This window comes from Alligator mississippiensis, chromosome 11 (genome assembly GCF_030867095.1).
Source record: "Alligator mississippiensis isolate rAllMis1 chromosome 11, rAllMis1, whole genome shotgun sequence".
Classification (NCBI taxonomy): domain Eukaryota; kingdom Metazoa; phylum Chordata; order Crocodylia; family Alligatoridae; genus Alligator; species Alligator mississippiensis.
Genome location: NC_081834.1, coordinates 57,331,639 through 57,595,234, shown reverse-complemented (window position 1 = coordinate 57,595,234; position 263,596 = coordinate 57,331,639). Strand labels below are relative to the sequence as shown.

Below are 263,596 nucleotides of genomic sequence, written 5' to 3'. Positions count from 1 at the left end.
TTTCTGTGGAAGTCTCGGGAGAACTGTCCTTTTTCCTGGTTGAAAGGAAAAGCCTGGAAACTGCATTTGGAACAGTGTTTATCACATTTATTAAACTTTCCATAACACCAAAAGCTAAAGCATTCCACCCTAAAGGAAGGGAACTCATTGCATCACTATAGTCTTTATAGGTCTTATCTACTTGCCCTTTCATCTTCTGGTAATACTCCTCGGCCATCTCCTTGGCTTGCTTTACTGACTGTTCCCTTAGCCATGCATCTTCCAATGTTCTCTCAATTTCTTTCAGATCATCCTCATACCCTTTTTTGGAACTCATACAGGCTTCCAGCAGCTCTTGGATGAGATAGATGACATCGGAGAACTTGTGCTCCACCGATCGAGCTAATTGTGAACACTCATCTGCTATGGATTTCATATTCGTCAGCTGTGGAGGGAGCAGGGCGTCCACCACATCTAGATCCTGGAACAGGGTTTGGACAATGGCTTTCATGTGGCGTGGGACACTCATGGAGAGAAGCCGGATCTGATCCATGTTCTTGTGAGCAGCATTAAATGCGTCCCAGCCCTTGTGACTTACCTGCATCAGGCAAGTGAGGAAGGACTCTGGGTATCTGATGTATTTAAACCCATCTGGAGGGGAGTTCTTGTTGATGGAGAAGTCCCCTTGCCCTGCGGAGATACAGGCCAGCTCCCCCAAGATGGCGATGGAGAGAGGACCTGGCATCAGGAACTCCTCCCAGTTTGCATAGGGCTTCATCATCAGCTCTGTCTCCTTCCGCACCATTTCCGCTTTGCAAAGCCTCATCTCTGCTCGCAGCAGGGCAGTCGGATTCTGGCTCGAAGCAGCCATGTTGTTTCCGTACAAGAGAAACGATTGCTGTGGAAAACAAGAAGCCTTATTAAAAGGGACTTTCTGCCCTCACACAGGTTAAAGATTGAAATCACTTGCCACCTGTTAAACAGGATTGGTTCTTCTTCCCAATAGTGTTACTGGGCTGTACAATCATGGATGTGTAGAAAATTAGGGCTGGCAGGACCCGCAGGAGGTCACATCTAATCCAGCCAGGCCAGAACCATCCCTGATTAGGCCAGGAATATCCCTAACTAAACCAGCCCGCCCAAGTGTCTGTCTAACTTGCTCTTGGATGTTGCTAGGGATGGAGACCCACCACCTCTCTGTGCAGCCTCTTCCAATACTGGACGCCCTCATGGTCACAAAGTTTCTGCTGCAGTTTCAAGTCTTTATTTCTTGTCCTATCCCCTGTGGCCATAGAAATAAGACCCTCTCCATCCTTTCTGTCATTGCCCTTCAAAGATATGAAGACTACTATTGAATCCGCCTTCAGTCTTCTTCTTCTCCAGGCTAAATAATCCTAGTTCTTTCAACATTTTCTCATCGATCCCGCTTTCTAGGCCTCTCATCATTGTTGCTCCCCAGTGGACTCTTTCCAATTTGTCCCTTCCCTTGACAAACAAGTGATGCTGCTGTTAATACAACCCAGCACACAGTGGTTCACTGTAACCCCCAGGCCCTTCCCTGCAGTACTACAGCCCAGCCAGTTATACCCCAAGATGTATTTGGGCACACAATTGTTGCACCCTAAATGCAGGACTTTGCACTCGTCCATGTTGTATTGTTTCGGATGAGTATCCGACCATATCTTCAGGTCATTCTGGATCCTAATCCTATCCTCCAGAATGTCTGCAGCCCTATACAATTTGGTCTCGTTTGCAAATTTGCTACACATGCAATCGATCCCATAGTCTATATCAGGGGTTCCCAACCACCGGGCTGCAGCCCAGTATTGATGGTTACTTGCTGAACAAGATGATCCAACTAGTTATCTATCCATGTTGTAGTACAGCAGGGGTGAGCAATTATTTCACGTAGAGGGCGTTTAACGAGGTTTGGTGAGCTGTTGAGGGCCGTACGGGTAGTCCCACCTCTGACAGGTGCCCTGCCCCCTGACTGCCACCTTGGCGCTGGAAGTCCCACCCCTAAGCCCTGACCTTTGCCACCAGAAGCCCCTCCCCTTGCCCCCCAGACATACCCCTTTTGGGACGGGGGAGTTGCCATTTTAGAACCAGAAAAAAACAAATCATACACTAAAAGTCAAACACTGACTATAACGTATTCTAATTTTATGACAAAAAATATTTTTGCCATGGTTTGTGTTTGTGTACTGCATGGAGAGGTGATAGCACAATAGTTCAAAAATAAATTCTTAGTCTTTTATCTTGTGTAGGGGGCGTTGGGTATGTGTGTGGGAAGGTGTATGGTGGGGCTGCTCCCTGCATTCATTGGGCACAGCAGGGAAGCCCCAGGTGTTGGAGCCAGCTGCTTTCCCTGCCCCAGTCCACTCCAGTGCCTGGGGTTTCCTTCCTGTGCCCTGCGAGTGCAGGGAGCGCTGAGGAAAGAAATGGTTCAGCGGGGGCTGTACTCCTCTCGGCGTTGGCCAGGGCCAGGAGCCAGGCACCACTGCCGTGCAGAGCACCATACTCTCCTGCTGCTGCTGTTGTTGCTCCCGCTGCCCGCCAGGGCTGTGCACCATGGGGGGAGTGTGGTGAGGAGTGTGGGAGGGTCCCCGTACCCATGAACGCCACATGCCCCCAGAGGCTGGGAGGCCACGGTGACCACCCACTGGGAGTGGCGGTGGTGTTGGTGGCGGGGGCGTGTCAGTGGTGAGCAGGGAGCTCTCGCAGGCGGTCACCTGCAGATGCTGCCACAGTGGTGGTAGCAGCCAGTGGCGATCGTGCACCGCCCACAGATGCCGGGGGGTGGGGTGGGAAGTGAAGACCATCTGCAGGCACCACCGGCAGCGTTGGGGGTGCTTTTTGCAGGGGGTGCACCACCAAAGACATAGGGTGTACGTAGACCCATTTACACCCCCTGCATGTCCCCAATGCCCATGCCACTCCCCCCCTCACACCTACACCCTGCCCACCCAAGCTCTGCACTGCTGCCACTCCCCTGGGCAAGGGCTCCGCGCTGCAGCCAGCCCCAACCCCAGCCCCATGCTCCTGCCCAGCTGCAGCCCCTTCCCCACTTCCCTTCCTGCTGCCCAGAGGGAGCGGGACCCTGGGAAGCCTGCAGCAGCAACCCCGCCTGGTGCTAGCAGGGCTGGCCTCTCTGCCCACCAGGGTGAGAGCAAGGCATAATAAGATCTGTTGGGGGTGGGTGTAGGTGCCTTGCTCCCACCCTTGTGGGCAGAAGGACTGGGTGGGGTACAATTTGTTGAAGGGTGCCATGGGCCAGTCGCCACTCGTCACCTCGCCCCGCCGTCACCAACAGTGCCGGCGGCATCTGCAGGACCTCCCCACCTACCACCGCCGTGCTGCTGCAGTGCCCTCCCGGCCGCCAGGGGCACGCGTCATTCATGATGCTAACAGTTTACATGGGGGGATGGAGGAGGGCTATGGACTAAAAGAGAAGAGGTGAGAACAGGAGTCTCTGTCTCTAACTACATTGCCTGCTCTCCCACACTTCCTCTTAATATGACTTGTTACGTCTCAGCTCTGTGTTTTTGGGGCGCCCTGGCACAGGATGCAGCCTGTCTGACTCACAAAGGACCCGCTCCCCCCCACCGCCACTCCCAACTTCTGCCCGAACAAGAGCCGATTAGAGGAAGGACTTACAAAAGCCAATGAAGATGCAGCGGGAGATGCACCTAAAGCCCTCCAGACAAGGAAGATAGGTGTGAAGCAACCCCCGTGGTCTCATTACACCAGAGATGGAACTGGATGACAACTCATTTACATGGGAGATGGGACAGGCATGCACCTTCATTAGCATTCAGGATGGAGAACTGAGTCCAAGGCAAGGACCGCACTGAATTCTGGGACCAGAGAAGCAGTGGAGCACTGCATGATGGGGGATCCCTGCTTCAAATGCTAATCAATCCACGTCTGCACTCACCCAGCTCAGCATTTATCAGACCAATTCTAGTAATGACTCCTTTATTGGTGCCCAAAACACTGAATCTGCCCATCTGTACTGTGAGCTCCCTCAGAGTAACGCCACCCATAGCCATCATTTCCCATAAACAAACCTTGTGCTCTCCCTTGAGCCATTGTGAGTTCTCCACAAAAACCCCGACCCAAGCTCATGTTTCTGTCCTGGTGCTTGGATCCAAAGCTGCACCGGTTCCACTCCTGTACTGCCTGGAACCGTGCTGAGGGCTCTGTCTGTCTGCCAGCTCCAGCAACACCTGGGCACCTCGATTGGTTCAAGCCTCACTGAGTGGTGAGACCCCAACTCTCTCTCCCTCTCTCTTTCCCTGACTCCAAGAACTTGACTTTTGCTTTCTTACTCCAGGAACAGCTTTCTAAACCTGACTTTTGCTGATCAAACAAACCTGAGCTAGACTTACAGCTTCAAGTTCCCGACGCAGATGCAGGGCCCTTGAGATTCGAAGGACTCCAACAGGTCAGGCTCTGACATCATCATCATCTTATCTGCTCCCCCGCATATCCCCACTCTGGGTATGCATGGCCTGTGCTCCCCTCCCTCCCCCTGGCTGGGAGCGGTGAGGAGGGCGGGGGGTGCAGCAGGGCCGGACCAGGAGTGGCAGGAGGTGGAGGATGGAGCGGGGTTGGACCCAGAGTGGCAGGACAGGGGGAGTGGGGCTCAGCCTGGAGTGCCTGGGAGGGGTAGAGTAGAGCAGGACCGGACCCGGAATGGCAGGGAGGGGGTGGGGGCCAGACCCAGAGCAGTGGGGGGCGGGGACAGACTTCAACTAGTGGGGAAGGGGGCGGGGAGTAGAGCAGGGCCAGACCTGGACAGGTGGGGAGGCGACAGGGAGTGGAGGAGGGCCAAACCTGGAGCAGTGGGAGGGGGATAGGGGAGCGGGGGGGGGGGAGCAGGAGGGGAGTGGGGCTTGACCTGTAGCAGTGGGAAAGGGGGGTGGATCTGGGCTGGACCAGAAGTGGCAGGTGGTTGGAGTGGGGCCAGACAGGGAGCTGTGGGGAAGCAGGAGGTGGAGCAGGGCCAGACACAGAGCTGCGGTGCGGGGAGTAGAGTGGAACCGGACTCAGAGCAGCAGGACAGGGGCAGCCGAGCTCAACCTGGGGCAGCTGGGACCAGACCTGGAACAACAGCGGGGCAGGGCTGGATCCAGAGCAGCAGGAAGGGAGGGTGGGGCCAGACCTGGAGCAGCGGGAGGGGGGCGGGGCATGACACGGGGCTCCTTCCCACCATTCTTGATGGGCTGTTTGCTACTCTATGTGTATATAAATGTATATATGTGTGTGTGTGTGTGTGTGTGTGTGTGCGTGTGCGTGCGTGTGTGCTTGAAGTTTGAAAAGGAGTGTGAAGGAATAAACATACTTTTCATTGAGGTATGCAAGTGGAGCAGGTAGGGAGCTGAGCCTGCTCCTAAGGTTGCTCCCAGGCCTGCACACCATTTGGGGTGGCAGACCAAACTGGCATGCTGGGTCCAGAGCCAGTGCATAGTGCCCTGATCAAGACACAGCTCTGGAGGCAGCGCTGGAGGCTGGACTCAGAACATGGCTCTAGTACAAGTGCATGCAAGTTGGACCGTATGTGCACATCTGCTTTAGCACATGTGTGGGGAGGAGGGCTCTGCACTCAGCTATGGCGATCCTTTTTTATTGCATGTAATGCACACACCAATTTTCTCCAGCTGGTTTGGGGTGAGGGGAAAGAGCTGATTATATCCAAGAAAATATGGTAACCGGCTCAAATGGCAACTAGACAGACTTAGGTTGGCTGTGAGCAAAACTTAATAACCCTGAAACCAGTTCAGCCCTGGAGCAGATACTTGGAGGGCCTGCGGTGTCTCTGCCACTAGAAGTTTTTAAGAGTAGATCTTAGCTGTGCTGCGCTGGTCTCCAACACATGGGTTCCATGAAATCCATTACCTCCCATTTAAGGTCCTTCCACAGAGACTGGTAGGGCTACTAATCAGTTTCCAGATGTTCCTCAAGTTTACTTACATTCAGTTTCCTTTCACTTGAAGTGTGTCACTGGCTTGCTCCCCGTCAGAAGTCGTGTCAGAAGTTGTGGGTCAGCTTCGCCCAGGCTGTGAACTCCTGCAAAGGATGAACCACCTGGTATTTACAAGGTGCCTTTTATGCAAATTATGATCAGAGATCCCCGACTCAGCTTGCAAACTGGTGGGTTCTTCTGTGATTGTCTATGATTGTCTCCTGCAATGAGCTTGGGCTCACCACAGCTTGTGCTACAGCCTCTCTGATTTAGTGAGAATGCAAATCTACCCTGCCCTCTTCACTTCTCAGCCACCCCAGCCATAGGGAGCCAGGCAGCCACCCCACCCACACCATGGCAGCTCTTACTGGGCTCTTGGCCCATGCAGGCAGGAGGATCAAGCGCTCAAGAAGACAATGGGCTTCCAGGATCCAAGGGCCCTGACCAGTCGCTAGCTCTTGCCCCTGGGTGTCTGTATGGTACCATGCATGGGCTCCAGTCATGCATCTGCCAGCTGTGGTGACTGTTCCCACTGCCAGTCAAAGCCATGCTCTGAGAACCTCCAAGCACCGCATAACACATCTGTCATGTGAGCTAACTCAGAGGGCAATGGTCTGATCCTCTGTGGCATTTAACAGACCAAACCTACCATGGAACAGACTCCCATTCCCCAGCTCACCTCAGTGTTCAACTACATCTAATTTAACTGCCTGATAAATCCTGAAACGATGAAGAGAGACATGGAGCAGCTGGGATCAAGGGACATGACTCAAGCCCATGACTGCAGCTGGAGGGCAGGTAGGTCACTCCCAGAAATTACAGCCAGTCTTGCAGGCAGGGGCACAGTTCCACAGATGTGTGCCCTTGTCTGCCCATACACATATGGGAATGCTGCTCCAACATGCTGTAATTACAGTGCATCAGACCAGACCCAATTAACTGAGTTGGCTGGAGTGTGCTACTTAGCGTGCTCCAGCAGCCTTTGCACCCGGTGTATCAGTTTCCCCTTGCTTTAAAATGATGGCTGGGGTGTGTTACATCTCAACTCTGTGTTCTTGAACGCAGCCTGTCTGTGTTCTTGGGGCACAGGATGCAGTCTGTCTGACTCACAAATAATTCCCCCCCCCCACCTAAACGAAACTGATAAAGATGCGGTGGGAGACACACCTAAGACCCTCCAGATAAGGGTGACAAGAGTGAAACAACTGCCCTAGGTCTCATTTGCATCCAAGATGGAACCAGATGACCATTCATTTACATGGGAGACGGAAAACAGAAAACCTGAAGCAGAGACTGCAGTGAATTCTGGGATCAGAGAAGCAGGGGAGCGCGGCATGATGGGGAATCTGTGCTCCAAATGCTAATCAACCCATGTTCACACACACCCAGCTCAACATTTATCAGACCAGTTCTAATCTGGATTTACAAAGGACCCCCCCCCCCCCCCCCGACACATACACACCTCTATGTTTACTAGGCATCTTGGGCCGTACATTCCCCGGTCCCACTATGGGAGGCCTATTTAAACTTGATTGACTAAAACTCGGTTGCCGGGTTAGGGAATGCTGAGGCAAGAGACCAAGTCAGAGGGGGTATGGGCAACACTCGAACAACGGTAAAGGGTTCATCACAGTGTCCAGCCCATTGGAGCCCTAACCACAGGTGTTGTCATGCTTTTCCCGGGACGACTGGTGGAAGTCCTCCTGCCCAAAGGTTATAAACACTCCAATAATTGCCTTAAGTCTGTTAAAAGACTAGTAAGATCTGGAAAAGTCATGCTAAGCTGAGGCTTGTTCACAACAAGTAAAAATCCAAAATCCAGATGCTGCAAGCTATCTATTGTTTCTGAAGAAACCATGAGATATCCCATCAGTATATCTGCTATCCATAGGAATTTCAAGCTGGCTCCCAAGTGTCTGGGTACTCCCTAACCTGATGTGTTTCCTGATTATCAATCAGTTTCTTGAGATGTTCCAAACCAGATAACCCTTTGTCAAGAGAAAAGACAATGATTTACATTATTGAGAGTGCTTCGAAGCAGCTGAACTGAGGGTATAAAAATCTGTAAAAAGCAGCAGAGTGTGCACTTCAAGAAGAAAAATCGTGTGCTGACACCATCCCCTGTTGTTTTTGGGACGCTGGAAGAACATATTGTTTCCATTCAAGGACTGTGCTAGGAACTTTACCTGTCAGCTTTGAGACCCGAGTGCCTTGGAGTGGGGAGATCTCAGCGCTCGCTCTCTCTCTCTCTTTTCTCTCTAGGCATAAATTTCTGAACCTGAAATGTATTAGTTAAGCTTGAGCTAAGTTTCTCCAAATACTTAGTGAAACCAGGGTAGTACTGTAATTGTTTGTGTTTGTTTTTCTCTTGCATGTCTATTACTACTAGTACCATTATATATTTCATATGCTTAGCAATAAATAACTTTTATAGTCAAACTGGTAGTAACTGGGTACATTTTTCCTTCTCTACTTCTTCTTCCTCATGTGCTCTGCAGCAACGCTGCTTTTACCTAAGCTAAAGATCCCTGTGAAGCCCAAAAATACTGCGGGGTCTGCTCACCAAGAGTCCAAAGATTGGGACGTGCTGAGTTTGAAACACATAAGGGGATCAGCTTGTACAGGCTGATTGACCCAGTTTGGCTCAGACGTGCCCTAATGAACTGAATGCTGGCCCGTGAGGGTGTCAGCTGGACACCCAGAGGGATTCAGAGGGATTCTGTTTACCTGTGTGCTTGTGTCCGACTGCAGCTTATTGTTGCTCTGATGAACTGATTCTTGGCACATGAGGGTGGCAGCCTGTCCATGCTGATCAACCCAGCCGGGTGAAGCATGTCATGTTAATCTGTGTGTGTTTGTGTGTATGACTGATTTGGTGACTGGAGGAACCCAGCCCCATTGAGACTGAGTCCTGCAAGATAGCTCCATTGGGGGTGAGGACTTGCAGAAGGGAGAGATACAGCTCCGTATAGAAACACAAGTAACACAAGCAGCACATTGACAGAATTACCAAGACCCTAGAAATGTATCCCTCATCAATGAGCACACCCCAAAGTAATGGGCAAATCTGGTAACAGGTGCTTTTACTAAAGTTTGTTTGGCGAGCTTTAATTAAAGTGCCCCTGCTGCCATTTTGAAGCAGGGGGATGCTGATACACAAGACATTGCTGGTGCTTTAATTAGAGTGGCTCTCAGATCCACTCTAATTAAAGCATCCCCCTGCACTCTCTGGAGCATGCCCAGGCTGCGCTGAACTCAATGCCATGGAAAAACACGAGATACCAGCCAGCACCCATAACCTGGTGCTGACCAAAACAAAGGCAAAGGAAACAAAAGAGCCGCTATCAGTTGTAAGTCCTTTAATTTTGTTCTGGGTACATGTCAGAGGTTTGTATAATTTTTCTAACAGGAAGAAGAGAGACAACAAGCCATGACCTGGGTCAAGCAGCAACTGAGGTTGGGACAAGCCCTTAGTGAGCGTACAAAGAAGCAGGAGAGGAAAGAAGGGGAAGCCAAATGATGTGGACTGGGTGGTCATTCGGGCCTCAGGGCCAAGCTATGGCTACTTCCCACCAGGCTACATAGAATCACAGAACATGAGGGTTGAAGGGACCGCAGAGGTCAGATAGTCCAACCCCTGCTCAAAGCAGGACCAGCCCCAGCATCAAGGGCATCTGACCCCCACTAACGCTGTGTGAGCAAACACCCCACCACTTGCTGTTTATCCCCTTTAGGGACCAGCAACGGTTCAGGTAGGTTGAAATTCACTCTAATTGTGTTCCAACGAGGCACTTTTCTAACTCAGGCAAGGGTTCTGTTTGTCATTATAAATACCCAAATTGCAACTACAATACCTGAATCCTGCTGAAATCAAATGGGCCACATCTGTTTTTCACTGGTATAAACAACACACGAGTCCTGGCCCTTGGATTCAGGCAGAACCACTGCTTCTTCCCCTAATCTGAGGGAGGGCCGGGGGGACAAACTGGGGTATGAGTGCTAAGAGGAACTGCAACTTGGGGCAGATCAGGGAGGGGAAAGGCAGCAAAGTGGCAGAGCGGACAAGGAGCAGACAGCAGAGCACAGGATCAGGCAAGGTCTGCAGGGGAGGGAACGAAAACCAGAGCAATTGATCACACAGGAAACAGGCAGCAGAACAGCAGATCAGACCGGGAATGCAGGACAGGGAGTGGAAAACAGAAAAGCAGATTGGGTGGGAGAGCAAAGGCAGGGAGTGGAAACCAGAGCAGCAGATCAGGCAGGGAGTGCAGGACAGGGAGCAGGAAGCAGAGCAGCAGATTGGGGAGGGAAAGGGGAGTGGAGTGGCATTTAGGGAGGGAATGGGAATAATTTGTGGCCCACCTGCCAAAAAGGTCGCCTCCACCCCCCGGCCAATGTAATTAATGAGACTTTCATTGGAAACGCATGTGACATTTTTCTGGCTTGCTGCCTCTTGCCACTTGAGGGGACAATTTCCACTGGAGTTTAAGCAGGAATTTAAGGGAGAAGTTAGCACTAGGGGTATCTCTTCAAAGAGACGGAAAGCCTGATGCATATGTAAAGAATGAGAAGCAAAAGCATTAAATAAAACAAAACTCCTCCACAAAACACTGCATACTTTTTAAGTCTAGAATATTTCCCTGTGCATTGATCCTGTGGCTCCGGCAAGCCCTTTAACTTCCAGAAGGAGCTGGCTTTTCCAGGGCTGGCCAGGACCCCCATCCCACTGGCCTCAAAGCCTTTAGCATCCAGCAACGTGCAGAGCTGCTGCTTTACCTCTTCTAAGATGTGCCTCAGGGAGTCAGTGTTGCAAACGACCTTTGTGGTCACGTTGGCTACGTGGGCTTTCCCTGCCAGCCTGCCCATGAAGGTAAGGCAGCGCTGCAGGAGCTCCTGGAGGCTCAAGATCTGGCTATGAAGTGTGGCCAGCTCCCTCCCTTGTGCTTCAATCTCTGCAAGCTTCCTCTCATCACATTGGATGCCTTCCTCATGCTGCTTCACCGCCTGGGAGTACTCCTCTACTTGCAAGGAGTATCTGGACACGTCAGAGCTGCAGCGGTGCCTTTCCTCATTGGCACAGGCAACGGCTTCTTCAGCCCTACCCAGAGCAACCTGGAATCCGACAGCCGCCACACCACCTGGAAACAACATTGTTCTCATAGCACTTTGCTTACCCTGCAGGGTCTGGGAGTGGTTCAATTAAATCAGCGCTTACAGTGAATGAGATCAATGCACCTAGACTGCTCCTTTAATCGTGGAGCATTCTCCTTTAAATCTCTGCACACCCTAGGTCTGACTCCAGCAAACATCAGACAGTTACTATCCAACTGAGGGACCATCTCCCAAGTCTCAGCTCTTCCAGATCAGGCAGTATCTCTAAGCAAAGAAACAGGTGCTGCATGACATTGCATTGGTGCTGCCATCAGCATTTTTAAGGCAGCAAAAATGGTGAGCAAACAGACATTCCTACCATGCCACATCACTGGCCACAAGAAAAGGTGCTAATTCATAGATTCATAGATGCCAGGGTCAGAAGGGAGCTCAAAGGATCATCAAGTCCAACCCCCTTCCCTGGGCAGGAAAAAGAGCTGGGATCATGTCACCCCAGCCAGGCGTTTGCCCAGTCTCCTCCTGAAGCCCCTTTAGATAGTGGAGAGCACCACCTCCCCTTGGAAGCCCGTTCCAGATTCTGGCGACCCTAACCATGAAGAAGTTCTTTCCAGCCTAAATCTACTCTCCATCAGCTTGTGGCCATTGTTTCTGGGTATTCCAAGGGGCGCCCTCATAAACAGAGCATCTCCTATTCCCTGCTGCCCCCACACCTCCCGACGAATTTGTATACTGCCACAAGACCCCCCTCAGCCTTCTCTTGCGGAGGCTGAAAAGGTCCAAGTCCCTCAGCCTTTCCTCATAAGGCCTTCTCTGCAGGCCTCTAACCATATGAGTGGCCCTCCTCTGGACCTTCTCAAGGTTGTCCATAAATAATATACTGTGCTGCTTTATCTCAGCAGACATCTGCTGCGTGGCAGGAGAGTGAGGGCAGCTGGGAGCTACCCGTGCACTCTTGCTGCCATGGACAGCTGGTCTGGGGGCTTGAGGGACCCCATCTGCATGCCCTGGTGAGATGGCCCCTCAAGCCCCTGGAACACATGCCTGGCTTTTCCACTTACATGTAATCATAGACAAGTAGGGCTGGAAGAGACCTGAAGATGTCATCAAGTGCAACCCCCTGCTTGAGGCAGGATCAACCCGATCCAAACCATCCCATAAATCCATAATCTAAACTCCACATAAGATTATCATCAACCCTGACACAACATAAGACATTGCACCTGAACCTGCCACAGGTAAAGCAGGGGAACTATGGCAGCCAACGTCCTGTTTCTATAAAATGCCCATATTGCTCAAGAGATGCCAGGTAGAGGGCTACACCCTCCACTACAGAGGAAGGCAGCCTCCCTCCCTCTCCCCCTCTCCAGTCCGTACCAATCTGACTATGGGGTAAAATTCCTTCCTGACCTCAAATATGGCTCCATCTGAGCCTGAGCAGAGGGGCAAGACCCTTTAACTAGGAACCTCTAGCTTTGGTCCCAGCAGAAGCATTGGCACAGCCCCGTCAGCACCCCCAGCTTTGGCTACAGCCCACAACCAGCGTCTCTGAGGAAGGCTTAAAAACACTCTGGCAGCTTAAAAACATCCTTTCCCTTTGAGAAAACTCAGGATGCTTCTCTGTAAGTGTGGGAAGTCAGGGTTCCCCGCTTATGGAGATCTCCTGAGGCAGGTCTCTGAAAGTTCATGGACTCTCCATCCTTGGAGGTTTAGAAGACCCGGATAGACAAAGCCTTGACTGGGATGAGACAGTTGGGGCTGGTCCTGCCTTGAGCAGGGGGTTCAACCAGATGTGACCTCCTGAGGTCCCTTCCAGCCCTAATTTCCTACGATGCCATGTTCATAGAGTGATGCTATGAACATCTGATTCTATGATCAGCGCATCATAGGAAAGTTGTGCTCAAAGGCATCTCATGAGGTCATCGAAGCCCAGCCCCTGGCTGCTCAAGGCTTTGAGAAGCTTCAGGCTATTAGAAATATTCTGCAGGTGACACAAAAGCAGCTGGTGCAAAATGCAAACAGGTGTCCAGGAGTCTTAACCCCTGGGGGGATGCCAGCCAGCCCAGCAGCCAGCCCAGAGGAGAGAAGGGGGCACCACGAGGCTGAAACACAACTGCCGGGTGGGCAGGCAACTGTGGGCCAGGTCTCTCGAGCTGTAACGCAGCACATGAGACAGCGGGAGCGCAAGCGTAACACACATCCTGACTCCCCTGTTTGATTTCACTCCTCTCCAGGGCTGAGTGGGAATCCAGGAGCCTGGCTCCCAGCCGAACCTCAGCCCCAGGCAGCACTGCCAGGTTTCACAGGGCAGAGCAATAACCTCTTGGGGGATTCTCCTTACCAGCGATGGTCCCCACCACAGGGATCAGCATGGTCCACAGGGCAACGTTCCTGCAGTGTCTGTGATTCTCTGCATCTTCCTCATGCTGCCTCAGCCACTCTCTGCTTCTTTCCAGGTGCTCCCGTGCTGTCTTCAGGGCCTCTCGGGATGTCTCGAGAGTCTCCTCAGCGGCGTTGAGCCTGTATCGGAGACTCTGGAGGTTCTTCTCTTTCTCCTGTTTTGCCATCCTGACCTTCATCTTTTCCGCCCCTCGCTTCAAACACTCGGCATTGACCTCCTCTAGCTTCGCTTGTACAAGAGCTTCTGCCTCTTGTAGCTCACGGGAGGCTCTCTGAAGGTGTTCCCGCAGCCTCTGGTAGGCACTGGGCTTCTCCTCAGCTTTCTCCAACCATTGGGACACAGACGCCAGTTCACGCAGGCCCCTCTCGAAGTGCTGCCTAGTAACTGCTTTGTAGCACGCATCTTCCCTGGCCATGGCGGGAAGTGCCATTGCAATCCTAGGGGAGCGAATACTCCGAGAAATGGATGGCAGGATTATTCCTGCACGGAGCGGTACCCAGCAGCTGGCCACCCTGTGTGAAGAGCTCACTGCCTGCCAGACCTGGGGACCGAACCCAGGAGTGTGGCCACCACTCTGCTAAAATCACTGACCTCCTCCACGATCCCACAGCAGGGAGAGAGCCCAGGAGCCCCCAGTCCCCTCTTCTGCTCTGACAGCTACAGACAAGTCTCCTCCCTGAACACAGACAGACCCCAGGTGTCCCCCCAGCTGTAACCAACCAGCATCACTCCTTTCCCAAAGGTGGGGAGAGACCCCAGGAATTAAGACTTACCTTGCTCAACCCAAGCGACTCACAGCATAAAGAACCTGGGATAGCAGCACACACAAGCCCTGTTGCTGCTCTGCTGGAGGCTTTATTCCACTTGAGCAAGAAACCCTGCCCATGACCACGGATGATGCTTTCTCTGGCATGAAAGACAAAAACCATAAATGTTATCTCTGCTGAACCTGGGCCTGCCCTCTTTCCCCACTTCTCACTCCTTTGCCAGGCAAAGGCAACCGTGCTTGAGCTAGGTCATAAATGCTGCCGTTTGTGGCCCCAGGCTCTGGATTGCATGGGCTGTGAACCTTATCTGCTGCTTCCTGGCAAACATGAGAGGCCAGTCCATTCCCCTTTCCCAGAAGCAGCGCTTGTCTTTTGCTTTTGGTTTTGGTCTTACTGGTTGCTGTGTGCCAGAGGTCCCAGAGCAAACCTCTGGCTGACGTGTAAATTGATGTCCAGCTCTTGACCATCAAGGCCAGAGAAGCTCTGGCAAGAAGGATGACAGGGCCTTCTAGGAGCAAGGGCTAAGGGGGCTCTGGGCCAGAGCTGGGGGCAGTGAGGCAACGGGAGCCAGAAGGCTGGCTCGGGAGATTACAAATTTCAGGCCTCGGGGAATGAGAAGATCTGAGACTTATGGAGCAGTTGGCAATCTCTGCAGACCCCTTGTCTGTCTCTAGGTACCTTAACTGAGGCACTGTCTCCCACGTCCCAACCTCTGTTGTCTGAGTAAGGGGTCTTCTCCAAACTACCCCCTCTCTCACAGTGGATCTCCATCTTTTTTTTTGGCTCAAGGCACCCCTTGCAAGGCTTGGTGCACCCTCCTTTGACTCAAAGCACCCTCAGAAAAAGCCAGCTCTTTGCTTTCACTCCTTTGCTGATGCTGGGAAAAGAAGGCAGCATTTTTTCTATTGCAAAGAACTCAGGAAGGCCACAGCAGGTCAGAATGGTTTGTTAGGCTCTTCTTTTAAATCTCTTGGTTTGTCTTGTGAATCACAAACAGTGTTGGCGTGGTCTGGCACCTGCGGCACCCCTGAAAGGATTTGAAGGCCTGGCGGGTGCGGGGAAGATCAGCAGCTGGAGGCCAAGGTCCCCCCTCCCATGGACCATGAGGAGACGAGAAGAGCTGAGCAGCCTGGAGCAGCAGGGTTTTGGAGACGACCTTGCTCAGCTGCAGCAGGAGGGAGCAGAGCTCCGCAGCCAACTTGCTTGTGACACAAGATTCAAGTCAGTGGGATAAGCTCAAAGAGTCATGTGTCGGGGGAGATCCAGCTGTGCTCTCAAAGGGGCCACATGTTGGACTGGCTTGTCCCCAGGCTGCTGGGCAAAGCACAGGGTGGGCAGGAGTTTTTCTGGGCTTTGCTGTCTGCCACATTGGGCTAGGAGGCGATTTCTCCGTCTCCTGTTGCTATCGGGCTGGTCAGGGCAATTTCCACTTGCTTCAGCAGTGCTGGGTGTTGGCAGCAGCTCAGGTTTGGGCTGTGGATGGGGCTCTGCCAATGCCCCTGCTGGCACTCACATCTGGAGGTTCCAGCCATATGGTCCTGTCCCCTCCCCTCCTATCTGCTGCCTTCCTTTGGGGTCAGTAGGCATTTTCCCTCCCACACTGGCCAGCACAGAGTGGTGGGGGTGGTGCGGGGGGTTGCCTTCCTTTGCAGCCAGGGGCTGGGCACTATGCCTGGGATCTGCCTGGTGTGTTTGCTCCCCTCACAGCAGCGGGGGGCATGAGCAGCCCTCATCCCCCTGCCTCCTTGGTGCACGGCCAGCAGCTCTCAGGGCCTGGGGACACTGGGCCTGGTGGGTATGGAACTGGGCTGTTGTGTCGTGTCAGCACAGGCTCAGACAATGACACATGGGGGCTGGTCTGAAGGGGGACAATGCTCTCTGACTGGGCTGGGATTTCTGCAGGGCTTGGCTTGCTCAGCTCTGCTGGGGTTCCATGAACCATAAGGCACAATGACTATATATGTTATCCCTGCTGGTCCTGGACCTGGCTCCCCTGCCAGGCAAAGGCAGCCGTGCTTGAGCTAGGTCATAAATGCTGCCGTTTGTGGCCCCAGGCTCTGGATTGCATGAGCTGTGAACCTTATCTGCTGCTTCCTGGCAAACATGAGAGGCCAGTCCATTCCCCTTTTCCAGAAGCAGCGCTTGTCTTTTGCTTTTGGTTTTGGTCTTACTGGTTGCTGTGTGCCAGAGGTCCCAGAGCAAACCTCTGGCTGACGTGTAAAATCGATGTCCAGCTCTTGACCATCAAGGCCAGAGAAGCTCTGGCAAGAAGGATGACAGGGCCTTCTAGGAGCAAGGGCTAAGGGGGCTCTGGGCCAGAGCTGGGGGCAGTGAGGCAACGGGAGCCAGAAGGCTGGCTAGGGGGATTACAAATTTCAGGCCTCGGGGAATGAGAAGATCTGAGACTTATGGAGCAGTTGGCAATCTCTGCAGACCCCTTGTCTGTCTCTAGGTACCTTAACTGAGGCACTGTCTCCCACGTCCCAACCTCTGTTGTCTGAGTAAGGGGTCTTCTCCAAACTACCCCCTCTCTCACAGTGGATCTCCATCTTTTTTTTTGGCTCAAGGCACCCCTTGCAAGGCTTGGTGCACCCTCCTTTGACTCAAAGCACCCTCAGAAAAAGCCAGCTCTTTGCTTTCACTCCTTTGCTGATGCTGGGAAAAGAAGGCAGCATTTTTTCTATTGCAAAGAACTCAGGAAGGCCACAGCAGGTCAGAATGGTTTGTTAGGCTCTTCTTTTAAATCTCTTGGTTTGTCTTGTGAATCACAAACAGTGTTGGCGTGGTCTGGCACCTGCGGCACCCCTGAAAGGATTTGAAGGCCTGGCGGGTGCGGGGAAGATCAGCAGCTGGAGGCCAAGGTCCCCCCTCCCATGGACCATGAGGAGACGAGAAGAGCTGAGCAGCCTGGAGCAGCAGGGTTTTGGAGACGACCTTGCTCAGCTGCAGCAGGAGGGAGCAGAGCTCCGCAGCCAACTTGCTTGTGACACAAGATTCAAGTCAGTGGGATAAGCTCAAAGAGTCATGTGTCAGGGGAGATCCAGCTGTGCTCTCAAAGGGGCCACATGTTGGACTGGCTTGTCCCCAGGCTGCTGGGCAAAGCACAGGGTGGGCAGGAGTTTTTCTGGGCTTTGCTGTCTGCCACATTGGGCTAGGAGGCGATTTCTCCGTCTCCTGTTGCTATCGGGCTGGTCAGGGCAATTTCCACTTGCTTCAGCAGTGCTGGGTGTTGGCAGCAGCTCAGGTTTGGGCTGTGGATGGGGCTCTGCCAATGCCCCTGCTGGCACTCACATCTGGAGGTTCCAGCCATATGGTCCTGTCCCCTCCCCTCCTATCTGCTGCCTTCCTTTGGGGTCAGTAGGCATTTTCCCTCCCACACTGGCCAGCACAGAGTGGTGGGGGTGGTGCGGGGGGTTGCCTTCCTTTGCAGCCAGGGGCTGGGCACTATGCCTGGGATCTGCCTGGTGTGTTTGCTCCCCTCACAGCAGCGGGGGGCATGAGCAGCCCTCATCCCCCTGCCTCCTTGGTGCACGGCCAGCAGCTCTCAGGGCCTGGGGACACTGGGCCTGGTGGGTATGGAACTGGGCTGTTGTGTCGTGTCAGCACGGGCTCAGACAATGACACATGGGGGCTGGTCTGAAGGGGGACAATGCTCTCTGACTGGGCTGGGATTTCTGCAGGGCTTGGCTTGCTCAGCTCTGCTGGGGTTCCATGAACCATAAGGCACAATGACTATATATGTTATCCCTGCTGGTCCTGGACCTGGCTCCCCTGCCAGGCAAAGGCAGCCGTGCTTGAGCTAGGTCATAAATGCTGCCGTTTGTGGCCCCAGGCTCTGGATTGCATGAGCTGTGAACCTTATCTGCTGCTTCCTGGCAAACATGAGAGGCCAGTCCATTCCCCTTTCCCAGAAGCAGCGCTTGTCTTTTGCTTTTGGTTTTGGTCTTACTGGTTGCTGTGTGCCAGAGGTCCCAGAGCAAACCTCTGGCTGACGTGTAAAATCGATGTCCAGCTCTTGACCATCAAGGCCAGAGAAGCTCTGGCAAGAAGGATGACAGGGCCTTCTAGGAGCAAGGGCTAAGGGGGCTCTGGGCCAGAGCTGGGGGCAGCGAGGCAACGGGAGCCAGAAGGCTGGCTAGGGGGATTACAAATTTCAGGCCTAGGGGAATGAGAAGATCTGAGACTTATGGAGCAGTTGGCAATCTCTGCAGACCCCTTGTCTGTCTCTAGGTACCTTAACTGAGGCACTGTCTCCCACGTCCCAACCTCTGTTGTCTGAGTAAGGGGTCTTCTCCAAACTACCCCCTCTCTCACAGTGGATCTCCATCTTTTTTTTTGGCTCAAGGCACCCCTTGCAAGGCTTGGTGCACCCTCCTTTGACTCAAAGCACCCTCAGAAAAAGCCAGCTCTTTGCTTTCACTCCTTTGCTGATGCTGGGAAAAGAAGGCAGCATTTTTTCTATTGCAAAGAACTCAGGAAGGCCACAGCAGGTCAGAATGGTTTGTTAGGCTCTTCTTTTAAATCTCTTGGTTTGTCTTGTGAATCACAAACAGTGTTGGCGTGGTCTGGCACCTGCGGCACCCCTGAAAGGATTTGAAGGCCTGGCGGGTGCGGGGAAGATCAGCAGCTGGAGGCCAAGGTCCCCCCTCCCATGGACCATGAGGAGACGAGAAGAGCTGAGCAGCCTGGAGCAGCAGGGTTTTGGAGACGACCTTGCTCAGCTGCAGCAGGAGGGAGCAGAGCTCCGCAGCCAACTTGCTTGTGACACAAGATTCAAGTCAGTGGGATAAGCTCAAAGAGTCATGTGTCGGGGGAGTTCCAGCTGTGCTCTCAAAGGGGCCACATGTTGGACTGGCTTGTCCCCAGGCTGCTGGGCAAAGCACAGGGTGGGCAGGAGTTTTTCTGGGCTTTGCTGTCTGCCACATTGGGCTAGGAGGCGATTTCTCCGTCTCCTGTTGCTATCGGGCTGGTCAGGGCAATTTCCACTTGCTTCAGCAGTGCTGGGTGTTGGCAGCAGCTCAGGTTTGGGCTGTGGATGGGGCTCTGCCAATGCCCCTGCTGGCACTCACATCTGGAGGTTCCAGCCATATGGTCCTGTCCCCTCCCCTCCTATCTGCTGCCTTCCTTTGGGGTCAGTAGGCATTTTCCCTCCCACACTGGCCAGCACAGAGTGGTGGGGGTGGTGCGGGGGGTTGCCTTCCTTTGCAGCCAGGGGCTGGGCACTATGCCTGGGATCTGCCTGGTGTGTTTGCTCCCCTCACAGCAGCGGGGGGCATGAGCAGCCCTCATCCCCCTGCCTCCTTGGTGCACGGCCAGCAGCTCTCAGGGCCTGGGGACACTGGGCCTGGTGGGTATGGAACTGGGCTGTTGTGTCGTGTCAGCACAGGCTCAGACAATGACACATGGGGGCTGGTCTGGAGGGGGACAATGCTCTCTGACTGGGCTGGGATTTCTGCAGGGCTTGGCTTGCTCAGCTCTGCTGGGGTTCCATGAACCATAAGGCACAATGACTATATATGTTATCCCTGCTGGTCCTGGACCTGGCTCCCCTGCCAGGCAAAGGCAGCCGTGCTTGAGCTAGGTCATAAATGCTGCCGTTTGTGGCCCCAGGCTCTGGATTGCATGGGCTGTGAACCTTATCTGCTGCTTCCTGGCAAACATGAGAGGCCAGTCCATTCCCCTTTCCCAGAAGCAGCACTTGTCTTTTGCTTTTGGTTTTGGTCTTACTGGTTGCTGTGTGCCAGAGGTCCCAGAGCAAACCTCTGGCTGACGTGTAAAATCGATGTCCAGCTCTTGACCATCAAGGCCAGAGAAGCTCTGGCAAGAAGGATGACAGGGCCTTCTAGGAGCAAGGGCTAAGGGGGCTCTGGGCCAGAGCTGGGGGCAGCAAGGCAACGGGAGCCAGAAGGCTGGCTAGGGGGATTACAAATTTCAGGCCTAGGGGAATGAGAAGATCTGAGACTTATGGAGCAGTTGGCAATCTCTGCAGACCCCTTGTCTGTCTCTAGGTACCTTAACTAAGGCACTGTCTCCCACGTCCCAACCTCTGTTGTCTGAGTAAGGGGTCTTCTCCAAACTACCCCCTCTCTCACAGTGGATCTCCATCTTTTTTTTTGGCTCAAGGCACCCCTTGCAAGGCTTGGTGCACCCTCCTTTGACTCAAAGCACCCTCAGAAAAAGCCAGCTCTTTGCTTTCACTCCTTTGCTGATGCTGGGAAAAGAAGGCAGCATTTTTTCTATTGCAAAGAACTCAATGAACACCTAAGAGCATTTGGCACATAGGGTGAACCCCGAAAGCCTCTCAGAACCCCCCACAGAGCTGCAGCACCCCGTTGAGAAACACAGCTCTGGATCTCCCCTGTTCATATGCTCTCACTTGAATGCCTCCACTCCTGCCAGTGTTGGAGGCAGAAGACTAGGGGAGTTCAGCCACTGGTGTGTTCTTCTGTGGGCAGGGGGTGACAATAGCCAGGGGACCAGCAAGAAAAGTACAGCTCCTGGTGTCTGGAGAGGACCAGCTGACGTGGGCCAGCCTCAGGTCCTGAGTCGACTCTCACCACGCTTTCACAGGCCCAGCCCAGTGAGGAGCAACAGCCTTAACCTCATGCTACCTCTTGAGGGCCTGGCTGGATATGGGGAGGGGGGGGGCGGGCATGTACTGACCTGGCCACTTGCATGCACCAAAGCTGTGGGTGATGCCTTATGCTGTGCTGCACCAAAAGTCTTCTCTTAATCGCCACCCAGATCCCCATTCCCCATTCCAACACCTAGCCCCCACCCTGCCTCTCCTCATGCCAGCAGTTTAGGCCAGCCTCAATGCCCAGTGTCCTCCCACAGTGAGCCAGCCAGGGGACTGGACACCTAGGGAAGGGATGGTCTCTCCGTCACTGGAGGTGTCACAAAAGAGGCTGGCCAGACACTGCTCATGGATCATCAAGGTGCTGCAAGGCCTGGCGGGTGTGGGGAAGATCAGCAGCTGGAACCCAAGGTCCCCCCTCCCATGGACCACGAGGAGACGAGAAGAGCTGAGCAGCCTGGAGCAGCGGGGTTTTGGAGACGACCTTGCTCAGCTGCAGCAGGAGGGAGCAGAGCTCCACAGCCAACTTGCTTGTGACACAAGATTCAAGTCATCCCGAGAAGTTCAAGGATGGGGTGGAGCCCTGGCCGTCCTATCCCAGGGACCACGTGCGGGGCTGGCCTTGTCCCCAGGCTGCCAGGCAGAGCAGAGGGTGGTCAGGGTTTTTCCAGGCGTTGATGGCTGCCACGTGGGGTCTGAAAGGGAATTTCCCTGCTCCTGTTGCTACAGGGCTTGGGGCGGGGGGCCTGATTTACACCTTCCTCAGCAGCACCGTGTGTTGGCAGCAGCCTGGGCTGGGGCTGGGAATGGGGCTGTGCCAGTGCCAGTGCCCCTGCTGGCTCTCATACCTGGGGGTCCCAGCCAGAGGGTACTGTCTCCTCCTCGATCCCTGCCTTTCCCTCCCGCCCCCATCAGCATACACTGGGATGGGGGGAGCTTTGCTGTGGCTGGGTGCAGGGCACTAAGCCTGGATCTCTCCCATGTGTTTAGCTTGCAGCACAACAGGATGGTGAATGGCCAGCCCTCACTCTCCTGCCTCTCCTGGGGCATTGCCCCTTGGGACCTTGGGGCACTGGGCCGGATGGGTGTGTGACAGGGCTGTTGTGCAGTGTCAGCACGAGCTCAGACAAGGACATGTCTTGGCTGGTCTAGAGAGAGACAACGCTGTCTCTGGGGAGTGGCTGGCCTCACTGGGACATCTGCAGGGCTTCTGGGGACCTGTGCAGCTAGGACCTGTGCAGCTCTGCCGGGCCTCTCTGAGGCACAGGGGACAATAGCCATAAGGGTTATCTCTGCTGATCCTACTGCTGACCCCAAGTCTCTCACTCCTTTTCTGGACAAGGGGATCACCATTGGGGTTAGGTCATAAATGCTGTGGTTAGTGGCTCCTGTCTCTGGTTGACAGGGGCCATCAACCTCATCTCTGCTGCTTCCTGGCAAAGACAAGAGCAAAATGCATTCCCCTTCTCTGCAAGCAGTGCCTGTCTTTTCCTTTCAGTGCCAGAGATCCTAGAGCAAACCTCCAGCTGGCGTGTAACTCAATGGCCAGTGTGTGAACCTCAAGGCCACATAAGCTCCAGCGCTAAGGATGACAGGAGCAAGGGTTAAAGGGGCACTGGGCTGGAGCTGGAGGTAGTGTGGGGATGGGAGCCAGAAAAGTGGGCCCTAGGGATTGAAAATGTCAGGCCTAGGGGGATGAGAAGATCTAAAGACTCAGGGTGGTACAGGCACTGGGCTCCCTGAGCTTGCTTATGGGCAGTTCAGGGCTGCAAAACCCTGAGGCTGTACAAGCAGCACAGGCGAGAGCAGTGGCCCCTGGCCATGCCAAGCAACAGAAGGGAGCCTGCTGTGAGAAGCAGTTGGCAGGGGTGGATCCAGAGGGGTGTGGTGGCACAGCTGCTCCTTGTATTGGATCGGAGCCCACAGGCCTGGGCATTTGCCAGGTCTGTGTGCGGTTGTACAAGGCATCATGTGGGGCGCTGCATCTTGATCCTATGTGGGAGAGACAGGGGTGGCGGATGCCTGTCCGTGTGCGTGCACGTGTGGGCACCGGGTTTATTTCTTCCTGCCTCTGTGTCTGTGTGTGTTTGTCTAATTTATGTGTGTTTGGGCCTGAGTGTGTGCCTGGTTTATGCCCCTATGTGTGTATATTTGTCTCCAGTTCATGTGTGCATGCATGTGTATGTGTATGTATGTGTGTGTACATATGCTCCTGATTTATGCCTGCCTGAGTGTGCGTGCATCTGGTTTATTCCTCTGCATGAATGTGAGGGTGCGTACCCCAGATGGCTGGGTTGAAAGAGAGAGAGAGAGAGAGAGAGAATGTGCTGGGTTTATTTCTGCTTGCCTCAGCGTATTTGTAGCAAACCAGCTGGCAAAGACTTTCAATAGACTGCACCTGTCAGGCTGGAGGAGTCAGTAGGCCTGCAGGGAACCAGAGCCAGCTGCTGACAATCAAGCTAATTGCAGGCCTGGAGGACTGAGCCAACTATGGAAGATGAGGGGCTGGGGAAAGGTAGTTAAAAGGCTCCCTGGTAGAGGAATTGGGGAGATGAAAGGACAAGACAAAGGAGCAGAGACCTGGAAGTCAGTAAAGGAAAACAGCAGAAAAAGGCCAAGGGTTGCCAGGCTAGCGCGTCTGGAAAGAGACTTCTTGGGTGTGGGAAGAGAACCAGGACTGCAAAGCTGGAGGCGGCGGTGCCACAGCGAGGAGCTCACCCCCCAGGGCACAGGAGCAGGATAGCAGCGTGGGAGAAAAGCGGCAGACAGCCAGACGCACCTTCTTGGGGGCTGGGAGCTACCCCATCAAGGGCTGTGAGTGAGCCCTGTGGGCTGTGTGAGTGTTGGGGTAGGGAGTGGGGTTCATGCTGGTGTCTGAGAGGCTGGAGGGCCCAGAATATGAACAACTCTATTGTTAAGGGACTGCCTGAGCTAATTAGCCCCAAACCTACTATAGCATGTGTGCCTGTTGGTCTAGTGCATGTATGCACGTGTGACAGATGTCTGCCTGAATGTCTGTGCATTCCTGCCTCTATGTGCCTGTTTGTGTGTAGTTCATGTCTCCCTGTGTGCTTGTATGCATGCACTTGTGTGTGTAAACACACTTCTTCCTGCCTGAATGTGTGTGTGAGCTGGCCGAAGTCATCGCAGAGCCCTTGACAAAATTCTCTCAAAACTTGTGGCATTCTGGAGAGGTCCCTGAGGATTGGAAGAGGGCCAATGTGGTGCCCATCTTCAAGAAGGGGAAGAGGGAGGACCTGCATAACTATAGGCCAATTAGTCTAACTTCTGTCCCAGGGAAAATCCTGGAAAAATTCATCAAGGAGTCTATCTGCGATAAGCTTGCAGAAGGTACGATTCTGAACGACAGCCAGCATCGCTTCATCGCAGGCAGGTCTTGTCTTACCAACCTTATCTCCTTCTATGACCAGGTTACTCACCGCCTGGATAAGAAGAGGTTGACATCGTATACCTAGACTTCCGAAAAGCCTTTGATTTGGTATCTCACAATATTCTTGTGAGAAAATTGGAGGATTGTGGGCTTAACTCCGAAACAGTCAAGTGGGTACGAAGCTGGATGCAGGGGAGGATCCAAACAGTCCTAACAAATGGATCTGTGTTGCCCTGGCAAGAAGTGGGCAGCGGTGTCCCACAAGGGTCGGTGCTCAGTCCAGTGCTTTCCAACATCTTTTATCAATGATTTGGATGTGGGAGTGAAGAGCTCACTGGCCAGGTTTGCAGATGACACCAAGTTATGGGGAAGCGTGGTCACGCTTCAAGATAGGCTGCAGATCTAGACAGGCTGACAAGTTGCGCAAGTCGAAATCAGCTGAAGTTCAACACTGAGAAATGTAAGTGCTCCACCTGGGGATGAACAACCCCCAACACACCTGCAGGCTTGGTGGCACTACAAGTGAAAGGGACCTGGGGGTAATAATAGACCACAGTATGAATACGAGCTGGTACTGCGACACTGTAGTCAGCAGGGCAAATAATACTCTGGCATGCATCAATCGATGCATCCCCAGCAAAACCAAGGAGGTGATTTTGACTTGTCACGCGCCAGATCAATCCTCGGGGATCTCAATATCGTGCTGTTAGGCAGGAGGGCGTGACACAAAATTATATGCACACGCACAGTTCAATGGCTGTGTGTGTGAACACTTCGGGTTATTCAGGGGCACTTGGTTACTCGGGGGCCGATCATCTTCCAAGATCCCTTCCGGCCTTACAATATATAAGCTTCTGTGAGGGCATGGGCCCCGGACACCCGGATTCTAAATGTGTGTGTCCACCTGATTCATGTCTGCCTCTGTATATGTGTGCTTGCACACATGGGCACCGACTTTTATTTTGGGGGGGGAGGGGGCTAAGATGATGGACACGTACCTCCTGCTCCCAGTCCCCAGGATGTGGGGAAAGGGGTAGGTGTGTGGGGAAGGGGGCTATGGCCACAGGTGATGTGGGAAGGGGCACAAGCAATGCAGCATGAGGCTGGGGGGCATATATGCCCTGAGATTTCTGTGCCTACAGTGTGGCACAGGGCTGGACAAACTTGGGGCAGGACCCACCTCTGCAGCCCAGTGGACAAGAGCCAGCGCAGGAGGGAGCACTGCACCACCAAGGTGAAGCACCCGCTGCCTGCCCGGCAGCAACTGGGGCACACCTCTGCTACTGCCATGTCTTATCAGGTGGCACAGCGCTCCGTCCCGCATGTGGTCCCACCCTCTGGGCTGCAGACTGCATGGAGCTGGTCTGGCCTCGCTGCAGCCCCTGCCCCACTGTGACTGCAGAAATCTTGGCAGGGCCTGTGCTCCCCTGCCATGTCACCTGTGACACCCCCTCCCCCAGACTTACCTGGAGGGAGCTCCTCGCCACTCACATGCACATGGATTTCCCTGCCTCCTGTCGCTGTCCCCACAGCCCCGAGCAGATCTTTCCTTTAAAGGAGAAATATTGCATTACTTTCTTCTGGTTCAGGCCCCGACAGCCCCCTTCCTGAGGGGATCCGGGGCCCTTAGGGTCCCTACATACTTGGCACCTACATTTGCACATGCCTGTATTTTTCATGTGTGGGCTTGGTTTATTTCTGCCTGCCTGCCTGCCTGCATGTGTGTGTGTGTGTATGTCTCCATGTGTCTGTGTTACTTTCTCCTTATCTCCATCTGTGTATGCAGTGTTTGTTTGTGCCTGTGTGTCCCTCTGTGCCATGTTTGTTTCTGCCTCTGTATTCCATGTGTGTGTGTGTTTCAACCTGTGTGCACACTGTACTTTGTTTCTGCCTGTGTGTGCATGTGTGCCATGTTTTCTCTTTCCCCCGTCTGCTGTGTTTCTTTCTGCCTGCCTGTCTGTGTGCACGCACCATATTTGTTTCTGCCTGTCTCTGCTGTGTTGCTCTCTGTGCCATATTCTTCTTTTGCCTGTGCCATGGATGGTGTGTGTGTGTGTGCGTGCGTGCACACTTGCTGGGTTTTTTTCTGCCTTCCCTTCTCTGTCCCATGTCTTTTGCCTATCTTAGAAAGAGCGAGTGTGTGCACATGCTGTTTTGTTTTTGCCTGTGTACTGTGTTTCTTTCTGCCTGTCCATATATGTGTTGCCATGCTTGTTTCTCCATGTCTGTGTGTGCACGTCATGTTTGATTCTGCATGTGTGGGCTGTGGGTGTTTTGGGGTTTTTTTTTTACTTGCCTGCCCGTCTCTGTGTGGATGCATGTATGTGTGGGGGGGTGTTAAAGTCTGCCCGTGTATGTACCATGCTCATTTCCACCTTTCTGTGCTGCATTTTGTTTGTGTGTGTGAGTGCTCATTGGAGGTGTTTTGTTTTGTTGTTGTTTTTTTTTTTTCTGTCTTCCTCCATTTCTCTGTGCGCCATGTTTTGTTTCTGCCGGTCTTGTGACTGTGCTGTTGTCCTCATCGGGCTTTATTGAGGTGTTGTTAGTGTTGAGGAACTGTGGTGCTGACAAGAAACCCTTTTCCTCCATCTCCACACCAAGCATTCCTCTATCCCAACCCACCAGGTGGTAATACTCTTAACACAATTGCCCTCTGTATGTCCTGACCAATTATTTTAATCTCATAAAAAGCTTTCACCCTCTCTGCCAGCTGTGTTGGGGGTTCTCTGGGGAGTCTTGTGGATGGTTGCAGGACTGCCAGATCCATGGGTATCTGCAAATGTTTTTGGGCTAGACTTTCAAACATTTTAGAAATGCTATCCTCATATCCCACATGGTAAATATCAAGGGAGCCTTGAAACAACAGAGGGCCCTCCTGTAATATGGTACCTGCTACTTGCAGTAATTGAACTCTTCCTTCCAGCATCCCCTCTCTGCCAGTGGGATGCAGGAGACAGGGCAAGACCACCCTATGGTCTGACCCAGTACATGACAGTCCTTATGTTCACCCCTCACCTCCCTACAAGTTCCCAGTTCGCTTATCAGTCCCGCAATGAATACTCACCAGGTGGGTGTTTGCAAGCCTGCCCCACTTATCAACTCACAGCAACAAAGTCCTTGCCACAGATCCGGACGGAGCTGCAATCAGCCAGCTGAATCAGCAATCTGTCTTCCAATGGGCCGGACACCCCGGCACTCGCCGCTTCAACAAGAAATTCTTGGCAAATCTCTCTCTCATCGCCTGCGCCTCTCTGCAGGGCTGCTTGCTGTCTCTGGCGTCTAAGGCCTCGGCTCCTCTTCCCCTTCTAGGGAAGCTCTGATCACACCGACAGTCCTTTATACAATGTTTCCACCCAGCTGTTATCAATCTCCGGTTACATAGTAGTTTCATAGTCTCGTAGTAGCTAGGGTCAGGAGGGACCTGAACAGATCCTCTCGCCTGACCCCCTGCCACAGGCAGGAATGAATGCTGGGTTCACAAGACCCCAGACAGGTGATCATCCAACTTCCTCTTGAATTTGCCCAAGGTAGCCACAACATTACTGTTTGCGTCTTGCAGGGGCCCTACATTGCCTGGTGCCCTCTTCTTGCTCCCATTGTACTTGAAAAAGGACTTTTTGTTGTCTTTAATCCTGGACGCCAGCCTGAGCTCCATCTCTGCCTTGGCCTTCCTAATAGCCCTCCTACCCTCCCGGGCCGAGGAGGAGTACTCCCCCTTGGTGATAGCTCCTCCCTTCCACTGGTTGTACACCCCCTTTTGGTCATCAGGCATTGCTGGATGCCCTTGCTGAGCCGTGGGGGTTTCTGAGCACTCTTACCCCCTTGCTTCTCTCAGGGACTGTTATCCTTTGGGCCTGGAGGATCACCCCCTTAAGGTATGACCATCCCTCGTGGACTCCCATCTCCTCTACCTTCTGGGCCCTCAGTGCTTTCCCCACTAGACTCCTAAGCTCATTGAAGTTGGCCCTCCTAAGCTCGTTGAGGTCGTCTACTGCCAGCCGGGAAGGCTTAATTGGCAATTAAGTCTTTTTGTTATCTCAGTCTGATTGAACACCTCCCCGCTGTCAGCAAGTAATGGATACTTCACCAAAGTCTGTGGTGGGCATTTAGTGACCTGGATGGGTGAACAGTCAATATGTCGCCCAGGTCCATGGGTTGAACAGAAAGTTCTCCACAAATGGGTGCTTTGCCTGGATGTTCCCGTAACAGGAAGAGTGTCTCCCTGTTACATACCTCTCCCTCTAGTTAGAATATCATCTTCACCATGTTCGTCCAACGTCTTTTCTTTAATATCCTCCGTCTCCCTTCCGGCTTCGTACCACCGCTCGTCTCCATTGGATGTGGAGCGGGACAGGAAATCGGCTACCACGTTCCATGTCCCGGCTCGGTACTCAACTGAAAAATGAAAAGGTTGTATGGCGAGAGCCCATCGCAGTATTCTCGCATTATCGGTCTTGGCTGCCTGTAGCCGTCTTAGAGGAGCATGGTCTGCAATCAACACAAATTTCCGACCAAGTAAATAATATCTAAACAGTTAAATGCCCCACCTGATTGCGAGGCATTCCCGTTCTGTGGTGGAATACTTGGTCTCTGCCTTCGTCAGCTTTTTACTGCCATATGCTACAGGCTGTTCCTTGCCCTGCCATTTTTTAAATAACACAGCACCTACAGCACACTCTGATGCATCTGTTTGCAGGAAAAAGGGTCCCTGAAACGGGGGTGTGTACAAGACAGGTGCACTGCAAAGCGCTTGCTTGGTTCTTTCAAAAGCCTTTATGGCCGTTCCTGAGCAATCTAACCGCTGTGGCTTACCTCTTGTCAGATCTGTTAGTGGGGCCACCACTTCTGAAAAATGTTGGATGAGCCTTCTGGAGTAGTTTGTGACCCCCAAGAACGATCCCAGTTGTCTTGAAGTGCTGGGTAACTGGTAAGTTCTCGTGGCTTCTGTCTTGTCAGCCACCGGTTTTATCTGCCCCGCACCTATCTGAAAACCTAAGTACTTGGTCTCTCCCTGTCCCAGGCTGCATTTCTTAGGGTTGGCTGTCAATCCTGTCTTCCCAGGTTCTTGTAAGACTGCTTGTAAATGTTGACAATGCTGTTCCCAGGACGGTGAAAATATTATAAAGTTGTCAGTACACCGAAGCATCATGTGGATGAGGGGCTAATATCTTGTCCATCAGGTGCTGAAAGGACGCAGCCACCCGATGGAGTCCGAATGGCATACGTTTAAACTGAAAAAGCCCTCATGGAGTCCCAAAAGCTGTTTTCTCTTTATCACACTCGTGCATAGGTATTTGCCAATATCCTTTTGTTAAATCCAAAGTGGATGTGCATCTGGCTTGCCCAATCTTTTCTAACATCACCTCTATTTGTGGCATGGGAAAAGCATTAAAGGCTGCCACCTCATTAACTTTCCTAAAGTCCCTGCAAAGTCTAATACTGCCATCTGGTTTAGGTACGGGCTTCACCACAGACTTCATGACTCCGCTATTATTCCTGCCTCTAACATTTGGACAAGTTCTTGCCTCATGGCTTCCCAGAGATGTCTGGGCAACCTCTGACGGTGATCTCTGGCCACACACCCCTCTGGGGTCCTGATCTCACAGTATACCCCTCTTGCCCTCCTGGGCCTGGCTTGGAATACATCCTGAAACCTATGGATTAACTGCATTAGCTCTTCTTTCTGGTCTGCCGACAGCTCACCTCCTATTCAGGGCTCCCCTGGTTCCCACTCTGATATTCTGGGATCCCCTATGTCATCTAAATCTCCTACGTCTTCTTTCACTAACCAGGACTCTCTACTGTTCCATTTCTTTAACAAGTTTATGTGATAAACTTGTCTCCTCCTCACTGGTTTGATTCTTTGCACTTCATAATTTACAGGACCTGACTTCCAAGTTACGTGGAACGGGCCCTGCCTCCGAGCCAACAGTTTTTTACTATGGTCGGGTAACAATACTAAGACCCAATTACCAGCCTGTAAGTCTGTTTCTCAGGTGGGGAGATCTCCATCCTTAGAAGTTTTTAAGAGCCAGGTGGACAAAGTCTTAGGATGATCCAGTTGGGGCTGGTCCTGCTTTGAGCAGGGGGTTGGATTAGATGACCTCCTGAGGTCCCTTCCAACCAGACAGGCCCTACGAGGAGAGACTGAGGGACCTGAACCTGTTCAGCATCAGCAAGAGGAGGCTGAGGAGGGACCTGGTGGCTGCCTACAACCTCATCGGGGGAGATCATCAGCTAATAGGTAGAGCCCTTTTCTCCCCAGCACCGCCTGGGGTGACGAGGAACAATGGTAATAAGCTGATGGAGAATAGGTTTAGGTTAGAGATCAGAAGACAATATTTTACAGTTAGGGTGGCCAAAATCTGGAACCAACTTCCCAGGGAAGTGGTCCTCGCCCCTACCTTGGGCAAAGTCAAGAGGAGTTTGGATGATCACCTGTCTGGGGTCTTGTGAACCCAGCATTCACTCCTGCCTGTGGCAGGGGGTCAGGCTAGATGATCTGTTCAGGTCCCTCCTGACCCTAGCTACTGTGAAACTATGAAACCCTAATTTTCTATGATTTCACAAGAGAAAATAATCTATGCGTGCATTTATACTTTCAAAGGATTTTTATCCCTATATAGAAACTTGTGAAAAATTTGCTTTACTAACTGTTGTGACATCAACATGATGTGGTGCCATTACATTGTACAGTTCATTTTTTAAAGAGAAAACCCTGTTTTTTTTAAAGACAGTCCACTGAAAATAAAGGTTGTATAAAGAGAAACTCTGATCAATCATAGGTATAGGCATTGCTACAATATCCACCATCCTACTAACCCCTTAAGTTTGAGTCAGTAGATCTCGCTCAGATCCACACAGAGGGAACCCAACTGTTGAGTCAGAAGTGGCTGGTTAGAAAGAGTCATCATGTTTTAAATTGTGACTCAAGAGCTACAAAAGGGAAGCAATGGCTCTTAAATGTTGCAGTATTATACATCCTGAGGGTAGACGGCTATGATGATGCCATAACAACAACTCTGAATCATAGACAAGTAGGGCTGGAAGGGACTTCAAAAGGTCTCGTTCAGTCTAATCCTCTGCTCAAGTCTCCCCCGTCTCTATGATAGAATCATAGGCCAGAAGGGACTGTAAGGGCATGGATGGATGGTGTGGTATATCATGACCTAAAACACAACACCCATGTTTCTCCACGTGAAAGAAGAGGTTTTGCCAATATGTTAGGGCATAGGGCTGCACTATTCATTGTATTCAATTTTCTGTATTATATATTTAAAAAAAACCCACAAAAAACTGGGCAAAAATAATAAAAAGATGTTGGTTCTCTTGCCCTGCCATCATTAGATTTCAATGTACATCTCTTTCAGATTCATAAAACCCAATCAAGCCTTCTTGAGCAACTTGACAGTGTATCCAATGTTCACTGAAAGTTATGTCTACCCCTGAGTAGATGTTCCCTGAAGTTAAAAATGTCCACCCTTTAATTAATGTTTTAGCTAGAGTTAAAAACTGTTTGCAGGGCTGAAAAATAGGAGCTATGCTCCCAGGAGCACACATTTTCCCCTCCAGTTGAAAAGAAACTAGAAGCTTTATATGCATGCTAGGGGCCTAGGGCTATGGTCTTCTGTTTAAAATCCGAGGGGAAAAATATCTTTATTGGAATCTGCATTATTTTTGCTGTAGCATATATTATGTATAAAAACACAACTAACCAGGCAAGAAATGCTCAACATGCTGTTTCTTTAGTCCTGTAGCCCTTAGAATTAAATCTACGTTTCTTTCAGATTCATAAAACACAGTCTAGCCTTCTGGAGCTCCTTGACAGCACATCCAATGCTTTCCTGAAGGTTATTTCCATGCCTAAGTTAATGTTTCATTGAGTTAATGCTTCCACACTTGATTTAATGTTGTTAGCTAGGCTTAAACACTGTCTGCAGGGCTGAAAAATAGGAGCTATGCTATCTGAAACAAGTAGCAGACAGCAAAATTGCAGAAGAAAAGTTAGCTTAATTAGTGGAACATCAAGACCTTTGAAAAAGGACAGAGTGAATGTGTTAACACCTCTGAAATGAAGAGTTGAGAAGGAAGCAGGTAGATTATAATGAAATCAAGTGACTCTCTCACCGCTGTCTGAATAGAAAAGCCACTGCCTCTCCCAAGCAGTTGGTTTTAAATTTTGGGTGGAGCAGAAATCAAAGGGGGATGCAACTGAACCAGTGCACCCCCACTAGATCTACCACTGCTTATTGGTATATCTAGACATCAACAAATGAAGCATATCAGCTGAGCTGGCATCCCAAATTGGGGGGGGGGGGGGACTTAAGTAGGTTCTCCTGGGGCTTCAAGAGCCCAATCTATTCCACCTTAAATAAAACAGACACCCACTGCAGAATTGTGGCACAGATTGATACCACCTCTATCACGGTCACAAATCTTGGACCTTTGTGGCATGTCGTGGGGCATGGACCTCTGTTTGCTTGGCCTTTCTACCTCCATAAACATTACTAGGGTGGCACAAAGGTGATGTCTGTTTACACCCTAAGAACTTTGGGCCCAACCCCTCCATAGAATTGCTCCTCCTTAATCATCCCTAGGCCACGCTTAGCCAGTCTGCCCTTGAGAGCCTCCAGTGAAAGAGAGTCCACTTCATTAAGTATGAACACCTAACTGATTGGGGATCCACCCCATAGTACTTTCAGCTAGACTGCAGACCGACAGCCTATTAACTGTTGTTGGAGTCGGCTACTAATTATGATGGCGGTTCAGGGACGGAGCAGATGCCTAAAGCAGTGGTTCTCAACCTCACTACATTCAAGGTCCCCCTTGCAGGACTCAAGGCACCCTTTGGAAAATACCACCTCATAATTTTCACTCATTCCCTGACTGCAGGAAAATAAGAGACCAGTTCTTCAGTCTGAAGTCCTCAACATGGCCAAATGGTGTGAACACCCTGGAGAAATCTCTTGGGTTTTTCAGAATCATGCATACATGTCCATTACAGCAGTAATATTGAACATCCCCCTTAAAAGGATCTTGTGGTACCTGGGTTGAGAATCACCTGAAGAGGCTGTTGAATCTCCATCCCTGGAAGTTTATAAGAGCAGGCTGGATGAACATTTGTCATGGGATGGCTTAAATCATAGAAATCATTGAGAAGTCAGATTGGAAGGGATCTCCAGAAGTCACATCTAGTCCAACCTAAGGCAGGGTCAGCCTTATCCAAACCATCCCCTACAAATCCTTCATCTAACCTCTTCATCAAATGACCGCCAACCTTGACACAACACAAGACATCAGACCCAAACATGCCACAGGGAAAGCAAAGGGACCACGGTGGCCTTGAGCAGAGGGTTGAACTAGACATGAACTCATGAAGGCCCTACAGCTCTGTTTTTCCATGATCCTCATGGAATCTGGCCCAGTAAGCCCTGTGAGTCATCACAGTGAAAGTCAACATGGTGAGAGTCAACACTGTGGGAGTCATTGGCCCAATGACGGACTTAATGGAAACAAGTGTCCGACAAAGATGGGTGGTCATGAGCAATGAGAACAAGCCAGAAGGGACAGAGGCATTAGGTTGTGAAGCATCCCATCTCCATCCCACACCTCCAGTCCCGATTCATCCCAAGTGACTCAGGGGGCAGTAAACTCTCTGCTCCCTGTGGAAGACTAATGATGAGGGAAAAGTCCAGTGAGTGTCCTAAGAACAACAGAAGAACGTAAGCATTGCCATTTACGAGGGGGGGGGGTGCGCGCGCACGCGTGCACATACATGTGCTCAAGGCAGGCTCATCTCTGTGTGACCAGGCTCCCCGCAGACTTGCAAGAAAGCCTCTGGCTCTGGTGAGATACCTAAACCTGCTGCATGATTGGTCGTACCTCCTTCTCCCCAAGCCCAGGCAAACCATGGGCCTAAAAGAGAATCTCCCTTAGCTTTTGACAGTATAGGGCTTATAACACATGCTATGGCAGCTCTGAATCTCACACAGAACCCAGGAATCTGGGACACACACACACACACTCATCCCCCAGCCACAGCTGTGGCAGCTCCAACACATGGCTTGGCTAAGCCTGCCAGGAGACGTCATCAGCATCATCCCCAGTGCCACGGGCAGCAGCCCAGCACCCAGGATCAAGCTGGTTCAGGTGTTGCAGCTGCATGTCTCCGGGGGTCTGTGCACGGATGTCTGAGGATGTGTCCTCGAGGGCAGCATGTTTCATGAGAACCATTGATATAGGGCTCTGTACGTGTGCACGTGTGTGTGTGTGTGCACATGTCAGATGCCTGTATTCATTGTGCATATGTGTATCCTAGATGCCTGTTTTGTGCCTTTGTGTGTGTGTGCATATGTCCTGCATGCCTGGGTTTTGTGCGTCTGCAATGGAGGCATCAGTTCTTGTGCATGTGTCTGGGTGTGCATCAGATGCCTTGATTTTTCTGTGTCTCAGACATATGGAATGTGTGTGCGTGTCCCAGATGCCAGGAATTTGTGCGTGTGTGTGAGAGAGCGAGATGCCTAGGGTTTGTGTGTATGCACATATATGTGTGTGTGTGTGTGTGTGTGTGTGTGTGAGGCACCTGAGTTGTGTGTGTGTGTCCTGGACGCCTGGAATGTGTGTGTGCGTACGTGTTTCCCAGATGCCTGGGTTCTTGTGTGCACATCCTGGACGCATGTCTGCACGCGGGTGTTTGAGCCCAAAGAATTCAAACACCCCGGACCCATGAGGCTTCTGTGGGTCATCAAAACCCCCATCTCCCATCTGTGAAAGGAGCAGGAGTGGAGGTCATCAAGGGACAGCATATGAACAGGGACACCCAGAGAGCCCGTCTGCAGCCCTGCCACCTGCCAAACCCCGCTGGTGTTTGCCATCACTGGATCAGAGCTATCAGAGGAGATGAGCTCTGTTTCAAAGCTATTCATGGATCCATCCCCTGTGAAATCAGCTAGTCCCTGGGCGAGCCTGGCTATTGTAGCCGCCCCAACAACCTTCTGTAGCAATGAGTCCCATGGGCAAATGACCTGCTGGGGAAAAGGAAGTCCTGTAACTTCTGCCTTTTAAACCCGTCTCTTGTTCCTTGTTCCAGGAACCTGGTGCCACCTCCCCACATCACATGTATCATACAATTACCTGGTTCACTGTGTCATTCATTTATCCCAGAAACACATGCAAAAGAACTTTTGGGCCTTAAAAAGGGGGGGGGGGGTGTTATTAGATCTCAGGCCCAAGAGTTGGGAAGTGCCCCCTCCTCCCACAGCCACCCCCACCCATGGTTTCACCTCCCTCGCAGCCACAACCTGGTCCTCTGGTCCTTAACCGTCCACGGTCGTCAACCCCAGTCAGTCAGTAGTAAGTTACCCTGGAGAGAGGGTCCCCACAGGGGAGACACCCCCCGGCCCAAACTTAGTGTGGTATATCTGTGTGTGTGTGTGTGTGTGTGTGTGAATATATATATATATAGGATTTATTGTTTTGTAAACTTGTACATAGATTTTATATATATGTCCTTACCCTTTAATGGTTTTGTTGTGATAATAAATCTGTATACAGTTAAGTAATTGATTGACTGGATCTGACTCTATAGGGGATGGAGGCGGCCACTGGGCTCTTGCGTCCCTCCGCAGCACACTGCCCTGCCAATAATTGCCTCAATTGGAGAGGGAAGTACAAACCCGTGTACACCCGGGCTATATATACATGTACAGCAGTGAAAAGAATGAGAATAAGACAATACACAGATAAGACAATCATCCTCAACTGCGAGGGATTGCTGAAGATATGTAGCGACACTGTGCTGTGGAGATTTATAGGTTTCAATACACTGTGTTGCATTCCTATTGACTGATCACCGCAAGGACATAGCTAGACTATTGATCTGGACCACAGAAGAGTGACTGAGATCTTCTAGCAAACTGATTCTCCTCCTCCAGGGTCAGCTCCTGGAAACTCTGCTGCACTGTATCTTGAATGGCTCTCTCTTCTTCTCTGGTCACTGGGGGCAATGCCAAGTTTAGCTCTCAGGCGATTGTTTCTGTTCTGGTCTTTAAATCATTATCAAATTCCTCCTTCTTTATCACCAAGCTATAGATCCCCTGGCTTGACTCATCACACGCATACACTGGCTTCTGCCGCTCAAACAGAATTTTAGGATCAGAAGAGTCCGTAGAGATGAGTCTCCCCAAGCTGCTCACGTGATCCATCAGTGTCATGGGATGGGGTCCCTAAGGATGGCCGTGATACCCCTTGACCATGCCAATCCTGCCCAACAGGCACCCTCTTTCTCGCCCATCACGTCTTGTTGGTAATTATTATGAATAGGGAGGCTGCCCTTGAGATGGTTTGGACACAGTCCTGATGGACCCCACCGCACCCCGTGGGTTCTTGGACCCCTTTTGGGTCCTGCACAACAATGGTTGCCTCATGGGGCACCTTCAGCCTTATGGGCTGGACATGTGGCTCCAAAGCCGCCCTTTTACCACACCCCAAGCCTCACAGATGGTATTCACACAGTGTCCCTCCGCGCCAGCCACGTGATGCGGAAGCAGCTGGGGCACCACGTGCGCGGGGCGGGTCGCTGGCGCCTGGGGCCGGTCCCGGGGGGCGCAGGGGGCTTTGCTGGAGCGGGGCGGGTCCCCGGGGCCCGTGGGGAGACAGCCGGGCCGGGACAAGCTGCGGGCCGGCGGCTGCCCCTGCCCCTGCCGGCACGTGCAGGACACCCCAGACCTCGTCCTGCCGGCGGGGCCCCCGCAGCGCGGGAGAGCGGGCAGCAGGTGACAGCTCCTCAGGCGGGCGCCCAGGCCAGGCCCGCGGGACCCGCACGGGGTCAGCGCTGCCTGGATCCGCCGGCCTCGTTGTCGCGGGCCGGGGAGCCGGTCACCGCCCGGGAGAAGACCGGCCCGCACCCCCTGCCCTCCCCTCGCGGCGCGGGTGCAGACGCAGCACCGACGCCCCTCGGGCCCCTCTGCCAGGGACCGGTGTCCCAGCAGCACTGACGTGGGCTGTGATCCCGCCCTGGCCTGGCCTGGCGCACAGGTGTCGGTCCTCCTCTCCCGCTTCGTGTCTGCGGAGGTCTGTCAGCAAGAGCCGTGGGATTTGGGGTCTTTCTTCCCCCTTCTCCCGCACGCGGAGGCCTCCGGGTGCCGTAGTGTCAGGCGGGTCCAGGAGAAGAGCAGGGCTGTCCCCGCGCCGGCAGCACCAGGACCGACCTGTGCTTCTTCCCCGCCCGCAGGTGCAGGGACCGTGAGCAGAGCTGAGCAGAGCAGCAGCCCCCTGGGGAAGGGCCTGTAACCCTGGAGCTGCAGAGGACTTCGCCAGGGAGAGAGGGGCTCCCTGACACCTGAGCGGGGCCCGGGCAGGCCGTCAAACGGGGAGAGCATGGAGGTGAGCAGGGCACCAGGTCCGGGTGGGGGTGGGAGTGCAGCTGGGGCAGCGCCAGGAGGAGCCGGGGCTGCTGTGGAGCATTAGGGGAGCGGAGAGACCTGCAGAGCGACAAGGCTCTGGTGACGGAGGCTGCAAACAGCCCGAGCCGGCCAGAGCCAGAGCTCCCCCCAGCACAGATCGCCAGGGGTGCTGGCGCGGGGCCTGGGCAGTGCGTGGAGCCAGGGCTCCCCACCTCTGAAAGTGCTGCCTGGGCTGCCTCCAAGGACCCAGCAAGTAGAACATGCTGAGCTGGGCCAGGGCAGACGCATGGACTCCCCTGTCCACAGCTGCAGCCACGTCATGTGTCAGCTCCATAATGGGCAAGTCTGCTCCCCGACCTGCCATGGCGAAGCTTGCACATAGTTGTAGCAGAGAGGAATTGCAGACAAGGCGGCGGGGGCTGGAAGCAGGTGGGACAGGAGATGCTGATGGGGTAACACTTGTGAACACAGCTCCAGGAGGCCTTTCAGGACATGGCTGTGTATTTCATGCAAGAGGAGTGGGAGCTGCTGGGAGATGAAGACAAGGGGCTTTACCAGGACCAGATGCTGAGGAATTACCAAGCCCTCGTTTCCCTGGGTAAAGCTCTGGTTCTTGCTTCTCCGTAGACCTATGTGACCCCTGAAGTTTCTTGTCTTCTCCCTCATCTCATGGGCTTCTGGCTGGTGGTTTAAGCCCGCTTCCTCCCTACTGCTCTGTCAGTGATCAGACCTGTCTGCCATCTCGTAGGGATATATACTTCTTGATTTCTTGCTGTCAAAACACATTTAACAATCCCAGCACGCTCAGTTTAGCATTGTGTAAATCCCCTTTCTTCTTTCTTGGTCAAGATCCAGTAGAAGTTAGTGGAAGTCTTGTCAGCCTCTGCTGCTGAAGCATGTGTATTATCCATTTCCTCTACTTCTCTCATGACACGTTTTACATGTGATGGGCCCTGGTGCTTCTCACAAGTAGTCACTGGAAGCTTCTGTCCAAGTTCCTTCCCAACCTCTTTGTCTCCATGAACCACAGACTCTGGCTTCGATATATTTACTTGGAGACCTCTGCTCCCGACATCACTCTGCCATTCTCAGAAGTTGTCTTGCCCTCCTCAACCCTCTGCAGAGCAGGTGCCCATCACCATAATCAAAAGAAGTGGGCTAGGTGCAGGGTTTCATGAAAGCCATTTTTTATTTCCAGGGGATTGTTCTGGCTTGTGTACAGGTTTGAGGTCTTACTAGATCAGTTTGCTTCTCTGGTTCTCGCTTTTCCCTTCAGTTCCCCTAAAGGACTTCCTTGGTTAAGAGCTTAAATGTTTTTACTATCTCCACAAAGCCCATATATAGAGGGAGCTTTTTCCTTTTTTCTGTAATTAATTTGAATGTCTTGGGGGGGGAGGGGTTGCGCTCTTCTGAAAAAGTAATGGTTATTACTCATTTTGGTGGTCCTCTGCATTCCAGTTGCAATAGCTTTTTCCTTAACGTTTTCAGCAAGTGGCTAAGTAACTGTTCTCCTGTCACCAGGACACTGGTATTTACTGCATTGCTCTTCGAGCAAGAGCTGGGATAGGATAATAGTCCCCTTTCAGCCCCAAGCTCTTATCCCGTTCTGTTTTCCAGGTGCAACACAGTAATTCCCACCCTGTTCCTCTCCTATGTTTCAAGATCATCCAGACCTGGCGTATACACCTCTCCTGTTCACCTGTGTTTTCAGTTAACTACTGCTCTCCTCGTTGGCTCTGCCCTGTCCCCTGGATTTCCAACTTTAATTGGCAGTGTCAACAAATGCAAATGTTTTTTGGGTTATTCTACTTTTATTCAGTTCTCAAAACATGTCTTCCAGGCATGAAAACCTGTTGGGGGCCATGGGTCGATCCTCCTTTCTAGAGTTAATAGCAGTGGGTTCTGAATCCAAGTAATTTGTTCATGCAGGCAGGTAGAGGATGATGACAGCCTTGCCTATGGAGCAGTGGGCCAGCGGATGAGAACAGTTGGCTGGCCAAAGGATATGGAAAGCTGGCAGGAAGAGGAAGCTGGGTGGAGAGGCTGGAAGGCTGAAGGTAGCAGCACCAGCCAAGGCTCTCTCCTGGCCTAAGAGACCACAGGGGTGGGTAGACCTTTCATGGACTAATTAGTGTTTAAGAGGAGTTTGGAGGGGCCGGTGAGCCAAGAAGGTAAAGACTCTGCATAGTTTAATGTTTGGGAGAAACCTGAGAGAAGTAGGGTGAACCCCAAACCTGCTACACGGTTCTTGTCTCTTCTGCATGAAACTTGGTCGAAATCCAGCTTTGCCCCTTCTTAAGGACTTCTCCTTACTTCGATACCTTATGAAGTCTTATGTATTCCTCCACGAGGTTTGCTACCTGGCTCACCTTATGGGACTGGCTTTTGCTGAAGACTACTTCAGCAGCTGTAAGTGTAAACTCCTTCTTCATATCCCAAAGCGTATCTGCATCAAGCTCTTAATTGTTACAAGATGACCATTGGTTGACTTTCCTGCATAGTTCAGGCTTTCTCTTATAACTTAATTTCTACCATTTCATGCCTCCCTCAGTTCTCTCTCAGATGTATCTTTGGGAGTTGCCCTAAGTCATCAAGTAGGACAGTGTGTTGGGCGACTAGGCTCTCACAAGATATCACACTTTCGCTGTGGTTATAGCTTTCTTTCTAGCCATTGTGCTATTTATCTGTCTTGGATGGCCATTTCTTTTGCATGTCATTCTAGGGTTCTCCTTGTTTTGGGAAACTATGTAGATCATTACCACATAATGAGATTTCGTGTGCTGCAAAATGCATCTCCTTGCTTTATTCTTTTGTTCATATCCATAATTCCTATGAACTTCCTTTTTCACCTGCAGTGTCTGCCACCTTATGTACTCACCTCTGCCGTGGGATTGTTCTCACATTGGATGGGATGATTGCTTTAGTTGCACCTGTAGTTATTATAGAATGATCCTTTCCTAAGCCTTGCTTATGATGAATCACACTGTTTCCCAGAAAAAAAAAACCTCATAAAGTAAATGTTATCCATCCATAAGTGTTTGCAGTGTCTCTTCATTTTGGTTCCTTGAAAATAGTAAAAACTTTCTCATTCTGCTTTCTAGTACATCACAAATCACTGCATCTTCATCCCTGTCCCTGGTGACTGTTGGTCTCCTACCCTTTTTCTACCTCCGAGAGGCCCACGCTTTGTTTCCTAAATCCATTTCTCCACTGTGCGGTGACAAGGACCATCATTTAATGAACCTTTCTTCCTGCAGCACCTTCCTTTTTAGTCAAATCCTTTGATTAAATTCACCAGTGCTGAAAGGATCTTTGCCTGGCCCACATCACACAACTCTGGAGAAGCAGGGCTGGAACAGACCTCCAGCAGTCTCTAGTCTGATCCCCGGCCGGAGGTAGGATCAGCCGACTGCAGGGACCCAGACTTGTTCCCATAGACCAGGGATGGGCAAAATGCGGCCCCGGGGCCGGATGTGGCCTGCCAGGCCATTCTATCTGGCCTGTGGGGCCCCTAAAAATTTAGAAAAGTAATATTTATCTGCCCTGGGCTGCCTGTCATGTGGCCCTTGACGGGTTGCCAAAACTCATTAAGCGGCCCTCTGCCCAAAATAATCACCCACCCTTGCCATAGACCCTTGGAAAGAGTGGGTGGAAGGGGTGAGCTCAGAAGGCGCTATTTTGGACGCTTCCCTTCTCTCCAGGCAAATGGTCTCTGATCCAGGTATGACCAGAGTTGCCAAATAAGTGCTTTTGGCAGGATTCCCTGCTCCCTGGCTGCTGGGAGCATGTCTTCTTCCCAGGGCCCTGTCCCTGGTGGAGGGGTCCGTTTTCAGCAGCTTCAGTCAGATGCATCCGTGAGTCTGTCCCCACCATTCCTGGAAGGGGACGGTTTTCCAGAGGAGAGGGGCTGTCAGGATCCTGCTACAGAGGTGATGATTGTATGGGCTTTCCAGGAGGATGTACAGAACAGAAGCGGGGCAGTGCGTCCCTGCTGTAGGAGGCACACTGAGAGTTGGCTGAGACCTGCTCCCACTTGGCAAGAGCCAGCCTGCCCCCAGCTCTGTCTTTCTGGAATGGCTGCAGGCATTGGCAGCAGGGGGGGAGGTAAATATCCACACCACGCTGGGGTCTCCGGGGACACTCAAGCCTCCCTGATGCATTTGGCCTCACAGAGAAGGAAGCAGCTCTGGATGCAAGCTCTGTCATCCTTCGCCATGGGGTGAAGGTCAGGGAGGCCATAAGGCAGGCCTCTGATCTCTCCTGCATTGATGTCCAGCTCTGGGGGGAAGGTGAGGAACTTTGGCCTCGGCTCTCAATCACTAACCTGTCCCTACTGTGGATCTGGCCCCATATCACAGCCGTGTCCTCGGGGAACTTCCCCTCCATGGAGCAGCACAAGGGCATCTGGCCGTGCAGACACCACTCCGGCCCCTACATCTCAGAGATGGAGTAGGCTGCCCAGAGATGGCTGCCCAGTCTGGGTTCAGAGCAACAAACATGATATGGGCAGCTTGCAATAGTCCCAGAGCTGCCTCTGGCCTGAGATTGGGGCTGAGATGGGTAGAGAAAGCAAGAGTGTCCCCAAGAGCAGGAGGGTCTAATCTGTCCTGGGGAGAGGCAGCCCCTGTTGCTGGAAATGCCTCTGCACCCCCATTCATCACTGCCACACTCCCCCTGCTCCAGCTCCTCTGCTCCTTTCATGGCCCAAGGATATCTGCTACCTTTCTTATTTTCCCAGAAGTAAAGGGCTGCGGGGGCCACAGGACAACTCTGACCACGGCACGTGTGACCCGCTCCTGCACAAAGAGGTGGGAGGAAAGAACAAATCAGAGCTCAGCTCACAGTGCTGCCGAAGGGCATGGGGTCTTCCTCTGAGGTCCCAGAGCTAGTCCCCACCACCCCCCAGCCAGGCCCAGGCCCAGGCCCAGACCCAGGCCCAGGCCATGTTAATGTGCGGTGGAACAATGTAAATCAAAGCAATTTCAGCCATCAGTTTACATCTGGTTTCCATCATCAATTTTAACCCATTTTTCCCTTGTCTTCATGGGGGAACAAGCAACACAGCTGGTGCCCACTACTGGGGTCGGGGTGGGGGAGGGGAGGACAGCTACTGAATGGGTGGGCGATGTTGTGGGAGAAAACTCCCTGAAGTTCATTGTCTAGCCACAAAGGAACCAGGCAACACGGGTAAAGTCTTCCTGCAGTTTATTTGCTCGAGCAAAGACCATAAGCCAACAAGGAGGCCAAATGGCCCTGACTAAAAGGCGGGGCGTTCTTTTATACTCTTTACAAAAAGGCAAGGCATCAGCAGTAAACAACATTTCCATATAAGGTAACACCAAACCCACATCTGCGCATTTTCCACTAAACCTGGTACTTTTCCACAAGCGGCGGTTACAAAAGTAGGTCAGCAAAAACTGCAATGCAATAAGCTATCCTTGAACTCTTGAACCTTTGAACTCCCTGAGTACATGACTGCTCCACTTTAGGGTGATGGCTTCCTTGCCCATCACAGTTCCCCCCTTTGTTCCAAGCTTCCAGAGGAAGTTTTGGAACATTCATTTAGGTAGTTAAGTTCTAGTGGGGTTAGATCTCCACGGTTGTTGTTGCTGGATATTTGTACGAACTGACCGTACATTTTTAGTTGCTTTTGCATAAGCTGTTGTCCTAAAGAACACAAGCATTGAAAACAACATATCAGACAAACTATTACTATAATAACTCCAATAATGCTTAGCACAAAGGTTCTTAGCCATCCAGTAAGAGAAGGGAACCAACTATCTAACCAAGTGAGGGACGTATCCTTGGGGATTTTTGCTATGTCCTCAGCTCTTTGGATGTGGACAGCAGCATCATTGAGATGAGTTTGTACTATAGTAAAGAAACTGTTAACCCAGACACAGCATTCTTGTCCAATAACTGCACATGTACCTCCTTGGGCAGCGAGGAGGAAATCAAGGGCTATACGGTTTCGAATTACCATTTGTCGAAGCTCTTCCTGGGTGGTGGCTAAAGCAGCGACAGCGCTTGAAAGCTGTCAGTGGCCTTCACTGAGTTCGTGGGCCAGAATTTCTATTACAGCTTGGAGGCGCAAGGTATATCTTCCAAGACATGCAGTACCTACTCCAGGGAGTATACCGGCTAGGAAGCACCCAATTAGTTTTCCTTTGGTAAGCGGATTTTTTTGATAATTTTCCAGCATATCTTGGCTTCCTTGTAAGTCTCTTTTATTTCGCCACCTTCCTTGGGGAAAGTGTGCTACAAAGGAGGTAGGAGGTTTTAGCATTGCTGGGTAGCAGATGCCTTTTCCATTTGCGGGAATTATATGGTAGGCACGAGAACCGCAGATCCAATATTGCCCTATGAAGGCAGCACGATTTGAGAATGATTCAGGAAATGGAAGGTTGCTGGTTCCCACGCTCAATACTCCTCAAGCACCCTTTTTTGCATAGGAAGCATTAAAGGTGCCATTGACAAAGCACTAACCTAGAGTGGAGTGCATGCATAGTACCACAGCGGGGGAGTAGAGGGAGTGGGGGTACATGTAGGGTTTTTTCCATCGGTTAAATTCGTAGCACTATAGAAATTATTATACGAGTTGCAGAAAGTAGGCTTTGCTGTATTATTATTACGCCAGTCTCCTCCAGTCAAACTAGTAAAATAGTGGTAACATGTGCTGTTGCCTAAGTCAATGCAGTTTGGTGCTGAGCAGTTTACATAAAAGCACCAATCTCCAACAACAGGCTTTACTAACAGGTATTCCTGTTGATTCTGGTCCCAAGTTTGGCTAGCGGGATTTAAAAATGACTCGATTTGGCCCAAAGGAACGGGAGTCATGGGAATTCCCCCTTGGGTGTGGAGAGGGAGATGGCTGCACACCCAACAGTTACTTTGGTTTTCCGCTATAGCAGCTCTCTCAACGTATTGGAGGTACATGTTGTCATCAGAGGCAAAGGGAGCAGCATATTTAAGAGCAGCCTTAGCCTTAGCTTTAGCCTGTGCTGACTCTGCGAACTGTTTGTAAATTGGGTGGCTAGGCTTTACACAATATTCTACTCCAGAACGAAATACTCGGACTTCTGCTGAACCACAGCAACATGAGGGAGGATACCAGCGAGCATCGTTGACCTTACCGTCTATTTCAGAGAGTTCGAATGAATCACTTATCCAGACAGGGAAACCACGGACGCCGGGAGTAGCACATCTGCAGCAACTGGCAGTCATAGCCGACCCCGGTAAAGGATCCATTCCCCCGGCAAAGAGAAAATTAGAAATAACATAGTTATAAAAGCCACACTATAACAAAAATCAGCACAAACAGTATGAGCAACCCTGCAGCTCCAGTAACTGCTCTTCCGGGGCACGTTACAGTCCCAAAGTGTTCGGTTCTGGCTGGTCTGAAAGTGTCTAAAGGATGCCGTACTTGGAGTTTGGTTTTCTCTGGATCGGGCGGGATTCCAAAAGGGTGACAGTTCATTAGTTAATTTTGGTTAGTTTGAGTTTTATATTATCTAATGGGCTGCAGGTCCAGGAGGTGTTCGTTTTTATATTTTCGTCTGCTTCTGACCTACCCTTGTCACGGTCAGGTAGGCGTGTGGCGCTCCTGCGAAGTCCACAGTCGTCTTCTTCTGGCTTTCCCTTTTCCAAGTCGGGGAAGCTTGCGTTGGAGTCAATCCTGAGGTCTGGTGAAACTTCTCTCTTCTTTGTACAAGTATGAATCCAGTTGTCTTTTTCTGCTACCTTTATGGTGGTATGGGAGGTAAGAAGGACTTGATACAGTCTTTGCCACCTAGGTTCAAGGGGAGATCGTTTCCAAGTTTTTATGTACACCCAGTCTCCAGGCTGGATGCGATGTGCTGGAACATCGGCAGGTAAGGGTTGGCTCAAAGCAGCATACCTATGGAGAGATTTTAACTGAGACTGTAGAGATAAAATATAAGAGATGAGTTCTTCATTGCCTAAAAGAGAGGAGGTGTGAGCCAGTAATAAGGGGAAATGTTGGGGAACAGGGTGTCCAAACAATAGCTCATAAGGGCTGAGCTTTAGTTTTCCCCTGGGGGTGGTTCGGATGGACATAAGAGTTAATGGAAGAGCCTTGATCCATTTTAACCCACTTTCAGGACGAAGTTTTCCAGTTTTTTGCTTTAGGGTCTGATTCATTCTCTCTACTTGTCCTGAGCTTTCTGGGTGCCAAGGGGTATGGAATTTCCATTCTATTCCTAGGCAGCTGGCCAGTGTTTTATTTATGTCAGCTGTAAAATGTGATCCTTGATCGCTTTCAATGGTACGTGGGGGGCTAAACCTGGGTATAATTTCGTTAAGAAGTATTTTTACTACTTGTTGCGCTGTGGCTCTTCTGGTGGGGAAGGCCTATACCCACCCTGTGAGTTGGTCCACGATTACTAGGAGGTTTTTGTATCCATTGTCTTTAGGCATATCAGCAAAATCTATTTGTAGTCTTTCAAAGGGAGTATAAGCCCAGGGGCGGGCCCCAGGGGGTCCTGATTTTTCCCCTTTGATATTAAACCTTTTGCATATACTGCAGTGTTCTAAAAGCCGTTTTGCTTCCTGGTAGACCCCGGGTGCGTAGCACAGCCTATTAGTGATAGCGGCAAGTTTTTCGCAACCTAAATGTTCGCTTTGATGGAGTTGTTGTAGATAAGGTCTAAGGGCTACTTTAGGTAGCACTATCCTTCCGTCCGGCACTCGCCATATTCCATCTTCCTCACAGGTGGCTCCAGCTGCTTTCCATCTTTGTTGTTCTAAAGGCAATGCAAACTTGTACATTTTTGGCTTTAGCGATACTCCCAAATATGCCTTTGACTGAGGAATTTGAGTTCGGAAGGCTAGGGCGGATAGCGGTTGTAGGGCCGCTGCCTGGGCCACTGCATCAGCCAGGGCATTGCCTTTTGAGGACTTGATCTCCCTTTTTGGTGTGGGCTGGGCAATACATTACATCTATGGCCTTTGGTGACATTATAGCATGTAGGAGATCATGGACTTGTTTGGCATTTGCTATTTTAGTTCCAGAGGCTGTCATAAATCCTCCTTGTTTCCACAATTGTCCAGTGGCATGACAGATTCCGAAGGCATACTTAGAATCAGTCCAAATATTTACAGAGTGGCCCGATGCTAATTGACAAGCTCATGTAAGGGCAGTAAGTTCGGCCACCTGCGCGCTCAACTGCCCAGGCAGTGGTTCAGCTTCAAGTACTTCAAACAGAGTTACCACCGCATAACCTGTTTTTCTAACCCCATTAACTATTTTTGAAGAGCCATCTACATAAAAAATTAAGTCAGGGTTGTCTAAGGGTAAGTCACTGAGATCTGCCCTGGGTTTGTCTGAAAATGCTGCAACTTGAAGGCAATCGTGGGAGTCTGGCTCACTGTCGTTGGGTAGAGGTAATAGGGTAGCCGGATTCAGGGTATTGCATCTTCCTATGACCAGGTTTGTGGCCATTAAGAGTGTGGTTTCATATTTGTTCATTCTTTGATGAGAAAAATGTTGAGTATTTTTCTGGAGGAGGAGGAGGGTTACTGCGTGTGGGGCCTTTAGGATAAGGGGTATCTGAGGACTAATTCTTGGGCTTTCTCGACTATTGTTGCAGCTGCTGCCACTGCACGAAGGTATCCCACTCCCCCTTTTGCCACTGGATCCAATTGTGCAGAGAAGTAAGCTACTGGGCGTTGGGTGGTGCCTAAGGGTTGGATAAGTACCCCTGAGGATACTCCTAGTCGCTCATGGACAAAGAGCGTGAAAGGTTTTTGATAATCTGGTAGCCCTAGGGCAGGAGCAGAGGCTAGAGCTGTTTTTATATTGCTGAAGCTGTGGGCGGTTTCATGATCCCAAAAGACTGGCTCTTCTGCATCTTTTGTGGTAAGCTGCACAAGTGGCTTAGTTAAGTCTCCGAAGGCTGGGATCCGAGAGCGACAGAACCCTACCATTCCCAGCAGACCTCTAACCTGACACTTTGTTATAGGTTTGGGGATATTTAGAATGGCTTGGATTCTGTCATCACTAAGGCGTCGTTGGCCTGGCTCTAAGACATGTCCTAAGTATTTAACAGTGGATTTACAGAACTGAAGCTTGCTTGGTGACACCCTGGTGGCTAGGGCAGTAAGCAAGACGATGGTGTCCTGGTAGATGCCTCTGATGAGGTAAAGCATAAGAGTAAATCATCCACGTTTATTAAGAGGGATGAGGAGTTAGGAAAGGTAACATCTTGCAAATCTTTGTGAAGAATCTGAGAAAAAATGCTGGGAGATTCTACATATCCCTGGGGCAACCTTGTCCAGGTCAGTTGAGAAGAACCCCAGGTGAAGGCAAAAAGATATTGGGATTCAGGGTGGATGGGGATGCTGAAGAAAGCTGAACAGAGGTCTACTACTATATAAACAGCAGTGTCAGGGGGTATTGCAGTTAAGATAGTATTGGGGTTAGGAACAACAGGATGTGAAGGAATGACATACTTATTAATTTGTCTGAGGTCTTGAACAAAACGCTAAATGGGCTTCCCGTCTGGACCGGGCTTAGGCTTTTTTACTGGAAGTATGGGAGTGTTACAAGGGGACTGACAGGGAATTAAAATTCCTTGTTTAACAAAATCTTCAATTAAAGGCTTAAGTCCCTCAATTGCCTCTGTTCTTAAAGGGTATTGGGGTACTCTAGGTGGTTCGACATTGGTACGAATTAGAATTTTGACAGGATCTGCAGATTTTAACACTCCCACGGAGCTGGAGGTGAGGCCCCAATGTTCTGGGGTACCTTTTCTTTTAGAACAAGGGGAAGAGACTGCAAGCTCGAGTTCTCCGTAACTGCAAGCGCTGTAGCTAGCATAGGGATCTGGGAGGACGGAAACATTAGGGTAATTCCGTTGGGTGAGCACTGTATGGTGGCTTGTAGCTTGCAAAGAAGATCCCGTCCAAGAAGGTTTACAGGACCAGTTGCTAGAAGAAAAGAGTGTTCTGCTGAAAGGGGGCAAACTTTGATGTTTGTGGGTTGAGAAAGTGAGCAATGGAAGGGTCTACCTTCGATTCCCATAACTGTGACTTGTCTTTCACTTGGTGAAAGATGTCCTTTGGAAATACTGGAAAAAGTTGCCCCTGTGTCTAGCAGGCACTCGTAGACGTGTCCTCCTATTTCTAGGGGTATCAGAGGGTTTTGAGCACTGAAGTTTAGGGTGACTTCTTTGGGTTGGACAGAGCATAGTTGCAAAAGGTGGCATGTAGAATCTCCCTCATCACGTCAGACGTCAAATTGGTTTTGAGCAAAATCTGGGGTAACAGTAGCGAACGGAGGGTTCTTAAATTTTTTGTTTTCAGGGTTATCACTTGGGGACCTTTTTGGTCTTAGTTTACACTCTGTCTTCCAGTGTCCTTCCTGTTTACAGTAATGGCACACATTGGGCCCATATGGTTGGAGAGTGTGGCCCGGTGGTCTAGGCGCAAAGGGCCTCGGGCCACGGGGCAGATTGGTTCTATAGGGATTTGGCGGCTGAATTACCGCTGCCAACATGCGAATGTTGGATTGGTCTTCCCTTTGTTTTTCCTTTTTCTTCTTTTCTTCTCTTCCATTAAAGGTTTTAGTAGCAATGGCCAAGATTTCAGCCATGGATTTGCCCTCAACACCCTCGGTGTTATGTTGGAGTTTCTTTCTAATATCTTCGCTAGCCTGACTTATGAATACAAGTCTTAACACAGGCAAAGTGGCAGGTGACTCGGGGTCCGTGTTTCCATGTTGGCACATAGTTTTACAGAGTCTTTCAAAGTAGTCTGAAGGGTGTTCTTCTGGACCCTGAACAACACCTGTCACCTTGGACCAATTTGCAGTTTTATATCCTGCCTTTTTTAGTCCTTCTAAGATACTTTCCTTTAGCATTCATATTGCATTTTTCCCTTCTTCCGGGTTGTAATTCCAATTTGGATCTTGCCTAGGTACGCCATTAGGCAAGGGGTGGTTTTGATGCTGTTGATCAGCTAGAAATTGGTCAGCATGGCGCAGTACTTGGGTTTTCTCGTCTGAGGTTAAGAGGCTTTCGAGAAGTTGCATGTTGTCTGACCACGAGGGATGATGGGTCATGAAGATAGTTTTAAAATGCCTTAGGACTATTTCTGGATCGTCTCTAAGTCTGGGAGTATTTTCTTGCCAATTTAAGAGGTCAATGGTGGTGAACGGAGTATGTGTCCAGTGACTGATAACTTGGCCATTATCACCAGGTACTGGGTACTCTCAGGGGAGCCAGAAGGCTAGAGTTAGGTACTCGTTGTCGGGTACGATTAGCTATGGGAGTTGAATCAGTGTTTGGGGAGGTTGAGTCTGGAGAGGGATGCCTTGATCCATCTACAGGCTCAGGACTTGGGCGGTCGCCAGGAGGCAGTCAGGGTGACACGTCCCCATGATTTCCCGAGTCCCTTGCTGGCACAGGAATGAACAGATCAGGTGGGATTAATGGTGGGGCAGGGATGGGAGGTCGGGACATAGGCCTATAGTCATCTTCTGAATAAGAGGGCGGAGCGGAAGTTTGGAACATTGTAGAGGAGCTAAAAGCGGGGAGGTAATAAGGGACATTCGTTTAGATCGTTTGGTAGCGGCATTGTCCCACAGAAACCAATAGTCGCCTTTCAGCCAGGCTGCCGCTCTATCAGCTTTTAAGAGGCAGACGGATACCCTTAGACTGCTACCAAAATCCTCTAGAGGAATAACCAGAAAACCAGAAATATACTGACCTGAGGTACACGCCGGTACCGTTCCTTTACCCGATTTGAGGATCCCGCCTTATTGGTCCCGAGGAGACCATCCACCTCCCGAGACTGACCCAAATAGGTGAACTCACCTGGTGCGCGCTGGGGTGTCGGGGGGTGGAGGTCTCCAAAGGCTCCAAGCTAGATGGGTCTCACCTGGGTCGCCAAATTGTTGTGGGAGAAAACTCCCTGAAGTTCGTTGTCTAGCCACAAAGGAACCAGGCAACACGGGTAAAGGCTTCCTGCAGTTTATTTGCTCGAGCAAAGACCATAAGCCAACAAGGAGGCCAAATGGCCCTGACTAAAAGGCGGGGCGTTCTTTTATACTCTTTACAAAAAGGCAAGGCATCAGCGGTAAACAACATTTCCATATAAGGTAACACCAAACCCACATCTGCGCATTTTCCACTAAACCTGGTACTTTTCCACAAGCGGGGGTTACAAAAGTAGGTCAGCAAAAACTGCAATGCAATAAGCTGTCCTTGAATTCTTGAACTCCCTGAGTACATGACTGCTCCACTTGAGGGTGATGGCTTCCTTGCCCATCACAGGGAGATGCTTAATGATCTGGGAGCTCTGAATGTGCTTGTTTGCCTTTCTCTGAGGTGTCAGCCTTTGGAAGTGTTTGCCTGGCACATGCTCATGCTCCTTAGGTGCCAGAAAACCCCACGGTTTCCAGCTGGAGGGCCTTGCTCTTCCTCTCAGGGTCAGACCAATCATGAAACCTGAGGTCAAGCAGCGACTCTCTCCCCAGGTCTGACTGCCCTGGTGCAGGGGCCGTTCCAGGGATCCTGAGTGTCTGTGGAACAGCTGCTTGGCTGTGGCAGCAGGGGTAGGGCAGTGACAGGGCTCTTGTCTCTCCTCCTTCCACCTCTGGCACATTGCATAGCAGGGGTGACACGTAGCGGGTGCACACGGATGCATGTGCACCCCCTGAGCGTGGCAGTGCACCCCCTACAAAAAGGTACTACTGACGCTGTTGGTGGCACCTGCAGGCAGTCACCACTCACCACCCCACTGCCAACACTGCCAGCGGCCTCTGCGGATGGTTCGTGATACCCACTGGCCACTGCCAACGTTGCCAGCAGCAGCTGCAGGTAGTCACCAACCCTCAGTCACCAACAGTGCCAGCAGTGTCTGCAGGAGCTCGCCCGCTTACTGCTGCCACACTCCCGCTGCCGCCACCACGCTCCTGCCGCTGCTGTGCTCCCCCAGCTGCCAGGGGCATGTGCTGTTCACGTTGCATAGCATCCTTTGTGCCACAGATGCTGTCCTTTGTCATCATGTGTTAGGGTTTGCCATGTGATGCTGCCAATTCCTTTGGCTAGCGTGGCTATCCCACTGGGCTGTTTTGGAAGGATGGGGTGGGAGAACAGGTGGGATTGTTCCCTTGTATGTCAGAAACGTGCACTTGTTCCCTGGTTCAGGAGGAAGAAGACAGCAAAACAGAATGCATTTGGGTGAGGATGAAAGGTGAAAGATGCAGCCCAGATATAATGGGGGGGCGGGGGGGAGGGGGACATTTATTATAGGCCACCGAATCAGAAAGAGGAGCTGGATGAGGCAGTCTTCAAGGAGGAGACACCTATCCAAAAGTTATGGGGTGGTACTGATGGGAGACTTCCAGTTTGTGAACATCTGCTGGAAGAACAGTGCAGCCAAACGTAAAATATTGAACCAGTACTTAACTTGTATGCAGGCCAACCTCCTGGTCCAGAAGGCTGAGGGTACAACTAGGGGATCCTCTATCTTGGATCTTGTCCTGGCCAATAGGGAGGTCCAATAGGGAAATACTTTTTTATTGCCAGCTTAAGCAAAGTGTACAGATGTTATAAGCATCTCTTTTATTGTAATTTCATTGTATGGTCTTTGCCTTTATTTTATTTTTTAAGCAATATTTACAGCTGCAGTCGCCACCCTAGACACCACAAGCTTGGCTGTTTTTTATTTCCCAAGGCTGGTTTCTTCGTGTTTTCCTTTTACTGGGACTTTCTGACCCAACTTTTTTTTTTTTACTATCTTTTTGTTCTGCTAAATTTCCAGGTCTAAGTGCAAAACTGCACAGCAGCTATCTGAGCCAATCTAGGGTTCATCCAGAGGATTCTGGGAGTATGCTACTCATGTCAAATAGCTATATAAGCCTGTATTTTTCTTTCTACAGAGTCCTGTGTCCAGCTTTGGGCCCCATACTTCAAGAACAGATTGGAAGGAGTCCAGTGGAGAGCATCACAAATGATCAGAAGCCTGGGAAGTATGACTTCGATTAAGGAAAGGCTCAAAGAACTGGGGTCATTTTGTCTGGAGAAGAGAAGACTGAGGAGATGTTTGGTAGCATCCTCAACTTCCTGAAAGGTGATTATGGAGAGGATGGAGATGGGCTTTTCTCTGTGGCTGGACAGGACAGGACTAAGAGAAACAGCCTCAAGCTTCAACAGGGGAAATTTATGTCGGAGATGAGGAGGGTCTTTCTGACTATGAGGCTGGTCGTGCACCGGCACAGGCTGCCTAGAGAAGTTGTAGAGTCTCCATCCCTGGAAGTGTCACAAGGAGGTTGGCCAACCCCTTGGATGGGATGGCTTTCATCAGGGAGGACTTTGTCTTGAGCAGGGGGCTGGACAAGATGACTTGCGAGGTCCATTCATAATGCTGAGTTGAAGGGTTTAGGGAATGCACTGATATAACTAACGGTGCATTATCTTCTGATTGGATTGTGTATGTATGAAGATACACAAACTGGAGGGAGACTGGATTTGTGTAACCTTGCAGCTGCCTTTTGGCCACTCCAATCACCTGGCTGCAAGGGAATAAAGCTAATCTGGTTTTACTCATGGTGTCTGTTAGCCCAAACTTAGTCCAATCATGGCAACCTTGTTGTAGGAGCTGACACCTGATGTAGGATGCCTGTCCCCGGGGGGGGTGCATGCGCACATGTGCCTGGGGTTTATTTCTGCCTGCCTCTGTGTATGTCTGTGTGTGTTTGTCTGGTTTATGCTTGTGTGTGTATGTGTGCATGTGTGCGTGTGTTCTCATGTGTGTGCATGTGTTTGTGTCTGGTTGATGCCTGCCTGAATATGTATGTGTGTGTATGCCTGGTTTATGCCTCTATGCCTGTATGTTTGTGTGCGGTTCATGAATGCCTGTGAATGTGCATGCATGTGTGCACATGTGCGCCTAGTTTATGTCCACCTGAGTGTGTGCGTACCTGGATTTTGCCTCTGTGTGTGGGAGTGTGAGAGTCTGTGACCCAGATGCCTGGAGGTGGGGGGGGTATACACGTGCATAAGCACCCTGGGTTTATTTCTGCCTGCCTCTGTGTGTGTAAGTGTGCATATGTGTGTGTTTGTGTCTACTTTATACTGTGATGTGTGTGTAGATGTGTATGTGAGTGAGTGAGTGAGTGAGTGAGTAAGTACTTACTTAATGCCTGCCTGAGTATGTGTGCGCCTGGTTTTTGCCTGTATGGTGTGTGTGTAAGGGACACAATAGCTTCTGACTATTTTTGCCTAGCTTCTTGTTGTTTTTAACATACATACATACATACATACATACATATGCGTGCACACACACACGTGTGTGTGTGTGTGTGTGTGTGTGTGTGTGTGTAAAGCTAGGAAATGAGTGCACATTCCAATAGTTATATTTATTTTTGCTTTAATCTTAAACTCACTGCGGCAGAGGGTCTCTAGACAGTGCCAGGCACAGGAGACTCCAGTCCTGGAATCTGGGCCATTCCCTACCACCAGACGCCATGGATTCCTATGACAAATCTCTGGGTTTCTCTGCTGAATGCTATGGAGGATCCACCCCCTAACAAGGCATAGCACCCTGCAGCACCTTTAAAAGGGATCTCACGGCCCCCCAGAGGCTATGCTTCTGTCCACAGCCTGCAATCACATTGCCAAAGTGCTTTGTTAATGTGCAGGGTGGTGGGGGGGGTTTCCAAGCAAGCAATTTCTTCATCAAATAAGGAGCTTTGTAGAGCTGTAAGAGAAGGACAGAAACCGCCCAACAGAAGTACCAGTGTCCCACTGTTCCCATAGCTCATGCCAGCCTCAAACACCCATCCACTGCCCATGGATAAAAGCCATGAAACCTTTCACTGGCAATGCTCCCAGAGCCTTAGACTGAAAAAAGAAGCAACAGCGCTTTGAATGAAAGGCCTTCACACGGGGATCAAGCTTAAGCTGTATATAGGGCTGGGGGAGGGGATATCCTAACTTCTCCCTGTGTGTTTCGTTCCCCTGGGCTGCCTGCTGTCTCACTGTGTCTGCAGGGGCGAATAATCAGAATGGGAGAGTCTTACCGTACTGGGAAAGTTCCCCTCTGTCCGGAGGCCCACGGCAAATCTCAGGCCCACTCCGGGGAGCTGGGACCCCCACACTCAGCCCCTCTGAAAGGACTCTGTCCGAGCCACATGTAGTCAGGAGGGAGTCTGGAAAGAAAGCGAGCAGAGGGGGCTTATAGATTCATAGATGTTAGGGTCGGAAGGGACCTCAATAGATCATCGAGTCCGACCCCCTGCATAAGCAGGAAAGAGTGCTGGGTCTAGATGACCCCAGCTAGATACTCGTCTAACCTCCTCTTGAAGACCCCCAGGGTAGGGGAGAGCACCACCTCCCTTGGGAGCCCGTTCCAGACCTTGGCAACTCGAACTGTGAAGAAGTTCTTCCTAATGTCCAATCTAAATCTGCTCTCTGCTAGCTTGTGGCCATTGTTTCTTGTAACCCCCGGGGGCGCCTTGGTGAATAAATCCTCACCAATTCCCTTTTGTGCCCCCGTGATGAACTTAAAGGCAGCCACAAGGTCGCCTCTCAACCTTCTCTTGCGGAGGCTGAAAAGGTCCAGGTTCTCTAGTCTCTCCTCGTAGGGCTTGGTCTGCAGGCCCTTGACCATACGAGTTGCCCTTCTCTGGACCCTCTCCAGGTTATCCGCATCCTTCTTGAAGTGTGGCGCCCAGAATTGCACGCAGTACTCCAACTGCGGTCTGACCAACGCCCTATAGAGGGGAAGTATCACCTCCCTGGACCTATTCGTCATGCATCTGCTGATGCACGATAAAGTGCCATTGGCTTTTCTGATGGCTTCGTCACACTGCCGGCTCATGTTAATCTTGGAGTCCACTAGGACTCCAAGATCCCTTTCCACCTCTGTGCCACCTAGCAGGTCATTCCCTAGGCTGTAGGTGTGCTGGACATTTTTCCTCCCTAGGTGCAGCACTTTGCATTTCTCCTTGTTGAACTGCATCCTGTTGTTTTCTGCCCACTTGTCCAGCCTATCCAGGTCTGCCTGCAGCTGTTCCCTGCCCTCCGGCGTGTCCACTTCTCCCCATAGCTTTGTGTCATCTGCAAACTTGGACAGAGTACATTTGACTCCCTCGTCCAAGTCGCTGATGAAGACATTAAAGAGTATCGGTCCAAGGACCGAGCCCTGCGGGACCCCACTGCCCACACCCTTCCAGGTCGAGACCGACCCATCTACCACGACTCTTTGGGTGCGACCCTCTAGCCAATTCGCCACCCACCGGACCGTGCAGTCATCCACATCACAGCCTCTTAACTTGTTCACCAGTATGGGGTGGGATACCGTATCGAAGGCCTTCCTGAAGTCTAAGTATACGACATCCACCCCTCCTCCTGTGTCCAGGCGTTTCGTAACCTGGTCATAGAAAGAGACTAGGTTTGTCTTATGTGAAGACACTGAAATAGCTGGATGGCTCTGGGTGATTCATGTCCCTTTTGGCGCTGGGGCCCCACTGGCAGCTGCTCCAGCCCCATCTTGGCCCCCAGCTCCTGGTCATTTCATGCCAGCATCCCCTCCCCCTGCCCCCCCACACCTGTCCCTCCTGTTGCCCTGCTGCATTTCACTGCCCCACAGATGGCTTGGGAGAACCAAGAAAGGTTTGAAGGACCGGATCCACCCAGATGAAATACACACACCATGGGAATACCTGTTGCCCTGCTGCATTTGGCTGATTCACAGATGGCTTCGGAGAACCAAGAAAGGTTCATAGATTCATAGATGCTGGGGTTGGAAGGGACCTCAACAGATCATCGAGTCCGACCGCCTGCATAGACAGGAGCGAGTGCTGGGGCCAGATGCCTATCCAGCCTTCTCCTAAAGACCCCCAAGGTCGGGGACAGCACCACCTCCTTTAGGAGCTCATTCCAGATTCTGGCCACCCTTACTGTGAAGAAGTGTTTCCTGATATCTAGCCTAAATCTGCTCTGTCAGTTTGTGATCATTGTTTCTTATTACCCCAAGAGGTGCCCTGATAAAAAGAGCACCTCCCATCCCTTGCTGCGTCCCACTAATGAATTTGTAGGTGGCCACAAGATCACCCCTCAGCCTTCTCTTGCAGAGGCTGAAGGGGTCCAGGTCCCTCAGTCTCTCCTCGTAGGGCTTGTCCTGTAAGCCCCTAACCATGCAAGTGGCCCTCCTCTGGACCCTCTCGAGGTTATCCACATCCTTCTTAAAGCACAGCGCCCAGAACTGGATGCAATACTCAGTATTGTGGTCTGACCAATGCCGCATAGAGGGGGAGCATCACCTCCTTGGATCTATTTGTCATGTATCTGCTGATGCATGATAAAGTGCAGTTAGCTTTGCTGGTGATTTCGTCACACTGACAACTCATGTTCATCTTGGAGTGCACTAGGACTCCGAGATCCCTTCCTGCTTCTGTGCTGCTGAGAGGGTCACTTCCCAGCCAGGAGGTGTGCTGGATATTTTTATGGCCTAGGTGCTGCGCTCTGCACTTGTCCTTGTTGTACTGCATCCTGTTGTGTACCGCTCACTTTTCTAACCTGTCCAGGTCTGCCTGCAATCGTTCCCTACCCTCCGGGGTGTGAACTTCACCCCACAATTTAGCATCATCCACAAACTTGGACAGAGTACACTTCACACCCACATCCAAGTCACTGATGAAGATATTGAAGAGTACAGGTCCAAGGACTGAGCCCTGGGGGACCCCACTACCCGCATCCTTCCAGGTCGATACCGACCCATCTACAGTAAAAGCTCCGTTAACCGGCATCTCACAATCTGGCATGCTCCACTAACCGGCATGCCGGCTTGTAAGATGAAGTGAAATGGGACGTGCCCACTGTGGCACTTCCGGTTTCTCCAAGCCCCCATGGCTCGGAGAAAAGCAGCCTGCACTGCTGAGCCCCCACGGCCAGGGGACATAACAGGCTGCGTGGGGCTGTGCAGGGCCCACCTTCCTGTCCTGCAGGGCCTGTTAAAAAATTAGGGGACGGTGGCATTGACACCTACACAGTCAGATGGGTCACTAACTGGCTGGGGGGCCGCACCCAGAGAGGTGGTGGACGGGTCCTATTCAGCCTGGTGAGATGTGGGCAGTGAGGTCCCGCAGGGCTCGGTCCTCAGACATCTTCATCAGCGACTTGGATGAGGGGGTAAAAAGCACCCTGTTCAAATTTGCCGATGACACTAAGATGTGGGGGGAAGTGGGCACGCTACAAGGGGGGAATAGACTGCAATTGGACCTAGACAGCTTACAGGGGTGGGCGGCTGAGAACAGGATGGGTTTCAACACTGACAAGTGCAAGGTGCTGCACCTGGGGAGGAAGAACCAGCAGCAGACCTACAGGCTGGGGAACTTGCTTCTCATCAGCACAGAGGCAGAAAAGGATCTGGGAGTCATTATTGAAGCCAAACTGAACATGGGCCGACAGTGTTGGGACGCGGTCAGGAAGGCCAACCACACCTTGTCATGCATCCACAGATGCATCTTGAGCAGGTCCAAGGAGGTGATCCTCCCCCTCTATGCGGCACTGGTCAGCCGCCAGCTGGAGTACTGCGTCCAGTCCTGGGCGCCGCACTTCAGGAGCGATGTGGACAGCATGGAGAGGGTCCAGAGGAAGCCACCCGCATGATCAGGGGGCAGCAGGGCAGGCCCTACGAGGAGAGGCTACAGGACCTGAACCTGTTCAGCCTCCACAAGAGAAGGCTGAGGGGATCTAGTGGCCATTTACAAACTAGTCAGAGGGGACCAGCAGGCACTGGGGGAGTCGCTGTTCCCCAAGCACTACCGGGCATGACTAGAAATAGCGGTCACAAGCTAGCAGAGGGTAGATTCGGACTAGACATCAGGAGGCGCTACTTCACTGTCAGGGCGGCTAGGATCTGGAACCAACTTCCAAGAGAAGCGGTGCTGACTCCTACCCTGGGGGTCTTCAAGAGGGGGTTGGATGAACACCTTGCCGGGGTCGTGTGACCCCAGCGCTCTTTCCTGCCATGGCAGGGGGTCGGACTTGATGATCTGCTTAGGTCCCTTCCAACCCTGCCAACTATGAAACTGTGAAACTATAAGTCAGCGTCGATAGTTGGTGGGCTGGTGTCCCTCTGATGTCCGTCTAAGAGCCCATTAGGAGACTTATCTTGACCCCTGTTCAGGATCACCGAAGCAAAAAACTCATTGAATAGCTCAGCCTTGTCCCCGCTCCCTGTCACTAATTGCTCCTTTTTGCTCAGAAGGGGTCCTATACTGCCCTGCATCTTCCTTTTACTCCCTACATACCTAAAAAAAAGGCTTTTTGTTGTATTTATTTTGTGTTGCCAGCCTCAGCTTTGTAGTTGCTTTAGCTTTTCTAACTGCTTCCCTGCAAGTGCGGGCCAAGTAGGTATACTCCTCCTTGGTAGCTTCCCCCTGTTTCTACCACCTATATGCCTTCTTTTTTGCCCTTAGGCTCCCCTGGATTTCCCTGTTGTGCCAAGGAAGTTTTTTGGCTCCTATCCCCCTTTTCCCTCATACTGGGATCATCTCGCTCTGCGCCTGAAGGATCGCCTCCTTTATTTAGGAACGACCACCCTTCCTGGACTCCCATCTTCCAGTGCTCCTATCCTGCAGTGCATCATTGACTACACTCCTGAGCACACTGAAGTTAGCCTTCCTAAAATCAAGCACTTCCACCCTACTAGTTATCTTACCCACCCTGTGCCAGATGGTGAATTCGATTGATTGGTGGTCACTGTCCCCAAGGTGACCACGAATCTGCAGTTCCCCTACCAGGTCATCCCCTGTAGCCAACACCAAGTCCAGTAAGGCATTTCTGCTAGTGGGACAGTATACCTCCTGCATTAGGTGAAGGTCCTGCATGCAGGTTAACAACCTATGCGAATGGTTGGATTTGGCTGACTGCTCCTCCCAGCACATGTCAGGGTAGTTTAGGTCCCCCATGACACCATGTCCCTAGACCGTATGGTTTCTGAAAGATGCCTCAGGAATTGCAAGTCTATCTTTTTCCTCTTGATGTGGTGGTCTGTAGCAGGCCCCCACCTCCCACCAATCCCCTTTCCCCACAATCTCCATGTATCTCCGTGTATCCTAACCCATAATGCCTGGACATTAGGAAGAACTTCTTCACAGTTCGAGTGGCCAAGGTCTGGAACGGGCTCCCAAGGGAGGTGGTGCTCTCCCCTACCCTGGGGGTCTTCAAGAGGAGGTTGGATGAGCATCTAGCTGGGGTCATCTAGACCCAGCACTCTTTCCTGCCTATGCAGGATGATCTATTGAGGTCCCTTCCGACCCTAACATCTATGAATCTATGAATCAACTTTCTCCTCCTCTGATCCCATTTTGATTAGGGTAGATGTATAATGCTCCTTTACATAGAGACCAACCCCTCCCCCTTTCCTCCCTACTCTGTCCCTTCTGTACAACCTGTAGCACTCAATTTGTACCGCCCAGCCATGGGTAGGGTCCCACCAGGTTTCCATTAGCCCCACTTAATCGAAGTTATTATCTGCAAGCGGTAGTGCGAGGACTTCCTGCTTGTTCCCCATGCTCCAGGCTTTAGTACAAAGGCACTGGAGCCCTCCGAATGGTGCCTTTGGTGCCCCCACCCCCTTCTGATGCCCAAAGGGCCCCTTGGTACTTACCTGCGGTGTACTGCTGCATGTCTCGTTGTTGTAGCTTCTAGACTCTCTCCATCTCCTGCCTCCACATCCCCTGTTGTACTTAAGTGTTCAAAGGGCTGGATCCACTAGTATTAAATACACACATACGAATGCCTGCATTTGCAAAAGGTCTAGAGAATTATGATTCTTTCTACCATAGATTCCCGTGGTTTGCTGGTTTCCTCCATCTCCTTTGTCCTGCTCCATGTGTCAGGCTGCTCTTAAACCTCCCTCAAAGGCATTGGGTACTGGTTGCAGCCACGGGTGGGGATGGTGACGAGGCTGTGCCAATGTACACATTATTGCAGTTGCCTAAATAGCTCTGCAGTAAACTTCTCAATGTCTACATGTGCAGTGCTATTAGGAAGGAGTAAACTAATTAACTCTACAGCAGGATAGCGTTTGTAAATACAAATACTATCTTACGGTGAAGTTTTTCACTCCACAGCAACCCACATGTAGATGCCGATAGGGCTAGCTGGGGCATGAGTTTGGGGTTTCAATATGGCTGGCTAGCCCCACACTGTAGCACCCTTGTGCCCCAGCCAGCCCCTCCACAACACACTGGACTAGATTGGAGCAGCCCTTGGAGAAGCCATGCCAGCAGGGGCAGCTTCAGCCTGGCTCAACGTGCTGCAGTCCCCAGTGCATGTTCAAATGGTGTGTCCAGATGCAATAAATGCTGGTGCAACATGTGCTGGAATGTATTGCTTTGACATGTAGATGTGTCCAATTATCACAAAGAAAGAGCTGTTATTTTCCCTTCCTTCTGCCTTTCAAAATAAAGGTGCATCTTATATCCCAGGGCATGGGGTTTGCAAGAAGATATGGTAAGTTCCAAGCTGGTTTCTCTGTACATGAAGGTCATTGTGCGAATAATAGCACCCCCACCCCCGTCCCCTGCCACTCACGTTGTCTCAGATTCTCTCTGCCACGTGTGGGTACCTCTCACCCAGGCAAGGGTTTGAGATGACAGGAAAGCTATAGATAGTAAAGGAATTCAGGCCTTGTCAAGAAAGGCGATTGCAACATGGGTGGAGGTTGGACCGGCTCACAAGGACAAAACCACAGCAGTGCAGGCTTTAGCATGAGCTGCAAAACCCCAATAGAGACATGCCCCAGCTGGTAACCTGTAGCAGCACTACACAATGTTTTTCTAGCTCTAGCTTAAAGCCTTCCTTCACATGTGCTTGTATGAACCCAGGTGTAGAAATGACTGACAGTGAAGTATTGGAGGCACATCAAGATGCTTAAGGTGGCTAGATTTTGTGTTATGAATCTGAAATTAGCTGCGTACATTTAACGATAATGACTACAGAACTAATGATGCAAGATCTTTGTGCTATTTTGACTATTTTTCATCCAGTTTCTTGTGTTGCTTTTTAAACTTTATATATAATCCAGCAAATTATTATTGCTAAAATCACATGTAATCTAGTGCACATTCCAGGAATTATATCCTTTTACTTTGATCTTAAATGAAATATTATAGCGCATATTAGTGCAGCATCTAGTTTCTCTTTAAATGGAAAAAAATGTGTTGTGCTCTGTATGACTATGCTGTGTGGCTGTGCTCCCCACTTTTCCTAAATCCTAGTTCCCCCCATGACCACAGTGCACATTTTCCCCAGTTAAAGACAAACTAGAAGCTTTACTAATATGCTAGGGGCCAGCGATACAGTATTCACTCTAAGATCAAAGCAAAAATGCATACAACTAGTGGGATGTATATTTATTTGCTATATTATATATAAAGGTTAAAAACCACAACAAGCTAGGCAAGAGTCAAAAAAATATAGTGTCACTAGTCTTGTAATCACTGTAATTAAATGTGCGTCTCATTCAGATTCACAAAACAAAAGCTAGCCTTCTTGCGTGTGTCGGCAGTGCCTCCAATACTTCACTGTCAATTATTTCCACACCTGAGTTCATCTGAACACCCATGAGTGCAGGTTTTTAGCTAGAGATGAAAATATGCTGCAGGTTTTAAGATAAATGGGTAATTAAACAGTTAACTGTGTGGTACCTGTAATGTATAGAGGGGACCACAGGGTCCAAAAGCCTTGCTAAAGTCAAGGTCTATCACATCTATGACTCTCCCCACATCCAGAGCCTGTCACCTTATCATGGAAGGAATCACGTTGGTCAAGCATGATTTGCCCTTGGGGAATCCATGCCGGCTACCTGCGATCACCTTGTTATCCTCTTCACACTCCCTACCCTGCTTTCCTAAATATCATTCCCATTTACACTTACCTGGCACCAACTGAGATTCAGTTAATTACAATATTTTACAATTTCCCATCGTTTCACAGTAAGTTAGCTACTTGTTGGCGGAAATTAGCATAAGTATCAAATGTGCTCTCAATTCAAGTCTCTCTCCTCCCTCTTCAAACAAATGCATCCTTCAAATACTTGACCGTTACTTTCCTGAAGAATGAATGCCTTGAACCTAAAGCTGGTCTAAATCAATCCCAACCATGCAGGCAGTCCAACAGAAGATATCCCTCATGGAAATCCCTGCCCCTTAACAGTGATCTGCCTATTCCATTGACCAAGTATTTCATGTGGTGGTCCAGCACCCCCTTGTGTCCCTTCAGCTAAAGCACTTTCACCAGCAGATATCGGGGCATTGAAGATCCCCCCGTGCTACTTCAAATATAGGGATATTGATGCTACCAGGTGAAGGACAGACCCTTATCAGCCCCTTCTTGCTAGAGTAGACCTACACACACTCACACACACACACACAAACACACACACACAACTCACCCCTGTCCCCCACATCCCCCCAGCACTGTTATTTTCACCCCAGATCCACGATGGCAGGAGATGGTGAAAAAGATTTCCATAAATCTAGAAGAGATACATTAGTCCGGTTCTGATACACAGAGTGTGGCATTTCCTGGGTCACTCACTCTTGAAGAAAGAGGTCCTCTGATCTTCAAAATGGCTAAAGAGCTGTGAAATAGGAGAAGAAATTGAAGTTGCAGAGAACAAATTTCCCCCTAAGAAAGGTTAGTTTCATCAGTCAGGAGCATTAAGGAGAGAGAAACGTTAGCACCTTACACCTGTGAAGTGAAGAACAATGGGCCATTGATTCCTTCAGTAATAAAGCAAGGTAGAGTTGCACCTTTATAAACTAATTAAATAAGACAAATATGCACAGAGAGCATAAGCTTTCCAAATATATATACAGACAGACAGACAGAGCACAAGCCTCTTTCCATCTTATTTCGTCTAGAACCTGCCGTCTGACTGACTTCAGGCTCTCATGGCTCGGCACCTCTTCCCTTTCTCTGCACCCTTCATGATTTCACAGAAATCAGCACCCACGAAAGCAGTGAATCCCCTGTCTGACCTCATCCATGGGGAAATGGGCGCAAGAAAAACACCTGGAGCACATTCATCAAGAACAACCTTTACTAAGAGAGACAGTGCCCTAGAAGAAGACGACCAGGAGGGTGAGCACCTGCCCGAGCCCAGGGAGAAGGTGGATTCCTGGGTGTCCCTCCCCGCAGGCAGGTGGGGACTGGGAGGTATCAATGGGGCGCCACCTTGGAGGCCTGATGGCGCAAGGGAGGCTTTGTGAGCCTGACGTTGGGGACCTTGTTCCGTGGATCCCGGGACAGCCGGGCCCTCATGGTGAGGCAGAGCTTGGAGAAGGTGCGCTGGAGGCACCTCAGGAAGCGGCGGCACAAAGGGACCTTTTCTCTGGGCACCGATGAGGTCCTGGTCTGGCGTTTCCTTTCTTTGGTGGCCAGGAGAGAAGTGGCTCCGTCCATCTGCTGGGGGAAGTCTGCGGTGCTGGTGCCGACAGAGACAGTTTGGGGCTGTTCATGGGAAGCTCTCCTCAGCCTCCTGTCCTGCCTCTGGCTCCCTCTCTCCAGGGGCTTCTGGTCCAGATTGGAAGGACGCAAGGGGTCCCCTGGAGATGAGCGCTGAGGCTCTTCAAGGGGTCCCTGGCAGCCGCCAGGGCCCAAAGAGCCACCTGGCTTCCTCCCCTGCTTCTTGCTACACGTTTGATAGACCCCATCCGGGGCTTGGGATGTGCGGAGCCAGACGTTCGTGGCATTGTCCCCCCCCTGCTCAGATGTCCCTGCCTTCGCCTGACCCTTCACCCCCTTCCGTGTCCCCCGGGAGCCCCCTGTGGGCGGCCCCTCCTGAGCTGGCCCGCCGGGGGCATCTAGCCTGTAGCTCAGGCTCATCTTGTGGGCGCGGACCTGGCCTTGAGCCTGGACATCCAGCTGGGTGGAGAAGGCAGCTGGCACAGGGGCCTGGTGGGGGCAAATGGCACTGACACCCTGGGGGCACTGCTTCTTCAGCAGGTCAGCAACGAACTGGAGCTGCAGGTCATGAGCGCTGAGGGAGGTCAGGATGGAGGCCAGGAGCTGCGCCAGGTCAGGGGGCTCTACGTGGTCTGGCCTGGGTCCAGGCCTGGCTGCCCCCACAGGGCACTTCTTGGTCCCTCCCTCCTTCCACGGCCAAGGGCCTGGCCCTGCACCCCTTCCCCTCTCCCTGGGGAGCCTGTCGGTGTCTCCAGGGGTGCCGGCTAGGCTTTTTCTTGCCACAGCCCTCGTGCTGCTAGCATGGGTTGCTTTTCCCTGCTGGGGCTGGCTGGAGCCAGGGGGTCTCCCCTGACTGGGTCCCATCCTGCTTCCCCCACCAGGCTTGTGGATTGGCTCTGGGGGCAGCACTGAGGCTGGTCGGTGCCTCCACGCAGGCATGGAGATCTGGGATAATGGGACATCGGTCCCCGGGGATATCTCTGAGCCTGGGGACAGCTGGGAGACCAGTTGATCCCGTTCCCAGCTGGTCTCAAGGCTGCGCTGCTGGAGGCCCCTTCCTGCACCAGCCATGGAGCTTGTTGAGGCCTTGGGGCTTCTTGCCATGACCCTTGTGATCTTCTGGAGCAGCCCCTGAAGCTCCTTCAGGCTGCAGCTGGCACCAAGCTGCCCAGTGTCTCCCAGCCAGACCGCACGGGCTGGCTTTCCCTCCAGGCCACAGACGTAGGGGAGGTCAGGCGCCTGCCCACCAGCCTGATGCAGCTCTCGGCTCCCAGCTGCCACTGGCTGCCCGCTGGGTGCCCCCCTCTGCCCTCTGGGGTGCCAGGCAGGGGGCAGCTGGGTGCCTTTCCTGGGCTGCTCCAGGCTCCACCGCTCCCTTCCTCCATGGCGGCCTCTCACTGGGGTGGGAAGGAGGCATCTGGTGCTGCTTGTTGCATCTTCGTTGGTGGTGCCCCATGGGTGGGACATGTCCTTCTTTTCTGGGTCAGTCTCTGCCCCTGAAGGCATTAGGCAAGAAGCCGGGCCTGGCTCCTCGGTCACCTCCTGCAGCTGCTTCCCCACCAGGTGCCGCTCCGACACCTCCTGGGAAGCACAAACATCCTCAGATGGGTCTGGGACCTTGGTGCTGACTTCCCCTGGCAACACGGTGGTGTCTGCAGGATCCTGCTTGCCCGCAGGCTCTGGGGCCAGGAGGTGCAGCTTCCACTGCAGGCTGGTGCACCCCAGTGGCCTGCAGGGGTTCGGGGGGTGGTGGCGGTGCTCTGGGCCCTTCTCTGGCTCAGCCGCACTGCAAGGCTTTCCCCGAGGATGGCCCTGGGCGGCTGAGGGAGTCTCTTTCCCACACAGAGCCATCCCCTGGGACCCGCGGGCCAGTGGAGGCTGTGTCTCCGGGCTCCCCTGCTGGAAAGAAGGCTGCAGACTGGCGTCAGCATGGGGCGTGGGCTGGCTCAGGGCAGCCTCAGGGAGGCTCATGAGCCTCGGGGCCAGGCAGAGCAACGGCTTTGGGAGGCAGACACAGGGCTCCTGGCTGTCCAATCGCGGAGGCCGCATGGCTTTAACCTGTGGCTCCTCTGTCTTCACAGCCTCGGCCTCCTCACACTGTGGCGGCTCCTCAGGCAGGGCGGGCAGCGGGTGCGAGACCCGCAGGGCTGCGCGGGAATCCCAAGGGGTGCGGGAGATGCTCTTCCGGAGCCGGTGTCTCTCAGCGTACGTGGGACGGGGGCACCGGAGCGGCACTGGGGGGATCAGACGGGCCAGTGACTTGGCATCCGGGCTGGGGAGGCCCAGCTGGCGCTGCAGCTCCAGGCACCGGATGTGTAAGTCCAGATGCTCGGCAACTGCCGGCTCCAGCACTGGCACAGGCATGGGCTGACTCTGACACCCATCTGCCTGTCCTGGTGGGGACTTAGGGGGTGCCAGACTGGGCTGGGGAGAGCCACGCCATCTTCCTCCAAAAGCACAAAGGTCTCCCTTAGGCAGGTCAACAGCAACGGCCCCGTAGGCATCCTCCACGGCAGCATGGCTGGGAGGTTGCATGAAGGCAGCATCAGGGTCCTCCATTTCCTCGGGCTCCTCGGAGATCCAGGATGGTGCAGGACATGCAGGTCTGGGCCTGTGGCAGAGAGGAGACGGGGGGCAGAGATGAGATGCGGGGCAGGGCACGTCCCCTCCGCCCCGCCCCACACGGTCCAGACCCTGGGGGACGTGGGGCAGGGCCGTGTCCTCCCAAAGACCGCAGAAAACATGGCTTCCAGGTCCGCCCTGGGAACAGGCCTCAGGGCCCCTCAGAGACACCCCGCACCTTCCCCACTCAGCTCTTACGGGTTCAGATCTCTTATCAGGTGCCAGGTCATGTGCTGGAGCCTCCTCTCCACCAGCTGCAGTGTGCGCTCGAGGCTGAGCCTGTGCCCAGGCATGGGGCATCTGCAGGACAAAGAGGAGGGCATCTCCTATGGCTGCATTGCCCCCTCCCCTCCTCCCTTTCCTGAGCCAGCCCCATTCCTGGCAGAAAGGGGTCTCTCAGGCCCCGGGAGGCTGCAGGGGCACGGGGTGGTGCTTACTGTGTGCACTGGCGTGGTGGTGTCTCCTCCACGTGTCCCCAAGCTGCTGTAAGGGAGAGAGGAAGGAGCTGGCGTGGGCCTGGGGAGACTCTGCCCCTCCCCAGCCGGCACCCCCAGCCTGTGAGCGGGGCCCTGGCTGCTCCTCCGTGGCTCCCGTGGGCTGGGAGGAGGCAGGGGGCCGTGCTCTTTCCTGCCCCTGCCCCAGGCCAGGGCCCGAGGCTACTCACCTCCCAGCTTGGCTCTTCCCAGTATCTGCCTCGGCCTCCAACGAATGCTCTGCACACACAGAGAGCATCGGGCTAGAGGGCAGCTCCCTGGACCCCGCAGGGCCGGAGAACTGGTGCCCGCCCGGCAGGTCCCACCATCCCCACGGGGACCCTGAGCAGAGGGACAAGACCCTCTAGCCAGGAGCCTGTCGTCCCAGCAGGAGCATTAGCACAGCCCTGTCACCATCCCCGGCCTCAGTTGCAGCCGACACCCAACGCCTCTAAAAACAGTTTTTGTTTTGTTTAGTTCAGGTTTTATTAAAAGAAATGTTTCATGTCCCAAGCCAAACCAGCCGAATCGAGTCTAAATTCATGAGTCAGTCCAAACCATAAGTGGCCCTACAACTGGCAAACGTCCTCCACCCCTGCCAGGGGCTTCAGATATTTCCAAAGTCTTTTGGCGGGCATCCTACATGTAGGCACAAGCCCAGAGACTTGGTGTTAAGATGCCCCCAAGTTTCGCCTGCCCTCAGTCATACATACGGCCGCAGATGCAAGCTAGGGAGGAGCCTCCCATTTCCATAAAAGTGGGCTTGAAGCCCCAACACCGAGGCGGGTACTAAACCATGCCAGGGGAACAGTTATCCCCAAGAACGCTCAAGGAAACTGCCTTAATTGACCCAGATCCAGGGTGTTTCCCCTGCCTCTAAAAGAGGGTTAAGAACATCCTGACACATGGAGCAGAAAGGAGAGGAGGAGCCAACCAGCAAAGCCCAGAAGCCTCCTCCCCTCTGCCCCCCCCCAACCTACCTGCAAATCCAAAAGCCAAAAGGCTACTTGGGTTCCCAGTATAACCAGGATGAATTCAATGAGAAAATCCATACTGGTAAGTTGCCAGGGTGGTGGAGCAGAAGATACAACAACCTCCCTCCTCCACCTCTTTCTTGGCAACTGCCCACCTGAGGGTCCCTGGGCCCTAGGAGGTAGTCAGGGAGTGACATCATCGTGAGGTCAGAATGGGAGGGTCCTTGTGAGCTCATAAGGGGGCAACAGACCCTGCCTGGCTGCACTCAGGGCATGAACTACTCTGGGGGGAGCAAACCCATGGGGATGTAGCTGCAGAGAGGGAACATAGGCTTTTGATGCTGGGGTCCCCTAGCATTTTAGCCAAGCTGCTAGGATGAAACTTCCAGGAGTCCTGGATCCCAGAACTAGTGATCTATGGATGAAACCTAGGAGTCCTGGATCCGAACTACCAGCTCCTTCCTTCACGGCACCAAGCCATCTCCTCCACACTGAATTAAGCACAGAAGTGCTATATACTGGGTCAGACCACAGGTCTGTCTTGCCCAGTCTCTTGTGTCACACCATGGCAGACAGCACATGCTGGAAGGGAGAGTAAACTGTGTCTGACCAGGGCTAGCCATGGTTTCTCACTTGCAGCCTCCAGCATCTAAGGTGTAGGAAGCCCTGATTCAGAGGCCGTGCCCCTCACTCCTTCTTGAGATGCGGGGACCAGACCTGGGCACAGTCTTCAGTGTGTGGGGGCACCATGGATTTATAAAGGGGAAACCTGAGACTTTGTTTCATTTACAATTCTCTTCTTTAGCCATCGAGCTGGTATTTTTTAGCCAGCTGTCCACAATTACTCCCAGATCTCTTTCCTGTGTGGTACCAGCTCATGTAGAGCCCATAATAGGTAAAGCATGGGTTATTTTTGCCCATTTGCATCACTTTACACTTATCAATGCTGGATTTTTATCTGCCATTTCATTGCCCAGTCACTCAATCATGCAGGATCCTTCTGTAGTTCCTCGCAGTCCACCTGGGTCTTTCCCACCTGGAATCACTTTGTGTCATCTTGCCGCTACCCCCCTTTTCCTTAATGTTTCAGCTTGGAAATAGCCAGCTGCTCTCTGAGGCTTCAAAGGAAGGCCCCAAACCAAGAACTAACCACTGCATCAGATGCCAGGTTCTGCCTTTAAGGGGAATAAATATTTCTTTCTGGCCCCTACAGCCCCCAGCAACAACCAGCAGGTACCTGAGGCACAGGATGAACCCAGAAATTACAACCCCATGACACATGCATGCATAACAGTGTGCTCTATGAGCTAATTAAATGCGTGGCAGGGAGAAAGAGGAGAAAGGAAGGAAAATTGAGTGGCCAGGGGGTGGGGGGGGGGGGGGGGGGGGGAAATAGGCTGGGGGGAGGGGCTGCCCAGGCTGGGGAGACTCACGGAGATCTGGAAGCCAGAACGTGGCTTAGGTAGATCCACGCTAGAGGCCAGTGCTGACGCACCAAATTTTGATGCCTGGGACAAACCCCGCAGTGGCAGCCCGCCCTAGCCCCCTGCACAGATCGGGGGGGCACCCCCCCATGCTTGCAAGGAGTGTACGCAGCAGCAGAAGCCACCCTTTTCCCATCCCCATCTCCCCAGATAAGTCCCTCACGGCTCCGTCCTGTGCCCGCCCCAGCTGGGCAGTGCCTCTTGGCGTCCCCTTCGCTTCGGCACCCAGGGCGGTCGCCCCACTTGGCCCCGCCTTGCTACGGCACTGCTGGAGGCCACATCCTTGGAGCATGCCAATGTAATGAGGTGGAGATGCTGAGGCTGTACCGCTGTGCAGCGTAAGCAGGATGCCACGCAGTGCCTGGAATAAGGACATAAAACTGGGTCAGACCAATGATCCATCTAGCTTGGTATCCTGTCTTCGACACGGAGGCCTGATGTTCTCCTGGTGGGCCGAGACCCACAGCCCAACAAATAGGCTGGTCTGACAACGCCAGAGGGAGAACATTGACCTGAGTATCTCTACAGCAAGGCAGGGGCTGGACTCGATGACCTATAGAGCTCCCTTCCAGCCCGACTTCTCTATGATTTTCATGAGCTTCCTCTTCTTCAATACCCTTCCTAGCATCCACCTCATTGGGTCTGAGACACCAGAGGAAACATCTTTGACCTTCCTACTCTACAGCCAAGAATAGCTCTAGCTTCTCTGAATTTATCCAGTCCCCTGCTGAACCTAGTTGTGCTATCTCCACCACTTCCCATAACAATAAATGCCATCCGTCAATGTGTTGGGTCAAAAAAATCCTTTAGCTTGTTAGTTTTAAACCTACCACCTACGAATCTCAGCAGGTGCCCCCAAGGTCTAGTTCTGTAGGACTCAGTCAACAACGGTTCCCTGTTCATTTGGTCCATACCTCTATCCTACCCCCACTCAGCCTGCTGCTTTCCAAGGAGAAGGGTCTGAGCCTTTTTAGTCTCTCCTGGTATGGCAACAGCTCCAGGCCCCTAATCCTTTGGGCTGCCCTTCTCTGAACTTCTTCTAATTGTACAGCATCCTTTTTGGAGATGCAGGAACCTGAATGGCACAAGGTTTCAGATGTGGGAGTCCCACTGACATGTATAATAGCATAACAATGTTCTCTGGTTTGATTTCTATTCTTTTCTTAATGCTGCCCAATATATTATATTGGCTTTTTAGGGTCACTGCTGGATACGGGACTGATTTCCTTTCCCAGGGAGCACCAACCTCTGGTTTGGAAAGGAGAAAGTTAAGGAGAGAATAGGATAGGGGTCAACACAATCAGGAAGGGCTGGGACCAAAGGCACAGGCTGGCCTGGGTGTGCAGAGCTATTATCTGCAGCTGGTGGTAATGTCCTCAGTGAGAGACAGGCCTGGACGGACCCCTGGCTTGGCACTAGATCACAGCAAAGCAGGGCTGGAAGGGACCTCGCAAGGGTACATCTAGTCCAGCCCCCTGCTCAAGGCTGCATCATCCCTGCCTGGGGGTGGGGAGGAGGGTATTTGAGAGACAGTGCCCCTCATAATTTGAAGGGTTGCATTCATGGGTTTTAACGCTCTCAGTTTTGCACATTCCATCTCATAAGCCAGAATTTTAAGGATCCTGGGAGTCCATTTGTAGCCAGCACCCCCTCCCCCCGCCCATGGGCTTCGCTCTGGCCATGCTGCCCGCAGGGGAGGGGGAGGCAGGCTCCAAGCTCTGCTCTGCCCTGGCGCAGCAGCCACTGCCTCCCGCAGGCGGCCCCTGGGGCTAGGGCACTGCTGCGGGGGGCAAGGGCTGTGCACCTGGGTCCCTGGCCCTGTAGCCCTGACAGCTGTGGGCCCCCTCCAGCAGGCCTGTGGGGTAAGGGGCGCTGTGGATGGGGAGCGAGAGCACCAGCATTGACCAGGGCGCTGTGGGTGGGGAGTGACTGATTGGGGGGATTTTAATCAGAGAAGCTGAAATTTTTAAACAGAGGAAACCAGGATCCCTGTTCATCAGTCTCATCTCCCAGGCTCCTGATCATTCGTGACCCTGAGCTGGACTTTTTCCATCTCTCCACATCCTTCTTCAAGCGCAGGGCCCAAAACAGGACACAGGGCTCCAGGAGAGGCCTCATCAATGCGGTACAGAGCAGAGGGATCGATACAGGCCCTGCTACATGTTCAAATTAAAGCCAGATCAAAACCAGCCACAGAGTTGTTACATATCTTCAAGCGCTGACTTCATGGCTGGTCGATTCTTTTCACCACTAGACAGTCACAGTTATCGTGTGATCGTTACTTTGATCCTGTTGCCCGTCTAGACTTATGGCGCGATTCATCAGTTCATTATGTAACAATCACTTTGTCCTCGCAGCTGATCTCACCTCGCCCATGGCCACGGGGCCAGTTTAAATTTATTACGCAATTCATCAGGCACTCGCGCAATACACATAACGCGTCGCAAGCGCCTTCCCTGGACTTGATAGTGACTCTCCTGTTAATCCACCATGAGCTTTACAAGCAGAGTGACGCTGTTGGCCCCGAGTCAACTGAAGGTTAATTCTTAAGACTTGCAAAATGCTACCTAGCATCCTTTTGACCCCAATACCACCCCGTGCTGGCAGTAGCCAGAACCATCACCCCCCCCCCCCCCCCCCAGCACATCTGGGCCCCCATGGGAACAGGACATGAGGCAGCACCTGGGCACCACTGGTGGCACCCACCAGGCAGCAAGCTGTGCCTCAGCTGGCATTTGGAAGCTGTCTTTGCCTGGCTGCTAGGATGCAGCGGGTCCTTTAAGGGTAGAATGTTGGGGAGGCCAAGATTCCACCCTTGGAATCTGGCTGAGTGGAAAGTTCTAACTGGGTGGAGAGAGACCAGTGAGGATGTAGGTCATGCCACCAGAGGGCCAACTTAGCTACCAGGAGGTGGTGGGGAGGGAGATTGTGAGGTCAACATTCGAAGACAGGGGCGTACGCAAAGGCTGCTGGGTGTTGTAATCTCTGCTGGGGGGGAGGGGCTCCCCCACACATCTGGAGAACCCAGGTGTCCAGAGGCGGGCACTGCGGTGGGCAGCCGACACACAACAGCCCCTGACTGCCCACTTCAAGACACGTGGGTTCTCCCCGCCATCCAGGCCTAGGGGCCTCAGGGGCTCATGGGACAGAGGAGGCCTGGAAGTAGCCCCTCCTGCCCTCCCTATACACACCCTTAGTGTCTATGGTCATCCGTTAGGTAGAGGGGCAAGGGGGTGCCATGTTGGGAAGACTGAAAGCAACCACTCTAGCCCTGCCTTTGGGGGCTTCTCTGCTTCTCTCCCGGGTGTCTCCCCCACCCCGCTCTTGCAAGGCAGTGACCGGTATGGAGGAGCGCAAGGGTACACTCTAGCCCCTTTGGGGCGTTATCTACTCATCGGTGCCTCAGGCCAGTAACTGACCGCCGTGATGTGGAGGACCCCACATGGACGCTGTAGCCCGCTCCTCCTTGCGGCGTGCACCACGGTCCTCACTGCCGCCTCACTCGCTGCTCCACACGGGCTGCCATGGTGTGGAGGACGTGGTGTGAACACTCTTGCTCTCATTTGGCTCCACCACACCGTGCTGTGGCAGACCGCGGGCAGGAGCTGCTCTCGTCTGACGCCACCCGCCCCTCTATGCTCCCACGGTGCCTCTCGAGGTGCCACTTCTGGGCTTGGAGGCTCAAGCAGTGCCCAAGCAGGGGCCTGATGGGGAGGGGAGGACGCCAGCTCCCACCCGCAGGCAGGGGAGGGCATTAAAGGGCCACACCCCAAAATAGGGTTGGGTCAAAGGTTATGTGGGGGGGGGACACCCATGGGGGGCAGGTTCGTGCCAGGAACCCCAGCTGCTAGGGAGTCCAGGTGTCCGAGTTGTGGCTGTATTGGTCTAGAGCAACACTTCCCAACCGGTAGTACAGGTACCACTACTGGTACACAGACAACCTGTCAGCAGTACACAGTAACAGATTTATTACAATTACTTTATATGACAAAAAAATTGCTGGCAATACTTAAGGCTGTATTATTTTAAGTTGCCCTCTCACTTCACACCAACACCTTTTTTTCCTGCAAAAGTCACTTTATTGAAAAATATAGTCATCTATAGGAACAGCCCCCCCCAACCCCCCAGGGCATTAACCCTGTCAGTGCCGGCGCTTGGTGGTTCCAGAGGAGCCAGCTGCTCCCTTCCTCTTCCGGGTGGAGGGGGATGGCTTTGCCAGTGGCTGGGGTTGGTCCAGGCAGTAAGGGCCCAGCTCAGCCTCCTGCCTCAGGACCCCGGTGAGCAGGAACTCCGCCGAGGCCACAGGCAGACCCACGGCCAGGGCAGGGCGGCAGCAGGGCAGGTCGGCAGCGCATGAGAGCACCAGGCGCTTGGGCTGTGGAGGCGCCAGGTAGGGGTCAGGCAGTGCCCCTCATTCCCAACCTGCAGTCTCCACCCCCGCAGCCCTGCCAGTACCCCTCACTCCCGACTCGCATCCCCCCCATCCCCTGTCAGTACCCCTCACTCCCAACCCACAGCTCCCTGCCACCCATGATGCCTGTCACTCCCAACCTGCAACCCCCACCTTGTAGGCCCGCGGCATTCTGGGTAGGAAGAGACCCCCACTGCAGACTATTAACTCTTTCATTCGCTCAGGCTCTGGCTGGACATGGCGGGTGACGTGGATCTCATAGCCCTGGAGGGAGAGAGAGGTCAGAGGGACCAACCCGACACCATGCTAGCTGGAGGGAGGAGTGGAGCTTCTCAGATCCATGACATCTGAAAAGGGGGTGGGGCTACTTAGATCTACAACAGTGGTCACCAACCAGTGGATCAAGGCCTCTTCAAGTCTATCCCATGGTGGGGGGGGGGGAAGGGGGGTAAGCACACACATGCCCCAACCCCAGTCAGCAGATCAGTCCATGGGGGAGGGAAGCGGGGGGAGCCCAACTGAGGCCCCAGTGAGGGACGGTGCTGCAGAGGCAGGAGCAGGGGTAAATTGAGTGGGGCCCCGGCCAGGCGCGTGGTGAGAGGATGGAGCCCAGGCAGCTTGTCCAGGGGTGCAGGGGGGCTCTTGCCACTGTGCGCACGCCAGTGGAGGCCCTGAGGGGCACGTGCCCCCCTCTCTGTGTGCATTCAGCTACAGTTGCAGGCTGGGCTTTGTGCCCCGAGTCCTGCTACAGTCTGCCTGGGACTGGCCTGATGTTACACACCAAGTGGGCAGGGGATGAGGCTAAGCCTGGAGGCGGGACGCACCACGTGGCATTGGGCTGCTCCTGGGGCCAGCTGCAGCCACGCTTGGGATGCAAAGCCAAGCCTGCAACTACAGCTGCCTCCACCGCACACAGATCAGGGGGCAAGTGCCTCACCCCCAAAAACGCAGGGCAGCTCAGGCAGGAGGGAGGGGGCACGGGCCAACAGCCAAGGGGGTGCACAGCCCTGGAGGGCACAAGGGGCAGGTGCCTCTGGATCTGCACACTGGGCAGCGCTAGGAGCAGAGCTATGAGGGGGGCTGCAGGCACCGAAAAATTCACCAGAGCCTCTGCTCCCAGCACCAGCACTGCCACCCGGACCAAGCAGAGCGTGGTGCTGCTTTCCCCTCCCCAAGCAGGTGTGGCAGTGCCACGCACTGCTCAGGCTAAGCAGGACGGCAGTGCTGGGACGGGGCTACGGTGAATTTTCGGGTGTCCTTCTCCCACTGACTTGCTTGCTGGGGAGGCGCACCGCCAAATAATCATCTGCTCTCCCTCTGCCTCAATCTCCCCTCCTCCTTCCCTCCCCACAGACTTACCTGCTGGGCAGGGGTGGGGGGCGGGGTTAGATCTTGGTTTGCTTTTAAATGCCAAAAGGTGATCTTCTACTTAAAACGGCTGGAGACCACTGATCTACAGGGTCTGGAAAGGAGGCTGGGTCTAAGGCTGGCAGGGATTCCCCATCATTACCTGAAAAGGGGGCACGGCCTGACGGAGGGACAGGGCTTCTTCAGCAGGCGGAAGAGGCAATGGGGCATGAGGGGGTGGAGCCTAGGCAAGGGTGGGGTGGGGTGGGGTTGCCTAGTCAGACAGGCAAACCCTCAAAGCTGGGGCGGACCCTCTGAAGGAGATGGGAACACTTAAAAAGGGGGGAGGGGATGGAGACCCAAAGGCTGCCTGGCCAGGGGTATAAGAGGGAACTTGGGCACCCACCTGGAGCAAGGCCCCACGTCGTGCCCGCCGCAGCGACTGGGTCAAGCTGAACCCGAAGTTCTCCTCCTGCTCTGGGTCTCGAACCACGAACCCGCTGGGCTCCAGGAAGCAGTGGCTGCGCTTGCTCTGGCGAGGAAACAGGGTCATGACCAGGCCTCTCTTCTCCCTCAGCTTGACTAGGCAGTGGCCCTCCCAAGGAAAAGTCCCTCCCACTGCCCCTGCCTTGCCCAAGCGCCACCCCAAGTCTAGCTCCGCCCCCTCCTAGACTGTCCATACCACCATTCTCTAAAGCCTGCCTACTCCTGGCTGTAGCCCCGCCCACTCCAACACCCCTACCCCCCTTAGTTCTGCCCATTCCAGCCATAGCTCCACCCACCCCACCTTAGCCCTGTCCCTGCCTTAGCTCGGCTCCACCCACTCCGAGTGCCACCTGCTCTCCAACACTGCCAACCCCTACCTCAGCCCCGCCCACTCTAGCCCCACCTCCCACCTTAGCCCCACCCACTCCGAGGCCCTGCCTGCAGTCTCTCTCGGTCCCTATTTGAATAGGGGTGGGAGGTCAGGGGGCGCTGTGGGTCAGGAGTGAGGCCACTGGTACCTGGTCAAGCCAGGCAGGGGTGACGATGGGAACGCCGCGAGCAAGAGCACACAGGAATTTGAGCGTGCGGCGGACGCGGTCGGTCACCAGGTGGGTGCACTCGAAAACAGAGTCGGCCAAGGTCCCGCCCAGCGCTACCACCGCTTGCTCACCTGCCGCATCCACCACACCTGTGAACAGCACCTGTGGGACAGAGGGGCTCACACAGCCCTGGCCATGAGCCTGCCCCCAACAGGTGGTACAGTCCTCCCTTCCCCCACAGATCTGGAACATCATCATATAGTCATCGCCCCCTCCCCCCCGCAAAGTCTGGGACACCTAGCATAACTCTTCCCCCACAGCTTTGGGATAATGGTGCAGTCCTCACCCCTGGCCCCCCCCATGAGAATGGTACAGTCCTCATGCCCCCCATGTCTGGGACAGGGTGGTATAGTCTTCTCCCACCTAGGTCAGAGATGGCGAGACAGTCCTCACCAACGCTGAGGACAAGGTGGCAGAGTCTTCACACCCCCGAGGTTTGGGACAGGGTGGTATAGTCTCCAACCCCCTCAGGACATAATGGTGCAGTCACCCCTCCCCCCCCCAAAAAACAGGGTGCCAGTCATAATCTCAGATCTGCAGGAATGAGATCATCTTATCGGCCCCACCCTAGGGCAGGGTGGTACATTCCCACCCCTCAGGTGTGAAACCTTAAAATCCTTGCCCCCCACCTCCAACTGTGACAGGTGGTACAGTCCTTCCCCTCCCCACCCAAAACAGGGTGGTACAGTCCTCTCCTCCCAACCAAGTTCCAGAACAAAGTGGTACAGCCCCATCCCCACCCCCACCCCCAATCCCTCAACTCTAGGACATTATGGTAGAATCCTGCCCCCCAACCACAAGGTGCTACGTTTCTTACCCCACTCCCTTACAGCTTGGTGTAACCTCACTTACACCCCCTCCCCTACAAGGTGGGCTGGTTGGTGCAGTTCCTGTAACCCTTGACATGTGGTACAACTCATGCCCCCTCTACTGTGATTTGGTAGTCTACTGCTAATCATATTCTTAATCTCCACCCCCCAAGTAGGGGGAAGTGGTACAACCCAAGCACCTCCCCTCTTTGCAACTCAGGAGGCAACCCTACCAAGGCCTGAAAGGTGGGGGGATGACCCCATCTTATGACCCCACCCCCAGCCTCATACCCGGGGCGCGGTGGCTGCCTGCTGGCGGGTGGGGCGGTCTCGCAGGGTCTCCGGGTGATGCTCCAGCTCCTGTGAGGCAGGGGAGAGGGTAAGAACCCCTGCTCCAGAACAAGCCCCACCCACTACCTCAGAAGCCCCACCTCCTCCTTCCCATGCTCCGCCCCCAGCCTGAGACCTCACCCCTTCCACCAGTGAGTGAGGCCTCATCTCTTTTGCTCCCCACCCTGCCAACCAGGCATGACCTGGCACAGCCAAGCCCCGCCCACAGCCACTTAGGCCCCACCCACCACACCACAGGCCCCACACCCAGGCTCGAAATCCCAGTAGGGGGAAGTGGTACAATCCATGCACCTTCCCCCCTTTGCAACTCAGGAGGGAATTTTACCAAGGCCTAAAAGGTGGGGGGGGAATGACCCCATTTTATGACCCCACCCCCAGCCTCATACCCGGGGCGCGGTGGCTGCCCGCTGGCGGGTGGGGCGGTCTCGCAGGGTCTCTGGGTGATGCTCCGGCTCCTGTGGGGCAGGGGAGAGGGTAAGAACCCCTGCTCCAGAACAAGCCCCGCCCACTGCCTCAGAAGCCCCACCTCCTCCTTCCCATGCCCTGCGCCCAGCCTGAGACCTCACCCCCTCCCCCAGCAAGTGAGGCCTCATCTCTTTTGCTCCCCACCCCGCCAACCAGGCATGACCTGGCATAGCCAAGCCCTCCCACAGCCAGCTCGAAGTCCCACCACCTTCCAAGACTCAGGCGCCACCGTCATGAAGCCATGCTTACGCCCTGCCCCTTCTTGGATTCAGGCTCCACCCATGTCAGGAGACCATACAAATGAGCCAAGCTCCACCCCCCCAATTTAGACCATGCCCCTTCATGCCCTGCCCCGGCAGGCCCGAGTCACACCTTGCTTTGGCTGGCCTCTCTCTCAGCATCCTCTGGGGCCCTGGCCTTGCTCCCAGCATCCCCTGGGGCCTTGAGACCACTTGAGCCCTGGGTTCTGTGCCTCTGGGGAGGCTTTGGTGGGGTGGCCTCTGCCCGGCGCCGCTGGCTGCGTCGAAGGACAGGGGCAGTGGTGGGGGCGGGGGCAGGGGCGGGGGCAGGGCTCGGGGCAGAGCTTGAGCGCAGGCTGCGGCGCCTCCTAGCAGCCAGAGCTGCCGCCTCCTCTTCTGGGGTTGGTGGGACCTGAGACAACAAAGGGAGAGATGAGAGACCGTGGGCACAGACACCTGGGTTCTCCGCCCCCTGGCTCTGGGAGTGGAGCGAGGGTTATGAGCGAAAGCTGGGAGCCCAGATGCCTGGCTTCTTCCCCTGCTCTGGGAAGCAAGCAGGGCAGGTGGGCTAGACCTGGGGGGTGTGGGGGGGACGTGTAAAAGGGAGCCCAGACCCCTGGGTTCTCTCCATTTCCCAGAGAGGAAAGAAAAAAAAACAACTGGTTGGTGAGAGCAGGATACGCTCAGAGCCCAGATGCCTGGGGTCTTTCCAGCTCCAGGAGGCGTGTGGGGGTGGAGCTGGGGCAGCACTCACCTCAGTGCTGTCCCCAAGCTGGGGCTCTGCAAGTGAGGGGACGGCCCTGGTGCCCTCCAGCTGCAGCCTCCCTGGCTCCCCGTCCACAGGGCCTAGAAGAGGAGAACACAAGGGTCAGTCCTGCCGCCTCCCCAGCCAGGGAGCTCCCCTGCATGCACCCACCTGCCCGCCTCACAGGGTGTGGAGAACCCATGCGTCTCGGCTCCCAGCCCCCCTGGTTTAACAACCTTCAGCCCTCGCCCCCCACCCAGAGAACCCAGACATCCAGACTGCCAACCCCATAACTCCCCTCCTGGGGCTGGAGAGCCAGCCCACGTACGCGGTACATGAGCTACGCCACACCCACCCCAGGCGTGTAGGACCACCCCCCCCCCAAGGCACTCAGGACAGGAACACCCGCACAGAACCCAGGTGTCCAGGATGTGCACACATACACCCCCCCACCACTCTTCACCCTGCAGTGCTGGGCTGGGCCCGTGTGGGGTGCCACGGCCTGGTGCCACAGGCTGAGTCTCCTCCTCTGGCTTCGGGGTGGGCTCCAGTCTGGTGCCACCTGGGGGCTCCAACGTGGCCCCACTGGGTGGGTGCTGCTTTCCCCCAGGTGCCGGGGGCGGTGCTGGGGGCGGTGCCATGGGCAGGGGCTGCATCTCCTCCTCCTGGGCAATGAAGGCCTGGGTGGCCTGTTCCACGTAGAGCTCCTCGTCTGACTCCACTGGAAAATGGGAGGGAAGACAGAGAGTGGACCCAGGAGACGGGGCTCCCGGGTCCCCGTCCACATCCCTAGTGGGGCCCTATAGCCCAGGCCTGTTAGTCTGCCACTTCCCAGAATCCTTTGCAGCAGCCCCCTTTCACTGGCATCAAATCCCAGATAGCCACGATGGACCTCCCCATCTGTGGTGGTAGCAAGTCCAAGATGTCTGCCAGGAGACACCCTCACTAAGGGCTTTAAATCCAAGATGGCCACAGGGATACCTCCCCATGCTGGTGCAAAATCCAAGATGGCCACCAGAGAATTGCCACCGCAGGCATGTCTAATCCCAGACGGCTGCCAGCAAGTCCCACGCCCCGCTCTTTATTGGTGTCAAATCCAAGATGGCCACAAGGGAACCTCCCCCACTTGGTGCTAGATCCAAGATGGCCGTCAGGGAACCTTCTGCCCCCAGCAGGAGCAGCGACATCATGGAGGTGGTAGGGAGACCTGGAGCTCCGCGCCCAGGTAGTCAGTCATTAGCTCCACCCCACTCGAAGGCCCTGCCCCCCTGGGCCATAGGGTCAGGGTGGAGGCACCCCAGGGTGTGGGACTGAGGGCTTGCGCAGTAAACCTGCCCTGCAGGGGTCATTAGCTCCACCCCTTTCATGGGACCCAGCCCGGTGGTCAGTTCCACCCCCCACTTGGGCTACATCATGTGACCCTGGGGTGTTAAACCCCTCCTCCCACCCAGCACCCCATCCAGTGGGTCACTGGCTCCACCCCCAGCCAGACCCCGCCCCCACTGGGGCTAACTCCACCCCCTTGGGCGGCACCATGCAACTCCTCACTCACCTTCCCCTGCCCGGCACTGGGTCCCGAAGGAGAACCTCTGCGTGGCCTCCTCTTCCTCCAGGCCGGGGGCTGCAGGGAAGGGGGAAGGTAGGGGAATTACCCACAATCCCCCATGTTGCCCCCCCTCCACAATGTGGGGACACCAGTGGCAGGGGGAGAGAGAACCCAGGTGTCCAGGCTCCCAGCCCCCTACTCTAACCCACCGGCCTCCCAACCCTCCGAGAGAACCCAGGTGTCCAGGCTCCCAGCCTCTCCTTCCCCCCGCAACTCAGAGAGACTCCAGGTATCCTACCGGGGGCTCCAGCCTCGTTGCCCACGTAGCACTGGGTGGCCTCCAATGCCAGGTTGGGGTCATCTGCAGGGGGGAGGGGGAGTGGGGCAGAAAGAGAAAGGGTGAGAGGGAAGTCCTAGCGCTATCCCCGCATGCACTGCAGGGCAGCGTGCGCCCACCAAACCCAGGCATCAAAGCTGGTGGCAGCGGGTGCTCGACTTTGAGAACCCAGGTGTCCGGGGGTGGATGAGGGTCGGGAACCCAGGTGTCTGGTGGAGGGGCAGCCATTCAAAGGCCCTTGCGCCGGAGATGGGGGTGGAACCCAGGCCTTCAGGGGGGAGGGGGAGGGTCATTCAGGACCCTTGCCCAGGGGATAAGAGGACAGAACCGGGCAGGGCGAGGTCTTATCACTCACCTTCCGCATCAGTCTCACTGTCGTCCCCAGATGATGGCCAAGAGGATGGGCGGGGCTGGGGGGCCTCCAAATCTGTATCAGGAGCTTCAGGTGCAAGGGGCTCGAGAGCCCGGGGAGATGCTGCAGTCAGTTGGGCTGCCACCCCCACCTCTGGATTCCTGTCACCATCCTCCACATCAGTGTCACTGCCCACCTCAACAGCTGGCTGATGGCTCTGGGAACCCACAACATCTGGATCCCTGGTCCCCTTTGTGTCTGTGCATCTGCCCCCCACCAGGAGCTCCCATCCACAGGTCTTTGGTCTAGGAACATCTGGATCCTGGCCTAGGGGCTCCACATCTGCTGGCTCTGGGGCAGGGGGAGGTGTCTGCCCCCCTGATGTTGCTGCACCCCTGGAGTATTGAAGCAGAGGTGGGGAGAGAGGTTTCTGAAAGATGCCTCAGGAATTGCAAGTCTATCTTTTTCCTCTTGATGTGGTGGTCTGTAGCAGGCCCCCACCTCGCACCAAGCTCCTTTCCCCACAATCTCCATGTATCTCCATGTATCCTAACCCATACTGCCTGGACATTAGGAAGAACTTCTTCACAGTTCGAGTGGCCAAGGTCTGGAACGGGCTCCCAAGGGAGGTGGTGCTCTCCCCTACCCTGGGGGTCTTCAAGAGGAGGTTGGATATGCATCTAGCTGGGGTCATCTAGACCCAGCACTCTTTCCTGCCTATGCAGGGGGTCGGACTCGATGATCTATTGAGGTCCCTTCCGACCCTAACATCTATGAATCTATGAATCAACTTTCTCCTCCTCTGATCCCATTTTGATTAGGGTAGATGTATAATGCTCCTTTACATAGAGAGCAACCCCTCCCCCTTTCCTCCCTACTCTGTCCCTTCTGTACAACCTGTAGCCCTCAATGTGTACTGCCCAGCCATGGGTAGGGTCCCACCAGGTTTCCATTAGCCCCACTTAATCGAAGTTATTATCTGCAAGCGGTAGTGCGAGGACTTCCTGCTTGGTCCCCATGCTCCAAGCTTTAGTACAAAAGCACTTGAGCCCTCCGAATGGTGCCTTTGGTGCCCCCACCCCCTTCTGATGCCCAAAGGGCCCCTTGGTACTTACCTGCGGTGTACTGCTGCATGTCTCGTTGTTGCAGCTTCTAGACTCTCTCCATCTCCTGCCTCCACATCCCCTGTTGTACTTAGGTGTTCAAAGGGCTGGATCCACTAGTATTAAATACACACATACGAATGCCTGCATTTGCAAAAGGTCTAGAGAATTATGATTCTTTCTACCATAGATTCCCGTGGTTTGCTGGTTTCCTCCATCTCCTTTGTCCTGCTCCATGTGTCAGGCTGCTCTTAAACCTCCCTCAAAGGCATTGGGTATTGGCTGCAGCCACGGGTGGGGATGGTGACGAGGCTGTGCCAATGTACACATTATTGCAGTTGCCTAATTAGCTCTGCACTAAACTTCTCAATGTCTACAAGTGCAGTGCTATTAGGAAGGAGTAAACTAATTAACTCCACAGCAGGATAGCATTTGTAAATACAAATACTATCTTACGGTGAAGTTTTTCATTCCACAGCAACCCACATGTAGATGCCGATAGGGCTAGCTGGGGCATGAGTTTGGGGTTTCAATATGGCTGGCTAGCCCCACACTGTAGCACCCTTGTGCCCCAGCCAGCCCCTCCACAACACACTGGACTAGATTGGAGCAGCCCTTGGAGAAGCCATGCCAGCAGGGGCAGCTTCAGCCTGGCTCAACATGCTGCAGTCCCCAGTGCATGTTCAAATGGTGTGTCCAGATGCAATAAAGACTGGTGCAACATGTGCTGGAATGTATTGCTTTGACATGTAGATGTGTCCAATTATCACAAAGAAAGAGCTGTTATTTTCCCTTCCTTCTGCCTTTCAAAATAAAGGTGCATCTTATATCCCAGGGCATGGTGTTTGCAAGAAGATATGGTAAGTTCCAAGCTGGTTTCTCTGTACATGAAGGTCATTGTGCGAATAATAGCACCCCCACCCCCGTCCCCTGCCACTCACGTTGTCTCAGATTCTCTCTGCCACGTGTGGGTACCTCTCACCCAGGCAAGGGTTCGAGATGACAGGAAAGCTATAGATAGTAAAGGAATTCAGGCCTTGTCAAGAAAGGTGATTGCAACATGGGTGGAGGTTGGACCGGCTCACAGGGACAAAACCACAGCAGTGCAGGCTTTAGCATGAGCTGCAAAACCCCAATAGAGACATGCCCCAGCTGGTAACCTGTAGCAGCACTACACAATGTTTTTCTAGCTCTAGCTTAAAGCCTTCCTTCACATGTGCTCGTATCAACCCAGGTGTAGAAATGACTGACAGTGAAGTATTGGAGGCACATCAAGATGCTTAAGGTGGCTAGATTTTGTGTTATGAATCTGAAATTAGCTGCGTACATTTAACGATAATGACTACAGAACTAATGATGCAAGATCTTTGTGCTATTTTGACTATTTTTCATCCAGTTTCTTGTGTTGCTTTTTAAACTTTATATATAATCCAGCAAATTATTATTGCTAAAATCACATGTAATCTAGTGCACATTCCAGGAATTATATCCTTTTACTTTGATCTTAAATGAAATATTATAGCGCATATTAGTGCAGCATCTAGTTTCTTTTTAAATGGAAAAAAATGTGTTGTGCTCTGTATGACTATGCTGTGTGGCTGTGCTCCCCACTTTTCCTAAATCCTAGTTCCCCCCATGACCACAGTGCACATTTTCCCCAGTTAAAGACAAACTAGAAGCTTTACTAATATGCTAGGGGCCAGCGCTACAGCATTCACTCTAAGATCAAAGCAAAAACGCATACAATTAGTGGGATGTATATTTATTTGCTATATTATATATAAAGGTTAAAAACCACAACAAGCTAGGCAAGAGTCAAAAAATATAGTGTCACTAGTCTTGTAATCACTGTAATTAAATGTGCGTCTCATTCAGATTCACAAAACAAAAGCTAGCCTTCTTGTGTGTGTCGGCAGTGCCTCCAATACTTCAGTCAATTATTTCCACACCTGAGTTCATCTGAACACCCAGGAGTGCAGGTTTTTAGCTAGAGATGAAAATATGCTGCAGGTTTTTAGATAAATGGGTAATTAAACAGTTAACTGTGTGGTACCTGTAATGTATAGAGGGGACCACAGTGTCCAAAAGCCTTGCTAAAGTCAAGGCCTATCACATCTATGACTCTCCCCACATCCAGAGCCTGTCACCTTATCATGGAAGGAATCACGTTGGTCAAGCATGATTTGCCCTTGGGGAATCCATGCCGGCTACCTGCGATCACCTTGTTATCCTCTTTACACTCCCTACCCTGCTCTCCTAAATATCATTCCCATTTACACTTACCTGGCACCAACTGAGATTCAGTTAATTACAATATTTTACAATTTCCCATCGTTTCACAGTAAGTTAGCTACTTGTTGGCGGAAATTAGCATAAGTATCAAATGTGCTCTCAATTCAAGTCTCTCTCCTCCCTCTTCAAACAAATGAATCCATCAAATACTTGACCGTTACTTTCCTGAAGAATGAATGCCTTGAACCTAAAGCTGGTCTAAATCAATCCCAACCATGCAGGCAGTCCAACAGAAGATATCCCCCATGGAAATCCCTGCCCCTTAACAGTGATCTGCCTAATCCATTGACCAAGTATTTCATGTGGTGGTCCAGCACCCCCTTGTGTCCCTTCAGCTAAAGCACTTTCACCAGCAGATATCAGAGCACTGAAAAACCCCATGTCCCACTTCAAATTCAGGGTTATTGATGCTACCAGGTGAAGGACAGACCCTTATCCGCCCCTTCTTGCTAGAGTAGACCTACACACACACACAACTCGCCCCTGACCCCCACATCCCCCCAGCACTGTTATTTTCACCCCAGATCCGCGATGGCAGGAGATGGTGAAAAAGATTTCCATAAATCTAGAAGAGATACATTAGTCCGGTTCTGATACACAGAGTGCGGCATTTCCTGGGTCACTCACTCTTGAAGAAAGAGGTCCTCTGATCTTCAAAATGGCTAAAGAGCTGTGAAATAGGAGAAGAAATTGAAGTTGCAGAGAACAAATTTCCCCCTAAGAAAGGTTAGTTTCATCAGTCAGGAGCATTAAGGAGAGAGAAACGTTAGCACCTTACACCTGTGAAGTGAAGAACAATGGGCCATTGATTCCTTCAGTAATAAAGCAAGGTAGAGTTGCACCTTTATAAACTAATTAAATAAGACAAATATGCACAGAGAGCATAAGCTTTCCAAATATATATACAGACAGACAGACAGACAGAGCACAAGCCTCTTTCGATCTTATTTCGTCTAGAACCTGCCGTCTGACTGACTTCAGGCTCTCATGGCTCGGCACCTCTTCCCTTTCTCTGCACCCTTCATGATTTCACAGAAATGAGCACCCACGAAAGCAGGGAATCCCCTGTCTGACCTCATCCATGGGGAAATGGGCGCAAGAAAAACACCTGGAGCACATTCATCAAGAACAACCTTTACTAAGAGAGACAGAGAAAAATATCACATCCGAAATATATGGAAGGACACATCGTTATCAATCCACTACCGACAGGTCAGGGCACAGTGCTGGAGCCCTGTCATGCTGGAGGTCTGGAACTCGTAGCCACGAAGGTGTTGTAGGATGTCCCCACGTTGAAGAGGGTGAAAGGCAGATGCCAAATGCACTCTCTCTCAGTGCTGTTCCCATGGGAAGGACCTAGAGATGGTGGAATTGCAGGGGGGGATGGGAAGTATACCACCGTTTCCCAATGCCAACTGTGGGGAGTCAGTGGGTGCCCATTTGTGATGCAGATGGGAAAAGATAACAGTGCCCTAGAAGAAGACGACCAGGAGGGTGACCACCTGCCCGAGCCCAGGGAGAAGGTGGATTCCTGGGTGTCCCTCCCAGCAGGCAGGTGGGGACTGGGAGGTGCCAATGGGGTGCCACCTTGGAGGCCTGATGGCGCAAGGGAGGCTTTGTTCCGTGGATCCCGGGACAGCCGGGCCCTCGTGGTGAGGCAGAGCTTGGAGAAGGTGCGCTGGAGGCACCTCAGGAAGCGGCGGCACAAAGGGACCTTTTCTCTGGGCACCGATGGGGTCCTGCTCTGGCGTTTCTTTTCTTTAGTGGCCAGGAGAGAAGTGGCTCCGTCCATCTGCTGGGGGGGGAAATGCGTGGTGCTGGTGCTGACAGAGACAGTTTGGGGTCGTTGGTGGGAAGTTCTCCTCAGCCTCCTGTCCTGCCTCTTGCTCCCTCTCTCCAGGGGCTTCTGGTCCAGATTGGAAGGACCCAAGGGGTCCCCTGGAGATGAGCGCTGAGGCTCTTCAAGGGGTCCCTGGAAGCCACCAGGGCCCAAAGAGCCACCTGGCTTCCTCTGCTGCTTCTTGCTACACATTTGATAGACCCCATCCGGGGCTTGGGATGTGCAGAGCCAGACGTTTGTGGCATTGTCCAGGCCCTGCTCAGATGTCCCTGCCTTCGCCTGACCCTTCACCCCTTCCATGTCCCCCAGGAGCCCCCTGTGGGCGGCCCCTCCTGAGCTGGCCCGCCAGGGGCATCTAGCCTGTAGCTCAGGCTCATCTTGTGGGCGCGGACCTGGCCTTGAGCCTGGACATCCAGCTGGGTGGAGAAGGCAGCTGGCACAGGGGCCTGGTGGGGGCAAATGGCACTGACACCCTGGGGGCACTGCTTCTTCAGCAGGTCAGCAACAAACTGGAGCTGCAGGTCATGAGCGCTGAGGGAGGTCAGGATGGAGCCCAGGAGCTGTGCCAGGTCAGGGGGCTCTACGTGGTCTGGCCTGGGTGCGGGCCTGGCTGCCCCCACAGGGCACTTCTTGGTCCCTCCCTCCTTCCACGGCCAAAGGCCTGGCCCTGCACCCCGTGCCCTCTCCCTGGGGAGCCTGTTGGTGTCTCCGGGGGTGCCAGCTAGGCTTTTTCTTGCCACAGCCCTCGAGCTGGTAGCATGGGTTGCTTTTCCCTGCTGGGGCTGGCTGGAGCCAGGGGGTCTCCCCTGACTGAGTCCCATCCCGCTTTCCCCACCAGGCTTGTGGATTGGCTCTGGGAGCAGCACAGAGGCTGGTCGGTGCCTCCACGCAGGCATGGAGGTCTGAGATAACGGGACATCGGTCCCCGGGGATATCTCTGAGCCTGGGGGCAGCTGGGAGACCAGTTGATCCCGTTCCCAGCTGGTCTCAAGGCTGCGCTGCTGGAGGCCCCTTTCTGCACCGGCCACGGAGCTTGTTGAGGCCTTGGGGCTTCTTGCCATGACCCTTGTGATCTTCTGGAGCAGCCCCTGAAGCTCCTTCAGGCTGCAGCTGGCACCAAGCTGCCCAGAGTCTCCTGGCCAGACCGCACGGGCTGGCTTTCCCTCCAGGCCACAGACGAAGGGGAGGTCAGGCGCCTGCCCACCAGTCTGATGCAGCTCTCGGCTCCCAGCTGCCACTGGCTGCCCGCTGGGTGCCCCCCTCTGCCCTCTGGGGTGCCAGGCAGGGGGCAGCTGGCTGCCTTTCCTGCACTGCTCCAGGCTCCACTGCTCCCTTCCTCCATGGCGGCCTCTCACCGGGGTGGGAAGGAGGCATCTGATGCTGCTTGTTGCACCTTCGTTGGTGGTGCGCCACGGGTGGGACAGGTCCTTCTTTCCTGGATCAGTCTCTGCCCCTGGGAGCATTTGGCAAGAGGCCGGGCCTGGCTCCTCAGTTACCTCCTGCAGCTGCTTCCCCATGAGGTGCCGCTCCAACACCTCCTGGGAAGCACAACCATCCTCAGATGGGTCTGGGATCTTGGTGCTGGCTTCCCCTGGCAACACGGTGGTGTCTGCAGGATCCTGCTTGCCCGCAGGCTCTGGGGCCAGGAGGTGCAGCTTCCCCTGCAGGCTGGTGCACCCCAGTGGCCTGCAGGGGTTCGGGGGGGGGGTGGCGGTGCTCTGGGCCCTTCTCTGGCTCAGCCGCGCTGCAAGGCTTCCCCCAAGGATGGGTCTGGGCGGCTGAGGGAGTCTCTTTCCCACACAGAGCCATCCCCTGGGACCCGCGGGCCAGTAGAGGCTGTGTCTCCGGGCTCCCGTGCTAGAAAGAAGGCTGCAGACTGGCGTCAGCATGGGGCGTGGGCTGGCTCAGGGCAGCCTCAGGGAGGCTCATGAGCCTCGGGGCCCAGCAGGGCAAGGGCTGGGGGAGGCAGACACAGGGCTCCTGGCTGTCCAATCCCAGAGGCCTCGCGGCCTTATCCTGTGGGTCGGATCCAGGCTCCTCTGTCTTCACGGCTTCGGCCTCCTCACACTGTGGCGCCTCCTCAGGCAAGGCGGGCAGCGGGCGCCAGACCCGCAGGGCTGCGCGGGAATCCCGAGGGGTGCGGGAGATGCTCTTCCAGAGCCGGCGTCTCTCAGCGTACGTGGGACGGGGGCACCGGAGTGGCACTGGGGGGATCAGACGGGCCAGTGACTTGGCATCCGGGTTAGGGAGGCCCAGCTGGCGCTGCAGCTCCAGGCACCAGATGTGGAAGTCCAGATGTTGGGCAACCGCTGGCTCCAGCACTGGCACAGGCATGGGCTGACTCTGACACCCATCTGCCTGTCCTGGTGGGGACTTAGGGGGTGCCAGGCTGGGCTGGGGAGAGCCACGCCATCTTCCTGCAAAAGCACAAAGGTCTCCCTTAGGCAGGCCAACAGCAACGGCCCCACGAAGGCATCCCCCACGGCAGCATGGCTGGGAGGTTGCATGAAGGCAGTGTCAGGGTCCTCCATTTCCTCAGGCTCCTCAGAGATCCAGGATGGTGCAGGACGTGCAGGTCTGGGCCTGTGGCACAGAGGAGATGGGGGGCAGAGAGGAGATGGGGGGCAGAGCACGTCCCCTCCACCCCACCCCACATGGTCCAGACCCTGGGGGATGTGGGGCAGGGCCGTGTCCTCCCAAGACCGCAGAAAACATGGCTTCCAGGTCCCCTCTGGGAACAGGCCCCCTCAGAGACCCCGCATCTTCCCCACTCAGCTCTTACGGGTTCAGATCTCTCATCAGGTGCTAGGTCATGTGCTGGAGCCTCCTTTCCACTAGCTGCAGTGTGCGCTCGAGGCTGAGCCTGTGCCCAGGCATGGGGCATCTGCAGGACAAAGAGGAGGGCATCTCCTATGGCTGCATTGCCCCCTCCCCTCCTCCCTTTCCTGAGCCAGCCCCATCCCTGGCAGAAAGGGGTCTCTCAGGCCCCGGGAGGCTGCAGGGGCACGGGGTGGTGCTTACTGTGTGCACTGGCATGGTGGTGTCTCCTCCACGTGTCCCCAAGCTGCTGTAAGGGAGAGAGGAAGGAGCTGGCGTGGGCCTGGGGAGACTCTGCCCCTCCCCAGCCGGCACCCCCAGCCTGTGAGCGGGGCCCTGGCTGCTCCTCCGTGGCTCCCATGGGCTGGGAGGAGGCAGGGGGCCGTGCTCTTTCCTGCCCCTGCCCCAGGCCAGGGCCCAAGGCTACTCACCTCCCAGCTTGGCTCTTCCCAGTATCTTCCTTTGCCTCCAACGAATGCTCTGCACACACAGAGAGCAGCGGGCTAGAGGGTAGCTCCCTGGACCCCGCAGGGCCGGAGAACTGGTGCCCGCCCGGCAGGTCCCACCATCCCCACGGGGACCCTGAGCAGAGGGACAAGACCCTCTAGCCAGGAGCCTGTCGTCCCAGCAGGAGCATTAGCACAGCCCTGTCACCATCCCCGGCCTCAGTTGCAGCCGACACCCAACGCCTCTGAAAACAGTTTTTGTTTTGTTTAGTTCAGGTTTTATTAAAAGAAATGTTTCATGTCCCAAGCCAAACCAGCCGAATCGAGTCTAAATTCATGAGTCGGTCCAAACCATAAGTGGCCCTACAACTGGCAAACATCCTCCACCCCCGCCAGGGGCTTCAGATATTGCCAAAGTCTTTTGGCGGGCATCCTACGTGCAGGCCCGAGTCCAGAGACTTGGTGTTAAGATGCCCCCAAGTTTCGCCTGCCCTCAGTCATACGGCCGCAGATGCAAGCTAGGGAGGAGCCTCCCATTTCCATAAAAGTGGGCTTGAAGCCCCAACACCGAGGCGGCTGTGAGCGGGGCCCCGGCTGCTCCTCCGTGGCTCCCATGGGCTGGGAGGAGGCAGGGGGCCGTGCTCTTTCCTGCCCCAGGCCAGGGCCCGAGGCTACTCACCTCCCAGCTTGGCTCTTCCCAGTATCTGCCTCGGCCTCTGATGAACGCTCTGCGCACACTCTCGAGCTGTAACGCAGCACATGAGACAGCGGGAGCACAAGCGTAACACACATCCTGACTCCCCTGTTTGATTTCACTCCTCTCCAGGGCTGAGTGGGAATCCAGGAGCCTGGCTCCCAGCCGAACCTCAGCCCCAGGCAGCACTGCCAGGTTTCACAGGGCAGAGCAATAACCTCTTGGGGGATTCTCCTTACCAGCGATGGTCCCCACCACGGGGATCAGCATGGTCCACAGGGCAACGTTCCTGCAGTGTCTGTGATTCTCTGCATCTTCCTCATGCTGCCTCAGCCACTCTCTGCTTCTTTCCAGGTGCTCCCGTGCTGTCTGCAGGGCCTCTCGGGATGTCTCGAGAGTCTCCTCAGCGGCGTTGAGCCTGTATCGGAGACTCTGGAGGTTCTTCTCTTTCTCCTGTTTTGCCGTCCTGACCTTCATCTTTTCCGCCCCTAGCTTCAAACACTCGGCATTGACCTCCTCTAGCTTCGCTTGTTCAAGAGCTTCTGCCTCTTGTAGCTCACGGGAGGCTCTCTGAAGGTGTTCCCGCAGCCTCTGGTAGGCACTGGGCATTTGCATGCACCAAAGCTGTGGGTGATGCCTTATGCTGTGCTGCACCAAAAGTCGTCTCTTAATCGCCACCCAGACCCCCATTCCCCATTCCAAGACCTAGCCCCCACCCTGCCTCTCCTCATGCCAGCAGTTTAGGCCAGCCTCAATGCCCAGTGTCTTCCCACAGTGAGCCAGCCAGGGGACTGGACACCTAGGGAAGGGATGGTCTCTCCGTCACTGGAGGTGTCACAAAAGAGGCTGGCCAGACGCTGCTCATGGATCATCAAGGTGCTGCAAGGCCTGGCGGGTGTGGGGAAGATCAGCAGCTGGAACCCAAGGTCCCCCCTCCCATGGACCATGAGGAGACGAGAAGAGCTGAGCAGCCTGGAGCAGCAGGGTTTTGGAGACGACCTTGCTCAGCTGCAGCAGGAGGGAGCAGAGCTCCACAGCCAACTTGCTTGTGACACAAGATTCAAGTCATCCCGAGAAGTTCAAGGATGGGGTGGAGCCCTGGCCGTCCTATCCCAGGGACCACGTGCGGGGCTGGCCTTGTCCCCAGGCTGCCAGGCAGAGCAGAGGGTGGTCAGGGTTTTTCCAGGCGTTGATGGATGCCACGTGGGGTCTGAAAGGGAATTTCCCTGCTCCTGTTGCTACAGGGCTTGGGGCGGGGGGCCTGATTTACACCTTCCTCAGCAGCACCGTGTGTTGGCAGCAGCCTGGGCTGGGGCTGGGAATGGGGCTGTGCCAGTGCCAGTGCCCCTGCTGGCTCTCATACCTGGGGGTCCCAGCCAGAGGGTACTGTCTCCTCCTCGATCCCTGCCTTTCCCTCCCGCCCCCATCAGCATACACTGGGATGGGGGGAGCTTTGCTGTGGCTGGGTGCAGGGCACTAAGCCTGGATCTCTCCCATGTGTTTAGCTTGCAGCACAACAGGATGGTGAATGGCCAGCCCTCACTCTCCTGCCTCTCCTGGGGCATTGCCCCTTGGGACCTTGGGGCACTGGGCCGGATGGGTGTGTGACAGGGCTGTTGTGTGGTGTCAGCACGAGCTCAGACAAGGACATGTCTTGGCTGGTCTAGAGAGAGACAACGCTGTCTCTGGGGAGTGGCTGGCCTCACTGGGACATCTGCAGGGCTTCTGGGGACCTGTGCAGCTAGGACCTGTGCAGCTCTGCCAGGCCTCTCTGAGGCACAGGGGACAATAGCCATAAGGGTTATCTCTGCTGATCCTACTGCTGACCCCAAGTCTCTCACTCCTTTTCTGGACAAGGGGATCACCATTGGGGTTAGGTCACAAATGCTGTGGTTAGTGGCTCCTGTCTCTGGTTGACAGGGGCCATCAACCTCATCTCTGCTGCTTCCTGGCAAAGACAAGAGCAAAATGCATTCCCCTTCTCTGCAAGCAGTGCCTGTCTTTTCCTTTCAGTGCCAGAGGTCCTAGAGCAAGCCTCCAGCTGGCGTGTAACTCAATGGCCAGTGTGTGAACCTCAAGGCCACATAAGCTCCAGCGCTAAGGATGACAGAAGCAAGGGTTAAAGGGGCACTGGGCTGGAGCTGGAGGTAGTGTGGGGATGGGAGCCAGAAAAGTGGGCCCTAGGGATTGAAAATGTCAGGCCTAGGGGGATGAGAAGATCTAAAGACTCAGGGTGGTACAGGCACTGGGCTCCCTGAGCTTGCTTGTGGGCAGTTCAGGGCTGCAAAACCCTGAGGCTGTACAAGCAGCACAGGCGAGAGCAGTGGCCCCTGGCCATGCCAAGCAACAGAAGGGAGCCTGCTGTGAGAAGCAGTTGGCAGGGGTGGATCCAGAGGGGTGTGGTGGCACAGCTGCTCCTTGTATTGGATCGGAGCCCACAGGCCTGGGCATTTGCCAGGTCTGTGTGCGGTTGTACAAGGCATCATGTGGGGCGCTGCATCTTGATCCTATGTGGAAGAGACAGGGGTGGCGGATGCCTGTCCGTGTGTGTGCACGTGTGGGCACTGGGTTTATTTCTTCCTGCCTCTGTGTCTGTGTGTGTTTGTCTAATTTATGTGTGTTTGGGCCTGAGTGTGTGCCTGGTTTATGCCCCTATGTGTGTATATTTGTCTGCAGTTCATGTGTGCATGCATGTGTATGTGTATGTATGTGTGTGTACATATGCTCCTGATTTATGCCTGCCTGAGTGTGCGTGTATCTGGTTTATTCCTCTGCATGAATGTGAGGGTGCGTACCCCAGATGGCTGGGTTGAAAGAGAGAGAGAGAGAGAGAGAGAATGTGCTGGGTTTATTTCTGCTTGCCTCAGCGTATTTGTAGCAAACCAGCTGGCAAAGACTTTCAATAGACTGCACCTGTCAGGCTGGAGGAGTCAGTAGGCCTGCAGGGAACCAGAGCCAGCTGCTGACAATCAAGCTAATTGCAGGCCTGGAGGACTGAGCCAACTATGGAAGATGAGGGGCTGGGGAAAGGTAGTTAAAAGGCTCCCTGGTAGAGGAATTGGGGAGATGAAAGGACAAGACAAAGGAGCAGAGACCTGGAAGTCAGTAAAGGAAAACAGCAGAAAAAGGCCAAGGGTTGCCAGGCTAGCGCGTCTGGAAAGAGACTTCTTGGGTGTGGGAAGAGAACCAGGACTGCAAAGCTGGAGGCGGCGGTGCCACAGCGAGGAGCTCACCCCCCAGGGCACAGGAGCAGGATAGCAGCGTGGGAGAAAAGCGGCAGACAGCCAGACGCACCTTCTTGGGGGCTGGGAGCTACCCCATCAAGGGCTGTGAGTGAGCCCTGTGGGCTGTGTGAGTGTTGGGGTAGGGAGTGGGGTTCATGCTGGTGTCTGAGAGGCTGGTGGGCCCAGAATATGAACAACTCTATTGTTAAGGGACTGCCTGAGCTAATTAGCCCCAAACCTACTATAGCATGTGTGTCTGTTGGTCTAGTGCATGTATGCACGTGTGACAGATGTCTGCCTGAATGTCTGTGCATTCCTGCCTCTATGTGCCTGTTTGTGTGTAGTTCATGTCTCCCTGTGTGCTTGTATGCATGCACTTGTGTGTGTAAACACACTTCTTCCTGCCTGAATGTGTGTGTGAGCTGGCCGAAGTCATCGCAGAGCCCTTGACAAAATTCTCTCAAAACTTGTGGCATTCTGGAGAGGTCCCTGAGGATTGGAAGAGGGCCAATGTGGTGCCCATCTTCAAGAAGGGGAAGAGGGAGGACCTGCATAACTATAGGCCAATTAGTCTAACTTCTGTCCCAGGGAAAATCCTGGAAAAATTCATCAAGGAGTCTATCTGCGATAAGCTTGCAGAAGGTAAGATTCTGAACGACAGCCAGCATCGCTTCATCACAGGCAGGTCTTGTCTTACCAACCTTATCTCCTTCTATGACCAGGTTACTCACCGCCTGGATAAGAGAGAAGAGGTTGACATCGTATACCTAGACTTCCAAAAAGCCTTTGATTTGGTATCTCACAATATTCTTGTGAGAAAATTGGAGGATTGTGGGCTTAACTCCGAAACAGTCAAGTGGGTACGAAGCTGGATGCAGGGGAGGATCCAAACAGTCCTAACAAATGGATCTGTGTTGCCCCGGCAAGAAGTGGGCAGCGGTGTCCCACAAGGGTCGGTGCTCAGTCCAGTGCTTTCCAACATCTTTTATCAATGATTTGGATGTGGGAGTGAAGAGCTCACTGGCCAGGTTTGCAGATGACACCAAGTTATGGGGAAGCGTGGTCACGCTTCAAGATAGACTGCAGATCTAGACAGGCTGACAAGTTGCGCAAGTCGAAATCAGCTGAAGTTCAACACTGAGAAATGTAAGTGCTCCACCTGGGGATGAACAGCCCCCAACACACCTGCAGGCTTGGTGGCACTACAAGTGAAAGGGACCTGGGGGTAATAATAGACCACAGTATGAATACAAGCTGGTACTGCGACACTGTAGTCAGCAGGGCAAATAATACTCTGGCATGCATCAATCGATGCATCTCCAGCAAAACCAAGGAGGTGATTTTGACTTGACACGCGCCAGATCAATCCTCGGGGATCTCAATATCGTGCTGTTAGGCAGGAGGGCGTGACACAAAATTATATGCACACGCACAGTTCAATGGCTGTGTGTGTGAACACTTCGGGTTATTCAGGGGCACTTGGTTACTCGGGGGCCGATCATCTTCCAAGATCCCTTCCGGCCTTACAATATATAAGCTTCTGTGAGGGCATGGGCCCCGGACACCCGGATTCTAAATGTGTGTGTCCACCTGATTCATGTCTGCCTCTGTATATGTGTGCTTGCACACATGGGCACCGACTTTTATTTTGGGGGGGGAGGGGGCTAAGATGATGGACACGTACCTCCTTCTCCCAGTCCCCAGGATGTGGGGAAAGGGGTAGGTGTGTGGGGAAGGGGGCTATGGCCACAGGTGATGTGGGAAGGGGCACAAGCAATGCAGCATGAGGCTGGGGGGCATATATGCCCTGAGATTTCTGTGCCTACAGTGTGGCACAGGGCTGGACAAACTTGGGGCAGGACCCACCTCTGCAGCCCAGTGGACAAGAGCCAGCGCAGGAGGGAGCACTGCACCACCAAGGTGAAGCACCCGCTGCCTGCCCGGCAGCAACTGGGGCACACCTCTGCTACTGCCATGTCTTATCAGGTGGCACAGCGCTCCGTCCCGCATGTGGTCCCACCCTCTGGGCTGCAGACTGCATGGAGCTGGTCTGGCCTCGCTGCAGCCCCTGCCCCACTGTGACTGCAGAAATCTTGGCAGGGCCTGTGCTCCCCTGCCATGTCACCTGTGACACCCCCTCCCCCAGACTTACCTGGAGGGAGCTCCTCGCCACTCACATGCACATGGATTTCCCTGCCTCCTGTCGCTGTCCCCACAGCCCCGAGCAGATCTTTCCTTTAAAGGAGAAATATTGCATTACTTTCTTCTGGTTCAGGCCCCGACAGCCCCCTTCCTGAGGGGATCCGGGGCCCTTAGGGTCCCTACATACTTGGCACCTACATTTGCACATGCCTGTATTTTTCATGTGTGGGCTTGGTTTATTTCTGCCTGCCTGCCTGCCTGCGTGTGTGTGTGTGTGTGTGTGTATGTCTCCATGTGTCTGTGTTACTTTCTCCTTATCTCCATCTGTGTATGCAGTGTTTGTTTGTGCCTGTGTGTCCCTCTGTGCCATGTTTGTTTCTGCCTCTGTATTCCATGTGTGTGTGTGTTTCAACCTGTGTGCACACTGTACTTTGTTTCTGCCTGTGTGTGCATGTGTGCCATGTTTTCTCTTTCCCCCGTCTGCTGTGTTTCTTTCTGCCTGCCTGTCTGTGTGCACGCACCATATTTGTTTCTGCCTGTCTCTGCTGTGTTGCTCTCTGTGCCATATTCTTCTTTTGCCTGTGCCATGGATGGTGTGTGTGTGTGTGCGTGCGTGCACACTTGCTGGGTTTTTTTCTGCCTTCCCTTCTCTGTCCCATGTCTTTTGCCTATCTTAGAAAGAGCGAGTGTGTGCACATGCTGTTTTGTTTTTGCCTGTGTACTGTGTTTCTTTCTGCCTGTCCATATATGTGTTGCCATGCTTGTTTCTCCATGTCTGTGTGTGCACGTCATGTTTGATTCTGCATGTGTGGGCTGTGGGTGTTTTGGGGTTTTTTTTTTTACTTGCCTGCCCGTCTCTGTGTGGATGCATGTATGTGTGGGGGGGTGTTAAAGTCTGCCCGTGTATGTACCATGCTCATTTCCACCTTTCTGTGCTGCATTTTGTTTGTGTGTGTGAGTGCTCATTGGAGGTGTTTTGTTTTGTTGTTGTTTTTTTTTTTCTGTCTTCCTCCATTTCTCTGTGCGCCATGTTTTGTTTCTGCCGGTCTTGTGACTGTGCTGTTGTCCTCATCGGGCTTTATTGAGGTGTTGTTAGTGTTGAGGAACTGTGGTGCTGACAAGAAACCCTTTTCCTCCATCTCCACACCAAGCATTCCTCTATCCCAACCCACCAGGTGGTAATACTCTTAACACAATTGCCCTCTGTATGTCCTGACCAATTATTTTAATCTCATAAAAAGCTTTCACCCTCTCTGCCAGCTGTGTTGGGGGTTCTCTGGGGAGTCTTGTGGATGGTTGCAGGACTGCCAGATCCATGGGTATCTGCAAATGTTTTTGGGCTAGACTTTCAAACATTTTAGAAATGCTATCCTCATATCCCACATGGTAAATATCAAGGGAGCCTTGAAACAACAGAGGGCCCTCCTGTAATATGGTACCTGCTACTTGCAGTAATTGAACTCTTCCTTCCAGCATCCCCTCTCTGCCAGTGGGATGCAGGAGACAGGGCAAGACCACCCTATGGTCTGACCCAGTACATGACAGTCCTTATGTTCACCCCTCACCTCCCTACAAGTTCCCAGTTCGCTTATCAGTCCCGCAATGAATACTCACCAGGTGGGTGTTTGCAAGCCTGCCCCACTTATCAACTCACAGCAACAAAGTCCTTGCCACAGATCCGGACGGAGCTGCAATCGTCCGGCTGAATAAGCAATCTGTCTTCCAATGGGCCGGACACCCCGGCACTCGCCGCTTCAACAAGAAATTCTTGGCAAATCTCTCTCTCATCGCCTGCGCCTCTCTGCAGGGCTGCTTGCTGTCTCTGGCGTCTAAGGCCTCGGCTCCTCTTCCCCTTCTAGGGAAGCTCTGATCACACCGACAGTCCTTTATACAATGTTTCCACCCAGCTGTTATGAATCTCCGGTTACATAGTAGTTTCATAGTCTCATAGTAGCTAGGGTCAGGAGGGACCTGAACAGATCGTCTCGCCTGACCCCCTGCCACAGGCAGGAATGAATGCTGGGTTCACAAGACCCCAGACAGGTGATCATCCAACTTCCTCTTGAATTTGCCCAAGGTAGCCACAACATTACTGTTTGCGTCTTGCAGGGGCCCTACATTGCCTGGTGCCCTCTTCTTGCTCCCAACGTACTTGAAAAAGGACTTTTTGTTGTCTTTAATCCTGGACGCCAGCCTGAGCTCCATCTCTGCCTTGGCCTTCCTAATAGCCCTCCTACCCTCCCGGGCCGAGGAGGAGTACTCCCCCTTGGTGATAGCTCCTCCCTTCCACTGGTTGTACACCCCCTTTTGGTCATCAGGCATTGCTGGATGCCCTTGCTGAGCCGTGGGGGTTTCTGAGCACTCTTACCCCCTTGCTTCTCTCAGGGACTGCTATCCTTTGGGCCTGGAGGATCACCCCCTTAAGGTATGACCATCCCTCGTGGACTCCCATCTCCTCTACCTTCTGGGCCCTCAGTGCCTTCCCCACTAGACTCCTAAGCTCATTGAAGTTGGCCCTCCTAAGCTCGTTGAGGTCGTCTACTGCCAGCCGGGAAGGCTTAATTGGCAATTAAGTCTTTTTGTTATCTCAGACTGATTGAACACCTCCCCGCTGTCAGCAAGTAATGGATACTTCACCAAAGTCTGTGGTGGGCATTTAGTGACCTGGATGGGTGAACAGTCAATATGTCGCCCAGGTCCATGGGTTGAACAGAAAGTTCTCCACAAATGGGTGCTTTGCCTGGATGTTCCCGTAACAGGAAGAGTGTCTCCCTGTTACATACCTCCCCCTTTAGTTAGAATATCGTCTTCACCATGTTCGTCCAATGTCTTTTCTTTAATATCCTCCGTCTCCCTTCCGGCTTCGTACCACCGCTTGTCTCCATTGGATGTGGAGCGGGACAGGAAATCAGCTACCACGTTCCGTTTCCTGGCTCGGTACTCAACTGAAAAATGAAAAGGTTGTATGGCGAGAGCCCATCGCAGTATTCTCGCATTATCGGTCTTGGCTGCCTGTAGCCGTCTTAGAGGAGCATGGTCTGCAATCAACACAAATTTCCGACCAAGTAAATAATATCTAAACAGTTAAATGCCCCACCTGATTGCGAGGCATTCCCGTTCTGTGGTGGAATACTTGGTCTCTGCCTTCGTCAGCTTTTTACTGCCATATGCTACAGGCTGTTCCTTGCCCTGCCATTTTTTAAATAACACAGCACCTACAGCACACTCTGATGCATCTGTTTGCAGGAAAAAGGGTCCCTGAAATGGGGGTGTGTACAAGACAGGTGCACTGCAAAGCGCTTGCTTGGTTCTTTCAAAAGCCTTTATGGCCGTTCCTGAGCAATCTAACCGCTGTGGCTTACCTCTTGTCAGATCTGTTAGTGGGGCCACCACTTCTGAAAAATGTTGGATGAGCCTTCTGGAGTAGTTTGTGACCCCCAAGAACGATCCCAGTTGTCTTGAAGTGCTGGGTAACTGGTAAGTTCTCGTGGCTTCTATCTTGTCAGCCACCGGTTTTATCTGCCCCGCACCTATCTGAAAACCTAAGTACTTGGTCTCTCCCTGTCCCAGGCTGCATTTCTTAGGGTTGGCTGTCAATCCTGTCTTCCCAGGTTCTTGTAAGACTGCTTGTAAATGTTGACAATGCTGTTCCCAGGACGGTGAAAATATTATAAAGTTGTCAATACACCGAAGCATCATGTGGATGAGGGGCTAATATCTTGTCCATCAGGTGCTGAAAGGACGCAGCCACCCGATGGAGTCCGAATGGCATACGTTTAAACTGAAAAAGCCCTCATGGAGTCCCAAAAGCTGTTTTCTCTTTATCACACTCGTGCATAGGTATTTGCCAATATCCTTTTGTTAAATCCAAAGTGGATGTGCATCTGGCTTGCCCAATCTTTTCTAACATCACCTCTATTTGTGGCATGGGAAAAGCATTAAAGGCTGCCACCTCAATAACTTTCTGCCACCTCAATAACTTTCCTAAAGTCCCTGCAAAGTCTAATACTGCCATATGGTTTAGGTACGGGCTTCACCACAGACTTCATGACTCTGCTATTATTCCTGCCTCTAACATTTGGACAAGTTCTTGCCTCACGGCTTCCCAGAGATGTCTGGGCAACCTCTGACGGTGATCTCTGGCCACACACCCCTCTGGGGTCCTGATCTCACAGTATACCCCTCTTGCCCTCCTGGGCCTGGCTTGGAATACATCCTGAAACCTATGGATTAACTGCATTAGCTCTTCTTTCTGGTCTGCCGACAGCTCACCTCCTATTTGGGGCTCCCCCGGTTCCCACTCTGATATTCTGGGATCCCCTTTGTCATCTAAATCTCCTACGTCTTCTTTCACTAACAAGGACTCTCTACTGTTCCATTTCTTTAACGAGTTTATGTGAGAAACTTGTCTCCTCCTCACTGGTTTGGTTCTTTGTACTTCATAATTTACAGGACCTGACTTCTGAGTTACCTGGAACGGGCCCTGCCTCCGAGCCAACAGTTTTTTACTATGGTCGGGTAACAATAATAACACCCAATTACCAGCCTGTAAGTCTGTTTCTCAGGCATAAAGATCATAGGTACATTTTTGTCTGATTTGACTAGTCTAAATTCCCTTGTGCCACCTCCTGTACTCTCTCTAAACCTTCTCGGCAGTCCTGTACTAACCGAGTGGTCTCTCCTCTCTCAAAAGATCTCTCAGACCAACCTTTGCAAACAATATCCAGTATACCTCTGGGTTTATGCCCATAGATCAACTCGAACGGGGTACAGCCCATTGAGGCCTGTGGGGCCTCTCTGACTGCGAACAACAACGGCCGTAGCATTAACTCCCACTTCCAGACGTCTTCCTGGATACAGGCCTGCAGCACGCTTTTCAGACTTCTGTTGAATCTTTCTACTAAAACATCCACCTGGAGGTGGTAGACGGAGGCTCCAAGTTGTTTTATTTGGAGTGTCTCACATACCCCGCTCAATCACCATTGATGCGGTGACACTATGCAAGGGTATGGTTTCAGGAAAACACATAGCATAATTTATCATGACTAATATGTACTGAAACCTGGCCACGCTCTTTGGGAATGGCCCTGCAATATCTAATGCAATCCTGTCAAAAGGGCCTTCTGCCTGGGGCATCAGTATCAAGGGTACCCGAACCGAACTATAACTTGAAACTTTTTGACACTCGGGACATTCTTTGCAGTATCTCTCTACCAACTTATACATCCCAGGCCAAAAAACTCTTTGTTTTAACTGTGCCTCGGTTTTGTCCCATCCCAAATGTCCTCCCACAGGCAGGGTATGAGATATCTCTAACAACCTCAGCCAGTACCGTCGGGGTACCAATATCTGGGCAACTTCTTCTCCTCCCTTGACCTTGTCTATCCGATAAAAAAATCCCATTTCATACCTGAAACTGAGGAAGCACCTCCATTAACTCAGGTCAGATCACCTCTTCCTCCCTCTGGGTGAGACTCTCCTTGTAAATGTTCTGGAGCAACGGCCTTCACCTATTACCTCATCTAAATGTATTTCTTCTTCTCCCGTCCTAGCTGTCCCTGGGTTATCTTCACTGTTCCCTGTTAAAACTGCAGCCCATAATCTTGAGTCCTAACTTCTCCCATCACCTTTGTGACTACCTGCTTTAAGTAGGGCCAGTCTGCCCCCAGTAGCATCAGGCAAGGTAAAGATTTAGCCAGGCCCACTGCAATCACCTCTGTTTGATTGAGGATTGTTAACTTCAGCCTCTTCCTAGGATAAGTATAAGAAGCCCCATGGATACAGACCATGTTTACTGAGGACATGGCTTCACCCACTTCTGGGTTTACTAAATCAGACCTTAACATCATCTGATTGCATCCAGTATTGACTACTGCGAGCACCGCTAGGTCTCCAATCTTTACTTCCACAATTGGTTTGGCCTGCCGCCAGGGTCCCTTGTGTCTCTCAAAACTGCAATCCATCTGTTTCTCATGAGGGGGCGCATGAACCCCGTCACTGCCTCCCCTTTTATTGCAATATCTGGCTATGTGTCCTCTTTCACCACATTGGAAGCATATTACATCCCTGACTTCCCAACTTCTAGTCTCCCTTGTATTAGTCCTGCTGCCTTCATTACACCATGCCCTAGGTCTAGTCTCAGCTCTGGGAGGCAAGAGCCAGGGGCCCACCAGCAGATGCTGATTGAGTCCTGTTGGTGTTGACTTCTGGGTTTCCTGTTAACCAAAGACTGAGGTGAGTTCAGTTGTGGATGCCACAGTGCACAGACAAAGGATGGCCTACAGGGACCCGATGGCTGGGAGGTCTGTGCCCCGCAGCAGCAGGACTTTGCAGATGAAAAGCTCTCATCTGTAAGTGAGACCTCGGGATATTGATGCCTGCCTCGGCTGTGGATGTGACGAGGGTGGGGTAAAGGGGAGGTTGGAGTCCCATAAAGAAACCAAGGTGTGGGAGCCCACAGGCCACCTGCTGGGAACTGTCTCCTAAGAGGAAGAACATCAAGTCATGGCAGACGAGCAAGAACAGCAACACAACGTGCCGGGGGTGCTAACTCAGGTCCCACCCTGACATTGCAGAGGGGGCAGGGCACCAGTCAAGTGGGGACCCAAGCCCTACAGCACCGACCAGTGACACAAGACCATTAAAAGTGCAAGGGGGTCATTAACACCTGTAAAATGAAGTGTGTCAAATGCGTGTAGAATGGAAGTTCCTGGTAAAAGCCTTACCAGGTCCTGCCTGACCAACCTGATTGCCTTTTACAACCAAGTAACTAAATCCTTGGATGATGGTGTTGCTGTGGACGTAGTCTTTGTAGACTTTAAGAAGGCCTTTGACACTGTCTCTCACCCCATCCTCATCAATAAATTAAGTGACTGTGGCATTGATGCCTGCACAGTTGGATGGGTAAAAAATTGGCTGATAGGGCGCAGCTAGAGAGTAGTGGTGGACGGGTTGTACTCAACCTGGCAAGATGTGAGCAGCGGGGTACCCCAGGGCTTGGTCCTCGGGCCCACACTGTTTAACATCTTCATCAGCAACTTTGACGAGGGGGTAGAAAGCACACTGTCCAAGATTGCTGATGACACTAATATGTGGGGCGAGGTGGACAAACTTGAAGGGAGAGAGAGGCTGCAACTAGATTTAGACAGACTACAAAAGTGGGCAGATGAGAATAGGATGGGGTTCAATGTAGACAAATGCAGGGTGCTGCACCTTGGGAGAAGGAATCCACAGCATACATACAGGCTGGGGAGTTCCCCTCTTGAAAGCACAGAGGCGGAAAGGGATCTTGGAGTCATTATTGACTCCAAGATGAACATGAGCTGCCAATGCCAGACCGCAGCCGGCAAGGCCAGCCATACCTTGTCATGCATCCAAAGGGGCATCTCAAGCTGGTCCAGGGAGGTGATACTCCCCCTCTATGCGACTTTGGTCAGGCCACAGTTGGAGTACTGCATCTAGTACTGGGCACCGCACTTCAAAAGGGATGTGGCCAGCCTGGAGAGGGGTCAGAGGAGGCCACCCACTTGGTGAGAGGGCAGCAGGACAGGCTCTACGAGGAGAGACTGAGGGACCTGAACCTGTTCAGCATCAGCAAGAGAAGGCTGAGGGGGGACCTGGTGGCTGCCTACAAACTCATCAGGGAAGATCAACAGCAAATAGGCAGAGCCCTTTTCTCCCCAGCACCATCTGGGGTGACGAGGAACAATGGTCATAAGCTGATATCAGGAGAATAGGTTTAGGTTGGAGATCAGAAGGCAATATTTTACAGTTAGGGTGGCCAAAACCTGGAACCAACTTCCCAGGGAGGTGGTCCTCGCCCCTACCTTGGGCATATTCAAGAGGAAGTTGGATGATCACCTGTCTGGGGTCTTGTGAACCCAGCATTCAGTCCTGCCTGTGGCAGGGGGTCAGGCTAGATGATCTGTTCGGGTCCCTCCTGACCCTAGCTACTATGAAACTATGAAACGATGAAATTTTTCCCACTGGACTCCAACAAATATGATCCTTCATAATTTTTTCAAAGTCTTTTCCAAGGATTGAGGTGAGACTGACTGGCTTATAATTACTCGGATCCTCCTTTCTCGCCTTCTTGAAAATAGGGACCACACTGGGCCTTTTCCAGTCCTCCGGGACCTGACCCAAGCACCACAAGTGCTCAAACATCCGTGCCAGTGGTTGTGCTATGACACCAGTCAATTCCTTCAGCACTCTCGGATGCAGCTCATCCGGGCCTGCTGACTTGAACACACCCAGTCCATCCAAGTGACTCTGCACCAAGTCAGCGTCGATAGTTGGTGGGCTGGTGTCCTTCTGATGCCCATCTAAGAACCCGTTAGGAGACTTGTCAATGAATAATTGAATTATAGAAAACTAAAGGAAGGACCCACTCTGCCTGGGTCATTAATTTTGTAATTCCAGTGTTTTGTTTTTTTTAAAGAAGTTAGTAGTCTATTTAGGTTAAAAAAATGTTTATTTTTAAAGAATAACATATTTAACATTTAATATTTAACATGAAGTGACATTTCAAATGACATCCCAATGAATGCTCTTTATTGTAGAACTTCTTTGTAAACAATGTTTTCGTTGTTTCCTGTTGGCACCAAGTTACACAGCCCTCTTCAACTACCAACTCTGGAGCAAGCCACATATAACTGTCCATGTGAAAAGCATTGCTCCCTTAAATAGTCACTGGAAGCCCCAAAAGGGCCAAGTGAAAAATAACACACCTATAACTTTCTTTGGGTAGCATTCAGTGATTTTGGAAGGTTTACAGCAGGGGTCAGCAAGATTTCTGGACAGCATGCCAAAAACACCTGCAAACTCAGCTTCTAAGATGTTGGCGTGCCAGGAGCAGATGGCAGGGGAGCTGCAAGGGGCCCAATCCTTGTTGTGGCAGTGCAGCCCTGGCCACTTCCCTGCTGTCTGCCCCAAGCTGCATGTGCCAAGCAAAATGCCTTTGCATGCCAGACTCTGGCATCTGTGCCAGGGGATGCTGTGGCCTATTTTAGAGAGAGCCAGGCTACAGGGCAACACTGCAGGATGCCAATGGGCAGGAGGAGCCACATGCCGAGGCAGTGGCACACCTCGGTGAAACCCCGAGAGGTGGACCAGGAAACGCTGCCAAGCATGGCAAGGAAGGGTCAGCGGCGCCCTGGAGGAACCCGGGGAGGAGGACCAGGGAACACTGCCAGGCACGGTAAGGAAGAGGCCCGTGGCTCTGAGGCCAAGGGGAGCCGGTCATATGCCACGAAACCACCACGCCGGTAGAGAGCCGCTGAGCAGGTGTGAAAGCCTGAGACCGAGCCGGGTGGCAGAGCAATCAGCAGGGTGGGGCCATGGGGCTATGGCAGCCTGGGGCCTGTGCAAGGCGGGAGCTGAGTAGGGCTCCCAAGATGAGTGGCTGAAGTGACAGAAGGAGTGACCCAGACAGACCCAGCCTCAGGTCAGATAGGGCCAAGGTGGGAAGGATGAGGACCCGTAGGAGGGCCCTGCATGACGGCTGTAAGGGGCACAGGGGGGAGCTGCTGAGCCTGCCAGGCACAGCTTAAAGCGGGAGGCAAAAGGCGCCCAGGCAGGGGTCTCGTGGCCTCGGAGGCAAGAGGCAGGGGCCCAACAGCAGATGCTGACTGATTTCTGTTGATCTTTACTTCTGGGTTTCCTGTTACCCCAAGACTGAGGCGAGTTCAGTTGTGGAGGCCACGGTGCACAGACAAAGGATGGCCTACAAGGACCTGATGGCCGGGAGGTCTGTGTCCCACAGCAGCAGGACTTTACAGGTGAAAAGCTCTCATCTGTGAGACCTCAGGATATTGATGCCTGCCTCAGCTGTGGACGTAGCAAGGGTGGGGTAAAGGGGAGGTTGGAGCCCCACAAAGAAACCAAGGTGTGGGAGCCCACAGGCCACCTGCCAGGAACTGTCTCCCAAGAGGAAGAACATCAAGTCATGGCAGACGAGCAAGAACCGCAACACAACGTGCCAGGGGTGCTAACTCAGGTCCCACCCTGACATTGCAGAGGGGGCAGGGCGCCAGTCAAGTGGGGACCCAAGCCCTACAGCACCGACCAGTGACACAAGACCATTAAAAGTGCAAGGGAGTAATTAACACCTGTAAAACTAAGTGTGTCAAATGTGTGTAGAATGGAAGTTCTTGGTAACCCACAACACTCTCTCTCGACCAAGTTTGCAAAGGATTTTGGCCAAGAAAAGATATTCAAACCCATTTCAGAGGTCAGTTAAATTTAAAGTTTTACCAAGGAAACATTCCCCCCCCCCCCAAATATTTTTGCTTTCATGGCCATTTTCAGTGCAAAAAGAACTCAATGATCCAGGCAGCTCCAGGTCAGGGGGAATCACAAAATCATAGAAATAAGGGATGGAAGGGACCACAGGAAGTCATCTAGTCTAACCCTCTGTTCAAAGCAGGATCATCCCAAACTAGATCATCCCAGTCAAAGCTTTGTCTCTCCAGGTATTAAAAACCTCCAAGGATGGAGACTCCACAGTCTCTCTGGGTAGCCTGTACCAGTGCTTTACTACCCTCCTCCCAAAAAATTTTTTCCTAACATCTAACCTCATCTTCCCTTGTGGCCACTGCTCCTTGAGACCAACTTGAGACCACTGCTCCTTGTTCTGGTATCCACCCTTGAGAACAGGGAAGGTCATTTGAAGAACATTCATTTAAAATTTCCTGGCTTTTTTCATTTTTATAAAAACACATCACTGACTGAGGAGACCGATGGGATATAGGAAGGGCCCGAGAGGAATTTTTGCATCAGAAGTTCTGTGTTAGAGAATCGGGTTTGGGGTGAAAGGGACTTTTTTGAGGAGGAAATGTACCCACTCTCTGTAGGAAGATTTTGATCAAGGAAGAAATGCAAAATCTTGCCAGTGATCAAACAGAATGTGACATTCGACCAGGAGAAGCTTTCTCAAAAAACAGATTTGATTTTTCTTTCCTCTAATGTTCAGTGGAGGAAGAAGAAACCCATTATCCAGGCAGGTCCACTTCTGGGGAAAAGTCATGGGCTGATCAAGAATCTGGAAAAGAGGTCTGCAGATGGTAATGTTCAGCATCCCATATAAACATAATGCCTATTTTTCGAAGTTAAAAATGAACTAAAAGCTTTAGTAATACACTGGGGGCCTAGGGCTGTATTATTCCTTTTGAGATTGAAGCAAAACCAAATCTAACTTCTTTGGAACAAATTTAAAACAATCTGCAGGGCTGTGAAATAGGAGCTCCACTGCCAGGAGCAGCTAATAGATGGCAGAGCAAATTCCAGCTTGATTAGTGGAACATCAAGACCATTCAAAAAAGAGAAGGTCATTAACACCTGTGGAATCAAGAGGTTTGAAGGATTCAGATAGATTATAATACGCCATGAAGCCAGTTTATTCTCTCGGCACTAGAAATGCTGGTGCTCCTCCCAGGAAGTTGGTTTTAAACTCTGGGTGCAGCAGGCATCAAAAGGTAGGGCAAGTGCACCATTGCACCCCCCCGCACCTCCACTTCCCCATCTGCCCCTGACTGCTACTTCTAACAACCTTGCTAGCTGTGATAAAGAGGCTGCAGGCTCTAGTTCAGAGTAACAAGGACTTTGAGGTTTATCAATCACAAACAACAACACTAACCTCATGCCCCATTGAGGCCTGGCACTAGCTGGGTTACCTGTTGAGCATGGCACCAGCAAAAAACATTGTTCATCTCAGAGCAAAGCATTTAGGGTTCCCAGACCCCTTTTATACACTAATCCTATGTACAGAATATGCGTTCTGATTCTCATCAGGCACTAAATGTGTTTGCTGGCATCATTCACATCCAGGTTTCATCAGACATTGTGACTCTTTCCACCAGCTGGATGGACCTGAGTACCAGGTGACTCTGAGCTTTGCTTTGGTGTCTTATAGGGGTGGATCCAGGGGAGGTGGGGACAGTGGTAGTGACATCCTCTTTGGATTCCTGCCCTACCCATATTTTAAAACCAACTACCTGGCAATGGCAGCAGCATTTCTATTCAGGCAGAAGTGAGGGACTCAGCTGGAGTCTTGGCTCATAATACACCTGATTCCTTCTAAACTCTCCATTCCCCAGGGGTTAACAACCCGCTCACCTTTCAATGGTCTTTCATGGTTTCAATACAGCCTTTTTTTCTCTACCTCTACTGTCCATTAGCTGCTTTGGTAACCTAGTTCCTATTTCACAACCCTGCAGACTGCTTTTAACTCGAGCTAGAAACTTTTCCTCAGGTGTGGATATAACATTCAATGAAGCACTGGATGCCCTGTCCAGATGCTCAAGAAGGCAAGACTCTGCTTTATAAACCTGAAAGAGATAGGCATCTAATTTGCAGGGCTACAGAACTAATGAAATGTCTACCTTTATACAATTATGAGGCTGTTGGGGGTGAAATGAGACTCCTAGAAACCATAGCTTTTGCCTTCACTTTGACTCTTGCACTTAAATTCCTGCCTGCGCACATATATTTCTATCTTGTGTGCTCTTCAGAGAGCAGATTACATTTTTTTTTGTTTGGCTATTCCATAGCCACTCTCAGCTGATACCTTAGTTTACTTTCTCCAAGATAGCACAAATATAATCTCTGTGGCTTGGCAAGGCAGGAGCATATTGAATTAGTCTTTGCTGTGTGCCTTTCTTGAGACTAAGACACTGGCCTACGCTCATTGAATTAGACTTTCTGCAGTTTCATTGTAGTTTTCATTGTAATCGTGGGGTTCCCAAGCTGTGTTGTTGGAAATGCAGCTCAGGTGCTTTGGGGATCAGGTCTTTTGTTATCACCAGTGTGACCTGAAGTGACACCTGCCTTATGACAGCTTGTCTCCTGCACTCTGTGATGCAGTTTAGGTTATTTTTTTGAGACCCGGCACTGGGCCACAACACTCGAATTGCAGGTGAGATCCAGAGAGGCACGTCAGGCTGCTCCATCTACAGCATCACAGCAGCTGGGTCCAGCAAGAGGGTTCAGACAACCAGAAACAAGCATCAGGGCTCCAGACAAGGTGCCTCCAAAGGGTGGTTCAGCCCCAGAAAAAGGAGTTGCTTGGAGATCTACAAACCTAAACTTGGGGATTGACTGCACGCCTCCCTTGGGTGCAGCTGAAGTGCCTCTGTTCGCTCTGGATCCAGAACACTGTGCTGTTTCCTGAAGGTGAGTGTTGTTGAGTATCTTCAGTAGGGGTTGGGAAACGGGACAGAGTGCATGTTTAGGAGCAACAGTGTGCTCTTGTTGCAGAAAATGCCAGCACAGAGACTGTCCCTGCCTGGGTGTCTGCGCAGTGCCCAGCACCATGGGACTTTGATGGCAGCTGCAGACTGCAGCAGGGCCCATCTCTGCCTGGGTGTCTGCACAAAGTCGGACACAAAGGGCCTTTGACTGAAGCTGGAAGTGCTGGGGGTGTCCATGGAAGTAACCACAGGCACAGCCCATTGGGTGAGGGGTGGACATGGCTGGGTGACACCTCTGGGGAAGGGTCTCTGCGCGTGGCCAGACATCTGGGGTGTGGAGCATGTGAGAAGGTCATGGCGATGGGTGTCCAGGCCATGCCATGGACCAGCACAGGGCAGGAGCTGATGCGAGGCCAAGCCAGGCTGCTCCCCAGAACCAGCTGTATGGAGGGGCCACCCAGGCCTGAGCTCAAAGGCAGCAGTGGCCAGGCTGGGCTCTCATTTCCTCCTTCCCCAGGACAATCTGTCTGTCCAGCCATGTGCTCATCCATCCCCCTCTCCCCATCCCCGGGCAGAAACCTCAGCTGCTTTCCTGGCCTCCCCACCCAGCTCCCATGGCTCCCAGGGCCCCCTTCCCAGGAGCAGCATGGATTGGGGGAGCAGCATGGACCTGGGGCAGGAGGGAGAGCCCAGAGCAGTCAGAGATGGCCCATGTGAGAGGCCAAGGCAACATGGAGCCGAAGGAAGAGCTCTGATGATGATGGAGGCAGGAGTTTGTACCCCAGGAAAGGAGGTGCCCGCACCTACCCGCCTGTGTGGCAGGCGGGGACTCCAGTGACCTGGGGTCTACTCCCAGCCCTGCCACTGGCCTGCTGGGTGATGAAGATATGTTAGGGGCCTATGGCTCTATTATTCAGTTTAAGATGGAAGCAAAAGCAAATATAATGGTATTGGAATGCACATTATATTATAATATAGTTTAAAGATATTTGTAATATAACATTATAACATAACATTGCGATATAACATCTCATGTTATATTACAACATTGTAATATGACATCTCATGTATTAAGAACCATAATGAAGTAGGCAAAAATAAGGAAAAGATGCTGTTTCATTCATCTTGTAGGCATAAGAATTAAATGGACATTTCTCTTTCAGATTCATAAAACCGAATCTAGCCTTTTTGAGCATCCTGAAAGAACCTCCAAAACTTCACTGAAGGTTATATCCACTCTGGAATTAATGTTGTGGGCTATGAAATAAAAGCTACATTACCAGGTGGAGCAGACAAGAAAGGCTAGCTTGCTTAGTGGTACATCAAGACCATTAAAAAGGGGAGGGGGTTGTTAACGCCTGTAGAATGAAATATATTGAATGTGCGTAGAACAGCAGTTCTTGATAAAGGTACCCTCCTCTCTCTGCACCACGATTTAGGGAGGATTTTGGTCAAAAAAATAAATTCAAAACTGTTTCAGTGTTTAGTTACAATGTGAAGTGTAACCACGGAAACTTTGCCACTCAAAAACAATGGCTTTGCTTTCATGACTAAGAAGAAATCCATGATCCAGGGAGCTCTAATTCAGGTGGTATTGTAATCAAAAACCTCCAAGTATGGAGGCTCCAGAGCCTCTCTGGGGCAAGGAGAAATCTTGAAAAAGATTTAGACTGGACATTAGGAAGAACTTGTTCACAGTTCGAGTGGCCAAGGTCTGGAACGGGCTCCCAAGGGAGGTGGTGCTCTCCCCTCCCCTGGGGTCTTCAAGAGGAGGTTAGATAGGCATCTAGCTGGGGTCATCTAGACCCAGCACTCTTTCCTGCCTATGCAGGGGGTCGGACTTGATGATCTATTGAGGTCCCTTCTGACCCTAACATCTATGAATCTATGAATGTATGAATCTCTGGGCAGCCGGTTCTAGCGCTTTGCTCCCATGTGTGTTATTCTCAAAAGACCAAGGAGTTAAACTTATAAAATGATACCGCTTGTTTATTCAGAGACCCTACTTAGCCTACTGATCTGCTGTTCCCTCCTGCAATCCCGGGCCAAATGTAACAGTTTATACATAAGACTCTTACAGGTATCCACACATCTTCCCCCCATATAATACTAGCATTGGCAGTTTAGTTCAACCCACAGTTCAAGCACATTTTAGGAGGTGTCTATTAGTCTTTCTGTTGGCTTTTTAGCTCTAAGTCAGGGGTGAACAAAATGGGGACCAGGGGCCAGAGGCAGCCCGCCAGCCCATTCTATCTAGCCCACGGGACCCCTAACATTTTAGAAAAGTAATATTTATCTGCCCCTGGCTGCCTGTCATACGGCCCTTGGTGGCTTGCCAAAACTGAGTAAGTGACCCTCCACCCAAAATAATCTCCCGTCCCTGGTTTAAGTGGTCTTCTCAGTTTCTTTGCATTTTCAGTCCTTGTTGGTTCAGTTCCAGTTTGGTTTCCTTGTTCAGATGTCTCTACTTCTGTGTCATGCTCAGTCTCCTCTGTCATCTCTTGTTGCCTTCTTCCTAGTTCTGCTGCCTTTGGTGACTTGTGATGCTGCTTCTTTTTTCCCCTTTACAAGCTGCAAGTGCTGTCTGTTCCTTCTTAACAGCTGTCCTTCTGCTGTGACTACTTTATAGGATCTGGGAGCTACTTGATGGGAAACTACTGCCTTTTGTTTCCACGTTCGTCCATCTGAAATAAGCACCATATCTTTGTTGTGCAGTTGTGATAACTCCCTGGAGCCCCTGTCATAGTACAATTTTTGTTCGAGTTTGTCAAATTTCTTTAATGTTTTCACATTTTGCTTTTCATTCTGGTGAGAATCATCTACAAGGTTTGGCAGCCTGGTTTTGAGTTTCGCGTTTAACAGCATTTCTGCTGGGGACAATCTATGTTTCATGGGTGTTGCCCTGTAATTTAAGAGTGACAATTAAACACTGGTGTGTGAATCTGTAGGGTTTTTGTTTTTTTTAACAATTTCTTCACTATTTGTACTCCATTTTCCACCAGACCATTGGATTGTGGGTATTTAGGACTTGAAGTGTTGTGATGAAATCCATATTTGTTTGCAAACTCTTTTAAACTCAAGACAGTTGAATTGAGGCCCATTGTCTGTTCTCACCATTTGTGGAATCCCATGTCTAGCAAAAATTGATTTGACATGAGTTATGACATGGTTTGCTGTTGTGCTTTTGAGCAATGCAATTCAGGATAGTGAGAATAATAATCCAGCCCTAATACATATTTTTTCCTGCATGTATGAATAACTCATTGCCCACTTGATGCCATATGTGTGGATGTGTCTGTGTAAGTGTAGGTGGTTTGTAGATGTGTATACGGGTGGGTAGAAGTGGGGGTGGGGATGTGTGTGTATGTTTGTGGGTGTGTATGTATTTGTATGTACACACATTGCACACACACATGTGCACACACCTACAGTGTCTACCTCAACAGCCTCTCACCTCTGTTCTCATGCCTGGGCATTGTCACATCTAAAACCCTTTCTTTTAGTTTTCTCCCCTTACTGAGATGTAGCCACCAGCTCCCTTTTTTCTCCTCTCTTGTTCTGGAGGTTTTGCTCTGTATTCAGAAACCTTGCTAGTATCTGGATGAGTATCTCCTGCCCTCTAGGTGGGAAATGCAGTGTCACACACAGCTACAATGTGATCACCCCATTGGAAAAAGCCATTTTGCTAGGAACTAAAGGGCTATTTAACATCACCCTTTTAGACTCTCTTAATCAGGGTGAGGTCCATGGACGGATCTAGGATTTTTGAGAAGAGGGGTGCAGATGGCATGATGCATATAGAATGCAATATACATTTTTCACAGGATCATAGAAAATGTGGGGTAGAAGGGAGGTCATCTAGTCCAACCCCATGCTCAAAGCAGGACCAAGGCTTTGTCTACTCCGGTCTTCAAAGCCTCTAAGGCTGAAGATTCCCCCACCACTCTGGCTAACCTGTTCTAGTGTTGTATTACTTTTTTATGAGAAGGTTTTCCCTAATATCCAACCTAAACTTCCTTTGCTGCAACTTGAGCCCATTGCTCCTTGTTCTGTCATCTGCCCCCACTGAGAACAGTCCAGCTCCGTCTTCTTTGGAACCCCCTTCGTGCAGTTGAACATTGCTATTAAATCTCCTTCAGTCTTCTCTTCTCCAGACTCAATAAGCCTAGTTCCCTCAGCCTCTCCTCAAAAGTCAGGTACCTCAGCCCTCTAACCATTTGTGTTGCCCTGTGCTGGACTCTCAAATTTGTCCACATCCTTTCTTTAGTGGAGGGCCTAGAACTTGACACAGGGCTCCAGATGTGTCTTCACCAGCGCTGCACAGAGGGGAAGAATCGCTCTGTTGGCAACATTCCTATTAATAGAGCCCAGGATGCCGAGTTCATTTCCATCTTCATTTCTTTTACCTTTCTTCTCATTCACTTGGTGAAATGGGATCTATGGAAATAAAAGCATCAAGTCTCAGCCTGTGAGCCCATCCTGCTCTCCTCTGAGTTCGGGCAGTCCTGTTACTGCACTGACTCATTGCAGCTGCGCTAGTCTTGGGTATGTCCATCCAATAGTCATTCGAAGTGCTCTAGATCGGTGGTTCTAAACCCTTTTTGTACCAGAAACCATTTGTAAACATTGGTAGCCAGTCCTGACTCAGTGCCCCTCATTCCTGACCCGCTGTCCCCCACTCCTCAGCCCCAGACCCTAGTGTGTGGGGTGTACGGGGCCCCAACCAGCCCCTTGCAGGCTGGAGCTCTGTAGCCTGCAAGGGAAAAGACATGGTTTCCCATGTTTTTCTCTTTTAAAGGAGAATCCATTTTTTAAAGTTTGTTGATCCATTTCTAAAGTTTGTTTGCGACCCTTTCATATATTCTTGCAACCCACAGGTTAAGAAACACTGCTTTAGGTCAGGGCTGGAGGCTACATCTGACTCCTCAGCTCCTGTCCCACAGCTGTCCCAGGAGCTGTTCCTTGTGCTGGGAAATGGCCATCACTTTGTCCCTCACCAGATCGGCCCTCTGCACAGGAGACAGATCTGACACTGGAGTTTGTAACTCTCTCCTCCAGTCGGTCCAGCAAGGCCAGTGGAGCTGTGGGAGCTAGACACTGTTTTCAGCTCGGGCATGTTGAGGGAGGTCATTAATGTGTGCCAATCGGGTAATGTCAAACTTTCTGGAGCGGTACGGGGTGTGCAAGCTGGACGTGGCTGTGTCCCAGTTTGCAGGCTTTGGAGCTACAGATCTGAAGCTCGCAAGAGGCCACTATTATTGCCACGGGGATGCATCCAACTTTCTAGACCAGTCGTGGTGGATCAATTAGACATATGATCTCTTGCAGATTCTTCAAAGATACCCATTTTCCCAGAACTAGCCATGAGTGAAATAAATCAGAGCCACGCTGGTGTTTGCCCTCTGCTTGTGAGTGGACAGCTGGGCAGATGTGGTTTCAACAAGGGGAGGGTCTGCTGAGTGGGGCTGTGTCTGGCAAGGGACAAACAAGTTGCCAGTAGTGCCCGTGGTGGTGGTGCTAGTGTCTGTCAGAGCTCTGCCACACGTTCAGATTAAAGCTGTTTAGTAATGAGCTACAGAGTTGTTACACATTTTCAAGCACTAACTTTTTGGCTGGTTGGTTCTTTTCTAACAAGATAGCCATTTTTAGGGTGTGATAATTGTTTCCCTAGTGGCAGGTCTAAATTTATTGTGTGATTAATCCATTAAATGTGTGGGAATTACTTTGCTGGTGTGGCCAGTCTAAATGTATTGCACGATCCACCAGTACATCGTGTAACATGCGCACGTGTGTAGCAGGGGTTTCAGAGTGAACTCTTCCTGTGAAGAGAGATGTGAGTTGTTGATCAAGGCCATGAGGGGACAGAGCATGGTAATGCGGGGCAAATTTTCTGAAGGAGAGTCATGTGGCAGGGGTGAGGGTTTGGCTGAGCAAGGCTCTTTCTTTCTAGCAGAGGAGAAACATGGAGATCGGCCCACTGGGGGAGACATTTTGGTAGAGAGGGGCCTGCTTTTGTGAGGCATGGCAGGGGAAGGGCCTGGACAAGTGGGGCTCTATCTGCAAAGGGAGAAAAGGGTGGTTGGGGGGTGGATCCAGGTGGGCACAGTGGTGCATTGCACCCCCCCACCCCCCAACATTAATTCCTGCTCTACCCAAAATTTAAAACCAACTGCCTGGCAGTGGTAGCAGCATTTCTATTCAGGCAGCACTGAAGGAATCTATTAACTTCATGGCTCATCATAATCAACCTGGTCATAATCAAACCCTTTCTCCCACAGATGTTAATGACCCTTTCTCCTTTTTAATGACCTTTAATGGTCGCACTAATCAACCTTTCTTCTGCATTTCTGCTGTCTGTTGGCTGTTCCTCCTACCTCACTTCTGCACTGTTTTCAACTCTAGGTAGAAACATTAACTCAGGCATGGAAATTTTAAGTCAGGTGAACATTAATTCAGGTGTGGAAATAACATTCAGGCAAGCATTGGCACTATGAGATGCTCAAGGAAGCTAAATTGTGTTTTATGAATCTGCCAAAGAGATGTCCGTGTAATTGCAGCAAGGGAAGTTGAGGACAGATATTAGGAAGAACTTTCTCACTGAGAGGGTAGTAAAGCACTGGAACAGGCTACCCAGAGGGGTTGTGGAGCCTCCATCCTTGGAGGTTTTTAAGATCTGACAAGACAAAACCTTGGCTGGGATGAGATAGTTGAGGCCCATCCTGCTTTGAGCAGGGGTTAGGCTAGATGTGAGCTCCTGAGGTCCCTTCTGGCCCTAATTTTCTATAATTCTAATACTAGCAATGGTAGGATCAATGAAACAGCAGATTTTGACCCTCTTTGCCTAGACAGTTATGGCTTTTCATACAGGATATTTATTATAGCAAATTAATGCATACTATAATAAAGATGCACTTGTTTTTGCTTTGACCTTCAACTGAGTTGAAGATCAAATTGCCCCTAGCATATTTCTAGCATATTGGGAAAGCTTCCAGTTTCTTTTTGGCTGGAGAAAAATAGGTGCTGTATTATATATGATTAAGAACCATACCATATGCACCCTCCGTTTCAAAATCCTGGATCCACCCAAGCAGAAATGTACTTATAATGATCCTTAAATGGTGGCTGAGGCTATGTCTGCCTTCTGCCTCTGGTCAGAAATTATTGGGCTGAATTTACTTGCATGCTATTTCAACCGGAGTCACCAGATGGCAGCATTGGATTAAAGAGAGGACCAAATGCTTTCTGAGCAACAAAATTGACCTTCCTGGAAATTAGAAAGGCCAGGGTTAAACTGAGCGCTTGCCACAAGCCTGGCCTTGAAGACATAAAGCAGATGGTCCTTCCAACACTTGAATTAAAAAAGAGAACAAGGCAAGACGTGAAGGCAGGCCCGAAGAGCTGAACTAATCCTGCCTGTCACTTCATCTCTACAGCATATTCCCTCTCTCTGTCTTGCTTGCCGCACCTTGTTGTACCCGTTATAGCTTGCATGAAGGCTGCCTCAAAGTCTGGGAGACCGGCTGAGGATACCACCTGTCGTCTCTCATCCAGCCTCGCCTACAGCACTGGAATGTGCGTTCACTCCCTTTAATCGCTGCAGAGGTGCAAATGGTGAATACCGTATTTCTTGGCCTATACTGTACACCACTATTTCCAGCAGCCACATTTTGAAGTGTGAATAGATCAGGCTCTTGAAGCCCCAGGAGCGACTGCCCAGGTTCCCCCATTTGCAACTCCAGCACAGCTGATCCACTTTTGTGTGTTGACATCTGTCGGGGCGAGGGGGAGTGTGTCGCAGGCCTAGTGCCTTGCTCCTTTAAAGAGCTGAAACTGCTAGGGGAAGAGCCCTAGCAGTGAGGTGGAAGCCCCAGCTGCTGGTTACCTGGGCAGCCAGAATGAGCTAGTGGCCCGCACCTGCCAGTGGTCAGCTGACCGGAAGGGGCAGGGCCTGGCTCACATATAAACCCCAGGGCTGAGGCCAGGGTGGCAGTTCCCTGCCACCAGCCAAGGAGGAAGGAGCTCTCCCGGAGCAAGCAAAGGGGAGAGGCCTGGCTGCAGGTACAGCCTCTGATACTGTTGAGGGATGGAGTACCCCCGGTGTGGCTTGAATGATGTTATAGCCGGGCGGACTGAATTTATATTACAGCCCAGAAGCCTGTGTTTTGTTTGCTGTTGTATAAGACTGGTGGTTTAGGTGAGGCTATTAGGGGAAGGAAGAGGCCTCATAGGGGGACCACGGCAGCCTGGGGACCCTGGCACCAGAGAGGGCGTGGCATTTGGGGTGCACAGACCCCGGCGCCAGAGAAGGTGCAGCACTTTGCAGGGCTGCGGAAAGCCCAGGTGTCAGTGAGGCACAAAGCAAGACAGGGCTATGGAGAGCCCAGGGAGGACAAGGGGGCCAAATTACAACAAGGCCCAGACCAGATAATGTCAGTACCATCTGTGAGGCTTGGGGCATGGTAATGGGATGGTTGGAGCCACACATAGCTGATAAGGCTAGGGTGCCCCAAAACACCCATCGTGACATCTATTTTGAGGTGGGACGCACCAGGGGTCCGGGAACCCACAGGGTCCAGAGAATCAATCAAGACCATGTCCGAGATGACTTAAAGGCAACCTCCCTATTAATCATTCCATCAAAGACGTGGCAGGCGAGAATCAAGGGTGCCCATTGGGCCAACTTGGCAGGGTAAAGGGGCCTTGGGGAGATCATGCCCATCCTTCAGGACCCCATCCTGTGATAGGGTGCACTTTGAGTCCTACTCCTCCCAAAGTTAAAAACCAACTGCTTGGCAGTGGCAGCAATATTTCTAGTCTGGCAGGGCGGAGAGAATTGCTTTACTTCATGGTTCATTATTAGGGTGCCCATGTGTCCTGAATTGGCTGGGACCGTCCGTTATTTCAGAGGCCAGATTCCTGGCTGGCCAGTGAAAGTTAAAACAAGTATCTGGGCATGGAGGCAGGGCAGTAGGAGTTATGAAATAGGAAGACCTATTAACATTAATGTTTTTCCTGGTGGCTAATCCATTTCTTGATAAATTGGAACATATCAAGAAATGGATTAGCAACCAGGAAAAACACAAGGTTTTTGTCCTCTATGCCCAGGATGCTCGTTTTATTTTTCACTGGCCAGCCAGGAATCTGGCCTCTGAAACTGGGGACTGGCACAGCCAATCCTAAATGGATAACCTCTTGTTACTGAGGAAGGTAATTCAACCCAAATTAGGACTTTCTGATAACCAATAATGAACAGTTTAATTAACAGGATTTTCCTGTTACTTACTGCTTTGGCTGTATTGGCAAAAAACTATCACTTTTACAGCTAAATTTACTGGACTTTGCTTTGCTTTAGGTTCATTTAACAGTGACTACTTGTAGTAAATAAAGCCTTTCTGTCATTCATCAAATGAGTTGTAATTTCAGTCCTTTATACACTAGTCCTGAATCCCATTTCATCACTTAACAGCATCGCATTAGTTAGATCCAGCTCACCCAATGTCTATATAGATTTGGCTCTTCAGTGGGGCTTTTATGGCACTTGTGGCCATGATAAAAGTGGTATCTGTCTGTGCCACAGTCCTGCAGGAGATGTCTGTTTGCTTTAAGGTGGAATAGATTAGGCTCTTGAAGCCCAAGGAGAGCCTACCCAGGTTCCCTCAATATGTGTTGCCTTATATATGATGTACCACACCATATACACCCTGCTTTGCAAAATCCTACATCCGCCATGGGGAATGGTGCATGTAATACTCAAGAATATATGATAATAGATTAATATTTCTAATGATACAATCAAAGCTAAAATAACCTTTTTTAAAAATATATATATACTAAGACTCGTTAAGAGCCATTTCTCATAAGAAGGGTAATAAGGCACTTGAACAGGTTATCCAAAGGTGGGGAGATCTCCATCCTTAGAAGTTTTTAAGAGCCAGGTGGACAAAGTCTTAGGATGATCCAGTTGGGGCTGGTCCTGCTTTGAGCAGGGGGTTGGATTAGATGACCTCCTGAGGTCCCTTCCCACCAGACAGGCCCTACGAGGAGAGACTGAGGGACCTGAACCTGTTCAGCATCAGCAAGAGGAGGCTGAGGGGGGACCTGGTGGCTGCCTACAAGTTCATCAGGGGAGATCAACAGCTAATAGGTAGAGCCCTTTTAATCATGCATACATGTCCATTACAGCAGTAATATTGAACATCCCCCTTAAAAGGATCTTGTGGTACCTGGGTTGAGAATCACCTGAAGAGGCTGTTGAATCTCCATCCCTGGAAGTTTATAAGAGCAGGCTGGATGAACATTTGTCATGGGATGGCTTAAATCATAGAAATCATTGAGAAGCCAGATTGGAAGGGATCTCCAGAAGTCATATCTAGTCCAACCTAAGGCAGGGTCAGCCTTATCAAAACCATCCCCTACAAATCCATCATCTAACCTCTTCATCAAATGACCGCCAACCTTGACACTGTCGGGACCCAGGGCAGCCGGCCAGCAGCTTTCTCTGACTCCCACCCGGGCAGATAAGGGTTCGGGGCCTTAGAAGGCCGTTAGGCAGGTACTTGTGACGCTTGGAGTGGAATTAATTAGGTGGACGCTTATCGGTTGCAAAGCAAGATTATTTATTCATGCCATCAAGGTGGTGAATAGCGGAGGTCAGAAATATTTGGTTAGTTATAGCTTAAGGTTCGAAGGTCGTATGTCGATCTGCATAAGAGTTTGTTGATCGGGCAGATAAACGGTGAAAAAATCGGGCCGGCAGGTCGTTGATTTACGTCTGATAAGGTCGAGACGGGGGAGACTGACAAGCGATCAATTTGTCAGTTATTCTCACGCATACGTTCAGAGGTTTTTCAGGTGTGTGTGCGGAGGTCTCCCGTTCTTCATGGAAGTGAAGACGGGTTTTATTTGTGTAATAGCCAATTGCTTTTTGCCACGTCATACATTTAATTAGAATCGCCAATTATTTAGCGGTCTTTGCTAGGGTGTTATCTCACAGGGTTACTCCCTTTTTTTTCTGACCAGTTACAATGATTTATGTACAGCACAGAAGGCTAAGTTTCATTTCAAGTTAGTGTCGCAGTTATAAATTTCTTTTTGACATGCGCAGCAAAAAAAAAGCGGTTACTATCATTATTGTTAACCTAGTGCAGAAAAAAACTGTTTTGAATGGTTTTACTTGTTTGTGACATGGGCACTATTTAATTTGGTTGTGACAGACACAACACAAGACATCAGACCCAAACATGCCTCAGGGAAAGCAAAGGGACCACGGTGGCCTTGAGCAGAGGGTTGAACTAGACATGACCTCATGAAGGCCCTACAGCTCTGTTTTTCCATGATCCTCATGGAATCTGGCCCAGTAAGCCCTGTGAGTCATCACAGTGAAAGTCAACATGGTGAGAGTCAACACTGTGGGAGTCATTGGCCCAATGACAGACTTAATGGAAACAAGTGTCCGACAAAGATGGGTGGTCATGAGCAATGAGAACAAGCCAGAAGGGACAGAGGCATTAGGTTGTGAAGCATCCCATCTCCATCCCACACCTCCAGTCCCGATTCATCCCAAGTGACTCAGGGGGCAGTAAACTCTCTGCTCCCTGTGGAAGACTAACGATGAGGGAAAAGTCCAGTGAGTGTCCTAAGAACAACAGAAGAACGTAAGCATTGCCATTTATGCTTGGGGGGGGGTGCGCGTGCACGCGTGCACATACATGTGCTCAAGGCAGGCTCATCTCTGCGTGCCCAGGCTCCCTGCAGACTTGCAAGAAAGCCTCTGGCTCTGGTGAGATACCTAAACCTGCTGCATGATTGGTCGTACCTCCTTCTCCCCAAGCCCAGGCGAACCATGGGCCTAAAAGAGAATCTCCCTTAGCTTTTGACAGTATAGGGCTTATAACACATGCTATGGCAGCTCTGAATCTCACACAGAACCCAGGAATCTGGGACACACACACGCACACTCATCCCCCAGCCACAGCTGTGGCAGCTCCAACACATGGCTTGGCTAAGCCTGCCAGGAGATGTCATCAGCACCATCCCCAGTGCCACGGGCAGCAGCCCAGCACCCAGGATCAAGCTGGTTCAGGTGTTGCAGCTGCATGTCTCCGGGGGTCTGTGCACGGATGTCTGAGGATGTGTCCTCGAGGGCAGCATGTTTTGTGAGAACCATTGACATAGGGCTCTGTACGTGTGCACGTGTGCGCGCGCATGTTAGATGCCTGTATTCATTGTGCATATGTGTATCCTAGATGCCTGTTTTGTGCCTTTGTGTGCATGTGCATGTGTCCTGCATGCCTGGGTTTTGTGCGTCTGCAATGGAGGCCTCAGTTCTTGTGCATGTGTCTGGGTGTGCATCAGATGCCTGGATTTTTCTGTGTGTCTCAGACGTATGGAATGTGTGTGCGTGTCCCAGATGCCAGGAATTTGTGCGCGTGTGTGAGAGAGTGAGATGCCTAGGGTTTGTGTGTATGCACATATATGTGTGTGTGTGTGTGTGTGTGTGTGTGTGTGTGTGTGAGGCACCTGAGTTGTGTGTGTGTGTCCTGGACGCCTGGAATGTGTGTGTGCGTACGTGTTTCCCAGATGCCTGGGTTCTTGTGTGCACATCCTGGACGCATGTCTGCACGCGGGTGTTTGAGCCCAAAGAATTCAAACACCCCGGACCCATGAGGCTTCTGTGGGTCATCAAAACCCCCATCTCCCATCTGTGAGAGGGGCAGGAGTGGAGGTCATCAAGGGACAGCATATGAACAGGGACACCCAGAGAGCCCGTCTGCAGCCCTGGCGTTTGCCATCACTGGATCAGAGCTATCAGAGGAAATGAGTTCTGTTTCAGAGCTACTCATGGATCTATCCCCTGTGAAATCAGCTAGTCCCTGGGCGAGCCTGGCTATTGTAGCCGCCCCAACAACCTTCTGTAGCAATGAGTCCCATGGGCAAATGACCTGCTGGGGAAAAGGAAGTCCTGTATCTTCTGCCTTTTAAACCCATTTCCTGTTCCTTGTTCCGGGAACCCAGTGCCACCCCACCACATCACATGCAATTACCTGGTTCACTGTGCCATTCATCTATCCCAGAAACACATGCAAAATAACTTTTGGGCCTTAAAAGGGGGGGTTATTAGATCTCAGGCCCAAGTGGTGGGAAGTGCCCACTCCCCCCACAGCCACCCCCACCCATGGCTTCACCTCCCTCAAAGCGACAACCCGGTCCTCTGGTCCTTAACAGTCCACGGTCGTCAACCCCAGTAAGTCAGTAGTAAGTTACCCTGGAGAGAGGGTCCCCACAGAGGAGACACCCCCCGGCCCAAACTGGGAGTGGTATATCTGTGTGTGTGTGTGTGTGTGTGTGTGTGAATATATATATATATAGGATTTATTGTTTTGTAAACTTGTACATAGATTTTATATATATGTCCTTACCCTTTAATGGTTTTGTTGTGATAATAAATCTGTATACAGTTAAGTAATTGATTGACTGGATCTGACTCTATAGGGGATGGAGACGGCCACTGGGCTCTTGTGTCCCTCCGCAGCACACTGCCCTGTCAATAATTGCCTCAATTGGAGAGGGAAGTACAAACCCGTGTACACCCGGGCTATATATACATGTACAGCAGTGAAAAGAATGAGAATAAGACAATACACAGATAAGACAATCATCCTCAACTGCGAGGGATTGCTGAAGATATGTAGCGACACTGTGCTGTGGAGATTTATAGGTTTCAATACACTGTGTTGCATTCCTATTGACTGATCACCGCAAGGACATAGCTAGACTATTGATCTGGACCACAGAAGAGTGACTGAGATCTTCTAGCAAACTGATTCTCCTCCTCCAGGGTCAGCTCCTGGAAACTCTGCTGCACTGTATCTTGAATGGCTCTCTCTTCTTCTCTGGTCACTGGGGGCAATGCCAAGTTTAGCTCTCAGGCGATTGTTTCTGTTCTGGTCTTTAAATCATTATCAAATTCCTCCTTCTTTATCACCAAGCTATAGATCCCCTGGCTTGACTCATCACACGCATACACTGGCTTCTGCCGCTCAAACAGAATTTTAGGATCAGAAGAGTCCGTAGAGATGAGTCTCCCCAAGCTGCTCACGTGATCCATCAGTGTCATGGGATGGGGTCCCTAAGGATGGCCGTGATACCCCTTGACCATGCCAATCCTGCCCAACAGGCACCCTCTTTCTCGCCCATCACGTCTTGTTGGTAATTATTATGAATAGGGAGGCTGCCCTTGAGATGGTTTGGACACAGTCCTGATGGACCCCACCGCACCCTGTGGGTTCTTGGACCCCTTTTGGGTCCTGCACAACAATGGTTGCCTCATGGGGCACCTTCAGCCTTATGGGCTGGACATGTGGCTCCAAAGCCGCCCTTTTACCACACCCCAAGCCTCACAGATGGTATTCACGCATTGTCCCTCCAAGGCCTGAGTTAGCTTGGCCTCCGGTCATCACTGGGCTCTTCCACAGACCTGTCTCTGTGCCCCTGGCACTGGGGTCCCCACATTGTAGCAGGCCCCCCCAATAGCCTCAGCCTGATCCACCGGTCTATAAACAGCAACTAAAATACGAGCCCCTGGCCTATAACATAACACTAGCAGTTCAGGATGTGCTTTGTCCCTTTAAACAAGTCAAACTTCCCCTCAGCACCAAGTGCCTTGCAGGCCAGGTTACCTGGTGAGCTCCAGGAGCCCCATTAGACCTAAGATGCAGCATATCAGGCAGCCACAGCATCTCTAGGCAGTTGCTCCCTGGAGGCTCCTTCCCCTGCTGCTGCCAGAGAACTAACTCCTGCTGCAGTTTCAAATCTTTACTTCTTGTTTTGTCCCCTCTGGCTAAAGTGAAAAGCCCATCTCCATTTTCTCTGCCATTGCCTTTGAAGGATATGAAGACTGCTATTGAATCCCCTCTCAGTTTTCTTCTCCTCCAGACTAAATAATCCCAGTTTATTTCAACATTTTCTCTTGTTTTCTAGACTTCTCAACATTGTTGCTGTCCCCTGGACTCTTTCCAATATGTCCCTTCCCTGGACAAACAAGTGATGCTGCTGTTAATACAACATGGCACACAGTGGCTCACAAGCAGTCTGTGATCACTGTAAGCCCCAGTCCCTTCTCTGTAGTACTACAGCCCAGCCAGTTATTCCCTGGGCTGTATCTGAGCACACAATTGTTCCACCTGAAGTGCAGGACTTTGCACTTGCCCATGTTGAATTTTGTCTGATGACTATCCGACCATATTTGTAGGTCGTTCTGAATCCTAATCCTATCCTCTAGAACATCTGCAACTTCACACAACTCGGTATCATCTGCAAATTTCCTAAGCATGCAATTGATCCCATAGTCCAAATCATTCATGAAGATGTTGAAGAATTCTGGACCCAGGAAAGACTCCTGGAGAACCCCACGTGATACCACCTCCCAACTAAAGACATTGAGCCGCTATGGTGACTTAGCAAACACGATGATCCAACCAGTTACCTGCCCATGTTGTAATACATTCATCTAGTCTGTATTTCCCTAGCTTGTTAATGAGAATGTTGTGGGAGAGCTTGTCAAAATCTTGCCAAAGTCAAGATCTATCATATCCACTTCTCTCTCCCATCCATGAAGCCCATCACCTTGCTATAGAAGGAAATCAGCTAGATATCAGAGAAAAACCCCAATGGAGATGCTAATAGATTACTTGGAGGGATGGAGGAGGACCATGAACTCGAAGAGAAGAGGTGAGAACAGCAGGAGTCTCTGCCTCTGCCTCTGTTCTCACCTCTTCAGGCCAAGTTCACAGCCCTCCTCCATCCCTCCAACCAGCCTGATCGCTGTTTGTCCTGGCAGGACTTTATTGCTAACAATGACTGGAACATTTAGTAGAGGCACGTTTACGCTTAGACCCAGTCTGAGTTGGAACGGGTCCTTTAATATGCAAGTACCCATCCCAAGAGTTATAACAACCAGGTCTTACCTAGCACTTATCCTCAGTGGATCACTTAAGTACAGTGAAGAGGACAAGGATTACCCTAGTTTCCTGTGTATACCACACCCCCATATATATGTACTAGCAAATTGCCCGTCAAGGATGACGGGTGTGGGGGCAGGCAGGGATGGGTCCCTGCGTCTGGCTCCATGCCCCTCCCCTCCAGAGGCAAATTAAGGTGCACTGGGGCCCTGGGCAAGCACAACATCGGAGGCCCCCTCCCCCCATGGGAGCTGGGCTGCAGGGGGAGAGGGGCCCCTTCCCCTCCTAGTGCTGGCGGGGGAGGCTGGGGGGACCCTGCCAGGCTGGGGGGCACATGCCACCTCTTCTCCCTGCTCCCCGCCCCTCCTACAGCCCAATGTGCATACACACATAGGTGTGTGCAGTCTACTCTCAATCTGCACACAGACACACACACAGACTCACAGACCCACACACACACACACACACACACACACACACACACACACACACAGTCCCACAAACAGGCACACAAGCCCACACACCCACAGACCTGCAGACACAGACCCACACACACACAAACACAGACAAGCACACACGCACACAGCCAGACACCCAGACCCACAGACAGACAGGCACAGACCAACAGGCACACACACAGTCCCACACACACACACACACACACACACACACACACAGGCACAGACAGACATACAGACCCACAGACCCACACAGACAGGCACTCAGATCCACACACAGACCCACAAACAGAGACAGGCACAGAGGCAAGAGACCCACACAGACCCATAGAGGCACAGACAGGCACATACAATGCACCCCCCGCCCCCACACACACAGACAGGCACACAGACCCACACACACGCACAGATCCACACAGAGGCGCGCACACATACATACACACACACATGTTCCCCTCAGATGACCTCCCCCCACTCCAGTCTCGGTCACAGGGAGGCACCCCCCGCCCTCCGGCCCCATCCCACTGCCCTGCAGGCGCTGCTCCCAGCTGTCCCGTGCAGCCAGGCAGATGCTGAGGGCCCGCTGGGCTGGGCTGGGCTGGGCTGGGCTGGGCTGGGCTGGGCCAGCAGTGTCACCCCCTCCTAGCTCCCCTCTGTTGTGGGTCATGGCTCCCAGCCTGTCTCGGCCCCCTCCTCCCCAGACACAGCCCCGCCCGGCCCCTGCAGGCCCCTCCTGCACCCCCACTGGGGAAAGTCCCCGCTCCCAGGTCCCAGGGGACAAAATGTGAAAGCCACAGTTTGAAACTTGGTGCCAAAACCAGGTGGGGGATTTCAAACTGCAGCTCTTGCTGCCCTGCTGGGGAGGATCCACTGTCACACCGGGGCTACGCAGTCGATTGCCACTGCCCTCTGGCCGTGCATGCGCAGTTGGCTGAAAGCGTTACAGGCAGACAGACACACCTCCAGGCTAAGCGTTTATTTTATTAGAACAAGTGCTTGAATTTTGAAAGGGAGCCTGAAAGAATAAAAACAGCTTCCAATGAGGTAGGCAAGTGGAGCAGGTAGGGAGCCAAGCTTGCTCCTGTCCCAGCCCTGCACACCATTTGGGGTGACAACCCAACCCATCATGGTCCCAGGATTGTCACAGCTCTGGAGGCAGCGCATGAGGCTGGACTCAGCACATGGCTCCAGTGCATCGGGCTAGATGTGTCCCACCAAGTTGGACCCCATGTGCCCACCTGCTTTAGCACATGGGTGGGGAGGGGGCTCCCCACAAAGGAATGGCAGTTAATCTTGCCATGCTTTGACTTTCCCCCATCCCTCCACCAAATTTCCAATCCCACAGAGATCCCTTTCATTGCCTATAACGCATACACCAATATTCTCTAGCTGTTTTGGGGTAAGGTGACGCAGCTAATTATATTTAGGAAAATATGATAACCAGCTCAATTGGCAACAAGACAGACTTAGGTTGACTCTGGGGAAAAGTTTTCTAACCCTGAAACCAGTTCAGCCCTGAAGCAGATACTCAGAGGGCTGGAGGTGTCTCTGCCATTGGAAGTTTTCAAGACACAGCTCGGCTGGTTTTTGTCAGAGTTGATGCTGCCTTGAGCAGGGGACTGGACTGATGCACCCTCCTGAGGGCCCTTCTAGTCTTATATTTCTCTGACTCTATATGAGTTCCTCTCATTAGGATTTCTATGAGTTCCCCTCTGCTTCTGTTTATTAGAGGATAAATACAGTATATCCTACAGAGGCAAAACCAGATCCACCACTGTAGGTCTTTGTAGCTCAGCAGGTGCATCTACACATGCACCCAACTGCACAGTAACAACTGCGCAGTCCTGGCAGTGCATGGGTCATTTCTGACCCTACTGTGCAATAGCAACAAACTATTGTGCAGTAGCATCAGTGTCATGGTTCATGCCCACCAACCCTATGTCACTGTAGTGTCTCATAGATGCACCCAGTGAACCCCATTTTGGATCGTGAACCCCAGTTTGAGATGGGAAGACAGAGGCACAGAGACCTGACATGACCTACCCATGGCCAGTCCATAGCCAAGAGGCAGGGATGAGCCTGGAACCCAGGTGTCCTGAGTCCCGTTCTAGTATTTGATCCACTTAACTCCAATGCCTCCCCCTCCTTAACAATTATTAGTTCTTAGCTGTGCTGCACATGTCTCCAACACATTATTATTCCATGGAATCCATTAGCCCCCATTTAAGGCCTTTCCAAAGAGACTGGTAGGGCTGTCCCACAAATTGCCAATGCTCAAATCACATGCAAGACCGTATAAGGGGGGATAAGGCAAAGTGCCACGTTTATTGATCAAGTGCTTAATACCCCCCCACCCCACTCCCGCCATTCATTCCTCGATTTCTGTTCTGCGCTGGTATATGTTACCAGTCTTATCATTGCTCAGATCAACTTAGTGGTCAGCTAAATTGATAACAAGTAGAAGCCAGGCTCCTGCTGGTCCCTCTTGTTAGATGAACATGCAGAACAAGACCCAAAATCGATATGTCTCACCCCAACTTTTATAGTTTTGTCAATTCACCCAGTCCTCTGCTGTATTATCACTGTGTTCTTCCTTGAAGGTTGATTGCCGCTGTTCTCTTGCCGTTCTGGGGCAGAATCTTCTTGTTTTGGTCTTTTATCTGTCTGCATTCTTCAGCCAGTCGCCAGCTGATGTTTTCCTTTTCCACTGACACGCTCTCATCCATTCTCTCACGCATACAGCACACAAAGGTGGAGCACTTATGTCAAGCTACAGAACAATACAAAATGGAGTTTCTTAAGGCAATACAAAACTAAAAAAAGACATAACATCAAAAGCAATAGGCAAAAAGTCTATTTCTATAACATTCTCTTCCTTGATTCTTCAAAACATTTTGTTTTGAATAGATCACACTATAATTTTTGCAAAACTATATATTGTAAAGCAATTAAGGCACATGATTTCAATTTGAAATACATTTATTCCATCCAACAACACATACAACACATTACAGTCAGCATTATTCCAGTTAATATAGAAAAGATGATAATAGGATATAACGTAACATTTAGGACCGCCATCCATGATGGTGACCATCCCTTGAAAATATCATACCAATGAGATACCATCATTTGTCTAGCTTGTTCAGATACTCTCAGAATATCTGAACCTTGGTGTAAAATAGTTCTAGTACGCAGCTGATTTTGTTCTTGTGTTGCAGTAGTAAGATGGCTAATTTGTGAATTCTTTTGTAACCAATAATTGAAGGTAGTCCAATTGATTCCTAAAGAGAAATAAAAATCAAGCAAATTATTCCCATATCCAGGGATCATTCCTTTTGTTTTGTGAATTGGGAAATAATAGGTCAGTTTAGGGGTTTATACTATGGATATATTACACATACATTGTTGTACTGGCAGCTCAGAAGCATTCCTCCCTTGCCAAACAACTCCTTTTAATCCAATTATACACACACCACTTTCTCTATCATAATGCACCCTAGTTGTTTCATTGTTTAGTTCATCCCAATAGCAAGTAGACAGACTTGTGCTCTGTGCTAGGCAGGGTTCTTTTAAAATGGGAAGAGTTGGACATATCCATTGTTGTGGTGTTCATCTATCACAAACTCAAAGATTTATGATATTTCCATTGCTATCTATGTGTGTCCTGACTAAGCGAGGTATCCAGATATGTCTTTCCTTAATAAAAGGCAAAGCTACAACAGGCCATAATAATTTTCTGTGCTGATGTGGCTGGAAACGTATCACTTGCACAATAATCTGCCCAGTTCAAGTTCTTATATCATCAATCTGTGTCTGGAGAGGCCTATACCATCCAGGAACATAAGGGGAAAATATGTTGTTTGCATGTCAGGCCAGTAATAGGGCTAAAACACTCATATCTTTGGCTCTTATCCACTCCGTTTCCCTTTCATTTAACACAATTGCTAGTAATTGTTGTTAAATTGCTATTGCTGTTTCATTGGCTGTGTCCTCAGGGTGGTGTATTGAGCCCAAAAGGCTTATATGATTTCAAGTCTGCCATTGTAATTCAAGAGTATCTATGCCAGTTTGTGTGAGTTCAACAAACTGATGTTCCTGTCCCTCTACAGTGGTGTGGTGTAGGCCCTCAGTAGTGCTCACCTGGTTTTTTTAATGCTTCCAAATCCACAGAATTTAAAATCCCCGTTCCTGTTCCCAGCCCTCCTAATAGTAAATCAGTTAAATCACCTCTTTGTCCAGTGTCTTCATGCTTTAATGATTGATACCAGGCATTAAACAAGGGAGCACTGTAAGACCTGCACTCCGGTTTAATCCAAGTTAAGTTGTTTATTATCCAATTTACTTTGATATGCAAGGTAACTATTAAGGGTGCTAATTGCATCTCTATAGGGGGTTGTAATTTAAGCACCTGAGAAAAAGATGCCTCAGTAGGATTCCCCTGTAGAAAAGTGAACATTTGCTGAGTTACAGGCCAACAAGGTCCAAGGAATCACATTGATACAACACCAACTCCCGTAGATCCCCAGCATTTATTTGCAATGAGGAGGCTTGTGTTTGATAAGGGTAAGTCTCCCAATAGTCAGGTATGGTTTCCAGAATATATTTAAATCCTTCTAGGCTGCCAGACCTTGTTTCTTCTTTAATTCCACATCCCCAGGTGTGATTAGTGTCACTCGTACGGTTTACCCAGACCCCAACTTGCACAGAATTTATGGCAGCTACTGTTTTATCCTGATATATGTGAACGGGGCGGTTGTTTTGCCACCATTTAACGCACCATGTTAGGCTCGGTATTTCCGGTGGTTTCTTTGAAGTGTATGGGGCTTTAGACAGTTCAGAAAAACACTTCTCCCACATATCATGAAGTGGTCTTCCTTCTTCAGTGGCAAATTGTATAGCAAGGATAAGATACCAATTACGTAATACAAACATAAAAACAGACTTACACGTCTTTTGCTTCACCGACTTCCAGAAAGATATCCCTGTAAAACACTTGCACAATTTAAAATGCTCCAAAGAAAAATAACAAAAACATAACAACATGCTGATACGTCTTAACAAAGCAATAAGCAAGGCTAAGGCAAAATATCCAGTGTTCGTGCCATGCGGTTCCCAGCATCACGTGCACTTCTCTCTCTATATATGTTAAATCTGAAATACATAAACATTACAAGTAAATGTGTTAAGAGAATGGTTTTAGCTGGGAAACATGAACCCACTTAAGTTTCCCATCCTTCTCGATTCAGTAGATCAAAGGACTCAGTCTACCGACCATGGAGTATGGGCCCATCCATTTGGACTGTGGGGTATGATCCTTTTTGCCCAGTTTCAGATACATCACTTGGTCTCCTGTTTCCCCCAGCACTGAGTCTGTGGCTTTTTCATAAGATGTCGAGTGGGTAAGGTAACTAGTAGGGTGAAAGTGCTAGACTTTAGGAAAGCTGATCTCAATGCACTCAGGCGATTAGTCAAGGACGCACTGCAGAGTAGGAGTTTTGAAGTGATGGGAGCCCAGAAAGGGTGGCTGTGCCTAAAGGAAACGATCCTTTGGGCACAGAGGGAGATGATCCCAATGCAAGGAAAAAGAGGCAAAGGGGCCAGGAGGCTTCCATGGCTGACCAGAGAAATCCAGGGTAGCCTACGGGCCAAAAGGGTGGCACATAAAAAGTGGAAACAGGGAGAGATTACCAAAGAGGAGTATACTTCCTCTGCTTGCGCTTGTAGGGAGGCAGTTAGGCGGGCCAAAGCTACCATGGAGCTGAGGATGGCATCCCAAGTAAAGGATAACAAGAAATTGTTTTTTAGATATATTGGAAGTAAAAGGAAGGCCCAGGGAGGAATAGGACCCCTGCTAAATGGGCAGAAGCAATTGGTGACAGATAGAGGGGACAAGGCTGAACTCCTCAACGAGCTCTTTGCCTCAGTGTTCCTAAGCGAGGGGCACGACAAGTCTCTCACTGGGGTTGTAGAGAGGCAGCAGCAAGGCGCCAGACTCTCATGCGTAGATCCTGAGGTGGTGCAGAGTCACTTGGAGGAACTGGATGCCTCTAAGTCAGCAGGCCCGGATGAGCTCCATCCGAGGGTGCTGAAGGCACTGGCCGACGTCATTGCAGAGCCACTGGCGGGAATATTCAAACGCTTGTGGCGCACGGGCCAAGTCCCGGAGGACTGGAAAAGGGCCAACATGGTCCCCATTTTCAAGAGGGGAGGAAGGAGGACCCAGGCAACGATAGGCCAGTCAGTCTCACCTCCATCCTTGGCAAAGTCTTTGAAAAAATTATCAAGGCTCACATTTGCGAGAGCCCGGCAGGACAAATTATGCTGAGGGGAAACCAGCACGGGTTCGTAGCAGGGAGATCGTGCCTGACTAATCTAGTCTCTTTTTATGACCAGGTTACGAAATGCCTGGACACAGGAGGAGGGGTGGATGTCGTATACATAGACTTCAGGAAGGCCTTCGATACGGTATCCCACCCCATACTGGTGAACAAGTTAAGAGGCTGTGACTTGGATGACTACACAGTCAGGTGGGTGGTGAATTGGCTAGAGGGTCGCACTCAGAGAGTCATAGTGGATGGGTCGGCTTCGACCTGGAAGGGTGTGGGCAGTGGGGTCCCGCAGGGCTCGGTCCTGGGACCGATACTCTTCAACGTCTTCATCAGCGACTTGGACGAGGGAGTGAAGTGTACTCTGTCCAAGTTTGTGGATGACACAAAACTATGGGGAGAAGTGGACACGCCGGAGGGCAGGGAACAGCTGCAGGCTGACCTGGACAGGTTGGACAAGTGGGCAGAAAACAACAGGATGCAGTTCAACAAGGAGAAATGCAAAGTGCTGCACCTAGGGAGGAAAAATGTCCAGCACACCTACAGCCTAGGGAATGACCTGCTGGGTGGCACAGAGGTGGAAAGGGATCTTGGAGTCCTCTAGGACTCCAAGATGAACATGAGCCGGCAGTGTGACGAAGACATCAGAAAAGCTAATGGCACTTTATCGTGCATCAGCAGATGCATGACGAATAGGTCCAGGGAGGTGATACTTCCCCTCTATCGGGCGCTGGTCAGACCACAGTTGGAGTACTGTGTGCAATTCTGGGCGCCACACTTCAAAAAGGATGTGGATAACCTGGAGAGGGTCCAGAGAAGGGCCACTCGTATGGTTAAGGGCCTACAGACCAAGCCCTACGAGGAGAGACTAGAGAAACTGGACCTTTTCAGCCTCCGCAAGAGAAGGTTGAGAGGCGACCTTGTGGCTGCCTATAAGTTCATCATGGGGGCACAGAAGGGAATTGGTGAGTATTTATTCACCAAGGTGCCCCGAGGGGTTACAAGAAATAATGACCACAAGCTAGCAGAGAGCAGATTTAGACAAGACATTAGGAAGAAATTCTTCACAGTTTGAGTGGCCAAGGTCTGGAACGGGCTCCCAAGGGAGGTGGTGCTCTCGCCTACCCTGGGGGTCTTCAAGAGGAGGTTGGATGAGTATCTAGCTGGGGTCATCTGAACCCAGCACTCTTTCCTGCCTATGCAGGGGATCGGACTCGATGATCTATTGAGGTCCCTTCCGACCCTAACATCTATGAATCTATGAATTGTCTTATTTGTTTTTTCAATTGCCCCATTAATTCTATGTTGCAGGGTATGCTTGTCTGTTTGCAGCTGCTTTAACCACTGAAAATAGTCATTTTCTGTGACCACTGGCTGGCGGTCCAGATATTCTGTAAGCTGTTCTGGATTTATTATTAGTTGCATAGGTTGCCCAAATAAAATCTGGTGTGGTTCAATTTTGGTTCGCAGTCTGTCACTGCTCTGGATGGTGGCTAAAATCAAAGGTAATTTCTCAGGCAAATTTTTTCCTGCATGGTCTACTACTTTCTGCAGTGCCCCTTTGATGGTGCGGTTCGTTTGTTCAACTTGACCTGAAGATTGCGGTTGATACGGGATATGTAATTTCTATTAAGTTCCTAGGGCTTGAAGCATCATAGTAAACACAGTTCCTACAAAGGCCCCTCCATGATCAGAGTCAATGATTTCAGGAGTCCCGTATCTGCATACTACTTAATTGAAAAGCGTTTTGGCTGCTATCCCAGCACTGTTGTTCTTAGTAAGGGAAGCCTCTACCCACCCAGAAAATGCATCAATAATTACAAGCAAATACCACAATCCTTCCTTACAAAGAATGTGTCAATAAAATCAATTTGAATCCGATGCTATGGTCCGAAGTGTCTTTGACACATCATCGGTTGCCAATGCGGGGGTCAAGCCTTTTCCATGGCACATCGAACACGGTTTCTAACCCATGTCTCCACATTGTCTTTAATAGCTTCCCAATTAGCAATCTGCTCAACTCGTTGCAAAGTTCCCTTGATTCCCTCATGCATAAATTGGTGTGCCACATCCATCCGTTCTTGTTTTTCTATTTTACCAGGGATGTGTTGAGATGGCTTTTGAGGTAACTCATCCTCAGTATCAGCATTTAAAGGAATTGTTTGGTCTGACTTCTTTGCTTGACTCCTGGTGACAACAGCTATAGGTCTGTCTCTTGCCAGGGTAGCTACTTTATTGTTCCAGTATGTTTCTAAATAACTATCCTTATTGTGTGCCTTTACATCTCTGATTTTCAGTAAATGGGGGTATTGGGTTACCCAGTGGAAAACCCGCTGCCACTCTTTTACATATGCAATGTTCTTTCCACCTGCACCTTTCCAATTATTCCTTGCCCAATCGTACATCCAGTACTGAATCCCTTTTACACAAAAATCACTGTCCGCATAAATATACACTGATCGGGGAGGCTCTTCATATAACTTTAAAACCTGATAAATAGCATGCAATTCTGCGTGTGAGCAGATCCATGGTCTATATAGCCCTCCAAAATTTCCTCCCCTAAATTTATAGCTGCATATTTGACACTTTTTTCCCCCCAGTTATTATCATTGAACTTCCATCTGTGAACCACATATGATTTTCCTGCCCTTCAAAGTCTAATTCCTCTAATGGTGGGGCTTCTACTAAAGCTATCCTCTGTTCTAAAGTGACTTTGGGCAGGGCTGCCCGGGGGGGCAGCAACCAGGGCAATTTGCATCAGGCCCCTGCAAAGCAAGGGCCCCCTGCCTCAGCTCCTGTCTGTACCGCCGGCCCCTGCCCTGTGACATTGCTCACCCGAATTCTTGGTATTTTGTTTTCATAAAAAAGAGGAAATCAGTGTATTAGAGTGTATGATGATGCTGAATCATTCTCAACATGTCATTGTGGCATTATGGGACCCATCCCCCACCATGAAGTAGATATTATACATAGCTGTGTGTGAAACAGATGCTAATTTGAGGTTTAAATGATTGTGGGATTGATGGCCAAAGCGGGGTCTAAATCAGTCACGGTAAGGTACTGTCTTTCTTTATCTCTGGGAAGCCGAGGGCCTAGGCCAAGTAGCTCTGGTTACAGAGTCTGTTGGAGGAGAGAAGGAACAGGGAAGGTTTAAGGAGGAATCGGTGGCAGAGCAGGGCTGTTGTCACAGAAAGACCTCCTGGGGAAAGAGTTCAAGTCATGAGTATATGCAAGCTCTGTGGGTTCTTAAGGGCCAAAGTCAGAAATGAATCTGCAAGAATATAATAAGTAAAATGATATATATTGTTTTCTTTATATTTGCCAAAGACAATAACAACATTAGACAAAACACATATTCAGGTTCACATGTTTCCCCACTTCAAAAAGTACTTAAATGCAAAGTGTCAATATAAGTCTTAGGACAACAAAAAAATTAAAATCCTTCTTGATTGAAGAAGCCTGTGCTCCAAACTGCAAATCTTGCTTTCAGTATTGCAGAGATGATTTGCTCTCTTCTGGTTCTTCAAACAGCAGCAGTTACTTACTAAGGCCCATAAGAATATGAATGCCCTTAATCAAGCAGGGGTGTCCAACCTTTTTGAATGTGGGGCCAGATCACGAACTTTTTATCACCCAGCAGGCTGGTGAGCCATCTTCAAAGACCTCACAGGAAGTGGTATCACATCAGGAAGTGATGTCATGTGAGCTTTGACATCAATGAAGTTGCAGGAAGTGACAATGAAATAGGTCTGGAAATGTGGTTGAAAATCCAAAATAAAAACAATATAAAAGCCAGAATGAAATAATATCAAACACTTGACTAAAATAAACACTTTCGCTTCTACTCACTTCTCAGTAAATGAAAGAAGCATAATGCAAGTCAAAATATCAAATGTGGAAAAGATATCAGCCAGAGTGGAAACTTATCAAAGCAACAAAATATGGGCATTTTTGAGAATAATCTTCAAGAAGATTTACTTTTATTGAATTAATAACTTGTTAGTAACACATGTAGTAACAAGTTGAACACCCAATCCTGCACAAAGAGAAACAGAAGCATTGCCTGGACGAAGGTGGTGGGATCTCAGTCAGCAGCAGGGGTAGAATTCAGATTTATCTGGCCCAGTGTTAGATGCTTACATGCCTCTTCATTCACCGCCATCATATCCAGTGTTACCCCATCTTATCCCTTTTATCAGCAATACACTATATGCTGGTTAAAGAGAAGAGACAAAGGGTCTCCAAGAAAAGGGTATCATTGCTCCGAAGCTGGTATACCCCTTATGGTCTTTACCACTCTGCCTTGTGCTTGGCTTGCTGTGCTCAAGGCTGGACTATTGGGGTGAACTTTCATCGGCATACCCAGCTGCAAAGTAACAGACCAGGCATTGATTAAAGTAACCCTCCCAAAATAGTCTTGGAGACTAGCTTAGCTGAGTCACCAGGCTGAAAACAGGTCACCTAATCTAAGGTCAGGTTGGCAGCAACCACAACACAACCAGCCCTACTTTGTTATAGCTCAGAGAAATAGAGAGGAAAGGGGGAAATGGAAACAACAGCTGATCTTGCAAAAGCCTCTCTTGTTTGTACTTTATCCAAAGATCTGATAACTTATCCCATAGTACAACAGCTACTGCACTGAAGAGGATGAAGCAGAAGGAAGATGAACTACTGTTGTGTTTGTTCTCTTTTCTGGACACCATGCTTTACAAGCAACAGATAGCTAGTTAATTGCTCCTCAGCGCTGGCTGAAGCTTGCTGTGCAAACACGCCCAGGAAAGCAGGGAGTGGCAAGTTAGTTTAGCAATCAGAATAGACCATAAATCATTACTCTTGCTGCAACTGTGGCCTATGGATTCAGCACCAAGACCAGGAGTCAGGCAAGCTGAACTATATTTCCAGCTCTACCACAGACTCACCACATAACTTCGGGCAAACTGGTTCCATGGGAGTACCTGACCTGGACCACAGGAGGCAGCAGGCATCCTGCCACCAGTCAAACAAGACCTTGGGAAGAAATTTCCAACAGCTTCTTGCCACTGGGAGGAGGTAGAAATTAAAGAGAAAACCTCTTCCCTTTTCTTTTTGTCCGTGTGTTAACTAACAAGGCACAGAACAGAGCCTGAAAACCTCGCTGTATTTCCAGTACCAGCCCTTTGCTCACAGAGGTTAGGACAGCGAGGGAGTGGAGCAGACTGCCTAGGGAAGCTGTGGACTCTCCATCACCGGAGGTGTTCAAAAAGATGTTGGACAGCACAGGTCGGGCATGACCTAGGCCAGCGTTTCTCAAAACATGGGTTGCGACCCAAAAGTAGGTCTCAAGAAAATATAAAAGGGTCATGAGCAAACTTTAAAAACAGGTTCTCCTTTAAAGGAGAAAAACATATAAGCGTGGCTTTTCTCTTGTGGGCTGGCAGAGTTGCAGCCTGCAAGGGGCTACTTGGGGCCCCCCCTATGCCCCACACACTGGGGTGCTGGGGTCTGGAGGTAGGAGCAGTGAGGGACACTGGGTTGGGACTGACCATCTATGTTTATAAATGGGTCCTGGTACAAGAAAGGTTGAGAACCGCTGATCTAGACCGGGGTGGGCAATTATTTGAGGCAGAGCGGAGCAACACAGGGCACAACCCTTGCTCCTCAGGCTCCCAGTGGTGAGCCAGATAGGATCAATTGGTGGGCTGGATACAGCTCATGGGCCATATTTTGCCAACCCCTGATCTAGGCATAGCCGTGCCTATGTTCTCCTATGGGCACTTCTCATGCTTCTGGGCTTTGCTGGTTCCCCCCCACAACCACCATCACCCTTCCCCTTTCTGCTATATGTGCCAGGGAGTTTTTACATCTTCCTCAGAGGTACTGGGTGTTGGCTACAGCCAAGGCTAGGGACTTACACTGGGGTGTGCCAATGCTCTTTCTGGGACCAAATCCAGAGGTTTTTGGCTAGAGGGCTATGTCCAGAGGTAGGCAACCACTTCCATGGGTGCCAGAGCATCGCACACAAAAACATTTTGCTTGGCACGTGTGCCTCGGGGCAGACTTCAGGGGAAGGGCCGGGGCTGTGCTGCCACAAGGATAGAGCCCCTCAGGGCTCCCCCCCCTGCCTGCCACTGGCACACCAACATTTTACAAGTCAAGGCTGCAGGTGTTTTTGGCACTGCCCAAAAAACACTGCCAAGCCCTGGTCTTGCCCTCTGCTCAGGGTCCCACTGATTGCCAAATTTGGAGTCAGGAAGGAATTTTACCAATGGTCAGATTAGAGCAGACTGTGGAGGTTTTTGCCTTCCTTTGTAATGCTCAGCACCTGGCTTCAGGGACGTGGGCACAGTCGGCTCCCAGGAGGGAAGACCAGGCTTTGAGGTTAAAGCCTCGGCCCCAGGAGATGGGGGTCAGAGCTGAGCCTCCCCCGCCAATGAAAGGCAGGGACCCCCCCACACACACACACAGGTGCCACGAGCCCACAGTCCCTGGCCCAGCCCCGGGGGAGGCGCCGTCTTCCCGCCCCGACCCTGGCCCCGACCGGGCAGGAGGCAGCAGAGGCAGACAACGAGGGCGAGCCCGGCCGCCACGCTGCCTCTGCGGGTCCGCATCGCCTCTCCACGCTGGGCTGGAGGGAGCCGGAGCCGGGGCTGGGGTACCATGGATCACAGAAAATGCCTTGGTGGGCTGCATGGCGGCCCGCGGGCCATAAGTTGGACAAGCCTGGGTTAAAGGCTGAACGTACAAGTTTATTCTCCAGCAACAGTACAAAGTCAATCCTCCTTCCTCTGTCTACTCTCTTTGCAGTTACTTTCTTTTCCCTCTAAACAGGGGCAGGGCCTGTTTATCCTCTGCCATACCCACAAGCCTGCACCAGGTGCAACCCAGGTTATGGGGGTTACATGTGCACCAGCTAAGATTTCCAGGCAAGGTCCCACTGGAGAGTAATGGGAAAAGGCCTAGGAGTGGTGCGACTCCAGGCCTTAAGGAAGAAACCCTTCCTTCCTGGGTAGTGGAGGAGGCCAGCCAGCTGGCCACAGCTAGAAGACCTGGGAGACTGAGCCAGGCCCCAGGAAACTGGTAGGAGAGAGCAGCTCTGCCAGGAGGGGTTGGGATTTGGAGGTGCTCAGGAGAATTAAACTTTATTCCTATCCCCTTATCCCCGTGTAAGAAAAAATGAAGCACACCTATCAATCTGTGGCATCAAAAAGAAAGGAGACAAAGGAGAAAAAAGCTCGGGATGAAAAGGGGAGATGGACATTGGATCAGTTTGGCTGGGTGGTGAAAGGAAATAAGGAAGTTAGAAGTGGAGCAGGTGATTCAGGTGGCACATCACTTGCAGAAAATGAAGGATATTCTGATCATGAAAACATTACAAAGGGAGCAAGCAGTGATGTAGCAGGGGAATGTGAAAATGAGTCAGGTTTGGTGGTGCAAGCTGAAAGAGACATAGCATCAAATGAGAAAAATGAGACAATTGATCCGGTTTCTGGATCTGCGCCTGAGCTTCACCAGGAAATGTTCTCTAATTACCCGGCCACCTGGGAGCATCTTGCTAGGTTGCAAAGGGATCTAATTGTGTCCAAGGGCCCACCACCCAAACCTGCAAGCTTCCCGTGTGATTCCTCCAAATGATCATTCCCTACATCTGTTTTCTGCAAGACTCTGTCCAATGTCGAGAGTGTGAAAAGGGACTGGCTCGTTTGGAGCAACAAGGCAGCTGTCCTGTTCTGCTTTCCATGCTGTCTCTTCTGAGATCAGAACAAAAATCAAGCCCTACACCATTTCAGATTCTGCCACGGGGGTATGAACAATAACTGGAGAAAACTGTATGACAAAGTGAAGAGACACAAGGCCAATTCTGGTCATATTCAACATTATTTACAGTGGAAAGATCTTACAAATGCTCTTGGTGGAAAAGGAGGATAATGCTCTTGAAAAGGGTATACATTCAGAGAAGGAAAAGTGGCGTAAAGCGTTGCAAGGTCTGGATGACATTACCTTGTTTCTGGCCAAATTAAATTTGCCGTTCCGAGGATCACATTCTACCCGAGAGCATGACGACAGCAGGTTGGTCCTTTCTTTTGTACAGTTCATCAGTAAATACAGTCAAGATATGAATTGCCACCTTGAAACTGTTACGGAGCATTGGATGGCTGGGGAGAGAACGCAAGCACACTACCTGTCCTGGCATAGTCAGAATGAGTATTTGAAGGTGTGCGCCAAGAAAGTACTAAATACGATTCTTGAGGAGGTGAGAAATGCTCGCTACTATGGAATCATCGTAGATGGGGATGCCTGATGTCTCACGTACTGAACAGTTGGTATTTATCATGAGATATGTACATGAAAAAGATGGAAAATAGATTCATAGATTCATAGATGTTAGGGTCGGAAGGGACCTCAATAGATCATCGAGTCCGACCCCCTGCATAAGCAGGAAAGAGTGCTGGGTCTAAATGACCCCAGCTAGATACTCGTCTAACCTCCTCTTGAAGACCCCCAGGGTAGGGGAGAGCACCACCTCCCTTGGGAGCCCGTTCCAGACCTTGGCCACTCGAACTGTGAAGAAGTTCTTCCTAATGTCCAGTCTAAATCTGCTCTCTGCTAGCTTGTGGCCATTGTTTCTTGTAACCCCCGGGGGCGCCTTGGTGAATAAATCCTCACCAATTCCCTTCTGTGCCCCCGTGATGAACTTATAGGCAGCCACAAGGTCGCCTCTCAACCTTCTCTTGCGGAGGCTGAAAAGGTCCAGTTTCACTAGTCTCTCCTCGTAGGGCTTGGTCTGCAGGCCCTTGACCATACGAGTTGCCCTTCGCTGTACCCTCTCCAGGTTATCCGCATCCTTCTTGAAGTGTGGCGCCCAGAATTGCACGCAGTACTCCAACTGCGGTCTGACCAATGCCCTATAGAGGGGAAGTATCACCTCCCTGGACCTATTTGTCATGCATCTGCTGATGCATGATAAAGTGCCATTGGCTTTTCTGATGGCTTCATCACACTGCCGGCTCATGTTCAACTTGGAGTCCACTAGGACTCCAAGATCCCTTTCCACCTCCGTGCCACCCAGCAGGTCATTCCCTAGGCTGTAGGTGTGCTGGACATTTTTCCTCCCTAGGTGCAGCACTTTGCATTTCTCCTTGTTGAACTGCATCCTGTTGTTTTCTGCCCACTTCTCCAACCTATCCAGGTCTGCCTGCAGCTGTTCCCTGCCCTCTGGCGTGTCCACTTCTCCCCATAGCTTTGTGTCATCTGCAAACTTGGACAGAGTACATTTCACTCCCACGTCCAAGTCGCTGATGAAGACATTAAAGAGTATCGGTCCAAGGACCGAACCCTGCGGGACCCCACTGCCCACACCCTTCCAGGTCGAGACCGACCCATCTACCACGACTCTTTGGGTGCGACCCTCTAGCCAATTCGCCACCCACCGGACTGTGCAGTCATCCACATCACAGCCTCTTAATTTGTTCACCAGTATGGGGTGGGATACCATATCAAAGGCCTTCCTGAAGTCCAGGTATACGACATCCACCCCTCCTCCTGTGTCCAGGCGTTTCGTAACCTGGTCATAGAAAGAGACTAGGTTGGTCAGGCATGATCTGCCGGCCACAAACCCGTGCTGGTTTCCCCTCAGCATAATTTGTCCTGCCGGGCTCTCACAAATGTGAGCCTTGATAATTTTTTCAAATACTTTACCAAGGATGGAGGTGAGACTGACCGGCCTATAGTTGCCCGGGTCCTCCTTCCTCCCCTTTTTGAAAATGGGGACCACGTTAGCCCTTTTCCAGTCCTCCGGGACTTGGCCTGTGCGCCACGAGCATTCGAATATTCCTGCCAGTGGCTCTGCAATGACGTCGGCCAGTGCCTTCAGCACCCTCGGATGGAGCCCATCCAGGCCTGCCGACTTAAAGGCATCCAGTTCTTCCAAGTGACTCTGCACCACCTCAGGATCTACGCATGGAAGTCTGGCGCCTTGCTGCTGCCTCTCTACAACCCCAGTGAGAGACTTGTCGTGCCCCTCACTTAGGAACACTGAGGCAAAGAACTCGTTGAGGAGTTCAGCCTTGTCCCCTCTATCTGTCACCAATTGCTTCTGCCCATTTAGCAGGGGTCCTATTCCTCCCTGGGCCTTCCTTTTACTCCCTACGTATCTAAAAAACAATTTCTTGTCCTTTACTTGGGTTGCCATCCTCAGCTCCATGGTAGCTTTGGCCCGCCTAACTGCCTCCCTACAAGCACGAGCAGAGGAGGTATATTCATCTTTAGTGATCTCACCCTGTTTCCACTTTTTATGTGCTCCCCTTTTGGCCCTTAGGCTGCCCTGGATTTCTCTGGTCCCCTTTTGGCCCTTAGGCTGCCCTGGATTTCTCTGGTCCCCTTTTGGCCCTTAGGCTGCCCTGGATTTCTCTGGTAAATAGGATGTGCGTGAATGATTTCTGAAGATGGTGGACTGCAAAAAAAAGAAAGGAGTAGACATCATGGAGCAGATAAAGGAAGTACTGGCAGAGTGTATGGTAGAGTTGCAGAACTGCAGAGGCCAAGGGTACGACAATGCTTCAAATATGTCTGGGAATTACCACGCGTGAAAACTAGGATATAGGATGAAATTCCTCAGGCATTGTTTTCACCCTGCAGTGCATACTCTCTGCACCTGTGTGGTACTCTGCCATGGAGAAGAGCCCTGAAGTGAAAACATACTTTGGAAATGTACAGAAGCGGTACATTGTATTTTTGTGCAGTCCTGCAAGATGGAAAATTCTTCAGGAAACTGCAGGACTCCCTCTTCGCTCCGTGTCAACAACTAGATGGAGCTAAAGGGATGCTGGATTCTCTCTTCAAAACTGAGGAAGAACTGGACTTGACAGCAGAAACCCAGGCTGATGTTTCAGGTCTCATTGAGTGGATGCGATCCTTTGAGTTCATCCTTCTGACTACAGTGTGGTACAAATTATTGCAGTCCATCAATATCCAAAGCAAGCTTGTCCAAGGATCCAAGCTCACCATGGAAGAAAGGATGCAACATGTCAAGAGCCTCCTGGAAGAAATTCAATCGTTGAATGATTCCTGGCCAAGTCTTCTCACGGAAGATAAGGTTATCACCCAAATCTGGAGAACACACAGAAGAATCCGAAGGATGAAGCATTTCCACAATGAGCCAGCCAATACAGAACACACAATCTCTTCCCCTGAAGATAAATTCAGGGTTGAAGTGTTCATCACAGCCATGGATACGCTCCTCTCAGATCTCCGAAGCCTAGCTGAGCCCACGGGGAAACTCTCAAGCTTGTTCTCACCCATACTTGATCCACCAGCTGTTGCAGAGGATGAAGAAATTGCAAAGTCTGTGGCGTCCTTATCCACCACATACCCACGAGATGTGAACATGGATGAGTTGCAAGAAGAACTTTGCCTGTTGTACAAAATCAGGAAAGACTCAAATTTAGCTTCTCAACCAGATTTATGGCAAAGGTGTACAATCTGTGTTCCCTCAGATGTGCATTTGCCAGTCTCTGTTGCATCCGGAGAATGCACTTTTAGTAAGTTTAAGATTATTAAGAACTACCTGCGGTGGTCAGCGATCGGGGAAGATAGGCTGAACTATGTGATCATGCTTTCAGTGGAGAAGGCACTTGCAAAGCAAATAAATTCTGATGATGTAACTGATGACTTTGCATCCATGAAGGCAAGAAAGAAATACTTTACTTAAACTTTTCTCTTCTCATTTTGTTCTTAAGTTCCTAACTTTGTAGCATAAGTTTAATAATTGTTTCACCTGCAAACTGTTAATGTCATTTTGCTTTAGTAACCTGGCTCCAAGGTAAATTCTCTCTGCCTAGCCCTCCTTGCCATGGGAACAAGCAAAGAAAGCCCACTTATACCCACTTCCCAGGGCAAGGGAAGGAGGAGCCGCATATGAGAATTCACACATGATGTACGCATGCAAGAATTTTCACACGTGGTCCCCTGGCTTTGTACACACACATGGGTCCTTGTAGGGGGCAGTGGTGGGGCCCACAACATCACACCTGCCCCAGCCCCATAAACCCTCTGGGCGGCCCTGACTTTGGGCACTCATGTTGTTTCCCCCTTTCAATTAAGGCATGAGTTAACAGGTCAGGTTTAGACACTGAATCAGTAGTGACTGCTCTGTTGACTAAAATTAGTCCATTGTGCCATGAGCGTGTTAGACAGTTTTCCTCCCACTAATTTGCCAGATAAAATATATTTGAGGGGGGAGTGTGTGCTTTGTATAGTGACATGATCAATACCAATACCGGGATTCAAAAGACTGTATGGCCCAAATCATGGCTAAGCATTTTTGCTTACAGAGGTCGACATTCAACTCTGCTTCCTGAAGCTTCCTGGATTCATAAGCTACTAGCACACTAATTTGCCTACCTCATTAGTTTGAAGCAGTGTTGCAGCTAAAGCCCTTTCATTTGCTGCCAAGCGAATTACAAACGTCCTTGATTCATCACGAAAATGCAAAGCTGGAGCTGTTAAGGGTTTTTGTTTTAAGATATTCAGGGCTTCTTCTTGTTCAGGTCGCCAATGCCATAGAGTCTTTTTCTTTAACAGTTTCCACAACGGAACAGTGCTTTCTGCATCCTTGTAAATGTGAGGTCTTAAAAAATTAAATCCTCCAAGCAAGACCCTCAGGGAATGTGCATCTGTGGGCGCTGGCACCTCTATTAGTGCCCGCACTTTTTGCTGGTCTACCTGTCTCCCCTCCTTTCCAATGATCATACCTAAGTATGTTACTTGTGCTCGCTCCAGTTGAGCTTTTTCCAGATTAACTTTAAACCCAGCTTTCTGAATAAGAGTTAAAACACTGTCAGTGAGCTGCTGTACTTGGTCTTGTGTTTCTCCAAAAATTAAGCTATCATCCACATAGGAAGCGATGAAAGGTCTTTCTTGTGGAGACAGGCAATTTAGCATGTTCACCACACGATGGTGTGCTAGGGCTGGTGAGTTGTGAAAGCCCTGAAAGTATATCGCTGCCTCCGCATCGTGAAAGCAAACCTAGCTTGTGATTCTGGGTGTAAAGGACTAGCAAAGAAACAGCTACAGGTCAGTTAGAGGAAAGTATTTTGCTGTAGCTTGTATCTCCTGTAACACCTCTGTCATGTTTGCCACAATAGGAGCCATGGAGGTTGTGCCTTTATTAACCCTTCTATAATCCACTGCTAAATGCCTTGACTTGCCATCTGCCTTTAAGACAGGCCATACTGGCGAGTTAAAAGGGGAGTTAGTTTTCCTAATAACTCCCTAAATCCTGAATGATCTGCATAAGCTGAACCTCTGCCTGTTTAGGATAGGAATATTGCTTTGGGGGTGGCACCAATTTTCCTATAATTTTAACACAGGCTTTGATATGACCTCATTCTGTTTTCTTATGCATCCCGACCATGGGGAATTTTAACCGCCATTCTTCGACTTGTTCTGCCGATAGGGCTGCAATTTGTTTCTCACCCCCTTTTGTTATTATGGCTCTTCGGGAGCAGTGAGGATAGGTTTCTAATTTCCATAAGGCTCTCCCGGGAAAATCAATCCCCATGTTATTTTTGAAGAGACAATCAGTTCCTAGAATGACATCCCCTGTCGTGTTGGGGGTCTGGATTAGTTCCCCCTTGGTCTGGAAACCTTGTATTGGGAGGGGTACTTTTGAGTCCACTCCCAGCCAATACTTGGTTGCCCCTGGAATGATCTTAGGGTAACTTGTCAGGACTTTTTGCCATCATGTGGAGTGAATTTTATTAGTGAAACTGCTGCTCCAGTGTCAATTAAAGTTAAAACAGGAGCACCATCTCCCTGCTGGACATAAATTCTAGGTCTTCCTCCGGGATCCCAAGTAACTTTGCCTATGAGCCTAGACTGTTGTTGTGCTCCTGTCTCTTGTGGTGGCCCCATGTCCAGCGGGCACCCCTAATCCTGCTGCGGTGGTGGTGGTAGTGGTGCACTAGGAGTGGTGATGCTCATCACCCCCTTTGGCTGTTGCATCTGAATCTGGAGAGCTTTCTTTACAATGTTTGCCATAGAGGCCTGATCTCATTGCTCAAAGCTTTCCCTATTTTGCATAAGGACTCGCCATGCTAAATTACGGCTCTCTCTATCGTAGACTTCTGTGGTATCATTCATAAATCCCCTTCTAAATCCCTTCCCTTCTTGTTGATAGGGCTGGAGGGTCAGATACACATTGCTGCTGCCTTTACCACATCCTCCACCTCCGCCTCTAAAGTGGCCTCTTCCTGGTTTAAATCAAGCACCACTCTCATTAGTGTATGTGACTGTATCCAATGCTGCTACAACTGCCACTCTTCCTTGTTTAATCTGAGGGACTCCATGGGTTGTAAACTGCCTAATCTGGCCCCGGTTGGTGACCAGAGAATCAGGTTGCCCCATGGCCCATGTCCCCATTCGGCTAGCATATTGGGGAGTAAGAGGCCGTACAGTCTCAGAGAGCATTTACACCAAAACAGACTGCATCGAGATTAGCTGCAGCGTGCCCCTGAGCATTTACAGGCTCGGCTACTCCTGCCATCAGTTGCATCAGGCCCCGTCGATACAGATACAGTGCAGGGTCTTCTTTGGGAGCTTGGGACATAGCTGCAGCTTGCACTCGCAGCTGTCGCCTTCCTATCTGTTCTCCCCGGGCTGTCAGAAGAGCTACAACACTAGCACGGTCCTCAAATACCACCGATCCACAGCTCCTTGTAGTTCGGGACCAGCATTGGTGGTAAAAAGGCGTTTGAACTCTTCTAGGGCAGGGGTGTCCAACCTTTTTGAATGTGGGGCCGGATCACAAATTTTTTATCACCCAGCAAGCCATATTCAAAGACCTCACAGGAAGCGGTATCACATCAGGAAGTGATGTCACGTGAGCTTTGGCACCAATGAAGTTGCAGGAAGTGACAATGAAATGCGTCTGGAAATGTGGTGTAAAATCCAAAATAAAAACAATATAAAAGCCAGAATGAAAGAATACCAAACACTTGACTAAAATAAACACTGTCCCTTCTACTCACTTCTCAGTGAATGAAAGAAGCATAATGCACGTCCACAGATCAAATGGGGAAAAGAGATCAGCCAGAGTGGAAACTAATGAAAGCAACAAAATATGGGCATTTTTGAGAATAATCTTCAAGAAGATTTATTTTTATTGAATTCATGACTTGTTAGTAACACATCTTGAACAAGTAGTAACAAGTTGAGCCCCCAATCCCGCACAAAGAGCAACAGAAGCAAACACAATCCAAACACCGGACAGTATTTTTACAAAGATTTTTCCTGCTCCGAATTTAGGTCGGAGCCCAGGTCGGTCGTGCTCTGCTCTTGAGCACATTGTCCAGTCTTGCAGGAGCAGACACAGAGCTGCAGGGGCTCAGCCACACTTTCCCTCCCTCCCGCCAGCCCGGCCCGGCCCGGCCGGCCCCTAGCGAGCGTGGCTTCCCCACCCGCTGCTGCGCTTCCCCCTTCCTGCGCCAGCTGGGCCCGAAAGGAGGAGGCTTCCCCGCCGCCACTGCTGGCCAGTGCCGACCCGGCCGGGCGTCCCCAGCACCACGGGGGAAGCCGGCTTCAGCCGCACGCTGCCCCCCGCAGCCGGGCCGGCACGGGCCAGGAAAGCAGCGTGCGGCTGCAGCCGGCTTGCCCCGTGCTGCTGGGGACGGGAGGAGGCCGGCCGGGTCGCACCAGCCAGCAGAGGCGGCGGCGGAGCCGTGTGGCGCTCGGCACTGAGCGGCGCAGGCAGGGCACAGTGCAGCTGCGCCCCCGCTGCCCCGGCCGGGCTCAGCCTGGCCCCGAGGCACACGGCTCTCCTCTGCCCACACGCACGTGCGAACTGTGTCCCTTCCCCAGCCCTTCAGCAGCCATTAGGAATCTGCTGAGGGGCCGGAGGGGACAAGGGGTGAGAACAAAACAGCGTTTACCTTCGTTTCCCGTTGCAGTACTGCGGGCCTCAGAAAATGCCTTTCATATTCATAGATTCATAGATGTTAGGGTCGGAAGGGACCTCAATAGATCATCGAGTCCGACCCCCTGCATAAGCAGGAAAGAGTGCTGGGTTTAGATGACCCCAGCTAGATACTCATCTAACCTCCTCTTGAAGACCCCCAGGGTAGGGGAGAGCACCACCTCCCTTGGGAGCCCGTTCCAGACCTTGGCCACTCGAACTGTGAAGAAGTTCTTCCTAATGTCCAATCTAAATCTGCTCTCTGCTAGCTTGTGGCCATTGTTTCTTGTAACCCCCGGGGGCGCCTTGGTGAATAAATCCTCACCAATTCCCTTCTGTGCCCCCGTGATGAACTTAAAGGCAGCCACAAGGTCGCCTCTCAACCTTCTCTTGCGGAGGCTGAAAAGGTCCAGTTTCTCTAGTCTCTCCTCGTAGGGCTTGGTCTGCAGGCCCTTGACCATACGAGTTGCCCTTCTCTGGACCCTCTCCAGGTTATCCGCATCCTTTTTGAAGTGTGGCGCCCAGAATTGCACACAGTACTCCAACTGCGGTCTGACCAGCGCCCGATAGAGGGGAAATATCACCTCCTTGGACCTATTCATCATGCATCTGCTGATGCACGATAAAGTGCCATTGGCTTTTCTGATGGCTTCGTCACACTGCCGACTCATGTTCATGTTTCCACCTCTGTGCCACCCAGCAGGTCATTCCCTAGGCTGTAGGTGTGCTGGACATTTTTCCTCCCTAGGTGCAGCACTTTGCATTTCTCCTTGTTGAACTGCATCCTGTTGTTTTCTGCCCACTTGTCCAACCTATCCAGGTCTGCCTGCAGCTGTTCCCTGCCCTCCGGCGTGTCCACTTCTCCCCATAGCTTTGTGTCATCTGCAAACTTGGACAGAGTACATTTGACTCCCTCGTCCAAGTCACTGATGAAGACATTAAAGAGTATCGGTCCAAGGACCGAGCCCTGCGGGACCCCACTGCCCACACCCTTCCAGGTTGAGACCGACCCATCTACCACGACTCTTTGGGTGCGACCCTCTAGCCAATTCGCCACCCACCGGACTGTGTAGTCATCCAAGTCACAGCCTCTTAACTTGTTCACCAGTATGGGGTGGGATACCGTATCGAAGGCCTTCCTGAAGTCTAAGTATACGACATCCACCCCTCCTCCTGTGTCCAGGCGTTTCGTAACCTGGTCATAGAAAGAGACTAGGTTGGTCAGGCACGATCTGCCCGCCACAAACCTGTGCTGGTTTCCCCTCAGCATAATCTGCCCTGCCGGGCTCTCACAAATGTGAGCCTTGATAATTTTTTCAAAGACTTTGCCAAGGATGGAGGTGAGACTGACTGGCCTATAGTTGCCCGGGTCCTCCTTCCTCCCCTTCTTGAAAATGGGGACCACGTTAGCCCTTTTCCAGTCCTCCGGGACTTGACCCGTGCGCCACGAGCGTTCGAATATTCCTGCCAGTGGCTCTGCAACGATGTCGGCCAGTGCCTTCAGCACCCTCGGATGGAGCTCATCCGGGCCTGCCGACTTAAAGGCATCCAGTTCTTCCAAGTGACTCTGCACCACCCCAGGATCTACGTATGGCAGTCTGGCGCCTTGCTGCTGCCTCTCTACAACCCCAGTGAGAGACTTGTCGTGCCCCTCGCTTAGGAACACTGAGGCAAAGAACTCGTTGAGGAGTTCAGCCTTGTCCCCCCTGTCCGTCACCAATTCTTTCTGCCCATTTAGCAGTGGTCCTATTCCTCCCTGGGCCTTCCTTTTACTCCCAATATATCTAAAAAACAATTTCTTGTTGTATTTTACTTGGGATGCCATCCTCAGCTCCATGGTAGCTTTGGCCCACCTAACTGCCTCCCTACAAGCACGAGCAGAGGAGGTATATTCATCTTTAGTGATCTCACCCTGTTTCCACTTTTTATGTGCTCCCCTTTTGGCGCTTAGGCTGCCCTGGATTTCTCTGGTCAGCCATGGAAGCCTTCTGGCCCCTTTCCCTTTTTTGCCTCGCTCGGGGATCATCTTGCTTTGTGCCCGAAGGATTGTTTCCTTTAGGCACAGCCACCCTTCTTGGGCTCCCATCCCTTCAAAACTCCTACTCTGCAGTGATTCCTTGACTAATCGCCTGAGTGCATTGAGATCAGCTTTCCTAAAGTCTAGCACTTTCACCCTACTAGTTACCTTACCCACTCGCCGTCTTATGTTGAATTCTATTATAAGGTGATCACTGTCTCCCAAATGGCTACCGATCTGGAGGTCCCCTATCATGTCATCTCCTGTTGCCAATACCAGATCCAGTATGGCATTCCCCCTAGTGGGACCGTGTACCTCCTGTGTCAGGTGGAGGTCCTGTACACAGGTTAGAAACCTGCGTGAGCGATGGGACCTTGCTGTCTGCATCTCCCAGCAGATGTCCGGGTAGTTTAGGTCCCCCATGACTACCGCCTCTTTAGCTTTTATGGTCTCCGAGAGTTGCCTCAGGAGCCCCGCATCTATTTCTTCCCCTTGGTGTGGGGGTCTGTAGCAGACGCCTACCACCAAATCCCTTTCTCCTTGCCCCCCATGTAGCCTAACCCACAATTCTTCTACTTCCTCAACCTTGGATTCTGTCTTGATGAGGGTTGATGTATATTGCTCACTGACATAAAGTGCAACCCCCCCCACCTTTCTTCCCCGACCTGTCCTTTCTATACAATCTATAGCCCTCAATATGTACCGCCCAGTCATGGGATGTATCCCACCAGGTCTCTGTTAGCCCCACTAAGTCATAGGTGTTTAGCGCAAGCAGGAGCGCTAGTTCATCCTGCTTGTTCCCCATGCTCCTAGCATTAGTATATAGGCACTTGAGCCCTGCGACTGGTGCCTTTGCTGCCCCCCCGCTCCGAGTCCCAAGGGGCCCAAGAGGCCTTGGCGGGCCTCATGGCAGCCCGTGGGCCGTATGTTGGACCAGCCTGTTCTAGGGTTACCTCCTGCCAGACATTCAGTTGTAAGGCACAGACAGCCCACTGGGACAGGTTTTTTCTAGTTAAAACTCCCAATGTTCGTGCCATGGCCTGTACGTTGGAAGTGGAGAGGGGGACTACAGTTCGGGCTGTGGATTTTACGTGATCCTGATCGTCCCTATTTTCAGTCACCTGGGTAACTGCTGCACAAATTTTCCTTCCCCATTCTGAATATCTCTATCTCATCCCTTCAAAAGGGTCACTTCCCTATCTTCTTCTTCACAATAATTTTCTCCTGTAACTGTGGCTATCTGGCAAGTAGCAAAGCCTAATTTGTGTTTCAGGTGTTTAATGATTGACTCACAGCGGCTATAGTTAGCAAGGGCTTTTCTAGGGTAAGCCAAAGCACCATACCCTGTAAGACTTCTGTCTCCTTTTTATATTTAGCTTGTTCATCCACCTTTCTCGACAATTCACTCTCTCTTATTTTCCCTTCTCGGTATGCCTCTTGTAAAGGCTCCAACTGACTTTGAGCCCCCAAAGCTGTAGCCTTCCATCTCTCCCGATCCTCCTTAACCTGCTGTAACTCCTTTTGCAATGCGCTGTTCTCTTGTTTCTCCTTCCTTACTTTATCATATGCATCCTGGCATCCTTCCTACAATGACCAAAAGACCACAGTCTGTTTTTCTTTTGAAGTCCATGGCTTGTAAATTGCCAGGTACTTCTCCAGTCTATCCTGGACAATATCTGACAAGGAACCAACATCTGTCACCACCTGTTCTGCCCAAGGATTGTGACCAAGTCCCTGTAAAACCTTTTTCATGGCAAACATCTCCTGCACATAAGGTAAAACTATTGAAAAAACTTCCTTCCCAGGTTTCTGTTTCTTAGGTTCCTTCTTTCTTCTGAACAAAAACATCTCTGAATCTCTTCAGCCAGTCACCAGCTGGTGTTTCCCTTTTCCACAGACATGCTGTCACCCATTCTTTCACACATGCAGCATACAAAGGTCGAGCACTTATGTCAAGCTACAGAGCAATACAAAATGGAGTTTCTTAAGGCAATACAAAACTAAAAAAAATACATATAATTAAAAGCAATAGGCAAAAAGTCTATTTGTCTAACAGGGCTACTAATCAGTTTCTAGATGTTCCTAAAGTTTACTTACATTCAATTTTCTTTTGCTTGAAGCATGTCACTGGCTTGCAGTTGTTCCCTGTCAGAAGTTATGTGTAGGTCAGCTCTGCCTGGACTGAACTCCTGCGAAGGATGAACCACCTAGTATTTACAAGGTGCCTTTTATGCAAATTATGATCAGACATTCCCGACTCAGCTTGCAAAATGGTGGGTTCTTCTGTGATTTGTCTATGATTGTCTCTTCTGCAGTGAGCTTGGCCTCACTACAGCTTGTGCTACAGCCTGTCTCTGATTTAGTGAGTTGAATGCAAATCTACCCTGCCCTCTTCACTTCTCCCAGCCATAGGGAGCCAGGCAGCCACCCCATCCATGCCATGGCAGCTCTTGCTGAGCTCTTGGCCCATGCAGGCAGGGGGAGCAAGGGATCAAGAAGACAATGGGCTTCAAGGATCCAAGGGCCCTGATCAGTCGCTAGCTCTTGCCCCTGGGAGTCCATATGGTACCATGTATGGGCTCCTCAAATCGAAGTCTGATGTATCTGCAAGCTATAGCTATTCTGTTCCCACTGCCAGTCAAACCCATGCTCCAAGAACCTCCAAGCACCGCATACCATGTTTGTCACATGAGCTAACTCAGAGGGTGATGGTCTAATCATCTGTGGCATTTATCAGGCCAAGCCTCCCATGGAAAAGACTCCCATTCCACAACTTGTTTCAGTGTTTAACTACATCTCATTGAACCGCTTTATCAATCCCAAAACGACGAAGAGGAGAAACATAGAGCACCTGGGATCAAGGCACGTGACTCAGGCCTATGAAGGTCATCGGTCACTCCCAGAAATTATGGCCGGTCTTAGCAAGCAGAGGTACAGTTACACAGGTGTGTACCGTGGTCTGTCTGTAGATGTATGGGAAGGCTGCTCCTTCATGCTGTAATTACAGTGCATCAGAGCAGACCCAATTAACTGAGTCTGCTGGAGTGTGCTAATTAGCGTGCTCCAGCATCCTTTGCATCTGGTGTATCAGTTATCCTTGCTTTAAAATGGTGGCAGGGTGCTTTAACTAAAGCTTGTTTGATGAGCATTAGTTAAAGTAAGTCTGTTGCCATTTTGAAGCACGGGGATGCTGGTACACAAGACACTGCTGGAGCTTTAATTAGAGTGGCTCTCAAACCCATTATAATTAAAGCACCCCTCCCTCCCCCGCATACCCCAGAGCACGTGTAAAAATGCCCTAGATGCTCTAGCTGTGCTGAACTCAGTGCCATGAAACGGCACAAGATACCTGCCAGCAGCCATAACCCAGTGCTGACCAAAACAAAGGCAAAGGAAACAAAGGAGCCTCTATCAGCCATAAATCCTTTAATTTTGTGCAGGGTACATGACAAAGGTTTATCTTAATTTCTTGTCTTAAGACAATTATCTTGATTTCTCCAACAGAAAGAGGATAGACAACAAGCAGAGACAGAGGTTGCAAGAAGTCCTTAGTGAGTATGCAAAGAAAGGGGAGAGGACAGGGGGGAAGCCAAGTGATGTGGACTGGGTGGTCGTTCGGGCCTCAGGGCCAAGCTATGGCTACTTCCCACCAGGCTACATAGAATCACAGAACATGAGGGTTGGAAGGGACCGAAGAGGTCAGATAGTCCAACCCCTGCTCAAAGCGGGACCAGCCCCAGCATCAAAGGCATCTGACCCCCACTAACGCTGTGTGAGCAAAGACCCCACCACTTGCTGTTTATCCCCTTTAGGGACCAGCAACGGTTCAGGTAGGTTGAAATTCACCCTAATTCTATTCCAACGAGGCACTTTTCTAACTTGGGCAGGGGTTCTGTTTGTCATTGCAATGACCTGAATTGCGATGACAATACTTGGATTCTGCTAAAATCAAATGGGCCACGTCTGTTTTTCACTGGTATAAACAACACGTGAGTTCTGGCCCTTGGATTCAGGCAGAACCACTGCTTCTTCCGCTAATCTGAGGAAGGGCCGGGGGGAACAGATTGTGGTATGGGCACCAAGAGGCACAGGCAGCTTGGGGCAGATCTGGGAGGGGAAAGGCAGCAAAGTGGCAGAGCAGATGAGGAGCAGACAGCAGAGCACCAGATCAGGCAGGGTCTGCAGGGCAGGGAACGAAAACCAGAGCAGTTGATCATGCAGGGAACAGGCAGCAGAACAGCAGATCAGACAGGGAGCACAGGACAGGGAGTGAAAAACAGAAAAGCAGATTGGGTGGGAGAGCAAAGGCAGGGAGTGGAAATCAGAGCAGCAGATTTGGCAGGGAGCAGAAAGCAGGGGGCAGGGAAGCAAAGGCAGGGAACAGGCAGCAGAGCATCAGATTGGGCAGGGAGTGCAGGGCAGGGAGCCGGAAGCAGAGCAGCAAATTGGGCAGGGAAAAGGGACTGGAGTGGCACTTGGGGGAGGCAAGGGGATAATTTATGGCCCACCTGCAAAAAGGTGCCCTCCCCCCGCCTTCTAATCAATGAGCCATTCATTGGAAACTTGTGAACTCATGTGACATTTTTCTGGTTTGCTGCCTTTTGCCATTTGGGGGCACAATTTCCACTGGAGTTTAGAAGGGATTTAAGGGAGAGTTTGCACTAGGGGTATCTCTTCAAGGAGATGGAAACTCTGATACAGACATAAATGATGAGAACAGAAGTATAAAATAAAACAAAACTCCTCCACAAAACACTGCATACTTTTAAAATCTGGAACAGTTTCCTATCCACTGATTCCATGGCTCCGGCAAGCCCTTTAGCTCCAGAAGGAGCCGGCTTTTCCAGGGCTGGCCAGGATCCCCATCCCACTGGCCTCAAAGCCTTTAGCATCCAGCAATGCGCAAATCTGCTGCTTTACCTCTTCTAAGATGTGCCTCAGGGAGTCAGGGTTGCAAACCACCTTTGTGGTCATGTTGGCCATGTGGGCTTTCCCCGCCAGCGTGCCAATGAAGGTAAGGCAGCGCTGCAGGAGCTCTGGGAGGCTCAAGATCGGGCTATGAAGTGTGGCCAGCTTCCTCTTCTCTGCCTCAATCTCTGCAAGCTTCCTTTCATCACATCAGATGCCTTCCTCCTGTTGCTTCACTGCCTGGGAGAACTTCTCTACTTGTGAGGAGTGTCTGGACACTTCAAAGCTGCAGCGGTGCCTTTCCTCATTGGCACAGGCAACGGCTTCTTCTGCCCTACCCAGAGCAACCTGGAATCTGATAGCCGCTATGCCACCTGGAAACAACATTGTTCTCACAGCAGTTTGTTCATCTTGCAGGGTCTGGGTAGTGGTTCAATTAAATCAAGGCATACAGTGAATGAGATGAATGCATCTAAACTGCTCCCTTAGTTGTGGAGCAGTAGGCGACCTCCACAGACCCTTGGTCTGACTTCAACAGACTGTCAAATACATACTACCTGATGACTTTGAAACTCATGCTAAGCTTGGGCCTACTCACAAAGTTAAAATGCAGAATAATAATGCTAAGTGCATATTGCAAGAGGATACGAGTTTGTGGCTAGGCCATCTAAGAAGGAATAATGAAGTATCTCTTTCAGCGCATCTTGCTATATTCAGAATGATTTCAAGCAGACTCCTAGGTGTCTGGTGTGTAACCACATGAAATGTCTATCCTTGATTAATTAGTACAGTAAATATTTCTTTTGCAACTAACTCATGTTTATGTGCAGGAGGAGACATTCTGCATATGTGATAGATGTCTCCTCCTGATTCAGTGTGTTTTTTCTGGCTGTTTATCAGTTTCTTGATATGTTCCAAACTGGATCACCTCTTGGTACCGAAGAAGATAACTCATTCAAATTAAAAATTTCTGATAACCAGTGATGAGCAAGTTTTTCCTGCCAGTTACTGCTTGGGACTCTCTTGATTTGCACAACTAAAAGAATGCTTTGAAGATGCTAAACTAAGGGTATAAAAAGGCAGTAAAACAGCAAACAGCGCACACGCTTCAAGAGTGAGAAATCTCTCTGACACCAGATTCTGATGCACCAGACTTACTTGAGAAGTTGAAGAGAAACAGATTGCTGCTTCGCTGCCTGTTTGGTGAGAAATCATCACCTTATAGCTAGTTACTGGTCTTTGATTTGGTTTGGGCTTACTTGACTTGATTTTGCATACTTGTAGCAAATAAAGCCTTTCTGTCACTCATCGAACGAGGTGTCATGTCAATCCCTGGGCTAGTCCAGAATCCTAGGTTTTTATTCCTAACGCTACCCAACTGAGGGACCGTTTCCCAATTCCCAACTCTTCCAGATCAGGCAGCATCTCTAAGGGTAGAAACAGGCGTTGTCTGAAATCACATTGGTGCTGCCACCTGCATTTTTAAAGCACCAGAATGGCGAGCAAACAGATGTCCTTACCCTTTGACATGCCACATCACTGGCCAGGACAAAAGGTGCTAATAAACTGTGCTGGTTTATCCCAGTGGATGTCTGCTTGGTGGCAGGAGAGTCGGGGAGCCTGGAGCTACCCACAAACTCTCTCTGCTGTGAACTGGTGGTCTGGGGGCTTGAGGGACCCCATCTGCATACCCTGGTAAGACTGGGCCTTTCAGGTGCCTGGAACATGTCCCTGGCTTTCCCCACTTACAGATAAGCATAGAGAAGTAGGGCTGGAACAGGCTTCTAGATGTCATCTAATCTAATGCAACCTCCTGCTTGAGCCAGGATCAGCCCTTTTGAAACCATCTCATACAATCCATAATCTAAACTCTACATAAGATTATCATCAACTCTGACACAACATAAGACATTGCACCTGAACCTGCCACAGGTAAAGCAGGGGAACTGTGACAGCCAATGTCCTGCTTCAGTAAAAAGCTGTCTATATACGCTCAAGAGATACCAAGTAGAGAGCTACACCCTCCACTACAGAGGAAGGCAGCCCCCCTCTCCAATCCGTACCAATCTGACCATGAGGCAAAATTCCTTCCTGACCCCAAATATGGCTCCATCTGACCCTGAATGGAGGGGCAAGACCCTTTAGCCAGGAACCTCTGGCTTTAGTCCCAGCAGGAGCATTGGCACAGCCCCGTCACCATCCCCAGCCTTGGCTGCAGCCAACAACCAGTGTCTCTGAGGAAGGCTTAAAAACACTCTGACAGCTTAAAAACACCCTTTCCCTTCGGGAAATCTCAGGATGCTTCTCTGTAAGTGAGGGAAGTCAGGGTTCTCCACGTATGGAGATCTCCAGAGGCAGGTCTCTGTAAGTATGTGGACTCGCCATCCTTGGAGGTTTAGAAGACCCGGATAGACAAAGCCTTGACTGGGATGAGATAGTTGGGGCTGGTCCTGTCTTGAGCAGGGGGTTGGACTACATGACCTCCTGAGGTTCCTTCCAACCCTAATTTTCTATGATTCTGTGATCATAGCATCATAGGAAAGTTGAGTTCAAAGGCATCTCATGAGGTCATCGAAGCCCAGCCCCTGGCTGCTCAAGGCTTTGAGAAGCTTCAGGCTATTAGAAATATTCTGCAGGGGAAACAAAAGCAGCTGGTGCAAAATGCAAACAGATGTCCAAGAGTCTTAACCCCTGGGGGGATGCCAGCCAGTCCAGGAGCCAGTCCAAAGGAGAGAAGGGGGTAACACGAGGCTGAAACACAACTGCCGGGTGGGCAGGCAACTGTGGGCCAGGTCTCTCAAGCTGTAACGCAGCACATGAGACAGTGGGAGCTCAAGCGTAACACACATCCTGACTCCCCTGTTTGATTTCACTCCTCTCCAGGGCTGAGTGGGAATCCAGGAGCCTGGCTCCCAGCCGAACCTCAGCCCCAGGCAGCACTGCCAGGTTTCACAGGGAAGAGCAATAACCTCTTGGGGGATTCTCCTTACCAATGATGGGCCCCACAGTGGTGTGTCTGTGATCTATTGTTACCCCCGGGTCCCTTTCATTCGTGGTGCTAGTCAGTTTGGTGCCGCCAAGCCTGTAGGTGTAATGGGGGTTGCTCGTCCCGAGGTGCAGCACTTTACATTTCTCAACGTTGAACTTCATCAGATTCTGATCTGTCCAACTTACCAGCCTGTCTAGGTCTGCCTGTATCCATAGCCTATCTTCAAGTGTGACCATACTCCCCCATAACTTGTTGTCATCCGCGAATTTGGCCAGTGAACTCTTCACCCCCACATCCTAGTTGTTAATAAAGACATTGAAAAGTACTGAACGCAGCACTGACCCCTATGGGACACCACTGCCCACTTCTCACCAGGATGACATGCACCCATTTGCTGTGACTCTCTGGGTCCTATCCTGCAGCCAGTTTCTCACCCACCTGACTGTCTCAGAGTTAAGCCCACAATCCTCCAATTTTCTCATGAGGACATCGTGGGATCTAGATCTTTTGGAAATCAAGGTACACAATGTCAACCTGCTCTCTTGTGTCCAGGTGGTCAGTTCCTGGTCATAGAAGGAGATATAGTTGGTAAGGCAGGACCTGCCCGCGATGAAGTGATGCTGGCTGTCGTGCAGAATCTTACCTTCTGCAAGCTTATCGCAGATAGACTCCTTGGTGAACCTTTCTAGGATTTTTCCTAGGATGGAAGTTAGGCTGATTGGCCTATAGTTATCCAGGTCTTCCCTGTCACTGCATCATCTGTCATCATTTGTGTGTACTGTGGGTTTTTTTGCCTGTCTCTGTTTGCATGTGTGCATGCATGTGTGCACACTCTGCTTTTATTTCTGCCTGTCTCTGTGCGTGTACTGTGTTTGTTTCTACGTGTGTGTGGTTTCTGCCTGTCTCTGTGATTGTGCTGTGTTTTTCAGCCTCTGTGTATGTGTTTGTGCATGTGCATGTGACATGTTTTTTTCTGCCTGTGAGTGTGTCTCTGCTGTATTTCTTTCTGTTGTTTCTATGTGCTGTGTTTGTTTGTGCCCGGCTTTGTGCGTGCATGTGTGGTTTTTCTTTCTGCCTATGTGTGTGTGCATGTACACGCTGTGTTTCTTTCTGTCTCTGTGTGTTTGTGTGTGCTGTGTTTTGTTTCTGCTTGTCTGTGTGTGTTTCTGTATGTGTGCCGTGTCTGCTTTTTGCCTGTCTCTGTGTTTCTTTCTCCCTTTCTGTGGAGTGTGTGTCTGTGTGCTTTTCTTTTCTGCCTGTCTGTGTGTCTGTGTGCTGTTTTGTTTCTGCCTCTCTGCGTGTGTGCCTTTTTTTTTTTTTATGCCTGTCTCTGGGTGTGTGCATTTTTTTCTGCTTCTCTCTGTGTTTCTGCTGTGTTTCTTTTGCCTATCTGTGTGTGGATGTGTGTGTGTGCGTGCATGTGTGTGTGTGCACCGTGGCTTTTTTGCCTGTCTGTGTGCTGGCTTTTTTAGTGTGTGCTGTGTTTGTCTCTGCTTGCCTCTGTGTGTGTGTGTGTGTGTGTGTGTGTGTGTGTACCGTGTTTCATTCTCCCTGTCTGTATGTGTGCTGTGTTTCTTTCTGCCATTTCTGTGTGTGTGTGTGCACACCATGTCTGTTTCTGATGTCTGTTTCTGCTGATGTGTGTGTATGTGTGTGCTGTATTTCTTTTTGCCATTTCTGTGTGTGTGTGTGTGTGTGTGTGTGTGTGTGTGAGTTCCATATTTCTTTCTGCTTGTGTGTGTGCGTGCACCAAGTCTGTTTCTGCTGGGGTGTGTGTGCTGTGTTTTGTTTTTCTGTGTGTGACTATGCTGTGTTTTTCTACCTGCCTCTGTGTGTGTGTGTGTGTGTGTGTGTGTGTGTGTGTGCGCTGTGGGTTTGGGGGTTTTTGCATTTCGGTGTGTGTGCTGTGTTCCCTTCTACCTGTCTCTGTCTGCATGTGTGCATTGTGGGGTTTGGGGTTTTTTTGCGTGTGTGCGTGTGTGTGTGTGCGTGAGCACGCTGTGGAGTTTGTTTGTTTGTTTGTTTGCATTTTTGTGTGTGTGCTGTGGGGTTTTTTGGGTTTTTTTTGTATTTCTCTGTGTGTGCGTGCTGTGTTTCTTTCTGACTCTAGGTGGGTGGGTGGGTGGGTGGGTGCATGCAGTGTTTGTTTCTGCCTGTCTGTCTGTGTGTCTCTTTGTGTTCTGTGCTTATTTTGTGTGTTTGTTTCTGCCTGTCTCTGTATGTATACATGCAAGCTGTGGTTTGTTTCTTCGTGTGCGTGCGTGTGCGTGTATGCAGACATACTGGTTTCTTTCTGCCTCTGTATGTACGTGTGTGTGCTTGTTGTGCTTATTTTTATGTTTGTTTCTGCCTGTCTCTGTTCTTGGCTCTGTGTGTGTGTGTGTGTGTGTGTGTCTGTACATGAAAAGCCAACAGTCTCCCGGGTCATATAAACAGAATCACTTGCAAGTCAGTGGAAATGATCCTTCTGCTTTATACCCAAGGAAAAGTGTGTATCTGGGGCATGTGGTTTGCTAATAAATATGGTAGCCTGTTTTGCTTTGCTCAAATAGCTGCCCTGGATTAGCTGCAGACACATGGCAGCTATTCAAGTGTAATTCTACCCCTGTTTTGGCCCTACGGGTAATTCTACACCAAATTGAAGTGAGTTATGGTGGGGTAGGGAGGCATGCCAGGTATCTATTCCTGCTGTACACAGCTGTAAAGAGTGGTTGAATCTCAGTAGGCATGTTGTCTGCCCAATTCCTGAGCTCACAGCTTCTCTTTTTCACATTTCTGATGGTAGGGAATGACCAAGATTGGAGCCCCCCATGGTGTCAGGCCCTGTCTAGAGACTCCCTGCCTCAGTGAGTTTAAGATCAAAGTGAAAACAAATATAACTATTGGAATGCGTACTTGTTTCTTAGCACACGTGCTCACTCTCTCATATATATATATATGTGTGTGTGTGTATATATGTGTGTATATATATATATATATATATATATATATGTGTATATATATATATATATATTCCAATAGTTACATTTGTTTTCTATATATATATAAAAGAGAGAGAGAGTTAAAAACAACAAACTAGGCAAAAATAGTCAAAAGCTATTGTGTTATTAGTCTGGTAGTCATTATAGTTAAGTGTATGTCTCTTGTTCACAAAGCAAAATCTAGTCTTTGTGAACATCTTGGCAGTGCCTCCTGTTCTTCATTGCCAGTTTTTCCTACCCCTATATTCATATGGCCACACCTGAGTTAAGGTTTTTAACTAGTGTTACAAACAAGCTGGAGGGCTGTGGAATAGAAGAGAGATGTTTCCAAGAATGGTTGACAGGCAGCAGCATGGCAGAAGAAAGGATTGTTTGAATACTGAAATATCAAGGACATTAAAAAGGAAAAGGGGGAATTCACACCGGCAGAGTGGAGACAGATTAGCAGGAATTGTGGAAATGAGCATAAACCATGAAGTCAATGGACTCCCTCAGTGCTGCCTGGATAGACATGCTGCTGCCTCTCCCAGGCAGTTTGTTTTAAAGTTTGGGTGAAGCAGGAATCAAGAAGAAGCGGGGTGGGGGTGGTGACTGCACTGTGCTCCCCCAACCTCTGGGGGCATGTGGCATTCATGCTCTTGAAAAGATCTCAAAGCATCTTGGTTGAGAATTACAGAGAAGTGGGGCTGGAAGGGACCTCCAGAAGTCATATCTAGTCCAACCCCCTCCCTGAGGCAGGATCAGCCCTGTCCAAACCATCCCAGGCAAATGCAAAATCTAAATTGGGATGATTTGGACAGAGCTAATCCTGCCTCAAGCAGGGGGTTGGACTAGATCTGACTTCTGGAGGTCCCTTTGGGTGCTAGGTCAACGACCATCAACTCTGACACAACACAGACCTAATACCCAAAATTGCCACAGGTAAAGCAGGAGAACTGCAGTAGCCAATGTAGAGATCCCCGGTAGAGGGCCACAACCCCCCACTACAGAGGAAAGCAAAACCCCCACAAGTCCACACCAATCTCACCATGGGGTAAGCTTCCTTCCTGACCTCAAATATGGTGATCGGTCTGACCCTGAGTGGAGGGGCAAAACCCTCTAACAAGGAACCTCCTCCAGCTGTGGTCCCTGCAGTAGCATTGGCACAGCCCAGTCACCATCCCCAGCCTTGGCTACAGCCAACACCCACAGTGCCTGGGGGAAGACTTCAAAAACCCCTGACACAGAAAAGAGGAGATGGGGGCACCCAGCAAAGCCCAGGAGCCTGGGAAATCCCATGGTAGAAGGAATCATAATTCTCTAGACCAGTGGTGCTCAACCTCTTGTCCAGTTCTACCCCTGTCTATTTGCTACTACAAATGCAGGTATACCTACGGTGTGTGTATTTCATCTGGGTGGATCCGGCCCTTCAAACCTTTCTTGGTTCTCCCAAGCCATCTGTGGGGCAGTGAAATGCAGCAGGGCAACAGGAGGGACAGGTGTGGGGGGGCAGGGGGAGGGGATGCTGGCATGAAATGACCAGGAGCTGGGGGCCAGGCTGGAGCAGCTGCCAGTAGGGCCCCAGCGCCAAAAGGGACATTAATCATCCAGAGCCATCCAGCTATTTCAGTCGTCTCACGCAGGCCCCCTCCTCTTTCCTTCCAGACTCCCTCCTGACTACAAGTGTCTCGGACAGGATCCTCTCAGAGGGGCTGAGTGCGGGGGTCCCAGCTCCCCGGAGTGGGGCTGAGATTTGCCGTGGCTCTGGGATAGACCGTGACTTTCCAGGTACAGTAAGACTTTCCTGCTCTGATTTTCCGCCCCTGCAGACACAGTGAGACAGCAGACAGCCCAGGGAAAAGAAACACAGGGAGAGGTTAGGATATCCCCTCCCCAAGCCCTATATACAGCATTAGCTTGATCCCCAGCCAGACTGTGCAAAGCCTTTAATTTAAAGCTCTGTTGCTTTTTTCCAGTCTAACGTACCAGGAGCGATGCCAGTGAAGGGTTTCACAGCTTTTATCTGTAAGCAGCGGCTGGGTGTTGGAGGTTGGCACGAGTTACGGGAACAGTGGGACGCTGCTAGCTCTGTAGGGAGGTTTCCTTCCTTCTCTTACAGCTCTGCAGAGCTCCTTATTTGACCAAGAAATTGCTTGCTTGAAAAAAACCCACCCTGCCCGTTCACAAGGCACTTTGTTGATGCAGTCGCAGGCTATGGATAGAGGCATAGCCTTTGTGGGGCTGTGAGATCCCTTTTAAAGGTGCAGCAGGGTGCTATGCCATACTAGCCTTGCTAGGGGGTGGAAAGACCTCCATAGGATTCAGCAGAGAAACCCAGAGATTTTCCATAGGAATCCATGGTGTCTGATGGGCTGTGATCTTTCAAGTCTTTGCAGCAAAAGAATTGCTTTAGTATTTCTTTTCCAGAGTCAAAACATAAGTGAAAGCTAAGAGCTAGCTTTCTCCAAGGGAGGCCTTGAATCTAATCTAATGATTAACTGCTTTTGAAGCTATTTTTTCTTTAAATACGATACACTGGGTGTTGGCTGCAGCCCAGGCTGGGGTGAGGATTGGGCTGTGCCAATGCTCCTGCTGGGATTTAAAGCCAGGGGTTGCTGGCTAGAACAAAAATGATGAGACTCAACTCCCTGCCAGACATTCAGATTCAAGATGGATAGAAACCCACTATAAAGTGCAAGCTCTGTAGCTGATTGGACACTTTGATAGTGGGATCATTGCTTTGCATGTGTAGTTGGTCTAAATTTTATTGCGCAATTTGCCCATTCATTGCTTGATACTTGTGTGTCAGGGGTCATAGGGACCAGAACAAGGGACAGACTCAGCTCCAATGCTGGTGCTGTTCAGTTACTACAAAGAAAGATCTCTTTTTCTTTCTGCCTTTCAAAACAAGGTACATCTTATATCCCGGGGCATGTTGTTTGTAAGAAGATACAGTAAATTCCAGGCTGGTTTCTCTGCACGCGAATGTCACATGCAAATTGCTCCCCGCCCACCCGCGTCTCTCTTGCATCATATTGGATTCTCCTTGCCATATGTGTGTACCTCTCACCCAGGCAAGTATTCAAGATGGCAGGAAAGCTATATATAGTACAAAAATTCAGGGCACGTCAAGAGAGGCGATTGCAACATGGGTGGAGGTTGAACTCTTAGTCAGGCTCACGAAAACAAAACCACAGCAGTGCAAGCTTCAGCGTGGGCTGCAGAACCCCAATGTAGACATGCTCCAGCTGGTAACCTGGACCAGCACTACACACTGTTTTTCTAGCTCTAGCTCAAAATCTCCCATCATGTGCTCTCATATGACCCAGGCGTAAAAATGCCTGACAGTGAATTATTGGAGGCATTTCAAGACTCTTAAGGAGGCTAGATTGTTATGAATCTGAAATTAGCTACGCACATTTAGCTATAATGACCACAGAACTAATGATGCAAGATCTTTGGACTATTTTAACTGTTTTTCACCCAGTTTCTTGTGTTTCTTTTTAAATTTAATATATAATCTCGCAAATTATTATTGCTAGAATTGCATGTAATTTAGTGTAGTGGTTCTCAAGCTTTTTTGTACCAGGAACCATTTGTAAAATCAGTGGCTGGTTATGACCCAGCGCCCCATCACTCCTGAACTGTTGCAACCCATCCCCAGGCCCCAGACCCTCGTGTGTGGGGCCTGGGGGGCCCCAAGCAGCCCCTTGAAGGCTGGAACGCTGCCAGCCTGCAAGGGAAAAACCACAGTTTGCCACATTTTTCTCCTTTAAAGGAGAATCCATTTTTAAGGTTTGTTTGAGACCCTTTTGATATATTCTTGCGACACATGGGTTGAGAAATGCTCATCTGGTGCACACGCCAATAGTCATTTCTTTTGATTTTGATCTCAAACTGAATATTATAGCATATTAGTGATGCACGTTTCCTTTTAGCTGGAAAAAATGTGTTGTGTTCTACGCGATTATGCTACACACCCTCTGCCCTGACCTTTTTCTAAATCCTAGATCCATCCCCATGAACGCAGTTCACATTTTTCCCAAGTTAAAGAGGAACTAGAAGCTTTACAAATATGCTAGGGGGATAGGACTATAGTATCCGCTTTAAGATCAAAACAAAAACACATACAGCTAGTGGGATTTGTATCAATGTGCTCCATTATATATAAAGTTTAAAAAAACACGAGTTAGGCAAAAAGAGTCAAAAGATATAGTGTCACTAGTCCTTGAATCACTATAAGTAAATGCACATCTCTCATTCAGATTCACAAAATAAAATCTAGCCTTCCTGAGCATCTTGGTAGTGCCTCCAATACTTCAATCAGTTATTGCTACACCTGAGTTCATATGATCACACCTGAGTCAAGGTTTTTAGCTACAGCTGAAAACAGGCTGCAAGGCTGTGAAATAGGAGATAAACATTACAAAGAAAGGCTGCCAGGCAGGAACATTTCAGAAAGAAGGATGGTTTGGATAGTGAATCATCAAGACCATTAAAAATGAGAGATGGTCAGTAACACTGATGGAGTGGAGCGAGATTAGTAGGAATCAGGGAAATGATAAGAAGCCATGAAGTCTACAGAGTCATAAGAACATAAGAGCTGCCATGTACTGGGTCAGACCATAGGTCCGTCTTGCTCAGTCTCTTGTGTCACCGCAGCAGAGAGTGGTTGATGGAAGGAAGAGTGAACTCAGCATGACCAGGGCCTTTTCCCACTGTTCCTCCCCCACTTGCAGCCTCCAACATTTAATGTCTAGGAAGTTATGACTCAGCAGCTGTGTCCCTAACTCCCATGCTCAATAGTACTCCTTTCCTCCAAGGACACATCCAATCCCATTTTGAATCTGGCTAAACTGGCAGCTTCCACAAGCAGAAGAACAGAAATGCCACGGCTTCTCCCAGGCTGTTGGTTTAAAGTTAGGGTGCAGCAGGAATCAAAGGAGGTGGGGAGGTTGTGACTACACCACTGCACCCCACTGGGTCTGCCCCTAATTGCACCCCTTCCCCATACCAACTGCACAGTCCCAGATGAGAAGATTAACAGGTGTGTAGCCCACAAAAGTAGCACTTGGGGACTGGAGATGACCCAAACCCTTTTGGGCTGATAGAAGGGCCAGCTTCATACTCAGGTCTCTCCCACAGAAGCCAGGGAAGATGCTAGCTCTGAACGTTTCCAAGACAGCCACCCTTTCTGCACATGCCAAGAAGGCTGTTATCAGTGAAAAAGCAGACCCAGCTTTCATGTGGATCAGCCAAGGGAAGTCAATTTAGAAGATCAAGTCATCTACCTTGGGTTTAAAGACGTTTTCTAGGAGGGAACCCCCAGGTCAAACCATCAGCACCAGACGGGGGCAGGAGAACCCAACGGGCTTCCTTTGGAGGACATGAATTTGCAAGCGGACAGTGTGTGTAGGATACACAAGGCGGAGCTATCATTCTTCTGCGTGGAGGATCAAAGTCTCATTTGCAAGGTCTGTAGAACTGCCAGAGAGCACAAGTCGCACATGGTGATTCCCAGAGCGGAGGCTGAAGCCATGGGAAGCACGGTAGGGAATCACGGTCATTGCTGTTCCTTTTAAAATAGTGACTCATGGTGGGGTCCTGCTGGGCAAAACCCACAGCCAGAGATGGCCTCAGCCCCAGGTGAGATCAGAGTCCCTTTGTGACAGGCAGGACACAGACACAAAGTGAGAGCTAGCCTCTTCTCCAAAAGTTTGCAATCTAAAGCGAGCAGGGCTCTCCATAGGCAGATCTAGGATTTAGAAAAACAGGGTTCAGATAGTGTGGTGTCTCATCATCACATGCAACACACCTATTTTTCACCAGTTAAACAAAAACACAAAAAGCTTTACTCATATGCTAGGGGCCTAGGGACATATTTATTCAGTTTATGACTGAAGCTAACAGAAAATGGCATTGCAGAACAAAGCATAGCTCGAATAGTGGAACGTCAAGATGATTATAAAGGAGAGAGAGTCGTTAAGACCTGTGGAATGAAGAAGGGATCAGGTAGATTATAATGAGTCATTAAGTCAATTGACTCCATCAGCACGGCCCAACTAGAAATGCCACTGCCCCTCCCAGGCAGCTGGTTTTAACCTATGGGTGGAGCAGGAATCAACTAGGGGGTGCATTTGCACCACTGTACCCCCTCTGTATCCACCCCTTGGGCTGTCCAGCTTCTGAGTGGCCAGAGCTCCCACATACCCACAGGCTCCCACAGGCCTCCTCACCCTGTCCGCAGGGACAGAAGCAAGAGATAGAAACTGATGAGGCCCCCCCTGGAGTCCTGGGTCCAGTTTTGTGCCCTATACTTCAAGGAGGAGGTGGACAATAAATAACTCTAGTTCTTTCAGCCTTTCTACATTTGTCTTGTGTCCCAGGCCTCAAAGCATTTTTGTTTCTCTGTGCTGGATTCTTTCCAATCTGTCATAGATTTCATAGACGTTAGGGCTGGAAGGGACTGCGCAAGATCGTCGGGTCCAGCCCCCTGCCCAAAGGGCAGGAAGTCAGCTGGGGTTAAATGACCCCAGCAAGATAAGCATCAAAAAGCTTCTTGAAAGTATCCACAGTAGGTGTTTGCCCCACTTCTGGGGGGAGTCTATTCCAGACTCTGAAGACTCAGACATTAAGGAAGTTTTTTTCCTTACGTCCAGTCTAAACGGGCTTCCAGCAGTTTGTGACCATTGGACCTTGTCTTCCCTTGGGGTGCCCTGGTGAATAGAAGTTCTCCCAGATCCTGATGCACACTCAATGCACTTATAGGCTGCCACCAAGCCCCCCTCCAGGCTGAAGAGTCGCATGCTTCTCAGCCTCTCTTCATAAGGTCTGCTCTTCTGACCCCAGCTGACTTCCTGCTCTTCGGGCAGAAGGCTGGACCCAATGATCCCTTCCATCCCTAATGTCTATGAAATCTATGAAATCTATGACCGATTGGAAAGAATCCAGCACAGAGCAACAAAAATGATTTGAAGCCTGGGATACAAGACAAATGAGGAAAGGCTGAAAGAACTAGAGTTATTTATTCTGGAGAAGAGAAGACTGGGGTGGGGTGGGGAGTGGATTTACTACCACTCTTCAATGGGCAATGACAGAGAGGATGTAGATGGGCTCTTCTCTGCAGCTGTAGGGGATGGGACTAGGAGCAATGACCTCAAGCTGCAACAAGGGAAATTTCGGTTGGAGAAGAGGAAGAACTTCCTAACCATGAGGGTGGACAAGCACTGGAACAGACTGCCTTGAGATGTTGTGGACTCTCCATCTTTGGAAATGTCCAAGAGCAGGTTGGACAGACACTTGGCTGAGACAGTTTAGTCAGGAATGATCCTGCTTTGAGCAGAAGGCTGAACTAGATGATCTCTTGAGGTCCCCTCCGGCCCTGCCTACCTGCAAACAAGACCTAGTTCCTTAACTTTCTCACCAATTCTTACTATCCCCCATCTCTCCCTTTTTTTGGTATTGATTGAATCCCCTCTTATCCTGGCTGTCATAGCCATGCATAGACCCTGGACAAGATAAGTTATCCTAGTCCTCCAAAATCAGAAGACTCACTTGAGAATTTGACAAGGGAGATGCCATTTAGGGAATGCTGATTCTGTGTCTTTTTGTCTTCTCTCCTAGGTCACTGGAAACACATCAGTCAGGTATGTGGCCACATCTAATCTGTGCCCTCGTTATTCTGGGAAAGGACTTACAGAGACGATAAGAGTTCCCTCAGGTGCCTCCACCACCCTCAGCAATGTTCTAGCTCTTCTCCCTTTCCACCAGCTATAGCTTTCCAAAGGGCCTTTACAACCCCAGCCTTGGGCAGATCCTCAGTCCGCCCATGTCTGAACCCCAAAAAGCCTGTCTCTGCTCCCTTCTGCCCACTTTTCTTCCAGGAAATCCTACCCCTAGCACTCACAGGAGCTGTTGAATCAATGCCTCTGCTCCCATGCTAGGAACCTAGCCTACCTCTCAGCTCAGACCTTGGGCAGTCCCTATGCTGACCTGTAGCTCTCACTGTCACACAGAGGGAACTTAGTTGCTTCTTCCACTGAGCTTCAAGGAGAGAGAACTTGGCCAAACAGTGAAGAACATAAGAATTGCCATTTACTGGGTCAGTCTGTAGGTCCATCTTCATGGGTGGATCTAGGATCTAGAACAGGGGGGTGCACATATGTTAGCACACCATCACATATTTTTCTCCAGTTGAAGGGAAAGTAGGTTCTTTATTAATATGCTGGGGGTGGGGGGGAGCTACTGCTGCAGTATTCAGGATCCAGGATTTTGAAAAGGCAGATGAAAATGAAAAGGCAGATGAAAATGGTTCAGCATATCACCACATAGAACAGCTTTTTTCTCCAGTTAAAGAGAAACTAGAAGATTTACTAATCTGTTGGGGGATTAGTACTATATTATTTAGTGTAAGATCAAAGCAAAAACAAATATAACTACTGGAATGTGCGCTAGATTACTGTTTTTCACAGTGTATAGGTCAACACGGTGTATAAGTCAACCCCTAGCTTTCTGACTTGAAAAGTAAGAATTTTCATAGGCACTATGTATAAGTTGGGGCCTAGCTTGGCTGGCATGGCCCCATCCCCTGTAAGCAGTGCTGCTGGTGCCGCTTGCAGGGGATGGGGCTGTGCCAGCTGAGTGATAAGCCTGTCCCCTTCTCTGTCCCCATCCCTGTCCCTGTCTCCGTCCCCTGAGAGTGGTACATTCCCAGACGAGTGCCAAGCCCAGCCCTGTTCTTGTTCCCTGCTCCTGGCACTGAGCCTGGCACTACTCACAGGGGATGGGGATGGGGATAGGGATGAGGACGGGGCTGGACTCAGCGCTTGGCTGATGTGGTCCCATCCCCCGGGAATGGTGCTGCCTGGGCTGCACCAGCACTGCTAGCAGGGGATGGGGGCGCATCAGCCAAGTGCTGAGCCTGGCCCCATCCCTGTCCCCTGTGAACAGCACCAGGAGCAAGGGGTGGGGCCATGCCACCCGAGCACTGAGCCTGGCCGTATCTCCTGCAAGCAACACTGCTGAATGCTGAGCCCAGAGCCACTTGCAGGGGATGGGGTTGGGCTGGGCACTTGGGTGGTGCAGCCCCATCCCCTGTAAGCCTGGCGCTGCTCACAGGGGATGGGGATGTGGCCGGGCTCAGTGTTCGGCTGGTGCAGCCCCATCCTCTATGAGCAGCGCTGGTGCAGCCCAGGCAGCACCACTTATAGGGGATGGGGATGGAGATGGGGATGGGGATGGGCTTGGTTGGGCTTGGCGCTCAGCTGGTGTCACCCCACCCACTGCGAGTGGCACTGGTATGATCCAGGCAGTGCTGCTCACAGGGGATAGGGCCATGCCAGCTGAGCAGCAAACCCAGCCGAGACCTGCCCCATGCCCGATTTTTTTATGTGGCATCGTGTATAGGTCAAGTTAAATTTTTAGGACCCAAAAATTGGGCTTTGAAACCTGATTTATACAGTGTGAAATACGATCATTTTCAATAATTTTCTAGATTATGTATAAAGTTTAAAAAGAAACATAAAAAACTAAGTGAAAAATAGTCCAAAGCTATTGCCTTCTTGAATGTCTTGACTGTGCTTCTAGTACTTCAATCTTGGTTTCTACACCTGAGATCATATGACCACACCTGAGTTAATGTTTTTAGCTAGAGCTACAAACAGTTTGTGGGGCTCTGAAATAGAAGAGACATTACCAGGAATGGGTAAGAGACAGCAACATTGCAGAAGGTAGGATAGTTTGAATAGTGGAAGATCAAGATCAATGAGAAGGAGAGAGGGATGTTCGCACCTGTAGGGTGAAGAAAAATTAGCAGGAATAAAGTAGATGACAATGAGCCATGAAATCAATACTGCTGACCTTCCAGGCAATTGGTTTTAAATGTTGGGTGAAGCAGGAATCAAAGGTGGGTGTGCAACTGCACAACTGCACCCCCCTGAATCCAGCCTTTGGCCAGTCTCCTGCGTCACACAGGGTCAAACAGCAGATGCTGAAAGGGAGCATGAACTGGGTCTGGTCAGGGTTTTTTTCCACATTGTTGCTCTCTCACTTGCAGCCTCCAGCATTTAAGGTCTGGGGAGTCGGTTCTAACAAGATCAGCATCTTGTCTTTGAGGTCCAAGACCCAACTGGAGACGCAGCCATTAGTGCCTTCCAATGCCGTGGCCATACTGACAACTTCCCTATCCGGAATAGCCAGCCCCACACTCCCTCCTTTCCCTCCTTTCACCTTTGGGAGGAGTCTAGGGGTGGATGAACCACTGTCCTTTATTTAATGGCAGGGAGAAGACCTTTCCAAGGCCAGGGTCATCTTCTGCTGTGGACAGCCATCTGAGTATTGTTGAGCTGGCCAAGGAGGCTGTGGATGAGGACACAGCCATGCTCAAAGGTAAGAGAAAACCGTCCTGTGGGGTTTGGGCACCTAGAATACAGTGATGCAGTGCGGCGGGAGATGTCTCCACCCCCTTGAAAATACCATGGTGAGATGTCCAAACAGCCTCATATCTACCTCTCAACCAGCAACTTCATATCAGGAGACTTCAAAGCACTTCACAAAGGTATGGGGCAGTGTGGCTAAATCCTTTTTTTTCCAAGTGGGGAAACTGAAGCACAGGGAAGAAAAAGCAGCTTTTCTGAAGTCACCTAGAAGATTTGGGAATGGGCCCTGCTCTCCCCAGTCCAGGGCTCCATCCCTGAGGCCCTACTGTGTCCTCTTCTATCCCAGGGGTGATAGACCACGAGGGGTTTTCCATCAGGAACGCTGCATTCCTCCCATTTCTTTGACCAGCATCATGTCCGCCTGACACCCCACACACATGTGAAAACCCTGGAGGGTAGTTTTAGGGAGGGGTTAAGGAGCCCAGATGCCCTGAAGTTTAAAGGGGGCCTTGTTCTTCAATGAGTCACATCCCCTTCAGATGCCTCACACCCTACATCTCTCGTCACTTCGTTGGGCGAACAGGTGGGACTTTATACCCAAAGAATGCTAATGCTTGTTTATTCCTTCCACCCACTTCAGAGAACAACCCATCTGGCTTCAAGATGCAGCGGTTTCTGGTATGGACCATCCTGATCATCTTCCTCATTGCTATTGGTGGACTGGGCGCGACTATATTTGTTTTTACGAGTGAGTGAGTCAGGATCTGGGCCAGGCCCATCTCTAAAACTTCTCTACCCAGTTTCATCTTCCCTGATTTGTCTCTCCTCTTCCTTAAAAGTACAACCTACTTCCTGATCTCTTAAAGCTTTGCCAAAGGATTGAATACCCCTCACATCTTTCTAGCTAGAGATGCCCCTCAAATGTGTCTTTGAATAGCATGCACACAGACAGGCAAATCTAGGATTTTGAAAAGTGGGGTGCAGATCATCCAATCATAGAGAAGTCAGGCTGGAAGGGACCTCCAGAGGTCACATCTAGTCCATCCCCCTGCTTAAGTCAGGATCAACCCTGTCCAACCTGTTCAAGTGTGATATTATTCAGATCCAGGCAAAACTAAGTACAACTTTATTAGAATGTGCACTAATTAGTTAGATAATATAATACATTTAAAAACCACAACAAACTAGGCAAAAATAGTCAAAGTATTTTGTGTCATTAGTCCTGTAGTCATTGTACTTAAATGCACGTTGCTAATTTCAGATTTGTAACACAAAATCCAGCCTTGTTGAGCATCTGGGCAGTGCTTCCAACTCTTCACTGCTACTAATTTTTTCACCTGAGTTAAAATTGTCAGCCTGGAGTGCTATATGAGTAAATCTCCTCATTTCTCTTAGGTTAGAGAAAATTATCATGCTGATGTACCCCACCATCTGCATGCCCCTTTTCAAAATCCTAGATCCACATATGGTCCAGTTAAACTGATGCCAGCTTACACTGGGTTTCAGTGTTGACCCACCTACATTTCTCCTGCTGCTAAGAAAAAACCTGAGGTTGAAAAATCTTGCTGGTACCTCCAGGCAAGACAGGAAACCTGGGTGGATCTAGACTATAGAAAGGGTGGGTGCAGACGGGGTGGCACATCATCGCATAGAACACAACCCATTTTCTCCAGTGAAGAGGAAACCTGATGCTGTACTAATATGTGAGGGGGCCAGCGCTATAGTATTCTGTTTAAAATCAAAGCAAAAACAAATATCATTTCATAGATTTCATAGACATTAGGGGCTGGAAGGGACCTCGTGAGATCAACAAGTCCAACCTCCCTGCTATTGGCAGGAAATCCGCGGGGATCAAACGATCCCAGCAAGAAAAATATCCAAACGCCTTATGAATAAGTCCAGAGTAGGTGCTTACACCACTTCCAGGGGGAATCTGTTCCAAACCCAGGACACTTGGACTTTGAAGAAGTTTTTCCTTATGTTCAATCTAAATCGCCCTTCTAGGAGTCTGTGGCCGTTGGACCTTGTTATTCGCTGGGGAGCCCTAGTGAACAACTGTTCTCCCAGATCCTGATGCACACCCCTTATGTACTTATAGGCTGCCACCAAGTCCCCTCTGAATCTTCTCTTCTCTAGGCTGAAGAGTCCCAAGTCCCTCGCCTCTCCTTGTAAGGTTTGCTCTCTTAATCTTTGATCATATGGATGGCTCTCCTCTGGACTGTCTTGAGCTGATCCACATACCTCCTGAACTAGGGGCCCAAAAGTGGACACAGTACTCCAGTGGCGGCCCACCAAGGCCAAGTAGTGTGGGAGGATGATGAACCTGGTTTTGCTAGAGATGCATTAATGCATGCATGCTAGAGTTTGGTTTGCTTTGCTGGCCACAGCATTGCATTGCTGGCTCATGTTCATCTTGTGGTCAATCAAGACCCCCAAGTCCCTTTCGGTCATGGTGCTAGTGAGCATAGCACTGCTGAGCCTATAAGTATGATGCTAGTTGTTCCTCCCAAGGTGGAGCACCCTGCACTTCTCTACGTTAAATGCCATCAGGTTATGGTTCACCCACCTTACGAGTATGTCCCAGTAGGCTTGTATCCCCAGCCTGTCTTCTAGTGTCATAGTTTCATAGTAGCTAGGGTCAGGAGGGACCTGAACAGATCATCTGGCCTGACCCCCTGCCACAGGCAGGAATGAATGCTGGGTTCACAAGACCCCAGACAGGTGATTGTCTAACCTGTTTTTGAATTTGCCCAAGGTAGGGGCGAGGACCACTTCCCTGGGAAGTTGGTTCCAGATTCTGGCCACCCTAACTGTAAAAAATTGCCTCCTGATTTCTAACCTAAACCTTTTCTCCATCAGCTTACTACCACTGTTCCTCATCACCCCAGGTGGTGCTGGGAAGAAAAGGACTCATCTTATTTGCTGTTGATCTCCCCTGATGAGTTTGTAGGCAGCCACCAGGTCCCCCCTCAGCCTCCTCTTGCTGAGGCTGAACAGGTTCAGGTCCCTCAGTCTCTCCTCGTAGGGCCTGTCCTGCTGCCCTCTCACCAAGCGGGTGGCCCTCCTCTGAACCCTCTCCAGGCTGGCCACATCCCTTTTGAAGTGCGGTGCCCAGTACTAGATGCAGTACTCCAACTGCAGGCTGACCAAAGTCGCATAGAGGGGGAGTATCACCTCTCTGGACTGGCTTGAGATGCACCTTTGGATGCATGACAAGGTATGGCTGGCCTTGCTGGCTGCAGTCTGGCATTGGCGGCTCATGTTCATCTCGGAGTCAATAATGACTCCAAGATCCCTTTCCGCCTCTGTGCTTTCAAGAAGGAAACTCCCCATCCTGTATGTATGCTGTGGATTCCTTCTCCCAAGGTGCAGCACCCTGCATTTGTCTACGTTGAACCCCATCCTATTCTCGTCTGCCCACTTCTGTAGTCTAAATCTAGTTGCAGCCTCTCTCTCCCTTCAAGCGTGTCCACCTCGCCCCACATCTTAGTGTCATCAGCAAATTTAGACAGTGTGCTTTCCACCCCCTCGTCCAAGTTGCTGATGAAGATGTTAAACAGTGTGGGCCCGAGGACTGAGCCCTAGGGTACCCCACTGCTCACATCTCACCAGGTTGAGTACAACCCGTCCACCACTACTCTCTGGGTGCGCCCCATCAGCCAATTTTTTACCCATCCAACTGTGCAGGCATCAATGCCACAGTCGCTTAATTTATTCATGAGGATGGGGTGAGAGAGAGTGTCAAAGGCCTTCTTAAAGTCTAGAAAGACTACATCCACGGTGACACCATCATCCAAGGATTTAGTTACTTGGTCATAAAAGGCAACTAGGTTGGTCAGGCAGAACCTGCCTTTGGTGAACCCATGCTGATTGCCCCTGAGCATGATCTCCCCTGCAGGCCCACCACAGATGTGCTCCTTGATGATTCTCTCCAAGATCTTCCTGAGCACCGAGGTGAGGCTTACAGGCCTGTAGTTACTTAGGTCCTCCTTTCTCCTCTTCTTGAAAATTGGGACCACGTTAGCCAGTTTCCAATCCCCCGGCACCTGGCCAGATGACCTTGAATGCTCATACAGCCGGGCCAAGGGCTCCATGTTGACCCCTGCCAGCTCCCTAAACACCCTTGGGTGGAGGGCATCTGGACCTGCAGATTTTAAAATGTCCAGCCCTTCCAGAAGATCCCTAACTACATCTGTGCTGACTGAAGGCCTGACAGAGCTATCCCTGAGATTGTCCCTACCTCTGGTAGGTGGGATGTCCCGGTCCCTGTTCAAGAAAACAGAGGCAAAGAAACTGTTAAAAATATCAGCTTTCTTGTCTGGCACAGCCACAAGATTACTGTTTGCGTCTTGCAGGGGCCCTACATTGCCTGGTGCCGTCTTCTTGCTCCCAATGTATTTGAAAAAGGACTTTTTGTTGTACTTAATCCTGGACGCTAGCCTGAGCTCCATCTCTGCCTTGGCCTTCCTAATAGCCCTCCTACCCTCCCGGGCCGAGGAGGAGTACTCCTCCTTGGTGATAGCTCCTCCCTTCCACTGGTTGTACGCCCCCCTTTTAGTCCTCAGGCATTGCTGAATGCCCTTGCTGAGCCAAGGGGGTTTCTGAGCACTCTTACCCACCTTGCTTCTTTCAGGGACTGTTATCTTTTGGGCCTGGAGGATCGCCCCCTTAAAGTACAACCATCCCTCATGGACTCCCATTTCCTCTACCTTCTGGGCCCTCAGTGCCTCCCCCACTAGTTTCCAAAGCTCATTGAAGTTGGCCCTTCTGAAGTCAAGGGCTTTAGTCTTGTTATAAGCCCCTGACACTCTGTGCTGGATAGTGAATTCCAGCAGGTGATGGTCGCTATTTCCCAGGTGGTCAAGGACCTGCAGTCCCCTCACCAAGTCATCCCCCGTGGCCAGGACCAGATCCAGCACGGCATTACCCCTAGTGGGGCTGTGTGGCCCAAGAGTGGCAGGTGGGTAGGGCAGGGCCACTGCGCGCAAAGGGGGCAATAGTGGCTCCCCCTAGTGTGGCCACCTTTCCCCATAGTTTAGTGTTGTCCGCAAACTTTACCAGTCCACATCTGACACCCAAATCCAGATCATTAATTTAGATTTTGAAGAGTGCTGGCCTGAGAACTGAGCCCTGAGGGACTCCACTGGTCACCCTGAGCCACGATGATTTGTTCCCATCAACTAGTACTCACTGGGTCCGACCCCAGAGCCAGTTCCCCAGCCATTGGACTGTGAGAGGGTCGAGGCCACAGTTCCCCAGCTTAAACATGAGGACATTATGGGAGACCAAGTCAAGGGCTTTCTTGAAATCCAGGTATATAACATCAACCTCGTCTCCCTTATTGAGGCAATGCATCACCTGGCCATAGAAGGTGATGAGGTTGGTCAGGCAAGACCTTCCAGTGACAAAGCCATGTTGACTGGCATTCAGAAAGTTGCCTTCCTTTAACTTGATGCTGATGGATCCCTTGATGATTTTCTCCAGGATCTTTCCAGGGATGGACATCAGGCTGATTGGCCTGTAGTTCCCTGGATCTTCCTTCTCTCCTTTTTTTGAAAATTGGGACCACGTTGGCTCTTTTCCAGCCTTCCAGCACTTCACCCAGCTGCCACAAGTTCTCAAATATCTTTACCATAGGGCATGCTATGATGTCCGCCAGCTCCTTCAAGACTCTCGGGTACATTCCATCTGGGCCTGCGGACTTATGGACATCTAGCCTTTCGAGGTGTTCCCTCACCTGATCTATGCCAATTGTGGGCCCATCTCCTACTCCCTTGTGCTTTTAGGGTTGAGTTCTTAAGGAATAACCATTCCTTGTGGACTCCTCTACCCAATCTATTAGTGCCTGACTGACCAGTCTCCTGAGTTTGTCAAAGTCAGCCTTCCCAAAGTTGAGGATTTCTGTTTTACTCAGGAATTTGCCTGCCCTGTGTTGAATGGAGAAGGTGATCTGTTCATGGTCATTGTCACCAAGCTTCCCCTTGATCCTCAGATTGCTCACCAGGTCATCCCCTTTGGCCAGAACCAGATTCAGCAATGCCTGTCCCATAGTCAGCCCGTAGACCTCCTGTTTTAGCTAAAAGTCATCCATGCAGGTGAGAAAGCTATGTGACCGGCCAGATTTGGCCGTGTGCTCTTCTCAGAGGATGTCGAGGAAGTTGAAGTCCCCCATGACAATCGTGCATTGGGAGTGTGTGGCCTCAGCTAGTTCTCTATTGAATTCACGACCCACTTCATGGAATGTGAACTAGTTTGGAATGTGAACTAGATTATATATAGTCCTAACCATGAACACCTCATGCCTCCCAAGGCTGGAGGGGCACAGCAGCCATGCGCAGGTGGTGGCAGCAGTGAGCAGGGACTGCCTGCAGGCAGCCACGGTGATGTCAGCTGTGAGGGCAGGCCGAGCGGGGACTGCACACAAGCAGCCGCAGCAGTGTCAGCGGCGAAGGGGGGGAGGGGGTGGTGAGCTCTGAGTGGTGATTGGCGACCGCCTGCAGATGCCGTCGGCAGCGTCAGTAGCAACCAATCTCAGGACGGTGCGCGACCAATTTCAGGGGGTGCATGTGCACTCGTGTGCACCCCCATGCATCACCAGTGATCCTAACAATTTACACTGTATATAAAGCTTAAGAGAAAATACAACAAACAAGACAAAAAATAGTCAAAGAAGTCCAAAGATATCATGTCATTTATCCTGTAGTCATGGTTAAATGGACATCTCTTATTAAGATTCACAAAATAAACTCTACCCTTCTTGAGTGTCTTGACAATGCCTTCAATTTTCACTGTCAGACAGCTCTACTTCTGAGCTCATATGACCACCACTGAGTGAAGGTTTTTAGCTAGAGCTACAGTCTGCAGGGCTGTGAAATAGAAGAGAGACTTTACCAGAAAGCAAAATTGCAGAAGAAAGACTAGTTTGAATAGTGGAAGATTGAGGGCATTGAAAAGGAGAGAGGGTTGTTCACACCTGTGGAGTGGAGAGAGATTAGCAGGAATCAGGGAAATGACAATGAGCCATGAAGCCAGTGAACTCCCTCAGCAGTGCATGAATAGAAAGGCTGATGCTTCTCCCAAGCAGTTGGTTTTAAAGTTTGGGTGAAGTAGGAGTCAAAGAGGGGTGCGAATGCACAACTTGCACCCCTCTTGTGCAAGAACCATCCCAGGCTCCAGAAGAACAGGCTGATGAAGCCTGGAAAAGAGACAGAGGGCAGACCAACTGGTCCAGCCCCTGGGGAAGGCAGGCTTCTCTGTCCCCTGTGATGATGGGAGCAAGGGGCCGACACACAATACACTTAATGCTGCACTTTCTCCTTCTCAGGAGCATCAGGGACCAATGAGCCAGCTGACCAGAGGCCTTCCATAGTCCCCTGCTGCCCCCCAGGCTGGATTGCATCCCTGGGGAACTGCTACTACCTCTCTGAGGAGGAAAAGAGCTGGGACCTCAGCCAAGACCACTGCTTCTCCCACGGTGCCTCCTTGGCGGTGGCCAGTAGCTTGGAAGCTCTGGTGAGAGGATGCCATTAATTCTATGCCCATGCAACAGGATGGGGTGGGAGTAAGAGAGGCCATGGATGGGCATGAGAGGGTCCCACAGCCTTCTGGGCATGTAGACAATAGTGGGGGCCCTTCCAAGATCTGCCTGTGCCCAAAGCCCCATTCCTCCCCTAGCCAGCTGGATCCCAGTCCAGGATCTCCCATGAAGTGCCCCTCCCTGAGACAGAAGACTGCAAAGCATCTTGGGAAACATGGTGGACCCAAGTGAGCTAGGCCTATGAAGAGTAGGTGGAATGATGCCCCCAAACGATGCCCCCAAGTGAGACCCTAGCGACAGCACTGGCCACCCCAAAAATTCAGGGAGCCCCAGATCTCAGGAGGTTGAGTTAAAACTTATCTATCTATCTATCTATCTATCTATCTATCTATCTATCTATCTATCTACACAATTATTTTTAATAACCGCAGCCTTCAGACCCAATGGCTGAGCTCTAAGCTATCGAATACCTTGGATCAGGGGTTTGTAACCTTTTTTAACAAGTGTAGCCCTTCTGGTGGCAGTGGCTGGACACTGGGGGCAGGGGCAGTGCTTGCATGTGGGAGTGGGGCCTCACACATGGAGGGGAAGGGGGCTTGTACACAGCGGCTACCACCGCCACCCACCGCCCCGTGCTGCCACCACCACCCACTGCCCCATAATGCCACTGCTACTCATTGCCTCGTGCTGCTGCTGCGCCCTACTTTCCTATGGCTAGTTGCATATGGGGATTTGCGGGTAACTAATGGGCCTCGTGCCCAGCGAATCACGCACTGCCTGTTAGCAGCCCACAGAGCTGCTGGCCAGGCAGCACCTATGCAGCCCACAGGGGGCGCTGCCCCCCCCAGTCCTGCTCCTAGGAGGCGGTGGTGTGGGGTGGTGGGTGGCGGTGGCAGCTGCCGTGTGCAACCCCTCTGCCCCACATCTGTCCACAGAGGGGTGCCACTGCCCTTGCCCCCCCTCCCTGCTCCATCCCTGCCTGCCTGCACATACCCCCTATCACCTTTCTAAGTACCCCTAGGGGTACACGTACCCCTGGTTGACAACCCCTGCTTTGGATGGTTGGTTGTCTTCCCCCAATTACTCTTACGACATAAAAGAGCTTAATTTCTGCAAGTCCTGGTAGATCACAGGCTCAGTATGAGTCTGCAGTGGGATGTAGCCACACAAAAGACAAATGTAGTTTTGGGCTGCATCAATAGGAGCATTAGGTACAAGACACAGGAGATGATAGGTCCTCTCCTCTTGACCCTGGTCTGACCTCATCTAGAGGATTGTATGCAGTTTTGGGCTCCACATTTTAAAAAGGACTTGGGAAAATCAGAGAGGATCTAGACAAAAAAGATCAAGGGCTTGGAAGGCAAGTCATATGAGAGGAGGCTGACTGATTTGGACATGTTCAGCTGGTGGAAAAGGTGCTTAGGAGTAGATGTGAGAGCAATCCTCAAATACTTGAATCTGGCTAAACTCTCACCTTCCACAACATCTGGGGACAGACAGCAAGTCCCACACTGTATTGACCCACTGGGTGAAAAAGAGCTTCAGCATATTCGTTTTCAATGTTTTCCCTACTACTTTCACATCGGGACCTCTAGTTGTATTGGGAGAGACAGCCAAGAATAAATCCCTATTGACTTGCTCTTTGCCATTTAGTATTTGGTAAAACCTTCTCATGTCCTCCTCAAGCACCTCTTTTCTAGACTGCATGGGCCTGGCCTCTTTAGTCTCTCCTCATAGGGAAGCCCCTCCATGCCACTCATACTTGTCGTCCTTCTCTGGACCTTCCCTAGTTCTCCTGCATCCTTTTTGAGGTGCGGGGTCCAGAACTGAGTCAGTATTTCTTCCGTCCACAGCCTGGCGAAGCTTCAAAGAGGGCTGTGACTGTCCACACCTGATGGCACCCCTGCACACCTCTCATGGCACTAATAAGTCAAATCCTATGGCTGAGTCAACCTAGATTTAGGAGTGTGGGGAGATGGATGGGTGTGACATATTGTTCTCTTTGGCTTCCAATCCGCAGGCCGCCGTGCACCGGGCAGGCGCCTCCAATCACTGGATTGGACTCCGAAGGGATCCAGGCCAATCATGGAGATGGGTGAACGGCGCTGAATTCAACCACTCGTAAGTCCCTTTCCACCATCCTTTCTGAGGACATTGAGAGAGGCTCATCTCAATTCCTGGGCACCTGGGAGAAGTATTGTGGGAAGGCACTGAAGGAATGGCTTAATCTGCCTTTTCGTGGCCACGTGGGTATGGTACCTGCCTAACTTGAAAACCTCCATTAAAAGCTTGAGCCCACAGCCCCGGGAGAATGTTACTGAGGGCACAGGACACACGTTCACTCCAGAGTACTATATTTTCTAGTAGAGCAGTCACCCCCAGACAAGACCCATGCCTTGTTTTTGCTAGGAAACACAGAAGGTAGGGAAAAAGGAAAGTTAGTCAGGGTTCCCTTTCCCTCAGCCAGTTCACAGGCTGCTTCAGGCACCAGCTCCAGTGTTAACCCTCTTATGACTGTTAAAGAATTGGCAGCACCTTTTGTCCACTCAGCCAAAAACTTCTGCTAATTCTTCAGTACACAGGTTGCTCAAGCTTTTGGCCCCATGGACCAGGTGAGTGGTATGGGGCCCATCTGCAGGCTAGACCTGGCCCTGGGACCTGGTGGCATTGCCCCTCTTCTCCACCCCCACCCCCCCTGCAGTGTGTCAGGATTGGGTCCCATGGGCCTGGTGCTACCGCTTTATGCCCCTATGTGCTAGGATTGGGTCACAGGGGCCTGGCACCATCCCCAAGCACCAGGATTGGATCCCAGAGGCCTGGTACCAGTCTCTCATAACCCCCATGTGCTAGGATTGGATCATAGGGGCCTGGCACCACCCCCACGCACCAGGATTGGGCCCTAGGGGTCTGGTGCCAGCTTCTCTCAGCCACAGGATTAAGCCCTGTGGCCCAGTACCACCCCTGCCCAGCCCTGTCTGCTAGGATTGGGTGCCAGATCCAGCTTGCAGGACTTGGGGCTCCCCATGGGTGCAGAGATTGGGCAGAAGGGAAGCAATGCTACCGATCCCCCACCACCAAATTTCTGGACCCATGGGAAGCCCTATGGGCCAGACAACATGATGTCATGGACTGAATCTGACACATGGGCTGGAGGTTGAGCACTACTGTCTTAGTGACTGGAAGACTTAACACTGAACTTTACCCCTCTGCTTGCCAGGCCACAGAGCAGTGATGGTAATTTTAGCAGCCATGAGAGCACAGCGTCTCCATGTTTCTAGTCCACTGAAGGAAAATTAGCTTCCTCATTTGAAACATACGCCCCCAATTTTGGAGGACCGATTTTGGAGGGGGAAACATGCATGTGGTATGTGAGAACATGCAGTAAATATAGGGCAGAGTAGATTCTGGAGACGCTCCATGTATTCTGGAGGTTAAGAGGAACACTTAGCACTTCCCTGGCATGAAGTTACTTTGGAGAAAGTCAGAGGTAAATACATGACAGAGAGAGTTACCCTGGTATAACAGGGCAGATCCTGGGGGACGCAGTTGTACACATGCGCGACCCTTTCATTCCTGCTCCACTCGAAGTTTAAAACCAACTGCCTGGGAGAGGTAGTGGCATTTCTGTTCAGGCAGTGGTGAGACAGCCCATTGGCTTCATGGCTTATTATCATCTCCCCAATTCCTGCTAATTTCTCTTCCACAGGTGTGAACGATCCTCTCTTCTTTTTAATGGACTTGATCTTCCACTATTCAAACTATCCTTTCTTCTGCAGTGTTGCTGTCTGTCAGCCTTTTTTGGGAATGTCTCTCTTCTATTTCACAGCCCTGCTGACTCTTTGTAGCTCTAGCTGGTATACAGGGATGTATTTGGTAGCCGCGTTGTTCTAAGACAAAAAGAAATGCAAAACTCTACAACTGTTGGTTCAGCGATAATACCTTTTATGAGACCAACTAAAAATTCGATCTAAAAAAATTATCTTTTTCTGCAAGCTTTCAGGCACACTTGCCGTTCCTCAGGATCAGGGAAAATTAAAGCTGGTATACATCTCAGTCAGGGCCCATCGGGGTGGTCTTCTAGGTTAGCCATGTGCTCCATGGAAACTTGTTCTTGCCACCTAGTGGCCATCTTCTGTAAATGCAGGTGGTTTGGGGAAACCATACCACGTGCTTCCAAAAAGACACACACTTTGTTTTTGACAGGCAAAGTGAAGGGGAAAAAAAGATGTTTTCATAGTAGAGCAGTGACAGAGCTAAAATGTCGGCAAGACTGTAGAACAGGAGAAGGGAGACCAGGAGCAGCTAGCAGGCAGTGATGTTGCCAGATGAAAGATTAGCTTGATTAGTGGAACATCAAGACCATTTTAAAAGGAGAGATGATCATCAACACCTGTGGAGTGAAGAACAATGAGCCATGAATTCAATCAACTCCCTCCACTACCAGAGTAGAAATGCCCTCTTTCTGCTGGGTAGTTTTTTGGGGAGTGGGAATCAAAGCAGTGTGCTTCCACTATGGACAGAAAAATCAGCTTTCCCAATTAAGACATACATCCCAATTTGATGGGGGAGCTGGTTTTGAGGGAAAGGTATGTGTGTGTGTGTGTATGTGTGTGGTATGCAAAACACACAGTAAATTTAAAGCAGAGTCAAATCCAAGGTAAATTGTTCTGAAGTAAATAAATCATGTGTCTACACAACCCAATTCCCCCTACAAGGATCCAAAGAACATGGCTTTGACTCTAACATCTTCCAGTTTAAAACCCCCAGGGTCTTGATCTGAAAATATCAAAGACGTGGGAGTATCCCCACTGCCCACAGGAACCTGTTCTAAGGACTGTGTTCATCTGATCTGAGCAGGTCTGGGTTGAAACCAACCCACCTCCCACCACCAAGCCACCTATTTCTGCCCCACCTTTCCTCTGCAGCCCTATGGTGGAGCCTGGAAATAACTGCTCTCTTGCTCTCCACAGCAGCTTTGAAGTGCATGGAGGGGGGTCCTGTGCCTACCTCACTGCCAGCGGTGTGGACAGCGCGAAGTGTAGCACCGAGAGGAGGTGGGTCTGTGGAAAAGTTGTGGAGCCAGCTAGAAGACAGACGGACCCTAACGAAAGGGCCCTGAGATACTAGGAGGACCTCCACACTTAAGCCTGGGCCCCAGAAACAACTCAGTGGAGTCAGACGCTCCTCACTGCTTGGTGACCCCAGTGCAAAGCTCTGTAGTGTACTACGCAAGACACTTTGCTCCCTCTAGCCATCCCAATCAAGAAGGCTTCACAGCTCCTCATCTATCCATCGCCTGCAGGGCTACAAGACAAGCCAGGACCCTGCTGAGAGATTCCCACCTTCTCCAAGGTACTGATGAGTTAGAACCAGTCATCAGTGTGATTCTCTGGAACAAGGACCTCAGTGGGTCCCCAAGGACTTCCCTGGTTTAGTATTTCTGGCTTCACATTGCAATGCAAAGCAATAAAACTCCAGAGGAGAAGCTGGTTTGTGAGGAATAGGCATGTCTGTCCTTCTACATGGCTTTTCTTTCCTGCAAGAGATGCTTCCTGCCCCTTGGCTGGCATTTGCCAAAGAACAGCAGGTTGGGAAGGAAGTGAAGCATGCCTGGAGGAAGACACTAACAATGGGCAGAAATATTTTCCCAGTAAATGCTTTCCAGGGCAGGCCTGCATGACTTTGTTGTCCTATCTAACCTACATCCCCCAAGACAGGGACCCAATGAAGCTGAAGACTCCACAGTGGTGGCATCTCACAGGACCTGTATCTCCTCTTCTTCCTTTCTAAATCACACTTCATGGGCCAGACTATATTTCCTACCAGGCCCAGATTCTCCTTTCTCAGCAGCCATTGCTTCCTTGAAGTTAAGAGTCCAGCTACTCCCAAGGAGGAGGACAGTAGCCCTCACACCCCAACAGCCCCTCTCATGGAGTACCACAGCAGCATTTCCAAATTAAAAGCAATATACTGGTTTCCAGGTATGTGGGTTTTTGTCAACTAAAACTCCATAATTTCCCACCAAAATCAGAGTTTTCAGGAAAAAAAAAATATATATATATATGGAAAAAAACCAAACATGCAGTTTAGACGTTAAGTATCCCCACGGGTGACTAAGATTTTCAAGAGTGGGGGTGCAGATGGTGCAATACATCAACACATATAACACAACATCATTTTTTCTCCAGCTAAAGAGAAACTAGAAGATTTAATATGCTAAGGGCCAGCACTATATTATTCGGCTTAAGATTGAGGCAAAACTTTATTCGAATGTATTTATTGGAATAAATATAACTTAATTGGAACTGCGTTAACTTGCTAGATTATATATAAAGCTTAAAAATCCTGAATAGTGAAACCATTTTGTGCCGTTTGTCCTGTAGTCATTCTTTCACCATACACATAAGCACATGGCTTATTTCAGATTCATAACACAAAATCTAGCCTTCTTGAGCATCTGGACACTGCATCCAACACTTTGCTGCTACTTATTCCCTCACCTGAGTTCAGATTGCCACCCCTGAATTAAGGTTTTTAGCTAGAGCTACAAACAGGCTGCAGGGTTGTGAAATGGTAGAGAAACATTGCCAGGAATGGCTAACACAGGGCAACATAGCAGAAGAAAGGATAGTTTGAATAGTGGAATATCAGGTTCATTAAAAAAGAGAGAGGGGCATTCATACCTGCAGAGTGAAGAGAGATTAGCAGGAATTAGGGAAATGAAAAAGAGCCATGACGTCAACAGACACCCTTGCTGCCACCTGGATAGACATGCCACTGCTTTTTCCAGGCAATTGTGTTTAAAGTTTGGGTGGAGCGGGAATCAAAGAGGGGTACAACCGCTCCACTGCACCCCCCTGGATTGCCTCCCATCTGTGGCTAAGACCAGGTGGATAACAACCCACCACAGCTGCTGCTAAGTGGAACACCACTGGCAGCAATTGTGCTTCTGAAACTCATTTGAAGAAGATAGGACACAGCTGGGCCCCAGGGCACTCCAGAAACTTGGCCTCCACCTCCAATGACTTGGAAGGATCTGTCTTTCTGAAACAAGAGATCTAAATCGAGGCAAGGCTGTGCAAATAATAATAAAAACAAACAAACACAAAAGACGGATGCAGCTTCACTAGCCTCAAAAATCCACCATTAGGAAATAAATCATGAGATGAGCTGTAAAAAAACCCAACCAAAATACAAAAAAAAAGAAAAAGAGATTTTGCAGAATACACTTTGGGGCCTTTGATTTTAAATTTCTGGTTTCTGAATGCTTGGGTTATGCTCGGGTCACGTCTTAGAGCTTCTTTCTTCAGTCATAAGGGCAACAAACTCCCTTTGCTTGATGTGGGCGATGGCTTGCTGGACAAAAACAGTAAGCACTGCACGACTCACTGAATCTTGGATTTTTCCGAGCTCAAACGTCACCTCTTTTCAAAACAAGCAACACCCTGCCAAACAATCCATCGTCCTGACATCATCCTAACGGGCTGATTCCAGTTGACGGGTTTTCCCCGGGATTGAAAGGTGTGTGTCAGAGCAGATCTAACCGCAAATGCTTACTTGGTGTTGACCAGTATTGTTTGGGTGTTGGCTGCAGCCAAGGCTGGGGATGGTGACTGGGCTGTGCAAACTGTGCAGCTCCTGCTGGGACCAGAGCTGGGGGTTTCTGGCTAGGGGGTCTAGCCCCTCTCCTCAGGGTCAAACAAATGACAGATTTGGGGTCAGGAAGGAATTTCCCCCCCAAGTCAGATTGGTACGGATGGGGTGGAGATGGGGTTGTTGCTTTCCTCTGTCATGGCAGAGGGCACAGCTCCTATCTGGGATCTCTTGAGCATATATTAATGAGCTTATATAGAAGCCAGACACTGTGCCCCCCCCTGCTTTCCATGGGGCAGATTTGGGTGTGATGTCCTGTGTGGTGTCAGGGTTGACAGTCGCTTGACAAAGGGGTTAGATGATGGATTTGTCTGGGATGGTTTGGATGGGATTGATCCTGCCTCAGGCAGAGACTAGGACTGGCTCAGAGGTGCTGAACCCCTGGCCCATTGGCCAGATCTGGCTAATGAATCCGTCCCCCCACAAATCCAGAAATTTGGGGGCAGGGAAAAAGTGACAATCAACACTCACTCCCAACCTTCCAAGCCCCATCTGGCTGGATCAGGCCCTGGCTCAGCAAGCAGTGTGTGTCGGTCCGTGGTTTGGGTCTGACCTGGCCTTTGGGGCAAACAGGTTATGCCCCACCATTCTGAACAAACAAGATGGCACCAAGAAGTAGCCGCTGATCAGCTTGACACTGGTCAGCCTCTAGCAGGTTGCAAAACAATTCTTTCCCCGACCCAATGGTCTCCAAGAGCTGCACCCACTGCAAAACCCATGCTGCAGGTCTGCACAGCTGTAGAATTGTTGAAGCATAGAGAAGTCAGGCTGGAAGGGACCTCCAGAGGGTATTATCCAGTGGGGCTCAACCTTTTGGCCCCACAGGGCAGAAGAGTAGTGTGAGGTCTGGCACCATCCTCTTTTCCCCTCCCCTGCTCTGGGATGGGGTCCTGGGGGCCAGGTACCACCCCCACCCTGCCCCCTGCATGCCAGGATTGGCCCAATTCAGAAGAAAGGATGGTTTGAATAGTGCAATGGCAAGAGCATTAATGCAAGTCATTCACCCCTGTGGAGGGGAAAGATTAACAGGAACTGGGGAGACGACAATGAGTCATTAAGTTAATAGACTTACTTGGTGCTCCCTGGATGCAAATACTTCTGCCCCCCCTCCTTACCCACTGGCAGCTGGTTTTAAAGGAGCTACAGGAGCAAAAAGGATGGGGTGAAGGGAATGGGCTGCCCTGGGTTGACACTGGCTGAAGGCTCCCAGGTGACTCCATCCTGCACCCCTCACGCTGACATGAAGCCCTGTGCACAGCAAAGGCTACTCCACATCTGGGTCCCACTTCACAGGAGCGAGCTAGTGTCCCCACCCTGCAGCTGGCTTGGCCCTGAGGGTCTCCCCACCCCAAAGGGAACACACCAGACCCCTACTTATTCAAGTGGCAGCTTCCCATCCAACCAAGGCAAACCCTGCTTAGCTTCAGAGACCTGTTGGGGACACTAGTCCACTGAGCTACAGGGGAAAAAGTACATCACTGTACCCCTCCCCCCCCCAAATCTTGACATCCCTGAATGGAGAGGGTGAACCATGCCTCGCGGATGGACTGTGAGCTGGGCTCAGCAGCGGAAGGAAGCAGTGAATATGTCTTGCCTCATGCAGCATTGCCAAGAAAAAAGGAAGACCATTGACCCAGACGGCCCTGGAGACAGCAATCTCACTTCCTGGACACAGCTCAGCTGCTGGGAGCTGGATTTCCCTGCTGTCTCTTTCCCCCCAAGAAAGGCCCCTTTGTTGGAAGCTTGTGATGATGGCGGCTGGCCAGGCAGAGAGGCCAGGACTGGAGCTGAGGAGGACCTGCTCCACAAAGGAATGAATGACCTTTCTCAGCCAAGGGATGTTGTCAGCGTGAGTCTGTGTGTGTGTGTGTGTGTATTGCTGAGCATGTGTATCCTGTTAAACACGGCACGCACAGTGCATTTCCAAACAGCCCGTTGTGCAAGACGAGGCTCCCGTTTACAGATTGCGGCCTCCTTCCCTCTTGTTTTCTTCCGTTGGCTGACTGTATGTTTGGTTTATCTTTCTTGCTTGCAACGTGGCCAAGACTAGAAACCCACAACACAGATTAGGGCAGCCTCGGGGTTCCTGATTGGAGCTGGGGGAAGAGATAGGCCCTCGCCTGCCTCTATGCTATCATATGTGCCAGGAGTAGAACCAAGATCCCACGGCCATTAGCTACAGAGGCAACCTCTGGGTGGAGGAAAGATTGCAAAAGGCAGCCCTGGATCGAGGTCCACCAAGCCCCCCATCAGTGGGGCCAGGGCTGGCTTATCTCAGCAAACCGCCTGGTCCATGTGACGCCAGTTGTTATTAAAGCTCCCTGCACAGTTAAGGCTGGTGTCTAAATCCCATAGGCTCTCCCATAGGTGAGCCCAGCCCCATGCTGTGCTAGGATCCCTGCCCTCAACCAGCTTGGCCCAAAGGGTCTCCCATCCCAGAAGGCAACACTTCATCCCCCTGCTTAGCAAAGAACAAGGATGCAGGGGATCTAGTCCACTGAGCTACAGGGGCAAAAGACAAAGGACTCCTGGAGCCCAGGGGTGTCAGCCTGAGGAGGGGCTTCAGAGGGGCTGAGAGGTCCCCCACTCCCCAGCCGGGACCCCAGCATAGAGGGCTGGGTTTTCAAGCCCCCGTTAGGCTAGTTGCATCTGGGTCCAGAGCAGCCTAGAGCCCCAGCTCGTCCACCCCAGAGCTGGCAGCATCTCTCAGGGCTCCGGTGCTCCTTTCTATGCTGGGGGTATGGGGGTGGGGATTGTTTTCCCACAGAAAGACGTCTCCCCAGCCCCAGGGTCTCCCTCTCACCTGCGTCATGGCTGACGTCAGGGCCCTCAGCCGGGCCTGACCACAGCCAGTTCCATTCTACCCCCTGGACAGCATCCGGTCCACCCCCACCCACCAAGCCTCCCTGAACCGGCCCCAGCTGGGTCAGCCCTCCAGAGCACCCAGCCTTGGGATGGGACAGGAAGGGGGCTGCGGGTTGGGAGTGAGGGGCTGGCGGGGATGGGGCTGCAGGTTAGGAGTGAAGGGCACCAGCAGGGTTGTGGGGGGCGGGGGGCAGGGGGCTGTGGGCCCAGAGTGAAGGTCATTGGCAGCATTGGGGGGGGCGACCTGCCCTAGGGGCCTGTTAATGAGTGATATAAGTCCCAACCCCTGCCACCCCACACCACACATATACAGGGAGCAATGGGCTGTAACTAATGAGCAGGATGGGGCAGAAGGCTGCAGGTTGGGAGTGAGGGGCACCGGCGGGGCTGAGGGAAGAGGGCAGGTCAGTGGGGCATGTAGAGGTCAGTTCATCCATCTGTGTCCGTCTGTTCCGCCCCCCCCCCCCCCCCCAGTCCCTTCCTGCCACCACCTCCTTCCTGCCCCTGGAGAGTTCTTGTGTCAGGAGCTGGTTACTCAACATCACAGGAGCGGCTGTGGGCACTTCCTGGGCTGGACAAGGCAGCTCCACTCGGAGCCTGGAGTAGGTGGTGGCAAAGTGGGATCCCATGGTGCCCCTCATTTCTGACCTGCAGCCCCCTGCCCTATCAGAGCCCCCCACTCCCAACCCACATTCCCCTGCCCCTACGCCTGCTGGTGCCCCTCACCTGCCGTCCCCTGGCCCCGTCTGTGCCCCTCACTCCAAGGCAGACACACACACACATCCCAAATACACCCCCCCCAAATTCATACACACATATCCCCATAAACATGCACACAAACACACACATACATGCTCAGATACATACACAGAGCCCAGGCGTCTGGGACACACATGGACATACACACACACAATTCAGATCTCTTGCTCTCTCTCTCACACACACATGCACACGCACACACACAAGCCAGGTGCCTGGCATCACACACAATCACACACTGAATCCAGGCATTTGAGACATACAAATGCACGGAAGCTAAGAGTCTGGGACACACACACACAATCCCACACAAATGCAACCCAGGTATCTGAGATCACACACATACACACACAACCCAGGTGTCTCCTCCCTGCCCCACACACACACACGCAGAATTGAGGCATCCAGCACACACACACACACACAATTACGCACACAACCTAGGTATCTGAGATCATACCTGCACATGGAACCCAGGTGTCTGGGGACCACACCCCCCCACACACCCCCACCCTCCAGGCAGCCTTCAGCTCACCCACCCTGGCCCAGAGAGGCTGCTCCAGAGCCTGGACTGGGCCTGGCCCCATTACCTGGGTTCCCCTGGGAGGGGAATCGGGGCCTGGGGGTGACTTCAGGGGGGCTTCGGAGCCCAGACTCCTGGGTTCTGTGGGGCTGGGGAAGTGGGTTACGTAGGGCAGCTGCTGGGACACCGGATGCCTGGGATCTCCAGGAGGTGTGGGGTGAGAGCAGGGAGGGCTGGGAGCCGGAACACCTGGGTTCTACCCACCGTTGTGAGTGGAAAGTGCCCTTGACTGTCTCCAGGCTGGAAAACTTTGGCTGGGAGCCGGGATCTGATGTAACCACAAAACTTCCAGCCTGAGTCAGCCACAAAGAGTCTCCCCCCCCGCCCGCAGAACCCAGGTGTCCAGGCTCCCAGCCCCCCCTGCTCCCAGCCCCAGCCCCATTCCCCTCCCAGAGAGCCCAGGGGTCCAGGCTCCCAGCCACCTCCCCGCTGTCTTAGGGCATCTGGGGAACCTGCCCCCCACCCCAGTCCCAGTCCTGTAGGTGCCTGTCACTCCCGACCTGCAGCCCCTGCTCCACATCCTCCCTCCCCCCCCCTTCTGTGGCACATGCTGGTGCACTCACATCCCTTGTGAGACGTGCAGCAGAGCAGAGCTCATGGCCCCTTGGCTGCCCCTTCCCATATGGGGGCATTTCCTGAAGGGGGGGAAGGCCAGGGCCCAGCGCCGGGTGGGAGAAAACCCAAGTCCATCCCCCCTGCCAGCCTCCCCGGGCTCCCAGCAGCCCACCTGTAGCTGGTAGTGGGGAGTCCAGGCCGGCTGGTTTGGTCTGAGCTCTGGGTGTGTGTGTGTGTGCGTGTGTGCACGTGTCCCAGACACCTAGGTTGTGTGTGTGCGCACACGCATGTGTGTAGCTCTGCTTTGAATTCCGCATGTGGGTTGTGTACATTGCACAGGCCCAGCTGGGATTGTGCGCGTGTGTGTGTCCCAGCTGGCTCTGTGTGTCCATGTTGTGCACACCAGGATGGGTTGGGGTGGGGGCAGGCCTTTGTGCGCATTGTGTACAAGATGTGCGTGCCAGGCCTCGGCCCATGATGTGCGGGGGCTGCGGTGTTTGTGGCACTTCCACACCCAAGAGCAGTTGCAGGTGACTCGGGGGGGAAGGGGCAGATGACACCAGGAGCATTGGCTCAGCAGCTGCGGGTCTGTGCGTGTTGGGCCCAGGATGTGCGGGGGCTGCAGTGTTTGCCGCACTTCCACACCTAGGGGCGGGTGACGCAACTGTGGCTCCGTGTGTGTGTATGTGCACGTGTGTGTGTGTGTGGCCTGGACCCCAGGGTTCTGTGTCTGTGTGTGTCAGACACATGGGTTCCATATGCATGTGGTCTGAGATACCTAGATTGTGCATGCGTGAGTGTGTCCACATCTGTCCATGTGTGTTCCACATGTTTGGGTTCTGTATGTGTGATGCCAGATGCCTGGGTGTGGTGTGCGTGTGTCCCAGATGCCCGGGTTGTGTGTGTATGTGTCCATGTATGTGATCAGTGGCTCCATGCCTGTGTGTTGGCTTGTGGGTGTGCACACACATGCACATATGTGTGCACGCACACACACACAGCTTGGCAACATTCACATCCTGCCATACACAACAGACATACATGGAACCCTGCCATCCAGGACACGCACACACATATGAGACACTCACACACACACACACACGATTAGACACAGGCAGAACCCAGGTGTTGGGGACACACGCACACAACCTGGGTATTTCAGGCCACACACACAATCACATACAAAAATCACAGACACACACACAGATTCCAGGGACATGTGCACACACATCTCAGGTATCTAAGATCACACACAAACCCAGACACACAACCCAGGTATCTGAAATCCCACTCACGTGTGCACACACAATCACACATGTGTGCGCACACACTCACTCACAGAGTCACAGATGCACACAGAAGCCCAGTGGCTCACACACACAGACACACACAATCACATGTGTATGCACGAGCACACATACAAAGAACCAGGTGTCTGGGACATGGACATACACACACACATGATCACACATACATGCATGCACACACACACACACACACACACACACACACAGAACCCCGGAGTCTGATACACACACAAGCATGTGCCTGCGTGCGCACACATGAAGGCATACACACACAGACACGTGCACACACACATTACAACCCAGGCGTCCAGATCACACGCATTCATTACACGCACACAGAGACACACACAGAACCCAGGCGTCCAGATCTCTCTCTCTCAATCACACACACACGTGTAACATCCCCTCCCCCACACACGTAACCTCCCCCCTCTCTTCACTCAGCTCTTCCACCCGGGATTTTCCCGGCCGGCCCCCCAGCCCCGCCCCCGGCGCGGCGCGGCGCAGCACAGCCAATGGGACGCCGGGGCCGGGCGGCGGCAGCCAATGGGCGGGGCGGGCAGGCGCATATAAGCGGGCCGGAGAGCGGCGGTGTCCATTTCCGATGGCAGCACTCTACAGCTCACGTGTCTGCTGCGCGCGCACCCCGCGCCCCGCGCCCTGCTTCACCTTCGACCCGCTGCCCGAGCCCCGGGCCCGGCCCTGGCCTCGGCCTCGGCCCCGCCGCCGCGCCCCGCGCGTGCTCTACCCGCCCGTGGTGAGCCCGCGCTTCGAGGACGGCGGGGGATGGGGGTGGCTGGGACGATGGGGTGTGGGGAGGACGCCTGGGGAGATGGGGATCGCTGCGGGGCAGGACGCCTGGGTCCCTGGAGGAAGGGGGGAGCCGGGCCAGCAGGACCCCTGGGTCCCCGGGGGGGCACGGCCGGCTCCCAGCAGGGCCTGGCCGGGGAGGCCGTGGGGGACTCGAGGCGGGGCCCGGGCTCCTGGTTCTGGGGGGTCTTGCCCCGTGCCAGGACCCCCGTGCCTCAGTTTCCCCAGTGCAGGCGGAGGAGCAGCAGAGACGCCCCTTCGCCCTCCCCGGCTGTGACTCGGCCCCGGTGACTCGGCTCCAACCTGCTGCTGCTTATCCCAGCCTGCCCCGGGGCTCCAGCGCCTGGGCTCCCCAATCCCCACTGCTGCCCTGGCCCGGCCAGATGACGGGGCAGCACGTGGCCTGGGCTGGTGACTCGCCCCTTAGGAAGCAGTGTGGGGCACAGGACACGCGATAGGCCGGGCACAGCTGGAGTCTCCTTCTGTGCTGTGGGGCCAGGCCAGGTTGGGGGCGAAGCATTCTGGGTAATGGCCGTGCTGAGCTTGGAGTCTGGTGGGAGCCAGGCATTCTGGGTAATGTCCCTCGGCTGGGGCCTGAGGGGGCTCCTAGCTGGGTGCAAAGCATTGTGGGTAACGTGCTAGTGATATGGCTTAGGAGGCATTCCTGGCCTGCTGCAGCATGAGACATGCTGGGGCTGGCACAAGGCATTCTGGGTTGTCATAGGTGCAGGGCATTCTGGGTAAAGGTGCCGGGGATTGGGGCTATGAGGCACAAGGCAGTCTCCGTGGCACCAGTAGGTGCCGGTCCCATCACTGGGTTGGTTATGAGGTATTCTTGCCTGGGCATGAGGCAATCTGGGTAACGTGAGGCATTTGGGGTGCCTTGTGAGCCTTGTGGCAGTACATTGTGAGTAACCTGGTGGCTCTCTCCTCTTTCCTCCCAGGTGAAGCGATACTACCCACCGGAGGAGCGCTGCTTCGCCAAGCGCCTGCTGGTCGTGCTTTTGGCCATCCTCTTCTTCCAGATCTACAGCGCCGATGAAGACCTCCCCATGGGCCCCAGCGAGGTCGGAGGGGCCTTGTATGACCCCCCCATCCACGAAGATCCCCTGGCTCCTGCCAGTGCTGTGCCGTGGTCCTGCCGCCCCCACGACCCCACTGTAGACATCTCCCAGTTCCTGGCCTGCAACCCAGCTGCCTTCTGAAGGCCTGGCCCGCCTTGGTGAGGGGATTGTGGGGGACAGCCTGGCACCCAAGGGGGTTCCAGGCCCTGGCTGCTAAGGGGTTAACCCTGCCTCGTTAGGAGCTGCTGCTTCTGAAGGACCCAGTGTCAGCTGCAACTTGAAGCCTCCAGAGCAGGGAAGACTGACATTCAGGCCCGGCGCGGGTCGCTGGTGGACAGTGTTGGGATGATTAATATTAATATTAATATTTATTTAATATTGTTATTGTTATTAATTATTTAAATTATATTTATTGTAATAATGGTGTATTTATGGAGGGGTCTCTTGATAACTTAAAGGAACTGAATAAAAACCATGTGACTAGTCATGCCTGTGACATGTTGTGGGACCTGTCTTGTCCTGTGTCGGGGGTCATTGGAGTGGTAAGAGTCAGATGCCCCCCACCCCCAAGATACCCCATGGAGGGGCAAAGCTCAATGCCTGTTGGGTGTCTTGGAGGAGGGAAGGGAAAGGATTGGCCAATCGGGTGGTTGTGGAGCCTTCCTGGTAGTCTGGTGGGTTGGGTTAGAGTGGGAAGATGAGTTAAGGTATTGACACGCCCCCACCATGGAAAAAGGAATTGGCTTTCCCTTATTGAGGTGTCCCTCTTCAGTGAGGGAAGCTGATTTTTTTTTTTTTTTTTTTTTTTGCTGCCCAAAAAGAGCAGCAGTAGCACTCCTATTCAGCTCCCCAGCAAAATTGACTAGACTCCTGCTAACCTCTTTCCTCTAGGTGTTAACAGCCCTCTCTCCCCTTATGTCTTAATTACCTTGATGTGCTGCTAAGTAAGCATATCTTGATGATCCATTTGCATCCCTCTTCTCCCCCCTCCCCCCCACCCCAGTTCCTCTTATTTCACAACCCTGAGGACTGTCTTCTAGTAATGCTTTTGAAATATGAGGTTGGCCCATAGAGTGGATTTTCCCACAGCATGTAAGGCTTCAGCTTTTGGCTGGATATCCAAGAGTTGCTGACAAATTTAGCTGTGGGGGGAGGGGAGGGGTGTTAAAAGTGGAGGAGCAGGATGGGAAGGTGGGGGAGTGGATTGGCTACTGTCTGGCCAATCCACCTCCCCAAAAAGAAGGCTGGGTGATTTTTTTTGGGGGGGGGGGGGGGGGCGGGCACCAGAAGAAAAAAAACAGAGCAGCAGGTTGGCTCAGCTTTGTGAGGAGTATGTGGGGCCTGGTGCCCGGGTGTCTGTTCCCAGGGCATGGGGGATGAGAGCGGGGACGAGGGGACGAGTGCCTGGATCCTGCTATTTGACTGGAGTTGTGTCCTCTCCAGCAATGACATCAGAGTTGATCCCAGTGACCTTGAACCTGATTGGGGGGGGAGGGGGGGTAATGCACTGCCATGGTGTGAAGCTGCCTACCCGCATGTGGGCCTGTGACTAAGCTGCCCTGTACTGGCTGGTGTGGGGGTGATTTCTCAACCACTGTTCTCAGAGCTGTGTAGTCATAGGCAGACCCAGCACCCATGGGGAAGTCCCATCTCCATCCACCCACCTCCATCCATTGGGTCCTCACATCCACTGCCCCCTGCACCTCCTCCCTTCCCTCCACCGCATGCTCCCTGCACCTGTTGCCTCTCCCTTTCCATCTATTGTTCTATGCCTGCATCTTCTTCCCTCACTCCATGCCCACAGGACCTCTCCATCCACCCACTGATTCATTTGTCCACCTACATCTCCTTTCATCTGCCTATCCGTTGCTCCACCCCCACATCCTCTTCCTTCCTTCCTTCCTGGCACAACACATTCACCCCCTGCCACCAGTCCCCTCCATCCATCCCCGGTAGTCCCTTCCTTCCTTCCCTCTCTCTCCATGCTGTACCTCCCCACCCCATGCACACTCCATCTGTCACCCGGTCTCTTTCCTTCCTTCCCCCTTACCCCACTCTCCTGATTTCCCCCCCCGGCCCAGTCCAGGAGTCCATCTGTCCATCCAAGACCACCCCCATCTCAATCTATCTGTCCATCCCACTTTCTCAGAGCTATTCCTGGCCAAGGCCACGGCTGGGCCCTGCCCTTGGCGGTGTTGATAAGGGGCTATTTTCTGCACAGAGAACACGGCATCCTTGCCTAGCTGGAGGTGGGGAGCAGGGGCGGGACTCCTGGGTTCTCTGGGAGTTGCGGGGCTGAGGGGGGATTGGGGGTGTTGAACTGAAATGTCCTGCTCAGTCCCGCAGACAGATCTCTCCTGCCTGATGGGGGGGTGGGGTGTGTGTGTGGGGGGGGGTGGGGGTTGAAGCGTGGACTCCATGCATGTGCATGGGCACATGCATGTGTTTCCTGGGTGCCTGGGTTCATTGTGTGTGCACAACACACCTGGGTTCTGTGCGTGTTTGTGCGCTGGACGCCTGCGTTCTGTGTGCGGGTCCCAGAGGCATGTATGTGCGTGCGTGCGTGCATGCATGTGTGCCCCGGATGCCTGGGTTCCCTGCATAGGCACCTCCCAGGCTGCTTTGCCACCCCCCTCCCCCCTTCTTGTTCATGGCCGGGCCCGGCTTCCCGGACCTGCCGCCAGCGGTGCCCGCAGCCACATCCGGCCCCGCTTCTGGCACCAGGCCCGTGGGAAGGGGGGGGACCCCCCCGCTCTCCATCTAAGGGCACCACAGGACCCACCCCTGCCCTGCCATGGAGCTGGGGAAACAGGCGGGGTGGGGAGGGGCGGGGCCTGGGCACTTGGGCTGTCTGGGGCGGGAGAAGGGGGCGGGGCCTCCTGGGCTCTAGGCCTAGACTCCTCCCCCTCCCCCGCCCAGCCGGTGGCCCTCGCCCCCGCCCCGCAGCGTCCCGCCCCCGCCGCCCGGCCCTGCAGCGCTCCCCGCCGCCAGCAGGGGGCAGCCCCCGCCCGGCAGCAGGAGGCCGCCGCAGGGGCTCGGGCGGGGGCTGCCGGGAGCGGGGCGGATCCGGGCGAGGCTGCGGCAGGAAGGCGGCAGGAGCCTGCGGATCGGGATCGGGCCCGGGCACGGGGTAATTGCGGGGGAGGGAGCCCCGGTGACCGGCCAGATGAGACCCCCGATCCGCCGGGCTCTCGGGGAGGGGTGGGGAGGCTGGGAGCCCGGCCGCCTGGGTCCCATGCCCCTGTGTCTCTCCCCGCAGCCCCCGCTGCTGCCACGATGTTTTTCACTTGCGGCCCCAACGAGGCCATGGTGGTGTCAGGTGAGTCGCACCCCAGAGCCGGCTGCGTCCCGGGCCCTGGGCTGTTTTATGTGGCTGTCCCCAGCTGCCCTACCCCAGAGCCAGCTGCATTGGGGGGAGGGGGGATGTCCCTGGGCTGTTCTGTGCAGCCATTGTCCTGCCCCACCCTAGAACCAGTTGCATCCCAGCTTGGCTGCTTCCATATGCTGTTATATGTGGTGGTCTCCTGCTTCACCCCAGAGCCAGCTGCAACTCCAGCCTCTCAGCCATTCTTTGTGGCCATTGCCACCTGCTTCACCTCAGACGCTGCTGCTTCCCAGCCTAGGGGGGCTCCCTGGGCTGGTCTGGGTGGCTGTTCCCGTCCCACCCCAGAGCTAGCTGCATTGCCAGCTTGGGGGTCTCCTTGGGCCAATCTATGTAGGTGTCCCCAACTATCCCACCCCAGAGCCAGCTGCATCTGGGCACGAGGTGGCTGTTAACCCTTTGCTCCCTTTGCCGCAGGCTTCTGCCGCAGCCCCCCTGTGATGGTGGCTGGGGGCCGGGTCTTCGTCCTGCCCTGCATACAGCAGATCCAGAGGCGAGTCCCAGGAAGGGGTACTTCCGGGGGGGGGGTCTAGAGCCCATTGATTTGGTTGGGGGGGTGCTGAATTGGAAAGACCCATTGAACTGGTCCCTAGTGGGGGGAGGGGTGCCAGGGATTGGGCAATCTCTCCTCTGCCGACCCCCTGCCTCCACCCTCGCAGGATCTCCCTGAACACGCTGACCCTCAACGTGAAGAGCGAGAAGGTCTACACCCGCCATGGGGTCCCCATCTCTGTCACTGGCATCGCCCAGGTAACCCCCCGGTCGCCATAGGGATGGGAGAGATCCCTCCTGCCCCCTTCCCTCAGTGGTACGGCCAGTACCCTCCCCCCACCCCCACCATGGTACTAGCCACCCCCTACTCCCAATACCCCATGGGACTGCCCCTGCTGACCCCCCTCCACATTCCTGACAGTGGTATTGGCAGTTCTCCCTCAGCCCACCCCCATTACCCCCATGTGGTACCTTCCACTGGGCCCCCTTCCTTGTCACCCCCCTTGGTACTGGCCGTCTTGCCCTCCCCATTGGTACTCACTTCTGTGCTCCCCAACCCATCTCCCAGCTCATTCCCCTGTGGTCATTATCCCTGGCCCATTATGCTTTCCCCTATGTGGCACTGGCTACTTTCCCCATCCCCATGCTCCCCATGGTACCACCCACTGCCTCCCCCCAGTTCAGTCCCCTCAGTGGTACTGGCCAGGTCCTTCTCTCCTTCCCCCCCTCAAGTGGTACTGTCCATTTCCCCCTCATGGTACCAGTCATCTTTCCCCAAAAGTGTCCCACAATGGTACCACCCATAGTACCCCATTCCCTGAAATAGTACTGCACACCCCCCAGCATGTTCCTTCATGGTACTGGCCACTCCCTCCACCACTCTGTCCCCCCCCCCAGTTACCCTTAGTGGTACTGGCCAGGTCCTTCTCTTCTCCCAAATGGTACTGGCTGTTCCCTCTCATGGTACCAGCCAGCCCCCACTCCCAGTTTCCCACAATGGTACCATCTGGGCTGCCCTATTTTCCCCCCACATTGGTATTTCCCTGCTATTCCCCCATGGTACTGCCCACCCCCCTTCCTCCATTCCACATGGTACCACCCATTGACCCTACCACCCCCACCCCCCAGTGGTATAGGACAGGTCTTTCTCCCTTTCTCCCCAAGTGGTACTGGCCAGTTCCCCCTCATGGTGCTTTCTGCACCCCCTCCCATGTCCTCCCCCCCCCCATGGTACCTTCCTTCCCAGCTCTGGGTACCAGGGCACCAGATTCCTCCCCCTGTTGGCTGTCACCTGGCAACCAGAGAAGTGGCCCCTTCTTCCTCTTAAAGGGGAAGTTACCCCCACAAGAGCATCCTTTGCGAGTGGGCTGGGTCTTGCCCTGCCCGACCTCGATTGCCCCGCTCCATCCCTGGGCCGCAGGTGAAGATCCAGGGGCAGAACAAGGAGATGCTGGCAGCCGCCTGCCAGATGTTCCTGGGCAAGACGGAGAGTGAGATCACCCACATTGCACTGGAAACGCTGGAGGGGCATCAACGTGCCATCATGGCCCACATGACCGTGGAGGTGGGTGCGGGTCCCTCCCTGCCCCCCAGTCTGCCCTGGTGTCCGTCTGTCGGGGGGAGATCAGGTGTGTGTCCATGTGTCCCTCCTTGCGTGGGGGGTTGTGGGAAAGGAGGGGCCCCTGGGACCAAGACCAGCTTAGGTGGGAGGGCCAGGGGGTGCATCTGTCTGCACATCTCTGGAGGAGGTTGGGTAGGTGTCCATCTGTCTGTCTTAAATCGGGGCACCCCTCAGGACTCACCCTGACCCCCCTCACCCAGGAGATCTACAAGGACCGACAGAAGTTCTCTGAGCAGGTCTTCAAAGTGGCCTCTTCTGACCTGGTGAACATGGGTATCAGCGTGGTCAGCTACACACTCAAGGACATCCATGATGACCAGGTACTTGGTAGCTGGGCTTGTCCACCCAGCCGCACCCCCACCCCCCCCCGGGGGAGGAAGGGGACCTGTGGGCAAGTCCATGGGCAGATCTAGGATTTGGAAATGCAAAGTGAGGTGGCAGCTAAGATGGTGCGTCATCAGCTAGAATACAACACACATTTTTATTCTGTCCAAGGGAAACTAGAAGCTACATGAATATGCTAAGGGGCCAGCGCTATAGAATTCAGTGTAGGAGCAAAGCAAAAACAAATGTAACTCCTGGAATGAGCAGGGGGTTGTGAACTAGGTCCTCCTGAGGTCCCTTCCAACCCAAATTTTCTATGATTCTATGAGTGTGCACTAGTTTATATGTGATCCTAGCAGTAATCTGATAGATGATATATAAAGTTTAAAAAGAAGTGCAACGAAGTAGGCAAACATTCAGGTTCCAATCAAAGTAGAAACAAATATAACTAATGCCATATGTGCTTATTTGCTAGATTATCTATTAAGCTTAAAAAACATACCAAACTAGGCAAAAAACAGACATAATTGTCTGCATGCATTTGTGTCTTTGGCCCTGTAGCTGTTCTACTTAAATGAACATCTCTTATTTGGATTCATAAAACAACATCTAGCCTTCTTGCAAGTTGCAACAATGACTCCAGTAGTTCAATCATTTCTACACCAGATTTAGAAATGGAAGGTGCAGAAGGGGGTGACGCATCATCTCATAGAACAGTGGTTCTCACAACCTTTTTCATACCAGGACCCATTTGTAAACATCAATGGCCAGACCCGACCCAGTACCCCTTACTTCCAACCTGCTGTCCCCTGCTATCTGTGTGTGGGGCAGGGTGTTGGGCAAGGGAAGCCCCACATAGGCTGGAACTCTGCCAGCCTGCAAGGGAAAAGCCACAGTTTCCCACGTTTTTCTCCTTTAAAAGAGAAAACAATTTTAAAGTTTATTCACAACCCTTTCATATATTCTTGTGATCCACTTTTGGGTCATGAACACAGCGCACATTTTTCTCCAGTTAAAAGGAAACTAGACGCTTTGCTAATATGCTACTGGGCCAGTGCTATAGTAGTCACTTTAAAATCAAAGCAAAAAAAACGTAACTACTGGAATATGCACTAGATCATATATAAATCTTAGCAATTATTTGCTAGACTACATATATAACATATAAAAGGAAACACAACAAAGTCAGTAAAAAACAGTTTAAATAATCCAAAGATCTTGTGCCACTAGTCCTGTAGTGATTATAGCTAAATGTACTAGATTATTGTTTCAGTGTAAAAAAAAAAACAAAACAAAAAAACCCCCCAACAACAAAAACCAACATAACAATCTAGGCAAGAGAGAGTTAAAAGATAGCGTGTCTTTGGTCCTGTAGTCATTATAGTTAAATGTGTGTCTCATTCAGATTCACAATATAAAATCCAGCCTTTTGAGTGTCTTGACAGTGCCTCCAGTACCTCAGCTTTGGTCACTTCTGTACCTGAGTTCAAATGAGCACACTTGAGCTAAGGTTTTTAGCTAAAGCTACAAACAGGGCTGTGTAGCTAAAGCTACAAACAGGCTGACACATGTTACCAGGAATGGCTGTTAGACAGCAGCATTGCCAAAGAAAGGGTGGTTTGAATGGTGGAAGATCAAGACCATTGAAAAGGAGAAGGGGGTATTTTGTTAACAAATTTTGAGCAAGGTGGGAAGGGAAAGAGAGATTTTAAATGCACCTGTGGGTCATTCCAACCAGTGTGAGAAGCTTATTGATTAATGGACAAAAACAAGATTAATTGCCAAGGATAATCATAAACTTACTGGAAGAGTCACTCTTCCATGGACTGGTCTCAGCCTGTTTCTCCACAACCAGGGGGGAAATCCTCCTTCAACCTTCCATCAGGCAAATGTCTTGGTACATGCAGCAGTCCCACAGGTGTGAAGAGTTACTCTCCCCATTTCCTTCCAGTCACATTTCCTATTTGTGGGTGGCTGGTAAACATGATCTTAATATTCTAATCGAAGATCGCCGATTGGCTTTATTTAAATGTCTTTGTTTCACTGAAGCCTTCAGAGCTTCAGACCAGATTCTTCTTTGTGGATATGAAAGGTGTCACTTAATTGGGGGTGTTGATTGTAGCTGTGTTGGTCTAAAACGGTGGTCTCCAACCTTTTTAAGTATCAGGTCACTTCTTGAACTAAACTGCAACACAGGATCTACCGTGCCACCCCCTTCCCCTCCTCTCCCCCCCGTCCAGCAGGTCAGTCTATGGGGAAGGGGTGGGGGGTGGGCAGATTGAGGCCCCAGTGGTAGGGTAGGGAGTGGGGCAGGGGTGAGTGGGGCCCAGGCCAGGTGGTGGCCTCTGCACACTGGGAGAGACCTACACTGGATCTGCGTGCTAGGATTGTGCCCTGGACCCCTGCGCACTTGGATCAGACCCCGAGGCCCTGTGCCTTCCCCTCCCAACTCCAAACATTGGAATAAGGTCCTGTGTACCAGGATTGGGCCCTCACGTTTGCTGCCCTGGCTGGGTGGTGGGACAATTTTCCAGGTGTGGGGGAGAGCTCCCACCGCTGCACTCACCCCAGTGGAGGCCTGGGGGGTATGTGCCCCCCGATCTGTGTGGGGCAGAGGCGGCTTCTGCTGCACGCTGGACTTTGTGCCCCAAGCCCTGCTGCAGCTGCCCTTAGAGCCACACAACACCCCCTGCCTGTCTGGCAATGGGACATGGAGCCTTTGACAGTCTATCTTAGTCTGGGGGGCTGAGTGCACGCATGCGCATATGTGCTCAGCCCCCCAGACTGAGATTGACTGTCAGAGGCTCCACGATCTACAGAGGTACCAGTGACTGCTGGTCTAAGGACATAGGCAAACAAGGCTCTTTGGGTAAATCCGATATCTTTTATCAGACGAACTAAAATAGTTGGAAAAATTCTTCTTTGCAAGCTTTCAGGTACAAACACCCTTCTTCAAGATTGGGAAATGCATACTTTTAGCAGAAGGATATTTCCTTAATTTCTTTCTTTTTACACTACTTTCTTTCTCACAATTTATCTAAATGTTGTAACACTGATCCATTCAATAGTTCATGCATTTGCTATCGCAGCTTGCTGTATCCGATTCCAGACAGATTTCAGCGCTATGATATTTGCTTCCCTTGACATGCAAGCACAGGCTTCTGTTATGCAAAATCAGCCTTATACTGTGGTCTGGCTGTTTGCTCCGAATCAGATAGAGGCCCATGCGGGTCACAACTGCTTCAGTTCTCTGATAGCCATATATGTCACGAATGTCAGTTCTGTGCCAACAGTTCACACCCGTGGAGTGGAGAGAGATTAGCAGGAATCAAGGAGATGACACTGAGCCCTGAAGTCATTGGACTCCGTAAGTGTTGCCTGAACAGAAATGCCACTGTCTGTCATGGGCAGTTGGTTTTAAAGCTGGGGGGGAGCAGGAATCTGACATCATGGCAGGGAAGAGCTACGTGTTCCTCTGAACCTTCAGGATATTTGAAGAATCTCTGGAATGATTTATCCTGGAATCTACTCTGAATTAAATCTACCATGTGTTCTCACATACCACATGTGTCTTTCCTCCTCCCAAACCTGCTCGCCAAAATTGGACGGGTGTCCTAAGCAGCAAAGCTGATTTTCCTTCAGTGGAATAGAAGCATGGAGACCCTGTGCTCTAATGGTTGCTAAAATGACTGTCATGGTTCTTTAGCTTGGCAAGCTGTAGGGACAGAGGCTGATGGTAACAGTCTTCCAGCCACTGAAGCAGCAGTGCTTGACCTCCGGCCTGCGGATGGATGGAAGGATGGTTTGAATGGGAGGATACGTGGGCAGATCCACTGGGGACAGTGGTATAGTTTCATCCCTCTTTGATCCATGCTTTACCCAGACTTTTCAATGAAATGACTTAACGTGAAGTATTAGAGGCACTGTGAAGACACTCCAGAAGGATGAAGTTTGTTTTATAACTCTGAATAAGACATACATTTAAGTCTAATGACTACGGGATGAATGACATAGTATCGTTGGACTATTTTCTGCTGATGTTGTGTTTTAAACTTACTATCTAATCTAGCAAATCAGTGCACATTTAAATAAAGTTATAGCTGTTACTACTGTGATCCTCAAGTGAATGATGTAGCTCGGGGCATGGGCGCATCTAGGGTCTAGAAAATGGGTGTGTGGATGGTCTGGTGCTTTATTCCATAGAACACAACGTGCATTTGTCTTCAATTACAGGGAAATTAGAAGCTTTACTAATATGTTAGGGGCCCAGCGCTATATCATTCAGTTAAAAGATGAAAGAAAAAACAATACAACTGGAATGTGCACTAGATGACACACAACCAGAATGATAATTTGGTAGATGATATTTAGCATTTAAAAAGAAAGACAGCAAACTGGGCAAAAGTCCAAAGAGGCCGTGTCATTCATCCGGTAGTGGTTATAGTTAAATGTATGTGTCTTATGCAGATTCCTAAAACAATATAGCCTCCTTGAGCGCCTTGACAGTGACTCCAGGACTTCACTGTCAGTCATTTCTACACCAAATCTTTGAACTGTTTTGACTGTTTTGTACCCAGTTTGTTGTGTTTCTTTTTAAACTTTATACATTCTCTAGCAAATTATGGCTATCGTTATATATAATCTAGTGCATCGTCCAGTCAGTATTTGTTTTTGTTTGATCTTACACTGAATACTATAGCACTACCTACCTAGCATATTAGTAAAGTGTCTAGTTTCCCTTTAACTAAAGAAAAATGTGTGTAGTGTTGTATGTGATAATGTGCCACACCTTCTACACTCGTCTAAATTGTAGATCTACCCAGGCACGCCACATTTTTCTCCAGTTAAAGAAAAACTAGGAGCTTTACTAATATGCTAGGCCAGTGCTATAGTATTCAGCTGAAGATCAAAGCAGAGACGAAACAAAAATCATCATGCCTTTACACGAATCTGTGGGGTGCCCATGTTTCGAATTCTGCATGCAATTCTGGTCCCCACATCTCCAAAACGATGTAGTGGAGATAGAAAAAGTCCAGAGAAGGGCAACCAAAATGATCAGGGGCCTGGAGCCATTGCTATACCCAGGGGAGATTAAAAAGGCTAGGACTCTTCTACCTGGAATGGAGAAAGCTGAAAGGGGAGAGGCCAGAGGACATGCATACAATCATGAAGGGCGTGGACCAAGTGAACAGGGAGCTCTCGTTCACGGAGTCCCGAATACTAGGATTAGGGGGCATGCACTGAAATTAGTAGGGGGCATGTAGCTGTAATAGTTAAATATACGTCTCTTATTTAGATTCTAAAACAAAATCTACCTACCTTGAGCATTTGGATAGTGCCTCCAATACTTCACAGTCAGTCTTTTCTAAACCTGAGTTCATATGACCACCCCTGAGTCAAGGTTTTTAGCTGGAGCTACAAACAGACTGGAGGGTTGTGAAACAGAAGAGAGATGTTGCCAGGGATGGCTGACTGCAACACAGCAGAAGAAAGGATGGTTTGAATAGTAGAACATCAAGGCTATTAAAAAGGAGAGAGGGTTGTTCACACCTAAGGAGTGGAAAGAGATTACCAGGAATCGTGAAGATGAGAACGAGCCACAAAGTTAATGGACTCCTCAGTGCTGCCTGGATAGAAAAGCCACTGCCTCTCCCAGGCAGTTGCCTCCCCCACCCCCTGATCTGCCTCCAGTTTCCCCTCACCCTTGGGGTCTGCCCTGAGGCAGGTATGACTGGAGTCCTTCTCCCCTAGGATTATCTGCATTCCTTGGGCAAAGCCCGGACGGCCCAGGTCCAGAAGGATGCCCGGATTGGAGAGGCTGAAGCCAAGAGAGATGCTGGCATCCGGGTGAGTGCAGGGTCCTGATGTTGGGGGGCAAGGGGGCAGATCTGGGGGCCTAGGGACCCCCAGAGCTGGCTCTGACCCCCTCCCTTCCTCAACCCACCCTGTAGGAAGCCAAGGCAAAGCAGCAGAAGCTCTCGGCCCAGTACTTGAATGAGATCGAGATGGCAAAGGCGCAGCGGGACTATGAGCTGAAGAAGGCTGCCTACGACATTGAGGTCAACACCCGCAAGGCCGAGTCGGACTTGGCCTACCAGCTCCAGGTGAGCTGGGCGTCGGGGTTGGGCCCCTCTGGGACACCACAGCCTTGGGCTGATGGAACTCCCTGAACACCATAGTTGATAGAGGCCACCTGGTTGCTGTGGTAACCGCCAGCCATTGCAGGGTGACCTGTGACCCAGCCAAGTTGCCATAGTAACCATACGGCATAGGTCTCGAGGCCCTGCTGAGTTGTCATGGTAACCATCAGCCATTGTTGGTCTTCAGATCCTACCAGGTTGGTATGGTAACCACCAGCCATTGGTCTTGAGACCCCACCAAGTTGCCCTGGTAAGGGCCTGGCATTGGGCTTATCCTGTGGCCCTGCTTATTTGCCATGGTAACCATCAGCCATTGCCCTTGACTGGTTACCCCTCTACCCCATGACCTCCACGTTGACCTGGACTAATGAGGTGACCCCTTCGATTTTGGATGACCTGTTACTCCCCCCCTCCCCCAAACGTTGACCAATGAGATGCAGTTATGGACACCTTTTGGTTTGCTAGGTTATACCAGCCATTGATTCCTGCCTACAATGTATTGCTCAGCAGCCCCCCTCTGACCCCTAGACAGGTCCTAGTGGTGTCAACCAGGGCCTTCTTGGCATCATGACTTGTTGGCCAGGTTAGCCCTTCACCTACTTGTATTATGTCAGCTGTTGACCTTTGACCCCCCCCTTCCCCAAAGCTATCCCACATAGACCTGATAATTTCAGCACTTGGCTCATGGTGACTGGCTAGCATCCATTACAAGAGGGGTTGTGGGCCCCTCTGTTGGCCTCCCATGTTTCACTTCTGACCTACCTCCGTGGGTATGAGCCCATTTACTCACAAGCTACCATTGACCTTTGTGGGATTCCAACCTGGAGTCCTCATTGAAGGTCCTCCTAACCCTTGACCTCTGACCGCCACCTCCTCCCCCCCCCCCCCCAACCCAAAGGTGGCCAAGACAAAGCAGAAGATTGAGGAGCAGAAAATGCAGGTGCTGGTGGTGGAGCGAGCCCAACAGATAAATCTGCAGGAACAGGAGATAATTCGCAGGGAACGGGAGTTGGAGGCCACCATCAAGAAGCCGGCTGAGGCTGAACGCTACCGCCTGGAAAAGCTGGCTGAGGCTGAGAGGTATGGACACCCCCACATCTCCCCTCTGACCCCTGAAGGTATCAGTGTGGGTCTTCTTGACATTTTGGCTGGGTTGACCTTTCACCTATGTCTCTAAGGTCAACTGTTGACCTCTGACCCCTCCCCTCCCTTGGCTGACATGACATCTCCCATGGCTGTGACTCCTCCCTTCATCTTGCACCCCCACCCAGGTCCCAGCTCATCATGCAGGCTGAGGCAGAGGCAGAATCCGTGAGGGTGAGTGTGTGTCCATTCCTCAATCCCAGGTGGGGAGAGTGGGAAACATGGGGAACAAGACCCAGGCATCTGGGTGGGGCAGCACGGGTGTGGAGTTAATGAGGGAGAAGAAGGACTGGGAGGAAAACCCAGGCATCTGTGTAGGTGGTGTGGAGTCATTTGGGGGGGCGGGGCAGGGGGGAGAAGGAGACTGAGAACCCAGGCGTCCAGGTGGCAGCACAGGGCACAGAGAGGGGTGGGATGGAGGTAAGAACCCAGGCGTCCAGGAAGACAACACAGGACATGGAGCTAGGAAGGGGGTGGTGGGGGGGCGGCACCAAGATCAGAGAACCCAGGCATCCAGGCGGGGGCGGGGGGGGGACAGTATGGAGTTGGACCTGGGGCGTCTAAGTGGGCAACCCAGGGCACAGGAAGAGAGGCTGGGCTGGGGAAGGAAGCCAGGTGTCCAGGAGGGTGGCACCGCCTTAAGAGTAGAAGAGAGTCCACAAGGGGGAGAGGGGTCCAGGGGCAGGCAGGCGGGGAGTAGGGAAGGGAACCCAGGCATTTCAGGTAGTGGGTGGGGATTCCAGGGAGTTAAACTGGGGCACTCAGCGGGGAGCCAGGGAAGGGCAACCCAGGCATCCAGGTGGTGAGGGGGGAGCCAGGGTGGGGAACCTGGGACTTGACCCTGCCCCCTGCCACCCGCAGGTGAAGGGGGAGGCGAGGGCGTTTGCCATCGAGGCCAAGGCGCGGGCGGACGCTGAACAGGTGGCCAAGAAGGCTGAGGCCTTTCGGCAGTACAGCGATGCCGCCATGGCCGACATGCTGCTGCAGCGCCTGCCCGAGGTAGGCCCTGGCCCAGTATCCATAGGCCACACCCCATCGACTGGCCACATGCCCAGTGTGGGTGGTGCCCATATCTAGGCCACACCCACAGCCTGGCCATATGCCTTTGTGCTGCACAGCCATTGTGCAGGCCACACCCCCACACTGGCCACGCTCCCAGGTCATTGGCCATGCCCCCATATAGGCCATGCCCCCACAGCACCACAGCTACGCATAGGCCCCACCCCCTCTCAGGACCCCAGCAAACAGGCCATGCCCTCAACTCATGCCTTACGCTCTGTGCTCAGGCCACACCTAAACATGTACCTAGCTCTCCAGCCTTCAGGCCACGCTCCCTTGCCCCTAGGACACAGGCCACACCCCGACACATAGGCTTAACCCCCATATAAGTGCCACTCCTATCTAGGCTCCACCCCCCACCTACAGGCCCCATTCCCTGCCTGCAGGCCCCACTCTGCCTAGGCCCTTTCCCCATCATACAGACTGCACCCCATATATGTCCTACCCCCTGCCTCAGCCCCACCCCATTCATACCCCAGCCCTTTGCCTAGTCCTGCTCCTAGCCTGCAGGCTCTGCCCCCAGCACTCAAGCCCTGCCCCAACACATCTGTGTAAGTCCCACCCCCCAGCCTGTAGGCAGCAAAGCATGCCTCACTCCCCTGTATACGCCCTACCCTCAACTTACAGGCTGTACCCCTACACATCCCACCCCCAGGATCCAGACCCCCTCTCCAGGCCCTGCCCCCATACACTCCCCACCCACCGCCCATGCAAACCCAGCCCTACGTGGGCCCCACTCCATCCATGTCGCACCCTTCTGCATAGTCCCCACTCCTGCCTAGGCCCTGCTCCCAGCAAGTAGGCCATGCCTCCATATATACGCCATCCTTCTGCATAGGGCCTGCCCCCACTACATAGGCTACACCCCCAGCCACATGCCGCACCTCTGTGCCTAGGCCCCACCCCCAGCACACAAGCTTCACCCTCCTTAATGGCTTTCTCCCCCACAGGTGGCGGAGGAGATCAGCCGCCCGCTGTCCTCGGTGCAAAGGGTGACACTGGTGTCCAGTGGGGACGGGGCTGTGGGCGCCGCCAAGCTGACAGGGGAGGTGCTGGGCATCCTGGACAAGCTACCTGACACGGTGGAGAAGCTTACAGGCATCAGCATCTCTCAGGTGCCTGGAGACCTGGGTTCTGGTTGGGGGCTGGCACAAGGAGTGCTGCGAGCCTGGATGCCTGATTTTGGGGGTGGGGAGGGGAGTAGGGCAAACTAGAGCTTGGATGCCTGTCTTCTCTGGGAGGGGAGTGAGGGCTGGGGAGCTGGTGCAGGTGGGGCTGGGTTCCCTGGCGCAGGGGGTGAGGATGGGGGTTAGAGAAAGGGGCTAGGAGCCCAGAGGCCTGGGTTCGCTGGGAGTTGCATGGGTGGCTCGTGGGTTAGAGAAGGGGAGGGGGAGTTGGGAGCCCGGGCACCTGGGTGCCTCTTACATGTCTGCTCCTCTCACTGCCTCACACCATCCTTCCCTCTCTCTCTCTCTCTCTCTCTCCTCCAGATAAGCCAGAAGAAGCCAGGCCGCATGTCCTGAGCTCCCGGCACTACCCGCCCCTCCTTGCCTCGCATGGGACCCCCTGCTCCCCCAGCTCTGGGTGGGGCCGAGCTACCCCCTGCCCCCACTTGCACTTCTGCCCCTCTGTGCCAAGTCTGTGTGGTTTACAGACCCCTCTCCCCAGTGCCACTTGGAGGACAGCAGGGGTCCCCCCATCTTCCCTGCTGCCCTCCCCTCCCTCCCACTGCCATAGCCCATCTACCTGCCTCAGCCCCATCTCCTACAGTGCCTTGTCCAGCCCCCGCACAGGGGCAGCTGCCTGTATGTGCCCCGCTGGTGCCACCCGGTCTGTGCCAGACATAATTAAACCCTGCCAGGGTACATGGAGCTGGGCCTGGCTAGTGTCATGTGTGAGGCCTGGGAGTCGGGGGTAACTCCCTGGTGTCCTGGGGGTTGGGAGGCGGGTGCAGCTGCAGTCTGGCAGCCCCTGGTGCCCCCCTGGTGCAAGCAAGGGGGTAGCATGGGGGAGAGTGGCCTAGTACCCCCAGGGCCTGGCCTCCCCCCCACCCCCAGGGCCACGGGAGGGGGTTACAGCCCCCAACACTCCTGGGGGGGGGGGGTGTCTCATTCCTCTCTGCACCTTCACCCTTCCCCCCGCGCCCAACTGGTACCCCTCGCTCTCGCCCCGCCCCCAGGTCCCCTGACCTTTGACCCCCGCCAGGGCCCCGGGCTTGGAGGCCGGAGCCGCAGAACCCGGAAGTAGCTGTACAGAGAGGCGCCGCGGGACCGTAAAGAGGCGGGCGGCGTCGGGCTAGAGTGTCTCCCGGGTTGCGGCCCTGGGCACGGCATGGCGGAGATCGAGAGCAACCACCGGGGGACGGGCTGGAGCGGATACTCCGCATCCTCCACGTGGGCGTGGACCATAGACTGTGGGGCAGGGGAGGAACAGAGAACGCTCTAATGCTGTGGCTAGAGTGTCCGCTGTCGGTCCTCCTCAACATGGCGGCCTCACCCTTCTATCGCGAATGAGCATAGAGATGCCCACGTCGAACCGCCGGGACACTGAGGGGGGAGGAGGGCCCGCCGTCACCCGCCAGAAAATGGCCGCCGCCCGCCCATTGAGTGCGGGGCTAGAGTACAACCGGCCCCGCAGCACGTGGCTCCTTCCTCGTGATTTCCGCTGTTCACTAATGAGAATGACGTCACCCCGGGGCCATTCATAGCCACCGGCCTCTGGGAAGCGCCAGGCCCTTGTCCCGGCCCGGCCTGACCCCAGTTGAGCTGTGCCAGGCGCCATGGTAATGCAGGCCAGGGTTGCCAGGCAACGGGCAGGTTACTAGGGGCAGCCCTGGGTACCAAAAGGGGTATCTCGGTGTTGCCAGGCAACGCGCTGGTTACTACAGGGGGGCCTGGCTACCAGGAGGGGGCGTCTGAGTTACCAGACAACAGGCTGGTTACTTGGGGCTGCCATGGTACCATAAAGGGGCATCTCATGTTGCCAGGCACCTTGCTGACCGGGGCCTGTCCCTGCTCCCCAAGCATACAGGCCTCAGGCCAGGGCTGCTTCCAAGCCTCTAGTGTGCCCCCAGGCCTCGGGGAGAGATGGGAGAAGAGGATGCCAGTGTCCGGAGGGGAGCAGGACCTGCCTGGGGTGGGACAGCCATGACACTGTTTTTGCAAGCTCGCAGCTCCTACACTCAACTCCAGTGCCAAATCCCAGCCTGAATTGGGCGCACCTGGTTGTAGTCATGAGGGAGAGGCTGGGAGCCGAGTTCTCTGCCCCAGCTGGGAAGGGGTGCAGCAAACACATTGCAGCAGGGATGCCCGGCTCCCCCTCCGGCTCTGGGAGAGGAGGAGGTCTGTCAGGGCGGTGGGGTAAAGGTGGCTGGGAGGGGGGGTCAGGGCAGTGGGGTAAGGGGGGGCTGGGAGGTGGCAGGGTAGTGGGGTAAAGGAGGCTGGGAGGCCGGACACCTGGGTCCTTTGCGGGTGGGGGATGCAGCCGGTGGCAGCCAGCACCCCTGGGTTCCTTGGTGAAAGGGCAGCGGGTGCCCGCCCATCCCTCTCTGCCTCCGACTCTAGCAGGGCTGCGGCCGGTCCCCAGGGGTGGGACTGCTTGGAACTCAGCTGGGGGAGACTCAGGGCTGTGTCCGACGAACCCAGGCGTCCGCCCCCCCCCCCAGCCCCCACTCCGTCCCGGAGACCCCAGGCGTCCGGGGCAAGCGGGACCTGCCTGGGGCTGGACCCTGGGGACAACATGTCGCCAACAGGGCGGTGATGAGCGATCTAGGAATGAGCCGGCCCCGCCCCCTCCCCGGGAGCCCAGGCCGGCCGCCAGCTCCTCCCCGCCCAGCCGCACCCTGCACCAGCTCTGCGACACTGCCAGCCCCAATCAGCGGGCAGTGGGGGCGGGGCCAATCCCGGGCGCCTGGGTTCCCTCTCCCTTCCCAGGCCCTGCCTCTGCTCCCTTCCCCAGGCGCTTCCTTCCTTCCCGCTGCTTCTGTCCCCGACGGGGGGCTGGGCTGGGAACCCGGGGTAGGGGCCCGGACCCCTGGTTCTCGGGGGCGGGGTCGGGGCCCAGACCCTTGGTTCTCTGTGGGGGCGGGGTAGGGACCCGGACTGCTGGTTCCCTCCCCAGCCTGGGAAAACCTCTGGGGTTCAGTATTGCCAGAAGCACCCCACCCACCCCTCCAGAACAAAAGGTGACTACAACTCCCAGCAGCCTTTGCACGGACCCCACCCTGCCCTGCTGGCTCCCCACTCCCGCCCGCTATCACGTGTGCGATCCCCTTCTGGCCAATCAGACCCCGCCCGGCTGATCCCAGCCGACCAATCAGGGGCCTGGCCGCCGGCCAGGCTATAAAAGCTTTGTCTATATCAGCCCCCGCCTTTTACCAGCCCTTTAGAACGTTGGACGCCGCCGCGTTCGGAAGGAGGAAACTTGGGCTCCGCAGCGTTCTACCCTTAAAGGGGCGCGTCGCACCGTCAAAAAGGGGGCAAAAAGGTCCTGCAAGATGAGGGAAATTGTGCACATCCAAGCCGGCCAATGCGGTAACCAGATCGGCGCCAAGGTGAGGCGGGGTCCGGTTTGCTCGGACCTGTGCAGATCCTCCGGGGATAGGGGATCGCGCCTCGTAGGGCCGGATGGTGCCTATAGGGGGGTGATTTGGCGCTTTTTAAATTGGACAAATTCCTTTAACTCGCCCGGGAGATCGGGGGTGGGAAACCCGTTTAAAACGAGAGAGGGGGCGGGGGGGTGTCTGGGGGTCCGGGTCCCCCTCTCCCCCCCAGCCTTAGAGACTCCCCTCTGATGGCGGCGCGGGGAGACCCGGCCCGCGGAGCAGCCGGCGGGAGCGCGTGGCGGGGTGGGGCGGTCCGGCCGCGGGGGGAGGGGAGGACTCTGCTGCGCGCCAAACCCGCGCGTGCGGGGGGAGGGAACGCGATTTGAACCAGGAGCCGCCCCCGGCGGGGCGGGGCGGGGGGGCTCGGAGCGGGACGAGGCTTCCTGCTGGGGACGCGCCGGCGGGAGAGAAGCGCCCTGATCTGGGGCGGGGCGGCGGCAGCCCGATCTGGGGAGGGGGCTTCTCTCCATCGGGAGGGGGCGTAGCTCGGCGGGGATCGGGCCCGCTCCTGGGTGGTACTAGAAACTTGGTCCATTTCAGCCCCACCCCCTTTTTTGCGGGGAGTGGGGGGGTCAATTTCAGTCTCCTTCCCCCACGTTCGTTTTGGACCCGATCAATTTCAGCCCCTCCCCCTTTGTGGGGGCGCGGGAGTGGTCCATTTCAGCCCCTCTTGCTTTCTGGGCTGTTCAGTTTCAGCCCCTCCTCGCCGGCTCCGGTCCGCCCCGTCTCGCTGGTGGATTCCCCCCCCCCCCGCGAACTTGGCCCCGGCCGTGAACTTGGCCCTGGCCTCAGCCCCGTGCCTCGGCTTTGCCTCCCTCCGGGGCCGGCTTAATCCGCATTAAAAGGGGCGGCGGGCTGCTCGCGGTACCTGCCTTCCCCTCCCCACCCGCCCCGCAGGGTCGTTCTGCTCGATCCGGGTTTGCTACATAGTGTCCGCGGTGCCGACCTGTCACACTGTAGCCGCGGGAGGAGGCGGCTTGGAAACCAAGTTGCCAAAAAAGGTGTGTGTGGGAGGGGTATCGCTCTGCTCCTGGTGGATCCGGGGTGGGGGCAGCCCCCAGCCTCTGGCACTCCCTGCTGCCAAGGATTTGCTGCTTCCCCCACCCTCTTTTGTCTGCACAAGCACATGGCTGCAAAGGCGGGTTCTCTCCCCCTCTACCTGCAGGGGTCTTCCAGCTGGATCCTTTCCCCTTTCAATGGGATCTGGCTGGTCCCCAAGCTTGGACTGACTATTTTCACCTGTCTCCCAGCACCCAGAGGGGAATCTGCTCCTCCACCTCCTAGTTATAAGGGGATCTAGCCCCCCCCTTCCCCTTGGGCCAGAGTCTGCAGGGATCTGTAAGCTGGAGTCTTTGCCCATTCAAGGGACTCAGGGTTGATACCACAGCTCTGCCCCAGTCTCCCAGTACCTGCATTTGGGATCCATTCTCCTTCTCCACCTCCTAGGTATAAGGGGGATCTGGTAAGTGGGTGGCTCCCCTCTCCCCTGGGCTGGGCTCTGCAGGGATCTCCTTGCTCAAGGCTGGATCCTTTCAATGGGATCTGTTTGGGGACCAGGTCTGAGATTTGGTTTGCTTCCTTCCCCCAGCTTGCAGTGCCCAGATCAGGAACCATTCCACCCTCTAGTTATAAGGGGATGTAGTGGGTGCAGCTCCCCTGGTGCCAGGATCTCCCCAGCTAGATCAGATCCCCTCCTTTCCCTTTCCAGTGACTAGGGGATCTCAAGGGCTGAGACTACTTTCTTTGTGCCTCTCTGTAATGGCTGCTGTTGGGGGAAGGAGGCGGAGGTGGTGAGCCAGCCAGACATCTTGGTGAATGCGGTCATCCCCAGCCGGAGGCCTCTGGGATTATTTCCCCTCCCCCTTCCTTTCTGGCTCTGGCTTTTAAAATGCAATTGCAGATGTCCTGGGCGGGTCCAGATCATCTTTGTGGCCGGAAACTGCTGGGAGCTGCCTCATTCTTGCCTGAATCAGGGCTTTTCTCTCCCACTTCTTACTTGCCTTCCAAATAGGAGTTTGACTTTTTTTTTGGTTTTTTTTTCTTTTCTTTTTTTTGTTTTTTTTTTTGGAGCTGGATTCCCTTATAAAGACCTCAAGAGCCAGGCTGGGGGGTGGTGGGGGGTTATTTTGAGCTGGAGATGGCTACAGACAAGGCTGCTTCCTTCCCTCTCCTCCCAAAATGAGCTGATTCTCTGTTTTTATTTTCTAACTCCCCAACCCTATTCCAGGTGCCCACTCTCAAGAGATTGAAGCCTGCCTCTTTTTTTTTACTGCCAGTTTTCCCCCAAATGACTTTGATTCTGTGCGTTTCCAGTCCTACACCAGATGCCAGTCCTTGAGAGAGTGAATCCTGCCAATAGCTCCCTCTGTGTGTGTGTGTGTGTGTGTGTGTACATATTTTTTTTTAAACTCAAGGCTTTGAATTCAAGGTTTTTTTCCCCACCCCACCCCCTCCTTTCTCTATCAATAAATAGACTGAAATGTATATTTTTTAAAGACCTTTATATTTTTCAATCCAATGCCTTTGGATTCAAGGTACTGTTTCTCCCTCCTCTCTCTCTAAAAGTGAATGAGCCTGGGTTTTTATAGAGTTTTATATCTAGCTATTCAGCTGGCTATAATACTTAGAAGTCTTCTGTTTTTCAGCACACAAGCCTTTGAATTCAAAGTAGTTTCCCTTCCCCGTTCCTTTCTCTATCCACAAATAGCTTGAATTTTATAGGGGCTTTCAATTTTGGAGATATAAGGTATAGCCTATATCCTTATATGCGGCCCATATCCTTGTATCTTATAAGATAAGGCTTTGAATTCAAGATGGCTCTTCTTCCCACCCCCCACCCCTTTCTCTATCAATAAATAGCTTTAATTTATAGGGTTTTATGTTTTTCAGTGCATACTTTGAGTTCAAGATAGTCTTGCGCCTCCCCCCCCTTTTATCAGTAGGCTGAGTTTATAGGGGTTTTTTTAACATCATTTTTCAACCCAAAAGGCTTTGAATTCAAAGTAGCTTTCCCCGCCCTCTCCTTTCTCTATCAGTAAATAGCCTGAATTTAGAGAGTTTTTTAAATTTTTCATTCCAGAATTCAAGGTAGTTTCCTCCCCCATCTCCTTTCTTTATCAACAAATAGCCTGAATCTATAGGTTCTCCCCATCCTCTAGCCTCCCTCTCTCTTATTATTTTACCAATTTTCTGGTTTTAAAGCCATTTTATGTCTGTATCTTGGCTTTTTTATCACTCCCCCCCGCCCCCCATTCTATCCATAAAGATGACAAAATAAAAGCCTCAAACCTGATTAAAAAATAGCTGTGTGTTTTCTTTTCCCAATTAAAAAAATAACAGTTTTTTGGGGTTTTTTGCCCCCTCTTGGATTGCATCTGCTGTGGGTGTGCCGCCTTTTAGCTCATGCATTTTTTCTTTCTATTATCCTGGCTTGATGCTTTTTCATCATGAGACTGAATTATTTTATTTTTTTTTTATATATATACTATCTGTTTTAATTTTGATACATGCCTTGACTGAACGCAATTTTGTCCATCAAACCGCCAGTGGGCAAGTCTTTTTAAAAAAGACCCTCCATTATTCTTTCCTGTTCTTTATTTAAATCATCCTGTCTCCAGTAAATATGATGGGAAAGCTGCAAAGCCATCTAAAGTATCTGTCTTATTTTTTTTATCTAGGGTTTTTTTTTCCCTTTTTTTCTTTTACTGTGATTTTTTTCCCCTTATTATTTAATCTCCCAATAAACATGACTAAAAAGCTACAAATCAGCTAACAAGGCTGATTTACTTTATTTTTATCTTGTTTGACTATTTTTTTTAATATGGCTTTTTTTCCTTTCTAGTGCTTATGTCCCAACATAAATGTTGAAAAAGTACAGATCCACTAAAAAAAAAAAAAAAAGGGGGGGGGCGCCACATTTTTTTCTTTTTCTTTTTCCTTTGGCTTTTTCTCTCCTTTTTTTTTTTTTTTTTATAACCATAGATTTACATAAATAATAATTCAGTCTCCTAATATGAAAAATGCTCTGAGAGAATGCACATACCCATGTGTATGTTATATATAATCTGCATACAAGCATATTTATGTGCATACATATAGTATACTACACCTGCATATAACATAGTACACATGCATGCGTATAGTGTACTGTGCATACATGCATATATGCATATTTTATTATACATGCATATAGTACATGTATACATACAATGCAAACATGCATATTTATACTATGAATGCATACCTATAGTATACTATACATGGATATAGCATACACACCATTTTATAGGCATTAGACATGCACGAGCGTGCAATAATTATAATACACATGATTATAGTTACCTACAGGTGTAATATATTAAACGTGTGTGTGTGTGTATACACACGTGTACTGTACGCATGTATAGTAAAATATGAATGTATGCCTGTGTGTGTATATGTGTATATGCATACACACACACTTCATGTATATGCACATATATAATTTTCATAGATATATATAATTATTGTACATATATACATACAACTACAGTATATACTAATAATATACATATATAATTATAATATAAATGCAGTTATATATAATTACATATGTATTACATCATGTCCACACCTATGCATGTGAGCGCGCGAACACACTATCTAATATCTATCTATCTAGGCTTTTCTCTCTCTTTTACTGTGAGTTTTGGATCACTGTTTCCCAATAAATAGGCTGAAAAAAAATAGAAATCCACCAAAAAAGGGTTGTGATTTTTAAATATTGGCCTTTCTCCCCATCAGAAAAGGGAGGACTGGATATTTTTCACCCTCGTTGGGATTCCAGCTTCTGGATCATATTTGCTCTTAACAGTGCTTTTTTTCTTTCTTTCTTTCATGATCTCTGTGCTTTCCATCATGAGCTAGAAACGCATTTACTTCAGTTAATGGCTTTATTTTTGCCCATGAAATTCCAGTGCACGCATCTCGAGCAAGTCGGCTTTCTTGCTTTTTCTCTTCCTTCAGTGTTTCCCAGTAAATATGACAAGCTGCAATTCTGCCTTAAAAATGGCTCTGATTTTCTTTTCTTTATTTTTTTATAACTCCCCCTCCTCTTTCCCCCCCCCCCCCCCAAAAAAAAAAAAAAAGGCTGTCGCTCACCCTGGAAAAGCTCCGAGTTCTTTTTATCTTGGGCTCCTCTGACTCCCACCACGTACAAGTAGGTAGAAGGACATCATTTTAGCCACAAAAATAAATCCGTGAATTCTTTTTCTCTTGGCTTTATTTTCTTTCCCCCTGTAAAATAATCTTTGCATCTTGGCACCCCCTCCAGGGGAAAAAGTAGATGCAGTGAAATCAGATTCCCCTTTGCCACCCAAATCTTTTTTCTTGGCTTTTTTTCTCCTCCCTACCCCGCTGCTGAAAATAACAGGCAGAGTAAAATCAGCTCCCTCCAAAGAAGCTCTTAATTTTTTTGTGTCCCCTCCCTCCATCTCAATATTGTCTGCAGCTTGGCACCCCCCACCCCACAAAAGGGTAGAAGGAAATCGGATCACCCCCCACCCCCAACAAAAAAAAACTGTTTGTTTTTTTCTTATTTCAGTGGGAATTCCCCCCAAATAAAATAGGTAGGAGGCAGTCAGCTCCAGCTCAAAAAGAAAAAGCTAGATTCTCATCCTGGAGTTCCCCATCCAAAAAAAAATTGGTAGAAGGAAGTCGGATCCTTCCCCAGAAAGCTCTGAATTGTTTTTATCTTGGGGTTCCCCTCAGAAAAAGGGTAGAATGAAATCGGATCACCCTCCAAAAAGCTGTGAAATCTATTGATCGGGGGGGGGGGGCCATATAAAATAGGTAGCCAGAAATCAGACCACCCCAAAAGCTATGGATTCTTCTAATCCTGGAGGGTTTACCCTACAAAAACTGCAGAAGGAAGTTGGATTCATCCCCAAAACGCTCTGAATTGTTTTTAATCTGTCTGTATTGTTACTTCCTTTCCCACCCCCCTCCCCACCAAAAAAAGAAAGATAGAAGGACATCAGATCAACCCCCACCAAAAAAACCCAAACCCTATGACTTCATTTTGGCTTCTTTTTATTTCCTGATTCTCCCCCTTCCCCCCACCCCCATCACTGAGGAGGGGATCTGTCTGCTGGATTTGAACTGGGAGAGCTGGTAGGGACTGGTCCAAGTGGGAGCTGGCATAGTAGGAGGGGTGTTTCTTGGACACTTGTGTTCATTGGGGGTGGGAGGGCACAGCCATGGCATGGTGGTGATGTTCCCTGCTCCCCATGACACTGGATCTGTCTAGCTCTAGGACCTCTGCAGCTGGGGGGTTAAGGAGCTGGTGCCCTCCTCCTTTTTCTCAGATGCACCCAGCTCTGGGATGGCATTGCTCAGCCAAGGAGGTGACGTCAGGGCTGCCTTTGTTCATGGAAAGAGGCGGGGAGTGCTAGATCTGTTTCAGCCTGCCAGAGAAACCAGGCTCTGGATTCCCGGTGCCTGGCTGCTCTCATCATCTGGTCTCACTTCCCCTCTGAGAGCTGGGGGAGAACCCAGATGTCCTGGCTCCCCACCACCCCCTCCTTGCTGTAACCCATGAGCCTCCACTGCTTTCACAGAGCGCCCAGGCATCCGGGTTCCCAGCCCTCGCCCTAGCATAACCCACCAGCCCTGACATCCTCCCCCACCCCAAGAATAGACATCTGGCCTCCTAGCCCCTCTGCTCTAACCCACCGGCCCCCACTGCCCTCCCAGACATGCCCATGGCATACTGCCTTCCTCCCCCTGCCAGCCCCCAGACATCCCAGCTGTCATCATGAGCCCAGTGGCTTGGACAGGGGGCTTTTGGCACCTAGGGAGTGCCAGCAGGCCTGTGCGGGGGGGGGGGGGGGGGGGGTAGATGAGGATTAAAGGGGAGCCTGGCTCTCCTGGAGGGGGGACTGGGAGAGGGGTCAGGCTGCCCCTACTCACCCTCCTCCTCCTGTCTCCACCCAGTTCTGGGAGGTGATCAGTGACGAGCACGGCATTGACCCCACTGGCACGTACCACGGCGACAGCGACCTCCAGCTGGACCGCATCAGTGTTTACTACAATGAGGCCACAGGTATTGGAAAACACCCCCCACCCCCCTGGGGTGGGGACAGTGGTTTGATCTAGTTCCCACTTCCTCTTGTGGTCTATTCATTCCTTCCCCCACCCCCCCCATCTAGACGCCAGTGGTTCAGTCCGATATCTCTTTTCCCCCTTGTGTTGATATAGCCCAAGCCCCTTCCTGTCCACTTCTTAGGGCCTTTACTGTATTTCCTGGCATACCTGTGCCCTTGATGAAATTCGGACCAATCCTTTTGCTTAGGTGAAAGCAAAAGCATGAAGCCTCAAAGCCACAGGCCAGTCGGCAGTAGTGGCTGGTTGCTGGGCTAAAAGCAGCCACCAATCCCATGGCAGTGATGAAAGGGTTAAAACTTGAGTGCTGCAAAGCAACCCCTTTCTGCTTCCCTGAGGCCGGGGGAGGGGAGACAGGGCAGCTTTTTCACAGTGTCTCCATGCTTCCATTGAAGTCTGCAATGGGGGAGGGGCATAAGATATGCTAATAAATATAGTATTTCCAGCTCCCTTTGTTTTACCCACATGGCTGAGACTGAGCATGCCTGAAGCATCCTCCCACCTCCTTGTCCTGGGAAGACTTCACACCCCTGGCAGTGATGGGAAGAGTGGAACCCCACCCTGAGACTTTTTTTTTTTTATTTTTTTTTTTTTTCCCTCCCACCCCTTATTTCTTCCCTTCCAGGTGGTAAATATGTCCCCCGTGCCATCTTGGTTGACCTGGAACCCGGCACCATGGACTCAGTCCGGTCCGGTCCTTTTGGCCAGATCTTCCGACCGGACAACTTTGTCTTTGGTAAGCTTCCCCCTCCCAATCTGGAAGCCGATTGGGGTGGGATCTTGGGGGCAGGGCAGCTGTGCAAATGATACTGGCTTGGCAGGTTATATAGAAGCCCCTGGATCAAGGGATGCTGACTGCGTCCTTTGTGGTAGACACCCCTGGTGGTTGCCCACCCGTGACGGTAACAGTGGAGGTCACTACAGGAGTCTATCTTGACCTTTCAGGGTGCAGATGCCATGTTGGACCTAGCTGCTGCCTTGTAATGGTCTCAATTTTTGGAGTCTGGATTGAAGACCACGGTTGCTAGCATTGAGTCGGGGGCCAAGTGTGCACTGGTTTTGGGAGCCCCCAAAGGGGCCATGTCTTGGGAGGGGCCTCCACTTTGTGTGACCCTTGTGAGGACTTCCTTCAGCCCTTAGGAAAACAAGATGGCTGCTGAGAACTGATGCCATTGACACCATCTTCAAGGCTGGTAGACCAGGGCATTGCTTCCCCTAATGGCTTCCTCCAAGGCCCAACTACCGTTTCTCATCCTGGCAGACCGGAGCATTCCATTCTATTTTCTCCGGGGTTTAGTGAATAGATGTCATGGTTGCAATCTTTAATGCTGGCAGATAAGGTTATTGCTTTTCCTAATGGTTTCCTTCCATCCTGCTTCCTCAAGGGCTGCGTGAACTCATGTCACAAGTTCCATCTTTAATGCTGGTAGACCTGGACACTGGAAAGAGAGATGCCCTCCCCTTCATTTTTCTCTCTCTGTATTAAAGATGGTGGCCATAGTATCAGTCTATTCAACCCTGGAGGAAGTATAATGGAAGGAAAGCATTAGGGGCTATGCCTGGGTTTACCACCCCTCTTCCAAGGGTGTTTATGGGTAATGTCAGAGGAAGGGGATACCACTGACAATTCGAACAGTGGATGTTGGCTTCTTCCATGGTGGAACTCATTGTGGTTTCTTTTCCCTCCAGGTCAGAGTGGAGCCGGGAACAACTGGGCCAAGGGGCACTACACAGAAGGGGCTGAGCTGGTAGACTCAGTCCTGGATGTGGTAAGGAAAGAGGCAGAGAGCTGTGACTGCCTCCAGGGTTTCCAGCTCACCCACTCACTGGGCGGAGGCACAGGCTCTGGCATGGGTACCTTGCTCATCAGCAAGATCCGGGAGGAATATCCAGACCGTATCATGAATACCTTCAGTGTAGTGCCCTCACCTAAGGTCTCGGACACAGTGGTAGAGCCCTACAATGCCACCTTGTCAGTCCACCAGCTGGTGGAGAACACTGATGAGACCTACTGCATCGACAATGAGGCTCTCTACGACATCTGCTTCCGCACCCTCAAACTGACCACACCTACCTACGGTGACCTCAACCACCTTGTGTCAGCCACCATGAGTGGAGTCACCACCTGCCTCCGTTTCCCAGGCCAACTCAATGCTGACCTCCGTAAGTTGGCTGTCAACATGGTCCCTTTCCCTCGTCTCCACTTCTTCATGCCTGGCTTTGCCCCCCTCACCAGCCGTGGGAGCCAGCAGTACCGGGCCCTCACAGTCCCCGAGCTGACCCAGCAGGTATTTGATGCCAAGAACATGATGGCTGCCTGTGACCCCCGCCACGGACGCTACCTCACGGTGGCTGCTGTCTTCCGGGGCCGCATGTCCATGAAGGAGGTGGACGAACAGATGCTGAATGTCCAGAACAAGAACTCGAGCTACTTCGTGGAGTGGATCCCCAACAATGTCAAGACGGCTGTGTGTGACATCCCACCCCGGGGCCTCAAGATGGCTGTCACCTTCATTGGCAACAGCACAGCCATCCAGGAGCTCTTCAAGCGCATCTCAGAGCAGTTCACAGCCATGTTCCGCCGCAAGGCTTTCCTCCATTGGTACACAGGCGAGGGCATGGATGAGATGGAGTTCACAGAAGCTGAAAGCAACATGAATGACCTGGTGTCTGAGTACCAGCAATACCAGGATGCCACTGCCGAGGAAGAGGAGGACTTCGGTGAGGAGGCTGAGGAGGAAGCTTGAGGCTCCACCCATTGCTGCCGCCAGGAATTATGCCCCTCTGCAGACGTCAATTAAAGTGGAAAAGAAATTGCATTGCATTATGGTTCTTTTTTTTTTTTTTTCCTTCCCCATATTTCTCTCTCTCTGTCTCTCTCTCTCCCTTTCTTGTTCCCCCTAATGGCTTCCTTCCATCTGGCTTCTTCCAGGGCTGAGGGAACTAATACCAAGGCCACCATCTTTAAAGCAGGAGGGACCTGGGCATTGGTTACCGTAATTGCTTCCTTCTTTCCATCCTACTTCCACTAGGGCTGAGTGAACTGATGCCATGGCCACCATCTTTGTAATGCTTGTAGACCTGAGCACTGGGGAAAGAGATGCTATTTTCCTTCTTCTCTCTCTCTCTCTCTCTCTGTGTGTGTCTCTCTCTCAATTTTCTCAGACTTGCTCTTATGTAATTTTTTTTCTTTTAATGTTTCCTTTTGGCAAAAACCAAGCCCCTCACTGTTTTAATTCCCATTGCCTGCTGTCACTGCATCTGAAGGCATCTCTTTTCTTGCCCTTCAAGGAGTCTTGGAAATTCTCTCTCCTTCAAGCACGAGTTGAAATCGTGGTTCTTCTTAACTACAAATTCCTTTGTTCATAGGTGAAAGCTGAGATGGTTCTCCATAGCTGCCTGGGGTGGCGGGTTCAGGCACTGAAATGAAAAAAGGTTGAGTTGGTTAAAGACTGGAAAGAGTAGAGTTGTGTGTATGTTGGCTGGAGAAGCAATCTTCTTTTCTTTGGTCCTGGAGAAATGGAGAGTTGAGTCTAGGTTTTCTTTAATCTGAGGAAGTTCCCAAATGTCCCAATTTTGGTTCCCCATTTGGGGAAGTCTTTTCCAAGGCCAAACATTGGTTCTGGCCAGAGGGGGTAGGGAGGCTTTTCAAGGAAGGGCAAGCTGGAGACACAAAAGCTGGAGAGACAAAAGAGGGTCTTCTGGGTGTGAGGAAAGTAGGTTGGGAGAAGGGCATGTGGATGGGTGGATTCCATTTTCTTCCCTCATGGACTCTCCCCTGACTTAATACATGCCTCATCCAGACTTGAATGAGCCATGGTGAATGGGTTGAAACAGCATTGGTGGGACTACAGAAAAAATCCCTTGTTGGCCTGACCTAGGGAATGAACTCTTTCCTCACCCAAGATGGAGATGCTGACAAAGCCGTCTGAGAGATCTATCTTCCCTTTTTCTCCATAAAAAGCCCAATTCCTTGGTTCCCATGTAGCCGGCGTGGCTTCTGCTCAGCTAGTTAGCTTCCGTGGGGAGTCTGTATCTATTTATTTTGTGGGGTCCAGCACCTTGCTCTACCATGCAGGTGCCACCCCTTGCATTTTGAGTTGGCTTTTAGTCCCCCAAACCTTGCCCTACAGTGAGGAATGTACCCAGGGCAGAAGGCTGTCTCTGTCTTCCACCTCCCAAGAGCAAACCAAGGAAAAAAGACAGCCCCTCCTAGGCCAACCCAGTCAGCTCTGTTCCCTTGGGGAGAGAGAGAGAGAAGAGCCATGGGGTATTGAGGGTCTCCAAAGACTTCTTCTCTAGCCAACAGCTTTGGGGAGAGGGGGTGGAAAGGGGCAGGGGTCTTCTACTTACGTTCATCCCCAACAGAAGTTCCAGGGGGGGAAAGGAAAAGGCTGGGATCTGGTTACAGGGGAAAGCCCAGGAAATGCCACCAGTGTCTAGTGGGACCATGGAGGAGTTGTCAGGCCCCCACAACCCACCTTCCAGGCTCCAGAGAACTTCATTTCATCCCTGATTAAGCCCAGGGACCAGCTTGGCCCTGAAGGAAGAGACTGGGGAAGCAGTGACCATGGTGCTGTGACCACACCCTATGGGTTCCCTCACCCCTGGCACTAGCACAAAGCTCATGGCATCTGTACCCACCCTCTCATTTTTTCTTTCTCCTGCTGTCTGCTGTTTCATTTTTTTCCCCTCAATGGCTTTTTTTTTTTTTTTCATATTGAAAAGACAGTGTCTTGTGAATGAATAAAAACAGGATTTTTTTTTTAAAGTTGCTTCTGTGGTGGCCTCAGTCTACTAAGGGTGGAGGGGAAGGAAACAAGGGGAAGTGGGGTGGGAATCCTGGATACATGGGTTATGTCTGTGTGGGTCCCAGACATCTGCATTTGAGAAGTCTGCACACTTACTTGCCCACCTCAGACAGACGTGCAGGGAACCCAGATGTCCACGTGCCCTGGATACTTGGGTTCTGTGTGTGCAGGTCCTGGACACCTTTAGGAGCCAGGAATGTCAAGCCAGTGGGGAGTGCATGTTAGACATCTGGCTAGGCCCTGGACATGGGTTCCTGCGAGGGGAGCATGGCAAACCAGTAGGGGGCACTCCTGCACCGAGCCACCCACCTCACTGAGCCCCTACCACCTACTAAGCTCTGAGTGCCTCCCCTGGGGAGCCTTGTGTCTGGCCGACCCCCTTCCTGGAGCACACCCACAACTGCTGCCACCACCCAGGGGTCTGGATTGTTTCTGGGTCTTGTGTCCCTGGGGTACACAGGCCTTGTAGTCCTGGAGGGTGCTTGACCCACTGAGAACTTTTTGTGCTTTAGGCTAAAGGAAGCACGCCAAGTACCTTCCCTTAGTCAGCTGAGCATAGGGATCATCTAGGCAGGCCCAATCCCTCTCCCCACAAGTTCACCATGCTAGTTATAGCAGAGAGCTTTATTGGCTAAAGAGGGTAGGCTTGAGGAAGGGTACAGGATAGGGAAGTACCAGAATAACCCTAGAGCAAGCAGTGTCAGTGTGGTAGCTGGTTGATATTCTTCTACATGACAGTAAGCTATCTACATAAGTTTCAGGTAGTTTACTCACTTCAGCATCTTGAGAGAGACTGAAGCTGCAGATGTTCCAGTTGATTATGTGACCCTTAACATGACTGCTCTCCCTCCCCCTGGGCAGTCTTGGACTTATATAGGCCTTTTGCCATCACCCCGGAGACCTAATTACAGCCAGGTATTGTGGGGTGCCAACCAATCAATTTTAAAAGCAACATTGCTCACCTGTGACAGTGACAGGAGCTTGAGCATCTGCTCCCATGCCATGAGGCCAGTGCTAACACAATAGAGAGGTAGGTTCACCCCCCCCCCCCCCAACTTCACCTGGTCCAGGTCACTAGGCAAAAATTTGGTTGCCTAGCAACTGGTTGACAGGTGATAAGACTGGGCAAGGAAAAACCTAATCTTGGAAGAGTCTGGGGTGGCATTCCTCCACAGAGGGCATGCACCCATGGGCCCTGGACACCTGGGAGAAGCACAGGGAGGCAGAGGTAGGGCCAGGGCCACCATGGAGGAAAGGTAGAAAAGCTAGGGGTGGAACCTAGGTGTTCCAGCTCCCAGCTTCTCCCCTGCTCTCATTCCCCAGCCCCCACTCCTTGCCCAGAGATCCCAGGCATCCCTCTGGGCTGTTATCCCCCACCCCTTGGCTAGCCCCTTAGCTCCCCCTTCCCCTGCTAAGGACCCCAGAGTCCACGCTCCCAGCTCTGCCTGCCCCATAGTTCCCCCAGCCCCCAAGGCATCCAGGCATCCAGGCTCCCAGCCCTCCTGCTCTTACCCCCACCCTCCCTCCCTTCCCAGAGAATCTGGGCTCTTGGCTTTGCCTCTCCACCTGCTAGGCTTGCCAACTCTGACTGAAGCTATTTCAGATTTTTTTTTCCTCAACATGATGTAACGTCACTAATAGGGGTGCACCAATTTTTTGGGCCAGTACAGATGACCGATTTTTAATAAGCTGTGTCAGCTGATCTGATTGCTGATATGCAGGGGAAAGGGCAAGGGGGGAAGGGATGGGGTGTGTGGGGGTGCAGATTGAGGCCCCCATGGTAAGGGAGGTGGTGGGGCAGGGGGAGGTGCTGCACAGCCAAAGGAGAGCGCAGGACATCTGCAAGTGGCTCACCCGGGAGTTGCAGAGGGGTGGGAAGGCATGGAGGACATGTGTCTCCAGATTGTATGGAGGGCGAGGGTGGGCTGCCACTGTGGGCTGGGGCCAGGGTAGGGCTGAGCTCTTCCTGGTGGGGGGCTGGCCTGGGCTGCACTTGGGGTAACACAGCCGGTCCCCCTGGTCTCAAACTCCAACTCCCCACCCAGGGAATCCAGGTGTCCATGCTCCCAGCTCCCCAAGCTCTCATCCCTCAGTCCTCAATCTACTCCGGAGAGAACCTAGGTATCCGGGCCCCCAGAGACCCCAGGCATCTGGACAGGTACTTCTCAGGCACCATGGTGTTGGGGGGTGGAGAGCCTAGGCTGGTGCTGCCCCACGTGGAGGCCTCTGACCCTGGATGGGAGCAGGCAGGTGTCAGCTGGAGAGAACCCTTGGGCAGGGAATATCTGGGCAGGTGGGATGGGGTTGTGGTCAGTGAGGCAGGGACCAAGGATGGTGGGGTGGTGACGGTGCAGGGCCAGGGCCTGGGGCAGAGCCGTGATCCGCTCCCTACCCCCACTGTTATAGGGCCAAAAAACCCCGCAGTCCACCCAGTTCTATTGTTATTCTAGGGGTGACTAGATACCCTAGCCCAGCCCCAACCTCAGCCCTGGCTCCCATGTTATAGGTCTGAGCTGTGACAGAGCACAGGTTGTGCCTGTCGCTCAAAGGGTTTTGAGCAGGCAGCAAACAGCCTGCAGGTGGGAGCAGGCTCAATCAGGTGGTCACATGTTAGGCAGGAGGCCACCTGATGGGTGCAGAGGCTGGAAGCCTGGGTATAAGGCAAAGCCCTAGAGCAGAGCAGGTAGTTGCTATAGGGGGCCAAAAGAGCAACATCACCCACCTTGCTGGTGGTCCCAGAACAGCTTGGAGGTACAAGGCAGGGACTATAGGGATGGTGGAGGTTCCTGATCCTGATCCTGGGGCATGACCTAAAACTACACCCTGCTGGGGAGGATGATGTGGTGTTGTTCCTCATGGTGAGGCAGCTTCCAGGAAATGCCACACCTGCGCCTCCCCAGTGAAGGGCGAGTATGGGGTGCCAGAAAGCCTCAGCCTCCACTGCCTTGTGGGTGATCCTGTGGAGGGGAAAGGCTAGGGGAGCAAACCCTGACAGAAAAGCACAGGGCCAAGGCCCGCTGTGTGGCTAGCAAATGGCCCTGGACAAGTGGGCAGGCCAACATTTTAGACTGGTTCTGGGATGGCCCACTTGCTACACTACCAAAACCCCAAGTTCCTGCCATGACCCCAGCCCTGGCCCATATTGTTATTATAGGACCTACAAGAAGCCCCAGCCCCACCCCCACACCCCTCCTTTTTGTAGAGCCTACTCAGCCCTGCCCCTGAACCTCCTTGTTCTGATAGGCCCTAACCTCCCCCTGCCAGCACACAGCCCCCTGGTTACAGGCCCTTCCAAAGCTGCCTAAGCCCCCTTGTTGTTATAGGTCCTATCAGAATTCACCCAGCTGCTTATATAGGCCCCACCAAACCTCCAGCCCAGCTCCTTGTTATTACAGACTCTACCCCCGTCCCCCCCAGCCCTATTATAGTGTAGCAGGTCAGGGAACCAGGGGTGGCTGTGATGCCCCCTGGTGGCTCTGTGACCATGCCCTGTTTGACTTCTAGGGCATGCCCCCTATCTTTCCTGCCACACCTTTACGGATTATAAATAAATATAAAGGGAGGCTGGCCATGGACCATTGCACGCCCCCGGTCGTACTGGCCTCAAACCTGTGGCTGGGCCTTTATATTCTCAGGCCCTTGGCTAGGCCCCTGCAATCAACTGTGCCTGGCAGGGCACTTAAAGCCTTATGGGTTAATTGCGTGGCTCCGAATTGTCCTTTTACCACGCCCAATGCCTCTCGGCTGTTATTGGTATACTAGCCAATTGCTCACCAAGAATGACAGGGTGGAGGTCAGGTGAGGGCGAAGCATCGTCCCTTCCCCTCCTGGTGCTGGCAGGGAGGGCTGGGGGTGGGGGGGTACATGCTCCCCTCTTCTCCCTGCTCCCCTGTTCCACTATGGCGAAACATGCACACGCGCGCGCGCACACACACACACACACACACACACACAGAGGCGCATACTACTGTCACTTACTCTCTGCACATTGACACACAGAAACAAACACGCTATCTCCTGCCATGAATAGACGCACGCACACACAGGTATGCACGTGCATGCATGCACATAGTGGTGACTCCTAGGGAGTGCATGGGGGTGCACATGCACTCCCTGAGAGCAAAAGTGCACCCCCTGACCATCCATGCTTGCCACTTAGGCGATGGGCAGGGGGGGCAGACAGGAGCGTTGGTGCCCCCGCTGTAAGCGCCAGCTGGGGTGGGGAGTGCTGTGGTGGTGCTCCCAGAAGTGGCCACAGCCAGTTATGGAAGGGGCCACAGTGATCGGTTGGTGGGACAACCCACTGTCAGTGAGATTGGCTGGACACAGACACGCATGTACACACAAAGGGAGAAAAAGAATTTTGTGGGGGGAGCTGCATGTGCCCACGGGAAAGTCTGTGGGGGGAGGGGAAAGCATGTGGATGGGGTGGCTGGGGCTGGGGCTGGGACCAGGCAGGCATTGGGACAGAGCAGAGCTGGGCCTGGGCTTGGGGCCCATTGCGCCCGTGCAGCTGCCCCTTCCCCCATGCCCGGGGTCATTGCCCAGCACCGGTGGCCCCTGATAAACAGCCACCCCTAGCCCCACACCAGCCCCGGACTGCCTTGGGCCCAGGGCAGGCACCAAGATGAAAAAAGGTTGAGTACGTTAAAAACTAGAAAAAGTAGAGTTGTGTGCCTGGTGCCTAGAGTGGTGATCTTCTCTTCTTTCGTTTGGAGAAATGGAGAGTTGAGTACAGTTTTATCTGAGGAAGTTCCTAAATGTCCCAATGTTGGTTCTCCATTGGGGAACTCTTCTTCAAGGCCAAATATTGGTTCTAGCTAGAGGGGGTGGGGAGGCTTTTCAAGGAAGGGCCCCAAGCTGGAGAAACAAAAGGTCTTCTGGGTGTGAGAAAAGTAGGCTGGGAGAAGGGCATGGGGATGTGTGGACTCCATTTTCTTCCTTCACAGGCACTGCCCTGACGAGACTCAAATGAACCACAGTGGAAGGGTTGAAACAGTCCTGGCAGGACTAGAGAAAGTCTCCCCACCTTTGAAGACCCACCTCCATGTTAAGGTGGATGGTACTGATGAGTTACTTCTCAGTTGGCTTCTTCTGGAGAGGTTTCCTTCAGGTCTGCCCAGCTGGTTGGCAAGGGTACCTTGGAAAGCACTCAAAGTCTTGGAAGAATTCCTTGTTGCCTGACCTAGGGAATGAACTGCTCTTTCCCCACCCAAAATGGAGATGATGATGAAGCTGTCAGAGGGCCTATCTTCCCTCTTTCTCCTTGGAGAGCCCAATTCCTTGGTGCCCATGTAACCAGAGTGGCTTCTGCTGGGGTAGTAGCTTCCCTGGGGAGTCTGTATCTATTTATTTTGTGGGGTCCAGCACCTTGCTCTACCATGCAGGTGCCTCCCCTTGCGTTTTGAGTTGGCTTTTAGTCCCCCAAACCTTGCCCTACAGTGAAAAATGTACCCAGGGGAGAAGACAAAGACCATCTTCAGGCTACTGAGAGCAAACCAAGCAAAAAAAGACGGGTGCTCCTAGGCCAACCCAGTCAGCTCTGTTTCCTTGGAGAGAAAGAGAAGAGCCATGGGGTATTGAGGGTCTCCAAAGACTTCTTCTCTGGCCAACAACTTTGAGGAGAGGGGGTAGAGTGGGGCTGGGGTCTTCTTCCCTTGTTCACCCCCAATGGAAGGTCCAGGGGGGGAAAGGAAAAGGCTGTGATCTGGTTACAGGGGGAAGCCTAGGAAATGCCACCAGTGTCTAGTGGCACCGTGGAAGAGTTGGGCCAGGCCCTGCCATCCCACAACCCAGCTTCCAGGCTCCAGACAGCCCTGTTCCAGGCAACTTCTCAGCCCTGATGAACTCAACAGACCAGCTTGGCCCTGGAGGAAGAGATTGGGGAAGCCAGGGAAGCAGTGGCCATGGTGCCGTGACCACACCCTGTGGGTTCCCCCACCCCTGGCACTAGCACAAAGCTGACAGCCTCCATGCCCATCCTGTCTTTCTTTCTCCTTCTGTCTGCTCTGCTCTGTTTTATTTTTTTCCCCTAACAGCTTTTCTCATATTGAAAAGATGGCATCTTGTGAAAGCATAAAAACAGGAAATTTTTTTAAAGTAGGTTCTGTTGTGGCCTCAGTCCACTGGGGGTGGGAATCCTGGAAACATGGGTTCTCTGTATGGGTCTTGCATTTGAGAAGTCTGCATGGTTACTTGCCCACATTGGACATCTGGGCTCCCTGAATCTGTCTGTCTGTGTGTACTGGATACTTGGGTCCTCTGTGTGCAGGCCCTGGATACCTTGGAGGGAGGGGGACGGTATCAAAAGCCATTTGGGAGTGCATGGCAGACACTTGGGTGGGCCCCAGACACAGGTTCCAGGGAGGGAGTGTGCACCCACGGGCCCTGGACACCTGGGCTCTCTGGGAGGGTCCAGATGCTTGGGTTCTCTGTGAGGGGTAGGTGGGAGCAGGGGGCGGTGAAATCCCAGACACCTGGTTTCTCAGGGGGAAGGGAGCAGTGGGGGGCTGGTGGCCTGGACATCTGGGTCCTGGGCACCTGGAAGGGGGCAGTGTTGGACACAGGATCTGTGCGGGGGGAGGGGGGGCTGTTCTCCCGGACACCTGGGTTCTGAGTAGGCGCCTACCTGGGTACCCTGAACCGCGGGCTTCTGCGTTTCCTTCCGTCTGTCCCGAATACCTGGGTACTGGATGCCTGCGTCCCAGACACGTGGGCAGAAGGGCTCCCTCCGGCTCATCTGGAAAGGGAGAGAAGCCCCGGGTGAGGCAGAGGTAGGGCCAGAGCCACCCTTGAGGGAGGGGGGGAGGGAGACACCCAAGTGTCCCAGCTCTCGGGGCCATCATAGAGGACATTCTGGTTTTCTTCAAGACAAAAATATAGGATAAGAAGGCGTCCGGTTGTGTATCAATAGAGGACACCCGGACTGTCCTCTATGTTGGCCACCCTACCGGGCTCCCAGCTTCCCCCTGCTCTCGTTCCCCAGCCCCCACCCCCGCCCAGAGATCCCAGGCATCCCTCTGGGCTGTTACCCCGCACCCCCTTAGCTCCCTCTTCCCCTGCTGAGGACCCCGAGTCCATGCTCTCAGCTCCGCCTGCCCCACAACTCCCCCAGCCCACAAAGGGCCCAGGTGTCCGGGCTCCCAACCCCCCGGCTCTTGGCCCTGCCCGCCCTGCGATTGACACCTGGGTTCTCTGGGGGGGTGGGGGGGTGTCCCCTGGTGAGCATGGGGGGCTGGTAGGTGAGCTGGAAGCAGCCGTGGCCCCAGGCCTGGATGGTTGGGGGCAGCCCCTGGCCAGTAGGCTGCCTAGCAACACTGGAATGACCCTCGTGTCTCCTAGCAACACTGGGACACAACACAGGATACACAGGGCAGCCCTAGTTAGCAGCCTGTTGCTTGGCAACACCAGATGTCCCTGAGATGCCCCTTCATGGTACCCAGGGCAGCCCTAGTAACCAGACTGTTGCCTGGCAATGCCAGATGCCCCTTCACAGTAACAGGGCCTCTGGGGCAGCTCCAGTGGGGTCGGGCTCGGCCCAGGTGCTGCTCAGAGGCCCAGGCTTCCTCAGTGGCTAAAAATGGTGCAAAGTGAGGTCATTCTCATTAATGAATGTGGGGATAATGAGGAAAAAGACACTCTGGAGGACCAAATGTGTATATTCTAGCTTTCCCTCTCTATGGCCAGGCGGCGGCCATTTTGTGGCAGGCGAAGGCAGTCACTCTACCCGCCCACCCTTGTGCTTAATGTCCCTGGGCGTGCTGCATGAGGTATCTTTATGGTCACTGGTGTGGTAGGAGTGCTAGGGCGCCATGTTGGGGAGGACCCCGTGTGGACATTCTAGCCCGCTATCTCCGCACTCTATGCTGCACACTGGCCTCCATGTTGTGGAGGACCGCAGAGAGCTAGGCACTCTAGCTCATCGCAGCCCGCCTCTCTATGGTCCCATGGAGCCTCTCTAGGCAGCCACGTCCGGGCTCCGTGGCTCCAGCGCCCGGGCGCGGGGCCCTGGCAGGGGTGGGCGGCGAGTCCCGGCTCCCACCAGGGGGCGGGAACGGGGGGGGATCGAGGGCCACGCCCCCGAACTAGGGATTGGGTCAAAGGTCAGGGGCGGGGCGAGGTGGCGGGGGCTCAGGGCACGGCACGGCCCGGGCCATGGAGCAGACGCAGCTGCTGCAGTGGGAGGAGGAGCAGGAGGACGAGGCCCCCGCGGACCCCGGGCGCCCCGTGGGGAGGCTGCGGGTGCTGGGGGGCCGCCACGGCCCGGAGAGAGGTAGGAGCCCCGATGTCCGTTGGGCGCAGGCGTGCGGGGGCGGGAAGGGACGCCCAGTCCAGTCCAGTCCAGCCCAGCCCCTGCTCCCAGCAGGACCAGCCCCAACTAGACCGTCTCAGCCGGGTCTTAAACATCTCCAGGGATGGAGACTCCACCGCCTCGTCCCCAGGACCCCTTGCTGCACCTGGAGCCCCTCGCTCCTTGTCCTGTCGTCTGCCCCCACTGAGCACCAGCCGGCTCCACCCTCCTTGCAGCCCCCCTGCAGGGAGTTGAGGGCTGCTGTCAAATCCCCCCCCTTGGTCTTTTCTCCTCTAGACTCAATGAGCCCAGTTCCCTCCGCCTCTCCTCGCAGGCTGTGCGCCCCAGCCTCCCAGCCGTTTTCATCGGCCTCCGCTGGACTCTCTCCAGCTTGTCCACATCCTTGCTGGAGTGGGGGGCCACAACTGGACACGGTTTTGGACTGGTGCCAGGGGTGGGGACCCCGCTATACGAGGAACCCGGCACCTGGGGGTAACCCCACTGCCTGAGGAAGCTGGTGTCCAGGGTGATTCATGACAAAGGCATTATTTCCTGGGGTTCAAGCCCATTCCAGCTGGGGCCAGATGTGGGGCTCATGTCCCCAGGGGAGAGCCTGCCGAACGGCTGGGTTCCCTGGGAGGGGAGAGGAGGGGGGCTGGATCCTCTGGGAGAGGAGCGGGGGCAGGTGGATTAGACCAGGGAGGGGCTGGGAGCTGAGATGCCTGCGTTTTATGGGAGAGGAGTGGTGCACACGCATGCACACGTATGTGTGGTTGGGCAGTAGAAGGGGGTTGGGAGCCTGGGTCCTCTCCCAGCACTGGGAGGAGAGTTGGGGCCTGGTCAGCTAGACCAAGGGGTTTGGCAACCCGGACACTTAGGTTCTCTGGAAAAGAGTCTGTGTTGTGAGGGCTGCGGGAGTGTCCATCTGTGCAAGTGAGCATCCCAGATGCTTGGGTTGAGTGTGCATACACGTGCATGTGTGTATGCACTGGCAGGGGTGGGAGTCTGGACCCTTCCCAGACACCTGGGCTTTCCCTTCACTCGCAGACATCTGGATCTACCCTGGTGAGAACGTGGTCGGACGTCTCCCCAGCTGCCCCGTGCACCTGCCGGTGCCCTCCGTGTCCAAGCTGCATGCAGTGATTGAAGCACCAAGGCCTGGGCCTGGATACCCACACCTGCTCTGGGACCGTGGCAGTCTCAATCGCACGCGGCGCGGCCGTGCCGTGCTCCAGCCCCACGTCCGCTACGCTCTGGCCCATGGCGACACCCTGCTGTTTGGCGACGTGGGCTGCCAGTACTTCCTGCTGCCCCCTGGGGAATCTGCAGCCTCCCCCCTGCACTGTCTGACCGTGGAGGAGACACCAACCCCATGCAGGCGTAGGATGGGTGCTGGGGCCCAGTTGGCTCAGGAGTCAGAGGTGAAGAAAAAAAGATGGCGTGGAGGTGAGTGGCAGGTTTTTCTAGGGTCTACAGTAACAAAGTGGATGGTGGTGGGGGTTACTGTAGGCCCTATAAACAACAAGGGAGCTGTGGGGAGGTTTGATAGAGTCCATTATAACATGAGGGATGGGGGGGGATTTTAGTAGGGCCTGTAGGAGGAGGGCTGGCAGGGGTGGTGGTGGAGTCCATAACAACAAGGGCTGGGTGGGTGGGTTGGTAGGGCCTATACAAGGAGCTGGGTGCATTCTGGTAGGACCTATAACAACAAGGGGGCTTTGGAGGCTTTGGTAGGGCCTGTAACAACAGGGAGCTCCCTGGTGTGTGTGTGGGGGGGGAGGAAGGGAGATGGTTGTAGGCCCTACAATAAGACGATGGCTGTGGGCGGGGCTGAGGCTGGTACTTCTTGAAGGTCCTATCATAACAAAGGGGCTAGGGCTGGCGTTGTGGCAGTGTAATAAGTGGGCCAGTCCAGGGCGTGTAAACATTGGCCCGCTCACTTGTCCTGGGCAGTCCACCCACCTGCCTCCCCTGCCGCACTTTTGATGTCTTTGTTTTTCCCAGGTGGGAGGCTACCCATTTCATTGCCAAGGGCGCATACACAGCTTTGAGCCTTCCCTTGTATCCCATGCCTCGTAGCTGACATTCACAAATGCTCCTGACTCCCTTGCTGAGCTGTACCACCTGGCGTCACCCGGTCTAGAAATCCCTGGGCCTCCACCTTGCAGCCCTCACTCCCTGGGCCCCCGGAGCCTCAACACCCGGCTCCTTAGTGAGCCTCAGGCCTCACTTAGTGTACCTAGGCTGCATCCAGGCCCCCTTCTCATGGCCTGGACCCCACCTCAGGCTCCACACAGTGGGCCTTGGCCCTGCACATTTCTGTTGGGGTGTGCTCCCCTAGCCTTTTCCCTCCACAGGGTCACCCACACGGCAGCAGGGGCTGAGGCTTTCTGGCACCTCATACTCGCGCTTCACTGGGGAGGCACAAGTGTGGCAATTCTTAGAAGTTGCCCCACTGCACCATCCTCCTCAGCAGGGCATAGTTTTAAGCTCTAGGAACCTCCTCCATCCCTAGTCCCTGCTCTGTACCTCCAAGCTGTTCCAGGAACAGAAGCTGGCTGGGTGACATTGCTCCTTCAGCCCCTGCAGCAATTGCTTGTATTGCTCTGGGGCCTTGCCTTATACCCAGGCTCTCCACCAATCAGGCAGCCTTCTGTCTGACATGTGACCACCTGCTTGGGCCTACTCCCACCTGCGGGCTGTTTGCTCAAACCCCTGTGGGTGACAGGCACACCCTGTGCTCCGTCACAGCTAGGCCCTATAATAACTTGGGAACCAGGGCTGAGGTTAAGGCTGGTTTGGGGGGGCCCTAGTTGGAGCCAGGGAGGGGACTGCAGGTTTTTTTGGCCTTATAACGGTGGGGGCAGGGAGCGGATGATGGCTGTGCCCCAGGCCCCAGCCCTACACTGTCACTGACCTGTCATCCTGGCCCCTGCCCCTCCAGCCACTACCCCATCCCATCTGCCCAGATGTGCCCTGCCCAGGGGGGTTCTGGCCAGTCTCTATGGAGACCCCACCTGCCTGCTCCGTCCGGCACCCCTGGTGGTGGATGCAGGGCAGATGGGCCAGGGTGCCTGGGCAACGGGCCCGATCCAGCAGCAGTGGTAAAACTAGCAGTGGCATTTGGAAGAAGCCACCGCCGTATGGGCTGCTGGAAAGTGGAGGCTGGCTGCCACGCCACCCCCACTTCCACACCACTCTGCGCGTGGGAGGAGCAGAACTGGCTGCACACCCCCTGGCCCCGGCTTCCCCTTGGCTCACGCAGGACCAAGGTACCCACTGGCCCATGGACCATATTTGGCCACCTTTGCCCTATATCATTACAATGGAGTTGGGCTGGACTTGGGTTTGTGTTAGGTAGATAATGACAGAGGTGTTGCTCCTAGAATTCGTCTTACCAGAGACCCCCAAGGCTTGACACGGCCCCTTGTCCGATTTGGTATCAAGCTAACTTTAATAGCAATCCCTAGGCTTTATCATATGTTTCCTTCCCATAATACAACCTGGCAAGGGGTTTCTTCAGATGTTACAGCAGCAACCTTCAGTGGTACTGGCCTCAGATTCTCTGCTGGGTGTGTGGGATGTTAGTTTCTGGATTCTTTGTTGTTCGAACAAGAATTTCAAGGTTGCTCCTGTCTCCCCAGGGTGGCAACACAAACGCACACTGTCTCTTTGTTTGTCCACTACTTTTGTAACTTTCTCACTTCAAATTGTCCGTTCTCAAGTTTCTTACCTCATCTTTGTAGATAAGGTGCTCCAATCCTGTTCCTTTTTTGGTTTCTTTTCCTTTTTTAGGGAACCTACTGTCTCTGGTTAGCCCACTGTACCAGTCATAGCACTCATTTTTCCCAGTGCCTTATGATGCACTCTGTATAATTTAGTTGCTTAGTCCTGGGAAGGCCTAAAGTTATACTAAGAGTGTGTTTGCCTGCTACAAGAGGAGCCAGCTCAGGACTGGGTGGTTTTGTAGGCCCTACAATAACAAAGCAGCCGGGCTTAGGGCTGGGACTTGTTTTAGGTCCTATAGTAACAGTGGAGGCGGGGCTGGGGCTTAGACTGGAGCATGTTTGAGGCCCTATAATAACAAAGGAGCTAGGTTTGAGGGTGTGGCCAGAGCTGAGGGTTTGTACTGACCCTATAATAAGGAGGCTGGGGTTGGATTTTTTATAGGCCATACGACAACAATGGAGCCGGGGCTGGAACTGGGGTTTTCTGTAGACCCTATAATAACAAGGGAGCCCAGGGCTGGTGCTGGGCGTTTTTGTCGGCCCTATAATATCAAGAGAGTTGGATCTGGGGCCAGGGTTTTTGTAGGATCTATAATAGTGCTGGAGCTGGGTCTTTCGGTAGGCCCTACAAGAACAAGCAGATCCCAGTAGGAGTAGGGGGGCTGGGGCTGATCAGGGTGTTTGGGTGCACAGACCCCACATCCTGCCCCTTCCCCCATCCCGGTATCAGGTTCTCCCCAGCTGACACCTGCCTGTTCCCATCCAGGGTCAGAGGCCTGCACACAGGGCAGCGGCAGCCTAGGATCTCCACCCCCCAACACCGTGGTGCCTGAGAGGTATGTGTCCAGATGCCTGGGATCTCTGGGAGGGGCCTGGGGGTTGGGGTGGAAACGGGGGTGCTGGGAACCCAGATGGCTGGGTTTTGTCTGCGGGGAGTGGGGACTGAGTTGTGAGAGCAGGGGGAGCATGAACACCTGGATTCCCTGGGAGGAGAGATGAAGGGTTGTGGGGTGAGTCTAAGGGGATGGGAGCCTGGACACCTGGGTTTTCTGACCCGCCCTATGCCCCTGACCCTCTAGTGACGAGGAAGCTGAGGATGCCCCCAGCCCTTCCTCCCACCTCTGCTTCAATACCCAAGGAGGGGCAGCGACACCGAGGGGCTGGGCACCTCCCTCTGCCCCAGAGTTGCTGGATGTGGAGCCCCCAAGCCAGGATCCAGATGTGCCGGGATCAAAGACCTGTGGTTGGGAGCTCCTGGCGGGGGACATACACATGGACACAGAGGGGACCAAGGATCCAGATGTTGTAGGTTCACAGAGCCGTCTGTCTGTGATTGAAGTGGCTGGCAACACAGGTACGCAAGACAGAGAGGGGAATCCAGATATTGTGGTTTCCCAGGGCCGACGGTCCTCCTCGGAAGCAGACAGCAATCCAGATGTGGAGGATGGGTTTGGGGTTCCAGATGTTGTAGGTCCACCAAGCCATCAGCCTGCCATTGAGGTGTGCAGCGACACAGCTGTGGAATACGTTAACAGGAAGCCAAGTGTTGAGGTTCCCCAGAGCTGTCAGCCTGCTGTCCAAGCGGCGAGTGACACACATGTGGAAGTCGAGGGTGGGTTTCCAGATGTTGTAGATTCACAGAACCGTCGGTCCACCGGGGAGGTAAGCAGCAAAACAGCTGCAGAGAATGGAGATGGGAATCCAGATGTTGAGGTTCTCCAGAGTCCTCATCTAACTGTTGAGGTGGGCAGAGACACAGATGTGGAGGATGGTGATGGGATTCCAGATGTTGTGGTTGCCCAGAGCCATCGGCTCGCCATTAAGGTGGGCAGTAACACAGCTGCAGATAATGGTGATGGAAATCCAGAAGTTGAGGATCTTCAGAGCTTTCGGCCAGCTGTTGCTGCGAACAGTGACACAGATGTGGAGGAGATGGATGGAAATCCAGATGTAGCTGGTACCCAGAGGCATCGACTGGACCTTGAAGTGGGCAGTGATACTGATGTGGAAGAGGCAGATGGGCATTCAGATGTTGCAGGACCTCAGAGCCATCAGCCCTCCATGAAGCGGGGTAGCCATACAGCTACAGAGAACGTTGGTGGGAATTCAGGTGTTGTGGTTCCCCAGGACTGTCGGCCAGCCGATAAAGTGGGAAGCAGTACAGATGTGGAGGATGGCAATAAGATTCCAGATGTTGTAGGTCCACATAACCATCAGCCTGCCACTAAGGCATGCAGCGACACACCTGTGGAAAACAGTGATGTGAATCCTGATGTTGAGGCTCTCCAAAGCCATCAGCTGGCCTTTGAAGTGGGCTGTGACACAGATGTGGAGGACAGTGATGGGATTCCTGATGTTGTAGGTTCACAGAGCTGTTGGCCCACTGTGAAGGTGGGCAGGAACAGAGCTGTAAAGAACGGTGATGGAAATCCAGATGTTGTGGCTGCCCAGAGCACTTGGCCCACTGTTGAGGTGGACAGTGATACAGATGTGGAGGACAATGACAGGATTCCAGATGTGGCAGGGCCCCAGAACCATCGGGCAGCCACTAAGGTGGGCAGCGACACAGCTGTGGAGCGCATTAATGGGAATCCAGACATTGAGGTTCTCCAGGGCCATCAGCCCGCAATTGGGATGGACAGTGATACGGATGTGGAGGATGGGGATGGGATTCCAGATGTTGTAGGTCCCCAGAGCCATCAGCCTGCCACTAAGGTGGGCGGCAACCTAGATGTGGAGAATGTGAATGGGAAGCTAGATGTTCAAGTTCCCCAGGGCCATCAATCCAACGTCAGGGTGGACAGTGATACAGATGTGGAAGGTGGGGATGGAATTCCAGATGTTATAGGTTCCCAGCGCCATCAGCCTGCCACTAAGGTGGGTGGCAACCCAGCTGTGGAGAACGATGGGAACCCAGATGTTGAAGTTCTCCAGAGCTGTTGGCCCACTGTCGAGATGGACAGTGATACAGATGTGGAGGATGGTGATGGGCTTCCAGATGTGACAGGTCCCCAGAGCCATCGACCTGCCTTTAAAGCGGACAGCGACACCGATGTGGAGGTGGATGAGATTCCAGATGTTGTGGGTCCACCCAGGCATCAGCCAGCTGTTGAGGTGGCCAGCGACACAAATGTGGAGGATAGTGATGGGAATCCAGAAGTGGGAGTAGTGGCCAAACCGGCTGCAGCACCTCCCCAGGCTCTCCAGCCCCTCGAACCTGGGGCTCCTGATCCAGATGTGGAGGCCCCCCAGCCCCACTCATCCCCTTGGCCAGCATCTGGGGACAACAGTGAAACTGATGCCAAGGGTGAGTGAGGGGACTGCCTCCTGCCCCCCATCCCTGCCCGCACCCAGATGCCTGGGCTCTGTCCTCTATCCCCTGGGCAAGGGCCCTCTATGACCCTCCCCTTCCCTCCTGGAGGCCTGGGTTCCACCCCCATCCCTGTGGGGAGGGCCTTGAATGGCTGCCCCTCCACCAGACACCTGGGTTCCAGACCCTCATCCACCCCCGCGCACCTGGGTTCCCGGAGTTCAGTACCCACTGCCACCAGATTTGATGGGTTTGGTGGACGCAAGCCGGCAGGGTGCCTTGGAGTGCACGCTGGGATAGCACCACAGCCTCCCTCTCACTCCCTTGCAGATGACCCTGACCTGGCACTGCAGGCCACCCAGTGCTACCTGGACAGCAAGGCTGGAGCCTCTGGTAGGATGCCTGGGTTTCTCTCCGGGTTGGGGTGGTGGAGGGGGGCTGAGAGTCCAGATGCCTGGATTAGCTGGGAGGGGAGTGGGGACTGGTGGGTATAAGCAGGGGGGTTGGGAGCCCGGACACCTGGGTCTCTCACTCTCCTTGTGGGTATCCCCGCTGCCACCCATGTCCCACATTGTGGTGAGGGTGGAGGGGTGCAAAATGGGGGATTGTGGGTAGTTCCCCTCCCCAGCAGTCCCCAGCCTGGAGGAAGAGGCCACCCAGAGGTTCTCCCAGGAGCGGGCTGGGAGCCCGGACATCTGGGTTCTCTGTCTGGGTCCTGGGCACCTGGGACAGGGCAGCGCTGGACACAGCTTCTGTGTAGGGGGAGCTGGGTTTTCCATGGGCACATACCTGGGTACCCTGAACCGCTGGCTTCTGTGTTTCTGCCCATCTGCCCTGAGTGCCTGGGCTCTGGATGCCTCACCTGGAAAGGGACAGAAGCACTGGGTAAAGCAGAGTTCAGGTCAGAGCCACCCTTGAGGGAGGGGGAGACAAGCTGGGGAGGAACCCAGGTGTCCCGGCTCCCAGCTTTCCCCTGCTCTCGTTCCCCTGCCCAGAGATCCCAGGCATCCCTCTGGGCTCTTACCCCGCACCCCATCTAGCCCCTTAGCTCCCTCTTCCCCTACTAAGGACCCCCGAATCCATGCTCCCAACCCCCCCGGCTCTTACCCCCCAGCCCTTCCCAGAGAGCCCGGGCTCTTGGCCCTGCCCCCCCCCCCCGACTGGGGCTGGCCGTGTAGCAGCGCGGGCGCAGGGTGGGGCTGGGAGCCGGGTCTCCTGGTGAGCATGGGGGGCTGGTAGGTGAGCTGGAAGCAGCCCTGGCCCCAGGCCTTGATGGTTGGGGGCAGCCCCTGGCCAGTAGGCTGCCTAGCAACACTGGAATGACCCTCGTGTCTCCTAGCAACACTGGGACACAACACAGGGTATCCTAGGCAGCTCTAGTCAGCAGGCTGTTGCCTAGTAACAGAGCAGTTGGCCCACTGTTGAGTAACACTGAGATCCCCCTTCGTGGTATCCAGGGCAGCCCTAGTAACCAGTCCGTTGCCTGGCAACACCAGATGCCCCTTCATGGTACCAGGACCTTTGGGGTCCGCCCTGGGCTAGGCTTCCTCAGTGGCTAAAATTGGCTGCAAGGTGAGGTCATTCTCATTATGAATGGGGGGATAATGAGGTAGAAGATACGCTTTGGAGGATCAAGTGTGTGCACTCTAGCCTTCGCTCTCTATGGTCGGGCGGTGGTCATTTTGTGCCGGGCTCAAAGCGGGCGCTCTAGCCCTGCTTTCTCCCCTTAATATCCCTGGGTAGTCTACGTGAGGTATCTGTGGTCATTCGCGAGGTAGAAGGGCAGGGACGCCATGTTGTGGAGGAGCTAATATGGGCACTCTAGCCTGGCGCCCGGTTTCCTCTTTATGGCTCAGCCGCGCCATGTTGAGGAGGACTGCAGAGAGCTAGCCGCTCTAGGCCGGCGCAACCAATCTCTGTGGTCCCGTGGCGCCTTTCTAGGCGCCCACATCCAGGCTCTGTGGCTTCAGCGCCTAAGCGCGGGGAATTTAAAGGGCCACGGCCCCAAAATAGGGCGTGGGTCAGAAGTCACGGGCGGGGCTGGCTTGAGCTGCCCCCGCCCGGGCCATGGAGCAGACGCAGCTGCTGCAGTGGGAGGAGGAGCAGGAGGACGAGGCCCCCGCGGACCCCGGGCGCCCCGTGGGGAGGCTGCGGGTGCTGGGGGGCCGCCACGGCCCGGAGAGAGGTAGGACCCCCCCCCCCCCGGCGGGGTCCCGTGGTCTGGGCGGTCCCTGATGTCTCGTGGGCCGCAGGTGTTGGGGTAAGCTCCATGTCCAAGGGCCCCGGGTGTCCGGGGGAGCCTGGACACTTGGGGTCTGTGTGTTGTGGGAGTGGGGGTATGTGTCTGTGCCTGAGCGTGTGAGTGAGCATCCCGGACACTGGGGGTGTGTGTGTGCGCGCGCGCGCACCAGTGGGGATGAGAGCCTGCATGACTGGGTCCCTCCAGACACCTGGGCTCTCCGCCTTCCTCGCAGACGTCTGGATCTACCCCGGCGAGAACGCGGTGGGCCGCCTCCCCAGCTGCCCCGTGCACCTGCCGGCGCCCTCGGTGTCGAAGGTCCACGCGGTGATCGAAACGCCAGGGCCTCGGCCCGGACACCCGCACCTGCTCTGGGACCGCGGCAGCCTCAATCGCACGCGGCGCGGCCGTGCCGTGCTCCAGCCCCACGTCCGCTATGCCCTGGCCCATGGCGACACCCTGCTCTTCGGTGACGTGGGCTGCCAGTACTTCCTGCTGCCCCCGGGGCAAGCCGCAGCCTCCCCCCTGCCCTGTGTGGCCGTGGAGGAGACGCCAACCCCGGGCAGGCGTAGGGCAGGCGCCGGGGCCCTGTTGGCTCAGAGCTCGGAAGAGGAGAAGGCAAGACCACACGTAGGTGAGGAGAGGGGGCGTTTCTAAGGCCTGCAATAAAGAAGAGGGTGGGAGTTATGGTAGGCCCTATAATAACAAGGGAGCTCTGGGGAGGTTTGGTAGGGTCAATTATAACATGAAGGATGGGGGGTGGATTTCAGTAGGGCCTGTAGTAGGAGGACTGGCGGGGGTGGTGGTGGAGTCTGTAACAACAAGGGCTGGGGGGTTTGGGTAGGGTGTGTAATAACAAGAAGCTGGGCTGGGGGGTTGGTAGGGCCTAACAAGGGGCTGGGTGGAATCTGGTAGGACCTAAAATAACAAGGGGGCTTGAGAGGCTTTGGTAGGGCCTGTAACAACAGGGGGGGGCTGTGCGTGTGTGTGTGGGGGGGGGGGGGGGGGGGGCTGTAGGGCCTATTGGAGCAAAGGGGCTTGGGGGGAGGGGAGTTGTAGGCTCTACAGTAAGAAGAGGGCTGGGGGTGGGGCTGAGGCTGGGGTATCTTGTAGGTCATATAATAACATTAGATCAGGGTTGCGGCAGGAGTTTGAGGTTTTGGCAGGACCTATAATAATATGGGAGTTGGGGCTGGGCTGGGCTGGGCTGGGCTGGGGGCACCAGTCAGCCCTAGAACAACAATGGAGCTGGGGGGGGCGGGGGACGATGATGACAACAACTGTGGGGTTTGTTTGTTTTTGCTTTGCTTGGGTGTTTTTTGCCCCTATAATGGTGGGGGCAGGGAACAGGTGGCAGCTCTGCCCTGGGACCTGGCCCTGCATTGTCACTGCTTTGCCATTCTGTACCCTGCCCATGGGGGTCCTGGCCAGTCTCCATGGAGACCCTGCCTGCCTGCCTGCTTTGTCCAGCACCCCTGGGCAGTGGGGCCAATCCGGCAGCAGTGGTGAAACTGGTGGTGGCATCTGGAAGAAGCCGCCACTGTGTGGGCTGCTGGGAAGTGGAGTCTGGCTGCTAAGCCACCCCCACCTTCACGCTGCTGTGCGCCCAGGGGCAGTGGGACCAACTATGCCCCACGGCTCAGGCAGGTCCAAGGTGCCCACAGGCCATATTTTGCCCCTCTCTGCCCTCTAATAACCGTGGAGTTGGGCTGGGCTGAGGTGTTTTTTGGCAGCTGTATAATAACAGAGGAGCCAGGCCAGGACTGTGGGGGGGAGTTGTAGGCCCTACAGTAAGAAAGCAGCTGAGCTTTTATAGGCTGTACAACAGCAGTGGAATTGGGGCTGGAGCTGGTGTTTTCTGTAGGCCCTATAACAAGGGAGCCCAGGGCTGGCGCTGGGTGTTTTTTGTTGGCCCATAATGCCAAAAGAGTCGCAGCTAGGGTCAGGGTTTTTGCAGGACTTTTAAGACCTGGGGCTGGGTGTTTTGGTAACCCCTACTCGGTAGGAGTAGGGGGGCTGGGGCTGATCAGGGTGTTTGGGTGCAGAGGCCCCACGTCCTGCCCTGCACCCCCATCCCAGTCTCCTGGGTTCTCCCCAGCTGACACCTCCCTGCTCCCATCCAGGGTCAGAGGCCTCCACGCGGGGCAGCGGCAGCCTAGGATCTCCACCCCACAACACCGTGGTGCCTGAGAGGTATGTGCCCGGGTGCCTGGGAAGGGCCTGGGAGCTGGGTTGGGAATGGGGGAGCTGGGAACCTGAATTCCTGAGTTCTCTGGGGGGAGCAGGGAGGGTTGGGAGCATGGATGCCTGGATTCCCTGGGAGGGGAGTTCAGGGACTGGGGGGTGAGCCCAAGGGGCTCAGAGTCTGGACACCTGGGTTTTCTGACCCACCATATGCCCCCCTACCCCTAGCGACGAAGAAACTGAGGATGCCCCCAGCCTCTCTCCCCACCTCTGCTTCAATACTCCAGGGGGTGCAGCAACATCAGGGGGGCAGACACCTCCCCCTGCCCCAGAGCCACCAGATGTGGAGCCCCTAGGCCAGGATCCAGATGTTCCTGGACCAAAGACCTGTGGATGGGAGCTCCTGGCGGGGGGCAGATGTACAGACACAAAGGGGACCAAGGATCCAGATGTGGGTTCCCAGAGCCATCAGCCAGCTGTGGAGGTGGGCAGCATCATGGATGTGGAGGATGGTGACAGGCTTTCAGATGTGACAGATCCCCAGAGCAGCCAGCCTGCCTTTAAAGCGGACAGCGACACTGATGTAGAGGAGATTCCAGATGTTGTAGGTCCACCCAGCCATCAGCCAGCTGTTGAGGTGGGCAGTGACACTGATGTGGAGGATGGTGACAGGAATCCAGAGGTGGGGGTGGCAGCCCAACTGACTGCAGCATCTCCCCGGGCTCTCGAGCCCCTTGCACTTGGAGCTCCTGATCCAGATTTGGAGGCCCCCCAGCCCCGCCCATCCTCTTGGCCATCATCTGGGGACGACAGTGAGACTGATGCGGAAGGTGAGTGATAAGACCTCGCCCTGCCCGGTTCTGTCCTCTTATCCCCTGGGCAAGGGTCCTGAATGACCCTCCCCCTCCCTCCTGAAGGCCTGGGTTCCACCCCCATCCCTGGCGCAAGGGCCTTTGAATGGCTGCCCCTCCGCCGGACACCTGAGTTCCCGACCCTCATCCACCCCCGGACACCTGGGTTCCCAAAGTCGAGCACCCGCTGCCACCAGCTTTGATGCCTGGGTTTGGTGGGCGCACGCTGCCCTGCAGTGCATGCGGGGATAGCGCTAGGACTTCCGTCTCACCCTTTCTCTTTCTGCCCCACTCCCCCTCCCCCCCGCAGATGACCCCAACCTGGCATTGGAGGCCACCCAGTGCTACGTGGGCAACGAGGCTGGAGCCCCCGGTAGGATACCTGGAGTCTCTCTGAGTTGCGGGGGGAAGGAGAGGCTGGGAGCCCGGACACCTGGGTTCTCTCGGAGGGTTGGGAGGCCGGTGGGTTAGAGTAGGGGGCTGGGAGCCTGGACACCTGGGTTCTCTCTCCCCCTGCCACTGGTGTCCCCACATTGTGGAGGGGGGGCAACATGGGGGATTGTGGGTAATTCCCCTACCTTCCCCCTTCCCTGCAGCCCCCGGCCTGGAGGAAGAGGAGGCCACCCAGAGGTTCTCCTTCGGGACCCAGTGCCGGGCAGGGGAAGGTGAGTGAGGAGTTGCATGGTGCCGCCCAAGGGGGTGGAGTTAGCCCCAGTGGGGGCGGGGTCTGGCTGGGGGTGGAGCCAGTGACCCACTGGATGGGGTGCTGGGTGGGAGGAGGGGTTTAACACCCCAGGGTCACATGATGTAGCCCAAGTGGGGGGTGGAACTGACCACCGGGCTGGTCCCATGAAAGGGGTGGAGCTAATGACCCCTGCAGGGCAGGTTTACTGCGCAAGCCCTCAGTCCCACACCCTGGGGTGCCTCCACCCTGACCCTATGGCCCAGGGGGGCAGGGCCTTCGAGTGGGGTGGAGCTAATGACTGACTACCTGGGCGCGGAGCTCCAGGTCTCCCTACCACCTCCATGATGTCGCTGCTCCTGCTGGGGGCAGAAGGTTCCCTGACGGCCATCTTGGATCTAGCACCAAGTGGGGGAGGTTCCCTTGTGGCCATCTTGGATTTGACACCAATAAAGAGCGGGGCGTGGGACTTGCTGGCAGCCGTCTGGGATTAGACATGCCTGCGGTGGCAATTCTCTGGTGGCCATCTTGGATTTTGCACCAGCATGGGGAGGTATCCCTGTGGCCATCTTGGATTTAAAGCCCTTAGTGAGGGTGTCTCCTGGCAGACATCTTGGACTTGCTACCACCACAGATGGGGAGGTCCATCGTGGCTATCTGGGATTTGATGCCAGTGAAAGGGGGCTGCTGCAAAGGATTCTGGGAAGTGGCAGACTAACAGGCCTGGGCTATAGGGCCCCACTAGGGATGTGGACGGGGACCCGGGAGCCCCGTCTCCTGGGTCCACTCTCTGTCTTCCCTCCCATTTTCCAGTGGAGTCAGACGAGGAGCTCTACGTGGAACAGGCCACCCAGGCCTTCGTTGCCCAGGAGGAGGAGATGCAGCCCCTGCCCATGGCACCGCCCCCAGCACCGCCCCCGGCACCTGGGGGAAAGCAGCACCCACCCAGTGGGGCCACGTTGGAGCCCCCAGATGGCACCAGACTGGAGCCCACCCCGAAGCCAGAGGAGGAGACTCAGCCTGTGGCACCAGGCCGTGGCACCCCACACGGGCCCAGCCCAGCACTGCAGGGTGAAGAGTGGTGGGGGGGTGTATGTGTGCACATCCTGGACACCTGGGTTCTGTGCGGGTGTTCCTGTCCTGAGTGCCTGGGGGGGGTCCTACACGCCTGGGGTGGGTGTGGCGTAGCTCATGTACCGCGTACGTGGGCTGGCTCTCCAGCCCCAGGAGGGGAGTTATGGGGTTGGCAGTCTGGATGTCTGGGTTCTCTGGGTGGGGGGCGAGGGCTGAAGGTTGTTAAACCAGGGGGGCTGGGAGCCGAGACGCATGGGTTCTCCACACCCTGTGAGGCGGGCAGGTGGGTGCATGCAGGGGAGCTCCCTGGCTGGGGAGGCGGCAGGACTGACCCTTGTGTTCTCCTCTTCTAGGCCCTGTGGACGGGGAGCCAGGGAGGCTGCAGCTGGAGGGCACCAGGGCCGTCCCCTCACTTGCAGAGCCCCAGCTTGGGGACAGCACTGAGGTGAGTGCTGCCCCAGCTCCACCCCCACACCCCTCCTGGAGCTGGAAAGACCCCAGGCATCTGGGCTCTGAGCATATCCTGCTCTCACCAACCAGTTGTTTTTTTTTCTTTCCTCTCTGGGAAATGGAGAGAACCCAGGGGTCTGGGCTGCCTTTTACACGTCCCCCCCACACCCCCCAGGTCTAGCCCACCTGCCCTGCTTGCTTCCCAGAGCAGGGGAAGAAGCCAGGCATCTGGGCTCCCAGCTTTCGCTCATAACCCTCGCTCCACTCCCAGAGCCAGGGGGCGGAGAACCCAGGTGTCTGTGCCCACGGTCTCTCATCTCTCCCTTTGTTGTCTCAGGTCCCAGCAACCCCAGAAGAGGAGGCGGCAGCTCTGGCTGCTAGGAGGCGCCGCAGCCTGCGCTCAAGCTCTGCCCCGAGCCCTGCCCCCGCCCCTGCCCCCGCCCCCACCACTGCCCCTGTCCTTCGACGCAGCCAGCGGCGCCGGGCAGAGGCCACCCCACCAAAGCCTCCCCAGAGGCACAGAACCCAGGGCTCAAGTGGTCTCAAGGCCCCAGGGGATGCTGGGAGCAAGGCCAGGGCCCCAGAGGATGCTGAGAGAGAGGCCAGCCAAAGCAAGGTGTGACTCGGGCCTGCCGGGGCAGGGCATGAAGGGGCATGGTCTAAATTGGGGGGGTGGAGCTTGGCTCATTTGTATGGTCTCCTGACATGGGTGGAGCCTGAATCCAAGAAGGGGCAGGGCGTGAGCATGGCTTCATGACGGTGGCGCCTGAGTCTTGGAAGGTGGTGGGACTTCGAGCTGGCTGTGGGAGGGCTTGGCTATGCCAGGTCATGCCTGGTTGGCGGGGTGGGGAGCAAAAGAGATGAGGCCTCACTTGCTGGGGGAGGGGGTGAGGTCTCAGGCTGGGCGCAGGGCACGGGAAGGAGGAGGTGGGGCTTCTGAGGCAGTGGGCGGGGCTTGTTCTGGAGCAGGGGTTCTTACCCTCTCCCCTGCCCCACAGGAGCCGGAGCATCACCCAGAGACCCTGCGAGACCGCCCCACCCGCCAGCGGGCAGCCACCGCGCCCCGGGTATGAGGCTGGGGGTGGGGTCATAAAATGGGGTCATTTCCCCCCCCCACCTTTTAGGCCTTGGTAAAATTCCCTCCTGAGTTGCAAAGGGGGGAAGGTGCATGGATTGTACCACTTCCCGCTACTGGGATTTCGAGCCTGGGTGTGGGGCCTGTGGTGTGGTGGGTGGGGCCTAAGTGGCTGTGGGCGGGGCTTGGCTGTGCCAGGTCATGCCTGGTTGGCAGGGTGGGGAGCAAAAGAGATGAGGCCTCACTCACTGGGGGAAGGGGTGAGGTCTCAGGTTGGGGGCGGAGCATGGGAAGGAGGAGGTGGGGCTTCTGAGGTAGTGGGTGGGGCTTGTTCTGGAGCAGGGGTTCTTACCCTCTCCGCTGCCCCACAGGAGCCAGAGCATCACCCGGAGACCCTGCGAGACCGCCCCACCCGCCAGCGGGCAGCCACCGCGCCCCGGGTATGAGGCTGGGGGTGGGGTCATAAAATGGGGTCATTCCCCCACCTTTCAGGCCTTGGTAGGGTTGCCTCCTGAGTTGCAAAGAGGGGAGGTGCTTGGGTTGTACCACTTCCCCCTACTTGGGGTGGGGGTGGGGTGGAGATTAAGAATATGATTAGCAGTAGACTACCAAATCACAGTAGAGGGGGCATGAGTTGTACCACATGGCAAGGGTTACAGGAACTGCACCAACCAGCCCACCTTGTAGGGGAGGGGGTGTAAGTGAGGTTACACCAAGCTGTAAGGGAGTGGGGTAAGAAACGTAGCACCTTGTGGTTGGGGGGCAGGATTCTACCATAATGTCCTAGAGTTGAGGGATTGGGGGTGGGGATGGGGCTGTACCACTTTGTTCTGGAACTTGGTTGGGAGGAGAGGACTGTACCACCCTGTTTTGGGTGGGGAGGGGAAGGACTGTACCACCTGTCACAGATGGAGGTGGGGGGCAAGGATTTTAAGGTTTCACACCTGAGGGGTGGGAATGTACCACCCTGCCCTAGGGTGGGGCCGATAAGATGATCTCATTCCTGCAGATCTGAGATTATGACTGGCACCCTGTTTTTTGGGGGGGGGAGGGGTGACTGCACCATTATGTCCTGAGGGGGTTGGAGACTATACCACCCTGTCCCAAACCTCGGGGGTGTGAAGACTCTGCCACCTTGTCCTGAGCGTTGGTGAGGACTGTCTCGCCATCTCTGACCTAGGTGGGAGAAGACTATACCACTCTGTCCCAGACATGGGGGGCATGAGGACTGTACCATTCTCATGGGGCCGGGGGTGACAACTGCACCATCATCCCAAAGCTGTGGGGGAAGAGTTATGCTAGGTGTCCCAGACTTTGGGGGGGGGGGGAGGGGGCGATGACTATATGATGATGTTCCAGATCTGTGGGGGAAGGGAGGACTGTACCACCTGTTGGGGGCAGGCTCATGGCCAGGGCTGTGTGAGCCCCTCTGTCCCACAGGTGCTGTTCACAGGTGTGGTGGATGCGGCAGGTGAGCAAGCGGTGGTAGTGCTGGGCGGGACCTTGGCCGACTCTGTTTTCGAGTGCACCCACCTGGTGACCGACCGCGTCCGCCGCACGCTCAAATTCCTGTGTGCTCTTGCTCGCGGCGTTCCCATCGTCACCCCTGCCTGGCTTGACCAGGTACCAGTGGCCTCACTCCTGACCCACAGCGCCCCCTGACCTCCCACCCCTATTCAAATAGGGACCGAGAGAGACTGCAGGCAGGGCCTCGGAGTGGGTGGGGCTAAGGTGGGAGGTGGGGCTAGAGTGGGCGGGGCTGAGGTAGGGGTTGGCAGTGTTGGAGAGCAGGTGGCACTCGGAGTGGGTGGAGCCGAGCTAAGGCAGGGACAGGGCTAAGGTGGGGTGGGTGGAGCTATGGCTGGAATGGGCAGAACTAAGGGGGGGTAGGGGTGTTGGAGTGGGCGGGGCTACAGCCAGGAGTAGGCAGGCTTTAGAGAATGGTGGTATGGACAGTCTAGGAGGGGGCGGAGCTAGACTTGGGGTGGCGCTTGGGCAAGGCAGGGGCAGCGGGAGGGACTTTTTCTTGGGAGGGCCACTGCCTAGTCAAGCTGAGGGAGAAGAGAGGCCTGGTCATGACCCTGTTTCCTTGCCAGAGCAAGCGCAGCCACTGCTTCCTGGAGCCCAGCGGGTTCGTGGTTCAAGACCCAGAGCAGGAGGAGAACTTCGGGTTCAGCTTGACCCAGTCGCTGCGGCGGGCACGACGTGGGGCCTTGCTCCAGGTGGGTGCCCAAGTTCCCTCTTATACCCCCGGCCAGGCAGCCTTTGGGTCTCCATCCCCTCCCCCCTTTTTAAGTGTTCCCATCTCCTTCAGAGGGTCCGCCCCCAGCTTTGAGGGTTTGCCTGTCTGACTAGGCAACCCCACCCCACCCTTTCCTAGGCTCCACCCCCTCATGCCCCATTGCCTCTTCCGCCTGCTGAAGAAGCCCTGTCCCTCCGTCAGGCCGTGCCCCCTTTTCAGGTAATGATGGGGAATCCCTGCCAGCCTTAGACCCAGCCTCCTTTCCAGACCCTGTAGACCAGTGGTCTCCAGCCTTTTTAAGTAGAAGATCACCTTTTGGCATTTAAAAGCAAACCAAGATCTAACCCCGCCCCCCCACCCCTGCCCAGCAGGTAAGTCTGTGGGGAGGGAAGGAGAAGGGGAGATTGAGGCAGAGGGAGAGCAGATGATTATTTAGCGGTGCGCCTCCCCAGCAAGCAAGTCAGTGGGAGAAGGACACCCGAAAATTCCCCGTAGCCCCGTCCCAGCACTGCCGTCCTGCTTAGCCTGAGCAGTGCGTGGCACTGCCACACCTGCTTGGGGAGGGGAAAGCAGCACCACGCTCTGCTTGGTCCGGGTGGCAGTGCTGGTGCTGGGAGCAGAGGCTCTGGTGAATTTTTCTGTGCCTGCAGCCCCCCTCATAGCTCTGCTCCCAGCGCTGCCCAGTGTGCAGATCCAGAGGCACCTGCCCCTTGTGCCCTCCAGGGCTGTGCACCCTCTTGGCTGTTGGCCTGTGCCCCCTCCTTCCTGCCTGAGCTGCCCTGCGTTTTTGGGGGTGAGGCACTTGCCCCCTGATCTGTGTGCGGTGGAGGCAGCTGTAGTTGCAGGCTTGGCTTTGCATCCCAAGCGTGGCTGCAGCTGGCCCCGGGAGCGGCCCAATGCCACGTGGTGCGTCCCGCCCCCAGGCTTAGCCTCATCCCCTGCCCACTTGGTGTGTAACATCAGGCCAGTCCCAGGCAGACTGTAGCAGGACTCGGGGCACAAAGCCCAGCCTGCAACTGTAGCTGAATGCACACAGAGAGGGGGGCACGTGCCCCTCAGGGCCTCCACTGGCGTGCGCACAGTGGCAAGAGCCCCCCTGCACCCCTGGACAAGCTGCCTGGGCTCCATCCTCTCACCACACGCCTGGCCGGGGCCCCACTCAATTTACCCCTGCTCCTGCCTCTGCAGCACCGTCCCTCACTGGGGCCTCAGTTGGGCTCCCCCCGCTTCCCTCCCCCACGGACTGATCTGCTGACTGGGGTTGGGGCATGTGTGTGCTTACCCCCCTTCCCCCCCCCCCCACCATGGGATAGACTTGAAGAGGCCTTGATCCACTGGTTGGTGACCACTGTTGTAGATCTAAGTAGCCCCACCCCCTTTTCAGATGTCATGGATCTGAGAAGCTCCACTCCTCCTTCCAGCTAGCATGGTGTCGGGTTGGTCCCTCTGACCTCTCTCTCCCTCCAGGGCTATGAGATCCACGTCACCCGCCATGTCCAGCCAGAGCCTGAGCGAATGAAAGAGTTAATAGTCTGCAGTGGGGGTCTCTTCCTACCCAGAATGCCGCGGGCCTACAAGGTGGGGGTTGCAGGTTGGGAGTGACAGGCATCATGGGTGGCAGGGAGCTGTGGGTTGGGAGTGAGGGGTACTGACGGGATGGGGGGGATGCGGGTCGGGAGTGAGGGGTACTGGCAGGGCTGCGGGGGTGGAGACTGCAGGTTGGGAATGAGGGGCACTGCCTGACCCCTACCTGGCGCCTCCACAGCCCAAGCGCCTGGTGCTCTCATGCGTTGCCGACCTGCCCTGCTGCCGCCCTGCCCTGGCCGTGGGTCTGCCTGTGGCCTCGGCGGAGTTCCTGCTCACCGGGGTCCTGAGGCAGGAGGCTGAGCTGGGCCCTTACTGCCTGGACCAACCCCAGCCACTGGCACAGCCAGCCCCCTCCACCCGGAAGAGGAAGGGAGCAGCTGGCTCCTCTGGAACCACCAAGCGCCGGCACTGACAGGGTTAATGCCCTGGGAGGTTGGGGGGGGGCTGTTCCTATAGATGACTATATTTTTCAATAAAGTGACTTTTGCAGGAAAAAAAGGTGTTGGTGTGAAGTGAGAGGGCAACTTAAAATAATACAGCCTTAAGTATTGCTAGCAATTTTTTTGTCATATAAAGTAATTGTAATAAATCTGTTACTGTGTACTGCTGACAGGTTGTCTGTGTACCACTAGTGGTACCTGTACTACCGGTTGGGAAGTGTTGCTCTAGACCAATACAGCCACAACTCGGACACCTGGACTCCCTAGCAGCTGGGGTTCCTGGCACGAACCTGCCCCCCATGGGTGTCCCCCCCCCACATAACCTTTGACCCAACCCTATTTTGGGGTGTGGCCCTTTAATGCCCTCCCCTGCCTGCGGGTGGGAGCTGGCGTCCTCCCCTCCCCATCAGGCCCCTGCTTGGGCACTGCTTGAGCCTCCAAGCCCAGAAGTGGCACCTCGAGAGGCACCGTGGGAGCATAGAGGGGCGGGTGGCGTCAGACGAGAGCAGCTCCTGCCCGCGGTCTGCCACAGCACGGTGTGGTGGAGCCAAATGAGAGCAAGAGTGTCCACACCACGTCCTCCACACCATGGCAGCCTGTGTGGAGCAGCGAGTGAGGCGGCAGTGAGGACCGTGGTGCACGCCGCAAGGAGGAGCGGGCTAGAGCGTCCATGTGGGGTCCTCCACGGCGGTCAGTTACTGGCCTGAGGCACCGATGAGTAGATAACGCCCCAAAGGGGCTAGAGTGTACCCTTGCGCTCCTCCATACCGGTCACTGCCTTGCAAGAGCGGGGTGGGGGAGACACCCGGGAGAGAAGCAGAGAAGCCCCCAAAGGCAGGGCTAGAGTGGTTGCTTTCAGTCTTCCCAACATGGCACCCCCTTGCCCCTCTACCTAACGGATGACCATAGACACTAAGGGTGTATGTAGGGAGGGCAGGAGGGGCTACTTCCAGGCCTCCTCTGTCCCATGAGCCCCTGAGGCCCCTAGGCCTGGATGGCGGGGAGAACCCACGTGTCTTGAAGTGGGCAGTCAGGGGCTGTTGTGTGTCGGCTGCCCACCGCAGTGCCCGCCTCTGGACACCTGGGTTCTCCAGATGTGGGGGGGAGTCCCTCCCCCCCAGCAGAGATTACAACACCCAGCAGCCTTTGCGTACGCCCCCGTCTTCGAATGTTGACCTCACAATCTCCCTCCCCACCACCTCCTGGTAGGTAAGTTGGCCCTCTGGTGGCATGACCTACATCCTCACTGGTCTCTCTCCACCCAGTTAGAACTTTCCACTCAGCCAGATTCCAAGGGTGGAATCTTGGCCTCCCCAACATTCTACCCTTAAAGGACCCGCTGCATCCTAGCAGCCAGGCAAAGACAGCTTCCAAATGCCAGCTGAGGCACAGCTTGCTGCCTGGTGGGTGCCACCAGTGGTGCCCAGGTGCTGCCTCATGTCCTGTTCCCATGGGGGCCCAGATGTGCTGGGGGGGGGGGTGATGGTTCTGGCTACTGCCAGCACGGGGTGGTATTGGGGTCAAAAGGATGCTAGGTAGCATTTTGCAAGTCTTAAGAATTAAGCTTCAGTTGACTCGGAGCCAACAGCGTCACTCTGCTTGTAAAGCTCATGGTGGATTAACAGGAGAGTCACTATCAAGTCCAGGGAAGGCGCTTGCGACGCGTTATGTGTATTGCGCAAGTGCCTGATGAATTGCGTAATAAATTTAAACTGGCCCCGTGGCCATGGGCGAGGTGAGATCAGCTGCGAGGACAAAGTGATTGTTACATAATGAACTGATGAATCGCGCCATAAGTCTAGACGGGCAACAGGATCAAAGTAACGATCACACGATAACTGTGACTGTCTAGTGGTGAAAAGAATCGACCAGCCATGAAGTCAGCGCTTGAAGATATGTAACAACTCTGTGGCTGGTTTTGATCTGGCTTTAATTTGAACGTGTAGCAGGGCCTGTATCGATCCCTCTGCTCTGTACCGCATTGATGAGGCCTCTCCTGGAGCCCTGTGTCCTGTTTTGGGCCCTGCGCTTGAAGAAGGATGTGGAGAGATGGAAAAAGTCCAGCTCAGGGTCACGAATGATCAGGAGCCTGGGCGATGAGACTGATGAACAGGGATTCTGGTTTCCTCTGTTAAAAAATTTCAACTTCTCTGATTAAAATCCCCCCACTCTGTCACTCCCCACCCACAGCGCCCTGGTCAATGCTGGTGCTCTCGCTCCCCACCCACAGCGCCCCTTACCCCTCAGGCCTGCTGGAGGGGGCCCACAGCTGTCAGGGCTACAGGGCCAGGGACCCAGGTGCACAGCCCTTGCCCCCCGCAGCAGTGCCCTAGCCCCAGGGGCCGCCTGCGGGAGGCAGTGGCTGCTGCGCCAGGGCAGAGCAGAGCTTGGAGCCTGCCTCCCCCTCCCCTGCGGGCAGTATGGCCAGAGCGAAGCCCATGGGCGGGGGGAGGGGGTGCTGGCTACAAATGGACTCCCAGGATCCTTAAAATTCTGGCTTATGAGATGGAATGTGCAAAACTGAGAGAGTTAAAACCCATGAATGCAACCCTTCAAATTATGAGGGGCACTGTCTCTCAAATACCCTCCTCCCCACCCCCAGGCAGGGATGATGCAGCCTTGAGCAGGGGGCTGGACTAGACGTGCCCTTGCGAGGTCCCTTCTAGCCCTGCTTTGCTGTGATCTAGTGCCAAGCCAGGGGACCGTCCAGGCCTGTCTCACTGAGGACATTACCACCAGCTGCAGATAATAGCTCTGCACACCCAGGCCAGCCTGTGCCTTTGGTCCCAGCCCTTCCTGATTGTGTTGACCCCTATCCTATTCTCTCCTTAACTTTCTCGTTTCCAAACCAGAGGTTGGTGCTCCCTGAGAAAGGAAATCAGTCCCGTATCCAGCAGTGACCCTAAAAAGCCAATATAATATATTGGGCAACATTAAGAAGAGAATAGAAAGCAAACCAGAGAACATTGTTATGCTATTATACATGTCAGTGGGACTCCCACATCTGAACCCTTGTGCCATTCAGGTTCCTGCATCTCCAAAAAGGATGCTGTACAATTAGAAGTTCAGAGAAGGGCAGCCCAAAGGATTAGGGGCCTGGAGCTGTTGCCATACCAGGAGAGACTAAAAAGGCTCAGACCCTTCTCCTTGGAAAGCAGCAGGCTGAGTGGGGGTAGGATAGAGGTATGGACCAAATGAACAGGGAACCGTTGTTGACTGAGTCCTACAAAACTAAACCTTGGGGGCACCTGCTGAGATTCGTAGGTGGTAGGTTTAAAACTAACAAGCTAAAGGATTTTTTTGACCCAACACATTGACGGATGGCATTTATTGTTATGGGAAGTGGTGGAGATAGCACAACTAGGTTCAGCAGGGGACTGGGTAAATTCAGAGAAGCTAGAGCTATTCTTGGCTGTAGAGTAGGAAGGTCAAAGATGTTTCCTCTGGCGTCTCAGACCCAATGAGGTGGATGCTAGGAAGGGTATTGAAGAAGAGGAAGCTCATGAAAATCATAGAGAAGTCGGGCTGGAAGGGAGCTCTATAGGTCATCGAGTCCAGCCCCTGCCTTGCTCTAGAGATACTCAGTTCAATGTTCTCCCTCTGGCGTTGTCAGACCAGCCTATTTGTTGGGCTGTGGGTCTCGGCCCACCAGGAGAACATCAGGCCTCCGTGTCGAAGACAGGATACCAAGCTAGATGGATCATTGGTCTGACCCAGTTTTATGTCCTTATTCCAGGCACTGCGTGGCATCCTGCTTACGCTGCACAGCGGTACAGCCTCAGCATCTCCACCTCATTACATTGGCATGCTCCAAGGATGTGGCCTCCAGCAGTGCCGTAGCAAGGCGGGGCCAAGTGGGGCGACCGCCCTGGGTGCCGAAGCGAAGGGGACGCCAAGAGGCACTGCCCAGCTGGGGCGGGCACAGGACGGAGCCGTGAGGGACTTATCTGGGGAGATGGGGATGGGAAAAGGGTGGCTTCTGCTGCTGCGTACACTCCTTGCAAGCATGGGGGGGTGCCCCCCCGATCTGTGCAGGGGGCTAGGGCGGGCTGCCACTGCGGGGTTTGTCCCAGGCATCAAAATTTGGTGCGTCAGCACTGGCCTCTAGCGTGGATCTACCTAAGCCACGTTCTGGCTTCCAGATCTCCGTGAGTCTCCCCAGCCTGGGCAGCCCCTCCCCCCAGCCTAGCTCCCCCCCCCCCCCACCCCCGGCCACTCAATTTTCCTTCCTTTCTCCTCTTTCTCCCTGCCACGCATTTAATTAGCTCATAGAGCACACTGTTATGCATGCATGTGCCATGGGGTTGTAATTTCTGGGTTCATCCTGTGCCTCAGGTACCTGCTGGTTGTTGCTGGGGGCTGTAGGGGCCAGAAAGAAATATTTATTCCCCTTAAAGGCAGAACCTGGCATCTGATGCAGTGGTTAGTTCTTGGTTTGGGGCCTTCCTTTGAAGCCTCAGACAGCAGCTGGCTATTTCCAAGCTGAAACATTAAGGAAAAGGGGGGTAGCGGCAAGATGACACAAAGTGATTCCAGGTGGGAAACACCCAGGTGGACTGCAAGGAACTACAGAAGGATCCTGCATGATTGAGTGAATGGGCAATGAAATGGCAGATAAAAATCCAGCATTGATAAGTGTAAAGTGATGCAAATGGGCAAAAATAACCCATGCTTTACCTATTATGGGCTCTACATGAGCTGGTACCACACAGGAAAGAGATCTGGGAGTAATTGCGGACAGCTGGCTAAAAAATACCAGCTCGATGGCTAAAGAAGAGAATTGTAAATGAAATAAAGTCTCAGGTTTCCCCTTTATAAATCCATGGTGCCCCCACACACTGAAGACTGTGCCCAGGTCTGGTCCCCGCATCTCAAGAAGGAGTGAGGGGCACGGCCTCTGAATCAGGGCTTCCTAGACCATAGATGCTGGAGGCTGCAAGTAGGAAACCATGGCTAGCCCTGGTCAGACACAGTTTACTCTCCCTTCCAGCATGTGCTGTCTGCCATGATGTGACACAAGAGACTGGGCAAGACAGACCTGTGGTCTGACCCAGTATATAGCACTTCTGTGCTTAATTCAGTGTGGAGGAGATGGCTTGGTGCCGTGAAGGAAGGAGCTGGTAGTTCGGATCCAGGACTCCTAGGTTTCATCCATAGATCACTAGTTCTGGGATCCAGGACTCCTGGAAGTTTCATCCTAGCAGCTTGGCTAAAATGCTAGGGGACCCCAGCATCAAAAGCCTATGTTCCCTCTCTGCAGCTACATCCCCATGGGTTTGCTCCCCCCAGAGTAGTTCATGCCCTGAGTGCAGCCAGGCAGGGTCTGTTGCCCCCTTATGAGCTCACAAGGACCCTCCCATTCTGACCTCACGATGATGTCACTCCCTGACTACCTCCTAGGGCCCAGGGACCCTCAGGTGGGCAGTTGCCAAGAAAGAGGTGGAGGAGGGAGGTTGTTGTATCTTCTGCTCCACCAACCTGGCAACTTACCAGTATGGATTTTCTCATTGAATTCATCCTGGTTATACTGGGAACCCAAGTAGCCTTTTGGCTTTTGGATTTGCAGGTAGGTGTGGGGGGGCAGAGGGGAGGAGGCTTCTGGGCTTTGCTGGATGTCTCCTCCTCTCCTTTCTGCTCCATGTGTCAGGATGTTCTTAACCCTCTTTTAGAGGCAGGGGAAACACCCTGGATCTGGGTCAATTAAGGCAGTTTCCTTGAGTGCTCCCAGGGATAACTGTTCCCCTGGCATGGTTTAGTACCCGCCTCGGTGTTGGGGCTTCAAGCCCACTTTCTGGAAATGGGAGGCTCCTCCCTAGCTTGCATCTGCGGCCGTATGTATGACTGAGGGCAGGCGAAACTTGGGGGCATCTTAACACCAAGTCTCTGGACTCGGGCCTGCACGTAGGATGCCCGCCAAAAGACTTTGGCAATATCTGAAGCCCCTGGCGGGGGTGGAGGATGTTTGCCAGTTGTAGGCCACTTATGGTTTGGACTGACTCATGAATTTAGACTCGATTTGGCTGGTTTGGCTTGGGACATGAAACATTTCTTTTAATAAAACCTGAACTAAACAAAACAAAAACTGTTTTTAGAGGCGTTGGGTGTCGGCTGCAACTGAGGCCGGGGATGGTGACAGGGCTGTGCTAATGCTCCTGCTGGGACGACAGGCTCCTGGCTAGAGGGTCTTGTCCCTCTGCTCAGGGTCCCCGTGGGGATGGTGGGACCTGCCGGGCGGGCACCAGTTCTCCGGCCCTGTGGGGTCCAGGGAGCTGTCTTCTAACCCGCTGCTCTCTCTGTGTGTGCAGAGCGTTCGTCGGAGGCCAAGGAAGATACTGGGAAGAGCCAAGCTGGGAGGTGAGTAGCCTCGGGCCCTGGCCTGGGGCAGGGGCAGGAGAGAGCACGGCCCCCTGCCTCCTCCCAGCCCATGGGAGCCACGGAGGAGCAGCCAGGGCCCCGCTCACAGGCTGGGGGTGCCGGCTGGGGAGGGGCAGAGTCTCCCCAGGCCCACGCCAGCTCCTTCCTCTCTCCCTTACAGCAGCTTGGGGACACGTGGAGGAGACACCGCCACGCCAGTGCACACAGTAAGCACTGCCCCGTGCCCCTGCAGCCTCCCGGGGCCTGAGAGACCCCTTTCTGCCAGGGATGGGGCTGGCTCAGGAAAGGGAGGAGGGGAGGGGGCAATGCAGCCATAGGAGATGCCCTCCTCTTTGTCCTGCAGCTGCCCCATGCCTGGGCACAGGCTCAACCTCGAGCGCACACTGCAGCTGGTGGAGAGGAGGCTCACGCATGTGACCTGGCACCTGTTAAGAGACCTGAACCCGCTGCCTGCCCTGCCTGAGGAGCCGCCACAGTGTGAGGAGGCTGAGGCTGTGAAGACGGAGGAGCCACAGATTAAGGCCATGCGGCCTCCGGGATTGGACACCCAGGAGCCCTGTGTCTGCCTCCCAAAGCCCTTGCCCTGCCGGGCCCTGAGGGTCATGAGCCTCCCTGAGGCTGCCCTGAGCCAGCCTGTGCCCCATGCTGACACCAGTCTGCAGCCTTCTTTCCAGCAGGAGAGCCCGGAGACACAGCCTCCACTGGCCCACGGGTCCCAGGGGATGGCTCCGTGTGGGAAAGAGACTACCTCAGCCGCCCATTCCCATCCTCGGGGGAAGCCTTGCGGCATGCCTGAGCCAGAGAAGGGCCCAGAGCACCGCCACCCCCCCCCGAACCCCTGCAGGCCACTGGGGTGCACCAGCCTGCAGGGGAAGCTGCACCTCCTGGCCCCAGAGCCTCCGGGCAAGCAGGATCCTGCAGACACCACCGTGTTGCCAGGGGAAGCCAGAACCAAGGTCCCAGACCCATCTGAGGATGGTTGTGCTTCCCAGGAGGAGTCAGAGCGGCACCTCGTGGGGAAGCAGCTGCAGGAGGTGACTGAGGAGCCAGGCCCGGCCTCTTGCCTAATGCCCTCAGGGGCAGAGACTGACCCAGAAAAGAAGGACCTGTCCCACCCATGGGGCACCACCAACGAAGATGCAACAAGCAGCACCAGATGCCTCCTTCCCACCCCAGTGAGAGGCCGCCATGGAGGAAGGGAGTGGTGGAGCCTGGAGCAGCCCAGGAAAGGCACCCAGCTGCCCCCTGCCTGGCACCCCAGAGGGCAGAGGGGGGCGCCCAGTGGGCAGCCAGTGGCAACTGGGAGCCGAGAGCTGCATCAGGCTGGTGGGCAGGCACCTGACCTCCCCTACGTCTGTGGCCTGGAGGGAAAGCCAGCCCGTGCGGTCTGGCCAGGAGACTCTGGGCAGCTTGGTGCCAGCTGCAGCCTGAAGGAGCTTCAGGGGCTGCTCCAGAAGATCACAAGGGTCATGGCAAGAAGCCCCAAGGCCTCAACAAGCTCCATGGTGGGTGCAGGAAGGGGCCTCCAGCACAGCAGCCTTGAGACCAGCTGGGAACGGGATCAATGGGTCTCCCAGCTGCCCCCAGGCTCAGAGATATCCCCGGGGACCGATGTCCCATTATCTCAGACCTCCATGCCTGCGTGGAGGCACCGACCAGCCTCAGTGCTGCCCCCAGAGCCAATCCACAAGCCTGGTGGGGAAAGCAGGATGGGACCCAGTCAGGGGAGACCCCCTGGCTCCAGCCAGCCCCAGCAGGGAAAAGCAACCCATGCTACCAGCTCGAGGGCTGTGGCAAGAAAAAGCCTAGCCGGCACCCCTGGAGACACCGACAGGCTCCCCAGGGAGAGGGGACGGGGTGCAGAGCCAGGCCCTTGGCCGTGGAAGGAGGGAGGGACCAAGAAGTGCCCTGTGGGGGCAGCCAGGCCTGGACCCAGGCCAGACCACGTAGAGCCCCCTGACCTGGCGCAGCTCCTGGGCTCCATCCTGACCTCCCTCAGCGCTCATGACCTGCAGCTCCAGTTCGTTGCTGACCTGCTGAAGAAGCAGTGCCCCCAGGGTGTCAGTGCCATTTGCCCCCACCAGGCCCCTGTGCCAGCTGCCTTCTCCACCCAGCTGGATGTCCAGACTCAAGGCCAAGTCCGCGCCCACAAGATGAGCCTGAGCTACAGGCTAGATGCCCCCGGCGGGCCAGCTCAGGAGGGGCCGCCCACAGGGGGTTCCCGGGGGACACGGAAGGGGGTGAAGGGTCAGGCGAAGGCAGGGACATCTGAGCAGGGGGTGGACAATGCCACGAACGTCTGGCTCCGCACATCCCAAGCCCCGGATGGGGTCTATCAAACGTGTAGCAAGAAGCAGGGGAGGAAGCCAGGTGGCTCTTTGGGCCCTGGTGGCTGCCAGGGACCCCTTGAAGAGCCTCAGCGCTCATCTCCAGGGGACCCCTTGGGTCCTTCCAATCTGGACCAGAGGCCCCTGGAGAGAGGGAGCAAGAGGCAGGACAGGAGGCTGAGAGCTCCCCACAAACGACCCCAAACTGTCTCTGTCGGCACCAGCACCGCAGACTTCCCCCAGCAGATGGATGGAGCCACTTCTCTCCTGGCCACCAGAGAAAGGAAACGCCAGACCAGGACCTCATCGGTGCCCAGAGAAAAGGTCCCTTTGTGCCGCCGCTTCCTGAGGTGCCTCCAGCGCACCTTCTCCAAGCTGTGCCTCAGCATGAGGGCCCGGCTGTCCCGGGATCCACGGAACAAGGTCCCCAACATCAGGCTCACAAAGCCTCCCTTGCACCATCAGGCCTCCAAGGTGGTGCCCCATTGATACCTCCCAGTCCCCACCTGCCTGCTGGGAGGGACACCCAGGAATGCACCTTCTCCCTGGGCTCGGGCAGGTGCTCACCCTCCTGGTCTACTTCTAGGGCACTGTCTCTCTTAGTAAAGGTTGTTCTTGATGAATGTGCTCCAGGTGTTTTTCTTGCGCCCGTTTCCCCATGGATGAGGTCAGACAGGGGATTCACTACTTTCGTGGGTGCTGATTTCTGTGAAATGAAGGGTGCAGAGAAAGGGAAGAGGTGCCGAGCCATGAGAGCCTGAAGTCAGTCAGACGGCAGGTTTTAGATGAAATAAGATCGAAAGAGGCTTGTGCTCTGTCTGTCTGTCTGTATATATATTTGGAAAGCTTATGCTCTCTGTGCATATTTGTCTTATTTAATTAGTTTATAAAGGTGCAACTCAACCTTGCTTTATTACTGAAGGAATCAATGGCCCATTGTTCTTCACTTCACAGGTGTAAGGTGCTAACGTTTCTCTCTCCTTAATGCTCCTGACTGATGAAGCTAACCTTTCTTAGGGGGAAATTTGTTCTCTGCAACTTCAATTTCTTCTCCTATTTCACAGCTCTTTAGCCATTTCGAAGATCAGAGGACCTCTTTCTTCAAGAGTGAGTGACCCAGGAAATGCCGCACTCTGTGTATCAGAACCGGACTAATGTATCTCTTCTAGATTTATGGAAATCTTTTTCACCATCTCCTGCCATCGCGGATCTGGGGTGAAAATAACAGTGCTGGGGGGATGTGGGGGACAGGGGTGAGTTGTGTGTGTGTGTTTGTGTGTGTGTGTGTGTGTGTGTAGGTCTACTCTAGCAAGAAGGGGCTGATAAGGGTCTGTCCTTCACCTGGTAACATCAATATCCCTATATTTGAAGTAGCACGGGGGGATTTTCAATGCCCCGATATCTGCTGGTGAAAGTGCTTTAGCTGAAGGGACACAAGGGGGTGCTGGACCACCACATGAAATACTTGGTCAATGGAATAGGCAGATCACTGTTAAGGGGCAGGGATTTCCATGGGGGATATCTTCTGTTGGACTGCCTGCATGGTTGGGATTGATTTAGACCAGCTTTAGGTTCAAGGCATTCATTCTTCAGGAAAGTAATGGTCAAGTATTTGAAGGATTCCTTTTGTTTGAAGAGGGAGGAGAGAGACTTGAATTGAGAGCACATTTGATACTTATGCTAATTACCACCACCAAGTAGCTAACTTACTGTGAAACGATGGGAAATTGTAAAATATTGTAATTAACTGAATCTCAGTTGGTGCCAGGTAAGTGTAAATGGGAATGATATTTAGGAGAGCAGGGTAGGGAGTGTGAAGAGGATAACAAGGTGATCGCAGGTAGCCGGCATGGATTCCCCAAGGGCAAATCATGCTTGACCAACGTGATTCCTTCCATGATAAGGTGACAGGCTCTGGATGTGGGGAGAGTCATAGATGTGAT

General features: G+C 52.6%; 8 protein-coding genes and 3 long non-coding RNA genes across 17 annotated transcripts; 7 read left to right on the top strand and 4 right to left on the bottom strand.

Annotated features, from left to right (window-relative positions):
• Window positions 1-36,765: 36,765 nt before the first annotated feature.
• On the top strand, window positions 36,766-53,160 carry LOC132243845 (uncharacterized). Its single transcript, XR_009455425.1, has 3 exons — window positions 36,766-36,965; window positions 37,424-37,575; window positions 52,498-53,160. It is a non-coding gene; the product is annotated as an uncharacterized LOC132243845 (long non-coding RNA).
• A 10,525-nt stretch (window positions 53,161-63,685) lies between these two features.
• Window positions 63,686-69,372, bottom strand: LOC132243837 (uncharacterized). Of its 2 annotated transcripts, none has more exons than XM_059714319.1 (3): window positions 67,329-69,372; window positions 67,102-67,144; window positions 63,686-66,653 (listed from the first exon to the last, which is right to left on the bottom strand). In XM_059714319.1, the coding sequence occupies exon 3, from the start codon at window positions 66,599-66,601 to the stop codon at window positions 63,797-63,799; it is 2,805 nt and encodes a 934-aa protein (XP_059570302.1). In that variant the 5' UTR covers window positions 66,602-66,653; window positions 67,102-67,144; window positions 67,329-69,372; the 3' UTR covers window positions 63,686-63,796. The 2 variants fall into 2 exon arrangements, with proteins under 2 accessions (XP_059570302.1, XP_059570301.1); XM_059714318.1 differs by having other exon boundaries at window positions 67,102-67,147; window positions 67,329-69,371.
• A 4,279-nt stretch (window positions 69,373-73,651) lies between these two features.
• LOC132243705 (mediator of DNA damage checkpoint protein 1-like) lies at window positions 73,652-88,851 on the bottom strand. The gene is made up of 14 exons (XM_059714101.1): window positions 88,528-88,851; window positions 87,911-88,055; window positions 81,286-81,369; window positions 80,892-80,954; window positions 80,600-80,668; window positions 79,511-79,768; window positions 79,057-79,148; window positions 78,436-78,714; window positions 77,985-78,053; window positions 77,539-77,607; window positions 76,358-76,540; window positions 75,760-75,885; window positions 74,160-74,270; window positions 73,652-73,970 (listed from the first exon to the last, which is right to left on the bottom strand). The coding sequence occupies exons 1-14, from the start codon at window positions 88,849-88,851 to the stop codon at window positions 73,737-73,739; spliced, it is 2,106 nt and encodes a 701-aa protein (XP_059570084.1). The 3' UTR covers window positions 73,652-73,736.
• Window positions 88,852-88,994: 143 nt separating this feature from the next.
• LOC132243844 (uncharacterized) lies at window positions 88,995-90,271 on the bottom strand. Its single transcript, XR_009455423.1, has 3 exons — window positions 89,766-90,271; window positions 89,539-89,584; window positions 88,995-89,100 (listed from the first exon to the last, which is right to left on the bottom strand). It is a non-coding gene; the product is annotated as an uncharacterized LOC132243844 (long non-coding RNA).
• Window positions 90,272-127,761: 37,490 nt separating this feature from the next.
• On the bottom strand, window positions 127,762-152,076 carry LOC109285079 (uncharacterized). Its single transcript, XR_002092745.2, has 3 exons — window positions 151,816-152,076; window positions 130,394-130,598; window positions 127,762-128,728 (listed from the first exon to the last, which is right to left on the bottom strand). It is a non-coding gene; the product is annotated as an uncharacterized LOC109285079 (long non-coding RNA).
• Window positions 152,077-162,196: 10,120 nt separating this feature from the next.
• LOC102568803 (C-type lectin domain family 2 member D) lies at window positions 162,197-184,464 on the top strand. 3 transcript variants are annotated; one of them, XM_019495359.2, is made up of 8 exons: window positions 162,197-162,363; window positions 165,724-166,124; window positions 168,199-168,221; window positions 170,855-170,961; window positions 171,592-171,699; window positions 178,276-178,463; window positions 180,509-180,609; window positions 183,459-184,464. In XM_019495359.2, exons 2-8 carry the CDS (start codon window positions 165,963-165,965, stop codon window positions 183,613-183,615), a joined length of 846 nt encoding a protein of 281 aa, XP_019350904.1. In that variant the 5' UTR covers window positions 162,197-162,363; window positions 165,724-165,962; the 3' UTR covers window positions 183,616-184,464. The 3 variants fall into 3 exon arrangements, with proteins under 3 accessions (XP_019350904.1, XP_006275529.2, XP_006275528.2); XM_006275467.4 differs by having other exon boundaries at window positions 165,721-166,124; window positions 183,462-184,464; XM_006275466.4 differs by having other exon boundaries at window positions 165,721-166,124.
• An 8,333-nt stretch (window positions 184,465-192,797) lies between these two features.
• IER3 (immediate early response 3) lies at window positions 192,798-194,569 on the top strand. 2 transcript variants are annotated; one of them, XM_014601178.3, is made up of 2 exons: window positions 192,798-192,967; window positions 193,965-194,569. In XM_014601178.3, exons 1-2 carry the CDS (start codon window positions 192,815-192,817, stop codon window positions 194,223-194,225), a joined length of 414 nt encoding a protein of 137 aa, XP_014456664.1. In that variant the 5' UTR covers window positions 192,798-192,814; the 3' UTR covers window positions 194,226-194,569. The 2 variants fall into 2 exon arrangements, with proteins under 2 accessions (XP_014456664.1, XP_019350903.1); XM_019495358.2 differs by lacking the exon at window positions 192,798-192,967 and adding an exon at window positions 193,064-193,593.
• Window positions 194,570-197,105: 2,536 nt separating this feature from the next.
• Window positions 197,106-210,116, top strand: FLOT1 (flotillin 1). Its single transcript, XM_006275465.4, has 13 exons — window positions 197,106-197,214; window positions 197,344-197,403; window positions 197,884-197,959; window positions 198,126-198,216; window positions 199,379-199,522; window positions 199,780-199,899; window positions 205,655-205,750; window positions 205,855-206,007; window positions 206,942-207,123; window positions 207,315-207,360; window positions 208,048-208,185; window positions 209,196-209,360; window positions 209,736-210,116. Exons 2-13 carry the CDS (start codon window positions 197,361-197,363, stop codon window positions 209,766-209,768), a joined length of 1,287 nt encoding a protein of 428 aa, XP_006275527.2. The 5' UTR covers window positions 197,106-197,214; window positions 197,344-197,360; the 3' UTR covers window positions 209,769-210,116.
• A 2,497-nt stretch (window positions 210,117-212,613) lies between these two features.
• On the top strand, window positions 212,614-224,759 carry TUBB (tubulin beta class I). Its single transcript, XM_014601179.3, has 4 exons — window positions 212,614-212,797; window positions 219,821-219,929; window positions 220,614-220,724; window positions 221,678-224,759. Exons 1-4 carry the CDS (start codon window positions 212,741-212,743, stop codon window positions 222,733-222,735), a joined length of 1,335 nt encoding a protein of 444 aa, XP_014456665.1. The 5' UTR covers window positions 212,614-212,740; the 3' UTR covers window positions 222,736-224,759.
• An 8,110-nt stretch (window positions 224,760-232,869) lies between these two features.
• On the top strand, window positions 232,870-253,009 carry LOC132243836 (mediator of DNA damage checkpoint protein 1-like). Of its 2 annotated transcripts, none has more exons than XM_059714313.1 (19): window positions 232,870-233,071; window positions 234,137-234,535; window positions 237,584-237,653; window positions 237,897-240,124; window positions 240,458-240,520; window positions 242,602-243,000; window positions 244,490-244,559; window positions 244,779-245,380; window positions 245,712-245,774; window positions 245,998-246,066; window positions 246,897-247,154; window positions 247,511-247,602; window positions 247,945-248,223; window positions 248,606-248,674; window positions 249,054-249,122; window positions 250,123-250,305; window positions 250,779-250,904; window positions 252,392-252,502; window positions 252,690-253,009. In XM_059714313.1, exons 1-19 carry the CDS (start codon window positions 232,954-232,956, stop codon window positions 252,921-252,923), a joined length of 5,502 nt encoding a protein of 1,833 aa, XP_059570296.1. In that variant the 5' UTR covers window positions 232,870-232,953; the 3' UTR covers window positions 252,924-253,009. The 2 variants fall into 2 exon arrangements, with proteins under 2 accessions (XP_059570296.1, XP_059570295.1); XM_059714312.1 differs by having other exon boundaries at window positions 250,084-250,305.
• Window positions 253,010-257,453: 4,444 nt separating this feature from the next.
• On the top strand, window positions 257,454-262,261 carry LOC106738888 (uncharacterized). Of its 2 annotated transcripts, none has more exons than XM_059714322.1 (4): window positions 257,454-258,517; window positions 259,257-259,305; window positions 259,490-259,532; window positions 259,670-262,261. In XM_059714322.1, the coding sequence occupies exons 1-4, from the start codon at window positions 258,446-258,448 to the stop codon at window positions 262,140-262,142; spliced, it is 2,637 nt and encodes an 878-aa protein (XP_059570305.1). In that variant the 5' UTR covers window positions 257,454-258,445; the 3' UTR covers window positions 262,143-262,261. The 2 variants fall into 2 exon arrangements, with proteins under 2 accessions (XP_059570305.1, XP_059570304.1); XM_059714321.1 differs by having other exon boundaries at window positions 259,487-259,532.
• Window positions 262,262-263,596: the final 1,335 nt, after the last annotated feature.

What these genes read in the sequence shown, in the direction of transcription:
- LOC132243837 (XM_059714319.1), bottom strand. Translation starts at nt 66,601, where the DNA reads ATGGAGGACCCTGATGCTGCCTTCATGCAACCTCCCAGCCATGCTGCC.
- LOC132243705 (XM_059714101.1), bottom strand. Translation starts at nt 88,851, where the DNA reads ATGCCTGTGCCAGTGCTGGAGCCAGCGGTTGCCCAACATCTGGACTTC. An exon ending in GTGGCGCACCACCAACGAAG is followed by an intron (nt 81,370 to 87,910) that starts GTGCAACAAGCA and finishes TTGCACCTGAAG; the next exon opens with CTCCTGATACAGATTTGGAG. An exon ending in CCCCTGCCTGGCTTGACCAG is followed by an intron (nt 75,886 to 76,357) that starts GTACCAGTGGCC and finishes TTTCCTCGCCAG; the next exon opens with AGCAAGCGCAGCCACTGCTT.
- LOC102568803 (XM_019495359.2), top strand. Translation starts at nt 165,963, where the DNA reads ATGAATTTGCAAGCGGACAGTGTGTGTAGGATACACAAGGCGGAGCTA. An exon ending in CTGAAGCCATGGGAAGCACG is followed by an intron (nt 166,125 to 168,198) that starts GTAGGGAATCAC and finishes CTTCTCTCCTAG; the next exon opens with GTCACTGGAAACACATCAGT. An exon ending in GGCGCTGAATTCAACCACTC is followed by an intron (nt 180,610 to 183,458) that starts GTAAGTCCCTTT and finishes TGCTCTCCACAG; the next exon opens with CAGCTTTGAAGTGCATGGAG.
- IER3 (XM_014601178.3), top strand. Translation starts at nt 192,815, where the DNA reads ATGGCAGCACTCTACAGCTCACGTGTCTGCTGCGCGCGCACCCCGCGC. An exon ending in GCGTGCTCTACCCGCCCGTG is followed by an intron (nt 192,968 to 193,964) that starts GTGAGCCCGCGC and finishes CTTTCCTCCCAG; the next exon opens with GTGAAGCGATACTACCCACC.
- FLOT1 (XM_006275465.4), top strand. Translation starts at nt 197,361, where the DNA reads ATGTTTTTCACTTGCGGCCCCAACGAGGCCATGGTGGTGTCAG. An exon ending in AAGCTGGCTGAGGCTGAGAG is followed by an intron (nt 207,124 to 207,314) that starts GTATGGACACCC and finishes ACCCCCACCCAG; the next exon opens with GTCCCAGCTCATCATGCAGG. An exon ending in CAGGCATCAGCATCTCTCAG is followed by an intron (nt 209,361 to 209,735) that starts GTGCCTGGAGAC and finishes TCTCTCCTCCAG; the next exon opens with ATAAGCCAGAAGAAGCCAGG.
- TUBB (XM_014601179.3), top strand. Translation starts at nt 212,741, where the DNA reads ATGAGGGAAATTGTGCACATCCAAGCCGGCCAATGCGGTAACCAGATC. An exon ending in TTACTACAATGAGGCCACAG is followed by an intron (nt 219,930 to 220,613) that starts GTATTGGAAAAC and finishes CTTCCCTTCCAG; the next exon opens with GTGGTAAATATGTCCCCCGT. An exon ending in ACCGGACAACTTTGTCTTTG is followed by an intron (nt 220,725 to 221,677) that starts GTAAGCTTCCCC and finishes TTTTCCCTCCAG; the next exon opens with GTCAGAGTGGAGCCGGGAAC.
- LOC132243836 (XM_059714312.1), top strand. Translation starts at nt 232,954, where the DNA reads ATGGAGCAGACGCAGCTGCTGCAGTGGGAGGAGGAGCAGGAGGACGAG. An exon ending in GGGCAGCCACCGCGCCCCGG is followed by an intron (nt 249,123 to 250,083) that starts GTATGAGGCTGG and finishes TGTTGGGGGCAG; the next exon opens with GCTCATGGCCAGGGCTGTGT. An exon ending in GACGTGGGGCCTTGCTCCAG is followed by an intron (nt 250,905 to 252,391) that starts GTGGGTGCCCAA and finishes CTCTCCCTCCAG; the next exon opens with GGCTATGAGATCCACGTCAC.
- LOC106738888 (XM_059714321.1), top strand. Translation starts at nt 258,446, where the DNA reads ATGGATTTTCTCATTGAATTCATCCTGGTTATACTGGGAACCCAAGTA. An exon ending in GGGAAGAGCCAAGCTGGGAG is followed by an intron (nt 259,306 to 259,486) that starts GTGAGTAGCCTC and finishes TCTCCCTTACAG; the next exon opens with CAGCTTGGGGACACGTGGAG. An exon ending in CCGCCACGCCAGTGCACACA is followed by an intron (nt 259,533 to 259,669) that starts GTAAGCACTGCC and finishes TTTGTCCTGCAG; the next exon opens with CTGCCCCATGCCTGGGCACA.